At 36.0% G+C, this 241,696-nt stretch overlaps 2 protein-coding genes and 1 long non-coding RNA gene across 10 annotated transcripts; 1 reads left to right on the top strand and 2 right to left on the bottom strand.

Moving 5' to 3' along the window:
• The first annotated feature begins 28,498 nt into the window (after positions 1 to 28,498).
• Positions 28,499 to 46,195, top strand: LOC138705124 (uncharacterized). The gene is made up of 2 exons (XM_069833776.1): positions 28,499 to 29,658; positions 46,119 to 46,195. The coding sequence occupies exon 1, from the start codon at positions 28,622 to 28,624 to the stop codon at positions 29,648 to 29,650; it is 1,029 nt and encodes a 342-aa protein (XP_069689877.1). The 5' UTR covers positions 28,499 to 28,621; the 3' UTR covers positions 29,651 to 29,658; positions 46,119 to 46,195.
• LOC138705125 (uncharacterized) lies at positions 31,306 to 239,730 on the bottom strand. Of its 8 annotated transcripts, none has more exons than XM_069833777.1 (11): positions 239,307 to 239,730; positions 237,682 to 237,942; positions 226,818 to 226,913; positions 221,699 to 221,821; positions 205,298 to 205,538; positions 201,694 to 201,750; positions 158,475 to 158,617; positions 71,291 to 71,434; positions 52,140 to 52,403; positions 32,811 to 32,972; positions 31,306 to 31,438 (listed from the first exon to the last, which is right to left on the bottom strand). In XM_069833777.1, exons 5-9 carry the CDS (start codon positions 205,321 to 205,323, stop codon positions 52,399 to 52,401), a joined length of 375 nt encoding a protein of 124 aa, XP_069689878.1. In that variant the 5' UTR covers positions 205,324 to 205,538; positions 221,699 to 221,821; positions 226,818 to 226,913; positions 237,682 to 237,942; positions 239,307 to 239,730; the 3' UTR covers positions 31,306 to 31,438; positions 32,811 to 32,972; positions 52,140 to 52,398. The 8 variants fall into 8 exon arrangements, 1 of the variants encoding a protein (XP_069689878.1); XR_011333631.1 differs by lacking the exons at positions 31,306 to 31,438; positions 32,811 to 32,972 and adding exons at positions 46,099 to 46,228; positions 191,837 to 191,983; XR_011333630.1 differs by lacking the exons at positions 31,306 to 31,438; positions 32,811 to 32,972; positions 52,140 to 52,403; positions 71,291 to 71,434 and adding an exon at positions 191,837 to 191,983 and having other exon boundaries at positions 157,112 to 158,617.
• LOC138705126 (uncharacterized) lies at positions 116,504 to 134,218 on the bottom strand. Its single transcript, XR_011333636.1, has 3 exons — positions 133,814 to 134,218; positions 131,392 to 131,571; positions 116,504 to 118,950 (listed from the first exon to the last, which is right to left on the bottom strand). It is a non-coding gene; the product is annotated as an uncharacterized lncRNA (long non-coding RNA).
• Positions 239,731 to 241,696: the final 1,966 nt, after the last annotated feature.

Below are 241,696 nucleotides of genomic sequence, written 5' to 3'. Positions count from 1 at the left end.
TCTCGTCATCTAGTACGGGACGTGGCCCAAAAAATATATATCTTAAACAAGACCACCAGGCATTCCTTCTTCGGTGCCTATCTTCTGCTGGCATGGAAGCAGGCATGGGTAATGGCATAGGACCTGGCATAGGCACTGATATGGAATCTTGCACTGGTAGTGGTATTGGATCTGGCATGGGAGCTGTCATGGATCCTGGCATATCATTTGGAATTGGTGCTGGTCTGGGTACTGGCATGGGATCTGGCAAGGATGCTGTCACAGAAGTTGGCATAGGTGCCGGCGTGTAATATGTCTCGTCATCTAGTACGGGACGTGGCCCAAAAAATATATATCTTAAACAAGACCACCAGGCATTCCTTATTTGGTGCCTATCTTCTGCTGGTAGGTAATTGGAATATGGTGGTGGCATGGGATCTGGCATGGGAGATGGCATGCGGGCTGGCCTGCGAAATGGCATGTCAAATGAAATGGGAGCTGGCCCACGAAACCTATATCTTAAACGAGACCAGAGGCTCATTGCTCTTGGCGTGGGAGCTGGCATTCCAGTTGGCATGGGGGCTGGCACGGGATCTAGTATGTGACTTGACATGGGAGCTCGAATGATATCTTGCATTGAAGCTCGCATGGGGTCTGGGATTGGTTCTGGCATGGGAGCTGACATGGTTTCTGGAATAGGTACTGATATGGTATCTTGCATGGGAGCTGGCATTGAATCTATCATGGGAGATGACATAGGCGCTGGCATGGATGCTGGCCTACGATTCGACATGGGAAGTAGCCCACAAAATAAATACCTTAAACAACGCCAGCAGAAACTCTTCGTTCTATTGTCATCTTCTTCTTCTGGTGGGTTCTGTAATGATGGTGCTGGCACGGGTGATGGCACGTGTGGTGGCACGGGAGGAGGCACGGGTGGTGGCACGGAATGTGGCACGGGTGGTGGCATGGGATCTAACATGTGAGCTGGGATTGGTTCTGTCATGGTAGCTGGCGTGGTTTGGGGTATTGTACCTGGCTTGTCTTCCATGTATCCTGGTAAGTCTGCAAGAAGCAAAATAAACTTGATTGTTATGCATGTGTCACTGCATTCACTTGCTTTCAGTGAATGACATAGACCTAGTAGTAAGGCGAGGATACGTATTCAACTGCATAATTTACTCTCCATTTTCAAGTCATACAAAATCATTTTGTACATGTTTTGAACGACAGTAGTAACGAATATACAAAATTAACTGTACCTTTTTTTTTCATATTTCAGGCGTTCCTGTGTATATTAACTATTGAGCATGCTATGCAGCATATTTTCAGGACTTCATGGCATAAAGCTCCAAATTAGCATACTTGGTAAAAACAATAATAATCTTAATTGTCAGCACATAATATTTTTCTCTTAACTGTACTCGATGGCGGAAATTCCTTGCATATGCAATGTGGATTGGCAAAACCAAAACAATCACACTATGCATTTGTTCCATTGCACTACTGCACAACAAGAACCATTTCCAAAGACATCTATCTACCTGACTTCATCATCATCCATACAAGTTTTAGGTCATGTGGTCTATTAGATCTCATAATAAAGAGTAATTTTCTCTCAAACTCTTTATGGGGCTTCCCAGAAATCTTTTCCCCTAAGATAGATAGTGAAGCATAGCTTTTGGGATTCTGTGGGATCTCATACATCGCAAACGTCTCATGCAATTGTTCTCATATTTTGTATGAAATTGAGTATTGATTACAGGCCGAGTTCTTCCATTACTTCATCGCTGCGCTTATGGTCTCATTTTTATATAATACCGTTCTTCGCATAAATCTTATTTCATTAGCTGTTCTTTCCCCTTAATATATTTGCCTCACTACCATAAGTCCATTCCTGTGGAGTAACGGTCACCTCGTTTGGTCGCGAAACCAAGTGGTCCGCGTTCGAATCCCGATCGGGGCAAGTTACCTGGTTGAGGTATTTCCGGAGTTTTCCCTTAAGGGAATAAGAGCAAATGCTGGGTAACTTTCGGTGCTGGACCCCGGACTCATTTCACCTGGATTATCACCTCCATTTCATTCAGATGCTAAGTAACGTGAGATGTTGATACAACGTCGTAAAATAACTCAATAAAATAAAAAGAACTGCCATAACAGAGTACAGGGTTTGTTGAAGTCGTATTCTAGTGCTTTTCTGTACCAGGGAAGGTTTCATTACTCTATTGATCATTTACATAGTCTTGGAGTGTTTTACAGTTTTGCTCATTATTCTAAATAATTATCAAATGTTAATTTGTAGCCAATATATGTAATATCATTTGCTCTTTCTAAAATTTTGTCTTCCAAACATATTTTACTAGGGACAAGCTATTTTCGCCAGAAGGCGAAACTTTCTTTTTCTGTATTATTTCCATGTTATATTTTGCAATGATATTTTACTAATGTACTGAGTATTGTAGATCATTTTCTGTAGGTGCTATTAAAACTAGGTTACCCACAAATATTAATTAACATATTTTTAAATATCTGTTTATCTCCAAGTCTTTATATCGCATGGCTCTCCATTCCTGAATAATTTTTTTCGTGTGCATTATAAACAGAAAAAGAGAAACACCGCAAATCCGTTTCACTCCTATGTTAATTTCGAGCTATTCTGAGGTCGTGTTATTCATTTTGTCTAAAATTAAATTTATCCTACCTGACTTAAAAATCCCATAACCACCTTCTCCTGTTTCACTTATTCTCAGTTGGCATCTCTTTTGATAAGTTTATTCATACACACTAACATCTATGATCGTATCACGTGTGTAGGATCTTTGGGTATATCTCTAGGCCATGGACTTTTGTTCTGACTCTGTTTTTATTGTCGTGTGTTATAAATGGCTTGTGTTCATGTAATTGATTTAGATTTTATTTTAATGTTCATGATATTGGTGATTAAGGGTGTTATGAATCATGACATGCAAATTTCCAATCCAGTATATGCCTTCGTGACTGAGGGAAACCATGAAAAACATGAGTCAAATTGGCTGGGCACGGAGTTTTAACCCAGAATTTTTCGAATATGGGCCTAAAACATTACCAGTTTTCTTTATTGCTTATCCATTTTTGTAATTTTATTGTTAGTTACAATTATAACAATAAACGTTACATTACAATAGACTATTAGGTCATGCTGTGTTGTGCAATACTGTCCAGTTGTGCAAATAAACGGTCTTCGGAGTAAACTTTGTTACTTAATCTTTCATCCAGTGTTCGCACTATGTAAGTTTTCGGGGCACTGTACTGGAATGTGACGCTTTTTAGATTGTAATAATGGTGAGGGTATACCTTGCACCAAAATATATGACGGTCTTTCTTCCTGGAATTGTAAACCCTCGTAAATCCCTATCTTCTTAACCCTTAGGCGCGTGGCATAAATACAATGTGATAATGACTTCAGGAATTGGCAACTCAGCTAAATTTTATATAAGTGTCTATCTGTAGCATACAAGAGATGTCTAATTTGGGTCGGATGAGATCGGTCGAGATCGGTCGCGCTGTGAGGAGTAGAAATTTTCAGGTGTAGCTAGCTATATTGTATGCCGAGTTCTTATTGGCTACCATCGACTAATGTGTGATTCGGAGACAAATAGAAATGTCGCTCTCAAACATTCCATGTGACGTCATAGAGAGGTCGGGCTTCGCGATCAGCTGTATGCTCTGTGCTATTGAAGAGAGATAAACGTTTCAATTTCGATTATAAAGTAATTCATTTCACTTATAGAATTAGTTACAAAACACTTTGACATTTCGACGGCTTAGTGTCAAAGGACACTATCGCCAAAAATCGACTTTCTGAATTATTTGTAGTATCATGTTGTACAAAGTAGCCTTTATAATAGTGTGAAAGTAATATGTCTCTACAAGTAATAGTTTTTTTTTTGTTTTTTTTTTTTTGTTTTTTTTTTTTTTTTTAAGATAGTGTTGTGTTAATTTAGACAGATGCTGAGTGTCAAACAACACTATCTAGACTTAGTTTTCTTTGACAATAATAAAATATAAACTAGAAGAACACTGAGTTGAGATAGTGTTCTTTGTCTCTAAATTATTTAACATTTCTAAGATTTTATTGGTGACACTTCCTCAGAACATACAACCAAGAATGTAATACAATCACCATACTGTTTATTGTTAAAGATTTGATAATTTTTTTATTAATAGAACACACATTCTTAAATCAATTCAGTTTGTAAGAAGTTTACAGTTTGTAATAAACGTTCTATATCTGGACTGTACACCTTAATCAAGGTAACAGGGTTGATGAATTGGTATTAAATGATAAAACATAGGTAGCACAGTAAGCCTAAGGTTGCGGTGCATCCGGATCAATGATGAGCCCAAATGTTGGGGGGAGGGAAATTCAGGAATGCTAATGTTCAGACAGAAAACCTTTCATATTAACGTCATATTTTCAAAAATAATTTTAATATAGCTTTTCATAATCCCAGAAAGCATCAATGCAATAAATGTTATAAATATGATCACATGTTTGAACTTAAGAAGATAGAAACGGAGGCAGTTCGTCAGTCCCACATTGAAAGAAAGGAAGCAGCTCAAGTAAAAGAAAATTACAAAATTATGGCATCAGTGAATGTTCTTTACTTTTTTTAATTTTATTTCGAAGCTGTGCGCTACAATCCAAGTTTTAAAATGGAATGAGTGTTTTATAAACGTAGATTAGCTGTAGGCCTATATAATTTGACCGTGTATGCTGTAGCCAACAGAACAGCACAAAATTTTATATGAAACGAGATAATTGCAGAAAGGGAAGCTGCAGTAGTACCATCACGTCTCTTTGCTCAAATGAAAAAACTGCAGAATGGTAAAAGGTTCTATTTCATGTTCGATACTTGTGGAGGAATGTGCTTATATCAACCATGCTCCTCTACGCTGCGAATGTTTTTGACATACCTCAAATTGAACATATTTTTTTTAACCAGGACATTCACAAAGGGACACAGTCCACGCGAACATTGAAAATAAAACAACCAAACATACAGAAATATTTGATCCATCAGGGTGATACACTATACTTTAAGCTGTATCAAAAATAGAAGTGAAACAGAGTGATTTAATTATGTAAGAGAAATTCAGAAGACATTAATAAAGAACAAGAAAGTTGACACTAACGGAAACATTGTAAGATGGCTGGATATAGTGTGGTTCCAGTATCGGAAAAGTAACAGTGAACACTTATTATTTAAATACAAGTATGATGAAGAATTCCAAAAATTCAATGTACAAAGCAAGATTACACTTGGATTTAGGCTGGATAATCGTCAGCTTAAACCAAAGCATCAAGGAGCACTAAAAATATACAAGATTAGAAAATTAAAAATCTATTGCAACTGTGTAAACAGAATATTTTACCAGGAAATTACCAATTCTTTTACAATAGTTTAAAAATGGAGAACAGGAAATCGTAATATAAGATACAGTATTCAAAATGAAGAGCAATGAGTGATTATAAAATTAAGAGGAAATTTCAAATTTTTATATGAGAGGTGTAGATATTGATACTATTCAAAACATAAAATACTGAATCAAATATAATATAATATATTCATATTATAATTTTATTCAATGTCATTTAGGGCACAAATTCTGAGTTAAGTGTGTGTTTTCTTTTCATTACGTGCAGACAGACTTTTAAATGAACTGAATTTGTAGAATTCATTATTTTTTAAATAAATTGATCATTAATTGAATAACTTTTTCGTCCAAACCCTCATCAGCTGTGGTATATTAAAGTAACATTAGCAATATTTAAAAACACTGATGTTCTAAAATGCAATGTAAAAATGAAGATAACTTTGCTCTTTTATTATTTTATAAATGCACTGTTAAAATTATTATTTCAGATAATAGTATAAATTGATCTAATAATGATAATATTATGCTTTTATGCTGCGTAAATAATATTAACTGGTATTTTTATAATCTTACTGATATGTTCTAAGTTTAGATAATATTCCTTTATGAAGAAGAAGAAATTGATATTTGCTGCTCACCACAATAATTAAATTTATTAATTTGCATTGTCAAATAGCTATAATTTTTTATTAAAATGTTTAAATTCAATATTTTGGCATTTATTTTTAACACTGTCTACTAAATTGAAAGCTTCGTTAGTAACAAAGAACACTATCTCCAAAATGTGTTAATTTTTAAGACAATACTAAAATATTTCTAGAAAATATGTACTGTATTGTATTGTCTTTAGGTTTATATTTGATATATATACAGTATATATGATTTAAATTTTATCAACATATCTCTTAAATTAAAGCAGTAACAATAAAATGTACACAATTAAACTGTTTTTTGCCTCCCCTGTAAAGTTGTGATTTTGGAGTTAGTGTCCTTTGACATTAGGCGTCGATTTATTCTAAGTCTCAGATATTGTGTAGTGGTCTAATAAGTGTTACATACATTTGTACGCCAATTGCTTTTAGACCTACACTTCTAAAATGTATCTTATTTATAATTAATAAGTAATGATTGTACAATAAAACATTAACGATTGTACTGTTGGGTCGAGTGAAATCAGTCACGCATGTGTGATTTTGGTTCGATGCTTGTTTCCTGCATGTAAGGTTCCTATATTGTACTAACATAATATGAATATCCCCACAAAAAATTGATTAAATCCAACATAAATAATTAATATGAGAACATCATTAATAGTATGTTATGAAATACCATATAGGTCACTCACCATTTAAATCCAATCTACAAATGAATGTGTAGATACCAGTTTTTCACTTTACAATGCTGAACTGTACATCACTGTATATAAATCTTGCCACCCATAGATAATGTCAGGATAAAATGAATAAACTGTCTTATGAAGAAACGAATTTAACAAATACAATATTACTAAATAACAAACAAACAACAACACTAAAGAAACATGAACTGTACATATATTTTATTGATCTGTTTCCTTTCTTTGCAAAAGTGACAGAGAAATATTTAGAACTTCTTTGTGGATTGGCTTGCTCATATCAGATTTGTTTTTGTATTTCTCTTTTGTTCAAAACGGTCAGTCTGTCGAATAGTCTATCTCTGGTTAATTTCATGAGAGTTGATATGTCTTTGTCTAGTCTTCTTGTTTTTTTTACAGTGTAGGTATATGTGCTTTAGAGCACTACGTTGCATCCGTTCTATGTGCATATTAATATCTATACCACAATTATTTCCTACGGCAGCAGGCCCAACACACTACGTTCTTCATGCAGTAGTAGTAAAATATTAAAAAAATAATGATAATTCAGTATCACCTGTTAAATACTGAAGGATTCCTACCAAAAGTTTAGCATAAGTGTTCTCGTCATTTTCTGTGTAAAGAACTCGTAAATACTTGTATGTTACTGCCTGCTAGGTTAAATCATTTATTTTATTCCTAATGTTCTTACTCCATACTTTTTCGATGTGCCAGGTGTAAAACAAGCGTTTATCGGGAGGGCCCATCGCAGTTACCCAAGCTTTATACAGTGCGATCCAAAAGTCCCTCCGCAGCTCCATTAGTTGTACTAATCCTGTAGACAGCTGGTACGTAATCTTGTAGAAAGTTGACATTTTCCCATTAATTCTGGTTTGACAACCTCACATCCCCAGTCAATCATATGCTTAGCGGCCAGTGCTGCCACTTGAATTCTCTGCCTGGTGGATTCTCGGCTGCACCGTGGCTACAGAAGCACTGCGGAGAAACTTCTCGCTCGCACTGTAGTAATATCTATTGCCCAGGCACTTGGAAGTTCTTCATTCGCCTTCTAGCTTCCTGGTATAATTTAGAGTCCTAATCCAAAAAATTTGATGCCAAAGCTGGACATTTTCGTAAACCTTTATAAAATTCTTCTTTCATGTCACTCATGAAGATTTTGTGGCCAGGATACCAATTTCTTGTTTAACACAATTAAAAAACAAAAGATAGCACATTTTCATCTGTCCTATTAGATATTAAGAAAGTCCCTGGAAATCCCTGATTCATTTCATCAACTGTCATTATTGCGATAAGTTGAAATCCATAATCACCCATACCATGGGTAGGCCCTACCATCAATAATTGAGGGGTTTGCCGGAAAAAGGGCGTATACGTCAATATGGCTAAATGAGATACATGCAATCTAAGATTTTAAAACGCACCTGAATAAAATGTTATACACGCATGCAGCCCTGTCCTGCAGGTATGTACAGTACAATCAAAACAAAATTCCGCTATTATAATTAGCGAATTATTCACTACATTTTAAACCGTTTTTCCGAAGAAGGGCATATAGGTCTATCCACCTTTCTTCCGGCAAAGCCCTCAATTATTACTTTCTCTGAGCCATATGTTTTTAAAATTTCTCCCTGGGCTTTGTATTATAAGAACAAAATCTTCTTCTTTCAAAAAATGTGCTGTCATGTCAGGAGCAGTTCCTTGTGGCTTATAATCAGGGAAAGGAAGTTCATGCCCTAAAAATGTGAAGAATATGTATGCATTTATGCCGTAAAAATTGTTGATAAATATGCTACAAAGTATTCATTATCAGTCTGAGATTATTTTAACAGAATAATAAGGTATAGGTAACTTACGTTTAGTCTATGGATTTTGAAATGCTAGCCTCATTGCTGAATGTTCCATTTATGCTGTTACAGTTCACAACTAAGCAGTGTCGTATGTTTTCTGTTGTCATTCTTTGCCTGTTATCTCTAAGCATAGCTTTGTAGCGCGATAAATTTCGTTCTACGTCACAAGAAGTAAGAAGGGCTTGCACAAAAGCTGTGAGCTGTTCTACAGAACATTTTGTTGGTTTTTGGGGTGTTTTTCCTTCGAGAATATCTTGAATTTCTTTAAGTTGATAATATCCAGGGTTTTTGGAAAGAATATTTGCTGTTTTCTCATTCACTTTATCTCCTACATTTTTTTGCAACTGATGTTAAACTGGATATTGTTCTATCGAAATCTGCTCAAGACTGCAGTAAAGGAATACTAATTGCTAACTCAAGAGGCTCCCTATGGGGGCGCCATCGTTATGTTCAAAATTCATAAACATAAATTAGTCGTGTTTACAAGGTTACATACTTTTAAAAATGAGGGAAAGACAAATAAACATACATAATAAGCAGGTTCCCTGCATAAATGTTAAAATATGATGCTTTTATAAATAGAGGCAAAATATGCACATTAATGCACAATAAAAGTAATATAATTGTATTCAGAAATGTGTGATTCATGTAGATAATCTTTCAGCATATTCAAACAATGATAGAGAATAAATATGCAAATACATGAACTTCCTTTCCCTACTTATAATACAGAATACACTGATCACTGCTTTCTGTAACTTCCTGTATCCAGCATTACGCATCCCCTCTTCCGAAAGATTGAAGGCTTTCTCAGTATTATACAGTCCTTTTTAGTTAAGAGATGTACTGTTTCTAAACTGGATTCTGTGACAGAGTCTCGTATCTCATTCAATATGGTGTCAAATGGTATCTTGTTAGCTATCTTACTGGCTGTTTCCAGGCGCTGAGAAGAAGAGAGAAACAAATGGCCAAGGTCACTTCCATGCCCAACATGTGTGTCCATAAATTATAACTTCCAACTCTCTTATTTTCATACTGGCCGGACAAAAAGCATTAATTTTTGCTGCCCTGTATTTGTATATATGCCTTTGTCTGTTTCACGTAGGCATGTAATACTCAACTGTGGTAACAGGAAAAATAGTGATGCTTAATGTTACTTGCTGTTTTCTGACACGCTCTAACTTACTGTATATAAAGTTTTCTCTGGTCTCCACTTCTGTGTTTTTCTTCCATTTATGAACTTCTTCTAAGTTTAGAAATGTTTCCGATTTAGTTGTGATATATTATGAATTTCATTATAATGTTTTAATCATTCATATTTGGTTGTTTCATATGAACAAAGAGAGCAATGATGTTTTGATACATTCTTACGCGTCACTGCTTCTAACTGATGCACCTGACTTTCGTGTTATTTCAGAGTTTGTTTTCTTGATTACTGAGCATCACACATTTCACATTTAAAGATTTTGTCACTTTTAAACCTATTATATACAATATTATGTTTTTTTTTTTTTTTTTTTAATTTCATGCCTTTTAAGATTCTTCACATGATTGAACTGCGCGTCATAATAATCGCACTTGAAGAACTTGCTTACTTTCACAACATGCTTTACTTTCTTATGAGTTTGTACATTACGTTTATAAGAAAACTGAGGAACCACAAAACTTACATAAAAAGTATGGTTATTACTAGTTACATTATATCAATACACATCTAAATAGCACAAATAAATAGAGAAACAAATTTAACAAATTACAGAAAAAACACAGACAATTCTATGAGATTTCGAAGGCTGCCGCCAGGATGATGGCATTGGCCTACACGATATAGACCACAGTCTAATACGCGTATATATACACATACACGAGATGGCTCTTACAACGGCAGACGACCGATCTCGACCAATCTCTCCCGACCCATCAGACACGAAGAAATTGAGACTCCTGTTTGCTACAGCTAGACGCTTGTAAATTTTACCCCTTGCTCGTTTCTACAGTTAAGTGGTGAAAGGTGTGAAGGAAGGGCGCCATGTTTTGGAGCAAAGTATAAATGTAAAGGTGTCGGCTTTATATGCAATGGAGTCATTCCACGTCAGACCGGACAAATTTTTGATCTCATATTTTTAGAATTGTTTGAAACTTCTTGTATGCTTTCTAAGGGTAAAAATAAGAGACCCATATTATTTTTCTTGGCCCCAGTTCTGGTTATTTTGAGATCTATACAGCATCAAAATTATTGAAAAATTGTACACATTGGCATATACAAACATTCGTTTCTCCCATTATGTGTATCGTATGAAATCGAGGTTAGTTTCATTTGGAAGGTTAAATATCAGGATTTTAGCCTGTGTATAATCACTTTCCATTTTTATGTATTCACAGTACTTTATGCCATAATTATTATATAGGTTAATTTTGTTGTTCATAATGTTAGCAAACTTAGAATACCATTTTTAAATTATCAGCATGTTCTCCATTTAATTATGTGTAAGTAGACCAAAATTTCATAGTGGAAAAGCAATAAATGACAGAGTAAAAAAATACTAAATAAATACGCGCATAGAGCTCTGTTGCGCTCTTAATCCCTTGTAGCGGCACACTGTTAACTGTTGGCTGAAGTCTGACATGCGACATCACACTGGCGACTGTCAGTCCTCTTTGTTTATGTCTGGAGAAGATTGGCTGGGATATACAATACCATACCTAATCCAGGTCCAAGGCGGAATGAATTCTCTTCAGTTTGTTCCGAGATTTTCAAACGTTAGGGCATTAATAACACTGTACTATAGTATTACCGCGAGTGTGTGTGGCGTAGTTTCTGTTATTGTTTTTAGTTGGTGCAATTAGTGTGTAGGCTAATCACAATGAGTAATAACAGAACCTAGACATGATCAGTGTTTTAATCCTTTCAAAATAAGCAATCATAGTCGTAGGTTTAAGAAAGGGAAATTAAGGTGCGTGACTTCCAACATGCTTAAAAATTGAAAATGCAACACATTAAGTTGTCGTACAATCTTAGGATTTGTGAAAATTGTCGTAAGAAAATTTTGTTAATGTCAAATATTAGTGAATCAAGTGCTGTTCAAACCAGCAGTGTTGATATCTTAGGCGGTTCTAGTGTCCAGAACAATGAAGAAGAAACAACAGGCAATTCGGAAATTGATAAATAATTCAGAGGTGTCAGTGACGGACATTGATAATTTTAATGAAAGTTTGATGTCAAGGGTGAGACATCAATTAAGAAGAAGAAATTATCACAGAAGAATTATCCCTAACAGAAATATCAGAAAATAAAACAGACACATAAGGAAAAGATTTTTCGCGTTGAGAAAAAAGGAAGTAGAAACAACACCAGATGAGAAGAGTAGCGGTGACATAATTAATAAGCTACCAGAGTGTTTCGGAAACACTATTGACTTCTGTCAATACTATATATTTGAAGAGTGGTCATACAGTAAAATTAGGGAACACTGTGATGCATCTAATCACATGATCAGTGTTGCAAAAAACTTAGCTGCAGAGAGGGGAATTCTCTCAAATCCAGAATCTAGAATTGGATAAACTTTAGACACATCCATAGTGGAAAAAGTACTTAATTGACCATTACACTAATAATAAGTCGCATCATGGCGAGAAAGTAAAACTTCGTTTCTGTAAAAGAAGACGGCCACAAAGTACAGAAACAGAAAAGATTATTGTTATCAGATTTAAAAGAAACATTTTGAGCTTTTAAGGTTAAATATTCAGACATACAAATTAGTTTTAAAAAATTTGCGGAACTAAGACCAAAACAATGTGTGCTTCCTGGAGCGAGTAGTACTCATTCAGTCTGTATGTGTGTGGTCATCATGAGAATATAAAGTTGTTAATTGATGGTGGAAACATTGCGAAATTAACAGCCAATCTACGACTGAGAAATTACAAAGATATGATTTCACAGATTGTATGTAACCCTGTATCCTTAAATTTTATTTTTGTTCCTTCAATCGAACAAAAAATTTGACAGAAATAAAAAACATCAAGGTTAAATTTCCTTTATATTTGTCCTGTTTGAAGTGGAATGACTCAATGAAGATATTTGGTGGCCAAGGAGGTGGAACTCCATGCCGAAGATAACTCCCAGATCTTGTGAGAAGAAAGTAATTATAGAGGATTTCATGTTAAGAAAAAAGCATTGATTATAGGCCTATGGGTCTTGCCTGATACGAGCGCTCCAAAAGTCGCTCACATTAAAATTATGGTGTCTATATTGAGTAATGCAGTTGGAAAGTGCTATCGGCTACCGCATCATGGGTATTAACAGCAACAAACCTCGTCGTCATTGTGATGTGACGCTTGCAATAGTTCTTTGTTTATTGCTCGGCAAACATGTCGTTTTCCAAAGAGCAACGAGGTTTCGTTGTTGAACATTATTTTTCCAGTCGTCCTTGTACACGTGTTGTAGACGAATTATCCGGATGTGGTAGTGCCCAACAATTCGACCATAACGAGAGTAATCGTCAGTTTCAGGGAATGTGGATCAGTTGCAGACAAGAAGAGAACCGGGAGACCGGCCATTTTAACTCCTGCTAAACTGGCTGAGGTGAGAAATGTGATGGAGCGTTCACCTTCAAAACGTTCGCGGAGACTCTGAGCTCCACTCTTAGAGTTCATGTGGAAGTGCTCAGAGAGCGATGAAGCGGTTACATTTTCGTGCTTATCATGTACGCAGTGTTCAAGAATTCAAGGAGCCTAATAAACAAAATCGCGTAGTGTACTGTAGCTTACATGGTTGCGGTCATTAGTTGACAACCATGGAATTGCAGAGCTTGACCGTGTGTTCTTCACAGGTGAGGCGTGGTTTCACCTTAGTGGTTACATGAACAGTCAAAACTCTCGAATTTGGTCCACCGAAAATCCACATGTGTTCCATGAAACCCCCTTACACTCTAAAGAAATTGGAGTGTAGTGTGCCGTTTCACGTCGTCGTATAGTGGGCTCCACTTTCTTTGAAACTACAGTGCCCAGTGTTGTGTACATAGATATCATTATACAGTTTATTGCGCTTCTTGACAGTGATGAATGTGATTGTTGGTTCCAGCAGGACAGTGCCATATGTCACACATCTAATGAAACCATGCAGTTTTTGCGCGAGCTTTTGGGTGAGCGTATCATTTTTCGAGGATTGTAGCGTCCATGACCTCCTATTTGACGTCCCCAGATTTCTTTATGTGGGGTTATCTTAAAGGAAGGGTATACAAAAATAGACCGCACACTCTGGAGGAACTAAAGAGTACCATAACAACGGAGATTAACAACATCAGTGTACGCGTGCTCAAAAAAGTGGCCGCAAACATGGTAAAAATAGTTCGTACATGCCACTGTAAGTATAACACGGTACATGTCATGAACTGGATGCGCGGTAGCAAACTCTGTCTCTGGCGTCAGCCATTGTACAGACCGCTTATTTAGTCCTGACAGCTCAGCGACGCGAAAGAGGGGAAAAGTTCCGGAGTAGAGATAAGGGCGAGCGGTCGGTAAAGGAATGCAGTACAGCTTAATTGTACTGGAAACATGCCGCTCCACCGCACGCATGACATCCTGATCGCTTCGAAGGCAAGCGAATGAATAACCCATACACCCCTTGGCGTAACTAAATGGATTCGCCTGATCTAGGCGCACATCTCCGGCGACTGTCAGGACTAAATAATCGTACTGTACACTCCAAGTGGCGGGGATTACCAGTCTTACAGTAGTTTGAGGGTTTGAGTGAAAATTGTTTGTTTTTTGTGTTTGTAAATAGTGATTCTACATATTTTTGTGTTAGGTTTAATAGAGCTACTTCATTCTGTACATACAAGTAAGTTTCATCATAAGGTCATTTGTTTTAATAATAATTTCTGGAAAATGTTAATATAAATAATGTTTATGCTATCTTTCTCAGTCAAAATATGTCCTACGACAGTATATTGCATAACTGAAATATAAATTTAATTGGTCTAGTTCTAAGGACTAACATTATGACGTACTATTGAAAGTAGCTATTGCGAAAACAAAACAAGAAAAAATGCCTTTTGTATGCGCTATTGCTACCTGCTCAAACAGCCTACAACAAGGATTTCTGCCCGCGCGAGTATCACTTTCCACAGATTCCCTAAATAAGATGTGCATAGGAAAATATGGGCATATTTGTGTAAAAGGGAAGATTCTTTCAATGAAGAAAACGCAACAGTCTGATCTTATCATTTTGGTGAAAATTATTATGAAAGGGATCTTAAAACGGAGCTTCCAACTTTGAAACATAAATGGATATTACGTGAATGAGCTGAACCCCATCTAAATAGGCCTATACCGAATTCTAATCCCGAATCAAATAATGATCCTTCAGAACGCCGGACCCAACGTATGGAGAGGAGAAATAACAAAAAGATCCTAAAAAATGTGTTGGATTCCAGCGTCTCGAACACGGGAGAAAATTATTGTCCTGCAATTAATAATGGAAATGAACAAGTGTTCACTAATCCTAGTATCTCTGACACGAAAAAATTGATATTTTGAAAAAAAAATTGTTGAAATCCGAAAATGAGATGCTTTCGGACCAAATTACAGAGCTAGAAGAAACTTTGAAGGAATTAAAACATGAAAATATGCACTTAGAAGCCCGTATTAAGACTTTTGAAAATGAAAGTATTAAATTATCCTCCATTTTCAGTCCTCAAAAAAATCCGTGTTAATAACTAGAAGAGCAGTAACTTGAAGGGGGAAAAAGTCGAAGATGTTGCTGTAGCAGTCACGTTACGAGCTCTGTCTAAAACGCCTATGATTTTAAAAGACAACTTAAATATCCATTACCTTCTCCTCGAACATTACAAAGGCATCTCTTCACCATAAAATGCATGTAGGTTTGATCTCTTTTAGTTTTGAGATCTTAAAATATAATATAAATAATACGATTGACATGGAAAAAGACATAATAATAATAATAATAATAATAATAATAATAATAATAATAATAATAATAAATGCAAGTGCAGCATAGCATTTCTTACGACAATACATTTGACTGTTTAGCAGGCTTGTGTACCCACGGGACGTGAAACGCTCGCGTCAATTTAAAAATATCGTGATTGCTCCACGCCAGTTCCTTCTTGCTGGAAAGCGTGGTCCGTTCACACGGAAGGACAAAGTAGTCAGTCGAGACGTAGCCATGGTTAGTTGCTGAAGAATGTATGGCAGGGATCGGAGAAAATGTCATCGTGATCATTAGCAATAGTGCTGTCGAAGGGGCAGCGCAGTAAACTGTCTTTGCTTCACTCTCTCCCTTCCAATCAACTCCCCTACAACTCCAGTACACAGACATCTATCAGTGGATACCTGATTATATTAGATTGTTTCTTTCTCAAAACCTTCAACGTCTGTTCGGAAACGTGTGTTTAAGGAAGAATGGGAGGAACAGTAGGTGTGCATATGGTGACAATGTAGACGCCTCTTCTGTTCTAAAATTATAATAGACACTTAAAAATCAAACATCTAGCGACATTACGACACGTCATAAGATTATCACGAAATCATAGGTAAGCATGAACATATCCAATGTAATTGTAAACGGAAATGTATGCAGTAGAAAATAAGTATAAAAATAATTTTCTTTTCGTAGGGCTAGACGGAGTCAAGCAATTAAAATATAGAAGAACGAAATTCAAATAACAGTTCCAGTATTAAATTATGATGGAACAAACTGAGTCAAAGGGAACTCCATGCAAGTTATATTATTGCTTTGGAAATCGCAAAATAAGGAAGGGGGGCTATCAATTAATTTCAAGAAAATAAAATACATGGTTGTGGGTAGTCGCAGCAAGGTAAATTTAGATACTGGGGATACACAAATAGAAAATTCTGAATCATTCAAATATTTGGGTGTTACCCTCAACAGTCAGGCCAAAAGTGATGAAGATAATAATAAGATTGGCCAAGGAAAGCGGGCCATAAGACAATTAAATACACTCCTGTGGAATGACAAGGTAACAAGGAAAACTAAGACAAGTATATATAAAACTATAATAGAAAGTATATGTACCTATGGATCTGAAACTTGGAAAATGAGAGACAGGATGAAGAAGAAATTGTTGGCTCTAAAAATGGATTACTGGCGCCGTAGTTGTCAAGTTTCGAGGATGGACCACATTAGGAATCAGGATGTCCGAAATATAATGCAGGTATCAGGAGATATCTTACAATCAGTGGAAACTAAACGCCTGATATGGTATGGGCATCTCCAGAGAATGTCAGCCGACCGCTGGCCTAATAAGGTCTTCAACTGGACTCCCCCGGAAAAAAAGAGAAGAGGAAGGCCAATGAAGAAATGGAGCGAGGAGGTTCAGGAGGATATGGTCTGCAGGGGTCTACAAATGGGCGATTGTCAAAACCGGAGTACCTGGAAGTTGAGAAGCGGGAGACGGCGACAGCCGTAAAATTACTCGCAATACATACATACAAATCGCAAAATCATTGAAGTGCTAAAATAAAAGACAATTCATTAAAACATGTCAGAATAAAGTTGCTAACATTATTTGTCCCGAATAATCTGATGTTTTTAACAGTATGAAATTATCCACACAGACATTACAAAGGAGGATAAGGGATATTGAAACACTAGCTGAACGAGAAATAAAATCAAAGATGCATGAACAGTGGTCTAATCTCTCGTTTCAGGTGAAAACACAGATATTGATGCAGTATAAATGGTAATGTTCATCCGCGGAGTTACGAATTATCTCTCTGTATAAGAATATTTGCTCGATGTCATTACACTCGAAGGAAATACAATAAGAGAAAAGTTATGCCAAGCATGAAGAAAATATATAGAAGAAACGAATCTGAACAGAAAGTAATTAGTATCTATAGTAACATACGGGACTCGAAATACGACTTTAAAAAAGTCTACTAGGTGGACTAACGTGATATTAAGAGAGCTGGAAATAAGTGAGGACATTAAACGTTGTCATTGTATAACACACCAGACTGGCTTAGAATTATTTAAAATGCTCTCCATAGAAAATATCTATAGTATTATCATAGGTTGCCTGCCGCGACCCTACATAGCCGCTATGTTTGTCTCTACATTCGATATATTTCCGAACAATTTTTTTCTGAACGAAAACTTGTAAAATCTAAACAAAGATCGTGACTAGCAGACGAAAATTTACGAGTTGTATTAAGAGTGGCAATTTGTGAAGTATTTTCCTAGGTTGTTGTAGCACAGCAAACATAAAGGTGAAATACAATACAATCTGTTCATCTATAAAACAATATTGTGTAGTCTACGTCAGATGATTGGGTTGAGAGTCCGCCACTGGGATCCGAAAGGAGTGCTCTATACTCCTCGACTAATATTACATCTTACGTACTGCGGCTTGCGTCCAGTGATGTCATCGCGAGTACAAAATTGCCGACGGCTGGGTTATATGTTCAGTTTCAACGAATGAAATCGTTTCTTGCAAAGAAGAAAACACAAGAGAAGGAGATGGTGGGTTAGGCAGTGGACACTACAACGCAAAGCTTTGGGAGCTTGAAGATTTATTGAAGGAGAACTTAAAAATCATCCTGAGGATTTAAAAAATTCGTTAAGAATGACAGAGGTACAATTTGAAGATTTGTTTGAGCGAGTTCGACTTCTTATAACAAAATATGATACAAAAACTGTATGAAACAAACAATAACTGCCAAAACAGAACTAGAATGTCACTTGAAATAGTTTATTTTCATTAACCAGGCAGCTTTAGGTTTGTAGATCTCATCGGTAGACTTTTCTGATCTCTCACTCTCAGAAATTTTCCTCATTTCCTGGCAAAAAACTTTTCAAGTTTTTAAATTTCATTATAAATTCCTTCGGTCCAAATGTTGGTATATTTAGGGTAGCAGACATTCGTTTATCCGCTGCTGCTTGTTTATCACGATCCCGATACTCGCCCAATGTTGGATTGTACAGAACATGTTTTATTTGATACCTATAGTTCCAAAAATTGTATTGTATCACTCTTACTAAATCTAAAAACAAAGCTAACAAGACATCTTGCTTCACTAAAGCCAGGCGGCTTACGACTGAAAATCAAACATGTTTGATCCCGTCACGACCGAATCGTGAGCTTTTGACGTCACCGGCAAGCTTACTACACCACGTTCACATGGATAGTGGCTTACGAAAGCGTACTTGACAGAAGCGTTTCACGCCCCGTGGGAAATGATACGCATTCTTATAGATAATATTTTACGATCCGACAGCGCAATAACCCCTGCCATTCTTCATACTGCTGTATATGAATTGAAGAATATAGGCCTAAGGATGAGAGGATTCGTAAATGACATGGGGCCGCGTAATATGTGGATTCTGTTAAAGTTGGGTCGTGTCCAAAATAAAACCCAATTTCAGAATACTAACGTTCCTGAAATAAGTATATGGGCTTTTTGTGATGTGCCACATGCGCTGAAATTCTTAAGAAACGATCTTCTTGATAGTGGTTTTGAAATTTGTGAATGAGAATACATTTTTAAAACTTCTGAATTACAACAAAAGAGATCTGAAATACACATACAAGATACAAAATGATCATTTAACTCTGTGTGGAATGGAGAAGCAAAATGTAAGAAAGGTCGCAGAAGTTCTTTCTAATACAATATCCAAAACCATTTTGCACCTTATTCCCGAAGAAAAGCATGTATCAGAATTCATAAAATGTGTTAATGATGGATTCGATGTGTTGAACTCTAGCCAGCCACTAAATATAATTTAAAGATCATCTACGGCATAGAAACTGAAAAACAGGATCAAGTTTAAGATTAATTATTTCAATTGTTCAACTTAATGCGTGTAGTGGTAAGAAAGTTATTTTGCCATTTCAGAAAGGATTTTTGATTTTTATAAAGAGTGTTCGAGGTCTGTTTGAGGAACTGAAGAGAGACAACTACAAGTATCTTATGACATCTAGATTAAATCATTTCCGTCAGTAGCTAGCTGTTTCCAGCAAGATAGACCTATTCTTATATAACAGCTTCATGTCAGAGTTTTTAATTTATAGATCCTAAAGCACAGTTTAGGAATCACAACACAACTTTTCTGCTCCATTTTATAGTTTTTCTCAGAATTGAATAGTAGAACAGATATTGACTTACTCTGTGTACATATTTGTTCTATTGAATGATGCAAGAGAGCTTTCACACAGCCTCCTCTAGCATTTTCCTTTCTTCCTAGTGTCACCAAGTACAAAGTGCTGGCCATCCTAACTCCTCTCTTCTTTCGTATTTCGAAATCTAAAGAAGACGCCATCCTCCCTATATAATACGCTCTCTTCTACTGTTAAATTATTTTCATCTTCAACGAAAGACTTCGGAAGCTCTCTGTTGCTTCTTATTGTACCGTAAACCCTTGTCTTTCTTTCAAGAAAATGCCGTAGATAGAAGTTCGGTTCCAGAAAGTGTATATCGTGTCTATTTCTAATCTCTTTCCTTCAGTAGCATATGAGTATATTTCCATGTTACATATACGTTGTTATGACCTCACTTACCATTCTCACGAGAATGCCGTGTTTTACTAATTTTCCAGAATTGCATGTCCATACTCTTAGACGGCTTCTCTAAAGAATAATTTCCTCATTCAGGGACAGTTTCAACTGAAATTTTATTGACGGTTTGTGAATGTGTCTGTACGCTATAAATTTTTAGGGGAAGGAGGGTAGAAGGATCCAAAGGTATTAAGAAACTTCCTATTCAATAATATGTTACGACAATTAAAAGCCTGTGACTTAATCTACAAAAGTTGACATATGACAAAACAAACCCTTACGTAAAACCAGAAATCTCCGTGGCCCCCCGACACCTACAGCTGGCCACCTAACTATGGAGATTTCCGTAGCCAGACGCCAATGTTTTAAGTAATGGTGCTCATTGTATTTTGCTGCGTGTATGCATATATTATAGTGTTACTGTTTTCCTCCGTTTTTAATGCATGTCTGTGGCGCGTAAGCTTTCACACTTTGTACAACGGATGACGTAGAGAAGGGCGGGGCTTGCCTCGTAGTCTGCGCGTGGCGAGTACCGTGTTATAGCCTACCTACCGTGGTATAGGTCTCGCAAGTAGAGAATACCGAAGGAAGGAATGCGAATGAAACAATGCGATAAGGAAGAGCGGCGAACAGGAAAGGTCATGAGATAGATTAAATGATATTCAAGAGTACAGTCGGAAGAGAAATGACATCTATAGAACGAGTCTTGCGTTATGATAGTTACATCACGACTTTAGTTTGTTCCGTTGCATGTGAATACGTGACTTGTATCGCACGGTATTATTATTTCATTCATAAACATATGTTACGCGTTTAATTAGCTTCAAATTTTTCTCTTGCTACGTTCTTCATTTCCACAACTGTGTCCTCATATGTTCATTTTGTTGGAAGAGACAGTACTTCAATCGGCCAGCATTTCTCGCCCCCTCGGCGTGCCTACATACACACGTCAAAACAGACAGCAATGCCACCATTGCTTTTCGGTAATCGTTCCTTGCGCGAGCTATACATGCGTTACTGAACGGGGCTGCAATTTTCAGCATATGTTGTGAAAAATGATGTAACTTAAGTTAAACCTGATGTAAGTAAATGTAACAAATTCATCTTTATAAATATATGTGAACGTATTAGGACATAAATACAGACGGTATACCAAAAAAATTGTTATAATAAGGTCTACCCATTTATTCATCCATAGAAACCTATTAAGATGTGCGCTACTTTTGGATCGCTCTGTACATTGTACAAGCTATGTGATAGGTAGATGTTTCTATGGCAACTGGTCATTTGATGGAATAGCCCCATATGTTCAATGCTTTTTTCTTAAAGTGAAATCTTCTATAGGGGATTCTAAATAGACAGAGTAATTAAATAACATTATTTCATGATATGAATACTAAGCTTTAGGTTGTTCCATGTTAATTTATCTACGTAGGCCTATTTCCATGATTTCAATTTGGATTAAGTTCAACAATCCTTTGATGATTTTTCACAATAACATGAAGCTTCAAAATTCAGGTTTCTCAAAACTTTAAATTTTGAGTTGTTTTCTTTTCTAAATGGGCCGTCGATATTGTATTCCTCCTCTGACTGTCTGCACACTTGGTTAAGAAACAACGATTTAAAAATATGATACGATTATATTTACTGTCATATTAAAAAGCTAGAGAATTTCATGTTAAAATGTTTAATGTTCTTGCTTTCTCTCAAGAACCTAATGTATTTTAAACTTCAAACATTTAAGAATAGATTCTACGAATTGTGACTAATTCAACAAGTGAATCGGGCGACTAGTGAGAACTGGTTACATGACATCTCTGGATAAATGCCATATTCGCTACTAATAAGAATTCAAGTCTCCTGAACTTGTGCACAGAGTCCGTAGATATCCAGAGTACCACAATCCTTTGCGCCGGAAAACCGACAAATCAGTCATTGCAATTCCAGCGCAGCGCTCGCTATTTGTCGTATATGCTACAGTTGTATAGGAATGAAATAATATAGTCTAAGTCAGAATCAAATAACCTACTCTTAATTTTAAGGGCCACGGACACTGCCTAAATTGAGCTTTACTTTAAATATTCCTATCCCAAGAGTGTTGAAATGGAATAACAATGGCGGCCGATTAGCTGATTGCGCTACTCTAGGTATCCACGAGCTGCTTGTGCATAGCTGAAAGCAATTGTATACTTCGGGATGTAAACAGTTACTGTACCTTCCCGGCTATCGAATTGGAAATAATGAAGTCCAGCCTCCAAATTCTTCAGATTCTGCGGGTCCCCCTGCCTGACTCTCTTCTCCCACTCCGCATTCCAGTTGTTAAATGCCCGCTGTTGGTCGCTGCTCGAAGCCTCCACCATCATCGGCGTTTCCATCTTGTCATTTTCTTCTTGTCGATCTAAAAGGAAGTGTAATTCTTGGTTAAAATCTTCGTAATACACTGATTGGTAACTACGAAGAGGATAAATGGGTAGCTACTGTCCAGCCGAATGCTTATGTCGCATCCCGGTTTGCCCCAAACGTTTCTCCTGTCCTCTCTGTAAGAACTAGTGGATACTCTTCTCTGCAAATATTTGCTGTACAGAATTGGAAATTTACGTAGTATTATACAACTGTTTAAAATAATTTAAAAGAAAGGGCACAGTTAAGTAAGTAGGCCTAACTGCTATGTGATTTCCCCTGTTTGGACGACCCTGCGAAATAACCACTCGGACGGACAGTAGTATGGTAACTTGTACGTCTCCAAACTATTAAAAATAAGTGAATCATAAAAGTGAAGTCTGAAAAGGAATCAAAAGATGAATCGCATAGTAACGGTTACTTCTAGTATAGGTACAGTATAACCTAAAAGAAAAATACATTCAGGGAACTGAAATGATGGAAGTTTAGACTTTCATTTAAAATGAAATTAATTTATCCATATTCTTTTATTCACAGATGGCTCCTAAATGTTGTGTGATTGTGTACCAGCAATTACCAGAGTGCTATAAGTGAGAGTGTTATGTTACAGTTCTCAAATTTCCAAATGAAAAGGATAAGTTATGTGGCTAGAAGCTACTCGTATATCTCGAAGTGTCTTCACGTCAACAAAGCATTCAATTGTTTATATTAAACACTTTGAAATATAAGAATTAGACACGGATTATCATTTAGTTGTATCCCCTATTAGAATACCATAACCATGGAATAAAAGAAAGAATAAAAATTTCAAGCAAGAAAATAATAGGCTTAAGTCTATATTTAAAATAGATTTATTGAGAGATAGTAGTATTCAATGGCTTTATGAATGTAGAATAAAGGAACACCTTCAACAAATCAAAATTTCAGGAAACATAGAAGAAGAATGAAATAACTTTACATATATTTAAAAAAGGCTGCATTTGAATTTAGTGCCCTAAAAATTATAGGCAAAAGAGAAAAAAAGGCATACCAAAATCGAATGAAGATATCAAAAATGGTAAAGGGGAAGCATATCTCCGATTTTTACAATAAAAAAACTTGAAGATGAAATAGTACAGTAGAAAGTGGGCAATTGCACTGATTAATGCACAAAATTGCTTTATCCTCGCCAGATATGCAATAGCTTCCTCTACATAATCTGCGGTCTTTAACCGTAACAAAAAATACATTCAGTCAGTCATTCATTCATTCATTCATTCATTGTTCTCCCAAGTCCAGGTTTTCCACTGCAAACCCAGCGTTCTCCAATCTTTCCTATTTTCTGCCTGCCTGTTTGTTTCCTCATATGATCCATATATCTTATTCTCGTCTATCATCTCAGATCTTTTTCTGCCCCCAACTCTTCTCCCTTTCTCCTTTCCTTCCATTGCATCCTTCAGTAGGCAGTGTCTTCTCAGCCAATGACCCAACCAATTCCTTTTCCCCTTCCTGATCATTTTCAACATCATTCTTTCTTCACCCTCTCTTTCCAACACAGCTTCATTTCTTATTCTGTCTGTCCAATTCTCATGTTCCATTCTTCTCCATATCTACATTTCAAATCCTTTTATTCTCTTCTCTTCACTTCGTCGTAATGTCCATATTTCTGCTCTACAAAATGCTAAACTCCATACGAAGCACTTTACTATCTTTCTTAGTTCTTTTCCCAAAGGTCCGCAGAAGATGTTCCTTTTTCTATTAAAAGCTTCCTTCGCTATTGCTAGCCTCCTTTTGCAACTCCCCACTATTTTCCCACCTCCCTCCTGATATTCCCATCACATCCACTCTGTTTGTTCTTATTGCTTTCTTCAAATTTTCCAACTTACCTGGCTGCAGAGTAGCTCCTGTTCCAGTTGCAGTCGTCAGTCTTCTTTCTTCTTTTTCATGTTCTGGCATGAATCGTCCTTCTCCTGTATCCCCCACCCGGACATCCGATTGGGGGGATAGTTTACGTCCGGAATTTTTTACGGGAGAAAAACTCATCATGCAGTTATTTGTAATACTATTCTTCTTGGGATAAATAAATGCGGAAGCTTCCCATTGCTTTCCGCACACCACTCTCTCTTTCGCATCTTAAAAGATCCCAGGGGGCCCCAGCGTGGAGGTGAGGAGAGTGGATTTGACTAATTAGGCCCTCCGGACTTCACCGAAATTCACCACAAGGGTTAAATATCAGTTCCATCAGGGTTTTTGACCCGATCAGAGACCGGGAAATCCCAATTAGTCTTTGCCCCCCTTATTGAGTCTAAAGCATTATGAAGGTCATCGATGTGAAAAGGCCAACTAAGATCCTTATCGAACATGATACCAAGAAAGTTAGGCTTCCAGGATGATTTATGATTAAAGTTATGTCATTGAAATACTAGATATGTGAAATTAACATTATTACCTACTAAGAAATAAACATGATGTTCTGGCTACATTAAGAATAAAATAATTAGAACGACACCATTTTTAAATTCACAAATACCATTAATTATTAATTTTCAGTTTGCGCAATACCTAGATGTGAAACAGGAACAAGATGAAGTTAAACTTATGTGAAGATTAAAGAAACTAGCACTTCAATATTATTAATTTATGCAGTGATAAGAGAGATTTTGAAACAAATGCTGTGTGGATTGGGGGCACACAGGTAGGCTTGGGATAATTTGTATTGTTCTATGAAAGCCCCTTGAATCTTGGTGTCCCTGAGTGAAAATATGTCTAGCAGAGCTCATATTTGAGTGGATGAGAAATTGCATGTGAAAATTATTTTATGTGCTGTGCACTTGTCTTTGGACTGACACTAAAGACAGGTAGGTCCAAACATTGCAAGTCATCATGATGATCAGCACAAACACAACTACCGCTCAGACAACACTTTCTATAGGTTATGTTTTGCAGAATTCCCCGTCTTAGTATTAAGTATTCATGTTGTAAATTCGTGTACGTTACACTGTTTAATATGAATACTGGAATAATCTTACTCTCGCTGTTTGTGTTTGTTGTGTACATCATAAAAAGCATACTTAAAATTACAGCACTTTTCATTTCCACGACTGATCCATTAAAGTTACACTAAAATGTTAACCAGATTGAACAGGCGTTACAAAGAGCGAACAGCCCGTCTCAACAAAATCGTAATAAAAAAGAAATATTACGCATTCTCATACGCACTAAGTACTTATTCTACTCAAAATTCTTTCTATGGAGTGAGTCTTCATGGGAGTCCACCTGTATCTAGGCAAAAATGTCACACGACTGTCCACAAATAGCATATAGGGGTTCTTGTTTACTGCGCATGCGCAGTGTGTTGTAGGCGAAACTTATACAATAAGGAAACTCCAGATTTTTTCCGTATCTGTACATACTCGTAGATCTGTGTTTGTAACAACTGGTGTTGCCTAAACTCCAAAAGACACATACTATTTTGTAGTCGTTAAAATCTACATATTTCCACACATTCAAATATACAAGCTATAAAAAAATCGGTATAAATTAATTTTAAGAATTAAGAGAATTGCCCATTCAAGACGTTATGGACAAGCAATAACTTAATTGAATATTTCTCAAATCAAAAGCCTTGTATTCCTAGAGGTAAATAATCTTAAACCCTCACTTCCCTGCTACTGCACTGTGGACCAGGAATATTGCTGGAGTAATAGTTCATGTTATTTCAATTATTTTACCTAGACTGCACTCCATTTCTGAAATCTGTGGAGTAAATCGACGCATTTGGGAGGAGCCTACGACAAACAAATGGGCGGAGTCTATCAGTGCGGGAGTATATTGCGAGCTGCATCGGCTCACAGTCGCTATGGGGTAAGATGCGCATGACAGAAGGTGATAGGTAGAGGTGGCATTTTAGACTCTCGTCTTCAATCAATGTTTTCCCCCAGAGCGGTCATTGGACTGGCCCCCTCCACTCACCAATTGCGCAAAGGACTTGTTTCGGTTCCTATACTCTACAGATTCCAGAAACGGAGTATAGTACAGAAGATGAAAGCCACAAGGTCTAAACCTGTTGGTGAAACGTTTATTCCATTAATTCCGTTGAGTATCCCATCTTTGTCTGGTATTCTGATGTAACCTGATGCTCGAATGGGTTAGTTATAGGGTCCCACTCCATGGGCTGCATGTCATTCTCTGCGTCGATGTCTTCCAAATGCATGGGCTCCTGTTATTCCTACAAAATTTCGAAAATGTGGAATAATAGATGGTAAAATTATAATCGACGATGGAGTAGTTTTAAGGGCAATAAATTTCGTAATTTTGGCTCTCTTTAGAACAAAAATAAAGTGGAGTGTCCCATGTTGTACACTGACGCAATTAAATTAGTCTTATTCCTGAATGGGTGGATTCTAGCTATTAAAGATTTAAAGTTCACTTTCTATGAAAATTATCTCTGTCGCAAGGTAGATGTCTCTGTAGACCTACAATACTTACTTACTTACTGGTTTTTAAGGAACCCGGAGGTTCAATTCCGCCCTCACATAAGCCCGCCATTGGTCCCTATCCTGAGCAAGATTAATCCAGCCTCTATCATCACATCCCACCTGCCTCAAATCCATTTTAATATTATCCTCCCATCTACATCTCGGGCTCCCCAGAGGTCTTTTTCCCTCTGGCCTCCCAACTAACACTCTATATGCATTTCTGAATTCGCCCATACGTGCTACATGCCCTGCCATCTTAAACGTCTGGATTTAATGTTCCTAATTATATCAGGTGAAGAATGCAATGCGTGCAGTTCTGTGTTGTGTAACTTTCTCCATTCTCCTGTAACTTCATCCCTCTTAGCCCCAAATATTTTCCTAAGCACCTTATTCTCAAACATCCTTAACCTATGTTCCTCTCTCAAAGTGAGAGTCCAAGTTTCACAACCATACAGAACAACCGGTAATATAACTGTTTTATAAATCCTAACTTTAAGATTCTTTCACAACAGACTGGATGATAAAAGCTTTTCAACCGAATAATAACAGGCATTTCCCATATTTATTCTGTGTTTAATTTCCTCCCGAGTATCATTTATATTTGTTACTGTTGCTCCCAGGTATTTGAATTTTTCCACCTCTTCAAAGGATAAATTTCCAATTTGTATATTTCCATTTCGTACAATATTCTCGTCACGAGACATAATCATATAACTTACTTTGTCTTTTCGGGATTTACGTCCAAACCTATCTCTTTACTTGCTTCAAGTAAAATTCCCGTGTTTTCCCTAATCGTTTGTGGATTTTCTCCTAACATATTCACGTCATCCGCATAGACAAGCAGCTGATGTAATCCTTTCAATTCCAAACCCTCTCTGTTATCCTGGACTTTCCTATTGGCATACTCTATAGCAAAGTTAAAAAGTAAAGGTGATAGTGCATATCCTTGCTTCAGCCCATAGTGAATTGGAAACGCATCTGACAGAATCTGACCTATACGGACTCTGCTGTACGTTTCACTGAGACATATTTTAATTAATCGAACTAGTTTCTTGGGAATACCGAATTCAATAAGAATATCATATAAAACTTCTCTCTTAACCGAGTCATATGCCTTTTTGAAATCTATGAACAACTGATGCACTGTACCCTTATACTCCCATTTTTCTCCATTATCTGTCGAATACAAAATATCTTATCAATAGTTGATCTATTACGCCTAAAACCACACTGATGATCCCCAATAATTTCATCTACATATGGAGTTAATCTTCTCAAAAGAATATTGGACAAAATTTTGTACGACGTCAACAAAAGTGATATTCCTCGAAAGTTATTACAGCTAGTCTTGTTCCCCTGATAGGTACGATTATGGACTCCTTCCATTGTTCTGGTACAATTTCCTTTTGCCAAATAGCAAGTACAAGCTTATAAATTTCGTTACATAATGCGCCTCCACCCTCTTGTATTAATTCTGCTGGAATTTTATCGATACCTGGCATCAGTTCTCAATGAGCAATCAGCCGAGCAAGACGTGATTGACCGCGAGCCCGCTAACGTAGCAAAGTTCAGTAGTAGACGGAAGCCGTTTTATAGTGAATAACAAGTGAGGTGAAGGATCTGTGGAGTATGGATACCTTAAGTCTAAAGGCGACCATCGTTAGCATTAACAGCAAACTGGAAGATCTTCAAAAGGAAAATAGTCTATTAAAAAAGAAGGTAAAATATTTAGAAGAGAAAAGAAGGAACAATCTGATCTTCTTTGGTGTTGAAGAGCAAGTGCAAGAACAGTCTTGGGACACGTATGAAGTGATAGTGAACGTGTGTTGGGAGTGGTTAGGTATTGACATAGGAAATGGAGAAGTGAAAGAAGTGTATAGAATGGGTCATGGGGAAAATAGGCCCATCTTGGTCAAACTGGCAAACAGGATGATTAAAGAGAAGATCATGTATAGTAAGAAATCATTGAAAGACTCGAGCATTAGTATAGATGAAGATTTTGAATACGAGATGAGATGTAGAAGGAGTGTCTTAGTGCCATTTATGAAAGCAGCTAGACAAAATAGACATTACGCTAAATTAATCAAGGATAAATTGAAAATTAATGGAGAGTTATTCGATGTCGAATTTTGTTTAGAAAACTTAAATGCACCGTCAAATGAAGAGAACATTGATGAAAGAAAAAGATTAGAGATAAAGGAGAAAGTAAGAGAAATTGTAAATAATAGCGGAATGAATAGAAAAGGTAAAGTTGCGGAAGGCAAGAGGGCAGCGACACAGGAGATTGCGATAGAAGGATGTCGGAGAAAATCAGCATTATCATCAGATTCCATTCAGGCGATGAACTCAAAGGCAGCGGCTGCATCATCAAGTAGACGAGCAGGAATGACGTCAGCCCAAGGCCAAGTCGGCAAAACTAGCAAAGCATCAAACAGCAACAGAGTTGGAGACCTTGGAGTTAGAAGGCAGAAGGGGGGAGAGAAGAATGCTGAACCATCGAAAGAAGAGAGCAGTGATCGAGGAAATGAAATAAGTGCGGGGAATAGAAGGGGAAATATTGAGAGTGCAAATCGTACTAGGAGTGCGAAACGAGGGGACAATAGAGAAGAAAAAACTGTTTATAATCTCAGAAAGTGGTGTATTAGTGGGTTCAAATAATAGCTGGTGTAAGTTATGTAATGGATAATTCAAATTGAACTGCGACATTTTTTCAGGGTTAATGAATAATAGTTTTGTTCTAATACGGTTATAAATAAAGTGTAACAAATGTGCTAGGCTGCGAGCGCGAATGTGTAGTATAAGAAGTGCTTAGTCAGTGTATTTAATAATAGGGTGAATTTTTAGGGAAATAGTCAACGAGGGTTAGGGTTCTATATTAAATACGTAAGGTTAAATGTATTATGTTATTTACAAGACAGCAGTATTTAGTTAGTTATGAGAAAAGGGGAATGAAGTTGAATGTAGGAACAGGACAAGAAATTAATATTAAGTGAAAGTGAAAGGAACATGGACAGGCTTCAAGGGTCACATCACGGCTTTGTTAAAATTGTAAATAGTGTAAGTAAGGAAATGCTGGCCCGAATACAGAAATGTGAAGGGCCAGCAGGGCCGAGTATATTGAGAAATATACCATATACCATATACCATATACCATATCGATACCTGGAGACTTATAATTTTTCAGATTTTTTATCGAAATTTCGACTTCAGAAAGTGTGGGTTCGGGTATAAATGGCTCAGCAGTTTGTATTTCAATTTCGTCCTGATCATTTGTACTTTGCCTATGTATATTTCGTAGTTGCCCAAAATAGTTTTTCTATCTGTTCAGGATTGAATGAGAGTTTCCTCCTTGATCACGGTAATCCTTGCCAGTACCAAATCTCAAAACCTTATTCCTTTGCTGTGGTCGTGCCAGAGAATCAGTCCCATTCCGAGGCTTATTTGAAGGTTTCGTAACAAGCTGCTTTTTACGGTGATGGGTTGTTAGCCCTTCGCCCAACCCCCCCCCCCCGCTGGAGGACCACCCCTCATCGGCTGTCCGCTTATTCAATATATTCACAACTAACCTCCATATCTGGAGGCCGTCTCCTCGATCCGCAACCTGAGAACGCGCCATGCCGGTAGACCTACAATACTGCAAGAAACTTGGATGATCTAATCAGTGAATTACATGTAGATCCCTGGAATTGTTTCGAAAATTCTGAAAGACTTGTAAATGCCGCCTAAAAAATTTTCGGAATGCTTGGAATGTAATTTAACACAGCTAGTGATAACCGGCGTAGATGGAGTAGGGAAAGGGACACAAGTGTTGGGGATGTGAGTTTGATTATACTTCGGTTAATTGATTATATGTGCATATATTTTTTCTTTCCATGCTCTGGGGGACAGTGCCGAAAATGCAGTACACAGTGCAGCTTTCCACATTCGACCGTGGAAACACAAAATGTATGAACTTTTTTTTTCCGGCAGCTTATAAGTCTGTTATATAACGAGGTCACTCAGCGTCGAATGAATTGGTGGAATGGAGATGATATTGTTATGCGACCGTCAACTTAGGTCGGATGACTTGCTGAACGGATGATTACTGCGTTCGACTGCCGCTCACACTTAGGCTTATCAGGATTTCTGACATCACCATTACACGTATAATGTAAAAGAAACTATTTTACTGAAAGAGCTGGGACTCTCAGGATATCATAGGAAAACTACATGATTACTGAACTCAGGTTCTAGACTGAATTAGTTATGAATGAAACTATGCTCAATTTATTAAATATATACAAATATACATAACAAGTTACTTACAATAGTATATCTCTTGTCTCTGCCGACGCCATTACGACTTGGTCCTCGATCCCTGCCCGACCGTGTCACCATCCGACTGTATCCTCTCACCATCACTTTTTATGTTCTCTTATCGGTCTCCCGAACGGGGTACCACCCACGCTATCGGACAGGTGAGATAGGCTTTAACCCCTTTTGATTATTCGTGCTTGAAGATGTCGTCTTAATCAAACCTCTGTTACAAATAATTCGATTGATTGCAATACAGTGATAAGTCACTTTAATGAGATTACGCGTAAGAAAAGAAATCGAACAATGCGTGATTTAATTTAACCAATTAAAATGCATGCTTTGTTCCACTGGACCATTGCGAATAGTCCAGCAGTAATTCGTGGCGTTAGAATACATTTATCGTAGGCAGTGATTTACCGCTCGCGCGACAAAACTCTTTAACGCTGGCTAAGCATCTATTTACTTCACAAGCTGGAATTGTATTACATTTCTGCTAAAGACCATGTATTCCGCTGACACTGTTCCTGGACTGTTTCAGATTTGACACCCCACAGGAAATCATGCTACAGGGCATTCTTATGCCCTGAGGCATAACAATGCCCAGGGGCGTATTTTGCGGGCTACCGGCGGTAGCCCAAGGAAATTACAAAAGAAAAAGTTTATAATATAACATAATGTAATAATTTTGTATTATTAGTTTTAGTAATTAAAATTAAAGTAATTGTTAGATATATTTTGTGTAATAATAGGGTCAGCGGTAGCCCAAACCCTTTAACCAGTATACGCCACTGAATGCCCCTTCATTTCAAAAAGACGATGCCTCAATGGCACGTGCTTTTTCATTGAACTTTTTGTCTGGCCTAGTGATTGTGGATTAGATTCTGGAATACATTCACACACACAAGCAACAGAGAGAGTTTACAGAGAGTTAATCTCGTATCAGGGACTCTTTCTGCTCAGAAAGGCTTATTCCCTCGCCATTGGCTTTCACATGCACATCATGTATACTATGAATCTGGTGGTCGCTGAATTACATAGGCAGAGCGGAATCATTAATAACGTTCATTTAATGTATTCTAATTGGTTTTGGATTTTCCGTGTTAAACTTTGAGATGATGTATTCTATGATTTTGTGTTGGTTCGGTTCGCTGCATGGCGCCAGCTATAACACTTATCAACTCTAGGTACAATAATAGATTTTGGATACTTCTTTTTCGTTACAATAAAATTTCACAATATGGGATATTATTAAGATAACATTATTTCTCTCTCTCTCACACTCATTCACTTTTATTTTTTCTGGCCCCGATATATATTCTTTTCTTCTCATGCATACCTCTCTCTCTCACACACACACACACGCACGCACGCACGCACGCACGCACGCACACACACGCACGCACACACACACGCGCACACATTTTTTCAATGTAATTCACTCCATTCTTAAGCTAAAATGTTTATCCTAAAAGCATTCAAGTATTAACTCTGTTTTTTGTGTTGGATCCCTTTTCGTACATACAATATTCTCCTTCTGCTGACACATGCGGTTGAATCCCATGCTAGGCGCTGATAGTGTTCCAGCTGGCGAGTGACGTCACCTATCCTTCGTGGCTCCCGTTGCTTACGCTGCTGTTCATGTTACACCACCAGCGTCCGGCAGTACGTCTTGCATTCTCGAAGCCTAGAGTTCATACAGTACATAAGTTCGAGTAGCACAATGATTAAATTAAGATAATCATTTACTCAACCACGAAAGAGTTTTAGTTATGAATGTCTAACTTCAATTTTCACATCAACTGTCTTTTCTTTAAATCATCACTTGAGATACGTTTGGATTTGAATATTTACACATATATATTAACCTTCAAGACAATAATATCCTTATGTTAAATTGATCCTAAGCTTAGAAACATATTATGTCATTGTTCAAAATGTTTCGAAATCTATATACATATTACATAACAGTTAACTCGATGAACAGAATTATTTATGATACAGTTATTTTAAGTTACAAAAGTAGAAGTAAATTTTACAAGTCCCATTTTGAACTTTGGCATCTCCAGGCGAGCTTCATGCCCAACTTAACATTATACAATATACTTAGGGTTTTTCTTGGAATGGACGATATCACGTCGAAGGTCGTTCAGATCCGATGACACAGGCTTCCTCAGTTTACTCTGGCTAGAATTGCGGCTGAGTAGCTGAAAATATTGTTACATCCGGGGAACAGAGAGTATAATTCTCGTCCCCATATTTTATTAGATCACTTTTTTTTGCGACAACAATTAGATAATCTGTAATCCAATAGGTTAGTAAATATTTCTAGTTCGCAATCCGTAGCGAGGTGAAGTTGGTTGGCTCCTCTGTTCGGCTGTTTCATTACTCACACTGGGAGCATTAAATGAATTATGAGGAGAGTCGAACTCATGGTCTGGTTCAGCAGAATTGTGTGCCTGGGGAGGATCATCTGATCTCACTTTCCACGAGGCGAGAGGGATTTCGTCCTCGGACTCAAAATCTTCATCTCTTCCTACTCTTTCTCTTAATTCGCTTTGCGGTATCTCATTTTCCGATGCCCACGCGTTTTCTTTCGCCGTTCCTGACATTTCACTGATTATTCCTTCACCTTGGGGTTCTCTGTTCGATTCCATTCCCAGGGGTCCTTCATCATTCTCCCAATAGTGCGTATACATACTTTCCGTATTATTTTTGGTAGGATGAATGTCGTCAACCTGACATCGGCACAACTTTAATCTATTTACACGAACTACTTGTGTTCTACCGTCTCCGTAGCGAATGCGGTAATTGACTTCATTTAGTATTTCTACTATCTCAACTGGGCTTGTCCATGGTTTAGCTAATTTCTTCATTACTTCCTTTTTCAACACTGTGCTTTGTATGAATACTTTGTCTCCTAGCTCAGATGTTTGAAGTTTCACATTTCGCCTCATGTTGTACTGTCTCGCTTGCGTTGTCTTACTTTGCTTTAACCGTTCTCTAACCACTTTGTAGGCCGTCTCTAGTTTCCTGGCTTGGCCAACTATAGGGTCGGATTCTATATTTTCTCTTGGAAATTTCGGACTCATATCAACTGGAAATGGCAGAGGCATTTCCTTGCCATACAAGAGAAAGAATGGGGAGTACCCGGTCACCGAGTGGGGTGTAATTCTGTACGCCTTCTGTACTATAGCTATCCACTTATTCCAATCTCTTTGGTCTTAACGCACAAAGTGAAACATCATTGCCGTGAACGTTTGATAACTGCGTTCAACTAGTCCATTCGCCATAGGATGATACGGATTTGTCTGTATTTTCTTTATGTGTAGCAATTTGCAAACTTCCTTGAACAATGTAGATACAAAATTTCTGCCTTGATCAGTTAATACTTGTTTAGGGGTTCCATGACTAGCAACTATTTTTGTGACAAATTCCCTAGCTACAGTTTCCGCAGATTGGTCAGGTATCGGAATAGCTTCACTCCACTTCGTGAAGGCAACCATGAAAATCAATAGATAGACGTTTCCGGAAGTGGTCTTTGGAAATGGACCAAGGATGTTCATGCTAACTAATTCAAAGGTTTCACCACTTCACCGAACTCCTGAAGAGGGCTACAGGATGTTTTCCTGTTTTTCTTTCCCAACATGACATGCAATTTGCAACATAATTTTCCACGTCTGATCTCATATCTAGCCAATAGAAACTTCGACTTAATAAGTCATAGGTCCACCTTTGACCTTGGTGTGCACCGATTGGTGAATCATGATATATTTTTAGTATAGTCAATCTCAATGGTATAGGTACTACCAAACAAGGTTCACGGTCATTTTGGATTCGAAACAAAATCCCATTGTCATCTAATTTAAACTGATTTGCGTCATTCAACCATTGTGCATATTGCGGTTCGGCAATTGTAGATTTCGAACGGATTGAGATTCCATCTTGTCGATCGTAACAAAGGGCACTTTATGAATTCTAGATAGAGCATCTGCGTTCTGATGTTTTTTTCCTGGTTTGTACTGAATCTGAAAATTAAATTCAGAGAATCTGAGCGTCCATCGGAGCAGTCTCGAACTCGGCTCCTTGAGACTCATTAGCCAACGAAGAGCTGCATGGTCGGTCACTGCGATGAACTTGTGACCGTATAGGTAACATCTAAAGTACTTTGTAGCTCATACAGGGACATCACTTTATTTTTACCAACATTTTTAACATTAACCTGGCTATACTCGGAAACACTGTTGCCCCCTTCCATTACAGGAGTTTGATGTTACTAGTGCAATATGTAAACAAATCATTTTACTAGGTATATGAGGAGAGAAAAGTAGTGTATCCATTTATGCTGTAGGGAAATACGATATATATTTCAGTTTGATCATCACTTTTACGGAATTTATTAAAATACAGTAGAGTAGTAACATTTTTTTTTTCAAAAACTCAACTTTTCAGGCGGCTATATTCGTTATGTAATGTCTACTTTATTTAGCATACTAATTATTGGTGTTAAAATACAATATAGATAGTGCATTTAAATTGAGGGGGACATAAATAAAGGGCTGTAAGTGCACTTAAGTTACTTTTGAGAAAATGGGGTTTAAATATTTAAGCTTTCGTAAAATCGGTGAAATTTTTATTTAAATTTTAATGTGTGATGCGATTAAAATATCCCTTTGCCACTAAAATTTTAGATACTTTAGCTTACATTGGATGCACTTAACTCATGTTATTACAAATGTTCATTCATTCATTCATTCATTCATTCATTCATTCATTTATTTTATTCCATAGATCTTACATGAGCTATGAAGCTTTAAGATGTGGAACATGTCAACATTTTACAATATTACAATTACAATTTTTACAAATTTTTATAGTTTTACAATTTAGTAATTTTCTACAATTTTTACAATTTTGTACAATTTTTTTACATTTTTTTACATTTTGGCGAGATGTAGTGAGATGAGATGAGGTCCGAGGATTCGCCAAAATATTACCCGGCATTTGCCTTTTCGGTGGGGGAAACCTCGGAAAAACCCAACCAGGTAATCAAATCAAAGGGGGTAATCAAATCAAAGGGGTTGATGCCAAGGACTCGTCATAGACCATCCGGCTTCAGTCCCACGGCTGGGGAAAACCTCCAAAGAAACCAAAGTCCAAAGGGGGATCCAACCCAAGCCCGAACGCAGCTCCGGATCAGCAGCCCAGCGAGTCTGTCGACTGAGCAACATCGATGGCTCTACTAAAAGTATACAATACATAGCCAATCAGATTATTAAATTTACAAACGCAAATGATCATTCATAAGTTGAGCTATATTATAATACAAAACAATTTAATTAAATTTAAGGCATAAACAATTCAACCAGTTGTGATATACAGAAATTGATAATACATATCATGCAAACTACTTCAGATTACAAACACAAACAATTTATCAGTAGAGCTATATAGATTACTATTCAATTTAAAGCATATACAATTCATTGGCCAAAACTATACAAATATATACAATACAAAGTAGCATACTTTCATTAAGCTATACAAATTTGTGCAATTAATATCAAGTAGATTAATTCAATTTATAATCATAAACAATTCATCAGTTGAGCTATACATATTACCATTCAATCTACAGTAGGTCTATATACAATTCATCAGTAGAGCTACACAGACTAGTAATCATTTTAAGAACATATACAATTCATCAGCCAAACTATACAAACATATACAATCAAATTAGTTCAATTTACAAACTTATTTTCGTTAAGCTATACAATTCATATGAAGTAGATTAATTCAATTTATAAGCTTAAACAATTCATCAGTTATGCTAAACAAAAAATACAATACATAGTAAACAGATTAAGTCAATATAAAAACATATTTTAGTTGAGCTATATACAATTGTACATGTCATTTAAGTAGAATAATTCAATTCACAAGCATAAACAATTCATCAATTATGTAGAAGGTATGAGTATGTAGAAATTTGGTTAATTCTTTTCTGAACCTTTTCTCGTTGTTCTTCAAATCTTTAAGATAATTAGGCAGTGCATTGAAGACTGTTATACATGAATAGCGAACTCCTTTTTTAAAACAGCTTAGACTAACAGAGGGTAGATGAAGATCTGATTTATGTCTTGTATTAAAAGGATGAATGTCTTGATTAGTACTGAATTTATCTTGGTTCTTAATATACAGCATCATTAGGGAAAGAATGTATTCACAAGGTAAAGTCAAGATTTCTAAGTTTCGGAAAATATTTTTACATGAGGTCCTTTTATGCACACCGGCCATTATTCTTATAGCTTTCTTTTGTAAAACAAAAACGTGTTTAGCTTCAGACGAGTTACCCCAGAATATTAATCCATATTTCATTACAGAGTGAAAATATGCAAAGTATGACATTTTAAGTAAGTTTATATCACCAATAGTAGATAAGGATCTTAATGCATAACAGGCAGAGCTCAATTTACGAGTAATACATTCTATATGCGTTTTCCAGTTCAAGTGATTATCCAATTCTAATCCAAGAAACTTTGTGCTTGTAGATTCTTTGAGATGAGTTCCATTTAATCGAATACTGTAGGAAACCTGAGCACTATTGTGTGTACTAAATTTGACTGCACTGGTTTTATCAACATTAAGTGCTAGTTTATTTGCATGGAACCATTCATTCATTAGATTCAGCACTGTATTAGAAGTGTTTATAAAATGATCGTATTGTTTGCTTGAAATAATTACACTTGTATCATCTGCAAATAAAATTACATGGGATGAATTGTTTATGGTCAAGGCTAAATCATTAATATAAACTAGAAACAACAATGGACCTAAAATTGACCCCTGCGGAACACCATGTTTAATATTTCTAAATTCTGAATAAGTAACTTTATGGTTATTTGGTACATTTATTTCTACTTTTTGTTTTCTATTTGATAAGTACGATGTAAACCAACCCAACATCTCATCTTTAATGCCATAAAACTTCAATTTTTTTACTAATATACTATGGTCTACATAATCAAATGCTTTAGCCAGTCACAAAAAATCCCACCTACATGTAGTTTCGAATTTAATGAATTTAGTATTTCATCCACCAAACTAAAAGCAGCATTCTCTGTCGATTTTTGTTTTCTAAATCCAAACACTTTTGAAAATGTTGTTAATAATGATATGGGTCTGTAATTAGCAATAGTACATTTATCTCCCTTTTTGTATATTGGTTTTACTATTGAATATTTGAGTCTTTCTGGAAAAATACCACATTGCATTGACAAATTGCATAGATAGCTTAACGGAGGGGATAATATTTCAGAACAAGCTTTCAGAACTTTACTTGGAATTTCATCATATCCAGAGGAATATTTTGTTTTTAGTTGTTTTATCACATGCATGATTTCTGCTGCGGTAGTGGGAATAAATTTGAGACCTAAAAACTCAGTGTTAAATGCATCAGTTAGGTAACCAAGTGCAGCATCTTCTGCACAATCTTGAATGTTTAAGTTCTGAATAATATTTATATAGAAGTCGTTAAAATGATTTGCAATTGATTTTGGGTTATCTATTTTACTATCATTGATTTTAATGCAAGTAATATTTTCACTCTTTGAATATACTCAATCAACTAGTTGAAGAATTAAATTTGAAAGATGCTTGGAAACTTCTCCATCCTACAACGGTGCAGTTTACATTTTTTCGGGGGGAGTCGGCATCTAGATTGGACCGAATCTATGTGGATAAGGACACCAGTAATGCCATTTACGATGCAACAGTCATGCCCATAGCATTTTCTGATCATGAATGTTTTACTATGACCCTCAGAATAAAAGAAAAGCTCGCTACCACAGGACGTAGTTATTGGAAACTGAATCCATCATTATATAGCAAAGAAGACGATCAAAATGATTTTAGCACTTATTTATCTGATCTAATCAACAAAAAGCGACCCTTACAGGCTAATTCACCTTTTAAGTATTGGATCAACACAGTTAAGCCGGCGATCCAATCATATTTTAAGCGCGTAGGGTCAATAAAATCACGTGAGCAACGCGCGACGCTTTCTTTTTATTATGAAGTACTAAATGAACTACATGACGAGATTCAGAAAGGAGAAAAGGTATACGAGGAAATGAATAAAATTAAACAAAAAATATTTCAATTCCATGAACATATAATGCAGGGCGTGATGATAAGGTGCAGACCCAAATCCAAAATGGACAAGGAGAAAGGAACATTGTTTCATGTAGTGAAAGAAAAGAAAAGAGGTTATCAAAAATACATTCATCATCTCCGGACCAATGACAATCAACAAATTTCGACAACTTCAGACTGTTTACATGAGGCCACGAGACATTTCCAAGAACTTTTTAATGAATATCCCATATCGAGTGAGATGTGTAATTCGTTATTACAAAATGTTAATCGACACATCAGCCTAGAAGATCAACAACTACTACAACAGCCGATTGATGAAGAGGAACTCTGACAAGCATTGTTAGGCACAAGAACAAACACATCCCCTGGAAATGACGGCATCACATATGATTTTTATAAAACATTTTGGGATATCTTAAAAAATCCCCTCTTGGCAGCCTTCAATGCCATTTTCACTACACAAGAAGAGCTTTATAACTTTGGAGAAGGCATAATCATTTTACTTCCCAAAACAAATCCTCGTACCATTGCCGATTACCGTCCCATTACCTTGCTTAATACAGATTACAAAATATTGATGAAAGTTTCGGCCAATAGACTTAAACCGTTACTCCCACATTTGATAGAAAAGGAACAAATATGCGGTGTACCCGGCAGAAATATTTTCTGGAATTTATCTGCTTTACGAAATATCGTTGAATACTTACAAGCGCATCCCACAGAACAAGCTGCGATACTATCCTTAGATTTTGAAAAAGCTTTCGATCGTGTTAATCACTCTTTCTTATTCATGGTCCTTGAAAAACTTAATGTGCCACACTTTATGATATCCGTTATCCGAAAGCTTTATGCTGTTGGTAGATCAAAAGTGCAACTAAATGGATACTTTACATCAAGTTTCCCAATTAAGAGGGGAGTTCGACAAGGCTGTCCGCTTTCAATGCTATTATTTGCTCTGTCATTGGAACCATTTCTCCGCACGATACACAATCGTATGCTAGAGCTTCAACCTGAACGTCTCCATTTTACAGTCCGGGCTTATGCAGATGACGTGACAGTACTACTCCAGTACCCTGAAGATGAACAAATTGTGGTACACACGGTGAAGATGCACAACTTGGCTTCTGGAGCGAATTTGAATTACAAGAAATCATCTTTGTTGCCTTTGGGGGCTTGGCAGACTGAGTTCTCACCATCTCTGTTCACAGTGTGTGATGAAGTCCGAATTCTAGGAATATACTTCAAATCAACATTAGAGGGAATGCTTACCCGTAATTGGGAACAAATAGTTAACTCCGTACGTCATGTCATCAATAAACACAAGATTCGCAAACTCAACTTACTTCAGAAGATTTGGCATATCAACACTTTTTTCTTATCCAAAATTTGGTACACAGCTTCAATATTGCCAATGCCTGCAAAGTTTTCACAACAAGTGGAAAAATCAGTTGGATTCTATATTTGGTCAGGTCATGTATATCGAATCAGTAGATCTCAACTTCGTAATAAAAAGGGTAAAGGCGGTCAAAACCTGGTCGATGTAGCAATCAAAGCCCAATCGCTTTTGATACGACGGATACTGCTGTCTATGGAAGGTAGTGGGGATGTCGTGGATATTCAGAGATGGAACAACCAACACGTAGATGGACCCAGCGTTTCAGGTGCGTATCGCTGTGTTTTCAAAGGTTTGAAAGAATTCCAACAAGCAGAACTGAAGCCAGACTCTCCGCGCAACTCTAAAATTATCTACAAAGTCTTACGGAGCCGTATGACTACGACGCCTTCTGTGCAAGAGAAATTCCCAAATCGTCCCTGGTCCCGCATCTGGAAAAATCTAAATTTTCTGCATGTGCCAACAGAATGGTTAGTAACATCCTACATGATGGTTAATGACGTCATCCCAACAGAATCCAAGAAACATAAACACAACATGGTAGATTCGCCAGCATGTGGAAAGTGTAATAGACTGGATACCATTCAACACAGACTAATAGGCTGTCAAGGTACTAGAACTATCTGGACGTGGCTAAAACATCAACTGTGTAAATTTGATATGTCGACTAACCCAAATGATGCTCTACGGAAAATACTCCATTTTGATTTTGGTTCAAGTGAAAACCTTGAAACTCAGTTGTGGCTTATTCATGGTGTAGTGCATTACGTCCTGTCTAGTGAACATCCTGAAATTCGTGAACTGAAACGTGTGCTGTATGATGAAAAACAATCTATGTTACGTGTAACTCCAGCTAAGACATGGTTCTTAAAACTGAAAGACATTGAACTTTCTTAAAAAAAAAAAAAAAAAAAAAAAATACAACAAATGTTTAGGTGATCTTATATATCATTGCATTCAATACTCTAACGACCACAGTCATTGATTTGTGTTTATAGCTCTCTTTCTCTAAGAATAAAACAAAACGCCTCAGACTTGTATGATGAAGCTGCTTACAGAAGAAGAAAAATCATGTAATGAAAAAAAAAAAAAGTGTAAACACATTAATTGGAATTTTTGACAGCTGTTAAATTGTATTTGTTCTTTAATTTCTTTGTTTTTAAATAAAAGTATATGAAAAAAAAAATATCGATTAGTTTCATTTTTAATAATATCCCAAATAGTTTTAATCTTATTATCTGAATTTTGTATTTTTTCATTCAAATACATTTTCTTTGTATCTTTTATAACTTTTGTCAAAGTTTTACAGTAATTCTTGTAGTAATTAAGAACATGAGGATCATCACTATTCCTACTCATTAAATATAGATTCCTTTTTCTAGCACATGATATTTTAATTCCCTGAGTTATCCACGTGTTTTTACTTTTACATTTTTTCACCACCTTGACTGGAAAACATTCATTGAAATAATTCATAAATGTAGTGAAAAATGCATTAAATTTAGTATTAATATCAATGGTATCGGTACTATATACATTTTCCCAAGATTCATTTTGTAGACATGTATTTAAATGATGGTGACAGGTTATCATATTTAGTACTTAAGGGTAGATGGTGCGACATCATAGTTATAAATGCTCACGCCCCTACAGAAGAGAAAGACGACCATATAAAGAATAGCTTCTATGAGGAATTGGAACATACTTTTGATCAGTTCCCTAGATATCACATGAAAATTTTATTGGGGGATTTCAATGCTAAAGTAGGACGGGAGGATATTTTTAGACCAACTATTGGAAAAGAGAGCCTACACGCAATTAGTAGTGACAATGGAGTTAGATTAGTCAACTTTGCCACATCGAAAAATTTAATTGTCAAAAGTACAACATTCCCCCATAAGGATATACATAAATATACTTGGACTTCTCCAGATGGATTGACACACAACCAAATAGATCACATCTTGATAGATAAACGGAGACATACTAGTATAGTAGATATTCGAACTTTCAGGGGTGCAGACTGTAATTCTGACCATTATTTGGTGATTGGAGAATTAAGAGAAAGATTATCAGTAGCCAAGCGAGTAGAGCAACAAGTTAATATTACTAAATTCAATATTTTGAAATTAAAGGACGAGGAAGCTAAGCAAAATTATCAGGTCGAAATTTCGAATAGGTTTGCCACTTTAGAAAGTTCCGACGAAGTTGAGAAAGAATTAGATGTTAATAGCGTGTGGGAAAATATCAGAGATAGTATCAAAATTGCAGCTGAGCAGAGCATAGGTTATTATGAAACTAAGAAAAAGAAACCGTGGTTTGATGAAGATTGTTGCATGGTAGTAGAAAGAAGGAAACAGGCAAAATTGAAATTCTTACAGGATCCAGTTGAGGAGAAGAGAGATAATTATTTCAATGAAAGACGGGAAGCAAGTCGTACACTTAGGAATAAAAAGAGAGGTTACTTGAAGGAAAAACTGAATGAGGTAGAAACAAATAGTAAGAATAAAAACATTCGAGATTTATATAAGGGTATAAAGGAATTTAAGAACGGATATCAGCCAAGGGTAAACGTTATCAAGGATGAGAATGGTGACTTGCTTGCAGACTCTCCATCAATCCTAAACAGATGGAAAAACTATTTTGCGCAACTACTAAATGTACATAGGCCAAATAGAAATGATCGGGACGAAATTGAAATACAAACTGCTGAGCCATTTATACCCGAACCCACGCTTACAGAAGTCGAAATTGCGATAGAAAATCTGAAAAAGTACAAGTCTCCAGGTATCGATCAAATTCCAGCAGAATTAATACAAGAGGGTGGGAGTGCATTATATAGCGAAATTTATAAACTTGTACTTGCTATTTGGGAAAAGGAAATTGTACCAGAACAATGGAAGGAGTCCATAATTGTACCTATTTTTAAAAAGGGGGACAAAACCAACTGTGGTAACTTTCGAGGAATATCACTTTTGTTGACGTCGTACAAAATTTTGTCCAATATTCTTTTGAGAAGATTAACTCCGTACGTAGATGAAATTATTGGGGATCATCAGTGCGGTTTTCGGCGTAATAGATCGACTATTGATCAGATTTTTTGTATTCGACAGATAATGGAGAAAAAATGGGAGTATAAGGGTACAGTACATCAGTTATTCATAGATTTCAAAAAGGCTTATGACTCGGTTAAGAGGGAAGTATTATATGATATTCTTATTGAATTTGGTATTCCCAAGAAACTAGTTCGATTAATTAAAATGTGTCTCAGTGAAACGTACAGCAGAGTCCGTATAGGTCAGTTTCTATCTGATGCTTTTCCAATTCACTGCGGGCTAAAGCAAGGAGATGCACTATCACCTTTACTTTTTAACTTCGCTCTAGAATATGCCATTAGGAAAGTTCAGGATAACAGGCAGGGTTTGGAATTGAACGGGTTACATCAGCTTCTTGTCTATGCGGATGACGTGAATATGTTAGGAGAAAATACACAAACGATTAGGGAAAACACGGAAATTTTACTTGAAGCAAGTAGAGCGATTGGTTTGGAAGTAAATGCCGAAAAGACAAAGTATATGATTATGTCTCGTGACCAGAATATTGTACGAAATGGAAATATAAAAATTGGAGATTTATCCTTCGAAGAGGTGGAAAAATTCAAATATCTTGGAGCAACAGTAACAAATATAAATGACACTCGGGAGGAAATTAAACGCAGAATAAATATGGGAAATGCGTGTTATTATTCGGTTGAGAAGCTCTTATCATCCAGTCTGCTGTCGAAAAATCTGAAAGTTAGAATTTATAAAACAGTTATATTACCGGTTCTTCTGTATGGTTGTGAAACTTGGACTCTCACTCTGAGAGAGGAACATAGGTTCAGGGTGTTTGAGAATAAGGTGCTAAGGAAAATATTTGGGGCTAAGCGGGATGAAGTTACAGGAGAATGGAGAAAGTTACACAACACAGAACTGCACGCATTGTATTCTTCACCTGACATAATTAGGAACATTAAATCCAGACGTTTGAGATGGGCAGGGCATGTAGCACGTATGGGCGAATCCAGAAATGCATATAGAGTGTTAGTTGGGAGACCGGAGGGAAAAAGACCTTTAGGGAGGCCGAGACGTAGATGGGAGGATAATATTAAAATGGATCTGAGGGAGGTGGGGTATGATGATAGAGACTGGATTAATCTTGCACAGGATAGGGACCGCTAGCGGGCTTATGTGAGGGCGGCAATGAACCTTCGGGTTCCTTAAAAGCCATTTGTAAGTAAGTAAGTAAGTAAGTATTTAAATGATGAAGAGATTCAGCATTTATAATCCTTTTTTTATTTTTAGATTAACACTTTGGAATTTTTCACTCATATTGAAAACACTTAGAATTTGTGCATCGTGATCAGACAGGCCATTGACTAATGGTACTGTTGAATAGGAATTCAATCTACTTTTATCTATAAATATATTATCAATGGCAGTACTACTTCCAGCTTGTGTTCTGGTTGGAAAGCTTACTGTGTGACTAAGATTATAAGTTTCAAGAAGTGAGTTTAATTTTCTTTTACGTGACCTTTCTGATAGATAATCTATGTTTATGTCACCACAGATTACAAATTCGGTATGTGGTTTATAAAGTCTTTTCAATAATGAATCTAAGTTAGTTGTAAATTTCTTATAATCTCCCATTGGCGCCCTATAAACACATAAGATAATTAAATTTGATATCTCATAACCAATTTGTATTCCACAGATTTCAATATCTTGTTCAAGGCAAAAATCAGATACATCAATTTTACTAAATAATAGATCCTCTCTGATAAAAATACAGGCACCCCCTTTTTGGAAGACATGTCTACAGAAATGAGAACCTAATACATATCCATGTAAAGACAGTTGTAGTATTTCCTGTTGCTTCATATGATGTTCAGTTATACATAATATCTGAGGTTTATGCTTTTGAGTTGATAAAGAAGTGATCAATTCATCAGTTTTTTGTTTTAATCCCCTAATATTTTGATGAAAAATAGTGAAGTTACTGTATTCATTACTAGAAACATCAGAGCATTTACAATTTAGTTGAACTTGTTTCAAACACCTTACTGGTGGGAGGTTTAACCTAAAAAAGGAGAAGCCCTAGCATTAACTAACACAGGAATATTACAACTCTGCTTTTTAACATGGTTGCCTCTGATGCTATTAGCAATAAGAACCGAAAGGTGCTCCTTGCCTCTACCATTCAGATGCAGGCCATGTGACGTATATTCATACCTTCTTATAGGGCTTACATCTATCAAACCAATGTGTGATGCCCCAGGCCTCATCAGAGCCCGCTCAAGCCGCATATTCACGCTCCGCACCCTCCTGTGAAGATACGGCTTGTCGTACCTGCTGAAAAGACCAAGAAACTCCACATTGGTATGGCTGCTCATCTCAATTATGTTGTTGACATCTTTCTCAATAGAATAGTTACAATCGTTATCAATACTATTACCTGGCCCACCCACTATAACTACATGATCCCTCTTAGAAAAATCTGAACTCAATTTCATCATATCCTCAACAACATTCTTGAGAGGAGCATTAGGCTTACATACACTAGATACTTCAAACTCATCGCCCAGTTTCGACTTCAAAAGTGAGGAAATACCTCTTGCATGGCTGCTTCCTAAAATCAATACTTTACTCCTACAATCATTAACCTTATCTGTTTTCTGACTTACCTTTACTAGTGTCGATACTGGGTCTGAGTTCTCCTGATCAACATTCATTGCTTGAAGAGCACTGAATTTGTTGGTCAGTTTGATTGATGCAGCATCATCCGCAGAGAAACGTCTACTCCTAGATTTGGAATTCTTCGGTTTCATCCAAGTGTGAGATCTCTCTTTATTCGAAACACTAATGCTATCCTTCAAAGCTCTCAATTTATTAATTTCACACTTTGCCTCATCTAATTCCAATTCTAGGGCTCTGATTCTCTCCAGTTGATCGCGCATCTTTCTATCATATATACAATCACTACATTCCCAACTACCTTTGTCAACAAAATTATCAGGATCTATATCTATGCATTTCCAATGAAAACAGAAATTACAATTATTACATACCAATCCTTTCACTACAATCCTTCTACAACTACGACAGTTTCCAGACAGAGCAGCCATAGCACACATTATGTATATACTGTACCTTATTTACAAATTCAATTTCACTCACTTTTCAATTTAATGTACTTACGTATATTAGTTTTAGGTTATTTCTACCCTTTAGTATCACCACACTATAATATTTCAATAGGCCAACGCTACACTTTATGTCACTAGCATTCCTTTGCTTCTAGCCACCTCAATTCAAAAAAAGCTAAACTGAATTTTTAAACAAGTTGCTGAAAATGGTTGCTGTTCATTACAATGCAGGCTTCAATTCAGTACGCATATTATTAAAAACATTTTGAAGCATATTCTCTGAAAATGAATTTATCGTTTCTTGAATATAATTTTTTAGTACGATATTATTAATATAGGTTCTTTCTTCTATAGAAAACTCAATCATATTTATGAAACACACTATACACTGCAGTGTTTACTTCACTGCTTGAAGACTTCGAATGTAACAGCAGCCGTAAGTTTGTGTGTCTGACGGGAGCAAGGACATTAGTGAAGGGGTGAGAGTGAAGTACATTCAGAAATGCAGGTACAATAAAAATGCAAGTAAAAATAAAATGATGTCCCTGTACTAGAGCTAATAGCTCACGTTCTGTGGTGGAATAATTCCTTTCAGATTTTTGTAGTACTCGTGAGACATATGCAATTGGGTGCTCTTTCCCTTCTATCTTTTGAGATAAAACGGCTCCTAGCTCAGTTCCTGATGCGTCTGTCGCTAGTATACATGGTTTACTGAAATCAGGATATTTCAGGATTGGTTCACTACACAGTGCTTCTTTTAACGTGCTAAATGAATTTTCCTTTGTTTTGGTCCAAACAAATGTGGCGTCCTTTCTTGTGAGATCTGATAATGGTTTAGCAATTTCAGCAAAGTTGTCAACATGTCTACGGTAATAGCCTGCTAGACCTAGGAATGATCTATGTGTTTTGCGTTTTTCGGAACTGGAATTTTGAATTTTCTGTAGGTCGGGACGTACGCCTCTCGAGTCCACTACATGACCTAAGTACTCGATTTCGGGTACTGCAAAAGTACATTTTAGGGGATGTGCTTTCAGATTCGCGTCTCTTAAACACTGCAAAATCTCTTTTAGCCTCTCTGTGTGTTACTCTATTGTTGAACTGTAGACAACGACGTCATCAATATAAACAAAAGCCGATTCGCCTTTTAAGCCTGCTAGAACTCCATCCATTAGTCTTTGGAAAGTACTCGGGGCTCCTACTAGACCAAACGCCATTCGATTGTATTCAAACGTCCCCATGGGTGTACCGAAGGCAGTTTTCTCTTTATCTTTTTCCTCAATTTCGACTTGTCAAAAGCCACTGAATAGATCAATTTTTCTGAAGTACTTAGTACCAGATAAACTTTCGAGTGTTTCTACGATGTTAGGGAGTGGATATGAATCACCATGGGTAACAGAATTTAGACTTCTGAAATCAGTACAGAATCGCATTTCCTCGCTTCCATCAGGTGATTTCTTTGGGACTAAAACTATGGGTGCGCTCCACGGGCTGGCAAACAGTCGGATTATGCTCTTATCTAGCATGTCCTTGTAACATGTCCTTGACTACCTCTTTATACTTGTGCGGCAACCTATAGAGTGTTTTCTTGATCGGTAGGGCGTCTCCTACGTTAATCCTGTGTTTCACCTTACTGGTGCACCCTAATTCATTTTGTGTAGGATCCTGGAAAACATCTCGGTATTCGTGGAGAACTTCTCTTATTATTACTTGATCTGTTTCGCTCAAATGGTCTAAGCTGATAGATTCTACAATACTATCTGAACTTTCGCTTATTGCACTTACAACATTACAATGGGGACTTATCGTGTTCTTGTGGTGAGGCATCACTATACTGGTACTCAATTTCTCCTAATATTCGTCTCTTATGCACTCGTATTTCTTCTCCTGTACAATTTATGATTTTCACGGGGACTAACTGACCCTTACTTGGCTCGATTGTCATTGACGTTTCTAGCAACATATGCACCATTTATTCCGAAACTCGCCGGCTCGAGAATAATCGGAATTTTGTCTTGAAATGTCTTCGCATTTCTCTTATTGGAACCTACCCCTTCCCTGGTGGTATTTCCATTAACCCGTCCTAAGACAACTGCTTCGCTTCTTGGCGGTATAATAGCTTCCTTGCTATTTCTAACAACCACGCCTCGGGATTCAGATTTAGGATGTGGGTCTTCCTAAGACATTTTGACTTTTCCCTCTCACTGTGTTCTACTTAATGCGACGGACTCAAATTCTGCGTCTGCTGCGCTCGAGTCATTGACCTATTTTAGGTGGCCGTTCCAAAATCAATTACGCCTACCTTTTCGTGACATGTGGATTCGCTTGCCAAATTTATAACCCAGCCTTCCTTCGTCTTCAACCTTCGGCTTCCTACATCGAGGATACAATTATGTTTCTGTAGAAAATCTAGACCTAGCAATCACCTACTTCCGGGCCTGCATTTATTGGTCATACTATAAAACTGTGCGGGATCCTTACCGCATTAGTAAATTCTAATTCAAGATCTTGTCTTCCCTTTATCTCAAGACTCTTCCCGGTAATACTTATCGCCCTTTTATCGGTATCATTAATTGTATTCCCTGCTAACCCTGGTCGGACGATTGATATGGTTGTCCCTGTATCTACTAACCACTTAGTTACCTTCCCGTTTACCCTTGCGATGGCCAGGAGTCCTGCCACGCGTGAACTGGTAAAGAGGAGAGTGCAAGCGGATGGTTTATTTATTGCCTTGACGTTACGAGGTTTGGAGCCAAGGCATCCCCATTTCCCTGGTTTGGACTATCATATCCATTACGAAAACGCTCTCTTGCTTTATGACTTCTTTTTCGGCAAGAGTAATACACTGTAGTATCCCTACGAAATCCATATGCGGCACCTCTATTTCTATTGGTGTATTGGTAGTGACTGTTTCCCTTAGCGTCTCTGCGCTGCTGGTGACGCGGGGTGGAAAGTGGCTTTTTCGTACGGCAATCTTTAGTCATGTGCCCGTTGCGGTGACATTTGTGACGGAATTTATGTTCTGTTACTACGAATACATCGCGATGACCTGTTTCCTGTCTCGCTTCGTTCGTCGCGGTGTCGGCTAACTGGACATCGTCTTTCATATTCTTTGGCCTTCCTAACCGAACATATTTGGCTATTTCCCCTCTTAATCCTGCTACGTATGCGCCTAACAATCGACGTTCTGTCTCTTCTGTGAGTATGCGTCTTTCTAACGAGTCCCTTGTCTCTTTTAAGGTTTTTAAACTGAGAGCTTTAATCCTATCCGCAAATGCTTCTGGGCTTTCCGTTTCCTTTTGTGTGGCCGTTTGTAGCTCTACAATTATACATAATAGAAATATCAGGCATTTTTCCCCTAAATCTCTCCTCAAACGCGGCTCTAATGTCTGCGAAGGTGGCGCCATCTTGAATGAGATCCGGTCTACTTTGCAAAAATTCGAATGCTGGTCCTGCTATTTTAAGTCTGAGTATGTGTTTCTTATCTTCTTCACTTAAATTTTCTAATAGCGCAGCGGCGTCAATATTGTTGAAAAATTCATAAATCAGTAAGCTGCCTGGTAAGCCTGTCCATTCTTTCAACGCAGTAGCTGAAGATAGATCTTTAGTTCTCCGTTACTTCGGTTTGTAATCAACAATAGCTAAAGCCTACACTACAAGATTAACAATAGCTTGTTCGAGATTGTGCGCCATTTTGTTTTACTGGAGGGAATCAGCCAGTATCCGCCACACGCAAATTATTACGTAGCATCATATTATACACTATGCACTATAACACACATTTCTTATAAAATAACTTAACTACTACACTCTATATCAGATGTCTTTGGAGCAGATATAAACGGAACGAAATGCAAGAGAGTGCGGTTCACACGATACTAAATATATGTGTATGAATTAAGTGAGGTGCCTAGAAGCAAAGTCAGCAATCTCCACTTTGGAAAATATTACAGTAGAAGCAAAAAACTTTTCGAGGTGTTCACTGAACGACAATTCCATCAAAAACTATTTTCATATGTAAATAGACATCGGAAAAGCAATTTTATATAGTATCTTTACTTCAAAGTAACTGTGGAACAATATATTAAAGCTTTTAATATGGAGATTGCTGTTTTTGCTTCTCAGATATGGATATTATAGTCTTTGCATGTAAGATGAGGAAGATTGCCAGGTTTTATTGCAGATTTCAGAAGTCATGTGTAATTATCAAATTTAATTCTGAATTATAAGCATTATTTTAGGGATAACAAAACATACAATTTTTTTTTTCACAATATTCAACATTTGAAAAGTCTTATTGTTCATCTTGCTACACACACAATTCTGGAGATTCTTCCATGAGTTCACACGCACAGTCATTAGTGTCTACCTCATTAGATAAGTCCAATGTATCAACATTGTCAATTGGCAGCTTGTAAAAATTCAATTTTGCGTTCTGACGCCAGTTCTCACTGAAGTGGATCTGAAGCAGTCGTTTGACATCAGAAATTTTCTTAGGTTGCACAAGATTTGGTTGTAGAGGTGGAATGCGTTTTGGAACCATTTGAGTGACATGAGTTTCTTTTTTTGTTATGTATTTAAAGCAGCCTGTGTCACGCAAGTAAAAGTTTTCACCTCTCATTGCGATTATTGTTGGTTGGTCTCTTGAGAATGTTTCCCTATACTATTCATTTTACTGGAAATTTTATGATAGCTGTCTTCATTAAAACAAAGTAATTTAGTTTACTTTTACCTCAGAGAAATAGAACTGACACTGTAATAACCATAATAACAATGAGAAAAAGGAAAGAAGACAGCTGACGGTCACATGACCAAATGGGATTCTCTGATTGGCCAATGTGGATATTGCTGGCTTTGCTTCTCAGATTATCAAATTTGAGCATGGAGATTGCTGCCTTTGCTTCTAACCCCGGTTTTCAATATGAAAATTAAACCTTTTACAGCTGCTTTTGCTTCACCTCTGGAGATTGCTAGAAAACACCAAGGTGGATCCATTGCTGCCATAATATAAGTTTCTAAAAAAAGTGGAGATTGCTGACTTTGCTTCTAGGCACCTCAAGTAATCGACTACGTTCATATAACGAAAAGTGAAAAATAAAGTAATGTGTCTTTGAACATACCTTCTTGCATCAGTCACTAGTTGTACTGCTGTCGTCTGCTCATACACCGCACAGATGCTAGACGCAATAGAAACTGTAGTAGTGGCCGTGTCTCTAAATAGTCTCGTAACCAGGATATGCACGCGCTAGTGTCTACAACACTCTCAGCTAAGTAATGACTCGCCAACCAATGGGAGCGCAGCGATAACATGAGATGCATTGAGACCCTTGTTATGGTCTGCTCCAAAGACATCTGGTGTAGAGTGTAGACACATTATTATCAGTCTGAAATATATAAACATTATTCAGTAGTTTCCCTTGTATCCTGATAGACAGCTACATATTGAATAGAACGCGTCTATGAGTAGTTCGCGTCGTATCTCGCCTCTGAACACCATTTTTGTTGTGCCACCATCAACTTAGGTCGGATGACTTCCTGAACGAATGACTACTGCGTTCGACTGCCGCTCACACTTAGGCCTATCAGGATTTCTGATATCACCATTACACTTATAATGGAAAAGAAACGATTTTACTGAAAGAGTTGGGACTCTCAGGATATTATAGGAAAACTACATGGTTACTGAACTTAAGATTCCACACTGAATTAGTTGTGAATGAAACTATACTTGACGTATTAAATACATACAAATACACATAACAAGTTACTTACAATGGTATATTTCTTGTCTCTTCCGATGCCATTACGACTTGGTCCTCGATCCCTGCCAGACGATGTCACCATCCTACTGTATCACTGTCTGCCGCCAAAAAATCCTCTCACTGGACTGTTTCAGATTTGACACCCCACAGGAAATCATGCTATAGGGAGTTCTTAAGCCCTGAGGCATAACAATATTAAGGTAAAATGAATCCATAATGAGCTATGGGATTATGTGATCCAAACAAGTGATAAGACCAAGTGGAATACAAGCAGTTATGGGAATCAATGTGTTTCAATTCCTTTTAACATTGAGACTGCTTCGATAATAGAAGGACCATAGAAGAAATATGAGTTCATGTCAATTTAGCTGTTATCTGAGGAACATGTGATCAGTTCGTGGCCACCTGTAAGGCCTCTAATATTGTGAGTTCGTACCGTGGGTGGATGAAAAATTACAAACATTTCGAAGCAGTTGTTAATTCGTGCAATACATTACTCTTAAATTATGGATAGAATATGAAGATTTTCGTAACAGTTACTTGAATTTGAATTAAATTTAATAATAACTGTTTATTGTGATACATTATGCCAGTGTTTCTCAAACTTCTCCATTGTGATCACTTTTAACATATTGTACAAACTTAGAATTCTCGTAGTGCATATTTATATTGTTTTCATTATTATTATTATTATTATTATTATTATTATTATTATTATTATTATTATTATTACAAATTATAATGTCAATGAAAGACGGGAAGAAAGTTGTAAACTTATGAACAAAAAGAGTTATTATTTGATGGAAAAACAAAATGAGATAGAAACAAATACTAAGAATAAAACATTAGACATTTATATAAGGACATAAAGGAATTTAAGGCGTTGGATACAGCTTACAGCAAGTAAAATTTTGGAAATATTCAACATTTTTTTCTCCATTATTGTATCTTGTACAATAATGAAAATTAATATGTGTATAACACTGTCCTTCTGCTATATGAAAAAATATTTTTACGATTTAAAAAAAATGTATTTACGTTTCTTTAATTCAGTTCACTGTGCAGTGATGAAACGTTTCCAACATAACTAACAAACTAACCAACATTCTGTGATGAAATGTTTTATGTGTATTTATGCATGTCATATCTACAATATGATGCAAGATTACTTCTCTATGTTTCATAGATTGTCTGATAAAAAATAAATTCATTTTTAAAAATAGTCAAATACCAATATTTTCTTCTAACACAAAATAAAAAAAAAAAATTATTTATTAAGGGTAAACATGAGTTTCAGCAATAAAATAAAAGAGAGAGAATATAAAAAAGTTAACAAGTTTATGAGTTATAAGGAAAACGCTTCATTACTACATAGTAAACTGCCACTATATTGAATTTTGAAAAATATATATAAATAATTTTTTTAAATCATAAAAATATTTTTTTAGATATAGCAGAAGGACAGTGTTTTACACATACCAATTTTCATTATTGTACAAGATACGGAAAAACATGTTGGATATTTCCAAAAAATGCACTGCTGTAAGTTGTACCTAACCCCTTAAGAAAGGATATCAGGCAAGGATAAACGCGATCAAGAATGAGAGAGAACGGTGACTTGCTTACAAACTCTCATTCCATCCTGAACAAATAGAAAAACTATTTTGGGAACCACTAAGTCTACATAGGCCAAATAGAAATGATCGGAACTAAAATATAATATATAAAATTCTGAGCCATTTATACCAGATCCCAGACTTTCTGAAGTCGAAATTGTGATAGGAAAGCTGAAAAAATTAGTCTTCAGGTATCGATAAAATTCCAGTGCACAAAATTAATGGAAGAGGGTGTAAAACATTATCTGGTGAAATAAGCATTTACTTGCTATTTGAGAAAAGGAAATTGAACCAGAATAAAATAATGGAGGGGTCCATAACTGTATCTTCCTTTAAGAAGAGGAAAAATACTAATTGTAATAACTTTCTATGAATACCACTTTTATTGACGTTGTACAAAAATTTATCCGATATTCTTTTGAGAAGTTTAAGTCCGTCTGAACGTAGGCGTACCGGTAATAGATGGATTACTGAAAGATTTTTTTGTATTCTCGTTGAATTTGGTATTCCCAAGAAACTATTTCGACTAACTAAAATGTGTCTCAGTGAAACGTACGGTAGGGTCCGTACAGGCCAATTTCTGTCTCAGGCTTTTTCAAATCATTGCGGGCTAAAACAAAAAGATGCACTGTCACCTTTTTCTTTTTAACTTAGCTCTAAAATATGTCATTTTTGAAAGTCCAGGAAAACACAGAAAGTTCAGAATTGAACGGATTACATCCTCTTCTTGTTTATGCGAATGACGTGAATATGTTATGATGAAATCCAAGAAATATTAGGGAAAACAAGGAAATTTTACTTGGTTTGGTTTGGAAGTAAATTCCGAAAAAATAAAGTAAAGTATTATGTATCTTGACCAGAACATAAATTAATATGAACTGGACATATAAAAATTGATAAAAATTCCAACTTTATCCTTTGAGAAGGTAGACAAATTCAAATGTCTTCCAGCAACAACAACAAATATAAAGACACTCGCGAGGAAATTAAACGCAGAATAAATAAGGGAAATGTTTGCTATTATTCGTTTGAAAATAATTTTTTGTCAAGTGTACTTTCAAAAAAACTGAAAGTTTGATTTTATAAAGCAGCTTTATTACCGGTTGTTCAGTATGATTGTGAAAATTGGACTCTCACTTTGAAAAAGGAACAGAGGTTAAGTTTGCTATAGAATAAAGTGTTAGGAAAATATTTGGAGTTAAGAGGGATGAAGTCATGACATCAAATATAAGTATATCAATATTTTCGTAATATGACTGTTCACCCTCATTCAATGGTCTGAAATCTGATTTAAATGCCAAACAACTTCACTGATATTTCAGGAACTTTGTAGTTACATTTTTACACTCCTCTAGCAGTACTGAACTTTCCACTGAGTCTATAAAATAATTAAAGACTGGAGATTGCTGGGTTTGCAGTGAAAGACCTGCCCTTGGGCAGAACAATATGAATCAATGAACACATTCTTACTAATATTACAACATTTTATCGGCAGAAAGCCGCATGTAATTTCTATATCACACATGACTAGTGAATGACTGCGAGCCTATAGTTAATTAGGAATTGAGACACTGCGCGGTGCCACCAGTACGATTTTGAGACCCATGCAAGGTGCCTGTATCTATTCCAAAATTTACCACTACAAATTGAAGAGCCACTGAAGCATCTTATGCAAGAGCATTTTCCTGATCATGATGTTAAGAAAGATACAACTGAAACAGAGAACAGAAGACCATTCTTTCTCAACATTTCTCTCACTTTGACCCCCATCTAACGTGAGAAAAAAAAAAGGATACCACTTATCAACTTTTGAAGTGTAAATGTCTGTTCTGAACAGATCACCTCGAAGTTAGTATTTATTTTCTCACCCTTCAAGAAAGATTTTCATTTCGAATTTTTATTGACTGTGTACGTCAACAGTGAAAGAGTGATATTATGTTTAAGTTTTGCTTATTTTTTAATTTTGCTGCACTGTAGCTAGGTACACAATAAGGTGAAATTATTCTTATTATTAATTATGTAAGTTCCATCTTTGTATTGCTCTGTGGGTGCATGCAGTGGCGGCTGATTGACTGAGGCAAGTGAGCCCGGGCCTCAGTCACTTGGCTTATCTGAAATCAAATTTTGTTTTTATGTAATGTATTAGTTATTTGAATGAAGCTTATATCGCTGTAGAAGCATTTGAAAACTTTGTGATGTTTTGCAGTAAAATTTGTTCCTGAGGCCAGGATCGCTCATGCCAGGTCTGGCTTGTGATGTATATAGACCTGTTTTGCAACAAAATTTGTTCATGAGGCCAAGATCGCTCGTGCCGGGTCTGGCTTGTGATGTATATAGACCTATTTTGCAGTAAAATTTGTTCATGAGGCCAGGATCGCTTGTGGTGGGTCTGCTTCTGCATTTTCATGTGTCTTCGCAGGCTTTTGAGGTTGCACTTAAAACGTTGTAACTGAGGCACAATTCGTCTGGCCTGGTCAGGTTTCACTCCTCCTAACCGTGGGAATAGGGTGACTTGTCTTCCTAAATAGGCCATAAATAACAAACATTCCAGCTCTTTGGCAGGCAGAGACCCACACTATTCTCTCCTCTTATGTCTTAGTTTATGACTTAAGTGAGGGTGTTGTACTATTGTACTTCGTGTAGTGAATCTGGGCCAATGTTGTTATGTATTTCGGAAAATATAAATAGAAACAAATGCCAGAAATAATGCTGTGTAGTTAATTCATTGTTAGAGTGTCCTTTTTCGAGAAGAAATAATATTGAAAGAAAGGAAGTCTTAAATAAAGAGAGAGCCGACCGAGATACCTACGACATTGCTGACAATTTTTCTGACAGATAATCTTAAAACGCGAGTTTCTATTGCATCCTGATATGGGCAACATAGATGGTTAAGTGGTAACGTGGTGCAAAATAAACTTCTCTGTTGGCCTTGTTCGTTGCTGTCAAGGGAAAAAATAGAAAGAAAAGAAAGAAACGGGAATTTCAACATATAATATGGGTTGCCTCCTCACACTGAAACAATCGCTGAAACTCGCAGCATAACAGCTTATTTGGTGAGTGAAATTATTATTTTTCATTACTAGTAATAATAATAGACTAATATTAATAATAATACAGTAATAATGATATTAATATTATAATAACAATAATAATTAATATCATAAATAAACATTTTCTATCGGAGGCACTTAAACTAGTTGCATCTGGCCTCACCGAGGATTTCGATCACTGGCCACTACTTGGTGCATGGTGTAAGGTATTTGGCAAAAATTTTTCCTTATATTTCGACTAGTTTAGAAAATGAACATCTTGAGAAATTTGGGAGGTACCTATATTGAGTAGTAAAATCTAGTGTCTTACACCTGCCCAGCTATGTATAACAGAAGGAGGGAAATCATTGTGTCAACCACACACTATCCCAATACTGTTTGAATGACTGTTCATATCTGCTAAGGCACGTGAACGTGAAGCCAGCAGCTGGCTAGTTGGCCCTGCTCCTGCGTGAGCTATAGTATCACGGATAAAAAGATCCATGGCTACTGACTACGTAAATTAACTTCATTATTATACTAGCCGTACCCGTGTGCTCCGCTGCACCCATTAGAAATAAATATAAAGTAATTACATAATTAAAATAGGACATTTGATCCAGGGAACATTCGTGTTTGATAGAAGGATAAATCGTTTAATATGTTACTTAATTTAAATTGCATCCAAATAATTAAAATGCGATCATTTTGGTCCAGAGACACTCATTTGGTGCAATGACAATTCCTTTAACCTGTTTCTTAATTTTTATTACATGCAACCCTAGTTTAATGAAGATTGACACCATTTAGATTTAATGTGTATACTTTATTTTACTTGTTATAGGTTTCCATTGAATTATGGTAATATCTTAATTTTAACCCTTGTTTTCTACGTATTCAGTAAATGGCGCTTGGCCCACTATGGTTGTGAACCCTTCAAATAACTTAAATTATATAATATAATATTACATATTATATTATATTATATTATATCAGAAGTTACTGTAATAACATTATAGCATTATGTCCATCTAGAGAAACTACACTTTCCAATGGTGAAATAATAATTAATTATACAAATCGATTAATTTAGCTTCATACAAACACAGAAATATTCTCTGTAGGCTATCTTTCATAGCTTTCGATTGTTGTGTCCAAGGCCCCTTATAGACGAAGTCATTTGTTTTTTAATTCATTACACGGCCTTGGATAGCAGTTATTTTAATTTTAAAACTCATTTATCTCATTAAATATCAGTCCTATCAACATTTTTCAAGGAATAAAACTTATCGCAAATTATTTTTAAAGAAACGTTTATTATGTAACATTTGTCACAAAAATCAATAATAAGCGAGATATTTCGATTTATTTAATTCAGGCACCCTTATAACCCTCCTTTTAAATAATGTATTTTGAATGCCATATAGCCTAAAATCTAAGTTACAACGAACTTAATTTATATTCCAATTTTCATCGAAATCGGTTCAGCCATTATCGCGTGAAAAGGTAACAAACAGACAGACAGACAGACATACAAACAAAAATTTCAAAAAAGCGATTTTCGGTTTCAGGGCGGTTAATTATATATGTTAGGACCAATTATTTTTGGAAAATCGAAAATTACCAGAAAAATTTCGGCTACAGATTTATTATTAGTATAGATATAATATGTTTGACCTGAATGCATGTGAGAACTACATGGAACACAGTTATTTTATTGAAAATTGTTGTTCACTAATTATGAATTTCTAAAAACTTCTGGCATGTCATTTTGTAAATCAAAACATAGCAAATCAAATCCTGTGTCACTTTCATAAGAATAAAACATTGTACAAGAGAAAATGTTACATATTTGAAGGTAGTATGAGGTAACTGTTTAACGAAATATGTACCAGATATTAATATTATGGGACGCTTATCAACCATTTTTCATGTTTAGGATATCTTACCATGAAATTGATCAGTTAAAGGAAGTTACCTTGTAAAAATCTTAAATATTAAGTACAGAGTATCCCAAAAAAATGTATACACTGTTCGCTCATCAATAACTTTAAAACATATTGAGATAAAATTCTCGTTTTTCATGAAATTGTTCAAAGTGACCACCAACAGCATCCAAACACTACTGATGCCGCTGAACTGCTCCACGAACTAAGTTCTGTAATGTGTCCAGTGTCATAGCTGCACATGACGTTAAATTTTGATTTTTTCTCGTAGCACATCCAGTGTAGCTGGCATTTCCCAATAAACAACATCCTTTAGGGTCCCCCATATGTAGAAATTGGTGTTAGGTCTGAGGACTGTGCTGGGTACTCGACAGCACCTCTTCGACCTATCCATTAAGCTACAATTTCCCCGAAAATGAGAATTTTGTCTGAATTTGTTCTAAAGTTATTTATAAACAAACAGTGTATACTTTTTTTGGGCTAATCTGTATTTTAAGTCATGTTATGTTACATTAAAATTAAATTTCAAATCAAAATTCTGAAGAAATTTAAAAAAAAACAGTAATAATAAATCTTGGTCAGTATTACTTACTGAAAAAGAACATATAAGGTATCTGATTCTTCTCGACATGATTCAGTAGCAAAATTTCGGATGCTAACTGGTCATGACTGTTTGCAGCACCATGTTTAAAATTGAAATTTTTGGTTCACCAAAATGCATCCTGTGTAACCTAGAAGACTCTTTGATGAATCAAGAACATTTACGAAAATGTCCAGCTTTGGTATCAGATTTTTTGGATTCGGACTCTAAATTATACTGTTCTGCAAAGCTAGAAGGTGAACAGAGAACTTCCAAGTGCCTGGCAATAGATACTGCTGCTGCTACTATGTTACATTCAATCAAGTTTTATTTAATTTCTATTTCTGAACTCATTTATGCTTTAGGTTGCATTATGCAATTTCCCCAAACTATCATTTGTCTCTTCTTGGCAATGCATAAACAATGTCACATTACTAAAATTCTGCTAACAAGTTTGGAGTTAGACTTTCTATATAACCCTAAATTATATGAGGAGTATCGTTTCAAAATGTGTTAAGTCCCCCCTCCATCGAAATTTAGTTTGATGCGATTTTGCGCTTATAAGCATGTCTTCTATCATATATCATAACAAAATTGGACCATTTCGTATTATATTCTGTGTTTTTTGTATGTGCTTTCTGATGTATGGGATCAAATCATGTTATGTTCGCGAAACTGATCGGTTCAAATCGTATTAAATTCCCAACCATTTTCCATTCGTTGGTTGACCTGAACAAAATGCCGCATTTTTTCCTAAGTTGTCAGCATCTGTGTAAGATGTAATGAATAACGGTTGCTTACTACTTTTGTGCAAAATGGATAGTTATGCAATAGTTGGAGAAAGATCAAAGAGGCTCAGGAAAAGACTAAAAACAAAAACAAAAAGAAATCGCGAAATGGAAGCAAAGTAAGTACATTAGCTGTGTTACTATAATAAACTGAATTAAACATCACATTCTGAGATGATATTATATTCTAAACTGCATGCATTTCCTTATACACACAATGGGGAAAACTGGGCCTTTCTACAACTAATAGTTTCCAATTCACTATGCATCATTCCCACAAAGTTCCCAACATTCTATACATGGAACGAGACTCAGTGTGGAAGAGGGGCAAATAAAGTGGCATCAGGAGTAATGCCATTTCTCAACTTTGAGCAGGATGTTACTTGCATAAGACTTCTGTGACAGATGCAATGGGCAGAACGAAAACATGCACATAGTACACATCCTTTCTGGCTCCAAAGCAAGGCACCCCCACACATGTCCGAAGTTCTAATGCATTTTCCAGTATGGGGCCATTAATTATTAGCAGCTGATAGACTTTTCGGAGTCGTACAGAAAACGTTGCGCAAGAAAGGCAAGTTAATTATCCCTAATGATTATAGGGCTGTTTATGAAACAGTGGGTTCCGTTAAAACTTTAGAAGAAAATTGGACAATTCGAGATTATAAATCTCTAGCTTCACAGTACAAAAAGGTGGACAGAATCAAGGATATGAAAAGTGTTACGTTGAAAAGGATCTATAAAAATGGAAAATCAGAGGTTACTTTGAAAATGGAACCCATATTTAGATATGATGATCCTTTCAAAGTAGGTACTTGTATTATAAAACGAGGAGTAAGAAGAATAACAAAGCCACAAATCTTATTGATCCTAAAAAGAACGATGTGGATACTTTGCTGAAAGTGAGATTTGAAGATAGTTGGGAAGAACTGGATGACGTGGGGTTCTATGCTTCTGCCTCAGCATTGATACAGGATCTTCTAGTGAAAATAATGCACATGGTGAACGTCATGAAGAATCAGATTTTGAAAGACTCTGAAAGACTGTATTTTCATAATTATATTACTTATGTGTATTCATTTTAGACTAAAGGGTACTAAAAAAAACAATGTAGCTTTAATTTTGTTGATAAGAAATACGGGAACACAGAATATTTAATCTCAACCATTTCTGTTATTTTGTAAGAAATAAGAAGGTAAATAAAATGAAACAGCATTGTGTAAGAAACAAAAGGTGTTGGATCAAAACGTATTAAATTGTCTGTGTTGTTTCAAAATGTATTAAGTAACAAATTAAAAGTCAACTTGCTCCGCATTGTGACAGGAAACACATTTCAGATTTTATCGGTATTACTTATAAATGTCTATATTAACACGATGGCAGTTCATTTTTATACATATTCAAAACACTTTAGGAGAGAAAACTTTTTATTGCTTCCTGTAAAATTAGGATTCGGGAACATAACACATTTTGAAACGATGCTCCTCATATGTGTTTTTTAGGTTTTCACGGTGAATGTGATTTGGATATTGCACTATGTCCTGGAGCTAACATTTCTAACATTTCGAAACTACATACAGGTTCCATGATCAGGGCAGAGAGCCTAGGCAAGACCAGACAGTTCGCCTACTCTGCTGGGCATGTAGTGCCTGGCCGTTCCACGTGCTGAGCTCAAATGACAAATTCTGAGGGGAATATCTGTCAGTGACTAAGCTCTTAAGAGGCTTTTGAGGCTCATATAGCCTACCGGTACATATATATTCTTATATGAGGTATCGCCATCCTCATTGAATAATCAATGAATCGATTCCAGGTGAAGGAACGAATTTTTCTCAAATTAATAGATATTTACAGTATGGCTACTTATAGTCATTGATTATTCAATGAGGATGGCAAGACCTCATATAAGAATATATATGTATATATCAATGTTAACAGTAACTCATGAACTGTTGTTGAAAATGACCATGCAGTCATTTAAATATGCGCTCCTGCATACATGACTTGAATGTCTTAAATGCAGGTAGTAGGCTATTGATAATACAATGAGAGGAGTTCGGCCAGCACCATGAATCGTGTCCCAGTGTGGCTTGATTCCAGGTGTCGGAACGAATTTTTCTCAAACTAATAGGTTTTGAGGCTTAGCAGACCCAAAAAATTTGAGTTATAATAAAGTAGAATTGCACACAAAATGTGCATTGAGAGTCTATAAATGGTGTTTCTTGCTGTAAGCTTTTAAGCTTTTCGTCCTTTTTGGGCAGTATTCTAGATGGTATTGTTTGCATTTGCATCCGCACAGGGAACACACACAGTCTTCGTCCGGTTGGTGGAAACCTGGTTTCTTGCAGATCTTGTGATGGAAGCCGTGAATGGAGAATCGAGTTAGCACATGACGCTGTGGTTGGTCTGGGTTCGCCCATGCTCGATTTATCATTGCTTCTGTGGCGTAGAAGTCCATATCGATCTCGCTTCGCTTCCTTATTCTCTCTGCTAGGAGATCGTCATATTGTTCTGTTGCCAGCAGATGGTGCGATAGCCTCAGCTCTTCTATCAGAAATGGTTCCCGTGCCAGTTAGTATACAAGTCTACCCAGAGGGGGCCATTTTTGACACCCCAAGTACTCTTTTTAGGAACGTGGCTTTTACTTTCTCCAGTTGTTCTAGATCTTTCTTCTTCAGATATATCCATACTATTTGCAGGCCGTAGGCGAATATTCGAAAATTTTTTGTGGTGAATAGCTGTTTTGCTGCGTCCAGAGATAGTCTATTTATGAGTTTGATGTCATTGATGGCTCTTATGGCTGCGACTGATTTTTCCGCGATATGTTTGCTGAAGCACGTGCCCGTTGTTTGGAATTTTACTCCGAGGTATTTGTAGTGGCTTGATTGTTTCAGTGGTTCTTGTCCGTAATACACCAGTTCATGTGTTGCCACTCTTCCTCCTTTTCTGAAAACCATCTGCAAAGTCTTGCTTTTGTTTATGCGTAGTGCGTTTTCTTCTGTCCATGCTATGAGGGTGTTGAAACTTTCTTGTAGATCTCTATGTTCCGTCACGCATAGGACCATATCATCTGAGTACAAATATATGGTAGCTTTACAGTTTGCTATTTTTAGCGCTTGGACGACATCTGCCGTGGTGATATTGAATAGCAGAGGGCTTATTGGATCACCTTGGAGGACTCCATTCGTTTGAACTATAGGTGTCGATGTCGTTACGTTGTCGTCTATGGTCACCCTGTTGACTGTCATAATACACCTGATGATGTGGGTCAGGTAGTTGTCTCCAATTATCGTTTCGAGCTTCTTCATTATGATCTGTCTGTCGAGCAGATCGAAGGCTTTTTTGAAATCGATAAATATTGTATATAGTTTCCCTTTGGGATGTCTGAGTGCCACTTGGATGTCGGACAACAGGTTGTTTATGGCATGCAAGGTGGCTCTCCCCTTCCTGAAGCCTAATTGTTCCTCTGGGATCCTTTTGTCTGTCAAGTCGTATAGCCTCTTTGTCAGAACTTTTGAGAAGACTTTGAATAGTGGATTCTCCAGCGCTATGCCTCTGTAAGCATCTGGCAAGGATGTAGCACCTTTGCCTTTATAAAGAACTTTGATGGTGGAGTGTCTCCACTTTTCCAGAATGGTGCCGTATTCCAGGCACTTGTTGAATAGCTGAGTCCATGTCTGGATTAGGTGCGGTGCTGCCAGTTTAAGGTGCTCGTTTGCAATGCCGTCCGACCCTGCTGCTTTTCTAGTTTTTGTTCCCATTATAGCAGCTAATATCTCTTGCTCCGTTATTTTTGGGAATATTGGGTGGTGATTGCTTTGTACCGGCAGCACTGCATCGCTTCTACTCTGGTTCAGAATCTCACGAAAGTGGTCTACCCAAATCTGCATTTGTATCATGTTTGGAAAGGAGGGTCTTGTTGTCTTGAGGGCCGTAAAAGGACCGTCCATTGCAAATTTGATCAGTTGTTGCGCTTCCTTTTCAAGATGGCTCGCCCTTTTTTCTCTCAGTAGTTTCTTGTAATGTCTTCGTTTTTCGTTATATTGCTTCAAGATTTCTGTATTTGATGAGTTCCTTGCTCTGTGTAGGAGTTTGACTTTCTGCCTTTCTTCATAGCACACTCTGTCAAACCAGGCTTGAGATTTCCTCTTCGGGAGTTATTGAGTTATTATACCTAGTAACAATAGGTCTATAAGTTTGCAATAATGATGTATCGTAACACTTGGTTTTCACTCACATCCTTGTTGGCAGTCATTCCAGGATGCAGAGTTTGGTGTGAGATTTGTGGCAGAAGTCTCTAAACCTCTAAAGGCATGGCTACGACCTTGACTCGGAAGCTTGAGGGGGACTAGAGAGGAGATATCAATTCACTAAATCTCAGTATGAAACAAGGCTAGACTTCCGCCACAACAATATGTTGCGCTATATTGGTGTTCTGGGGGTGATGATGGTCGCCTTCTCGTGGTGCCCCCTGAACTATGTTTAATGAACATAGAAAAAAACGACCATCCAACATGCTCAAATGACAAATACAATCCGAAGTAAAATATTCCGGAGGTGAAAAAGTCCCCTCCTTTGGATCTCCGGATGGGGATTATTTTAGCATCACATAACAAGACAAAACACAATATAATTCTACCTCAGCTGAAGGTCTTACAGTGGAATGCTGGAGGCCTTAATCAAACCAAGAAAACTGAAATACATAAAATTCTAATAGATAAAGACATTGATATGTTTGCAATAATGGAAGCCAATGTTACAGCTCAAAAATTACAGTTCTTTGTTTTCAAGAACTACAATACATTTCTACAACCTAAAGCAAGACAAAGAACTAGTGGCATACTAGTTGGCATCAAAAGAGGAATAACTTCAACCTTTAACATTGTTAAACAAATGACTAAGGAAGATAAATCTGAAGTAACGAATATATTATGCAAATCTGTCTTTCAGGTAGAAGCTCCCTGTGAAGCAGGCTTGAATAATATATTTGTTGCTGTCAGGGGCGTATTTTGTGGACTACCGGGGCTACCGGCAGTAGCCCAAGGAAATTACAAAAGAAAAAGTTTATAATATAACATAATGTAATAATTCTGTATTATTAGTTTTACCACAGTAATTAAAATTAAAGCAATTGTTAGATTTATATGCACTCTCTGTTCTCGAAAAGAAACAAGTTGTCAAGGCGGCATCACTGCAGAAACCGCTGCTACGAGGGGTAGCCTGTGACCGTTCCGCTCACGCTGTCCTGTCGCACAACTGCCTGTCCCCCGCTACCTGTTTCTATCGTGCAGTGTAGGCCGGGTGAGTTGCCGCTTTCGTGATCGGTTTCTTCGAAGGTGCGAAGCAACAATAGGCTTAGTACGCTAGCTCATGAATGTGATTGTGTTCTTGCAGTTCAGTATTTTAAATATGTGATTTGTTCGAGTGTCTAAGAGTTATATTAATTGTGAATTATGAAGTTTTTAATTTCCCAATTAAGTGATATTGTGAAAAATATGACAGAACAAGTTTCTGGAGAGGTTTGTGTTGAAAATGACTGTGTAATAGAAGGTTTAATAAAAGTGCCTTTTAACCGTCGTACATACAACGAGAAAGTTGAAATTGTGAAAATGGAAAGACCAACTCCTGAGTTAAATTTGTCCATGAAAGTAAAAGAAAAACAGCGTGAGTACACACGCCATTTCACTTCAACATCATATGGTAAGTGGAATTGGTTGTGTGGTAGCTCTAAACTGTCTAAACTATTTTGCTGGCCATGTTTGTTATTTAGCCGCGAAACTAATGTGTGGTCAAAAGAGAAGTTTTCTAACATGAACTCCCTTCGAACGGCAGTCCTAAAACACGACAAATCAAAAGCTCATATTTGTAGTAGCATGAACTTTGCAAACTTTGGGAAGACAAGAATTGATTTACAGCTAGATAAGCAAAAAGCTCTACACATCAACCAACACAATGCTCTTGTGAAAAGAAATCGCGAGATTTTACTGCGTCTTATTAATGCAGTCTACTTCCTAGGAAAACAAGAATTGGCTTTTCGGGATCATAATGAGAGTGTGGAATCAGACAATAGAAGAAATTATATTGAATATTTAAGTTCCTTAAGTGAATTTGACCATTTACTGGCCAATCATCTTGAAAGTTCAACAGTATTTCGTGGTACTTCTCCCGCAATTCAGAATTACTTAATATTTGCTATAAGTGGGGTTATGATAAAGAACATAAAATCTGAAATAGAGGAAGCACCTTTTGTGGCCATTGTTGTTGATGACAAGTGATCAGAGTCAATTGTCCACTGTTTTAAGATACGTCGACAGTACTGCCAATGTTCAAGAACGGTTTATAGGATTCACAAATGTCAGTTCGGACAAAACTGCTGCTGCTTTGTTTCAGCATGTGGAAGGTGTTATAGCAGAATAGCTACAATGTCGGCAATAAGTTAATTGCACAGACATACGATGGTGCTTCAGTTATGGCGGGAAATATTAATGGCTTAAAAACGAAAGTTCAAGAAAAGTATCCTCAAGCACTATTTGTCTATTGTTACAGCCATGTTCTCAATTTAGTTTTGCAACAAACTATTTCATCCATCCCAGAATGCCGCATTTTTTTCAAAACACAGTCGGGTTTAGCTGCATTTTTCTCATCATCTCCTAAAAGATCAGGAAAACTCAAGGAATTTATGAAAAAGAAACTCCCAAAAATAGCACCAACTAGATGCAATTTTACATCTCGGCTTGTAAATACAGTAAAGGAATACAGAGAACAACTGACTGCTTTCTTTGAAAATATAATTTGTAATGACTCTGAAGAAAACTGGGATGATGATGATGTAATTGTACAGGCTCAAGGATATTTGTATTTTTTCACACAGTTTCAGAATATATTTCTTCTTGAAGTCTATGCTAGAGTGTTCGCACATACAGATGTGCTCTACAATATTCTTCAGACAAAAAGTCTAGACATAGCATACTGCTTGCAAGAGGTATCAAAGTTAAAAAATACTATATCCGAGTTCAGACGTAGTGGGTTTCCGTCCATATGGAGTAATATGGAAAATGAAAATTCTTCAGCCAATACAATGGAACCACCATTAAAGCGAAGAAAAGGAGATGATGAATTGAAATACAGGCAGCTGTACTACAGCATACTAGATCGTATGCACATGGAAATTACTGACAGATTTTCTGATTATGGAAAGCTTATAGATTCTCAAAAATTTTTTGCTTATAGAGAAAACTTCCCGAATGAGGCACTAAACAAATTATTTCAGTCCTATAACAGTCACTTTGATCAAGTACGTTTGAAAAATAAATTAAGTGTAATATATTCAGCAGAAATCTTTGATTTTTCGAACAAACCTATCCACGAAATATTATCTGCCATATATGAAAACCAGCTGAACCAAGTTATTCCTGAAGTTCTTAAATTGGCAACATTAATTGTGACAATACCAGCTACGTCAGCATTGGTAGAAAGAACATTTTCTGTGTTGAAGCGAATAAATTCCTACTGTAGATCAACTCATACACAAGAACGTTTATCCGGCTTGGCACTGATGTCCATTGAAAAGTCATTTCTACAGAAACTTCGCAAGTGGCCCAACTGTAATTTCAATGACGAAGTCATCAAAGTATTTTCGTCCCAATCAAGACGTCTGGAATTCACATATAAATAGGTAAGGAATTTTATTATAGGGATTTTAAAATATATTTTGTGTAATAATAGGGTCAGTGGTAGCCCAGACCCTTAAACCAGTATACGCCACTGGTTGCTGTAGGTACGTTAACAGAAAGCCACAATTTAAGTCACACAGAATTGTGTGCACTCAAAGTTGGGTTTCTGGCGTCTTGTCAAACCATTTGAGTTGTGTGGACTTAAAGGGAAGAATTGTGACGGTGTCTTGTATAGTTCCTGGAGTAGCTCAATCGGTAGAGCATTCATGCGCTAAGCGAAGGGTCCCAGGATCGATACCTGGCCCAGGAACAATTTTTCCTTTGAAATTATTCACAAATCTGAAATTTGTAAAATAGAACTTCGGATAAATAACACTTCAAAATGTATAGCATATATAACCCCCTAATAACAAACCCAATTTGGACAATATAGTAGTTACACCAAAGACTCTCATAATTGGAGACTTCAGTGGTCATTCTAAAGAATGGGGATATTTAGGCATCAATTCTGTTGGCCATTCAATAGAAGATTTTCTTAACACCCAATCAATCCAATTATTATTCAACCCAGAAGACCCTCCAACATATCTTCATTCCCATGGAACATCTAATCCAGATTTAACTCTAATATCTTCAGACATATATAACAAGGCAAGCAGGAAAGTTCTGGAAGACCCTGGACTTGGCCACAAAATCATTGCTAGTTCTATTTTACTACATCAGAAACCTACAAACAAATCTTATAACAGATGTTCTTGGAATTTTAAAAAATCCAATTGGACTAAATTTAGAGAAGATCTAGAAAATAGCCTCTCCATTAATATGAACGAATCCCCAGACAAATGTAACGACATAATTTGTGCAACTATGCTAAAAGCAGCAAAGAAATGGGTGCCCCGAGGAAAGATCCCAAACTACAAACCTTTCTGGACAAAAGATTTAGAAACATTAAAGAAAGATTATTACAAAACAAAATTATTTCACACATAACAATAAATATTATACACAAACTGAAGGATTACCAATGGGTTCACCTATATCAAGTATATTAGCTGAAATCTTCATTCATAATATAGAACAAACACACATACTAAACACTGACAACAACAAACACGCAGAGAGAATAATGTACTGGCATCGATATGTAGATGACATAATAGTCCTATATAATGGAAACAAAAGACAAATAGAAAACCTACATCAACAACTCAACAAAATACATCTCAAATTAAAGTATACAATAGAAACAGAACATAACCAAGCTATAAATTTCTTAGACATCACCATAACCAAAACAAATAATAGACATGAATTCAAAATATACAGGAAACCACAACTACAACACACATACAGAATTCATCGAACTATCCTATACAACATAAACATGCAGCTTTCCATACAATGACATACAGATTAATATTTAACATACCTATGAACAATGACAACTATACTGAAGAACTAAACACAATAAAATATATAGCACAAGACAATGGATATAATCCTAACACGATAGATACACTAATAAAAAAGACAAAACAAAAACAGAACAAACCAACACAAACACCGCGTGAGAATAAATACATAACATTAACATATCACAATATCAATACTTACAAAATTGCAACTTCATTCAGAAAACTAAAACACAAGATAGCATAGGTACAAAACAAAAACACAACACAGAAATATCTAAATAATCACATCAAACATTCAAATAAATATAATTCAACTGGGGCTTACAAACTAAAATGCAATAGTTGTCCACATTTTTACATAGGACAGACAGGAAGAAAGTGCATATGTAGTAGAAAGTCATAACTTATTATTTTCACAAAGTTCACTTTTTAAACAAGAGCTCAGCACTTTTAAGATAACAAAGAATCAGTTTAAAATATTCACAGACATATCTGTAACACTTTCTGTGATAAGGGTACTTAAAGATGGTGAATTTAACACTGGTAATACAAGGTCTCTAATCTTACCTTAATGGATAGATAAATAAGTGAACTAACAAAGTAAAGAACAGAGGAAGGACTGAAGGAACTAATTAATATATAAACAAGTAGCTTGATGATCAGTCAGTTGGTAACAAATTTGGTTATGGTCATTCCAACCATCATGGATTCTATGAGTCTGGCAGTTAAAAGAATTCTGTGTATGAGACAGAAGTATCTCTTAACACCGAATTCGTTACCTACAATGATGCGTTCATGGTTGAAAATGATGACTGATAGAGCTACATTTGACGTGGGCAAGAAATGAGACCAGTAAATTTTTCGTGGAACTCTAGTAGTCAATAAAGAAATTAATGTAAAAATATATGAAGGGTTCACAACCAGAGTGGACCAAGTCCTTCTGGAATAATTTTGAGAAATTGAGTCTTAAAAGTACCTGACTCATGCTTAGCAACCTTCACTTTCCATAGGAAATGCTGCCCTCTCTGGAGTAACAAATGAGTTATTGACTTAGTTTGTTAAGGCAATGAATAAATCTAAGTTTTCTTCATCTGAGATTGCATTAATCCACAAACTGACCACTGGTAGACTTGATCCACTCTGGTTGTGAGCTCCTCATATATGACAGAAAGAATTGAATGAGGAATTTGAAAAAGGGACCAAGTCCATATTTTTTGTAAATTGAGTTTATGCCCATTTCTGGGTCTCCATACACTCTTCTTGGATTTCAGCATTAAAAGGAACGAAGTCCTTTAGAATGTACACATTTAAATTGTGTATCAACATGTTTGGACTGTTATATATCCAGATCCATACAAAAGGTTTTTTGTCGTTTTCTTCAAATTTACTTTTCCAGACTTAGTCCCTTTTGAAAATTCCTGATTCAATTATAAAATAGAATTCGAAGGCACAATTAGCTCACCGGATTGTATCGCCACAGCTGATTTCCCTGCATGCCATGACAGGGGAATAAGTTCACTGCAGCCTTGTTCTGTACATCTGACACGTCCCAACACATGGTGCGGCCCTTGGGACGTATGTCTTTGTGCCATGTCAGTATGAAATTCTGTGCAAAACAACCACATCACATTTTCAATGCTCTATTATCATTTACCACTCTGTCATCACCTCAATGTCTCTGAATATTGTCAGTCTTTTAAATGAGACATTACACAACAATTACAATTACTGAAATTTGATTGTTTTAGTCCTTGGCCCACAGTTTTTAAGTTTCAACAAAATTTCTTTCACGATTATGAAGGGGTTTTCCAAGAAACCGTGTCTCAAGTAGGTGAGCCTCTGAAGAGAAAAAATATCAACTATAAACGCATCTATTGCGAAGTGTTTGATAATATTGATAACCACTTGGATGTAAGATTTCAAGATTATTCTAAACTGAAATTTTTAAATTTATTGTCGCCTCAAAACTATGAAAAATATACTAACCAATTCCCAGAAAGTTGCTTTCAAAATCTCATAGATACATATGGAAAATTTTGATTGTAGTGTACAGCAGTAAAGAGTTTAGAAATAAAACCATGAGTGAACTTGCAAAACTATTGAGTACTAATTCAATGCTGAAAAAAAGTTTTCAGCAGTTTAATGTGTTAGTGACATTACTGTGTACAGTCACAGAAGAAAAATCTGGCCGATGAGCAGCAAAACTCGTAATGTTACTTACGCCGGTTTTTTTGTAATTATCACAGTACAGAGTATCTAAGAGGGATACTGTTTACTCCCCCCAACGTTGCTGGTCTCGGAAGGAGAGGATTTCGGACTGTTTCTGTTCACATTCCATAAGGTTGAAACTCTTGTGTTCTTGTCGACATAGGCCTACAAAAATTTTCTTAGTAAGCATTGTAGTAGTAATTTTCAGATAAGTCAATATACAATACAATATAACATAAATATTTTATTTGTTATTCAGTCTAAATGACTTATCAGTGTTTTAAAAAAAGATCAATAAAATGTATAAATATAAATATTCATTGAAGTTAAAGGTTAAAATAATGCTAACGTTTTCGCCTATTACCACCTTTAGGCATTTGAGCAATATTTTATATTAGTTACTTACGATACGTATATATTATAGAACGAATTGCATCATGAACAGCTCAACTTCCTGTTGAAAGTCATACCTGCATTCTACGTTTCAACCATCTGAAATTATTTCGACGTCCACTCAATATGAAGTTTAATATTGGAATCAATAAGAACCATAAGATTATATCATTATAATACATATAATTACATCAATAACGGCACATACCAGTAATTGGTAAAATTATACGATCAAATGTAAGCATTAATAAGACATTATAGAAGTAATCAATTTTTATTACAAGGTAATATTTTATTTTATTTGAATCCATTTTAAATCTACAATTTAATCTTTGTGTCCTATAGTTGTTTTAATTATTGTCGTAAATTTAAGTAGAGATGAGGATAATTAATTCAACTATCATACATATCAAAACAATAATTAACTCAACTATAGTTTATCATTTAATTTGCACAAATGATTTTAATCTGTTAGTTTTAAGATTGATTAATGTATATATTCAACAGCCATGCCTTTTACTGTAAATTAATGTATCACATGATATTGTTGGCTCAAGTGCCTGAAGATGCCAATAGGCGCAAAACGTTAGCATTATTTTAACCTCAACTTCAATTAATATATATTTTATAAATTTTATTGATCTTCTTTAAAACACTGATAAGTCATTTAGTCTGAATAAAAAATAAATATTTATGTTATATTATATTCTACAGAAATTTGTTATTTCATTGTTTTTACCATTGCGGGTATGAGGAATGTTACTGATTTCATTATCATCTCCTCTGTTCGTCTCTCTTTAGTCTATAGACCAGGGATGCTCAACCTTATGAATACTGCGGGCCAATATTAAAAAAAATATATTATTGGAGGGCCACAGACATCGTCCAATAATAAATTATTTACATAAATGTCTTGCTAATTAGTGATTATTGTAATTTATATTAATTAATAATACAGGTCTGTTCAAATATTTTTTTTTAATTTTAAGTTTGAAACTTTAGTATTGGGCACAGCTGCTATAGACATACTACATTTATGCAAATCTAGTCTTTCAGGTGAATAATTTCAATTCTGCTTTACAGGGAGCTTCACCTGAAAGACTAGATTTGCATAATATATATGTTACTGTGTACGTTAACAGAAAACCACAATTCCAAGTCACACAGAGCTTGTGTGCACTCGTTGTGGGTCTCTGGCGTTTCGTCAGCCCATGCGAGTTGTGTGGATATAAAGGGAAAGGTTGAGACGGTGTCGAGTGGAGTTCCCGGGTAGCTCAGTGGTAGAGCACTGGTACTTTCAACCAGAGGTCCTGGGATCGATACCCGGCCCCGGAACAATTTTCCCTTGAAATTATTCATACTACATTTATTTATGGTTTATTCTTATTTTAATATCTTCCTGGCAAAACAGACTGCCAATATGACGAAGAGTAAACAAAATTGAGAAAGATACAATACATAGGAACTTCGTTCTAAGACGATATAGAAGTCAACAGTCAGATAAAGTAGAATAAATATAAATTGATTGAAGTAATCCAATACAAACGGTATAAGTGAACATTAAAATAAATTGAAATAAATATATATAAATTAATTTAGGTAAACAATTAATAATAGTGACGAAAGAGGAACATAAATAGATTTGTTAATTAGAAATAATTTTTGTGCGATTTAAGGAAACGTTTGATTATATAAGCGGTTTACTATAACTCATTTATTTATTCTATTTTTAAACCTACAGTATTTACTTTAGTTCTGAAAATAAAGGAAAATATACATTCCTGAAGTAAAATAATTAATATTGAATGTTCTTTTTATCACAAATTAAAATGTTCTTCTTTCTATGTAGCTCTAGTGATATACAATAGTTTCCTTCTGGACTTAATAATCTGTCCAGAAACCATTGGCATTGTTCACTGTATCCATTCTTCTATGTACAGAATTAACAAGGTTGTGGATATATCTATCTGACAATGCAACATCATCCCAAGCATCTGAAACGAGATCCCACAATTCGTCCGTATACCTAGGACGCCGACCCTGTAGTTGTTCGTTAACACCGCGTTACACTTCCGCCCCACATTTTCTATGGGATTTAAGTCAGGACTTTTTGGCACCCATGGAACCTCTACGACATCATCCCTGTGAATGTTGAACCACCACTACACGGCAACACATGTGTGTACGGAAGAAAAGTCGTGTTGGAATTTTATTTTGTTTTCGGGCTGAAACACACGCACACTAGGTAGCATCACATTTTCCAGTATATTGGTGTACTGATGCCCATTCATATGCCCATGAATCCTCCATAGCGCGCCGCCACCATAACCAGAAATCCATCCCCACATCGACATGGACAAACGACCAATGCGTTGCCTCTGGACCACATATTCAGGGTCAAATCTCTTGGATTGTTTCGGTCGATATACTTGCACTGGCCCTGTGCTGTGGTTCATAAACACTTTCTCATTCGAAACGATGACCTCTTGCCATGGATAGTTGTAATGCATTTGGCAAAATGCGACACGATCAATTCGATGGTCTTCAGTCAGAACTTTACCGCCACTCTTCTCGGCACAATATTGGCACCATTGAGCCTTTTAGAAGCCGTTCTGTTGGAAGCAGGAAATCCCGTGTCGGCAACAAGCATTTTAGAAGTGTGAAATGGAAAGTGCCTCGAACGTTCTATTAACATAAGATCTTGTTGTGGTGTTGATGCCTTGGGTCTTCCGCTAAAAGGTTTACGAGTTACGTATCTTTGCTCTTGATACTGCGCTCACCATCTGGACGCTATTCTAGTCGCAACTCCATAGCGTTCTCCAGCTTGCGCCGCACTAAATCCGCCTTCCTCGATCAGTGCAATTACTTTGGCTTTGACGTCCATAGCTATCGAACTGAAAAACTAATGATGATTTTCGAAGTGGTTGTGGCTATTTATAGACAAAATCTGTTGGTAAAGATGGACAGGGTCACGTGTCTAGGACTCTAGAAAAAACACGAAGTAGGCTATACAGTGGTCATAAATCATAAACGTAGTATGCCTGTAGAGTGAAGACAGACGAACATAGGGGATGAAAATTACATTAACAACATTCTTCATATCCGCAATGGCAAAACCAATGGCAAAACAACTTTCTATATGTCGACTAAAACACAACAAACACTGCAATTATACAAATACAGTATATTATAGACTTTAAACAAAACCATTCCGAACGTCAGTCTCTCGAAGCGTAGCAGCTATGAGGGGAAGTCAATAGTGTCCCTATTAGACATTCTGAACAGAAAGAGTCCGAAAGCCTCTCCTTCCTAGCCCAGGAACTTCGAAGGGAGGTAAACACTATCCCTCTTAGACACTCTGTACTGTGATAATCACAACAAAACCGGCATAAGTAACATTATGAGTTTTGCTGCTCATCGGCCAGATTTTTCTTCCGTAACTGTACAATTCCTGTGAGTACGTCTTTAGTAGAAAGGTCGTTTTCAATGCTGAAGAGAATCAAAAGCTACTCTCGAAATTCTACTGGAGAAGAGAGACTATCTCATGTTGGAATTATTCCAATTGAAGCATGCCTACTAGGAGAACTCAGGAAGAAAAAAAGAGTTCTTTGATGAGGTGGTTACCAAATTTGCTTCCCAGGAGAGAAGGATTGAATTTCAGTTCCGTTGATCTTACTGTGAGAAGTGCCAAGGGTGAGTTTAAAGCCAGAAGCTTGTTATTTTATATCAAATGTTGTATAATGGTAGCTTTAAGAAATTTAAATTGATATTAGGTCTACTTATTTTAATATATGTTCTTTTAAATTATTATCAGTTGTGATTTTATCAAGGCAAGCCCCCTTGATTTACTATTATTTATCTAACAATTATAATATTCAGTGCTTCGGCTGTCTGAATGGTCACTGCACGCCACTGTCCAAGTGTACAGTTTCATCACTTGGACAAAGACAAGCCCCTCCAACATACTTACAAATTGATCTAAGGGAGCATGCAAGGATTCCAACTCTGTGAATAGATTTGTGTGTTAAGAAACTTCCCAAACTATGATAAATATCTGGATCTAAAAAAAGAGCTAGACAGCAAGGAAGTAATATAATGAAACAAAACACATTAAAGAGATCTGGGCAAGTTGTTTGACACATGCAATGAAAGAGATTGGAAATAAGGAGGGCCAGATGTTTCTTGAAAAGCAAAGAGAAAAGTATTTTGAAGTAGCATGGAAGGTAGTGATCTCAAACAGCTGCAAAAGAAACCAGAGCTCGGTACGAAGAAGTGAAATCTGTGTGTGTCTAATGCCTACCCACTTCACTTGCGTGATTTTGCATACCGCGGATAGATGACAGGACTGTGATCCATTTTCAAGTTGCACACCACAATATGCATAATGTGTATCTGTTAAGAGTTACGTCGTGTATTAGAGTGAGTATATGTGTAAGTGTAGTGTAGGAAATGATGAGGACGATGACAAAGGTGAGGAAGAAAGAAAGGGGGAAACCCGGTGCTGACACGTAGCCTACTCCTGTTGATAGCACCCAGGGGACCACCAGTCTTAATGTCCCCATCCGATGGGTGAATCTCTATCAACAGTGACATATGCCTTCTTTTCATATGCACGTGGAGAGATTTGGGATTCAATTCAGGCATACTGCTGCACAATTTATTGAGTAAAAGTTGTGCACCACCATCTCTCCTAGTCCCGAGGTAGAAATCTTACATGAAAATTTCTGAACCTGCTGAGAATCGAACCTGAGCCGGCTAGTTTGAAGGCAGTCGCATTACCACAGCACTAACTTGGTGGACATGAAGAAGTGAATTTATATCCATGAAAGGAAGAGCAACCGACCCTCTTCATCATGTTAATCACCTAGTACATCTGATAGCAAGAATGCATATCGACTGTCTGAACCATTATCTTGATTTTCAACATTATTACTTGCTTCAAAGGTTCCCTCCTCACACCTAGCGTCCCTAACAACATATTCCAGTCACCTAAAGTAGTCAGTGCCTTGGATAGAGTCAGTCTTCCAGATTGTGCAACAGTATTTGTAGCTGGAGCCATTGCTGAGACACTAGATAACATTAGAGAGTGGAACAAAGCATCTATTGGTATCAAATACTCTCTAACATTAATACTGGAAAGTTCACGATAAGAGAGCCGAATGACTCATCAGTGCTATCTAGTGGCAGGGAATGTTGACAGTGAGGATAACGTGGCACGTAGAGCGGTAAACTGCATCTAACAAGAGTTTTGTACTTCAACACGTGGTGTAAGTCGTAAGGATTATTCTCATGGCTGTTCCACAACATGTCAGGGAAAGTGGAATTGTTTGTTCTGTGTTCTTCTGTAAAAACTACGCTTGGCAAAAAGATGCTAGATCGTTCTTCAGATTTCCGAAGTGAGTAGGTGAGTGAGTAGTCATGTAAATACAAGTAGTCTATTACTTTTCTGCCACAGGATGATGATGATTATTACAGTAGAGTCAGTAGATAACTTGTTCTGTGACCTTATCATGTGTTGTGGCTCTCACCAATGGGTATGGAGAAGGAAGATAATTAGTCTGAGATGAACTTTCGTGTCAGTAGATTCGTATAATTTTAATCATGAAACAAACTCTCTTTCTGTTAGCTCATTCTTTCCCCACTCGCACGATTCACATGACAGGTCTCGTGTCCTCACCATCATCATCATCATATTATTATTATTATTATTATTATTATTATTATTACTGTTATTTGTTTTTGTCTTATAGATGTGCCATATGGGTAAATAAATGTAAAAGACAGGACCTAGACGAAACGTTTAAAACTAGAGGAACAGAGTATCTGTACAAAAATCACAGAATATGTTCAGATCACTTTAGATTATCGGACTTCAATAACCCTAATTTGAAAAGTCAGGAGTAAGTAAAAATAAGGTGTAATTGGAAAAGTACCCAAGTTTCAAATGAGTCATAGACCTGTTAATTTTTAATATATTTTTTTAATAACAGACTGAAGAGAACAGCTATTCCTTCACTGAATTTAACAGCGCCTTCTTCCGAAAATATGGGTCAAAGTACAATGAAAGAACCGCGAAGGTCCCCAAAGAAACGCATTAGACCTTCCATCGAGGAGGCGACAGGTTCTCCGATTCCAGACAGAAACGACGATAGTCCTCTACCAGGTACCTCATAATCAGATAGTACATTAGCAATAACATGTTCTCTGTGCTAAGTGAATCAGTTATTAAACTGCATAAAACTACTTTACTTCCATCATACCAAACACAATTTCTTTATAGTTTCTCCATACAAAATACTGAAAGTCATGACTTTTTCAAACTAAATAGACACATATTGTGATACGCAACATAAAAATACGAATTATTGATTTTGTGAAGAAAGTGTGTGAACTCATGTTTTCTCATAAAAACTGATTCAGTTAGTTATTCAGAAAATATTATTTACCTAGCCCTAGACTTTCAAGACGTTATTAATATTTCACTAAATTAAGTCCCTGTTTATTTTTTAAGATGCAAGAAATCCTAAAAGGTCAAAGATGGCTCAAGATCTTCAGATAAAGACACTTTCTAAGAAATTGATTGCAGCTCAAAAGTTGGTATCTAAACACAAAAAAATTATTTCATCTCTTCGGGCGGAAGTGAGAGCTCTGAAGACAACCAGTTCAAATACTGATTTAATCAAAATTGTTTCTAATGATGAATTCATTATGTCGCAAGTGCATTTAAAAAGAAAGAAAAAAATGGGAAGGCGGTATTCCAGTTACGATAAAAGTTTTGCATTGCACTCCATTATTGCTCACCTCAGGGCTACAGATTTTTAAGGAGAAAATTGTGTTTGCCAACAGTCAGATCTCTCCGAAATTGGCTTCATGGATTTGGTATAGGCCCCGGTATAAATCCCACCATTTTACAATTATTAAAAGTAAAGTCTGGAATGCTGCCACTAAATGAAAAGGTAGTAACAATTATTGTAGATGAAATGTATTTGAAGGAAAATATAACGTACAATGCTAAAGTGGACATTTTTAGGGATTCATTGAATTGGGTATACACAGCCCTAACCAACAATCTCAAACTAATGTAAAAGATTCAGAGGTACCACTTGCAAACCAAGCAATGGTTTTTATGATTCGAGGAATGTGTAAAAATTTTAAGCAAACCATTGGTTATTTTCTATCGAAAGATGCCATGCCTGCAGAGATTTTAAAATCACATCTGCTTGATGTAATAAATAAAATAAAAGATACGGGATTTATCCCTAAAGTGATTGTTTCAGACCAAGGATCGAACAACACTAAATCGAGAAGACTGCTTGGATGTAATGAAGTACAGCCTTATTTTGAACACGATGGTGAAAAAATTTATTTGTTTCATGATACACCACATTTGATTAAGAGCGTAAGGAATAATTTAAAACATTATAATTTTAAGCTATTTGATAAATTAATTAAGTGGGAATACCTAGAAAAACTTTATTTTATAGATAAAGATATGAATCCCCGACTTTGTCCTAAAGTAAAACTTAATCACTTGAATCTACCACCATTCACACCGATGCGAGTGTGCCTTGCTACACAGTTATTAAGTCATTCTGTAGGAAAAGCTATGGCATCACTCATAAAATTCAGTTACCAGAGGAGGCTCAACCTACTGCAGACTTCATCCTCTTTATGGATAAAGCTTTTGATTGTTTTAACTCTTCTAGTTTCCAAACTAGTAAAGCCTTAAATAGGCCACTAAGTGAAAATTCCACACACTGGAATTTTTTTAATGAAATAGAAAAAAACATTTGGAAATATTCAGGTAATAAACAATAGGAAAATGAACCCAAGATGTATAAATGGCTGGCTAGAAAATTTACAATCTTTAAAACTGCTATGGAAAGAATTGCATTATAATTATGGATTTAAATTTTTAATAACAAGAAGATTAACACAAGGCTGCATAGAAAATCTCTCTTCTATTATTCGATCTAAAGGTGGAAACAACGTAACTCCAGACTAATCGAAGTTTAGAGCTACAATTCGGGCAACCATGACGAAACAATTCCTAAGTCCTCCTGAAACAAGCAACTGTGAAGCTGACGTTTCTTCTTTCTTACTCAAGAAAGAAGATATCGAGGCAGCTAAATTGAATTTTTGCAGTCCAGGCATTACAGATGTCTCTGATTTGGATGTAACTGTTGATGACAAAAATGTACAGCATACAAATGAAGAAACCGTGTTGCAAGAAAATGCAAGGGCTTATGTTGCAGGTTGGGTGTGTAGCAGAATAAATCACGAAATTTGTCGAAGAAATTTATCTTGTAAAGAAAACCCCAACAATGACGTAACAACGCACATCGCAAATAAAAAATACAGTAAAGATTCAAAAATTGTTTTTCCTAATGATGTTTCTCTAATGCTCAGCCAATTGTGTTCTGATGTTTTTAAAGAAATTGATCATGTTATTTATAAAACTAGAATTGGTGTAAAAAAAGAACTAGTTAAAATGGTAGTGCTCCCTGTTAACATGTCCATTTGCAGTGACTGTGCCAATGTCTTCATTGATAAATATTTCAATGTGTTAATAAATTGTTACAGCAAAAATAAAATGGACAACCATACAGCTAAAAAACAAAACAAGCGATGTATGAAAGCTGCTAAAGTCATGCACAACTAAATTTCATCAAATTTGAAAATATGAGAATTTATCAATTCATTTCTATTCTAATAACTTTGTAATTTGTTATTAATTAAAAATGTTATGAACAAAGTGACTCTAAAGTATACTATTTATTGCTTTGCAGCTTCTTATTGAAATCAAATGCACACCTCTCCTCTTTTCCTCACGTAATCCAGCACGGCGCACAGAGTGTGTGAACGTTTCAAGCCACTAGATGGCAGCATTGTTACTTTTCGCCGCCGCTTGCAATGCTAAACAGGGAAGCTTTCCAGTATTAATGTTAGAGAGTATTTGTTGGTATTCAAAGTCCACAAGCTTCTTACTCTCCATAAGAAATATCCCAACCAAACTGTAGATAAGAAAGAACAATTATAGGCTATTATGGCATTTTGCCAACATCTTTGGTTTCTCTCTGAGCATCTAGTTGCTTTTTTGATGACCAAGTGACCACAGAGAAAAAGAAAAATCATCATCATCAACATCATCATCATTTACTAAACAGGCTTTAGATAATGTGGTCTGTTGTGGACTCAATTCGTTAAACCAGGAAAAAAGGAAAATATAGTAACAAACTTGCAGCCTCCACAGAAACCTGATACTCCTCAATGACTACAGACCATGGCTAAATTGGAAAACCTGAAATTGTAGAATCCTGTAACATTAAGAACCGGTTATTTATTTGAAGATTGAAATAGGAAGAGACAAATCTCAATCTTTCCTGCACAGACTTCCTACAGAGTGGTTTTCAAGGAACTTCGTGATTGCTCCTCTTAGACGAAAGTAGTAAATGACACGACAGAACGCACTATCAACCTGTTCCAAAAGTACAATGAGACATTGACGAAGATGAATAGAAACAGTTTCTTCTATAACTTTTATCCAAACACTGATAAGAGTTTTCTACTCCTTCAAAAGCTGCTCTGACTTTTTTCTTTCACTATGTTACACATTATAAACTTCTCACCTCTGGAGCAACTTGTAAATGGTAATATTTTAATGAAATTTTTTGTGCTTGTTTTACACATTAATGCATAATATTAGCCTTGTGGGAATTTGAATTTTTGAAAGTTCGGTTTTTTGCACCACACTACCATGTCAAGACACTGGAGGAATTTCTGTTAGCTACTAGCAAACACATGTAATTTTTAAGTGAAGAGTTGTCTTTTAGATCTCTTATGTCAGATTCTAGAATATTGACATAACTAAGTACTTGACTGAGGGTATCGAATGTATTTTGCATGTTTAATCTTACTGTTTCTATTTGGACTGTAAGAGATTCGGTATCATGTACGTATCTCTGGCAGACTTAGTGTTCTCTCAGAAGATAAACTTTTCTTGGTAGGCGATCTATTGCAGACTCCATCCTGTTGTTCTCTCACCAGTGATAGCTTGGTTGAAACATGATGTGAACTGACATGAACTTTTGTACTGTCACCCCTTGACAATCTTTCTGATGATAAACATTTCTTGCCTGGAAAGATGAAGGACCCACCTCATGTAAAAGCCTCATACTCAGGATTGCCGAATTTGAGACAATCAAGGTGGAACGCACTTCTGACTGCGCACCTCTTAACTTTACAAACCACTCACTATTGCTCGTATAGTGTGGTCTCTCACCTCGCATGCATCGGATCTTAAAAAACAAGCCTTTTGAAGACTTGATTGCTGTGTGGATTTAGATTCAAACATGAGCACAGCTTAAATGTTATTGACTACTAACGACCCAGCAACCATAAAGCATTCTGAATCGTTAGAGACTGGAATTTTTTGTTGAGTTCAAAGTGCAAAATGTGGGATTTTCAAATGGGAAAATCGGTGCTTTCAATTGAATTTTTCAGTATTTTCACATTGTTCGTTTTCGAGCTTGGAAATTGGTATGTTCATTTTTATAAAGTCTTTACAACACTTTTTCCCAGATATTCGCAAGTTTTCTTTTTGTTTTGCACACTGCAAAAACAAGTGGCAATAGAAGTCAGCACAAGAGATTGTTCGTCTTCCTTGCGAAAATTAATTGCCGATGCATGTTTTACCAACTTCAAATCTTTCTCAACAGTATCTCTTCTTTCCCACGAGACCTCACAATTACAAAATTTACACATGACTGTACTTTTGTCTGTGCAATAAAACCTATGCCTTATATACTGGAAAGCTCTATTGGAGCTATTTTATTATTAAGCATTCTTGTAGCCTCACTTGCACGGGAACACAATAATGTTATTTCGCCTATGTGTGAGACTATAAACAAATAAAACAAACACACTCAACACGCTCCAAAGTAATATGCATTCAGCAGGCTCACAACGCTCACAATACGATTCTCGCACATCGCTACATATATCAGATATGATGTCAGGAGTGTGTTTAGACCAGGTATTTGAATTAAAACCTTCTAGCTCGTTGACCGTTGACTAAAACAGATTCAGAATCGAATGTGCAATACTAGTGACCATAAATATCGACCTTATCTGTGCGACAGCTATCGATTATCGATTGCAGTAAAAAAAATTAAAAATTGAAAATTCGCGCACATAATTCGCTAATTGCTTAAAAAATCGCATTCCCGACTTGATACGGATTTCGCGATGTTTCACGAATTCAAATCAGGCATAAATGAATTGAAGAATGTATATTTACTGTAATTAGATGTTGAGAAATATTTTTTTCCAAAATTCGAGAAATATTCCATTCCCTATGAATTGTCAATACTTTAAAAGAAGGAAATAATATATTTCATTCAAATGGAATAACAAATTGTAGGAGAGAGGAAAACGAAGTAGGGTAAATCTTGTTAATATTGTGATAAGAGTAATATCGTGATACTGTGTTTGATAGCTTCTTATCATGCTTTTACAGAGTGAGAGAAGGACCGATTTCATGCAGCAACTTGTCCACGAACTTGTCCTTAATACAGTGTCACAAAAAACAGATTTTTGTCTCGATAAGTAAAATTGTAATAAATTCTCATACCAACTATCACGATATTACTCATATCACGATATTACCAACCTTTATCCTATCTTATTAATGTGCTTAATAATGTACACATTTTTGTAACTGTTAGTTGCCGCATGCTTTAAAATATATTTTTGAGAAATAAATTAAATAAAATTTTAATTCAACTTTTATAATAAGACAAGAACAAGCTGCCTTGTTTTGTGATTGTAATTTAGGTCTACCTTCGTTATTAGTGAGACATATGCAAGAGATTTTTTACATTGACTGAACATTTTTTTACTTTCATATATTGTCTCTTCTTTACAGTCGAAACTAAAGCTTTTGCCCCCAAAATGTATTTAAGATTTTTATTGAGAACTGTCTAGACAGCAGTAATCTGTTTGGTTAAAGATTTTAGGCTAAATCATATACTAATTAATAGGCCTACAATATTTTAAAGGGAGGGGCTACTCATCAATTAGCACTGGTCAGCTTGATGAGTTAATGACTGAATTTGGTATAATTTTCCTCTATTCAATACCTAATTCCCTCTTTACCCTTTCCTATCCAGTCCTCTGACTGAACTCTTACTTTCTTCGACCCCAACGGTATTAGAGCATTCGAGGCCTTGGGGTTCATTTCCCTTTCCTTCCTCCTCTTTCTACTTTTCTGTTCCTAGTGCTGACCTGCTATGGCACTAAAATCGTCCTCCAGTGGCTTAAGGAGGGAAAGCTGGTGATCAATAAGATCTCCCAGCTAGGTCCAATGGACCCGTCGACCAACAGCAGGTGTGGCCTCCAGACATTCTGGGGGTTGTGTGTGAATGAAGTAGTCACCAAAACGTTAAAATATGGTGTTCACTTAAATCGGCTACAACTTGCCATTTAACTCCAATATGAAATGAGTACCATTAAGGTAAAATTATCCGGAGGTAAAATAGTCCCCCAATCGGATCTCTGGGGGGGGGGGTGGGGGGGGACTACTTTAATCGTACAGAATCAACTAAATATCCTACAATGGAATGCTGGTGGTATAATATCAGCTAAGAAGACTGAACTAGCCAATATACTCTCAGAAAATCAGGAAATGGATTATGAACACCTAAAAATGTGTGCTTCACTGGCTGACCATGATAATATCTTTGAAAAATATTGGAGTGCAAGAGGTCAAATGACTTTATTGTCAAACGCCTGGCATTAGAAAACAACAACAACATAATGTATTTTGTAGTTGAAAATCTATTTATTTATTTAAATTATGTTTTTGAATAATGAATAGACATCGGATTTTTAGGCACTAAAAATTGCAGTTTTAGGCGCCTAAAATAAGCTCAAAATTTGTAAAATTAGGCTCTATTTTAATGAAAATAGGCATTTTAGGCACATCAACGTATCATACTTATTTCTTTCACTGAAATTTTTAGTTATACACTAAAATACGCACAAAAAAGTATGTTTAAACATTAAAAAAGAATACTATGTTATATTTATAAACAGAGCTGCACAAATTTAATATATTGAAACTAATGAAATAATGATTATTGATATCAAGATTACTCATTTTAAGTTATTGAAATTCAGTTCCATGCTCAGACTTTATTATAATTATCTGCACTGTACACCACCAGAATTTTTTCTAAATTCTCCACAATTTCAAGAATTGAAACAGAAAATCAATATCCCAAATTTAAAAGAAAACTTACAAATTAAACCAAACCCCTTAATTCTATTAAATATAGAATATAATCTAAATTTAACAGAAGAAATACTGAAATCAGAAGTAAACACTGAAATAATGGAACAATTGTCTTTAGAGACAATTAATATTAGGTACCCTCCACAAAACTGGCTTCATTTATACACCGACGGATCCTTGATCTCCAGAGGACAAGGTGCCAGTGCAGGTGTTACGTGCTGTCTCTTCTCACTTTATAGATCTCTTGGATATGGAACAACAAGTTTTGATGGAGAAATCATTGCAATAAGTGAAAGTCTCAGGAATCTTCTATGCCACATCAATAAATTTAAAAATGCAGTTATATTGTCAGACTCCAAAGCAGCTATTCTATCAATCGTCTCTAAACACACACCTTCATCTCAAACAGCAGAAATAACTAAAATGCTCTCCCAATTAATATCACTCAATAAAAGAATTGTATCCCAATGGATACCATCCCATTGTGGAATCCTGGGAAACGAGAATGCGGATGATTTAGCAAAGAAGAGCAGCACTGCTACTTACAGATCTGTTACTAAATCTACGTATTACTCTGTTAAAAGATTTATTAAATCTACATACTTAGGCTTCAACAAACAAAATTTGATAACACAATCCCAAGGGAAAAAAATGGAACTCTCTGCATCAAAATCCACAGTTAATTCCCGATTTACCACGAAAATCGTCTGTAGCTGCATTTAGATTGGCAACAGGCCATGATTGTTTGGCCAAACACCTGCATAGAATTGGAATATATCAGTCCCCTAACTGCCCATTGTGCAACTCAAACCAAGAAATGGATTCGGAACACCTCAAAATCTGTGCTTCAGTGGCTGGCCATGATAATATCTTTGAAAAATATTGGAGTGGGAGAGGTCAAATGACTTTACTGTCAAACGCCTGGCATTAGAAAACAACAACAACATTATCTGGTATAGCAGAGGAGGCAAGATCTGCCCTGCGACCTTATCATGTGCAGTCACCAATGGGTATAAAGGGTCAAGACAGGTTTTAGTCTGAGATGAAATTCCATGTTGGTAGATTTGTACAGTGGCGGCTGATTGGCTGAGGCAAGTGATGCTGGGCCTCAGTCACTTTGTTTTCTTAAACTCAAAATTTTAGTGGTTTTTAGTCGTATATATCATAGCTATTATATTAGTTCTTTCAATGAAGCATATAGAGTTGTAGAAGTAGAAAACCTTGTGATGTATATAGACCTGTCTTGCAGTAAAATTTGTTCCTGAAGCCAGGATCACTCATGCCGTGTCTGGCTTCTGCATTTCCCCGGGTTTTATGGTTGCACGGGGAAAGCTGAAACTGAGATACATTTCTTGTGGCCTCGTGGCCTAGCAGGTATTCCCCCACCCATCAGCCTTCACTTCTCCCATTCAGAACTCGGTTCTTGTCAATGCCTGCCTCAAGTGTCGGTTGGGATGAGAATAACAGTGGTGAATCGTCATATGGTCCACTGTGGTTATGTGTTTCGGGAAAATAGTAAATAGAAGTCTTATGGCCATGCCGTAATAGTTTTGAATTTTGTCTATAACTGAGTCAGTTAGCCTCCCCTTTCCTAATAAACCCTTACCATCCGATAATTTTTGTCCCTTCACACTGGTTTTCAGTCTCCTCAAAATGCCCATTATCTTCTGTATGTGGCCTATGCACTCTAATTTTCTAATTTGTACGTCATTCCCATGTGGTTTCAATTCCTCAACAGCAATGAATGACTTACAGTCCCATCTCCTAAATATTTCACATATCTCACATTGAAAATGTTCGTCACACCTGCAACCTCCACTCCACCACTTGACCCACTGTAATTACATTCACAATCGGTTTCATGTTTATTTGTTGTTCTACCTTCACACCTACAATGTTTTGATAATATAGCAACATCAATTACCTTGCCAGTGTCCACACTAGTTGCCGTCACAACGCCATTTAGTGAAATGTGACCCCTTTTCTGCCACGTCCCATCAAAGGCAGCTGATATGCCTCTGACATTATCATTTTCTGCAACTGCTTCTTCCACAGCAACCTTCATGTTATGTAATGCAACATTTTCAATCGCAGATCCAATTATTATGTTATATCTAGTAGACCTGGTTGGAGGAGGTGGCAAATTCAAAATGCCACATAAAGTCTCTCCACCTGTCTTACCTTTTCCTATAGCCCTAAGGCCATACATAGTCTAACATTTATTGTGTAGAGTTTACATGTTATTGGGTTTATCTTTGAAATATCAATAGATGAAGAGTTGTAAAAATTTACACCATACGCACAGTATTTACATTTTAAAACTAATTCTGCAGCAAGACCAATGTGCTTTTTTACCTCAAGAGATATCCCACCTTTGCCACAGCCTTTACAGAATACATTATTTTGCAGTACACTAGATAATATGCCAACATCTATAACCCCATTGGTATCACTAACACTGTGTTCTTGTTTGAGGGTTTCATATCTGATTTTAGAATCTTCAAGTTTCTTTCCTGATGCACAGCCACTATTTACAGATTCACACTGACCACGTGTGCTAGAGGGTTGTAGGTTAGAATTCACCTTACTAACAGAGTTCTTACGTTTACCAACATTTCTTCTCTTCTTAAATACTTTCAAGCTACTTTTGTAACCCATATTGTAAGAAAATATCACAAAATGCACCTCTATAATGCAACTGAACTGTATCGTAACACAATTAATAATAGAACTCCGTACAGCACGTGTATAACATCACAACACTGTAAACAAATCCGTTGCTACGAAACAAAGCACAGACGGTAAACCAGGTGTGCCAATACACATAAATTCCCTACAATGAAAAAATTTCGCACATAAGGCGCAAAATTTGAAACTAACATAGTAGTATCACAGTCTAGTATATACAGTCGCGAAGTTCAATACGTAGTAAATATGCAAACATTAGATAGTTGCTCACCACTAGGATCGCTAACATCGCCTCATTACAGGCAATACAAAATAGTACCGTCACAGTCTATTGTTTCTAGCACCCTCAAAACTCAAGCTTCGTGACTGTATATAGTAGACTGTGGTAGTATGCTAGATGAACAGGAGACAAGCCCATAGGCGGAGTAATGGGGGCCACTGCCCCCCCAACTTGTCTGATCTCTTTCTTTTTTCTATTATTCTATTGAATTCAAAATATCTTTTTTTGTTTTGTTTATGATTAAGTTTTTGTGCTTAAATTGATGAATTAATGTCTTCTGATCATGTGCCTGGACTATAATACTGTATTTATTTTAAATTTCTGAATGTATAAGAATTCCTATACTACCTCATTTGAGGAATGGAAGCACTGTAATGTTTCTTTCGTAACAGCCTATACTATTGTCTTTGAAGTCTGCAGTTGTTGAGGCCACCACTTCGAAATGTATGAATAACATACTGCACGACAATGCAGGAAAAAGAAAAGTGATCCCAGTATAATGTGTAAACTTAAAAAATGAGATTAAATAAAATAATTATTAGAAATTACATTTCATATATCTTCGGAAGGTAAGCTTCATATAAAAATATTTCTGTTAGCACTGTTACGTAGTTTTATTGATGTATGCATGTGTTTCTGCACGAGAGAGAAAAAGAGGGGATTGTTTTAAGTTATGCCCTATTATAATTTGTAGCAGACCTACAGTTCAAGCCCTATACAACTCGGTTTGAAACATCGCCGATATGGATGTAACACTGTAAAAAACATGCCCCTCCCCCCGAAAATACCTTTATTAACTGATCATATTCCAATATACTGTACCACGGTCAAGCTATAACGGAGGAGGAGGTAATTAATTATGTCTTCCTTTGCCTCCCCAAGGAAATGGTTCTCTCTCCGCCTATGGACACGCCCACTTAAATGTCACTGTTCATTTAAACCGAAAAAAAAAAAACATACTTAGGAATAAGATACAAACTTAAATCATGGCTCATCTGAAAGATAAATGAAAAATGAAAAATTCAAGATTTTTTGGCTTACCAGGTCCCCTTAAATTTCAGTGTTTTTTAAAATGAACTAATCGCTGTTAGTCTTTTTTTTTTTTTTTTCCAGTTCACTTTATGTTAAATGAACGTCCTCTGAAAATGCTATAGACGGAGCCAATAAACCAATTTTTCGTAAAATTGCAATGAGCCCCATCTGCATGTATACCCTTCTTATAATAAACATTGTAACCTGGACTGTTAAAATGTGACGTCTGCTTGAAAATTTTAACATCAACTACAATTTTTGAGTTCACTGGGTCCTTTCCTTTAAAAGCCATTATTTTCGTTTTCGTCAGTGCTGTATTAAATATAATAAATGACTATAATATTAAATACAAATACACAAAATCTGGAACTTAATTTTAGAAAACTATAGGCTGAGCCAACTTCAGCTAAAAGGACCATTTGCAGTGTGTAAACCAAATACTTGTAAAATTGTAGAATAGACTCCTCATCTAACTACTCTGAATTATCTTGAAGACAAGATCTAAGATAGAGCAACTCTAAGAATTCATCAGTGCTATAGAGACAGTGATATAATAGCAAACTGATTTGTATAGACCTATTTATTTATTCTCATAATCCTTTATTCGTCTTTTCGTTTGACAACTCAAGTTATCAATTCTCTTATTTCTGTAACCATACACTTCTTGTCCAGTCGTTGGCTACTGCAGAATTAAGGCTGAAATATTCCCAGCCACTTTTGATAGTACCTCTGATTGAGGTTCTGGCTGATATGTACATCTATTATCAGACAGTACATCTCACTTGACAATACGTGCCAGAGGAAGAACAATTGTTTGTATCATATAATTCTGAAGTCTGATTAATGTAATATGTAGCTAGTCGGCAATGTATGCAATGGAGGGGAAAAGAAATTGGTCACCTACCCAATTATCTTCCGGCTTAGTTGCTTCATGAGTGATGACTTATTGGTGTCACTTATGAGACTCAGACCTGTCTTCGGACAGCTGACAAAGCAACAACTTTTGATAGGCTCAAAAACTTTTATCTCACGTAAAGTCTGTCAGGAATGGTGGAGAAGCTCATTTTTTTTACTGATTGCTATAGACTTATTCCACGTTAAGAAAAACGCATTGAGCATATAGGGCTGTTCGATCAAATGATCAGTTGGCACAGAAACGCCTGCCTGCCACAGCTTCCACAATGTGCTCTGCAAGGTCCATGAAACCAATGACTTTTTCTTAATGTGGAATGATTTATAGTAAAGCATGCGGGAATCTCAGCCCTTTCGTTCTCGTTTTCTAAAAAAGTCTCCTCCGAGTAGCCAATTTGGATGTTCTTTTCTTTAACATTTTATCGGGCTCTAGCATCCATATGCTCGAGGGTAAACTAAATTAGGATATTTTTAAACACACTTCCGTACAAATTTTTCTAGTTTTATGAGAGGAATATTGGTAAAGATTTCTTACTGAAATGAAACAAATATACAAAATATTTTAACTACTTATTGCACTATTTTTTATTTAGGATCTTCATGAAAACTCTTCCTTGAGGGACACTAGGACTGAATTTTTGGCCAAAATAGTAAAAATAAACATTTTTGTTTCTTTCCATAAATAATTATCTTATACAATTGAAGAGCTCGCGGGAAAAACGATGAATTTCACATTTCTGTTAAGGATTACATAATGATCTAATTGAGTCTATAACTGCAAGATGTAGTGCTGTTTCTATAGAAAATAAAGGAAAAATTACTGTATTCGTGGTGATAATTCTCCTTTTTGCCATTTTTCATAAGAACAACATTAAATTTCGCAGTGATCCATTGAATTAGATAATGACATCAACCTTAACAAAACTGTGACATTCATCGTTTTTCCCGCGAACTCTTCAATTGTTTATATCCTCTGATTGAAGTTCTGGCTGATATGTATAGCCTATCTATTATCAGGCCGTACATCTCACTTGACGATATGTGTTAGAGGAAAAATAATTGTTTGTATGCATCTGAAGTCTGTCTAGTGTAATATGCAGCTAGTCGGCGATGTTTGCAATGGAGGGGAAAAGTAACTGACCACCCTACCCCATTATCTCCTGGTCTAGTTGCCTCAGTGCTTTGTTGGTGTCACTTGTGAGGTTCAAACCTGTCTTCGAACAGTTGACTAAACAACAACATAATTTGTTTAACATTCTGTCCTATATTTAATCCCCACCTACAAATTTTAAAGCTCTGGTGACCATTTTTAAGATGCTACGCGCAGCTCTCTTAAACCTACCACACCCACTAAAAATAAAGTTTTCTCAAAACTAGGGCTTTGGTCAACATAGAACGGCTATTATTTCAGGAGTTGCATAACTTAATGCGATCATTTATATTGAAGGCTTCCGTTTGCTCCGATTTACATGAAACTTTGCAATAATACCAGCTTAGTCCAATACACAAAGCTGTGTATGGACTGAGTTCTTTACCGAAAACTTTTCATGACATGAATTTTTAACTTTAAAAAAATTAAAGAAAATTATTAAGCAAAAATTATTATTTGTAAGAAAATATTTATCTCGTGAACCAATTCTCAAATTTAAAAATCCATACGCAGTTTTCTTTATCATGGAATGTAAGTCCCTCACAGAAAATGTTTAAAAGCAAAAACAATTCTGAAGCTGTCAGCTAGAACTATATTTTGAATTTACGCATAATTTAAAATTACTTACTTATTTACAAATGGCTTTTAAGGAACCCGCAGGTTCATTGCCGCCCTCACATAAGCCCGCCATCGGTCTTTATTCTGTGCAAGATTAAGCCAGTCTCTATCTTCATATCCCACCTCCATCAAATCCATTTTTATATTATCCTTCCATCTACGTCTCCGCCTCCCCAAAAGTCTTATTCCCTCTGGCCTCCTAAATAACACTCTATATGCATTTCTGGATTCGCTCACACATACTAAATGCTCTGCCCATCCCAAACGTCTGGATTTAATATTCCTAAATACGTCAGGTGAAGAATACAATGCGTGCAGTTCTGTGTTGTGTAACTTTCTCCATTTTCCTGTAACTTCATTCCTCTTTGCCCCAAATATTTTCCTAAGAACCTTGTTCTCAAACACCCTTAACATCTATTCCTCTCACAAAGTGAGAGTCCAAGTTTCACAACCATACAGAACAACCGGTATTATAAATTCTAACTTTCTGATTTTTTGACAGCAGACTAGATGACAAAAGCTTTTCAACCGAATAATAACAGGCATTTCCCATAATTATTCTGCGTTTAATTTCCTCCCGAGTATCATTTATATTTTGTTACTGTTGCTCCAAGATATTTGAATTTTTCCACCTCCAATTTTTATATTTCCATTTCGTACATAATCATATACTTTTTTTTCTTTCTGAATTTACTTCCAAACCTATCTCTTTACTTTCTCAAATAAAATTTCCGTGTTTTCCCTAATAGTTTCTGGATTTTATCCTAACATATTCACGTCATCCGCATAGACAAGAAGCTGATGTATCCCATTCAATTCCAAACCCTCTCTGTTATCCTGAACTTTTCTAATGGCATATTCTAGAGCGAAGTTAAAAAGTAAAGGTGACAGTGCTTTAGCCCGCAGTGAATTGGAAAAGCATCGGACAGAAGCTGGCCTATACGGACTCTGCCGTAAGTTTTACTGAGGCACATTTTAATTAATGGAACTAGTTTCTTGAGAATACCAAATTCAATAAGAATATCATATAAAACTTCTCTCTTAACCGAGTCATATTGAATATTAATTTAATATTATTAAAATAAATGAAAATTAATGTCTATGGGTCATATTCATAGACATTCTTAGCGCGGACTTCCAGTGTATGATCAGCGAACTAACGTTTTTCGTATTCATAAATCAGTGTTAGCAATAGGATATGATATGAATCCTGTACAAGTAATCAGTCGATAGCCGGGGCTAGTTTAGCACATTCGTAGCGCGGGCTAGCGAAATGTCTATGCATAGCACTCTTAGTAATTAATGAATAAAACTTGATGAAATTTGGTACTGTTATTTAAATGTACAGACACAACAAACCTGCCGAATTTGAAATAAATTAATCGAAAACATTAAAAGCTTCAAAACTCAGTCCCAGTGTCCCTCAAACCTCCGTATTACTGCAGAACCTCTGAACAAAAACTCCAGTTTTATTTTGACTGCATGAAATCATGTAAAATAGCGCAAGATTTTAAAGTTGAGGCTGATAAATAGAAAACAGATTTTTGAATAGATATGTGTCATCCTAATATCGCATTGGCGCACAATTACACAGCACCCCCCCCTCCCAAATAATCGATTCGTGGTGCAAGCAGCTGCAGTGCCGTGATAACTCGAGACTGCAGCACTGCAGCGGAATAAAGCCAGTCCTGTGCAGTCGTCGACCCTTCGCCACGTTGCGAAGTTGTAAGAAATGTCGACACAAATGTATTTTCCACCCGAGAGTGCACGTCGTCAATGTAAAACAGCATTACACGGGTTTAAATGTAAACTAGTGGCTTGTGCAGCAAATGCTGCTGCAAACTAAGTTCGTGAGATGTTCAAATAAAATTTTTTCAGATTTATTTTCAGTGAAGAATACTTGACATTTTGAAAGTTATTTGCTTCCATAATAGTGAAACATACTGCCTCTGAATGTTTCTTTTTATACCAAATACTTTTTCTTGAACTTATCCGTCTCCAGTTCTTGAGTTTCAATGCAAAATCGCAAGTAACAATGTCAGGACGATAAGCGAGTTTTTCATGTGGGAGTAATGCAGTAGCTAATTCAGGTCATTGCGGATTGTAGGTGAAACTTAAGAAAATGTAAGGTTTGTCATGCTTTGAACAAAAGACTTAGCATCTTGGTATAGCTGCTGCATGTTTCGTGAACTACCCTGAAATGTAGAGGGCAGAATCACTTTTTCCCACTAAGAGATCTTGCTGAGGTGATCAAGAGACTATAAAATCTTGTAGGCCTCTTATTTTACCAGTAAGTAATATCTTTTGGTCTTTTCTTAGGAATTGTAATTTTTGCGCTTCCTCCAGACAATACTGATCTACCAAATACTGCTGGATTAATTTGTGTACGGTAACAATGAATGTTAGCCCGTATATTTTCTGTAAGATAGGCTGTTGTGAGGAATCTATTGCTGAGATGCGGAAAATGAGGCGAATGATATGTCAGAGTTGTAGAATCTTATATGCGCCCTAAATAAAATTGTCCATCGTAAATCGTTAGCAGTTTCAGTGTTTCATTCGTTGCTGGTTGCGGAAAATAAACTTACTCATCACGGTAGCAAGAAGTGAAATGGCATTCTATTTTCCCTACAACAAAATATGTTTGGCAGCGATCACAAATCTAATCTATTAAACCAAAGAAGTATTAAATTAATTTTTATGCAGTTTAAAGATGCAGCTAAAATAGGAAGCATGACTCAATTACTACCAAGGAAAATTAGAGAATCAGACATCATAATTATACATATCTATACCACACTGCCATTAAATACTGTATATGAAAAAGACCCACACTACTTGATTAATAACTATAAAAGTATTTCAATTTTAATAACAATATAGTTACCTTACGTAAGTTTTATAGTTTTCAGTAACATATATAGCCGTTACTCTGTAAATTATAAAAATGAAGATCTAATATAAAATATTCTCTCTGCGTCTACTTAGTTAAAGCCCCAAAAGGATTCACTTTCATATCATCAGTATATCATTATGTGTTGCATTAACTATAATAATATTTCATTTTAATGGTAATAATGTCATAAAACATTCTTATTCTTGTAGTTCTTAATATCCAATACACAGCTGTAACCAGAAAACTACAGACTAAGACTAGAGAATCAGACCTGTAAATTATTTTTTATAGATTATCAAAAAATTACACAAATAAAGATAGACATATTGAATTATGATGTGAAATAATCTGAGCCATCTGAACTCTATGTCAGCAATCCTGTAGGTCATGGCCTCCGTGTAATAGTCTATTGTTTATTGTAGTGTGTGTTTTGTTTTATTCTGATATGCAATTAATTAGTTCTCAAAACTGACGAAAGATGGATTTTGGAAAATAGGAAAATGATGTAGGAAAATTGAAATTTCACTGAAAACTTTTTTTTTTAAAACTTTGGGTTCCAATCTTCAAAATGAGGGGTCATTTATTGAAATCCGTTCAGCCGTTTTCCCGTAATTTCCATTACCAGTTCAAATTATATATACAGATATATCATCTCCCTGTGCCTGATTGTTATACTACAATTGAAATTTTCTTCCTACATTCAATTTACCTTCCCAGTCACCATCCTGTAATCCTCTCGCTTCCATTATGCCAATAAACACTCTTTAATCAAAGCTTGATTAACTTTGTGGTTCCGTTAGCTTAAATAATTTTACTTACAAGTTTTTATTTCCTTCATAACTTATGTTTAATACAAATTTATATTTGAACTAACGTTTTCACTGATGTGATTATTATCAGGTCCTAACAGAGACATACGCAAAGAGTGGAGGGGGTTCGAACCCCCTTTAAACTAAAAAAAAAAACATATTTAGATTTGAGTATTTTTAATCCATAATCGTTTTCCCTCAAATTTCTCACGTCAGAGTAACAAAAATTACATCGACATAAGGTACAGTCCTCCTACCCCTCCTTCAATATAATCCCTGTGCTTGATGCTTCGGCACGTTCGAATTATAACAATGCTATATTTGTTATACCGCCTAGTACCGACCTTGTAATAAAATGAATCTGACACAGTATGAAATTTAACTCGTTAAACATGATGAAAAGGTTGTTTTGACAGTTCTGCAGTGCAGACGTTAAATATTGTGCATTGTCGATTTTAAAATCATTTTCAGAGCGGTATTCATCCGTTCCTTAGTTATTATGAAAAGTTCGTTTAACATTTTGTGCATTTGACGGTTCATATCTTTAATACAGTATAAACTTCTTATGTAAGTATAATAATGACACAAGTATTTTTATTATACAAAATTAAACAGAAGTTGAAATTTGTTAACAATTGACTATGAAAAAATCACGTTATAGAGATTTTATAAAGATATTCATGACTATGTTCTATTAGAATAGTACAATATTAATAAATAATACCCAACATAATAATAATAATAACAATAATAATAATAATAATAATAATAATAATAATAATAATAATAATAATAATAACAACAAAACACAAAATTTAAAATATCGATGAAGAAAAATAGAAAAGGTAAACTTTCAAATTCTAAATGAGGCAGTACAGTAAGTGAACAGCTTCAAATACTTGGAGTGTACTATAAGTAGTAACATGAACTGCTGCCACGAGGTCAAAAGCAGGATAATAATGGCTCAGGAAGCTTTGAATAGAAAAAGGATCATATTCTGCGGATCCCTGGAAAAATAACTAAGGAAGAGACTAGTGAAGTGCTTTATATGGAAATGGCATTGTACGAGGCAGAAACATGGACATTACGACGAAGTGAAGAGAAGTGAATAGAACCATTTCAAATGTGGATATGAGAAGAATGGAGCGTGTGAAGTGGACAAACAGTATAAGAAATGAAGTTGGTTTGGAAAGAGTGGGTGAAGAAAGAATGATACTGAAACTGATCAGGAAGAGAAAAAGGAATTGGTTGGGTCACTAGCTGAGAACAAACTGTCTGCTAAAGGATGTACTGGAAGGAATAGTGAACGGGAGAAGAGTTTGGGGCAGAAGAAGATATCAGATGATAGACGACATTAAGATATGTGGATCATATGTGGAGACTAAGAGTAAGGCAGAAAATAGGAACGATTGGAGAAAGCTGGGTTTGCAGTGAAAGATCTGCCCTTGGACAGAACAATGAATGAATGAATGAATGAGTCATAGTTTGATGACATTGTGGTTCCGATAACTTAAATAATCTTACAAGTTTTTATTTCCGTCAATAACTCATGTTTAATACAATTTTATATCATTTGAACTAACGTCTTCACTTATGTCGAACATCATCAGGTCCTAACACGGCCGTACGTAAGAGGGGGTTACGGGATTTTAACCCCCCCCTTGAACTTAAAAAAATGGCATATTTAGATTTGAGTAATTTTTGTATCCATAATCGTTTTCTTTTGTCTAATTTTTCACTGCCAGAGTAACAAAATCTACATCGACATAAGACATAGCCCTCCTAATCCTTGTTCAATATAATCCCTGTGCTTGATGCCGCGGCACGTACGAATTATAATCATGCTATCTTTATTACAAAGAGACCTATAGCCTAATAAAATAAAGCCAACACAATATGAAATCTAACTTCTTGTGAAACATATTGAAAAACTTGTTTTGTCAGTTTTACAGTGCAGATGTTAAATATTGTGCATTGCCGATTTTAAATTAATCTTAAGAGTGGTATTCACCCCTTCGTTAGTTAGAGTTCTGACCAGGGGCGTATTTTGCGGGCTACCGGGGCTACCGGCGGTAGCCCAAGGAAATTACAAAAGAAAAAGTTTATAATATAACATAATGTAATAATTTTGTATTACTAGTTTTACCATAGTAATTAAAATTAAAGTAATTGTTAGATATATTTTGTGTAATAATAGGGTCTGCGGTAGCCCAAACCCTTTAACCAGTATACGCCCCTGGTTCTGACTTTATTGTGAAACGTTCGTTTAACGTTTTGTGCATTTGACAGTTCATATCTTTAATTTAAACTTTTAATGTAAGTGTAATAATAACACAAGTATTTTTTATTATACAAAATTAAACAGGTTGAAATTTGTTAAAAATTAGATAACTGTGAAAAAATTACGATTCAAAGATTTTATACGGATATTCAAGAATATGTTCTATTAAAACAGTACAATATTAATAAATAAATACCTTACCTACTTATGGCTTTTAAAGAACCCGGAGGTTCATTGCCGTCTTCGCATAAGCCCGCCATCGATCCCTATCCTGAGCAAAATTAATCCAGTCTCTACCATATCCCACCTCCCTCAAATTCATCTCGTCTACGTCTCGGGCTCCCCAAAGGTCTTATTCCTTCCGGTTTCCCAACTAACACACTATATGCATTTCTGGATTCGGCCATAAGACTACATTATAAAAATAAATAATACTGTAACATGATGATGATAATAATAATAATAATAATAATAATAATAATAATAATAATAATACATAACATTTAAAATAACGATAATGTAAATTATAAACAATTTTCATAATGACCGTTATAAACATCTGTTGGTGACAAATCGTTGCCTTGGAATAAAATAATCACAACTCAAAAATCACCATTTTTCATTTTCCCATAATTTTAAGTTTTTGTGGAAAACCGTCACAAATTAAATTCTTTTACTTTCTGAAAAAAGAAAATAATTACACTCTAATAAAATGAAAGCTTTGCCTTTAATTCACCTAAAATGATCTCCCAATGACTGGGGAAAGACCGTCATAATACGAGTATAAAAGGGTTTAATAAAAGAGATTTATTATTATCATAATACTCAGAGATTAAAGTCTAACGTAGCACATAGTATCTTCATTTTCCACATAAAAGTTTTGTTGTAGGTTAATTTTCGGATTCATATCAGGGTTTATGTAACGCCTAATTTTTTTAATGTTTCTCCTGAAAAGAATTTTAATAGTTTGTTACTAGATGTGATTTTAGTCAGTTTGTAAAATATTTTTGGTCCAGAGAAAATATACATCTTTTTATGAATATACAACAATGGCTGACTTGATGGCTTATGCAACAAGAACCGGGTACTAGGAAACTTCCGAAATTAGTAATAAGTATACATATTGTTACTTCAATTTCAATCCCATATCCCAAAGAAAACACAGCCACACCATCAGTTCATTATTAAGCTTGCATATTAATTCTTAATGTCCAGCTTGCGTAAGGAAGAATCAAGAGATACGAAAATGAAAAGGGAGAATTTTGATATAGAAAATATTTTGAGCTTTTTAGTTATATATTTATATACATCATTTTAGAATCAATATTACATAAAAATCCGAACTCTACTCGTAAGTGATATTAATCTTTAAGTTCCTATTTAAACTGAAGCATTAAGTTTCATTCTTTCACCAACTGTCTGTGCATTCAAAACAATAAGAGCCCTCCACTGCTACTGCAGTTAATATTAGTACGCAGCAGCCCATCAGAACTTACACATTTCATTATAAAATGATCGACAAACAAGAAAATACATTCAAATATGTTATAGGCCTATTATCACCTGTCCTACAGCATACAATAGTCACTTGTCTCGTTCCGGACGTATACTTTCTGCACAGTAACCAAAAATCCCCCTGTTATTTATCCTCTAACCTAGATAGGAAATGAATTAACGGCATCGTTAGTATTCTGCGTGTAAAACCCGGACCTACATCTCTGGAGATGGCTTGCCTGGTCATTCATCCCACAACAGCCTATCTTATGTTTCATTCCGTGTTCGGTTAGCGCTAGTATTCGTCCCCTTTTCAAGCTCTTCTTTATTCTGTAAAAGGTGCAGTTAGTACCTTGTTCTTATTTTGTGTTTGCATTACTTATAGCAGCGGTGGCGAAAATGTAATCGTGCGCCGAACCACTGTGTAACCTGCAACGTGCATAGCACCTATGGAAGGAGACGGACACACGAAGGGGAAGTGAAGCAACTGTCTGACTTATTAACGGATTTTCATTTTCCTTACGTCAAGCACTTAAATATAATTTTATACAGTACAAGACTACAAACTAATGTTTAGTACGTGTAACAAGAAAGAAATGAACAATAAATGAACAATATCACTTACTTACTTACTTATTGGCTTTTAAGGAACCCGGAGGTCCATTGCCGCCCTCACATAAGCCCGCCATTGATCCCTATCCTGAGCAAGATTAATCCAGTCTCTACCATCATATCTCACTCTTCTCAAATCCATTTTAATATTATCTTCCCATCTACGTCTCGTCCTCCCCAAAAGTCTTTTTCCCGCCGGCCTCCCAACTAACACTCTATATGCATTTCTGGATTCGCCCATACGTGCTACATGCCCTGCCCATCTCAAGCGTCTGGATTTAATGTTCCTAATTATGTCAGGTGAAGAATACAATGCGTGCAGCTCTACGTTGTGTAACTTTCTCCATTCTCCTGTAACTTCATCCCTCTTAGCCCCAAATATTTTCCTAAAAACTTTATTCTCAAACACCCTTAATCTCTGTTCCTCTCTCAAAAGGAGAGTCCAAGCTTCACAACCATATAGAACAACCGGTAATATAACTGTTTTATAAATTCTAACTTTCAGATTTTTTGACAGCAGACTAGATGATAAAAGTTTTTCAACCGAATAATAACAGGTATTTCCCATATTTATTCTGCGTTTAATTTCCTCCTGAGTGTCGTTTACATTTGTTACTGTTGCTCCAAGATATTTGAATTTTTCCACCTCTTCGAAGGATAAATCTCCAATTTTTATATTTCCAAAATGAACAATATCACAAACTAAAATTAACTGTCTTCAAAATGTCTCCGTGACAAAGTTTCAAAATCAGGAATTATGTCACTTACTGTCAGTCGTAGTTGATCACGAAGGTATTTGTCTGTCAGTCGTGATCTAAATTTGGTTTTTACTATTTTAATTGTTGAAAATAATTTTTCACAAACGTAAGTTGTAGCGAACATGGCTTCAACAGAGCAAGCGATAGAACGAAGCTTTGGATATTTATTTTTTGGCAAAAATTTGAAAATTCAACATTTGTCAAGTCCTTACATCTAGCTTTCATTTGACATCACATAGTAAATCAGTGAGTTCAAATTGAAGAGCTAACCGCATTATTCGTACATCTGCTGAAAAAGGGTCGACGTACAGAGATGAAGATGATGATGATGATGATGATGATCACAACAACAACAACAACAACAATAACACTTAACTTTTTAATGTTTTATCAGTAACATGTAGTATAATGCCGTTTTATGTTATACAACCGTTTTCCTCGTAATACTTGTGAACAAATCATACATTTAATATTCTCATCATATTGACAGCAAAAAAATGCGTCCCTCCCATCCTACTTGGAACTTTCGTACATGGTTTCGAGAGAGACATATGCCACTCGCAGGTCAGAGACAAATACAAACGGAACGGAGTTTGACTCCAGGGAGTGAGAGGGTGGGGGTTGGCGTAGAGGTTAGAAGCGAAATGCACAGCTATCACTGCGAGCCACAATGTCTCGCGAGTCACGTTCTCGCCACGGCTGACTTACAGAATGTACGTAAAATTCCTTTAAGACGGGAAGAGATACGTATCTTTTCATGAATTTCAGTGTGACAAAAAGTTTGAAATATAAATACTTCCAACCTATTTCGAAGCAAATCGTAGGGTCTAAGACCATCGCTTTCTGGGTTCTTCTATTGATGGCAATTATATCGACTCTTCTATGAGAATCATCATCAGACACACAATGAATCTCCTCATGTACACTCTTAGACAAAAAAAATGACCGGACTCTTGAAGCGTAAATTTGTCTAAGTTCCATTCGGCTGTGCGCCTGATACACAGGACTAAAATCAGAGTAGTAAGGACGAAACCAGCGAGATCCAAGAACATGCTCTTATATCGGCAAACAACGGTTTGAACTGTATATGTGCCATAGCTCCGTGGTAAAACTCTGACTTCACACGCAGAAAACCCGGGTTCGTATCCGCCTCCCGTATAAGTATATATATTAGTTTCGTTTTATTTTTTTCTCTAGCTGGAAACGAATGATACATTTATTAACGTGCACAGGAGTTGGGATTAGTTGTCAAATTAAACAAAAACGTTCATTAATATCGGAGACTTCTTCCTAATTACACTTGAATTAAAACAGATGCTCAGTTCTTGGATCTTCTCCCTTCTCCATAAGGAGTATTGTTCAGTTACTAAAATTAGTATTAGTAGTAGTAGTAGTAGTAGTAGTAGTAGTAGTAGTAGTAGTAGTAGTAGTAGTAGTAGTAGTAGTAGTAGTAGTAGTAGTAGTAGTAGTAGTAGTAGTAATAATAATAATAATAATAATAATAATAATAATAATAGTATTGCAACAACGAGAATAATAACAATAATACTATTCATCATCATCATCATCATCATCATCATCATCATCATCATCATCATCAGTCTTCAAGTGTTAGACGCCAGTGGATCTGTTACGGTCTCTTGCCAACGTTTCCTAGGTCGTCCTAAATTTCTTCGACCTCTTGGGACATACGACAAAACCTGCCTGGGCCATCTAGAGCGATCCTCCTCTTGACATCTGTCTGGCACTGAAGCCTGTATTGCTGCAGATAATGGACAATAGAGTCAATCTTTAATTCCTTCAGAATATCTACGTTCCGATGATGGTCGAGAAGGGAGTATCCAGCTGTTTTTCTCATGAACCTCATTTCGGCAGTTGTTAGCAGTTTATACTATTCACAGTAATACAAACACGAGAATAATAATAATAATAATAATAATAATAATAATAATAATAATAATAATAATAATAATAATAACAATATAATAATGATAATAATCAGACAAAACCAATGCATTCCAGATATAGGCTACACTCGTAAACAGTGTCGTTACATACTTGCTTTGTAATAGCCCAGATCATATATAGATTGTTCATTCCTATGTTAAAATTGGTTGCCAGGATCGCCACACATCCGCCGTAAACGAACACGAGATGGCAGTACAGTCGCTAATGCAATTAAAATGGGAGTGCATTACTGATGATCACAGATTATTCCGCCTTGCATTTGCAGAGGAAAATGTTAATTTCGATTGAAATAAGGTAATATTTTCAGACGAAGTTACTTTTTCCTCTGACAATTACGGGCGGCAAATAGTCCACCATTCACGGGGATCCCGATATGATCCTACGCATGTGACAACTCGCTTTCGCAGTGGCCATGCATCTGTTCCATGTTGGAGCTGGATGTCCAGTGACGGTCTAGGTGTTCTATGGCGGCCCGACGGAAATCTTAATGCCCAACAATACAAGGTCTTATTGGAAAATGTTATGCTTCCCTCTGTACGGATGAAATATGATGATGATGATGATGATGATGATGATATATTTCAACAGGATAATCATCGTGTTCACACATGTGTCGAGGACATGAGATGATTTTCAGAGAGGCCATATATCAGACTGATAGCATGGCCTCCGCGTTCACCAGATCTGAATGTCCTAGAAAATGTGTGGTCGGAGGTGAAGAAAACTGTGAACGCGATGATAAATACAATACCACGTCGGCCGACCACAAAAGATGCACTCTGGAACATTATCGAGGACGCTTGGGATCGTGTATCTTCACGTCGACAGTACCTGAGACGCCTGATCGCATCCATACCCCGTAGGATGCAGGCGGTTATAGATGCGGAGGGATTACATACCCGGTGTTGAATGTTTTGTCTATTTTGATTTTTGTTTATTGGTCTCCGAGATGTATTTCTTTATTTTGTTTAATACACAGAAAAGGATTATGTTTGTTTATTCCTATCCAAGAAGGATTTCTTTTACTTAAGGTTTATTTTTGTTTATTTCTATCCGAGAAGATTTCGTTTAGTCTCTTTAAATACAAGATACAAAGGAAGGGATTGCTATTATGTATCTAATTTGCCCTTTGTAAATATTTAACTTTCTGTTAAATATTTCACAATACAGGTTATTATCAGTATACAAGAAGTAAAAAATGCGAATGAAAAAAACAAAGTATAGACTGAGATTCGAACTCGAAACCTTTCGAATACAAGACCACAATGCTACCGACTGCGCTATGGGAGAGAGACGATGTATCTTCCCTTTAAGAAGCATGTTATATAATCATCATATAGTAGTGACAGTGGAGTGTTGGAAACATTTACGGCAGAAGAAATTCGTCTGCGTGTATATCATGCTCTGACGAATCCACCCGAAGTCTTCCGAATCGGACATAGAATCTGGAGCCCGGTCATTTTTTTTGTCTAAGGGTGTACTTCCCATCCTCTGTTTCTTAGCAGGTTGTTGTTATAATCGACATAAAATATGTTGCCAACTTCTAAATTAACAGTCTGTTTTATATTGTTGACTTGTAGCCTACTTCAAAATGGAAATAACGGCAGTAATGGTAAAATATATTTTCCCTGGACCAAAAATATAATACAAACTGACTAAAATCACATCAGTAGTAACAAACTGTTTAAATTATTTTATTTTATTTTTAATTTGGTAGCATTTAATGCTTTCGAATATCGAATGCTAAAAACGCTAATCGAACCTACTTACGCTGACCTTTTTTTTTTTTTTTTTTTTTTTTTTTTTTTTTTGCATATGAGTAGGTTAATATCAAAGACGGACATCTGTCATCTCCATAGTTTTGATCTAGAGGCAATTTTTTAATTCACAATGTTCTTTGTAATATTTAACACAATTTTTTCTATAAATGTAGTGTTATAGTTTGCATATGGTTTCACTATAACTGGAAAGAGCATGAAAAGTTGTATAAAAAAACCACAGCTATCTAAATTTCTATTGAGGTCAGATGTCCGTCTTTGATATTAAGCTACTCATATAATGTGCGATGGGTGGCCCCTATAATGCATCTGTTCCTATCTTATAAATGAGTTTATTTTCTTCAAACTCACAGATGACACACATCAAAATTGCTTTCCTTTCTCATTGCTATCAGCTTACGTTATTTAGTGTTGATAGCGCCACAAACACATTATTGCCACTAATTATATCAGGAAGCGAAAAGAGGCGAGTGGTTTTAGGTTAACTATGTTCTAAAGTTCCTCTACTATGTACAAAGAAAGCGGCGTGGGTTGTGCCCCGTTGAATTACTGTGCCTTAGTTGTTCGCTATTTACTTGCTTTGTGTTGCAGTCTACGAGTAACTTTTTTAAAATTCGTTACTTGATGATGCTTTATCAATTGCGACGAGTAACTCACAACATAGGCTAGAGACCACAGAATTCCGTATTAATTTAGAAAAAAAATCGTGATAAAAATATTATATTTTGCGTTTTTTCTCTAATTAGTTGTAAGATATAATCGCAATAATTTCGTATAAAGGGTAAGAGATTGCTTACGCGAAAAAATAACCCTTTATTACCCATTAGGCGTCAAAATAATGATAATAAAGGTTTCATACATCAATTTATTAAACAGATTCACAAGGAACCCAGATACGTTTCAACTATTTCTGATTGTTTCAGAACTATTTCTTTCAAAGTAAGAAATGTTACACCGCAATCAGTAGGCCTACTTTTTATATCCTTGAAGTAACTCGTTGTTTTAACCCTATCTGTGAGTGCATTAACATTATTAGCATTTATCTGTACAATATTTGCTGTGTTGAATAAGTCATTTAAATTTACAAACAATATGAATAATTTAACTCATATTTTTCAATTTTCTGAAGCACATGTTTAAATAATTATTATATTTCAGTCTTTAAGTCCAAGCTAAAATGGTTAATTAATTTGTCTACCGTCTCCCCTACATTATTATAAATTACGATATTCAATCCACACTTCATGCCATTATGCAAAAATCTGTTGTCTCTGCTTATCCCTCTTCACAGCTGAACATGACTACTTTTACGCGCATGTAAACAAACCCGTATCTATAGTCAAGGAACAGTTAACCTGTTTCATCGGGCAACAAGTTTCGCTCCCTTTCACGGTTCATGTATTCATACTTAAAATTTTTCTAAAAATCTTCCCTTATTGTGGTTGCATGATTTCTCCTCAAATTTATCATCCAAAATGAAACAACACGATCACGTTACGTAACATAGCATGTACAACCAGATTGCATATTGATGAAGATACTCAGGATATTTATATTATACACTGTGTACCTTAGTTTTAAATTATGTTAACTGTTTTGAGTAGACCTAACCATTACAACTGTTCTACACACTTATGACATATACACCGTTACTATCAAGATAATCCTTTATTAGTTTTTGCATTTAACCATGGTATCATATTTTATAATATGGACTTTGGTTATTCTCTATAACCTATTGATGTTACATTTGTAACACACATTTTAACAATCCAATAGTTAAATTTTCATTGTGGTTGTTTTATTGATCCATGCTTATATGTATATTTAAAAGAATATTTTTTAGAAAACCAGATATTCCTGAAAGTGTTCATTTTGTGTTAACTAATTGTACGAGATCTTGTAGCTTCACTAATAATAAATTCCATATTTATGTCGTAATGACTTCATGGTTTATAATAAAAGATAAGTAATTAGAGGGAAAGTGAGCAAATGCTGGGTAACTATCGGTGCCGGACTCCAGACTCATTTCATTGGCATTATCACCTTCACCTCATTTAGATACTAAATAACCAAAGATGTTGATACAGGATCGCAAAATAACCTACTAAAAAGAAATAAAATAAATGGAAAATGTGACCACAATGCTTAATTGTCGCCACATTGCACAGTGTTTCCAAGAGACTCAAAAGCTGGCCAAAAATAATTCTTCCATTTTTAATTTTATGGTCTTTACAACATACCCCAACTATCTCCAAGGTCTGTCGGTCATAAAACAGCCACCCTCGTAGCAGGTCTAATTCTATGCAGTTGTATTCGAACCTTTGAAGCCAGTGCATCAAGTGTCGTTTTTGCTGTGTTGTGGCTGTGTGTTTTTCAATCAGAATTTCAGTTACCGGTATTATTTTTTGTGCTTCTATGGTTGATTTTCAGGTAAGTGTTATTATAGATTGCTAGAGTTATGTTTTTGAATTAAGAGTACGTTGTTATTATTCTAATGATTAAGTATATTATGCTTGGCTAAGGACATGTAACCATATTATGTAAAAAAAAAAAAGATATCCCTGTAACATGCCATGATGGCACTTTGGGGGCATGGAGGTAGAGCCCCATGCTTTCCATGACCTCGGCACTAGAATGAGGTGGTGTGGTCGGCACCACACTCTGACCACCTTTTACCCCCGGGAAAGACCTGGTACTCAATTTTATAGGAGGCTGAGTGAACCTTGGGACCGTTCTGAAAGTTTGGCAATGAGAAAAAATTCTGTCACTACTTGGGATCGAACCCCAGACCTTCCAGTCCGTAGCCAGTTGCTCTACCAACTGAGCTACCTGGCCGCCAACCATATTATGTACAATTTAATTTTGTGATTCCTTAAGTTCGGTCTTTATGCAGACTAACAAAAATTGCCTCACGTTGCCCTGTGTTATTTCCTCGACCAATGTGTAGTCTCACATGTTTACTTAATGATCTCGAAAGGTAAAACTGCCCATACTTGCCCCTTTCGATAAGATTTAGATAAATATATTTATTGGCGTATTTCAAATTAATCGTCAAAAATACGAATATTCTCAGTATTAGTTAATTTCTTCTCTAAAGCAAAACTATGTTCAATTTGGCTATCAAATAGTTAGAAAAGTTAAAATTAACAAATTTTTCGTCATTTATTTTGGTTTCAGAATGGAGTACCGTTGCAAAAGGAAGGAATTGTTAGATGATTTATAGAAGGAAAAAAGCGGTAGAGAAAAACAGAAAGATGTAGTATTGCAGTTTCTTTTAAAAAAATCGGTATAGAAGACACCTACGATCAAATTAAATTGTTAGAAAGACATTTTTCCCGTTTTTTCAGTAATTTGTTTTGCAGACTCGATAAATCGAACAGGATGAGTGATAGATTTTTTAAAAACAATGAGCAGTGGTTAGATTAAGAGTTTGTATGTGGTTTAAATGTTGTGAAACCTACTCTACAGAAAAGAAGAAGACCACAGGCAGAGTTTGGGGTGAACAGTAGTAAGTCTAAGCGTAGAAAAATTGAAAATGTAAGAAAATCTGCAGAAAGTGCGGAAAGTTTAACATTTGCTGCAAAAATGAAGTATTGCGAGTCTGGCAGTGAACACCATGCTAGGCTTTAAGAGGAGATGAATAAAACATCTACTAGAGCTTTCAAAATTAGAAAAAGCTGGACATTGGCATCAACTAGCAGCTCTGTTACATGATGCTATGATGAAGAAGAAGCATTGGCGCTTTTCCTGGAGGCAGATTTTACAACACACCAGTACAATATGATGAGATGAGGCAGGGGCGTATTTTGCGGACTACCGGGGCTACCGGCAGTAGCCCAAGGAAATTACAAAAGAAAAAGTTTATAATATAACATAATGTAATAATTTTGTATTATTAGTTTTACCATAGTAATTAAAATTAAAGTAATTGTTAGATTTATATGCGCTCTCTGCTCACAAAAAGAAACAAGTTGTCAAGGCGGCATCACTGGAGAAACCGCTTGCTACGTGAGGTAGCCTGTGATCGTTCCGCGCATGCTGTCCTGTCGCACAACTGCCCGTCCCCCGCTCCCTTCTGTTTCCATCGTGCAGTGTAGGCCGGGCGAGTTGCCGCTCTCGTGATCGGTTTCTTTGTAGGCGCGAAGCAACAATACGCTTAGCATGCTAGCTCATGAATGTGATTGTGTTCTTGCAGTGCATTATTTTAAATCTGTGATTTGTTCGAGTGTCTAAGAGTTATATTAATTGTGAATTATTAATTTTAATTTCCCAATTAAGTGATATTGTGAAAAATATGGCAGAACAAGTTTCTGGAGAGGTTTGTGTTGAAAATGACTGTGTAATAGAAGGTTTATTAAAAGTGCCTTTTAACCGTCGTACATAACAACGAGAAAGTTGAAATTGTGAAAATGGAAAGACCAACTCCTGAGTTAAATTTGTCCATGGATGTAAAAGAAAAACAGCGTGAGTACACACGCCATTTCACTTCAACATCATATGGTAAGTGGAATTGGTTGTGTGGTACTTCTAAACTGTCTAAACTATTTTGCTGGCCATGTTTGTTATTTAGCCACGAAACTAATGTGTGGTCAAAAGAGGGGTTTTCTAATATGAACTCCCTTCGAACGGCAGTCCTAGAATACGACAAATCAAAAGCTCATATTTGTAGTAGCATGAACTTTGCAAACTTTTGGAAGACAAGAATTGATTTACAGCTGGATAAGCAAAAAGCTCTACACATCAACCAACACAATGCTCTTGTGAAAAAAAAAATCGGGAGATTTTACTGCGTCTTATTAACGCAGTCTGCTTTCTAGGAAAACAAGAATTGGCTTTTCGGGGTCATAACGAGAGTGTGGAATCAGACAATATAGGAAATTATATTGAATATTTAAGTTCCTTAAGTGAATTTGACCATTTACTGGCCAATCATCTTAAGAGTTCAACAGTATTTCGTGGTACTTCTCCCGCAATTCAGAATTACTTAATATTTGCTATAAGTGGGGTTATGATAAAGAACATAAAACCTTTTGTGGCCATTGTTGTTGATGAAACAAGTTACTGCTCTAATCAGAGTCAATTGCCCACTGTTTTAAGATACGTCGACAGTACTGCCAATGTTCAAGAACGGATTATAGGATTCACAAATGTCAGATCGGACAAAACTGCTGCTGCTTTGTTTCAGCATGTGGAAGGTGTTACAGCAGAATACAATGTCGGCAATAACTTACTTGCACAGACATACGATGGTGCTTCAGTTATGGCGGGAAATATTAATGGCTTAAAAACAAAAGTTCAAGAAAAGTATCCTCAAGCACTATTTGTCCATTGTTACAGCCATGTTCTCAATTTAGTTTTGCAAAAAACTACTTCATCCATTTCAGAATGCCGCATTTTTTTCAAAACACCGTCGGGTTTAGCTGCATTTTTCTCATCATCTCCTAAAAGATCAGAAAACTCAAGGAATTTATGAACAAGAAACTCCCAAAAGTAGCACCAACTAGATTGAATTTTACATCTCGGCTTGTAAATACAGTAAAGGAATACAGAGAAAAACGGACTGCTTTCTTTCAAAATATAATTTGTAATGACTCTGAAGAAAACTATGATGATGTAATTGTGCAGGCTCAAGGATATCTTAGTTTTTTCACACAGTTTCAGAATATATTTCTTCTTGAAGTCTATGCTACAGTGTTCGCACATACAGATGTGCTCTACAATATTCTTCAGACAAAAAGTCTACACATAGCATACTACTTGCAAGAGGTATCAAAGTTAAAAAAATACTATATCCGAGTTCAGATGTAGTGGGTTTCCGTCCATATGGAGTAATATGGAAAATGAAAATTCTTCAGCCAATACAATGGAACCACCATTAAAGCGAAGAAAAGGAGATGATGAATTGAAATACAGGCAGCTGTACTACAGCATACTAGTTCGTATGCAAATGGAAATTACTGACAGATTTTCTGATTATGGAAAGCTTATAGATTCTCAAAAATTTTTTGCTTATAGAGAAAACTTCCCGAATGAGGCACTAAACAAATTATTTCAGTCCTATAACAGTCACTTTGATCAAGTACGTTTGAAAAATGAATTAAGTGTAATATATTCAGCAGAAGTCTTTGATTTTTCGAACAAACCTATCCACGAAATATTATCTGCCATATATGAAAACCAGCTGAACCAAGTTATTCCTGAAGTCCTTAAATTGGCAACATTAATTGTGACAATACCAGCTACGTCAGCATCGGTAGAAAGAACATTTTCTGCGTTGAAGAGAATAAAATCCTACTGTAGATCAACTCATACACAAGAACGTTTATCCGGCTTGGCACTAATATCCATTGAAAAGTCATTTCTACAGAAACTTTGCAAGTGGCCCAACTGTAATTTCAAGGACGAAGTCATCAACGTATTTTCGTCCCAATCAAGACGTCTGGAATTCACATAAATATGTAAGGAATTTTATTATAGGGATTTTAAAATATATTTTGTGTAATAATGGGGGCAGTGGTAGCCCAAACCCTTTAACCAGTATACGCCACTGAGATGAGGTGCCAAAGATCGAAATGCAGGGCAGGGTTTACCAATCCAGCTATGTCCTTGAGACCAATTTTCAGATTAGGATATTTTCTCATCCATAAAGAGCATGCTTCATTATAAGCATTCTTGAAAGGTTTCATCACAACTCTATCAAGCGGTTGCAATTTGTGGGTAATATGGGATGGTAGGCTAAGCATGTGAGCATGATGCTGTTTTGCGTACAAAACCACATCCAGACCCTTATGGCTGGCATGCCCATCCACAATCAAAAGAACAGGGCTTTTTTTCGCATGGATTCACTTTGTCTACAAAACTTTTCATCCATTTGAGGAAGCCTTCTTTCGTGATCCACCCACTTGGCTGGCCATCAAAAACACTTCCCACTGGTGCATCTTTTGTTAAGTCATTATCAACTCTCATGCGTGGAAAGATAAACAATGGTGGACTGTACTGATCACCAGAAGCATTTATTGAAAGGACAGTAACATTCTTACCCCTCTCTCCAGATGTTAGTTTTCCCACTTGTTTTTTTCCTTTGAGGTGATTGTTGTGGACACAAGACACACCAGTCTCATCTGCTTTGAATATTCTTGATGGTCTGTACGAATATTTCCCCATCAGATCACTTAGCTGATCAAAAATTCTGTCTGTTTGCTCTCTATTGAAACCTGCTGCCCTCTGTAAACTGGTTGATTCTGCCATCCTTAAGCTCAGATCTTTATGTTTCTTCATGAATTCGTAATAAAATTCCTTCCCGGTCATCATTTTTGTCGTATTGAAACGATGAACAACTTTTAGTTTCTCTGCAAACTGGTAAGCGAGTTTTAAAAACTCATTTTTATTTAGTGGCATGAGTGGCTGTCTTTATATGATTGTACATGTCGGCATCTTGCTCGTCAGTAAAAGTTCTCCGAAAAGTCCCACTATTGGCCATACATGATTTCAAAGGGATTACCTTACCATCTTCAAGAGCTTTAATTCGATCTCCTAAAGTACTTCTGGGTACATTAAAACGAACACTTGCTTCTCTTATTGTCATTTCTTTGTTACGTATTTTATGTACAGCCAATACCATGTTTTCTTCCTCCCATTTTCCTGTTATTTTTCCCTTTTTTTTTCCTGAAATAAAATGCAGAGCCATTATTATCAATGCATGGATCACGACCTTCACTGTCCGATACTGCCCGCCACTTTATTGTCCGATACCACCTGAATGACGCGCAGTAACAAATAAATGTCTGAAGGAGCAGCTTTGAAGTTCAAGGGATTTTAACACTGCAGTTTATAGAGTAAAATATGTTGTTTTAATCACTGTGCTTAAAATCTAACTCGACTTACTTTTACTCCAGAAACTTGCTGGCAAATTTAACTCCTTGCAGGGCTACACACAACACCAACAACAAAAGGATTAACCACACACAAACAACACTACAGCTGGACTAAATGTGGCGAACAGCATGCAGCCGGATCTGTTAGTTACTTCCTATTCCCGCTTATGGCAGCACCTGTTTGGCAACTGAGTTTGTCCGATACCAGCTGCTGTCCGATAGCACAAGACATTCCCCTATAATGGACTATTGAGCATGCACTGTAGCATATTCCAGTATTTTGTGGCATAAAGCCCCAAATTAGTATATTTTGTAAAAACAATAATATTTAGAATTTATTTTCAGCACGTAATAATTTTCCCTTAACTGTAATCGATGGTGGGAAATTCCTTGCATATGCAGTATGGGTGTGGAAAAACCAAAACCACCGCACTATGCTTTTGTTTCATTTTGCTGCTGCACAACAAGAAGCATTCCCAAACACCTCTACCTACCTGACTTCAACATCATCATCATCATCATCATCATCATCATCATCATCATAATCTATACAAGTGTTAGGCCATGTCAAGTATTACAATCTCATAATAACCAGGAATTTTCTCCTCAACTCTTTTTCGGATGTCCCACAGATCTTTTCCCATGGGGTTGATAGTGAAGCATAGCTTTTGGAATTCTGTGGGATCTCACACATTCCAAATGGCTCATCCAGTTCTAATATTTCTGTATGAAATAGAATACTGATTCCAGACCGAGTTCTTCCATTACTTCGTCTTTGCGTTTAAGATCTCATTTTGTATATCATGCTGTTCTTTGCATAAATCTCATGCATTCATCCACCTTAAAGTCCATGCCTCACTACCATAACAGAATACAACGTTTGTTAAAGGCGTATTCTAGTGCTTTTCTGTACCAGGGAAGGTTTCATTATCCTGTTTATTATTTCCATAGTTTTGGAGTACTTTACAATTTTGCTTATTATATCCAAATAATGATCAAATATTAATTTGTAGCCAAGATATGTAAAATCATTGACTCATTCTAAAATTTTTGCCATCTACACATATTTTACTAGGGACAGGTTATTTTCACCAGAAGCCTTCCTGTATTTATTTCCATGTTATATTTTTTTTGCAATGATGTTTAAATTATATACTGAGTATTGTAAATAGTTTTCTGCAGATGATATTAAAAGTAGGTTATCTGCAAATATCAATGAAACTGTTTTCAAATTTCTGTTTACCTGAAACTGACCATGTCGCATTTGTCTCAATTCCTGAAGAATGTAATTCATGTGCATTATAAACAGAAGGAGGGAGAGACTGCTGTTTTACTTCTATGTTAATTTCGAGCCATTCTGAGGTCCTATTATTAATTTTACCTGAAATTAAATTTGTCCTACCTAACCTAAAAATCCCATAATCACATTTTCTCTGTTTTACTTATTCTCAGTTGGTAACTTTTTTTATGAAGTTTATTTATACACACTTTAACATCTGTGGTCATATCACGTGTGTAGGGTATATCAATAGGTCGTGGACTTTTGTTCTGACTCTGTTTTTATTGTGTGTTATAGATGGCTTATGTTCATGTAACTGATTTAGATTTTGTTTTAATGTTTATTATATTGGTGATTAAGGAGATCATGAATCTTGGTATGTAAATTTCCAATCCAGCATGTGCCTTTGTGATTGAGTGAAACCATAAAAAATCTCAATCAGATTGGCTGACCAAGGGGTTTGAACCCAGGACCTTCCAAATACGAGGCTCAAAGACTACCATTTGACCCGACTCGCTCGATTTTTTTATTGCTTATCCAATTTTTGTAATTTTATTGTTTGTTAGTTGCAATTATAACAATAAACGTTACACTACAGTAGACTACTAAGACATGCTGTGTTGTGCAGTGTTGTTCAGTTGTGCAATTAAAAGTTCTTCACCCAGTATTCACACAATGTAAACCATGCGAAAATTTCAGGACACTGTACTGGAATGTGGGCGCTTTTTAGATTGTAATAATGGTGAGGGCATGCCTTGCTCCAAAACATGACGGCCTTTTTTCCTAGAATTGGTAAACCCTCATAAACTCCCATTTTCTCCTCAGCTCTTAGGCGCATGGTAGAAATAAATATGACAATGACTTCAAGAATTGGCAACTGAGCTAAGTGTTTATTTCTTGCTCGTAGTGAAGAATGTGAGGGAAAGCCGTCATGTTTTTGAGCAGAGTTGTAAGTGTGAAGGTGTCGTCTTTACATGCAATGAAGGCGTTTTGGGGTCAACAAGGTAGAACTTCATGCCCGAGTTACCTCCCATACATAGTGAGAAGAAAGTAACTAGGGGATTGTAAATAGAGAGAATAATTAAATAACATTATTTCATGATATGAATACTTCACTTGAGGTCGTATCTACATAGGCCTATTTCCAAATAATAGTCAGCCCTTCTTTCTTTCTGCATTGCATAATGACCTGTATTGTATAAAATTCCTAATAATAAGTATGTATTATGATAACTTGAAATTATAATATTAAAATTTTCGCTTATGTACATGCTTGTTCGGCTTCATAGTCAACGTTGAAATCTCTGGTCATAAGGTTAACACATCGCAATTCCAGTAATCGTATGTGCAAATCCATTGATATATCCTGTGATGTCATTCTAATTTTTTAACAACTGGTTCTCTCTGCTAATAATCGCAAATTTAAAAATATTAAATGACGCAATAATAAACAGCTACAAATAAAGGAAAAGTGCAATTCAACATTCTCTTGTATGTGTGCATAATTTAAAATGCTGTCTCGTGTCGCAAAGAAGGGGAGTAGACTTCTGACACTTCATCTGTGCGCTCTGCAGCAGAGGGTTGCCTCACATCATATCACATACATTGTCCTACCTACTATGCTATTATATGCACAAATATACAGCATTATACTATATACACAAATTAAATAAAAACAATAGAAGCAGGAAATACATGTGTTTGTGTGTTCTTTACTCAGAAACATTACTGTAGATTAATTGCATTGATGTATAATTTTCTTGTAGTTGTATTGTATTTCTGGTGATGTGGAAGAGAAGGCCTGATGGCCTTAATTCCACCAGAGTAAATAAATAAATAAATAAATGTTTCCTGGAAATGAGGCAGCATGGGTCAAGTGCTGTTCTATGCATCCACAAAATCTTTTTTACTTTCTCCCAACGTTCGTATCTCCAACACAATAACGGCAGATAAAGTGTGAGAAATCCACAGAACAACACCAACTAACTAACTTTCAATATCTGCTCACACCAACGTATTGTTTGGATTATGCCAAGATGCACCAGCCAGGAATAAGATAATGTGGTGCTTGTTTGTTGTGCTCCACATAAGGAAATACTATACTATCCCAAGATGCATCTGCATACACACTTATACCACACACTGTTACACCAAGGTAATTTAACATGTTCAGCATATCACTGCCACTTCTAGCAACGCCATATTGTATATTTGGTCCAGGGAAAATACAATATGTTGTTGCAAAAAGTGGCAGGATTGAGTCTTTCCATAACCAATTTTACTTTTCTCAGACATAGGGTAAGGTTGCTATCAATGGGCCACTTAAAATAAATCTGATATAATATCCTCGGATAAAGTAATATTTATTTCCTTTTTCAAGCAAACTTAAACATTATCTTTCACTATGCTACAAACAGAGGTTATAAATATCCGATGTTAATGAAATATTTGGAAAATAAAAGTAAGCATCATCGGCCCAATGAAAGAAGCTTGTTTCCTTCATTGGACCAGGTAGTTTCCATGAATGGGCTGCAGAATAATATTGTTAAATAACAACCCGCATCTAAATAAATGCCTATACACAATATCTTCGGCATTAATATGAGTAGTGTGTTGGCATGTGGAACCACAGAATGTGTATTCGAACACAAGCAAGACCACTAGGGCACTTACAAAAATCTTCAGATATTTCATTAACACAAGAAAATGAAATACATCATTGTCAGTTGGTAATCAGGCTTCGACCTGCAGCATTTATATCTCAAATTATTTACGATCTTAAAGAAATAAAAAGAAAAGACTTTAGGCCCTATTTGTTCTATAGCGTGATTAAACAGAACTAAAACATTAAAAAAATAACGAAAGTTGAAAGTTTAAGGGCTAATCAAACAAAACAGCAATTTATATACCTAAAAACAAAACATATCAAGACAATTGAAGTATTAGACTATAAATACCATTACTTATTGTTAAGCCAATTAAACTCTATCCTTCTTCTCTCTTTGGCTGACCAAATAAAAAACTGAAAAACTTAAAAAAGAACGTGCAATGGAAACCATGAATTCAGTTTTCTTTATAGCAGCTAACATGAGAAAAAAACGAAACTTTTATAAAACGTTGTCAAACTTTAGTCACAGTTTTCGCAATAGAACACTTTGGCTTCTTTGGAACAGCAGCACAATTCTCATGAACCCACTCGTTGCATGACAGACAGTGAATCATATCTCCTTTTATGCCATTGCAACAGAGGCCACAATACCATGACTCCTTCTTATAATTACACCTCGTTGAACTATTTGAAGAAAACGAGAGTTTGGTTTGAGCTGACTTCTCTGGTGCAGAATTTTCAAGACGTCTCCTTTTAGTTGTTTGCTTTTTACCTCTTCCAGCCTCTGCTTGTACGGACTGCTCATGATCACTATCATTCTCTGAGCTTTATTTGCACTTCTTCCGAAAGAAATTTTGTTTGGTATAGGAGAAGATTTCACCCAAGGAAACTTGCAATTTTGGTGCCAACGTTGTTGCATCAGCTGGAAGACATTCTAAACTATCTTGACTTCCAGATGCTATTGCTCCTTTTTCTAGATTCACGGTATTAGGCCAATTTGGTTCTGGAATTTACTCATTGAAAAGTCCAATTGTAGAAGCTTCATAAATGGGAACATCATCTGTTTCAAACTGCATCGTTGCCACAAAATGGCAATCTTGGAACATGGCCCTGTTGACTGGCCAAACTCCAGTTTTTGCAAATCCATTTACTGCAGTCCCTATTGTTGCCGCCAGTCCACATGTTTTACCAAACAGTCGTGGTATATGAAATTGGGTAAGAACTTCAGGTTTGCTTACTCAAATGCTTAACAAACGACACGTCCAATGGCTGCAGCCTAAGAGTAGTGTGTGCCAGCTTGATGAGATTTCTGGTGTGAGTTGAATGTCCATCAAGAAGAAGCAAGACTTCTCCTTCCTTTGAAGAACGGACAGTGCCGATGAAATGCCTTAAGCACCTCACAAATACATATTTGTTAATGTATCCACTTTCAGGATAATAAGCAAAAATTGTTCCCAATGAAGCTCCATCTTCTAATCCTTTTGCAGAACGCGCACGTTTGTAGATGATCAGTGGTGGAACATACTGACACGCAACACTTGTGCAGCAAACTGGATTAGTAGAGAAACCTCTGTTGCCTCTGGCTGTCAAACCTACTGCTCTTTTAACTTGAAGGCAAGCATCTTTCTAGGTTTGTTTTACACAGTTTATAAACCAGTCTCATCAACCTTGAATACTCCCATTGAATTGAGCTGGTTTTCGTCAACAATTTTCTGCAAGGTATCAAAAAAATGACTTATGTTTTCTTTATTAAACCCCTTAGCTCGAGCAAAAGAGGTCGACTCTGGTTGACGCAAGTTAAGTTCGGGATGTATAATACAATTTCTTTCCGACGATTCTCTTTTCTTTACTGAATATACGAGGGATTTCGTTCCTTTTGGTTATATCAAAAGATAGCAAGCGCAATTCCCTTGGCGTAAAACCACAATAGGCCTAATTTCCTCAAGTTTGAGAACATTAGCAATAAATTCATTTTCCACTTCTGTGGGAAGATCAGCTTGATACCTATACTTTTTTTTTATGTTCAATAGCAAAACAATTCTTGCCCGCTAAATGTCTTTGTAATGCTACCCTAGGCTCACTATATGTTCTGGCAGCCTCATTGACACCCATGTCACCATTTCGTACTGCAGCTAAAGCACGACTCATACCATCTTCCTGCCACCAATCATATTTCATTTTTGACGGTATCTAGGAAAGAAAACATACATATTTATAATATATGCATGTATAACTAATCATTAGTTTACATTATACACGTATTAAATCAGCTAGCACGGCTCTTTGTTAACTAATTCGAAACAGTAGTTATGGTTTCCATCATTGGGCCACTAGCCCATTCATAGCAATGCAGACCGACTCATTGAAGGCAACTAGCAGTGCATCGTTTAACATGACTCTCTATCCGTCCAAGGTAACTAAATTTTTAATGGAAATATGACTAAATAACGAGAATTCATCGTACTTTCAGACAGTGTCTGCAGAAATTTATACAGGATTAATATTTGACAGAAATGCTTCCTTCATTACACTAGTAAATTAAAAGAAAAACGTGAAAATCTTACCTTATTTCACTTTTGCTTTGTGTCTGCGTCAAGCAACTCACAACTAATATGGCGACACTTTGGCAAACCCCAAGTATACTAAACAGCCACCAGAGTGTACCTATTGTCAATACCTATGGAGAAATCGAGCCGGCCCATTGATAGCAACCTCTACCACCACTACTACAGGCTTGGCATGTGAGGTGCAGGCCAGTGCTGTGTGCCATCTTTGCAATGAGGTGCGAGGCTTGTGGTTCCTCATGCTGAGGATTTAGTGGATCAGTTGTGTCCAATGAATCTCTCTGCCTGTTTGCCACTTTTGGGAAAGGAAGTTAAGGATGAAGAAGAAATCATCCTGCACACTTTGGTGGAGAAGAGAGTGATATCTTCAGTAGACTGTCAATACTCCAAGTATCTAATTGTTTTATTTTCCTATTTTATTATTAATTTTTATCACAGATTTGTTCCTTGGACTCGCATAATTACGAACTTACATCCCTATCGATATAAAAAATTAAAAAAGTCTTCCCACATAATTCATTTTTGGCAGTCTGAGACAAAAATAGGTAGAGTGATTCTAAAACAAGTTACAAAAGAGTTTTTTACACTATTTTCTACACATTTACAGTTCCCTGTCCAACAATATGAAAGAAGAAGATAAGCATGGACTGGGGTTGTCCATAATACTATGGCAAAAACTGAAGTTTTTCTAATCTTAGCTCCACATACTTCGCTTTTGTCTCTTGACAGTCAAACTGCTATTTTGTAGTTAAATTTTAAGTTAATGAAGTGATATCAGAGGTCGCTCCATTCTAATAACACTAGTCAGCGATGAAATTCCTGCCTCCAAAGTTTTAATGTTTTTAGGGTATTTTTAGCATGCTGAAATCAAATTCAAAGCCAAAAAGTTCCTACCACGTACCATTTTTTTGTTATTTTTATTTTCTTATAATATATTACGACAATTTATAGCATAATCATTTAAACTGTAATACTTTAACATATGTAGGTTTAGTATGTTAGGATATGAAAACCAAATGTATTCAACATATTTTTAAGGTGTTTATTTTGAAAACCAAGGACACTGGATGTTTCTTAGCAGATAGGGGGTGCAAGCACATAAGGAAGTTAGGGCGAAATAACGTGCAGCCTTGTCATTATTTTTATTTGTGAAAGATAGAAATGTCAGCCACTCCTTGGTGAGAGACTCAACTCAACTCGTCTAGTTTCTCTCACATTTCATTAGTCTGCATTTCATCTGGAAACGAAACGAAATCAGTTTGAAGCTTTATTGTGGAGTAGAATGTTGAAAGTTTTTAGTTCAGTAAGAAAGTATTTACCATGTTGCATCAAGGATGTCTAAATAATCCAGACCACTTTTGTTATATAACTTATGTAGGATATACACATCGCCTAAGCAGAGGTGTAATAATACACATTTTGTGAAAAAGTCATACCATGCCTATTTTGGAATCAAACTTGGAAACCAAAGTAAAGCTTGGGCACCACACAAAGTATGTAGAGTATGCACTGAAGAACTTCGTCATTTGATCAATTGGAGAAGACCGTTGCTATCTTTTGGAGTACCTATGGTTTGGAGAGAGCAGTCGAACCATAGTAATGACTGCTACTTCTGTTCGTGTGATGTGAAGGGGTACGATTCTAAACATAAAAATCAAATCGTGTATTCAGTTATTCGGTCAGCCATTTTACCTGTGCCTAATGTATACCAATCCCTGTGCGACCAGAAAATCTTAAACAAACGTCATTCTAATGGTACTGACAACATAAAATAGGTTTTAAATACTTTTTCTCCAAAGATGATAATTTTGTATATTGCAGTAATGTGAAAGAATTTATGCTAAAACTTGGACTTCCAAACTATGACCTAAGTGAATGGAGAATGTTCACTGATGCTTCCAAGCGAAGTTTAAAGGATTTCCTCCTTCATAACGGAAACGTTTTTGGTTCAGTGCCCATTGCCTATTCAGTGATCCTCAAAAAATCATACACAAATTTGCAACTGCTGTCATTGCGACTAGACTATAGGAATACAACTGGCAAGTTTGTGATGATTTCAAAGTTCTTACTAAGTTGCTGGGTCAACAATATGATTTTACCAAATTTCCATGCATTCTTTGCCTATAGGATAGTAGGGTACGAGTTGATCACTGGACTATGAAAGACTGGCCACCTCGACAAAATCTGGAAGTCGGTTGTAAGAATGTTGTGCGCCAAAGCCTTGTGAGTTCTTCTAAAGTTGTGCTGCCATTTCTCCACATCAAGCTTGGCTTAATGAAACAGCTTGTAAAAGCTTTAAATAAGGAAGGAGGCTGTTTTAAGTACATATGTGACAAATTTCCACTACTATCTGAAGCAAATTGAAAGAAGATACATATTTAATGGTCTTGACATAAGAAAACATGTCTGGTGCAGCATTTAAAAACAGTATGGATGAAAAGGAGAAATCAGCATGGATGTTGTTTTAAAATTTCTTGGCAACAAGGATCCTAATTACCGAAACATTGTGGCTAACATGCTTGAAGCATACAAGGAATTTGGTTGTAAGATGAGTATCAAAATTTTCTGTTTTCTCAGCTAGATTATTTTGCCGGAAATCTAGAATTTTTCAGCTAAAAGTAAGATGAACGATTTCACAAGGATCTGCAGGAGTTCGAAAGAAGGTACCAGGGACGTGGGAGCATCAGTATGCTTGGTGATTATTGTTGGATGTTAAAGCATGAAATACCTGAAGAGAAACATAAAAGAAAGAGGAACAGGAAAACTTTCTCAACTAAGAAGCAAGTGGTGTAATTTTTTGTGTGATACATTGTGCTAATTTATACATCCAATAGTGAAGTAAACAAGATAAAACAAAGCAAAAACACTCTAGTGACATGTACGAACAACCATACACATAATTTCAGCAAGTTGTATGTTTTAAATATTGCTTTTGAATTTGAAATAAAAAAGTGAAATGAAAAAGTTTGTGATGAAATTCACGTAATTATAAAATACATTTAAAGTGATTTTGCAAACACACCTGATGTGATAGAAGCAAACGGATTGAAAATTCGGATTCAGCACATCAACATTATATTATAAAATCACATTACTTAGTTAGCAACAAACACAAAGTTGAAATTCGCAGGCTAGTGTAATTTATGTCAATTTTATCGGGTATGAGTAAATGAATATGTCTAATAGTTTGAGATCTTCCCCAATGAACTGGCTGCTTGGGAAGCCAATCTCTAAATTGTCGACAGCAAGATTACCACGTGGATTAGACATGCTCCAAGTGTACAGGTTCATCTCTTGGACAAAGACAAGCCCCTCCAACATACTTACAAATTGACCTAAGGGAGCATGCAAGGATTCCAACTCTGTGAATAGATTTGTGTGTTAAGAAACTTCCCAAACTATGATAAATATCTGGATCAAAAAAAAAGAGCAGACCGCAAGGAAGTAATGTAATGAAACAAAACACATTAAAGAGATCTGGGCAAGTAGTTTGACACGTGCAATGAAAGAGATTAGAAATGAGGAGGACCAGATGTTTCTTGAAAAGCAAAGAGAAAAGTATTTTGAAGTAGCATGGAAGGTAGTGATGTCAAACAGCTGCAAAAGAAACCAAGAATGAATGAAGAGAGCTCGGTACGAAGAAGTGAAGTCTGTGTGTGTCTAATGCCTACCCACTTCACTTGCGTGATTCTGCATACCGCGGATAGATGGCAGGACTGTGACCCATTTTTCAAGCTGCACACCACTCGGCAGGCCACGTTATGCATAATGTGTATCTGTTAAGAGTTATGTCGTGTATTAGAGTGAGTATATGTGTAAGTGTAGTGTAGGAAATGATGAGGACGATGACAAAGGTGAGGAAGAAAGAAAGGGAGAAACCCGGTGCCGGCACGTAGCCTACTCCTGTTGAATAGCACCCAGGGGACCACCAGGCTTAATGTCCCCATCCTATGGATGAATCACTATCAACAGTGACATATGCCTTCTTTTCATATGCACGTGGACAGATTTGGAATTTAATTCAAGCATACTGGTGCACAATTTAGTGAGTAAAAGTTGTGCACCACCATCTCTCGTAGTCCCGAGGTAGAAATCTTACATGAAAATTTCTGACCCTGCCGAGAATCGAACCTGAGCCGGCTAGTCTGAAGGCAGACGCATTATCACAGCGCTAACTCGGTGGACATGAAGAAGTGAATTTATATCCATGAAAGGAAGAGCAACCGACCCTCTTCATCATGTTAATCACCTAGTGCATCTGATAGCGAGAATGCATATCGACTGTCTGAACCATTATCTTGATTTTTAACATTATTACCCGCTTCAGATGTTCCTCCTCACCACCTAGTGTCCCTAAAACCATATTCCAGTCACCTAAAGTAGTCAGTGCCTTGAATAGAGTCAGTCTTCCAGATTGTGCAGCAGTATTTGTAGCTGGAGCCATTACTGAGACACTAGATAACATTAGAGAGTGGAACAAAGCATCTATTGGTATCAAATACTCTCTAACATTAATACTGGAAAGTTCACGATAAGAGAGGCGAATGACTCATCAGTGCTATCTAGTGGCAGGGAATGTTGACAGTGAGGATAACGTGGCACGTAGAGCGGTAAACTGCATCTAACAAGAGTTTTGTACTACAACACGTGGTGTAAGTCGTAAGGATTATTCTCATGGCTGTTCCACAAAATGTCAGAGAAAAGTGGAATTGTTTGTTCTGTGTTCTTCTGTAAAAACTACGCTTGGCAAAAAGATGCTAGATCGTTCTTCAGATTTCCGAAGTGAGTAGGTGAGTGAGTGGTCATGTAAATACAAGTAGTCTATTACTTTTCTGCCACAGGATGATGATGATTATTACAGTAGAGTCAGTAGATAACTTGTTCTGTGACCTTATCATGTGTTGCGGCTCTCACCAATGGGTATGGAGAAGGAAGATAATTAGTCTGAGATGAACTTTCGTGTCAGTAGATTCGTATAATTTTAATCATGAAACAAACTCTCTTCCTGTTAGCTCATTCTTTCCCCACTCGCACGATTCACATGACAGGTCTCGTGTCCTCACCATCATCATCATATTATTATTATTATTATTATTATTATTATTATTATTATTATTATTACTGTTATTTGTTTTTGTCTTATAGATGTGCCATATGGGTAAATAAATGTAAAAGACAGGACCTAGACGAAACGTTTAAAACTAGAGGAACAGAGTATCTGTACAAAAATCACAGAATATGTTCAGATCACTTTAGATTATCGGACTTCAATAACCCTAATTTGAAAAGTCAGGAGTAAGTAAAAATAAGGTGTAATTGGAAAAGTACCGAAGTTTCAAATGAGTCATAGACCTGTTACTTTTTAATATATTTTTTTAATAACAGACTGAAGAGAACAGCTATTCCTTCACTGAATTTAACAACTCCTTCTTCCGAAAATATGGGTCAAAGTACAATGAAAGAACCACGAAGGTCCCCAAAGAAACGCATTAGACCTTCCATCGAGGAGGTGACAGGTTCTCCAATTCCAGACAGAAATGACGATAGTCCTCTACCAGGTACCTCATAATCAGATAGTACATTAGCAATAACATGTTCTCTGTGCTAAGTGAATCAGTTATTAAACTGCATAAAACTACTTTACTTCCATCATACCAAACACAATTTCTTTATAGTTTCTCCATATAAAATATAGAAAGTCATGACTTTTTCAAACTAAATAGACGCATATTGTATACGTAACATAAAAATACGAATTATTGATTTTGTGAAGAAAGTGTGTGAACTCATGTTTTCTCATAAAAACTGATTCAGTTAGTTATTCGCAAAATATTATTTACCTAGCCCTAGACTTTCAAGACGTTATTAATATTTCACTAAATTAAGTCCCTGTTTATTTTTTAAGATGCAAGAAATCCTAAAAGGTCAAAGATGGCTCAAAATCTTCTGATAAAGACACTTTCTAAGAAATTGATTGCAGCTCAAAAGTTGGTATCTAAACACAAAAAAATTATTTCATCCCTTCGGGTGGAAGTGAGAGCTCTGAAGACAACCAGTTCAAATACTGATTTAATCAAAATTGTTTCTAATGATGAATTCATTATGTCGCAAGTGCGCTTAAAAAGAAAGAAAAAATTGGGAAGGCGGTATTCCAGTTACGATAAAAGTTTTGCATTGGCACTCCATTATTGCTCACCTCAGGGCTACAGATTTTTAAGGAGAAAATTGTGTTTGCTAACAGTCAGATCTCTCCGAAATTGGCTTCATGGATTTGGTAAAGGCCCCGGTATAAATCCCACCATTTTACAATTATTAAAAGTAAAGTCTGGAATGCTGCCACTAAATGAAGAGGTAGTAACACTTGCTGTAGATGAAATGTATTTGAAGGAAAATATAACGTACAATGCTAAAGTGGACATTTTTGAGGGATTCATTGAATTGGGTATACACAGCCCTAACCAACAATCTCCAACTAACGTAAAAGATTCAGAGGTACCACTTGCAAACCAAGGAATGGTTTTTATGATTCGAGGAATGTGTAAAAATTTTAAGCAAACCATTGGTTATTTTCTATCGAAAGATGCCATGCCTGCAGAGATTTTAAAATCACATCTGCTTGAAATGAAATAAATGAAATATAAGATACGGGATTTATCCCTAAAGCGATTGTTTCAGACCAAGGATCAAACAACACTAAATTGAGAAGACTGCTTGGATGTAATGAAGTACAGCCTTATTTTGAACACGATGGTGAAAAAAATTTATTTGTTTCATGATACACCACATTTGATTAAGAGCGTAAGGAATAATTTAAAACATTATAATTTTAAGCTATTTGATAAATTAATTAAGTGGGAATACCTAGAAAAACTTTATTTTATAGATAAAGATATGAATCCCCGACTTTGTCCTAAAGTAAAACTTAATCACTTGAATCTACCACCATTCACACTGATGCGAGTGTGCCTTGCTACACAGTTATTAAGTCATTCTGTAAGAAAAGCTATGGCAACACTCATAAAATTCAAACAGTTACCAGAGGAGGCTCAACCTACTGCAGACTTCATCCTGTTCATGGATAAAGCTTTTGATTGTTTTAACTCTTCTAGTTTCCAAACTAGTAAAGCCTTAAATAGGCCACTAAGTGAAAATTCCACACACTGGAATTTTTTTAATGAAATAGAAAAAAACATTTAGAAATATCCAGGTAATAAACAACAGGAAAATGAACCCAAAATGTATAAATGGCTGGCTAGAAAATTTACAATCTTTAAAACTGCTATGGAAAGAATTGCATTATAATTATGGATTTAAATTTTTAATAACAAGAAGATTAACACAAGACTGCATAGAAAATCTCTTTTCTATTATTCGATCTAAAGGTGGAAACAACGTAACTCCAGACTGCTCGAAGTTTAGAGCTACAATTCGGGCAATCATGATGAATCAATTCCTAAGTCCTCCTGAAACAAGCAACTGTGAAGCTGACGTTTGTTCTTTCTTACTCAAGAAAGGAGATATCGAGGCAGCTAAATTGAATTTTTGCAGTCCAGGCATTACAGATGTCTCCGATTTGGATGTAACTGTTGACAAAAATGTACAGCATACAAATGAAGAAACCGTGTTGCAAGAAAATGCAAGAGCTTATGTTGCAGGTTGGGTGTGTAGCAGAATAAATCACGAAATTTGTCGAAGAAATTTATCTTGTAAAGAAAACCCCAACAATGACGTAACAACGCACATCGCAAATAAAAAATACTGTAAAGATTCAAAAATTTTTTCCTAATGATGTTTCTCTAATGCTCAGCCAATTGTGTTCTGATGTTTTCAAAGAAACTGATCATGTTATTTATAAAACTAGAATTGGTGTAAAAAAAGAACTAGTTAAAATGGTAGTGCTCCCTGTTAACATGTCCATTTGCAGTGACTGTGCCAATGTCTTCATTGACAAATATTTCAATGTGTTAATAAATTGTTACATCAAAAATAAAATGGACAACCATACAGCTAAAAAAGAAAACAAGCGATGTATGAAAGCTGCTAAAGTCATGCACAACTAAATTTCATCAAATTTGAAAATATGAGAATTTATCAATTCATTTCTATTCTAATAACTTTGTAATTTGTTATTAATTAAAAATGTTATGAACAAAGTGACTCTAAAGTATACTATTTATTGCTTTGCAGCTTCTTATTGAAATCAAATGCACACCTCTCCTCTTTTCCTCACGTAATCCAGCACGACGCACGGAGTGTGCGAACGTTTCAAGCCGCTAGATGGCAGCACTGTTACTTTTCGCCGCCGCTTGCAATGCTAAACAGGAAAGCTTTCTAGTATTAATGTTAGAGAGTATTTGTTGGTATTTAAAGTCCATATAATGATATCAAGCTTCTTACTCTCCATAAGAAATATCCCAACCAAACTGTAGATAAGAAAGCACAATTATAGGCTATTATGGCATTTTGCCAACATCTTTGGTTTCTCTCTGAGCATCTAGTTGCTTTTTGATGACCAAGTGACCACAGAGAAAAAGAAAAATCATCACAATCATCATCATCATCATTTACTAAACAGGCTTTAAATAATGTGGTCTGTTGCGGACTCAATTCGTTTAACCAGCAAAAAAGGAAAATATAGTAACAAACTTGCAGCCTCCACAGAAACCTGATACTCCTCAATGACTACAGAACATGGCTAAATTGGAAAACCTGAAATTGGAGAATCCTATAACATTGAGAACCAGTTATTTATTTGAAGACTGAAATAGGAAGAGACAAATCTCAATCTTTCCTGCACAGACTTCCTACAGAGTGGTTTTCAAGGAACTTCGTGATTGCTCCTCTTAGACGAAAGTAGTAAATGACACGACAGAACGCACTATCAACCTGTTCCAAAAGTACAATGAGACATTGAAGAAGATGAATAGAAACAGTTTCTTCTATAACTTTTATCCAAACACCGATAAGAGTTTTCTACTCCTTCAAAAGCTGCCCTGACTTTTTTCTTTCACTATGTTACACATTATAAACTTCTCAGCTCTGGAGCGACTTGTAAATGGTAATATTTTAATGAAATTTTTTGTGCTTGTTTTACACATTAATGCATAATATTAGCCTTGTGGGAATTTGAATTTTTGAAAGTTCGGTTTTTTGGATCACACTACCATGTCAAGACACTGGAGGAATTTCTGTTAGCTACTAGCAAACACATGTAATTTTTAAGTGAAGAGTTCTCTTTTAGATCTCTTATGTCAGATTCTAGAATATTGACATAACTAAGTACTTGACTGAGAGTATCAAATGTATTTTGCATGTTTAATCTTACTGTTTCTAGTTGGACTGTAAGAGATTCGGTATCATGTACGTATCTCTGGCAGACTTAGTGTTCTCTCAGAAGATAAAATTTTCTTGGTAGGCGATCTATTGCAGACTCCATCCTGTTGTTCTCTCACCAGTGATAGCTTGGTTGAAACATGATGTGAACTGACATGAACTTTTGTACTGTCACCCCTTGACAATCTTTCTGATGATAAACATTTCTTGCCTGGAAAGATGAAGGACCCACCTCATGTAAAAGCCTCATACTCAGGATTGCCGAATTTGAGACAATCATGGTGGAACGCACTTCTGACCGCGCACCTCTTAGCTTTACAAACCACTCACTATTGCTCGTATAGTGTGGTCTCTCACCTCGCATGCATCAGATCTTAAAAAACAAGCCTTTTGAAGACTTGATTGCTGTGTGGATTTAGATTCAAACATGAGCACAGCTTAAATGTTATTGACTACTAACGACCCAGCAACCATAAAGCATTCTGAATCGTTAGAGACTGGAATTTTTTGTTGAGTTCAAAGTGCAAAATGTGGGATTTTCAAATGGGAAAATCGGTGCTTTCAATTAAATTTTTCAGTATTTTCACATTGTTCGTTTTCGAGCTTGGAAATTGGTATGTTCGTTTTTATAAAGTCTTTCCAACACTTTTTCCCAGATATTCGCAATTTTTCTTTTTGTTTTGCACACTGCAAAAACAAGTGGCAATAGAAGTCAGCACAAGAGATTGTTCGTCTTCCTTGCGAAAATTAATTGCCGATGCATGTTTTACCAACTTCAAATCTTTCTCAACAGTATCTCTTCTTTCCCACGAGACCTCACAATTACAAAATTTACACATGACTGTACTTTTGTCTGTGCAATAAAACCTATGCCTTATATACTGGAAAGCTCTATTGGAGCTATTTTATTATTAAGCATTCTTGTAGCCTCACTTGCACGGGAACACAATAATGTTATTTCGCCTATCTGTGACACTATAAACAAATAAAACAAACACACTCAACACGTCCAAAATAATATGGCATTCAGCAGGCTCACAATGCTCACAATACGATTCTCGCACATCGCTACATATATCAGATATGATGTCAGGAGTGTGTTTAGACCAGGTATTTGAATTAAAACCTTCTAGCTCGTTGACCGTTGACTAAAACAGATTCAGTATCGAATGTGCAATACTAGCGACCATAAATATCGACCTTATCTGTGCGACAGCTATCGATTATCGATTGCAGTAAAAAAAATTAAAAATTGAAAATTCGCGCACATAATTCGCTAATTGCTTAAAAAACCCCATTCCCGACTTGATACGGATTTCGCGATGTTTCACGAATTCAAATCAGGCATAAATGAATTGAAGAATGTATATTTACTGTAATTAGATGTTGAGAAATATTTTTTTCCAAAATTCGAGAAATATTCCATTCCCTATGAATTGTCAATACTTTAAAAGAAGGAAATAATATATTTCATTCAAATGGAATAACAAATTGTAGGAGAGAGGAAAACGAAGTAGGGTAAATCTTGTTAATATTGTGATAAGAGTAATATCGTGCTACTGTGTTTGATAGCTTATCATGCTTTTACAGAGCGAGAGAAGGACCGATTTGATGCAGCAACTTGTCCATGAACTTGTCCTTAATACATTGTCAAAAAAAACAGATTTTTGTCTCGATAAGTAAAATTGTAATAAATTCTCATACCAACTATTACGATATTACTCATATCACGATTTTACCAACCTTTACCCTCTCTTATTAATGTGCTTAATAATGTATTTTGTAGCTGAAAATATATTTATTTATTTAAATTATGTTTTTGAATAATGAATTATGGTTCATAATTGTGTATGCGATATTAGCACTCAAAGAGAAAGGGATATTGGTAGACGGCTGCCAAAGTAATTGCAGATCAGTCTCAAGCCTGCAAGCATAGTAATATCGACAGGCCAGTTCTAAAGAGAAACAACTCAAAATTTAAAGTTGTGAGAAAAATGAAGTTTAAAGCTTCAACCATACATAAAACATGATTAATTGAATTTGGATTAAGTTAAACGATCCTCTGATTCTTCACAGCAACATAAAGCTTCAAAATGCAGCTTTCTTTAAACTTTAAATTTTGAGTTGTTTCCCTTTCAAGCTGGGCCGTCGATTTTGTATTTCTGTTTTGACTGCCTGCACACTTGGATAAGGAACAATAATTTAATATGACACGATTATATTTAATGTCAAATTAAAAAACTAGATAATTTCGTGTTAAAATGTTAAATTAATATTCTTCCTTTTATGTCAAGAACCTAATTTGTTTTAACTACAAACATTTAAGAACAGGTTCTATGAACTAAGGCAAATTGAACAAGTGAATCCACTGGATAAATGCCCTATTCCCTACCAGTAAGAATCCAAGTCTCCTGAACTTGTTCACAGAGTATGTGGATATCCAGAGTACCGCAATCCTTTGCGCTGGAAATGCCGACAAATCAGCCATTTTTATTACAGCGCTTGCTATTTGCCGTACACATTTGTAAAGGGAATGAATGTAGCCTAAATCAGAATCAAATATTTTTAATTTTAAGGGCCATGGCCTAAATTGAGTTTTACTTTAAATGTTCCCATCCCAAGCATGTTGAAATGGAATAACAATAGTGGCCGACTAGTTGATTGCACTGCTCTGGGATTCTGCTTGTGCATAGCTGAAAGAGCATCTACTTCAGGATGTAAACAGTTACTGTACCTGAGTACATAGAGAAGTCGAAAAGACGAATCGCCACTCTCTGCAGATGCTGCAGCTCCTCCAGCCTGACTTCCTCCTCCCACTCGGCGTACCGTCTGCTGGATTCCTCGAAGTGGTCGCTGCTCTAGGTCTGGGTGGCAGTGTCTAGCATCATCAGCTTGCCAGTTGTATCATGTCGAGCTAAAAGGCAGTGTAATTCTGAACTGAAATCTTCGTAATACACTGATAGTTAACTATGAAGAGAATAAATAGGTACTGTCCAGCTGAAAGGTTATGTCTCATCCCAGTTCGTCCCACTCGTTTCTCCTGTCCTCTCTGTAAGGGCTAGTGGCTGAGCTGTTAAGTTCTTCTCTGCAAATATTTGCTGTACGGAATTGGAAGTTTACATAATATTATACAACTGTTTAAAATAATTTAAAGAAAAGGGCCCCGTTAAGTAAGTAATTGTCATATCATTTCCCCTGTTTTGACGACTGTGTGACATAACCACTTGGATGGAGAGTAGCATGACAACATGTACATCACCAAATTAAACTATTAACTATAAGTGAATCATAAAAGTAAAATCTGAAAAGGAATCAAAAGATGAAGCACGTAGTAATGGCATAACCTCTAAGAAAAATAAATTCAGAGAACTGAAATGAAGAAGTTTAGACTTTTATTAAAAAATGAAATTAAATCATCCATATTCTTTTATTTACAGATGGCTCCTAAATGTTATGTTTCTGTGTGTACCAAAAATTACTAGAGTGCTTTAAGTGAGTGTGTTACATTACAGTTCTCAAATTTCCAACTGAAAAGATAAGTTATGTGGCTGGAAGCTACTCGTATACTATGAAATATTTTCACACCAACAAAGCATTCAGTTGTGTGTATTAAACACTTTGAAGTAAACGATTTGTATCTAGTACATGTTTCTAGAGACAGAGAAGGAAATGTGCAAGAATAATCCTAAAGCAGATCTCTTATAACTATTTCCAGGTTTACGGGAACAAATAGATAATCTTATTCCTCAACAAGAATGGACCCTGCTAACAAGTGCATTCAAAGATTTGAGCAGCAACAAATTAAGTGCTTGCAAATGGACAAAATTAATTCGTTTGATGACCTATGTAACATAGATACTTTAAAAAAGATAGCAGGTGGATCATTAATCTCAATCCAGTGTTTCTGTACTTTTTGTTGGTTAATTTTGAGGGTGTGTCACAAATATATTGATGTATTAAAATATATGACAATTTATCAGTGCAATTGTGTGTAAATAATCAAAATGATATTCATTGCATCACAGAGTTGGTAAGTGCACACATGAAATTAGAAATGTGGTCTCAATTGGAGAGCATTCTTCTGAAGTACGTAAATTATAATAATTATTACGGTGTAATGATGTTTAGTGTTAACACAACAGCATGTTGGCCACGTTTGTATGTTTACTTAAGTATAATGCTTTATTGTAGGAAGTATTCGAAGTATTATGTTTATTGGAACAAATTTCAAACACATTAAATATAATGCCAAAATACTTATGTGATGTATTATAAGTGCATCTTTGTTGTACAAACAGTCATCTTCCTCCTGCAATGTTATTAGAAACTGTCCATTTTATACGCTAATATAATACTGAAATCTTTTAACAAATGCAGTAAATCAATAATAATGAAGTAATTTTTCACTTTTTTGAACCCGTGTGCTAGTAATCTTTTCTCATGCGTTAATTTACGACTCTTTATCAAATGCTATTATTATCTAGCATCTGAATAAAATAATTAAGTGCAAAAACAAGCGTGATAAAGACACATTTGCTCTATATGGGTTGAGGGAAAACTGCAGAGAAAACCTCAACATTGACATTCCTTAATTTGAGGATCAGCCAGCAAGCCTTGAGAAACTGCTATAGAAGCAGCACTTTCTCTATCAATACTGTCTTTACTTGTGCAATACAATATGCTAACTGCGAGCACTGCGGCTGCAGTATTTGTTCTGTTGCATTGAATGGGGGACAATCACATCACACACGTGATCAGAAGTTAAGGTTGTTGCAACCATAAGGCAAATTCCTGCATGACGCTATCTGCAGTAGGTTCTGGAATGTAGACTATGATTACACCGTAAAAAAGGTCCTTTCTAAACAATAGGGCAATAATGCAACAGAAAGTAGAACATTTCCTAAAAACAATAAAATACCAAATAGTGCAAATAAATGCAAAATAAAAGTAGGCTATATTGGTCTCTATTGAAGTGTAAAGAGTTTATATTGTATCCTGCATTGTCTCTGAAGTATAAGAAAAAATATGATATTTCATCAACTTCCGAGCCCTATTCATCACTCATCAACTCATCACTTTTTCCCACCTCACTTCTGACATTCCCATCACATCCACTCTGTTTCTTCTCATTGCTTCCTTCATGTTTTCCAACTCACCCGGTAGAACTGGTGTCTTCTCATCCCTCGTTGCAGTCGTTGATCTTCTTTTCTTCTCTTCTGTGTCTTGTGTCATGACATGTCCTTCCCCAGTATCCCCCACCCGGACATCTGATTGGGGGGATAGTTTACGTCCGGAGTTTTTTACCAGGGAAAGACTCATCATGGCATTTTCAACATATCTTCTTGGGATATATAAATGCGGTAGCTTCCCATTGCTTTCCGCACACCACTCTCTCTTTCGCATCTTGAAAGATCCCAGGGGGCCCCAGCGTGGAGGTGAGGAGAGTGGATTTGACTAATTAGGCCCTCCGGACTTCACCGAAATTTACCACTAGGGTTAAATATCAGTTCCATCAGGGTTTTTGACCCAATCAGAGACTGGGAAATCCCAATTAGTCTTTGCCCCCCTTATTGAGTCTAAAACATTACAAAGGTTATCAATGTCAAAAGATAACTAAGATACTTATCGAGCATGACACCAAGAAAGCTGGTCTTCTTATTTTAAAATGTAGTCAACCGACCGCAAGGAAATTTAAATATTGTCGTTTTCATATTTTATATTTAAAACGTATTTTTAATTTTTCTAAAGAAATTGATATAACGTACATTTTATGAAGCAGTTATGTATTACATTATTGTTAGGTTACTTGATTTTTATCGACAGTAATCTCACTAGATAATGTCCGACTTTGTGTCAAGAAGAGATTAAAGAAATTCAATATTACCACTCAAGTTGGGCTCACAGAATAATAATATGGTACAGTCACGGAAGATAAATTACTATCTTGGAAATTTCAAGCTCATAGGGAACTTGCACTCTAAATATCATGCAGTCGAATACAGGGGCGTTTTAAATGAAAATAATACTAATTGATCTTATTTCTCATTACGAATGTCATAACAATAGAAACTTGTTAAAACTAGGGTTGCCATAATGAAGAAACAAAGAAATCAGTACATGATTCAAAAGTCAATTTGATCGACAGGAAAAAACGCAGGAATTTATAAGAAACTTGTATATATAATTTATTTTTCACATTAATATCACTTGTTTACTTAATGTGGATGAGACTGGCCACTTCAGTGATACACTTTACCTTATCTAGCACACTATTTGGCATGCAATTTACATTATTACCATTTATTTTAGCACCACACCATTCATGTCTGTAGATCACAGTCACAGAACCTTTCATACTTCTCAGAACTGTGAAGAGAAGGAAGGATGAGTTGTGAAGCTAACTGCAGTTTACATTATACTCTATCTGCAGATGCGTTTACTAACTTAAGTGATAATTTGTTTCTTTCTTGTATCCACTGGCCATTCATCAAAGAAAATGATCTTTGAACGTTGGTATTATATCCACGTAGAGAGAAATAACAATTCTACCATTTGCAGCAGTTCTAAGTAGGCTACTGCACCACGGAAATACAACTGCGACAAAAATTTACCGAGATTTCGTGTGAAATCATATTTTTAGAAATTTCCTCTTTGTTGTGCAGTAGGAAAAAATTAAATTTTATCACCTAGTCAGACAGAAGGCTCTTACTGAGTTCGTAAGATGTATTATCTTGCACCCATTTGAGTATCATTTGAACACTATCTTACAAATTACTGCATTTTTCCAGATTTCTGTCCGACTTCATTCAAAATCGTGGACATCAGTCTTTTCTCCCTACACTATAAAGCCATGGACTGTCCGAGGCATATGGCAGCCCTTTGTTACAACCCAATGCCAATTAAATTTAATGCATTTTCTCAATTCTCTTCATCAGATCATTTTGAAGGGATATGTGTTTACATTCACAAAAATATACAAGTAAGCTCTTGAAGGATGTTTAAGTTACATTCAAACAATATAATTTATTGTAAACAATAAATGCATAATATTCTAAATTGTAAAACTTTAATTAATAATATAATTTGTTTATATCTACATTTTATACGGTTATATTACTGAATCATCAATCAATGCAGAGAACTTAAATTGTACAACGAGAGAGTGAACTGGGCATCAGCAGAAATATTTAAATGATCCTTATTAATGTTTGAATATGTCTTGAAATGTTTATGAGATGCCACAGAAACTAGTGAAATGTCATAAGTACGCCTCAAAATTGATGTTTCTATTTCGATAAATAAGATGATGAAATCAAGAAACTGCTGTAATGGAATTGAAAACTGGCAAAGCTATAGGAAGTTTTACAGGTTTTCCCGATTGCAAGGTCATGGGGATTGTGTCAGTCTTCAGTCTGGGCATTGCACACACGTACTCCGTGCCAAAGGTGAGTGTAAGCTCATGTCTATCACGTGTGTTGTGGGGGAAAGGCGTCATATGACACAGCTTCTCTCTGGTGCTGACCAGCCTGTACAGCTACCACATTGCCCCTGATGTATGGGACGATCCCCAGCCAGAGTGAGGATTTTGATTACTTAAAAAATTATCTATAAAAGACCCAAAAAGTTATATTATAATGGCTAGAACCCGGAATTTTAGGTGCTAAAAGTTAATATTGTTCCTCGCTATAATTTAATATAAAAGCCATGCCCCCACTTCTTTGAGATGCCATTCTTGTCATTCAGTATTTTCCCTTCGGTACTGCTAAAGGTCTCTAATCCTCTTAACCACCACTTACAAACTAGCGCACGATTTACAAGATCATTGCCATACCTCCACTTCATTTAAATGCCATTCTTGTCATTCAGTATTTTCCCTTTGGTATCGTTAAAGGTCTTTAATCCTCTTAACATCACTTACAAATTAGCACACGGTTTACAAGATCCATTGCTCAGTCCTTCTGACTCTGTTGTCTATTATTACATAATGGACTCTTGTGAACTAAGCTTAAAACTTTCCTCACGGGCACTAGGCCTACTTCTATTCATCTACACTCAGTGACATTCTTAACTTTTAGGACATAAAATTTCGGGCTGTAATAATGACCTGAAATGATGAAAAAACAGACCTAAAAACAAACAATACTATGCATAAGTAGTCAAAATACTACCTTAAATTAACAGCTCTTCAGACTGTCTACTATGGTATTCCCATATAAAAGTATAAAAATTTCCCACACGAACACAAATTTTCCCACAACTTACAGTGTGAGCTACAATAAAATAATTAATTAGGTCATAATTAAACATTCAGCTACAATAAAAGAGAAGGGTGGATGTACCAACCACCAAATCTCCTCCACATCTAGCACATGTATCCCAATAACGGAAACTAAAATGGATGCTGGTGACTTCAAAGGTGCTCTAGTTCATTTCTTTTATTTGGAAGCAAAGCGTACAACTTAGCTGAGAGCTTCATGTGCTATTCTATTCTCCTCTTCCTTTTGACATGACTATCGAAAAAATCCTTCCAAGTTCTGCGTTTGAATGAAGTAGTGTCAGTACTAATTTTGCGAGTTTTTCTATATTGGGAAATTTTACTTCGTCATTGAAGACTAGCTTAAATTAGGCCTACTAAAAAAAATCATTTTAAAATTGAAAAATGATAAAAAAAAGCTCTCTAAATTTAAAAAATGACTTCAAAGAATTAAAACAGCGAAAAATGACCTAAGAATGACAAAAACTCTACATTTCTGTAACCAGCAGCTCATATCCAAAATGTATTTATTTACAGGCATTGCAAAGAATGTAAAAAAAAAAGAAAGGTGACATGTCATCAAAATCCGCGCCCTGATCGTAACCATAACCATTTATTACATGCACTAGATCATGGGACATGTCATATTTACAAACTAATAGAGAGTTAGATAATACACAAGAGTATATCGCCATATTCATCTTCGTGGACTGTCCTGGCTCAGTACTCTTACCAAATCTCTTCTATAATGTGTCCGACATTTCCATGCTGACCACTGTTCATCCTCTTCACATGTTCACTCCACTTTGGTTCATATTTTATCTGCTCATTGACAGGTTCGTGTTCTAATTATTTTCTTATTTCATTTCTAATCTGGTCCACTCATGAGCATCCTTTTATTGTATGTAAAAATTTAATTTCTGAGGATTCTATACGGCTTTAATCTTCATGTTAATTACATTACCCACCATTCACTTTCCTGAGAAGTAAGTGTCGTCATACATATGTAAAATTTTAGCTGAGTTGCTTTTCTAGTTCATTTTGCCCATAATCTTTTAATAATGTACTACACATTATCTGGTATATTGTATGAGACTCCTCACCAATATTAACAGCATCAAAATGACAATAGAAGAAAAAGCACTGATTCAATATGAAAAACTTATCAGGTACCCGGAAACAATTGGCATTCATACAGTCCTCTCTGTAGATTGAAAACTCAAAAAAGTTTCATATCCATTGTTCAAGAATTAAAACAGAAAATCAATATCCCAAATTTAAAAGAAAACTTACAAATTAAACCAAACCCCTTAACTCTATTAAATATAGAATATAATCTAAATTTAACAGAAGAAATACTGATATCAGAAGTAAACACTGAAATAATGGAACAATTGTCTTTAGAGACAATTAATATTAGGTACCCTCCACAAAACTGGCTTCATTTATACACCGACAGATCCTTGATCTCCAGAGAACAAGGTGCCGGTGCAGGTGTTACGTACTGTCTCTTCTTACTTTATAGATCTCTTGGATATGGGACAACAAGTTTTGAGTGTGAAATAATTGCAATACGTGAAAGTCTCAGGAATCTTCTATGCCACATCAATAAATTTAAGAATGCAGTTATATTGTCAGACTCCAAAGCAGCTATTCTATCAATAGTCTCTAAACACACACCTTCATCTCAAACAGCAGAAATAACTAAAATGCTCTCCCAATTAATATCACTCAATAAAAGAATTGTATCCCAATGGATACCATTGTGGAATCCTGGGAAACGAGAATGCGGATGCTTTAGCAAAGAAGGGCAGCACTGCTACTTACAGACCTGTTACTAAATCTACGTATTACTCTGTTAAAAGATTTATTAAATCTACATACTTAGACTTCAACAAACAAAATTTGATAACACAATCTTAAGGGAAAAAAATGGAACTCTCTGCATCAAAATCCACAGTTAATTCCCGATTTACCACGAAAATCGTCTGTAGCTGCATTTAGATTGGCAACAGGCCATGATTGTTTGGCCAAACACCTGCATAGAATTGGAATATATCAGTCCCCTAACTGCCCATTGTGCAACTCAAACCAAGAAATGGATTCGGAACACCTCAAAATCTGTGCTTCAGTGGCTGGCCATGATAATATCTTTGAAAAATATTGAAGTGGGAGAGGTCAAATGACTTTACTGTCAAACGCCTGGCATTAGAAAACAACAACATTATCTGGTATAGCAGAGGAGGCAAGATCTGCCCTGCGACCTTATCATGTGCAGTCACCAATGGGTATAAAGGGTCAAGACAGGTTTTAGTCTGAGATGAAATTCCATGTTGGTAGATTTGTACAGTGGCGGCTGATTGGCTGAGGCAAGTGAGGCTGGGCCTCAGTCACTTTGTTTTCTTAAACTCAAAATTTTAGTGGTTTTTAGTCGTATATATCATAGCTATTATATTAGTTCTTTCAATGAAGCATATAGAGTTGTAGAAGTAGAAAACCTTGTGATGTATATAGACCTGTCTTGCAGTAAAATTTGTTCCTGAAGCCAGGATCACTCATGCCGTGTCTGGCTTCTGCATTTCCCCGGGTTTTAAGGTTGCACTGGGAAAGCTGAAACTCAGGCACATTTCTTGTGGCCTCGTGGCCTAGCAGGTATTCCCCCACCCATCAGCCTTCACTTCTCCCATTCAGAACTCGGTTCTTGTCAATGCCTGTCTCAAGTGTCGGTTGGGATGAGAATAACAGTTGTGAATCGTCATAAGGTCCACTGTGGTTATGTGTTTCGGGAAAATAGTAAATAGAAGTCTTATGGCCATGCCGTAATAGTTTTGAATTTTGTCTATAACTGAGTCAGTTAGCCTCCCCTTTCCTAATAAACCCTTACCATCCGATAATTTTTGTCCCTTCACACTGGTTTTCAGTCTCCTCAAAATGCCCATTCTCTTCTGTATGTGGCCTATGCACTCTAATTTTCTAATTTGTACGTCATTCCCATGTGGTTTCAATTCCTCAACAGCACTGAATGTCTTAGAGTCCCATCTCCTAAATATTTCACATATCTCACATTATATGAACTGAGTGACCGATTGAAAATGTTCGTCACACCTGCAACCTCCACTCCACCACTTGACCCACTGTAATTACATTCACAATCGGTTTCATGTTTATTTGTTGTTCTACCTTCACACCTACAATGTTTTGATAATATAGTAACATCAATTACCTTGCCAGTGTCCACACTAGTTGCCGTCACAACGCCATTTAGTGAAATGTGGCCCCTTTTCTGCCACGTCCCATCAAAGGCAGCTGATATGCCTCTGACATTATCATTTTCTGCAACTGCTTCTTCCACAGCAACCTTCATGTTATGTAATGCAACATTTTCAATCGCAGATCCAATTATTATGTTATATCTAGTAGACCTGGTTGGAGGAGGTGGCAAATTCAAAATGCCACATAAAGTCTCTCCACCTGTCTTACCTTTTCCTATAGCCCTAAGGCCATACATAGTCAAACATTTACTGTGTAGAGTTTACACTGTTATTGGGTTTATCTTTGAAATATCAATAGATATAGAGTTGTAAAAATTTACACCATACTCACAGTATTTACATTTTAAAACTAATTCTGCAGCAAGACCAATATGCTTTTTTACCTCAAGAGATATCCCACCTCTGTCACAGCCTTTACAGAATACATTATTTTGCAGTACACTAGGTAATATGCCAACATCTATAACCCCATTGGTATCACTAACACTGTGTTCTTGTTTCAGGGTTTCATACCTGATTTTAGAATCTTCAAGTTTCTTTCCTGATGCACAGCCATTATTTACAGATTCACACTGACCACATGTGCTAGAGGGTTGTAGGTTAGAATTCACCTTACTAACAGTGTTCTTACGTTTACCAACATTTCTTCTCTTCTTAAATACTTTCAAACTACTTTTGTAACCCATATTGTAAGAAAATATCACAAAATGCACCTCTATAATGCAACTGAACTGTATCGTAACACAATTAATAATAGAACTCCGTACAGCACGTGTATAACATCACAACACTGTAAACAAATCCGTTGCTACGAAACAAAGCACAGACGGTAAACCAGGTGTGCCAATACACATAAATTCCCTACAATGAAAAAATTTCGCACATAAGGCGCAAAATTTGAAACTAACATAGTAGTATCACAGTCTAGTATATACAGTCGCGAAGCTCAATACGTAGTAAATATGCAAACATTAGATAGTTGCTCACCACTAGGATCGCTAATATCGCCTCATTACAGGCAATACAAAATAGTACCGTCACAGTCTATTGTTTCTAGCACCCTCAAAACTCAAGCTTCGTGACTGTATATAGTAGACTGTGGTAGTATGCTAGATGAACAGGAGACAAGCCCATAGGCGGAGTAATGGGGGCCACTGCCCCCCCAACTTGTCTGATCTCTTTTTTTTTTTCTATTATTCTATTGAATTCAAAATATCTTTTTTTGTTTTGTTTATGATTAAGTTTTTGTGCTTAAATTGATGAATTAATGTCTTCTGATCATGTGCCTGGACTATAATACTGTATTTATTTTAAATTTCTGAATGTATAAGAATTCCTATACTACCTCATTTGAGGAATGGAAGCACTGTAATGTTTCTTTCGTAACAGCCTATACTATTGTCTTTGAAGTCTGCAGTTGTTGAGGCCACCACTTCGAAATATATGAATAACATACTGCACGACAATGCAGGAAAAAGAAAAGTGATCCCAGTATAATGTGTAAACTTAAAAAATGAGATTAAATGAAATAATTATTAGAAATTACATTTCATATATCTTCGGAAGGTAAGCTTCATATAAAAATATTTCTGTTAGCACTGTTACGTAGTTTTATTGATGTATGCATGTGTTTCTGCACGAGAGAGAAAAAGAGGGAGATTGTTTTAAGTTATGCCCTATTATAATTTGTAGCAGACCTACAGTTCAAGCCCTATACAACTCGCTTTGAAACATCGCCGATATGGATGTAACACTGTAAAAAACATGCCCCTCCCCCCGAAAATACCTTTATTAACTGATCATATTCCAATATACTGTACCACGGTCAAGCTATAACGGAGGAGGAGGTAATTAATTATGTCTTCCTTTGCCTCCCCAAGGAAATGGTTCTCTCTCCGCCTATGGACACGCCCACTTAAATGTCACTGTTCATTTAAACCGAAAAAAAAAAAAACATACTTAGGAATAAGATACAAACTTAAATCATGGCTCATCTGAAAGATAAATGAAAAATGAAAAATTCAAGATTTTTTGGCTTACCAGGTCCCCTTAAATTTCAGTGTTTTTTAAAATGAACTAATCGCTGTTAGTCTTTTTTTTTTTTTTTCCAGTTCACTTTATGTTAAATGAAAGTCCTCTGAAAATGCTATAGACGGAGCCAATAAACCAATTTTTCGTAAAATTGCAATGAGCCCCATCTGCATGTATACCCTTCTTATAATAAACATTGTAACCTGGACTGTTAAAATGTGACGTCTGCTTGAAAATTTTAACATCAACTACAATTTTTGAGTTCACTGGGTCCTTTCCTTTAAAAGCCATTATTTTCGTTTTCGTCAGTGCTGTATTAAATATAATAAATGACTATAATATTAAATACAAATACATAAAATCTGGAACTTAATTTTAGAAAACTATAGGCTGAGCCAACTTCAGCTAAAAGGACCATTTGCAGTGTGTAAACCAAATACTTGTAAAATTGTAGAATAGACTCCTCATCTAACTACTCTGAATTATCTTGAAGACAAGATCTAAGATAGAGCAACTCTAAGAATTCATCAGTGCTATAGAGACAGTGATATAATAGCAAACTGATTTGTATAGACCTATTTATTTATTCTCATAATCCTTTATTCGTCTTTTCGTTTGACAACTCAAGTTATCAATTCTCTTATTTCTGTAACCATACACTTCTTGTCCAGTCGTTGGCTACTGCAGAATTAAGGCTGAAATATTCCCAGCCACTTTTGATAGTACCTCTGATTGAGGTTCTGGCTGATATTTACATCTATTATCAGACAGTACATCTCACTTGACAATACGTGCCAGAGGAAGAACAATTGTTTGTATCATATAATTCTGAAGTCTGATTAATGTAATATGTAGCTAGTCGGCAATGTATGCAATGGAGGGGAAAAGAAATTGGTCACCTACCCAATTATCTTCCGGCTTAGTTGCTTCATGAGTGATGACTTATTGGTGTCACTTATGAGATTCAGACCTGTCTTCGGACAGCTGACAAAGCAACAACTTTTGATAGGCTCAAAAACTTTTATCTCACGTAAAGTCTGTCAGGAATGGTGGAGAAGCTCATTTTTTTTACTGATTGCTATAGACTTATTCCACGTTAAGAAAAACGCATTGAGCATATAGGGCTGTTCGATCAAATGATCAGTTGGCACAGAAACGCCTGCCTGCCACAGCTTCCACAATGTGCTCTGCAAGGTCCATGAAACCAATGACTTTTTCTTAATGTGGAATGATTTATAGTAAAGCATGCGGGAATCTCAGCCCTTTCGTTCTCGTTTTCTAAAAAAGTCTCCTCCGAGTAGCCAATTTGGATGTTCTTTTCTTTAACATTTTATCGGGCTCTAGCATCCATATGCTCGAGGGTAAAGGGTGTCCTTTGGACTGCAGTTAGAATTTGGTGACCTCTCTGCTCTACTTACATCAGCTTTCTTCCCGCTGCACATTCGGCAGAGTTATGGTGGTGAGAATCTTCACAGATGGATAGATTATAACCTTGGACTTGTTTCGAAAATAAACTTCTATTTGGGATTCCGATTTTGCTGCTCCTGCGTCCGATGTGAGTCACGGGTGAATGCAACACTGCGCCCCATTCCTCTATTGCGTCATTAGGCCTATATACCTACATCGTCCATTTTCCTACAACTCCAACTACATAATCCCTCATACATGCACTTCTTCCCTGAAGAAGATGGCAGAGCTAGCCGTCGAAAGATTGGAATCTAATCTCCAACTCACCTGGCTGAGAACCCAAGAAGAGTTATTCTATATCAAACGCCGGGAAAGCCTCGAGTCATACTAATTTATTTGTTGGTTCACTACCCAGTAACTTATTCACTTACTCAAGTGCTCACTAGTACACTTTCTCGTCAATGTTTTTCCTGTACCATCTGATAATTTCGAAATGTGTTGCAGGGAAGCGTGCGTGTGTGTGTGTGTGGGTCAGACATTTGGCTGCAGAACATGTGGTTGATCCTTAGTGTCCTGCTGCAGAACTTCACCTTCAAGCCGGCACCAAACCAGAAGCTTCCAGACCTCATCAAAGTGCATGGTTTCCACCAGACATCACCAGATTTCTGGTTCTGTCCAGTGCCACGGGTGTGAACCTTTGCACAAGTGATTCTCAAACGACAACCTGTAGGCAATCCTCTCAGAGCTTTTCACTTAGGACACATGGATATGAAATTTAGCAGAGGAATCCTCGTCATTACTGATTACTTTCCAAATTAATGTGAAGTTTAGCTGGGTGCGAAATCACGAACTTTGAATATTTGATTTACATTTGTTGGAATAGAAGCAGTCCTGCAGAACAGAAGGATAACTTCCATGGGTTGGAGTTTGAGAAACTGGTCACTGCGGGAAAGCCACGTTACACCTGTGTTTAAACATAGCTACAAGCTTCAAACACAGATAGCTGGAAAAATAATAAGAATGTGTTTTATGCTGTTTATATGAAGAGACTAGCAGTAACTAGAGAGTATTGCTATTTATTGAAGGCAAATGTTCTGTGAAGTTCTAATTGGATACAGATAAACAGATTGTTTCATAATTAAGACTAACAATTTTGGGATATAATACAGAGTAGTGCCTTACAAGAGGTGTCGGTATGCAACTGAGTAAATACAGGGAGGCTGATGCTGACGACTTCAAGAGAAACAATTATCATTTCGAAAGATTAACATTTCTCAGAAATAATTATTTTTTAGACATTCGTTTCATGGTGATGACTTTTCGATTCTCATTTTAGCATCAAAAATTCATTGAATTCTGCATCCATATATTAGCGTGCTTAAAAAGTAAATTTCCATGCCTGAAGTACTTTTAAGCACACTAATTAGAAATACTGAAAACATAAATTCCAATTATTTATTTATTATAAATATTCTCAACATAATTATTTAAATTGAAATTACATTTGGAGATTTGATATATAAATTATTCACTTCCGAATCACTCACTTTTCTAATTACATTTATCACTTTCATTGTAATAATTGTATATTCCAAATTACATAACAAGCAGAAAACAACTTCATAACAACCAGCAAAACAATCACTACATATCCAAAGGCCATGAAATCTATCTCTTTTTATATGAATATAATACACTTTCGTCTTCAACATCATAAGTTCGCCATTGCGTGATAATGAATCAACAATTTCATTCTCTTTAAAATATAAATACATTTAGGATTCTCGAGTGACTGTTCAAAATATTTTGCACGAAATACATGCGAAACCAGTGTTTTAAGCACTTGCCGTGTTGGACAATCTTCACTTGTCATGCTTAAAATGCTATTATTTCGCAACTTGTTGCATAAATAGCAATTATAATTATGATTATTTTTATCCCTTTATCTTTTAAACACATTTACAAACACCCATTTTGTAAACATGTCCACATTATTATTTTCAGTTGCAACAAATAATTTTGCATAATGTTTTTATTACATTTATGGTTCAAGAGTATTTTAATACTTTAATTAATAATAAATCAGTTTAAGTAATGTATATTTTGCAAGACGCATGCTTCACCCTAAGCGTGAACACTGCGGGGACAGCATGACTGTTATCAGGGAAGACTATACAGGTTCTAACAAACTTAATTACCATTCAGCTCATGCAATCTGTGATTTTTTTTCGAAACTAATTTTGAAGCTATTGATGTTACTGACGTAACACTCTTTAATTATCAACTTCAAATATCAAGGTTTAGGACAACATACTGCCAAAATCTTCTGCTGAAAAGGTAGAAAATACAGGGAGAAGCTAAGTGACAAAAAAATTAAGAAATCAAGAAAAGAATGCACAGCAGAAACCACTTTAAGAAAGAAATGGTCTAGAGTGCCGAAGAAAAAATAAACTGAAAATAATAGTAAATTACGAATGAGAAAGTACAGAGAGAAATTAAAGGCTGAAGCAATGTTAAGAGATGTTGGATATGATTCACCATCTAAGTCTCAGTCATTGGGGAAGACAATACATCGAGCACAAAGAGGTCATTACCAACATCTCCAAGAAAGAAACGTGCTGTTGTGAAGAAACTTGCTGAAAAGTTTGGAGTCATAGAAACTTGCGAAATTAAGCAGAAGGAAGGTGAAAACTCTCATGATTATTCAGCTGTTTCACAATTTTACGAAAGTGGTCTAGAGTCTACTGTATTTCCAGAGCACAAAGATTTTGTCACTTTCATCAATAAAGATCCAGAAAAAGAAAGAAAACAGAAGAGAGTGTTTATGATGACAGCAATGGAAGCATATAGTTTTTAAAAGTGAATATCCAATGTTCAATTAAAAAATCTAAGTTTGCTAGTTTACGACCAAAATACAGTATATACTTCCAGTTTCTGAAAAAGATAAAAATGTTTGCTGTTGTCAAATGTGGACCTTCTTACTGACGGATTATGCAAGTGCACTGGAATATCCTTTCTACTAATAAATTATTAGAAATGTCCACATGTGACTAGAATATCGCATGCTACTTGGAAAGCCAAATGTAGTAATACTGAACAGTTTATAACAAATCTATTCCCAGATAGTACAGGTGGACAGACACATAAAATGGAGGCAGTCACCTGTCCTCCTGAAACTGCAAGAAATATATTGATCAGACATCTTAAGGGTTTATGCAAACTATGTTTCATTGCAAAAACACAAATGCAAGAAATAAAATATCTGAAAGGAAATCTTACAACCTAACATGCTGTAGGCTATTACAAAAAGATTTTGCAGAAAATGTTGGAATAAAACACAAGGATGAAATGTCCACACATTGAGTCAACAAGGGTATTATCACATTTTCAGCTGTTTTGAATACTTTAAACAGTACAAAATCATATGCATTGGTCACAGATGATGTGTAACATGTAAAAGGTGCAGCATTAACATTCAACAGAATCATATTGGAAGATGCCATGCACAGCGAAGAACAGAATATTTCCACATTCTGTTTGTCAAAAAAGTGTACAATATCGTCTTGGAAAACTCTACAATATCTACTAAGTCCAGGAGAATCGTCCATTTATATTCTAATACTTATTTTTACTGTTCTGATCGTAATTTAAATACGATAAATTTCTTCCATAAGTTAAACAGAGATAAATGTAATTTGCAGTGATTATGTCAGTAACAAGTGAATGTTACATCAGTAATATTATTTGAAATGTCTGTTTTGCATGTTATTTACATTTAACAAAAGTGTTAATGATTATAAAAAAGGTAACCTACTGTATATCAGATTCATAAATTATACAGTATTCATATTGCCTTTTTACTATGTAACTTCACAGAAATTCATCATTAAACATTTATTATAAAATCTATGTCCATATCATGTTACGTCAATAATAATAATTCATTATGCGCTGTTTTAAAAGTCCTGATAGAAAACCCATCAAACAGAAGAGCATGAAGGGTTTTTTAAACTACAGGGGCAATGCCTGCATGAAATCAATGTGAACACGATTGTCCCTGGTTTAGATCCATGACTAAATATACTGAAAGAGATTTGTAGCTTGTAATTATTGTGATCATAGACACCTGCAAAATTAAGGGTCATAAAAACTTTTCTAAAAACGTATGCTACATGGTTGTGAAACTTGGACTCTCACTGTGAGAGAGGAAAAGAGGTTAAGGTTGTTTGAGAATAATGTGCTTAGGAAAATATTTGGGGCTAAGAAGGATGAAGTCAGTGGCGTATACTGGTTAAAGGGTTTGGGCTACCGCTGACCCTATTATTACACAAAATATATCTAAGAATTACTTTAATTTTAATTACTATGGTAAAACTAATAATACAAAATTATTACATTATGTTATATTATAAACTTTTTCTTTTGTAATTTCCTTGGGCTACCACCGGTAGCCCCGGTAGCCCGCAAAATACGCCCCTGGATGAAGTTATAGGAGAATGCAGAAAATTACACAATGCAGAACTGCACACATTGTATTCTTCACCTGACATAATTAGGAACATTAAATCCAGACGTTTGAGATGGACAGGGCATGTAGCACATATGGGCGAATCCAGAAATGCATATAGAGTGTTAGTTGGGAGGCCGAAGGGAGAAAGACTTTTGGAGAGACCGAGACATAGGTGGGAGGATAATATAAAGATGGATTTGAGGGAGGTGGGATATGATGGTAGAGACTGGATTAATCTTTCTCAGGATAGGGACTGATGACAGGCTTATGTAAATGTGGCAATGAACCTCTGGAATCCTTAAAAGCCAAAAGTAAGTAAGTAACAAAATAACAAATCTCTGTTACACAGAAAAGTTTCCTAATAGCCTAAGAATGTGTGTTTCAAATATCATGCATATAACATTAATAGTTCCGGAGATATAAAGTTATTAACTATTTTGTGTGAGAATAAAGCAAACAATTAAAGTTACCAGAAATTTCAAACAATTTAAATTTAAAAACTATATGCACCAGAGCTTTAAAAGTGACAGCTAAAAGGTTCATAAATGTGCATCACATTTTGTGTCATCAAACTTCTTATTGTAATCTGTTTTTAAGTTGATTTTAGTTCCTTTCTTTGCTAACATATCTGCTTTCTCGTGACCATTCAGTCCACAGTGGGCCGGGATCCATTGGAAGACCACTTTTTTATTGTAAATGTGGGGAAGCAAGAAGGATGACGACTTCATTGTGAAATCCAGAGCAAAAAAAAAAAAAAACACACACACGTACACACACACACACGAGAAATGAGGGGTAGTTTGATCGGTGTTCATTATAGATGCCTGTTGCTAGTAGCCAGAGTTGGGGTGTAGTCAATATATACTGCAGGGCTGTGTCTTCTGCAGCTGGTACTGATGATTTTAATTTACTTCTTTTGTGGTTTATGGATGGAAGTATAGAAGAATGTGTTCCAGATCTTCATCATGATTATTACACCACAGACAAGTAGGATTATCAGAAATGTGAAATCGGTGTAGGTATAATTGAGTGACAATGTGATCTGTTCTGGCTCTTGTTAGGGCAAGTTTTTGTACATTTCCAGGTCATTTGGTTTCTTTTGTACAGACTGTAAAATTTTTCCTTTGTCAGAAGAGAGCCAATTGTTGATCCATAGGTTTGTAAAATGAGACTTCACTGAAGCAAAAGCACGGATAGAGATACCACTTGAAGAGGTCTTGGTTGTAAATACGGTATGTTGCCTGTTTTGCAATATTACCAACTTTCTCATTTCCAGGTATACCACAATGACTAGGTATCCATTGAAATGTTATTTCCTTTTGGAGTTCTTTTAGTTTACTTAGTTGTTTCCGAAGTGGAATAATTCTATGTGCACATAGGTTTGGTACATATTTAATTATATAATTGGAGTCGGTAAGTATGGAAATAGATTTTTCAGGAATTTGAGTAACACACTGAAGAGCAGCATCAATAGCTAGCAATTCAGTGTCAAGACTGGAGGAGGATGAACATGGTATGAAATAACTTTCTTGATATTTTGGAATGCGTCTGTTTTATAATGCTTATATACGATCAAAATTGACCTGTGGATGTGAAATATGGGGAGGAGCATCAGCAACTCATCTACAAAAAATTTCTGTTCTTCAAAACTCAGCCTTAAGATTATGCCTAGGAGTACCAAAAACCACATCACTGTTGCCCTAGAAACTGAATGTAATATTCAACTAATCAGACAAAATGCTCTAAAAATACATTTAAAATTTTGTGTGATGAAATTTTCAAATTTCAAAGATTATTTTAAACCAACATTTTTCATTTTAAAAGTTTACTGGTTTTCCACCACATTTAACCATCCTTGCCCCTTGAAAACCTTGTGCACCAGAGCATAAATTCGTATTAAATTTTATGTAATATATATTTCTCACACATCAAAATGTATTTTACAGTAAACATATTGTTTTTAATTCACTGGTTTTTCACAATATTAAAGTCATTCTCTCTCCTTAACATCCCATGTAGCATTTGCAATGAATTTCCCTATTCCTTTCCTTTTTGTATTAAAGGTTTTCTTTTGTTATTGGTAACCTATTTTTATTTAGTTAATATTAAGCAGGAATATGAATGCTTATAGAATAATTCATTAATAGTATATAAAAAAAGAAAACATCATTATGTCCGAAGTTAATTTCACCTCCTTCCATTTCAAGTAGGGGATGGAGGTGGGAGTTGCTGGGAAATATAATTTTCCCTTATCATTGGTGAGCCGTGCCTACTACCATGGCCGTTTACCTACTACATCACTTCATCTGTCAGAGCGCTCTCAGACGTCACAGAATAGATAGCGCTATCAATCCCTTCATTTGTTCTTTCCAAATAATCCTATTGGCCGGGTCATTACGTCTCACGAGGATAGAGGGGGAGAGAGTTTACCTGTTTTAACGGAGATACACGGAACGTCACTTGGGTTCCGGTACGCAGCAGATACACTTAATAAGATTTAGGCTCTCGTACGCGGAGATATTCGGAAACAATTGCCTTAGATTCAAGCTCTCGTACACGACAGAAACATTTAACAAGACTTAGCATTTTGGTACGCGGCAGATATAGATAATGTGACTCGGGCTTTGTACATGCTGGAGATAGATCAGTGGAGTAGTTAAATTGCGTCGTGTGTGTTTGGGATTTTAGTGGATCGTAGTTTGAAATATCGCTTGCTAGTGATACGTCTTGGGGGCAAGTTTTAGTATTTGCATCGAGTAACATATTTGTGAGATATATGTGTTTGAGGTAAATTGTATTGGGAATTATGTAAGGAGATATGATTTGAAATGTGAGTTCATGTTCCGAGACGGTTAGAGTGATAAGGCAGCGATTACTGTCTCACATATGCTTTTAGTGTTTTCCCTGCTCCAGTTTGATTGTCGCTTTCCTTCGCCGCTATTTTCTTATCATGTGCGTCGAGTTTAGTTGCTATTTAAATGATCCTTGAAATTGGAATTATCGTCCGTTACTTATTACGTGCATCTGTCTCCATCCCTCTCTCTCTCCGTTGCATATTCATTTTGTAAAGTGCAGAGATTTGTGTTAGTGCTATTTGCACAGTTTATGTGAGCAATATGTGCAATGGGTAATGTATAGTGATCTGTCATGTAATGCCTTATGCTGCGTAGAGATTGTCTCTTATTGAGTGTATATGTATTTTTAGTTTGGTTAGTCAGACTGAGTGGTATCTATGGTCGAATGGATCATGTATTAAGTTAATGTGCTGGCTGGCTGTTGTGTTCAGATTCATACTCAGATAGTTAATATATATATATATATATATATTTAGAGAGTGGTTCATGAACATATGGTTAATAGGTTAGTCACTGATGGTCGAGAGACGGCCATATTAGATGATTTAATCACTTATAAGTGTGTTGGCCTCAGTCTTGTGATACTTACATGATTTACATATCCTGGGGATATCATTTCAGATTAGTTTGTCCTATTTTCACTTATCTATTTCATGTTTCTTGTTATTTCATTTTTCATTTATGTACATTGTTACTTATTATTGTTAATTATATTTGTTTTACAAATTCACACTATTCATTCTAAAAGTCTTCCACTGCGCACACCCAATCTTTTCAATGTGCCGTCCACCTGGCGAAAGCAGCCAATATAAGAAAGATAAAGAGAAGGAGTGGATGATCGTACCACCTCCCCTCCACATTGGCAACATTGTGAGGGCTCAGAAAAATGAGGTTCTATTTGACATTTTTAGCGAAATCGAGATTTTTACTGCAATGAGTAGTACTAAGTTAGCACTATCTACCATATGAATTTTATGTTGATATTGCAATTATTTTTCGTCGTACAAACAATTTGATGAAGATCTAATTGCACTTTTGTGTGTTTCATGACAGTGACGATATTTTCAATAATATGTCACATTAATGTATAAAATCAGTTATTTTATAATATAATATAATATATTATCATTATTAGTTTTTGTGCATTATCTATCTTCGTAGGTCATCCAGCTATTTGCTGACAACACACGTGTTCCACTATGAATTTCCTCTTCTTACAAATGATAGGTAAAAAGCACGATACTGGCTAACTAATTCACGAAACACGAAAGGAAGGGGGGCAACCAATTAAATAAAGAAATTACTTACCTAGACGGAGCAGAAGAAAATATATCCGTTGTAGAAAGTTCAGCCACAAATGTTGATGAACGTTAGGTTTACAAAATGACTAAGTAACATCAAATTGAAAGGTAGAGGTGGAGGGGGGGGGAGGAAGGAAACGTATTGGAGTACTGGAAATCACGTGTGTAAGGAGAATTTATATTATAACGCGGACTATATATATATATATTCGGGGGTTGCTCACTCAAATGGGATACCTTACTTACTGGCTTTTAAGGAACCCGGAGATTCATTGCCGCCCTCACATAAGCCCGCCATCGGTCCCTATCCTGAGCAGATTAATCCAGTCTCTATCATCATATCCCACTTCCCTTAAATCCATTTTAATATCATCTTCCCATCTACGTCTCGGCCTCCCCAAAGGTCTTTTTCCCTCCGGCCTCCCAACTAACACTCTATATGCATTTCCGGATTCGCCCATACGTGCTACATGCCCTGCTCATCTCAAACGTCTGGATTTAATGTTCCTAATTATGTCAGGTGAAGAATACAATGCGTGCAGTTCTGTGTTGTGTAACTTTCTCCATTCTCCTGTAACTTCATCCCTCTTAGCCCCAAATATTTTCCTAAGCACCGTATTTTCAAACACCCTTAACATATGTTCCTCTCTCAAAGTGAGAGTCCAAGTTCACAACCATAAAGAACAACCAGTAATATAACTGTTTATAAATTCTAACTTTCAGATTTTTTAACAGCAGACTGAATGATAAAAGGTTCTCAACCGAATACTAACAGGCATTTCCCATATTTATTCTGTGTTTAATTTCCTCCCGAGTATCATTCATATTTGTTACTGTTGCTCACAGGTTTCAAATGGGATAAACCATTATTTAATGCTTGTGAAATATAACATTATTGTATACGTGGATTGTCATTCATAGGATGAATGACCTGTAGTGTATCATTTATATTGATTAATTCATGATCTTGTTCTGTCAGATGCGTTGCAAACTTTCATTTTCGTTTACTGTATTTGAAATCGGAAACATGTTCATTAAACCAGGTTCTGTAATTTCTGTGAGTTTGACCAATGTATTTGCTAGGCCAATTTTTGCATTGTAGCATATATATGCCACTTTTTTGAAATTGATCTCTATTATGTATCAGTATGTAATTACTTAATTCCGATTCAGTTGCATGTTCAACTATGTAAGCAAGTTTTAATCCTAGTTGAGTGTAAGAGAAGGCCTTACAGCCTTAACTCTGCCAGGTTAAATAAAGCCATTATTATTATTATTATTATTATTATTATTATTATTATTATTATTATTATGAAGTTTATTAGGTATGACGTTATTTAATTTATTATTAGCGCAGAAGGCAATATTCATATTGTGTTTTTTGAGGAAGTTGTTCAATTGGTTAGAAACTGGTCCAAAGTACGTCATGCTTGTTCATGTTTTTTGGGGTTATTAGTTCAAGGAAAGTGTGTTGAGTTCTTACGTTTTTGGAGGAGGCTGTCTACTGTATGTTTTTAGAAACCATTATCTTGGGCTAAACAGATAATATAAATATATTCTTTATTATAATTAGATTTACTTAGTGGAATAGTTAATAATCTATCAATGAGGAAACGAAATTTACTAATTTTATGAGTTTCTGGGTGGTTAGAAAGCTGTGTTGAGAATGATTATTGGAGGTTGGTTTCCATTATATGTCAAAATTAAAACGGAAATGTTTTATAAAAGTTTTGAGGTCTAGAAAGTTTATTGATCAGTTAACAGCTGACTGGGAGGTGACTGGGGTGTAACCTTTGATAATAAGTTATCCTGGAAACAACAAGTGGAGAAAATTAGCTCCCAAACTTCAAACCAACTGAGGATCCTAAAACGCCTTCCAGGATGCAAATGGGAATGTGCTCGCTCAACTTTAAGCACTACATATCAAAAGTATGTTCTTCCTGGACTGTAAAACACACAATTGGTCGACTCTAAGACAGTAAAAATAACTGCTGTGGATGCCATGTTGACCCTCAGAGAGATCCATGCTGTTGTATGAAGAGCTAATCAGACTATCGGATGGTCAATACTGGTACAAATACGAAAATAAGAAAGAAACCCCAAAACACAACATGGATTTGTGAAGAAAGTACGTAAGCTAAAAGAACAATATTCAATTATATCAAATGAACCCCAACCCATGATACAGAATCCAACTGAAATAGAATCCCATGACTGCTTCACAGACCTAAACCAAAGTGTTTTTAAAAAAGGAACAGACACAATGAGTCTAAAGCTTTTGGCCTTGGAGACTATCAACAGTAAATACCCAGAACCTGAATGGCTCAGAATATACACAGATGGCTCACAAATACATGGTTACCCAAATGCAGGAGCAGGGATATACAGCTACATCTTCATTTTTTATAAATCTAAATTTAACAGAAGAAATACTGAAATCAGAAGTAAACACTGAAATACTGAAACAATTGTCTTTAGAGACAATTAATATTAGGTACCCTCCACAAAACTGGCTTCATTTATACACCGATGGATCCTTGATCTCCAGAGAACAAGGTGCCAGTGCAGGTGTTACGTGCTGTCTCTTCTCACTTTATAGATCTCTTGAGTATGGAACAACAAGTTTTGATGGAGAAATCATTGCAATAAGTGAAAGTCTCAGGAATCTTCTATGCCACATCAATAAATTTAAAAATGCAGTTATATTGTCAGACTCCAAAGCAGCTCTTCTATCAATCGTATCTAAACACACACCTTCATCTCAAACAGCAGAAATAACTAAAATGCTCTCTCAATTAATATCACTCAATAAAAGAATTGTATTCCAATGGATACCATCCCATTGTGGAATCCTGGGAAACTAGAATGCGGATGCTTTAGCAAAGCACTGCTACTTACAGACCTGTTACTAAATCTACGTATTACTCTGTGAAAAGATTTATTAAATCTACATACTTAGACTTCAACAAACAAAATTTGATAACACAATCTCAAGGGAAAAAATGGAAGTCTCTGCATCATAATCCACAGTTAATTCCCGATTTACCACGAAAATCGTCTGTAGCTGCATTTAGATTGGCAACAGGCCATGACTGTTTGGCCAAACACCTGCATAGAATTGGAATATATCAGTCCCCTAACTGCCCATTGTGCAACTCAAACCAAGAAATGGATTCGTAACACCTCAAAATCTGTGCTTCAGTGGCTGGCCATGATAATATCTTTGAAAAATTTTGGAGTGCAAGAGGTCAAATGACTTTATTGTCAAATGCCTGGCATTAGAAAACAACGACAACTATTTATAAATCCATCAGATCATTCAAAACAGCGTTCGATGGAGAAATCAAGCCATTCAAACAGCATTAAACCAACTTCTACTGCATCTTGGAAAATTCTCCAAGACTGTCATCCTGAGTGATTCAAGATCTGCCATAGAATCAATTGAGCTGCTGCATCAGTGGAGATTCATGACTGCTGCGAGACACTGAGGAAACTCAAATTAGCTCCTGTGGATCCCTGGACACTGTCACATTTCTGGCAATGAACAGGCAGATACATTAGGAAAAAAGCTGCCATGCTCACTAGTTGCTTCAAATCAGTATCATACCACTGCTCTAAACTCTACAAATGAAGGAACAATACCTCATGAGTTTAGAATCAAACTGGAAGACTTTTTTACATGGCCAAGACAAGAAGCTCTATCAGTTTGGGTTACTTCAAACGCCCACCTGCATGCTCTGTAATCTGGATGAAGATATGGACAGGGCCCACTTAATGTGATGCCTGGCCCTTCGCAGAACAGAAACTATTGGGAAGCCAGGATTAAGATAATGAATCAGATGGACAATTGATGACTATTTGTTAATGTTCCATGCCATTAGAGAAATAAATAAATATTACCAATTCCTTTCATGATTTACACCCTATCATAAAGTTCACCTCCGAGTCAGCTGTTAACCAATCAATAAACTTTCTAGACCTCAAAACTTTTATAAAACATTTCCGTTTTAATTTTGACACATACTGGAAACCAACCTTCACTAATCATTCTATACACAGCCTTTCTAACCACCCAGAAACTCATAAAATTAGTAAATTTCGTTTCCTCATTGATAGATTATTAACTATTTCACTAAGTAAATCTAATTATAATAAAGAATATAATTATATTATCTGTTTAGCCCAAGATAATGGTTTCCAAAAACATACAGTAGACAGCCTCCTCCAAAAACGTAACAACAACTTACAAAAAACTCAACACACTTTTCTTGAACCAATAACCCCTAAAAACATGGACAAGCATGACCTACTTTGGACCGATTTCTAACCAATTGAACAACTTCTTCAAAAAACACAATATGAATATAGCCTTCTGCACTAATAATAAATTAAATAACGTCATACCTAATAAAAAATTTCATAATAGAGATCGACTTCAAAATAGTGGCATATATATGCTACAATGGAAAAATTGGCCTAGCAAATACATTGGTCAAACTCACAGAAATTACCAACCCAGTTTAATGAAAATGTTTCCGATTTCAAATACAGTAAACGAATATCAAAGTTTGCAACCCATCTGACAGAACAAGGTCATGAATTAACCAATATAAATAATACACTACAGGTCATTCATCCTATGGGTGACAATCCACATATACATATTGCTGAAGAATGTTATATTTCACAAGCATTAAATAATGGTTTATCCCTTCTGAATGAGCAATTCCCAAACATACATAGTCTGCTTTATAATTTAATTTCTCCTTACACACATGACTTCCGATACTCCAATATGCTTCTTCTCCCCCCCCCCCACCCTTCAATTTGATGTTACTTAGTCCTTTTGTAAGCGCAACGTTCGTCAACATTTGTGGCTGAACTTTATACAAGAACGGATATATTTTCTTTTGCTCCGTCTAGGTAAGTAATTTCTTTATTTAATTGGTTGCCCCCCTTCTTTTCGTGTTTCGTGAATTAACATCATTTGGTTACAAATCATAAATAATTTTCATTATTAATCCTTTCAATATAGTAAATAAGAATTTGTACATACTTTCAGATTACAAGACCACGCATGTCTCAAGTGTTACTCCAGTCTTACCACACATGAAGCTGCATATTCACCTCTCTTCACTACTCTGCCAATTCGCATCAGCATATCGATCTGACATTTGTAAATGCAGCCTTCATGTTAATCTTGTTATGCAGTCACATTGAATGGTGCTTATGCTATTTATATAGCTTAATCTTATACTCATAAAAGTGGACTGATCATTTACTTTTTAACAATTCTATTCTTGTACATACAGTTTTTACTGTTTTATGGTACTATTATGAATTTTACTCACTTACTTGTGACTCAATATGTGATATCATAATTCATTATGCATCCGAATCTATTTTATAAAACCCATGGTTTCACCGATTGTTTATAATACTTCGTTCATAAGATTTTGTAGGTTAATTGGGGATCTAATGATGGTTCCTTGAACCGAAAACATTCATCAAAATGTTAAAATAAAACATTTATGTTATTGTAATATTAATAAAACTTTTGGAATTTCTCACAGCTTATCGGACCCAACATGGTCTTTAAATATACTTTCCAACAAAATACCACATAATCTTTAAAAATTCTAGAACATTCGTAATTACTAACTATATTCAAGAAAACAAAGGAAATGCATGAGTTTAGCTTGCAGTAAGTCTGTTGCCATTCACAGATTAATTTCAGTGCACTTTAGTGGCAGCAAAAGAAAAGAAATTTCTTGGGACGAAGTGTTAAAACAAGAAGAACCAAGAAAAACGTACACCCCTTTCCTGTTGCATGGCCATAAAAATATGATTAATTTATAATAAGCCTACAGCTCCAAACATTTCTAAGCATGTTGTGCCTATCGGAAAACGAAGGAATTAAATGGAAAATGCGACCACATGTGCTTAATTATCGTCGCATTGAGTGGAACCAAGGGACGGAGCATGAGATTCAGACATTTTTAGCACATAAAGAGAGAGATCGCCAAACAAAATGAAAGATTTAATGGTTGGTAACATTAAGGAGTGCACATAATTCACTACTACTGTAACAGCTCAACTTTGAACAAGTGAGGAGGGAAATATAACAACAGGCTGAGGGCGATCTATCTGAAAAATGGCTTTAGACATACAATTTATAACTACTTACGCATAAAACGACTACAAAGCCCATAAAATATATATCTCAAACATGAACAGCAGCAACTCTTCGTTGTTTCCTCCTCCTCCTCATCTTCTGCTGATGTGGGAGCTGCGGGATAACACACAAGGCCTCGAATGGTCCTGGGTAGCCTGCAAGCAAAATTAACTGCATTCACAGGCTTTCATTGAATGGCATATTAATAGGGTGAGGAGTCATATGCAACTGCATATTTTACTGTCCATTTGCAAGTGATGTAAAATCATTTTAAACAGCTGTAATGCAGAATGTTCAAAATCAATTCTACATATTTTTGCATATTTCAGGTGTTCCTGTACATAAGAGACTGCTGAGCATGTAATGTAGCACATTTTCAGGTATAAAGCCCCAAATTAAGATATTTTGTAAAACAATAATATTCTGAAATGTTTGTCAGCATATAATATTTTTCTCTTAAATTGTACCCAATGGCGATAAATTCCTTGCATATGCAGTGTGGGTGTGCAAAAACCAAAACCACCACACTATGCTTTTGCTACAAGAAGCATTCCCAAACACCTCTACTTCATCATCATCCATACAAGTTGTAGGCCATTACAATCTCATAATAAAGAGGAATTTTCTCCCCAGCTCTTTTTGGGACGTACCAGAGATCTCTTCCAATGGGACTGATAGTGAAGCATAGCTTTTGGGATTCTAGGGGATCTCATACATTGCAAATGGCTCATCCATTTGTTCTCATATTTCTATATGAAATGGAGTATTGATTCCAGACCAAGAGGACTTAAATATAATAGAGGGGTTCAATCGCCGCTAACTCTTTTAACCGACACTACGAACGCTACCATCGTTTCTTACCAACATTCCGGCACTGAATTCAGATGCCAAGAAATGGACAATGAGCATGCGTGCTTTTGGTTTAAGTTGTCAGTCCTGTTAAGGTAGGAAGGTGAAAGAAAGAACCGAAGGAGAAGGAAGACATCTTGATTTGTCTTGTATCTGTTGTGTACTGTGAAAGATGCCATCGTATGTGAAGTGTGAATATTTGAATTATAGAAATAAGAAGGACAGCCACTCAAATAAGTGTTTCTTCAAAATATCGCGAGATAGTGAACGGTGAGTTTTCATTTACAATAATAGTAATTTTATCACTTAAACAAATTTGATGTACTGTAGATTTTTCTAGTCACGTGCATCATTATAAATTATATAAGATACCGGATACTATTCGTGTGTGTGTGTGTATATGTATGTATATATATATATATATATATATATATATATATATATATATATATACACACGCATCTATATATAATAATAAATTTAGCTTCCCTTATGGAAAGGTTGCCAGATTTGATAAAGCGTATTACATACAATTTGGAAACACACCTAAAAGGTAAAATGATATACATTTGAAACGGTTAGGAAATCGAATATGCAAAATGTCAGAAAAATTTACACCTAAGTAGCGTTTGTGATCATTTACAGTTAAGAAAGGGGGGGAAATATCATCAGATAGGTTAGAATGATTTGAATGCCATATACCACGAGAAAAATAATAGTACGGATTGATTGGCATTGATATCTAAACCAATTAACAGCCATCGGTTAAGATAACTTGAAATTTCCATTATCACTCCCATACAAATGATTTCTCAATATCTGAACCGATCCTTTGAGGGCACTAATGGCTATTTCCTTCACAATGCTGTGTGTTAGGCCCAAGTTTTTACATGTGTTGGCAAAGAAGGAGGATATGGTACCTCGTGCTCCCACCATCAGACCTATCACATCAATGTGGGACAGGCTATATTTATCTTTATAGAACAGAATTGTTGGTTCATAGATCCGTTTCTTTTCACTGTCCACCTCATGCAGTTGATCTGCATGTGTCTCAAATCTGATGGTGGGATCAAGAATATATGCCGAGTTGTTCTTAATGGCAATGATATCAATTCGCCGAACACTTCCTTGTGTGGCTAGTCCCTGCACCTCTTGATGGACTGTAAACCCTACTTCCTTCAGTGCCTCGGCCAGCATAGAACAGACAGCATGGTGACGGATGTTGCGAAGGGCCTCACTATAGGGGCAGAAGCCAAGGATATGGGGAAGAGTTTCAATCTCGCTGAGACAGCGCCTACAGCGGGTACCATTCCGACTTCTACCCGGTACAGCTCGGACCGGAGCGACATAGCCTATCATTTTAAGGGCGTCTATCCATTCTGAGAGCGTTAGACCTTTGTGATTTCTTATCCAGCTGTTTGCTGGGGGGAACTCTTTGTTAAGAATCACTCCTTTACCCTTTTGTTACAATGTACACCAATTTTCAAATTCTTTGTCTCTTAAAGCGTCTCTAACTTTTCGAGAGTCCACAAAATTTTCACGATTATTTAAAAAAGAATTAGCAGGAGTTAATTTAAGGCTCTTTAAACATGTTTTACTCTCCTCAATAAGGTCCCTAGTGGAAGTAATGTAAGGATCATTAGTTTTGTGTAATACCCTTAAGCCGTTAATGTGTTGTAGCATGGATTCCCAGCATACCTTAAAAAGACCAAGACCTTTATATTTACGATGTGTATATATCATAGAATCGGGTGTGTCAGCTGGTAGTTGCAAAATTTCTTTCAGAGTGCTTTTAATAATTTTATCAGCATTATCTAAAAAAGTATTGGGTATTGTTTTCAAGGGTATTGTCTGAAATGTGTAGATTAATGATGGGCAAATTGAGGAATTTAATATACAAAACTTTTGATCAGGATGTAATAAAGGAGACGAAATTAGCAAATCTAATCTAGTTTTCAGGTCGTTTAAAATGGTTTGGGAATCGAATATACAACCATCAGAAAAATTAACACCTAAGTAGCGTACATGCTCATTTGCAGTTAAGCATGTGATAGTAGTGTCATCAGAAATGTTTAGTTGATTTGGATGCAATTTACCGCGAGAAATATTAATAGCTACAGATTTATTTACATTTATATCTAAACCGTTTGAGAATAAGGTGCTTAGGAAAATATTTGGGGCTAAGAGGGATGAAGTTACAGGAGAATGGAGAAAGTTACACAACACAGAACTGCACGCATTGTATTCTTCACCTGACATAATTAGGAACATTAAATCCAGACGTTTGAGATGGGCAGGGCATGTAGCACGTATGGGCGAATCCAGAAATGCATATAGAGTGTTAGTTGGGAGATCAGAGGGAAAAAGACCTTTAGGGAGGCCGACACGTAGATGGGAGGATAATATTAAAATGGATTTGAGGGAGGTGGGGTATGATGATAGAGACTGGATTAATCTTGCACAGGATAGGGACCGCTGGCGGGCTTATGTGAGGGCGGCAATGAACCTTCGGGTTCCTTAAAAGCCATTTGTAAGTAAGTTATATCTAAACCAATAGCTTTGAAACATCCTTGTGAGTTCTAAAGCAGAGTTTTTGTTTTTAGCTATGATAACAGTATCATCTGCAAAACCAAGTACAGTAATAGGTTTTAAACCTGAAACAAGATTGAAACTTTATTTGGCAGTGATTGAGTCTTCTGACATTTCATTAAGGATGTGATCAGTACATAGATTGTATAATGCGGGTGAAAGGGGCAATCCTTGCATAACTCCTTTTCGCAAACCAATGGGATTAGTTTTTTTATGATTGTTTTCTACTCTAGTGGAATTATTTAGTTGAAGTTTCAAAATTAACGTTTTCAACAAGCTTGGAATAACCAAGCTATCTAATGTGTTTGATAGGTACAAGTGCCCGATATTATCGAATGCCTTACTAACGTCAAGGAAAACGAGAGTTGCATCACATTTTTTAGATTTTGCGGACATTGAAGTGGACCTGAGAAGGGATGTATTAACTATTGTTCCTGGAGAATGTGTAAATCCCCTCTGATGAGGATTGAATTTTATGTATTCCCGAAGGCATTTATCGAGGACACATTCAATTACCCTACGTAACACGGAACAAATAGTAATTGGTCTCCAGTTTTTAAAGTCATTTTCGTCACCAGAGTTATAAAGGAGAACACTTCTTGCGGTCTGGAAGCATGGAGGTACGTGCCCAATATGGAGCATTCTTGTAGCTATGGAGGAGATGATTTCTGCAGCAGTATCATCCTTCAGAACTCTCATCAGGACGTGGTCTGGGCCAGGAGCGGTGTCCACCGCGATTCGAGATATTGAAAGCGCAACTTCTGACTTGGTGATAGATTTCTGGAATGTTTCATCTAATTCGAGTATTTCTGCTTCGGTGTAATGGGATGGATATTCTGATCGAATATTGTTATTTGGTTGAGAAAAATTTGAACTGTAAAGTTGTTGCGTCTCGCTGACATCTAATTTGCACGTTGGTTTATTTTGACTCAGTACTGTTCTTATTGCTTTCCGCCGTTGATTGAAGTAATCAAATTGTGTTTTCTCATAAAGAAATCTGTTTTTTCTTTTCTGTCGGTCTCGTTTTGTGGCTCTTTCTGGGTTAGTGGATCTGCTGTAAGTCCTCTGGTTATTTAAATTTTTCTTTAGTTTTCTTGCTTCGTAATATTTCCTGGTTGGATGTTTGGGTCCAGGTAGATAATCAATTGCTTCGGATAAGAAAATCAGGAATTGCTGTGCCACATCATCAAACACATTGTCGGATAACTGTGCGCTAAATTTATCATTCCAAGTAGAAAGATTTTGTTTGTAGAAGGATAAAGGACTTGTATTAGCAGTAGAGTGGTTTTTAGAATTATTAGTTAAATTATTGGAATTGTTCTTCCACACGGTGGTTGAACATCGGGCTTGTTTACGAATGAGACGTTCTCGATGAATATCTGGGTGGGATTTACTAATATGTATGTTGAATTTAAGAAACATTTTTTACAATAATCACACTGAATTTGATTAGAACTCTGCGTTGTATTACAAGTATCTAAAGAAATATTATTTATGTCGGTTGACTCTTCTCCTGTTGCAGCCTCCATGTAGTAAGAAATATAAAAGATTTGCTTATACTTGACCAAGTAAGGGTCTATAAATTAATAATAATATATGGTATTTGTAAAGTCTCATATATCGCAATAGTCTCACCTACAGTATATTCCAAAACTTATATCAGACACAGCACAGAACTATAAAACTTTCATATCACGATATGCAAAACCAATAAAACCTGGACGTTGTTGATAAAATGTCTATAGCAACACACAACATTGCAGGAAACAAGGCGAAAAAGTCGCTATTTTCCAAAAGTCATTCAATAAATCATTATGCGAATACCACTTTGTTTAAAAAAGAATAATTACTATGTATATCTTACATAAAATAAGTCGAAACACCTTAAATGACACTAATAAGTTCACATAAATAACGTCAAACTGTTCTGTTTCTCCGATCTCATTCCATGGCCATTCCATAATACATATATGTATTATATTTAATTTCTGTATTATGTATTCATCTAAATTAACAATACCACGTGGTGGATATTTTTCAAGAGAAGGATCTATTGCAGTTATTCTTTGTACTGAAACTCCGGTACCCTACTGCACACGACACCGATGTTTGATTTATCTGGTTTGCTACAATTTTAGAAGTTATTTTCAGTGATTTAAGTAACTTTATTCTGTCATGTGTGATGAGGCAAAGTACCGAATGATAATCACAGGAACGCTTGTTTGTATCTGTTTATAAAATCACTCAGATAAAGCAGAAAATCGAAGGGATCAGATGCACTGAGACATGGTAGTTTATACTTAAACCGTTTTACTACAAATTTTCAACATATAAAAAGGCTAACCAAAAAAGTATTACAAATGGAGGAATTATTTATATTTTATCTTTAAGGTCACTGGAGCAATTTCTTTTCATTTTCTAGCATATCCCAGTGATTTTACAAGGTACCACGAACTAGTGTTCCTGTGCTCATCATTTATATTTATATTATATTGTATTATAGATACATTATATTATTTATATTTATCCTATTATTTTTATTTCCCTTTTTTATTTCAGATACAAGGGATGGCTAGAAGCAATGGGCAGAGAAGACCTAAAGGTGAATCTGCCCAAGAAATTGCATAACAGCTTTCGGTGTGTGCGGACCATTTTGAAGATAAGTACTTCACAAGTACCCTCTGCACACATTTGAATAGAGAAGCCATACCTTGCAAAGTTCAGGCTATCTCCATCGGTCAAGGTAACCATATACTTCTTAGGTATCATCAGCTTACTTCTAAAACCAAGTCAAAATTTATTATTTTTTAAAATGCGTCTCCTGATAACACCTCGTTAGTATGAAAATGCTTCTACTTTTTGTATACAACAAACGCATAACAATTGTTAGCTGGGTATAAAAATAAAAAGTTCTTATGTGCAATTTTCTGAAATGGAGTTACAAGATTTTTTAAAATAAGCCGATGATATGCAATTTCAATGCTTCAGAACTACACATATACAGTATATTCTGTCAAAATTGAAGATTATGTAATTGTTATTTATAGGAAAAGATAAGTAGCCTGTATTGGGCTTAGTAGACCCCATAACTGCACCCTCTATTCGTGGTGTTATAGGCCTGCTTACTCTTACTGTTAGTTTATAATTATATATTTTCTGTTGTTTCGTTTTATACAGATTCTGCGGGACCTAACACCAAAGAGGAGAAAGATTCGCATCTTTGAGTACAATTGCATCGTTCGAGAGGAAGAGTTCTCAAGACTACGCAGAAAGAACCGAAGATACACACTGCCCTTGCATGTATAAAGAGTAAGGTTCCTGGGCCATTATATCAACCAGTAAGAAATTGTATCTCTTCAGATGCACGGTGTGTACAGAGGAATTGGTGGTCACTAGAAATGAAAACAAAGGCTCTTAACATTTATTTACAGAGCCCAAGTTCCTATAGGATGATTAGGAAGTTATTAAATTTCCCTTCAAAGCCTCCATTGCTTAGAGTATTGCAAAAGTAATAATAATAATAATAATAATAATAATAATAATAATAATAATAATAATTTATGTATTTATTTAATCTGGCAGAGCTAAGGCCAGTAGGCCTTCTCTTCCGCCCAGCCAGACTCTAATTCTAATTGAATACAATTGCTTACATAGTTATTACATTAATATCTAGACCATAAAACAACATGAAAGTAAATAATTAAAGTTGGATAAGTAATGTTAGTGTGACAATAATAAACATTGGTAAGAAATAGTTATAATAATAATAATAATAATAATAATAATAATAATAATAATAATAGTAATAGTAATAATAATAATAATAATAATAATAATAATGAGATAATTTAGATATTTAATTGTGATATATATATATAACCATTAAACATTGAGAAACCTGAAACAGCTATTATTGTTAAAAGATTTGTTAGAAAAATATTTTGTTAGCGTATTCTTAAATTGGTTTAATGTCTGACAGTCCCTGACATTACTCGGTAGGGAATTCCAAAGCTGAGGAACAGCCACAGTGAAAGAAGACGAATATGAGGATGTTCGGTGGGAGGAAATGGATAACATTGAGGAGTGTTGTGATCATGTGTCTAAGTTATGATGGGTGGATAAATTTTGAAAACGAGGCGCAAGATAGACAGGAGTGGAGAAATGCAATATGTGAAAGACAAGGGAAAGACAGTGGATTTTCCTACGATCTTCTAGACGGAGCCAGGACAACATTTCGAGGGATGGTGTTATGTGATCAGCCTGGCGAATATTGCAGACGAAACGGACGCACATATTATGAACACGTTGTAGTCTCTCCGCCGAAGTAACGCTTAGGTCAGTAAACAGAATATCACAGTAATCGAAGTGGGGCATCACGAGTGTTTGCATTAATATTTTTTTCATGGAAAAGGGTAGAAAATTCTTCAATCGCCTAAACGAGTGTATTAATGAGAATACTTTTTTGCAGGTTTCTGAAACTTGAATGTTCCAATTTAAACTTTTATCCACATAAACACCTGGATTCTTTACTGATTCTCTGAACGGAATTTCAGTGCCGTATATTTTAATCGGGGACAAATTTGGTATGGTAATAGTGCTTAACAAACGTGAATGGCCCACATTGATTGACTATGATTTTTCTGGATTTAGTTTAAGTCGTAATTTCCGTGTCCATGTCCAGATTGAGTCCAGATCGTCATTAATTTTAGTTACCACTGATGATGGTTTTAGTGATAAACTATTTGACATACTAAGGAATGCCTGTAGTAAGATAACTGAGACTGACAAACTGTGTTGCCTTATGTGGGATGAAATGTCTTTAAAAGCAAACTTGTGCTACAATAGTAATGAAGACATCGTAGATGGCTTTGAGAGGTATTCTGGCAATTATTCATCAGATAGAATTGCCAACCAAGGTCTTGTGTTTATGGTTAGAGATATTTGAAGTAATTACAAACAAGTTCTGGGCTATTTCTTAGCACATTCAAGCACCCCTAGCAATACATGAGTTGAACTCATTGTCAAAGCAATAGAGAAGCTGAGAAGCATTGGTTTAAAAGTAGTAGCTACTGTTTGTGATCAGGGCTCTAACAATCAAAAGGCGTATCATTTATTGGAAGTTACTACAGATCAGCCCTCCTTTACAATAAATGACAGGAAAATTGTACCATTTTTTGACAGTCCACACTTGATTAAAAGTACACGAAACATGTTCAAAAAGTATTCTGCTAAGTTTTACGATAATTACACTGCAAAATGGGAGCACATTGTGCAGTTATATAACTCAGATAAAGATAATGAGTTTCGTGCGACTAAACTAACTGATAAAGATGTTTATGTGTCTGGTTTCAGAGTTACGAGGGTGCACACAGCAGCAAGGGTTTTAAGTCATTTGTTTGCTGCAGCCATTCTCACGATGTCATCTTTTGGGATGCTTGAAGGAGGAGTACACACTGGAAAATTCGTAGGTTATGTGGATAAAGCTTTTGATTCATTAAATGGCAGAGTGATGACGGACATTATGAAGCCATTATGTGGTGCAGTGAAGGAAGGTACCAGCCGCCATGGAGTCTGGGAGGAAATGGCGAGTTTTTTTCAGTCTGTCCAATTTATAAATACTGAAGGAAAGACAATACATGCACCATCCACATATGGTTGGGTACAACATTTTTATGCTGCAAAATTGTTGTGGGAGGTTGCTAAGAAAGAGGGCATGCACTCACTTTTGATGGGGAGGATAAACCAAAATTGTTTGGAAAACACATTTTGTATAATCAGAAGGAGAGGTGGTAATAGAGACAACCCTTCGTGTAACGACTTTTGTTATGCTTTCCGAGCAGTTGCTGCCCAGAATATGCTAATATGTAGTGACAAGGGAAATTGTGAAATTGACTATGATGTTGTCCTAGCATCTATAGGGTCAACAGGTACTAGTTGTGAGATGGTGGTTAACCCACCAAACTCTGAGGTGAATCAGTTCATTGCACGCAGTTGTAATTTCTCTGACCTGAGTAATGATCTTGTTAACAGCAATGCTATGTTTTATGTTGCTGGTTATCTTGCCAAAAAGCTCTGTTCTGCAAAACAGTGCTGTAATTACTGTTGCACAACTGTTCTTGACTCTGAAAAAGTCCTCCCAGCTGGTATAACATTTCCTATTTTTAAGGAATATGAAAAAGTTACGAATGTTCTCCAATATCCTTCAGCGAATTTACTTAAATGTGTTGAAGATATGACACATAAGTTTGATAATAACTTCAAAAACCTGATTTCTATGTCTGATGTAGTACAGAGATTTACTAGCCTCATTCAGGATGAAGTTTGTTTTGATTTCCTTGCACCTAATTGTAATTTTGATTGTAAAAGATATTTGGTTTCGTTGTTCACAAGAGTGCTGATTCATGCAAGATTACGGCGAATGAATGAAAATCTGTCAAGTGATGATTACAGAAAGGAAGGAAAGAAAATGAAAAAAGTCCTGCATCAATAAAATGGAGTTTTATGTAATATAATTTCAGATTATATTACATTTATGCTATTTAATGTTAGCAATTTATTGGTGCAAGATGAATTTTGTTTTTTTGTTTTTTTTTTTTTGATATTATCAGAAGACATATTTTCATTCAGTTTTCTGAGTCTTGCATTGATTTAACATTATAGTGAGAAAAAAAATAATTTTTGCATTCGAAGTTACAGTGTGAAAGAAAATCAAAATTAACACTATCATGAATAAAGCTCATTAAATTGCTTTATTATATCATTGTCTGACAGCAGATTTTCTAAGCTGTTATGAAACATTTTGGTCATCAGTGTTACACATTCTAATAAATGCGTTGAGGGCAACTGAGGATCTTCATTTACTTTTTCATATTCTTTGAACATGAATGTTATGCCCTCTTGTAAGTATTTTTCATTGTCTGAAAGAGCTGCACGACAATAAACACACTGTTTAGCATCACATGCCTTCTTACCAATATAACCAGGAATATATTATAATGCATTTGCATTCACGATCTCAGTATCAACATCGGAGAAATTAAAAGATTCCCTCACCAGCTATTAACCTCTTTCACAATTTCATTTGTTACTACTACATAACATTATTTTGAGCAGTAATGCCCGATTACTGTACTGAATATCATTGCAGGAAGAGTTATCTGGCTTGTTCTACCATCCTTATTTCTAATTATGCAAAAGTAAATCTCTAAATAATCTTGATTAATACTCCAAATTTAGAGCGAGTGCATATCAGTGTAAATTTTTAACAACTTCCCATAGTAATTTTGCTCCATTTAAGTCATAAATTCAACGAGATGTGGATGGCACATGCACAGTTTGTCACTATTTATAAAATTGACACTACTAAAAATTCAACATTTCATTCCAGGTGAATACATGCATAGACTTTTCTTCCACAGCCACACATACTGTCTTCCTATTCTCGAAAACTGTACTTCCATTCAGTGAATCAAATGTCTTGTCCATGTTGCCTACAAATTCTGCTCTATGTGTTGCATCTCCTGCATGTACTGCCAGTCTTGGCTAGCAGGAAATGTCTGCAGCTACTGCATGGCTTAATGTCCGTGTTTCCATTTTCCTATATTGGTCTTGAACTATTGCATTATACTTTTTCGACATATTTCGTGTACATTTTAAGAGATGGTTTTGTGTAAAAAAATTAAACAATTCTTATCTGACCATTTGCTGAATAGAATGGTTGATCTGGCTTTACCCCAAGCAAGATGTAAGCTTTTTGATTATTAAGCCTATGCTCATATACAGTTGCTACTACCTTAAGGCCAATGTTCTGTAATGCCTGAATTGCATTGAAAATAAGATCTACTAGCTATGTATCAGGAGTACCGGAATTTGTTAAAAACTAATTCTGTACCTGCTTGTAATTATGACAAAGACCAGTTGCCGTAAACACACACAAGCACCTGATTTGCAGTTTTACCTGATAATGAGTGTTTTCCAAACCCATCAACAGTATCCTCATTATTATTGCTACAAGTTAAACTGATAATTAGTGGCATTTCATTGCATATGTGACAGCGCGGCTCACCTGGCAGTCATTTTGTCACAAGCATATTTTAGCTCATATAATATTTTCTCACAAAATCAGCATCATTTGTATATTTAGCAAACTTATGTAGAAGTATGGCTTTAGAAGGAAATTTCAATGACTTTCTGAAAATTCTGTTGCACTTGGACTTTGTAAGAAAATATTAAGGGTTTTACATTTCAATTCTGATGAGCAATGACATCCCTGAGCAAATTGTGAACAAGAGCTGTACAATTTCTTTATTGGTTCATGTAATTGCTTAGGCACAACTTTGCTTGTGCACAGGGCTTGTTCTGTCTTCAGTTCTTCTCGTACCTTGTTTTCCCTTTCCATACTCTAGCGGTACAGTTGGATGCGAAGACTTCGAATTTTCCTCCTTTTTGGTGTTACTGTCTTTCCGGAAGAGAACGGGAGTGAATGTTGTTCTACTATTTCTGTCTACATTCTAAGTGGAGAAACTTCTGGGGCAATGTCAAGCTTCTTCATCTAGGTGTTCCTCTTAGCACTGATGGTGTATCAGAATAAAAATTTCATTACGAAGATTTGAAGAGCTGTGTGCCTTTTGGACTTTACATGTGCTTGTGAAACTGGATGCAGAAAGTGATCCTGGTAATACGCTATTGTGTAATACACATTGTGGCCAGGGTTGTATATAAAACACAGGAGCTATGTTCTCGACACACTAAACAAAGCTTGTGAAAGGTACTGCATATATCATATTTAACATTTCATAGAATTTAAACACAATGACAGTTACACTAGCCTTCTATGTTATCACAAGGCAAAACACACACACATTGTAACCGCTTATTTGCAACATCAATATTTATTTGTATAAGACTTTAAGAATACAGCATTGCAGACTTCGATTTCTACTGAGGATGATAACACAATAACTCTAATAATATATCTAGAAATTGAAGAAAATTAAATAAACTGCCTTTACATTTTTTATGAAATAATCTCCGATTTCCAATAGACAAGTATACATATGATTTTTTTATACAACACTTCCCTGTGATGTTGTTAATTGTAATTATTATTGCACTAATAGGATCATGAAATCTTTCTGTATTGCAATAAGTCTGTAGAAGTTAATTGTAACAAAATATAATATTGTATGTTTATGAAAAAAATATTGTTACCTAAATAAATTTAATGCATTCTAACCACGACAGATTTGGTAGGTCATGTCTAATTCATTTCATATTTCACAATCATTTTCCTTCCTTCACTTCCTGGCATATCACGATCTGAAAATGCTGATGGTGTTGGCTCGAGATCTTCATTCCAACGACAAAAAATCAAAATATTAATAGGGATGGTTATATTTCAAACATTGATATAAATATTAATATAACGGAGAGGTGCAGAGTATTTGTAAGTAATAAATTGTAAATAATAATAGGCTATGGAGGGCAGGTGAAGAGAATTCTTTTGAAATTCCCGCAATTTTTTGCTTGCTTGTGGCGCTCCTCTGGTAGTTGAGAGAAGCTTCTTGACAGATTACACTTAATCCGGCTTATGAACTCCTCTCATATATCAAGCCCTCTTGTTTGGCGACTGCTCTGTTGCAGGCTTCATTCCACCAAGGTGGTTTGGGAGGCGTTTTATTTCTAGCAGATTGTTTAGAGAGAGGACATTTCCGGCATTCTTCTATTAACAAGTTATGTATGTCGTCAAAATCCTTTATTGTATCCTGAAAACTCTGTAATTTAGATATTATCTCATCCACCCTGTTACTATTAATATGTCTGGGTTGTGCTGGATTAGGTTGATTGAGGAAAATGGCTTGGTTTAAGTATAAATCTATATCAAGCGGATAGTGACCACTATTCATAGTATCCAAAATTTTATTAATATTAATATGCTGTAGTAAGTCTTCGGATGACCAAATTAAGTCTGGTTGAGAATCATCCTGACCCCATCTTCCTTTTCTAGTTAAAATATGTTCAGATGCAAGTTGCCAATCATGTAATATAGCAAATTCTATGAGAGGATGATGGATTTGCTGCCATCGTCTATGCATATGAAAGTTGGCTATATTAAAATCGCCACATATTAGTATTGAAAGAGTAGAAACGTTTGTTAAAATATGATTCCATTGGTGTAATGATATATTCTCCCTGGGTTTTCAGTATACACCCATGATACTTATATTGTTGACTGTGATAGAGATAATTTGTATTTTATTATTAATATTAAACATTTCATATTTCTTAGTAAGGTGAACAGACTTGTGGATATACCTTGCGACACCACCTCCAGTATGTTCCTGGTTGGCAGAGATTAAATGGTAGGATTTAATGTTCTGTTGTCGATAATTTTGAAACCAAGTCTCTGTAATAATGATTATATGATAAAATTTTTTGGATACCAAGTATGATATGTCATGAATCTTGTTGTTTAGACTTCTGGCGTTCCAATATAGGATTTGGAGTCTATCCATGCAAAAGTAGTTTTCAAATCTTCCAACTGGGGTCTGATATAGTCAGGTGCTTCCTGTATAATGTTATTAATAAAGGCAATGAATGGAGTTTTATTTAGCTTAGTAGAGACTAGTTTTTGAGATTGAACCTCTTTTTGAGTAGTTGACAATTCCTGTGAATTGTGTTCTATCTCTTCGCTGTGGTATGCAGTTGTCCTAGAAGTAGATTGAGAAGGCTTAGGTGATGTGGGATTAGTCACATAGGGGTCAGGAGGGGTAAATATGAGACACAGAGAAAGTGGGGTAAAACAAGTTTATTATGCGTATATTTTAGTAGACAAAAATATATATTTAATTTACAACACTCTTCAGTAAGTATAGAAACATCCTTTACAAGATAAAGAATGTAAAAAAATATTTAATGAATTTGGGGGTGGGGGGAAATGCATGCATACTAATTTTCGTAGAACAAATTCAAATTTTCCCTCCAAACTTTCCTAGTTAATTTGTATCTACACGGTTGGGTGAACTGTTACAGGCTTTATAGCAGTCATAGTGCTTTCTGGTTAGTTTGCTGCAGAGTTGATAGAGAAATGGTGTTGTTTGAAGATTTGAAATTCAGTTTCAAAAGAAAATATTGAAGAGGGGGAAAAAGAAGACAGTCAGGTAAGAGCATGTGCAATTATTCGCAGTGATATTGTTATTGGTGCTTTTGGAACCATTGCTATTTTGGCTGCATCATTTGTTGCAGGTTGACTAGCATTGTGCACTGCCTAGGTCTAACCTATAAAAATGCCTAGGTCTTATGCGAAAAAGAATAAAATCAATGAAGATGATGCACAGAGTGCTGTGGGAGAGTGGAAAGAAAAGAAAGATTCACTGAGAAACATTGCAAAAAAGTACAATTTAGATAAATCATTATTAAGTAGGCGTATTTCTGGACAGGTGTTGCAGAAACGTGGAAGAAAGACAGCAATAAGTTTAGAGGCTGAAGGAAAGCTGGCTTCGCATTTAAGAGATATGGCTCAGTGGGGATTTGCTTTAACCACTAAGGAAATAAAAAATGTAGTAGCTGACTATGTTTCCCAAAATAACATCAGTACACCCTTTAATAGCAACACAGGAAGGCCAGGAAAGGATTGGATGACTAATTTCTTACGAAGACATAACCTAAGCATTAGAAATTTGGAGAAATTATAGATGAACAGAAGAACAGCCACTGCCGATCCATTTATCATATATTAATTTTATGATAGATTAGAAGAAGTCACTGCTTCATTAGGCATTGGGGGTAAGCCATCTCATATTTATAATTTGGATGAGACTTACATTTGCAGTAATCCTGTAAGATTGAAATGTGTTGCTGGTAAAGGTCAGAAGGCACATCAGAATGTACAAGGACCCGGCAAAGACAACACTAGCATTCTTGCTTGTTGTTCAGCAGATGGAAAAGTGCTTCCTCCATTAATAATTTTTACTGGTCAGCACTTGTGGACAACTTGGAAAGGAAAACATGACATAAAAGGAACTTTTTATGCAAGTTTTGACAAAGGGTATATGACTTCAGTCATTTTTCAAGATTGGTTTACAAAATTATGTAGTCTGGTTAAAGAAAGGCCTTTGCTATTAATATTTGATGGATATCTATCACATTTGGACCTGACAACTCTAGAAAAAGCTAGAGAGCAACATATTACCATATTAAAGCTTCCTCCACACACAACAGAAACCCTTCAGCCACTGGACAAAGCATGCTTCAAACCTCTGAAGGATATGTGGAATGAAAGACTACAAGAGTGGCAGCGCCTTAATATGAGGAAAACATCTCGATCTGAAATGGTGGATTTGTTGTGTGGAATATGGGAGGAAAGCATTTCACAAAAAACTATCCCAGCAGGGTTTAATTCAACAGGGATATTTGCTTGTAACAGAGAGAAATATCCGAAACATCGTTTAGATCCTGGTAAATTAGAAAAATATTATGCAATGACTATACAAACAGGCCATACAAATGAGGTAGTTAGTCCTACCACAACTCCATTACCTGTTAGAGAGCCAGAGCCTATGGCAGGACCTTCAAATGCATCAGAGCCTGGAACTCTTACCATAACGGTATCTCCTGTTGGAAAAGAGTCTCTTGCAGGGCCTTCGAATATATCAAATAGGCCTCCTATCACAATTGCATCACTCATTAGCAAATCACAGCCTCTTCCAGGACCTTCAAATACATCAGATGGGCCTGAACCTATCAGTTCTCTTGAGCAAAACTGTGGAAAGAGCAGTGTCACTTTTGCAGATTTGCTGTTACAAGTTAAAAAGACTACTCCCATTCCTGAAACAAAACAACATAGTGAAGTTGTTACGTCAGAAGAGGATATGACTTTGATAAAGAACAAGTGTGGCAAACTGAAAAATGGTAGACCTAAACCTGTAGGAAACAGAAAAACTAAGTTAGGAAAGCAGAAGAGAAACATACCAAAAGATCCTGAAACTTCTGAGGATGAAGAATGGCTGGAAAGCGGTGATAGTTTACAGGACATTGATCTCTTAGAAGATGAACCTGCAGAAATATGTGAGGTGATTGAGCCAAATGAAGTGAAGATTGGAGATTATGTGTTAGTTCAGTTTAAAGGCGGTAAAAGAAAAACAGTTATTTATAAATATGTTTGTGTTGTGCAGAAAACATATCCTGTAACTGATGAGTATGATGTAATGTGTATGAATATGATATCTGGAAATAAGACTCTTTTCAAGTTGAATGAAGCAGATGTGTCACTAATTCACAAAAATGATATTATAGGCATACTTCCAGTACCATTTATGTCTTGCACTGGACAACATATGCAATATTGCTTCGCACAGCCAGTTGATGTGTGTGAAAAGTAGGCCTAATATGTGCAGGTTGTCTGGAATGTTTTTCAATCATTTTTGTTTAATACTAATACTATCTGAACTAAACTAAGATAAACATAAATCAGCGTCTAAAATGCCTCATGGGTTTGTTTATTTCTTATAAAAATGTATTTTTTTAATGAAAATTAAAAGTTTGTTCAGCATACTATACTTAAAAAAAAACTGCTGTGTCTTATTTTTGCACTCCCATTCCTGTAGCTCTCTTAGGTATGGAGATTGAATGCTGTCTTTTATTTACCCCCAACTGTCTTCTTTTTACCCCATTTGGTGGGTAAAAAAAAGACACTTTTTATTTTATTGATGAAAAAATATATAAATTGAAGCAATATTACTTATAAAATTGAATTCAACATGCAGTTTACCATCATTTTAATAATTTACCAAAATTTTAACTATTTGCTTTCTGTTTAAAAACATTAAAGTTTTGATTTTGTCTCATATTTACCCCTCCTGACGCCTATGTTAGATTTTTAGATCTTGGATGATCAAAGTTGTCTTTGAGTGCCCGTTTATATTCAGCAACATTGTAGCCTGTAGTATTGTAAGGCAGTTTTCGTTACCCTCTCTTGTCAGATGTATGGGGGTTCGGGGTACTGTTAGCATTGCACGGGTTGTGAGATGATGGTTTACTATTTGGCGAGATTGGTGCTGATGTCTGAAGGGGCGGAAAGTTAGCTGCTGGGCTACCCTGAGTGTTATTGTTCGTTCTAAGGATAGTGGCATAAGTAGTGTGCCCTTTAAATATTTGTTTCGCCTGATATTTGGATACTGGGAGACTTTGTATGGTATCGGCAATATTTTTTTCTAGGTTATAATTCGGGCATTTATCCAACTCCGTATTATAATGGGCCTGTTTGCAATTTACACAACAAGGTTTCTCTGATTGACATTCAGCTGTGGTATGAGGGCCTCCGCATTTCATGCAATGAATAGCGTTGTGACAAAACTTGGACTTGTGATTTAATAATCCACAATTATTGCATTGTATAATTTGCTCCTTATATACATGCACTACACGTCTCTGATAATATAAGACCACGTATTGAGGGAGTTTCTGTGATCGAAATATAAGTTTAACTTTAGAGGAAGGTTTGTAAATCATTTTTCCATTCTCGTCCGTGGATTTATAATTCAGGCGGTAAGCGTTTGTGACCATAAATCCTTCAGATACCGAAATATTGGTTATAATATCCGTGATTGAAATGTCTGGGTCAACTCCACCAATGATCCCATGCACCATGATATTGTAATTGGGTATGAATGACTTCGTCTGAAACAGCTCATCGAAATCAGAATCAAGGAATTTGTTAGCCTGGTCGGCTGAAGTAAAGTGTATTTCAAGTTGATTAAATCCTGACTTGAAAATTTGCAAAACGTCATAATTATTAGTGTATAGCCATTTACCGAACTTCATCGGATGCATCTTATTGATGTTCACAGTCTTGCTTCTAATAGTGACAAAGAAGGGTCCAGAATCTGAAAATATATATTGATAAGATAACTGAGGTTTCATTATATCAGACCTATCCTGGTTTTCGTTAGATCTAAGTGATGAAAGGGGCTTGGTACTGGTTAGTGATTGTTGCTCAATCGGAAATGATGTAATGGGCAGAGCTTCCTCCATGATTTCCGGAATGTTTTCCATGTATGAGTAGTAAGAGACCCCCGAAGGGGCTCTAGATTATCGAACAAAGAATAAATAATATGAAAGCGTGAAAAAAAAAGGCTTAATAAAAACACTGAAACACTGTCACTGAATCTAGACACTTCTCGACTACAAACTATTACACAAAAATATAGAACCACTTGCACACGTCTAACTAGTAGCGTATCTCAAGTAGAAGTGATGTATGAGCATCAAATGGCTTCAATGACGTCACAACCCAGTTAACCACGCCAGTTTCCTTACAAATGTGTCAAGTAGCAATGATTTTCATGTGCATTGCCCTCCTTCAACATATTGTAACAGCTGGTCTGCTGTATTTGGTGTTATAGCTTAGCGAGTATAACTAGGTACTTGCGTATAATATATTGTTTCAAATTCCTGAACCAGTCATTAAGAAGGGAAGGTTGAAAGAGTCTGGCAATGAAAGCAAAAAGTTAGGGGCAGCAGGAAATCAATATATGATTCTAAATAACTTTCATTCATCTACCTGCAAAGAAACCATATTTATTAAAGGTAAATCTATGCTGTGTAGGCTGTATGTGTATGTTAATTTGAAAATTTATATGTTACCGGTAATACCGTTAAAACCCGAAATCCGTCAAAACCAGTTTCATCTAGTAAAAACTAGCTTAAATGTGTGCGTGTATCTAATGCCTACTCACTTCACTTCACAGTGGGCCAGAATCGACCCAAAATGGGACAAAATTATTTTATGTCTCTATTGTTTTCTTGGATGCATAAAATCAATAGTTATTCAATAGTTTTCACTTTTTCTTTAAGTTAAAAGCACTTTCACAACATAATAGTTTTTTATTCAATATCTGATTCCTCATCATTACATTTTCATTACTGACATTTTCTTCATGAATGGCACTTTCTTCTTCTTCCTCACTAGAGTCTTTCAATAGTTGTAATCCTTCCTTCCACAAGGAAGTTTTGTATTTTTTATGTGACTTTCTTGATATTTGAAATGAGAAGATCGGAAGATATGAGAAGGTTGTTGACTAAATCTGTCATTGTATTTTTACGAGTACTTTTCCTTGTGTGGGGCTCTCGATATATTTTGATATCTTTATTATGAGCCTCCTGAACCTCCTCAGATAACTGTGAAATTGGAAGCAGAGCTGAGTTAATAATCTGAGACTCATGGATGAGAATTTTGTGTATGCTAGCTGGGAGGTTAAACTAGGGATACTTCTGAATGAACAATTTTGCATTTTCTAGCGTATATTGATCCAAAGAATCAATTTTAATATATCTTCCGTTAGAAATTACTCGAAGAACAACTGCAAAACGTATAATTAAGTCTTTATCTATCCCGGTGATGAATATGTTAATTCGGGATTTGAGAAGAATCTTCTAGGAGTATTCCGTTGTTTGAGGTTCCACTCTCTCCTGGTTTAGGTTTGTCCACAAGAAGTCCCATCTCATTTGGAAACCGACTCTGAATTTCTTCCTATCTCCTATTCAACATGTTTTAACAGCTGTGGCTACAGCCTTGAAAGAGAGCTAATGGCAGATATTAATAAAACTGCTTGAGAGTGAGTGAGATGTATCGGACAACTCAGTGAGTGGTAAAGGGTCGAGTGAGTGATTAGTCTGAATTTCATATTAATAAATATTTTCCCCTCCTGGACATATCTCACTCGTGACTCTGAGTTGTTACTCGCATTTTATCGCCTAGACATAGCTGTGCAAGTTATCAATGTTTAGACTAGAGCTCCTTGCAGAGGGAAGTCTTCCTCACATTCGATTTGTAAATATACTTTTGTTTCTATCATAGAGGAGGAAAGTGTGCAGTTTCAAACTTCATTTGTTAATATTTTGAAACAACACCACATATTATTCACTAAATCAGTTACCGGAAATGAGAAATAGGAAGTCTTTTCCTCTTCACAAAAAAAAAAAAAAAAAAAAAAAAAAAATCTTATGAATGTGTAACAATATAATGTGATGATAAACTTACCTATATGTATACGCTGTATATTTTTAGTATTTCATGTCTAATGACTCGTCTGAGTGATACAACCTGTTCGGTAATTCTACTCTATCTTCCTTCACTTCGTCCTACAGTAATGAAACTTCATAATCTTCAAATAGGTGTTTAGTTACATCGTGCGATATAAGGCAGCACAATATGATCAAAGACAATTTCCATTGTAACTCTTATTTTGCTACGGAAAATTGGAAATTGTTGCTTCACTTGGCCGAAACACCTCTATAATCGCACGTTCTTTCGTTACCAGTATATATTTATTGTAGGCTCTTTGCTGTGGAGTGATGGTAAAGTAATAAGCCAAGGAGCAATTCTGTGGCTCCAAGGCAAAATGTGTTAGGCCTCTATGTCATTTCTTTCACTTTTCAAGAGCGAGCATGTACAGATATAATTTGAATAACCTTATAAAATCGTAGGAATTGTGTTTCATAACAATGGATTAGACAAAAAAATAATAGAGATATACATGTTATCTTTTGCCACAATAAAGATACCAGCAGGATGCACACATTATCACAAAATCTCATTTTCAACAAAAATTTAAATATCATGTTTTGCCTTGGAACCACATAATTCCATAGCCCATATCACCTAGAAGAAGTGCATTGGCATTATTGCCAATCATTACTCTAGAAACATCCGAATTTCTCCATATAGGCCTAATATAGAAATAATTATCCACGCTTGTGAATTCTTCCTTGACATTGCAGGTAGCTCGTACATTAAAGCTCGCAATACCTTTTTGTTTTGCTAAAATACTCATCGGCATGTTGATTTTTTTAAATAAAAATATTGGTATAATTCACAGCTTCAATGACGTCAGGAAATGAATACTTCCTTTTTGCATTCTGTAACTCTTGGACAGTTGTTGGAAATTGAAAGCAAATAAATGCTTTTAATTTCAAAGAATCTGCAACTTCCCAGCAGTTAGAATTTGTTTTATAAAAGAAAGCTATAAGGATAATGACTAGGGTACATAGAAGGACATCATGTAAAAAGATATTCCAAAATTTGTACATTGTGAGTAGGTCTACACTCTTTCACTGAGTTCACACCTGTGGAGTAACGGCTAGTGCGTCTGGCCGCGAAACCAGGTGGCCCGGGTTCGAATCTTGGTCAGGGTAAGTTACCTAGTTGAGGTTTTTTCCGAGGTTTTCCCTCAACCCAAATTTGAGCAAAAGCTGGGTAACATTCGATGCTGGACCCCGGACTCATTTCACTGGCATTATCACATCTCATCTCATTCAGACGCTAAATAACCTGAGATGTTGATACAGCGTCGTAAAATAACCTACTCCAGGGTAACTTACGTTAGTCGGCAAACTCGCTAGCTGCTGATCAGGAACTGCACTCGGGCTTGGGATAGATTTTTCCTTGGACTGATTACCTGGTTGAGTTTTTTTTTTCCGAGGTTTCCCCAAACGTAAGGCAAATGCCAAATAAACTATAGCGAATCCTCGGCCTCACTTCATCTCACAAAAAAATTGTTTAACTCTTGTTTCGTATCTTGAAGCTTTAATGCTAACACAAGATCTATGGAATACAATGAAATGAAAAGTGACATGGTACCATGGGAAATATCCATATCCTCTTGAACGCCCATTTGAAAACCTGGATCGCCCACAAATAGTAAGAAAATGCTCATTTTCATTTCATTATCGAGAGCTCTTCCTCTTCTGCCATTTGAATCTTGCAAGAAATTCCGCGCTAGTCACTGTACGTTCTCCTTCTTAAATTTGTACAAATGTTTGTAACTATGTTTACGAGCTTGTCTACGATGTTTATACCTTTTCTTCTGCGTTATACAACAATAATATACCTCGTCATTACGATTTTTTAACTTCACTCAACCGCTTTGAGTCACCTATTCAGTTAACTCAGAAAGTTGATAGTATAAAGTCAATTATATGAGTGAGTAGTAACGTTCATTAATATGGAATAGTGACTTGTCTCTCGTCTGTTGCGTCATCGAGAGTTGTAACTCAAGGATCAAAGGTCAGTGCCAGACTGATTGAGAGATAAGTATGTTTATTAATACACATGAGAGTTAGAACTCGGGATTGTCGAGTGATAAATAACAACTCAAAATTATTAATATCTCCCATTGTAACCAAGGCGATAGCGCACCAGTCAGTCCTAGGCCGTGCGCTTCAGACAGTGGTGTGTGTTACGTGGTCATATTCGTGAATAAGGAAATAACAATGGCTGAGAATGTTAGAACAAAGGGTAGGTTTTATTAGGAATACATGTAATTTTGAATTGGTTTATATAGAGTGTAAATATTTGTGATAACTTGGAGGAATGCAATTTAAGCTAATATATTTTAGTTTTCAATATTTAAAGAGGGTTATAAAGTGCGTGTCACTCGATGTTACGAAAACTTTTGTGTCGATGGTTTAAACAGATCCTATAGATTGCAGAAAAGTCGTATTCAGCTGCAGCTACTTGCACTTTTCTGATTAATATGCGAAAATTCAGATACCTACGTACAGTATTACGAGGGGAATCCAGGAAATAACGACCGTTCGCGCATACCCGCCGCGCAGCTGACTCCCCTTCCTTGTTTGAAGGTCAACTGGCTTCCTTAACATGTGTTCTCATAATGTTGTGAGTACTGGTTGCAACAAGTCGCCATTGTGCATTTTGTGTTACTTCAAAATGAACGACGCGATTGATAATCCCGCCGACTGTGAGGTGAGGAGTGTGATTCGATTTTTGCATGCCCGACATTTGAAACCTGCAGACATTTACCGGCAATTGAAAGAAGTGTATGGTGATACTGTAATGAATGAAAGAAATGTGAGAAAATGGTGCGAAATGTTCAACAATGGGCGAACAAATGTCCACGATGAAACTCGACCCGGACGCCCATCACTCATCACAGAAGATCTGAAGACTAAAGTGAACGACAGAATCTTGCAAGACAGGCGCACATCACTCGACGAATTGCATATTGCCTTTCCTGACATTTCTCGTTCTTTGCTTGGTGAAATTGTGTCACAACATCTTGGCTACCACAAAATCTGTGCACGATGGGTTCCACAGCAACTGAGTGACCAACACAAAACTCAGAGAATGGCCTCAGCATTGACATTCTTGATGCGATATCACACAGATGGAGACGCCTTTCTTGATCAAATTGTGACTGGTGATGAGACCTGAGTGTCTGACAACACCCCAGAGACCAAGTGCCAATCACGTCAATGGCATCATCCCTCATCACCCAAGAAACCGAAAAAATTCAAACAGACTCTCTCAACACAAAAAGTCATGGCTACTGTCTTTTGGGATCGCAAAGGTGTTCTTTTGCTGGATTTCATGCCAAAAGGCACTACGATGAATGCAAATCGTTATTGTGAGACTTTACGAAAACTACTGCGAGCCATCCAAAACAAGAGGCGAGGAATGCTTTCGAGAGGAGTTGTGCTTCTTCACGACAACGCCCGCCCGCACACTGCTGCTTCAACTCGAGAATTGCTGGATCAATTCGGTTGGGAAATCTTTGATCATCTGCCCTATAGTCCAGACTTTGCTCCTAGCGATTTTCACCTTTTCACTAAGCTGAAAGACTCTGGGTGGTACGCGTTTTGGAAGTGATGAAGAGTTGAAGAAGACAGTGAACACCTGGCTTAATGAACTGGTGGCAGAGGAGTATAACACAGGAATTCTAAAGCTAGTGAACAGATACGACAAATGTTTAAATGTAGGTGGTGATTATGTAGAGAAGTAAAGGAAGCTTCAGTTATGTAACAGACATTGTTTTTTCAAATAAATATATATTTTTTTAATTATTACAACAAAACGGTCGTTATTTCCTGGATCCCTCTCGTATTAATTACTATTCCACTGCTGTTTTTTACACTGTAAAATCATGGAAGCCTTGCTGCAAATAATAATGATAAGACAGCTGTTCATGAGTTTGTTATTTCATAATTAGGATAACGTGAAAATTGTCAACAAGATTTTTCTTCAGAACTAAAGAAAAAAAATAGTTCATTCTGCAGTAATTAGAATAAAAGATAGCAGTATTGCTACAGAATGAAAAATAAATAGGAAGAAAAATTGGCAGTTCACTGGATCAAGAATTTAACCTGCCCCCTGTAATAAATTTCATGTTGAACATGTGGCTGGATGTTCATAGTTGTATAGTCATTCTGCTCATCCAAGAAAATTGTTCTCTGAATCATCTAAGAAGACCAAGAGGAGGAAAACTGAACATCTCAGAGAAGCTGCTGATCCTGCTGCGCTTGTTCTTGCTACTCGGCTAAGTATGAAGGCTTCTGGTAAAGAGAAGCAGCTAAACTAATGGAAAATGCTGTAAGTACACCAACCCGTGTGGCAAAAATTCCAACTGCATATAACGAGCATAGTGGTTCCTGCAAAAAATGTTGCAAAATATAGTGGTGATGACGTTTTAGCCCTGATAATGGGTACGAAATTATCTAAGTACCAGTACACTTTATTGAGACTACAAGAAAATGTAGAAATGTAGATTTATATCCAGCGTACAATGAAGTTCGAGAAGCAAAGCTGCATTGCTATCCATGTGATATTACTCTGACAGAAATAAGTGCAGAAGTGAAGTTACAGAGTCTGTTAGATCATACAGCCAGACGAATGAGTTTAGTGCTCACCAGGATCCCTACTATGAATATACACTGTCAAAAGTATTGTAAAAAAAAGTTCATTTTTTCAATTTTGTCCCATTTTTTATTCAGTCTGGCCCACTGTGCACTTGCGTGATTCAGATTCCGCATATATCGGATAGATGGCAGGACTATGATCCATTTTGAATTGTACACCACTTCGGCAGACCACGCTGTACATGATGTGTATCATGTGAAGAGTTATGTCGTGTACTAGGGTGAGTGTATGTGTAAGTGTTCGTGTAAGTGTAGTGTAGGGAATGGGTGAGGATGATAATGAAGAGGAAGGGAGAAGGGGAAATATGGTGCCGGCACATAGCCTACTCCTGTCGAATAGCAACAAGGGGGCCACCAGGCTTAACGTCCTCATCCAATGGTCTAATCACTATCAACAGTGACATATGCCGTCTCTTCATATGCACTGCAGAGAGATTTGGGATTTAACCCAGGCATATTGGTGCACAATTTAGTTCTGCACCACTACAAATTTTACATGAAAATCTCTGATCCCACTGGGAATCGAACCCACCGGCTAGTCTGGAGGCAGACGTGCTGCCACAGAGCTAACTTGGCAGACCTGCTTAAACAAATGTACATAGATAAAAAGCGAGTTTTCGTAAGATCTAGAATCAGTGACAGGTTCGGTTTGGTTTGTTTAGGCTAGACCAGGCCTGGGCACTAGTAACTCAATCGAGTCACTGCCGATTTCCCCTTAACTCCCCACTCCACCTTCCCTGGCTGAGACGAGTAGACAGGAAGGTAAGCATTGCTGAGTGACAGATTGTATAAGGCAGGCATCATAGTTTTTACAAACTTTCAGCTCTCGCTGGTTACCTGCAATCCATCACGATGCATAGAGCCTATTGTGTGTTTGTTTATAAGGCAGTGTAAGCGAAAAAGACATGGGTGGGGGTTTCAGAGTTCCGTTTCAATTCCCTGTTGTGCCCAGAGCTGGGCTAGACCTTACGAAAACTCGCTTTGCATATACGCTTTTTGTTTATGCCTTTGTTTGCTTAAACTAGTCTTTACAGGCCTATTTGAAACTGGTTTTGATGGATTTCGGGTTTTGAAATAACATAATGTACAGTAAATTAAAGTAACATGCGTACATTCACTGGGATAATGACAAAGGTAAGCACATGTATGCTGGTTGCAAAATTATTCATATGCTAATGTAAAATATGTTGTGTTGGAAATGATGTAAAAAAGTTACAAAGTATTTTCCCAATGAGCATGAAATCAAAATATTTTACAGCACCTGAAGAGCTTTAATATATGAATGTTTGTAGCTACAAAAAGTATACAATTTTGCCTTTCATTTTTGCATTGTAAAGGAAAATTTTAAATATATAATTCAATTATGACATATAAATGTAATTTAACAACACTGTATTGTACTTAAAGCAAAATATACAGATTTTTTTGCTACTAATATTTCATTTGAGAAATCACACATGCACTGGACATTTTGGGCCCCATTGCGCCTTCATATTACAAGGTAAGCTTCTTAAGAATGTCAAGAATACTGCAAATCATATATAGCTGACAGTTTTATTCACTTTTCTCAAAACTAGCAGAAAGGAACATGTGTAGTTTCTCAAATAACTGACTGAATAATTTTAAAGCACCAGAGAAAAAAATAAACCACTAAACTGGAGAATTAGGTACCGCAGCTTTCAACGTGGCATTGCAATGATAATCAAGTATACAATGTTGCCAACATAAGGGCATGACGTCATTACGAGGAGAAATTTATTTTTTTCTCATTCATTCCCTCATTCTCAACATTACTGAGAGAGAGCTTCACTATTATAGTCCATGGAGTGCAGTTTCGTAGAAAGGACTTTGCCGACAGACCTTCTTCTGCCCCCTACTAATTGGTTGTCATAAATAAATGTGTTCTTACTGTGATGAAAATCTTGTCTTTGCCTGTTAGTAACCAATCACAACCCTCGTTCAGAAGAATTGACAGGATCCTGTCAAATCCACGTGGAGGCAGAGTTGCCAAAGATTTTCTGAATTCCAAGAATCCCATCAGTTAACATGAAAGTATAATTGAGAGTGTATTCTGTAGTATTCATTGAGCGGTGAGCTCGTGATATTACGTTGCTTTTTTTTTCAAAACACGTGGTGTCCAGATGAGGATGACGGCCACTAATCCTCTCATTTCGAAGGTCGCCAAGATTGTGGCAACTCTGCAATGTTGGGGCGATGGACTGGTCAGAGGTGTTTGTGTAGAAAGTCATAAATCTGTAAGGGGGTGTTCAAAGGAACCACCAAATTGCACTCCATGATATAAAATTGACTGTAGCAACAAGTTTAGATAAGGAGATAAGTACATTAGTGTTAATTACACACTTTGCCAGTGATAAGGTTGGCTGGGGTTTGACGAGGAGATAATGTATTAATGTCAGTTACACACACTGTTGATTTCAACGATTTCCCTGGACCACATCATATTTCTCATTAATTTCGCCGTGTTAAAGTGTTATGATATCTTCTTTTAGTGTATTAAAAAAGTCGTCATTATACTCCATAGATCTTGCACTTAAAAGTGCAGGGATTTAGTGTTAAAGAATATCATCACCAATTTTACTAGCAACATTTCGATTCTCTTTTGTTTCACATGGCTTAGTATGGTCTGGTCACTAATGACACATGCAGCTCACGACAGAAAGAACTTACTTTGAGATCAAACTACGCATGCGCGGACTTGATTAATCCATTAACGCCCAATGGTCTATTTATTGACCCTTGCACACTCGACTACATTAGATTTTTTTATTGGCGCCCCACTGATTCAATATTAATGATCATCATAAATATATCATGTAAGATGTTAACTAAACTTGCCAACATTTTATCCTCCTTCAAAAATAAGAATTCATTAAGGTATCTTAGTTCGAATTATTTAGGTATAAAATAATGTCGCACTGTGTAAGGAATATAATTAATTTTCCGTATTATAATGTGTCGATATTGTTATTGATTTGTGATTTAGTAGTGTCAAGGTTATTACTATTGCATCACAAAAGAAAAACACAAATTTATGTAAAATGATTGGAGGAATATGAACTGAAACGGCTGCGGTCTATAAATAGACCGCTGGGCACTTATGATATCACGTGAAAATAACAGTGGAGAAAGGTGTGTCATTGCATTTTGTACCACAACGGTTGATATCAGCAAGTGACTGTCGGCAGTAGGACTGTGCTATTGCAAGTAGATTAGCATCTGAAAGATGATTAGCACCTATTCGATCCCCAGAACATGTTATTGTATGCCCTAAATTGGAAATAAATGTGATATGGTGTACGTCTGCAGTGTATACATTTTTGAACAATGGATATATTCCTTCTTTCTTCGAAGTACAGAGGTCTATAAAATATGCAATAATATTTCTCGACCAATAAAGAAAACCATGCATCCTATTTTCACCAACATATTATAACAGTAAACAGAAAAAAATTCAATATTGTGATGGTATGATATATTGCTGTCCTGTGCTGTGGCATCATGGTCTAAGGCATCCTGTCTAGGACTCGTGTTACGGAATGAACGTGGTTCGAGTCCTCATGGGGGAAGAAATTTTGTCATGAAATTTCGGCCAGTGTATGGGACCAGTGCCCACCCAGCATCGTGATGCACTTAGGGAGCTACGATAGGTAGCAAAAATCCGGTTTGACAAACTAGCTACAACGGCTGGGAGGATCATCGTGCTAACCACACGATACTTCTATTCTGATTGGATGATCGTCCACCTCTGCTTCGGCACGTGGACGTGAGGTCAGTAGCCGGCTGGTCGGTCTTAGCCCTTCATGGGCTGTAGCACCAAGGATTTACTTTTTTACGACATATTGCTTCGTTTTCTTTCGTAATATTATGTCAGATGGTATCACTTTTGACTAATTTCTTCTGTGGCCAACATCACATTGAGGTTTTCTGTTCCCTGTGTAAAAAATCTCTGGTAAGGACACAGCTGAAATGACGTCAATAATAGGCACGACTTTGTCTTAGGCAGCAGAGTTGTGCTGAATGTGCTCTATTGCATTGTACATCCTCATGCTCACGACACATAATTTGATAATTTTTTTTATAAGTAGAGACCTTTTGCTCCACCTTCAGGATCTTGGTTTCCGGATTACAGAAACTGTGAGAGAAAACAGAATGGATGCCTTTACTCTTCAGGATACGAAATTACTACAGAATGCAGTACGAGAGTCCTGCGATTATACATTTGACACTAATAGTGAAATTCTGTTCGTGAAGTGGGATGACAACAGATGTGTACCTGTAGGATCAAACTTTGATGTAGGGGCTTCTGCAAGCAGGTGGGACAGAAATATAAGACAGAATATAAGTGTGCAGCAACAACAGGTCATATTTTTTTAGTAGGTTATTTTATGACACTTTATCAACATCTTAGGTTATTTAGCGTCTGTTTGAGATGAAGATAATAATGCCAGTGAAATGAGTCCGGGGTCCAGCACCGAAAGTTACCCAGCATTTGCTTATATTGGGTTGAGAGAAAACTCCGGAAAAATCTCAAGAAATACGGTAAGTACATGGGTGGAGTGGACCATCATGATTGGTTAGCAGGGAAATATGCCACTTCAATTCATGGAAAAAAGTGGTACTGAGATCTCTTTGTCAGAATGCTGGATATGGCTATAGTAAATGGTTGGATTGTCTACAGAGAAATACATGGACGAGACTCCCTGGACCTACTTGAATTCAATATCTCTAGATGTTTTCGAACTGCAAGAGAATGGAGTGCCCTATTCCATCACCTCGATGAGTGAAATTTGGTATGAGGATAGATAGTAGAGGTCATTTCATGGCAAAACGACCCTCTCAGAAACACTGCCAGATGGAATGGTGTAAATGCAGACCAGTAACATTCCGCAAGAAGTGTGATTAAACCCTCTGTCAAAAATGCTTTGAGCCTTACCACACTCGGTAAAGACAGACATTCCGAAAATAAATGTTTCATTATTGCTGCAGCATTGTATTGTTGCATTAAATACTAAAATGTCATAAATAAATTTATTTATATTGGTGTAAATGTTTCTGGTTATACTACATTAAATACACATAAAAATATATTTACTTTATTGCAAATGAATACGCAGATATCATAAGTGCCCAGCGGTCTATTTATAGACCGGGTGATTTTCAGCTACTTGGTGCACGGCAGAATAAACAAAACATATTCTTGGCATCTTATGGATGAAATTTATGAAATAGATATATTATTTTCGTTTTTTTTAATAAAAATAATTTGGGCGTTAATGGGTTAATAAAAACCTAAACTAACCAAACCTAATCTTCGTATATACAAGATGTGTAACTGGAGTACAAAGGGAACTTCATTTGATTAGGAATGTACACGCGAAAATAAATCCAGATAAGGATCACGGTGACACTACAAGAGAAGTCTGTGCATGCGCAGTTTGATCTCAGAGCCAAGTTCTTCCTGTCATGAGCCCCAATGGCGAGCATATTTGGCACTGCTGTATGGTATGCATTATCCAGTTGTTCCAAATGAATAAAAGTTTTTTTTTTTTTAAGTTGACTCTTCAAATGCCACAGATAGAATAATACAGAGTGGACCCCTCGAACTTTCCTGGTTTCCATTACTTCTAAAAAAGAAACAGAAAGAACAACAATAATAAAGACAATACGCCTTATATCCGCCCTTCATGTCTAAAAAGCGAAGAATCGAGGAATAGAGGCTCAATATGGCATATTTGAAATTCTGATGGCATCTGCAGCAAGGCAACATGAAGAGGATGAATGCCAGATCTTCGGGAAATTTTTAGCTAAAAGACGTAGCAATGTTCATCCATAACACAGAGCAAAGTCCAAATGCTATTATAAACAGTTCTTTCTACAGTTTACCGTATACATTGTTCTCAACATTGTACTGTAATGTTCATCCATCACAATGCCTGTTACCATATTAAGAGAGTTCCTTCAATTCTCCTGACCTTGTCAAGCACTGCACTGATTACACTCAATTAAAGCTCAAATTTTTCTAGCATCAAGTACGTCCAATTGGCAAGATGTGGATATGAATTTTCAGGCTCTCTTCATTTTTAAAAATAGTGTTTTATGGTGTTACTTAACCTTTTATATATTGGTAGAAAATAAGAACACCTACCTGTAGACTTCTGACACATTACCTGTGCACTCGGCAGATGCCAAAGTGGTAATTGCCTCGCTATAACTCACTACAAAAATATAAGTTCAAGGAGGCCTACTTAGCACAGCGTAATACACAAATACACTATTACGTTATCCCACAAATTAAATAAACACAACAAAAGCAGGAAATATACCCATTTTCAGAACCACATGACAAGCAGACGTGTTCTTTACTCAGAGAGAAAAATTAAAGTTTTCTGGAAATGTAGTAGTGTAGCGCAGAGTCTTTCTCTCTATCTTTTAACACCATTTTCTCCATTAACTAATGGTCAGAAAACGCACAGAAAAAGTGTTATGCCCTCTCACTGTGAGAGTGTCACATAATAACATTAAAGAACTTATGGTATTATATTATGATATGTTAGGAAGGCAAATCTCGTTGCTCGCAATCACAAGCTTTGTGATGAACTGATGAGAACGCCGCTAACTCTGTCATAAGAGTAGCCAGTATCAACACTCAGCAATCTCCATTCAGACTTAAATTCAAAGAAAATACCGCCAGTCGTTGTATCAGCCGGACGCTTGGGAGTTCAGTTTAATTTCAAACGGTAAAGGGTGCAGTTGTTTTGTACCTAGGTGATTTATATTTTAATATTCATTATAATGAGTGAAAGTCGGAAAAATCTCAGTGGTTCTCAATACTAGAAACACCTCTTATTGAGGTTCTGGCTGATATGTAAATCTATTACCAGACAGTACATCTCATTTGACGATATGTGTCAGAGGATGAACTGCATCTAAAATCTCATTAGTGTAATATGTAGCTAGTTAGCGTTGTATGCAATGGAGGGGGAAAGGAACTGGTCACCCTACCCCATTATCTCCTGGCCTAGTTGCCTTATGAGTGATGCCTTGATGATGTCACTTGTGGGTTCCAGACCTGTCTTCGGACAGTTGACTAAACAACAATACCGGAAACTCGAGAAAGACAAGGCAATAAAAAGAGAGGAAATGGTGAGAAAAAGTGCAAAAATATGTGTTATTTAAAAAACAAACATAGCCAGCTTGTTCCAGTTCGAGTCCAGGTACATCAGAGTGTAATAATGTGGTGAACAGCAGTTACCGAAAATAGTGCAGCGTGTGGTTCATTTTAGTCAGGCGTTTCTGATATTAGAAACAGTAATAATGACGCAGAATCAACTATTTCATTTGATCCAAATGACGCATATAGGGCGAAATAAGGGGCAGAAATATTTTTCTCTGCCTAGAGGCGTCAAGTAGCTAGATTCGACCCTGCATGTTAACACACCGTATGATGCAAGAAACATGATGCATGGCACATGGAGCGTGACACATAACGCCATGTTATTTGATCTAATGAGTCATTCAGTGTGGAGTCATCAGATGGAGATCTTCTGCTATTGTCAATAATAAGAATGCGAAGATAAAGGCATAGGTTTCGGATTCATTGGTTCAAAACGTTGAAAATCATGGTGCTTGTAGTGTTTTATTGGTGGAGTTGGAACAGCATCCAGACAAATTCACAGAATATTACAGAATGTCCAAAGAATCATTTGAAGATACAGCAAACTGTGAATATTCCTAATAGATGGAAAACATGTATGAGTATTACACAAGCACATGGACTTTTCACTCTGATTTCAGACTTGGGTAGAAATAGTGTTGGTGCTAGGGTTGCCAACTATTTTTGAAGAAAATATGGGAGACTAAGTGGTCTACAATATTTCACATAAAAAATTGAAAAATTATTAAATTCAGTTAGCGGCACTAAAAACAATTTTATTGTACATTTTGGCAGTTAGGCTTAAATTAAAGTATTTTGAGATATTTTATCTAGTGTAATAGTTTCAAACAAATTGTAAAAATTTCCTACATGAGTAATTGAAGTTGACTGTGATTTGCAGTTCTGATTTGATTAAAGTGTCGCGCTCCTTTTTCGAACATCTGAGGATTGCGAGACTTCATATGTGAGTATAGGTATATATCAATGTTAACAAGCTTGTTAAAATTGGCCATAAGTCATTTAAATATGTGCTCCTGCATATATGACTTACCGGTATATGTCTAAATTGCAGGTAGTAGGCCATTGATGATATAATGAGGAGAGTTCGGCTGGCACCGTGCATCATGTCCCAGCATAGCTCAGTTGGAAAGAGCGCTCAGCACGCAGAGTTGAGACGTCCTGGGTTCGATTCCCGGTGCTGGAACGAATTTTTCTCAAAATTAATAGGTATCTACATGTTGACTACTAACAAAAAATAGTAGTCTTCATTATTCAATGTGGATGCGAGACCATATATACGAATGTATGTATATATCTGATTACTTAATGTTCATAACAGAAAACACTCTTTGTATAAGCTTAGCTGCACATTCCAGGGCATCTCTGGAACAAGAGAATCCATCATATAAATCACCTTCAACCACGTAAAAATTAAATGTTTCAATTAATTTTTACATTATGCAAAAATAAGGTAGGAAAAAGTTTGAAGAGAAGAGAAATGCGGAAGTCGGGAGACTGTTAAAAATTGGATGGTGCTGTATGTTCAAAAATGGGCGAACCAATGTCCATGATGAAGAGAGAACCTCGACCGAGTATCGTGAATGCAGATCTGATTTGTTTGGTTGACAAAAAGGTTAGAGTAAACCGCAGGTTTACCATGTCAGAGCTTAGTGAGGATTTTCCACAGATTAGTCGTACTCTTGTGTACAAAGTGATTACCGAAGATTTGGGCTACTGGAAACTTTCTGCCAGATGGGTTCCTAAACTCCTTTCTGAGGAACAAAAGGCTCAGCCGATGGGAGCAGCACTGTCCTTTCTTGAGCATTACGAAAGAGAAGGTGATGCTTTTCTCGATCAGATTATGAAAGGAGATGAGACTTGGGTGCGGTATGTGAATGCAGAAACAAAGCTTCAATCAATGCAGTGGGGCCATACTCACTCCCTGAAAAATTCCACAAAGTGTCGTCAAACACTTTCCACGAGGAAACTTGTGGCAACTGTCTTCTGGGACAGAAAAGGAATTTTGCTAATGGAGTTCTTGGAGAGGAATGCGACAATTAACGCTGAGCGTTACTGTAACACACTAATAAACTTGAAAAGCGCAATTTAAAACAAACGTCACAACAAATGTTGAGCTCTGGGGTGATTTTCCTGTATGACAACACCCGGCCGTATACAGCGCGTCATACTGTGACCAAACTCCGAAAGTTCAACTGGGAAGTATTGGATCGCCCTCCCTATAGCCCACATTTGGTACCTAGCGATTACCATCTCTTCATGCACATGAAGACGTGACTTGGCTCGAAGTGCTTTGACAATGACGAAGAGTTGAGAATCAGCGTCGTAGGTTGGCCGAATTCTACGATTGTGGAATTTCAAAGCTCGTCAAATGCTACGACAAGTGTCTCAATGTGACTGGAAAATGTGTGGAAAAATAAATTAGAGTGTACAATTTCAAACGTATTGTAACCCAATTCTGTAACGTCATTCACAGGTTTGTAAAAAATAAATGGCTACTTTATGAATAGCCCTCGTAGAACAAAGATACATATTGCTTTTTTATATAAAAACATTCTAGCATCCCCAGAAAGAGTAAGTTACGTACTCGTGCTCAGAGGGCATTCCACATAATGTTAAGATATTTTATTAAATAACAGAGTAAAAAGTAAAAAAAGAAAAAGAAAAAAGAAAAAGAAAAAAGAAGAAGAAAAACATATCAGAATAATTGAACTTTAAATTTTCTCTCTAGACAGGAATTTTTAATTGATTTTTTAAAATAAGGAGCATTAGTAAATTGTACACTATCTACCAAAAAGTAATTGCTAGAAGTCATGTTTCTACTGTGCAGTGGTATGCAGACAATAAGGTGACCAGTTGAACTGGCCTGCACAGAGTCCTGATCTCAATCACATTGAGCACCTTTAAGACGAATTGGACCGGCGATTGAGGTTTCGGGAAATTCGGCCAACTTCCATTGTCCAACTGAGTGCCATATTGCAAGAGGAATGGCGACGCATTCCAGTGGATATCCCACACAAACTAGTGGAAAACATGCCTGAAAGGGTGGCTGCTGTTATAGCAACAAGAGGTGGTACCACGAGGTTCTAAAGGGGCAAAAATAGTGCCCAATTACTTTTTTGTAGATAGTGTATATTTGGGAATTTAGCTATTAAGTTACCATGTTATAAAGCCTTGCACCGAAATAGCTACTGTGATTATATGCTACAGTTATGATACATTTAGGTTCTGTTAAGCATAATATATGTTTTCTGATCTTTTGGTTTTATATTTATGTCAGTGATGTCAAAGCAAGCGCATTTTTCTGACCTTGACGTCGAGCGCGGGCATCAAGCGCTAAGTATGGAAAGAGGAAGGGTTGTGTATATGAGTAAGCAGCCTGTAGGATTAAGAAAACAGTGGTGCACAAACTTCAAACGGAACGTGACTTTTATGTCGTTATTTTTATATGGCTTCTTTCTGTTTGATATTATCTATATTGTCTGTAAAACAAAAGTACTAATACCAATTTCTTAATATTGCAGTTGTTTTTAAATGTTAATAACATAATTAAGAGTTAAGAAGGAATATTCACATAAATTCCATAGTAGTACAACTATACTGTACTAAATATCCCAAAAAAAGAGATTGAGTATGACATGACAAGTTGTAATTGATATTGATGATACCTTTAGCCCTATAAAAATAATCAATCAACTAATCAAGAAAATATTACAGTACACAGCAAAGTTACCTAGGTGCTGTATATGTTTTAAGTGTAACTAATATTCCATAACAAAACTCTTATCACATTATGCTTTTAAGGTGATATTGGTGAGCAACTTCCTATCATCAGAATATTAAATTATTTTCTCGAAATGTGCTGAAGCTATAGAGCTGACATTTTTACAACACATGGGGATGTATCTTTTGCTTATGATGTAACAGTAGTTGCTTTGTTAGTCATTCATTTCCATGCGAATATTTTCAAAACTTTCAATACACTAACTTCAGTAATATGCATTTACGGTATATTAAATTAACGAAAACATTCTGTAAGGCTACTAAATAAATAGGCCTGTATCTGAAAATTTCACTTGTCTATAAAGAAAGTTGAGAAAATATTTCTTTTGAACAAAAAAATCAAACTTGTGAAAAATGAACATTAAAATTAAAACTTACATTCTTATAATGCAATACTTCCAGACAAATCTAAAATTTAACATGGATACAGTTTTAATAAGTTCTCTTCCCTTTATCTATTGAATCAGTGCTGACCATCCCTGAACAGGCTCTCCTGAGCTCTAAAGCACGCGCTTGCTCCTATGGGCATCAATTGACATCACTGATTTATGTGAATATAAATTAAATATATTTCGGTTTTTATGTACGAAATTCAATAATACATTGTTATAAATTTGATGGAAGTCAAATACTTTAAATCCTGAATACAACAGTTCTGAAGGGTTATTAAGAGTTTATTAAGGCATAACTTTATTATTCTTTTCTGTAGCAGAGTTGTTGGCATGGATGGAGGTACTATTAGCACTGTATTAACTTCGCACTTTCTTAAACATCAACCATAGTACACCAACTATTTACTTTTCTTACACATACTGCTACCATAACCACTAAAAAGTTTTGATCAACACTTCAACCATTAATGCTTCATTATACTACTCTGATTGCTCTCTGCAATTTTTTTAGTTGGTTATTTAACGACCCTGTATTAACTACTAGGATATTTGGCATTGATTGTATTGGTAATAGCGTGATGGTATTTGGGAAGATGAGGCTGAGGGTTCGTCAAAGATTACCTGACATTCGCATTCGTCTTATGGTTGGAGAAAACCTCGGAAAAACTACCAGTAATGAGCACAAGCTGGAATTGAACCCATGCCCGAGTGCAACTTTGGATCAGCAGGATCCTTGTCCTTGTAAGCTTTTTATTTGTTATACACATTAATGGTAACATTTTCACAATTCACTTTTTTGCTTTAAAAAGCTAACAATTATTGTGTCTACTTACTGATTGATGTCCACGTTTTTCTTCAGTGATACCGTACACCGCAGCATAGAATAATGAATCCACAGAGAACTTGATTTCTTCTTTTCACTTTTCATTTAACAATATTCAAGCATAAACTTTTCAGAAATATTCTCTACTTTTTTTTACACACTCTTAAAACTTCTTATATTCCTCTTCATACCTCTGTCGCGATTTTGTTGGAATTAATAAATCAGTACAGCTGTTAATGCAATACCATTGACACTTATATTTATAAATAGTCATGGTGACAGTACCGACAATAATAACATTCTTCAAATGTTTCTTGTACATGGCCCTCTATATGAATCGATCACCTACAAAGCAAATGTATATAGCTTCAAATGTTTCTCGTACAAGGCCCTCTATATGAATCGATCACCTACAAAGCAAATGTATATAGCTGGCAATAAAAATTTTACATTTTGACAATATTCAATTTTACATTATTTTTTTATCAAAGCAGATGAAACTTTGTACGGTACACATGTCGTAACTTCATATTACAATAGTAGACTGGTTATCAAACTCGGCCTGCAGCCTTGTTTGGTTTGTTTTGTGCATTTATAATCGTTAGTTGAGTGTTTAGTTTTGTGTTGTGGGTTTATATTCGTTTGCTGAGTGTTCCATTTACACAGAAACATTTACATAGACCTAAAAATAGTGAAATAAGTATAGTTGTAGTGTTCTGTTTATTTATAGTTGTTATATTTAGTTGGATAAGTTGTCAATTATGCCTAAGAAGAAAAGTATTAGATCTGTACTTAGTTCTGCTCTGAATGAAAGAAGATGGGGTCCTAAAACAGTGAAACAAATTGAGAAAAAATTCTCGTTTTTCATGAAATTGTTCAAAGTGACCACCAACAGCATCCAAACACTACTGATGCCGCCGAACTGCTCCACGAACTAAGTTCTGTAATGTGTCCAGTGTCATAGCTGCACATGACGTTAAATTTTGATTTGTTCTCGTAGCACATCCAGTGTAGCTGGCGTTTCCCAATAAACAACATCCTTTAGGGTCCCCCATATGTAGAAATTGATGTTAGGTTTGGGGACTGTGCTGCGTACTCGACAGCACCTCTTCGACCTATCCATTAAGCTACAATTTCCCCGAAAATGAGAATTTTGTCTGAATTTGTTCTAAAGTTATTTATAAACAAACAGTGTATACTTTTTTTGGGCTAATCTGTATTTTAAGTCATGTTATGTTACATTAAAATTAAATTTCAAATCAAAATTCTGAAGAAATTTTAAGAAAACAGCAATAATAAATCTTGGTCAGTATTACTTACTGAAAAAGAATATATAAGGTATATGATTCTTTTCGACATGATTCAGTAGCAAAATTTCGGATGCTAACTGGTCATGACTGTTTGCAGCACCCTGTTTAAAATTGAAATTTTTTGTTCACCAAAATGCATCCTGTGTAATCTAGAAGACTCTTTGATGAATCAAGAACATTTACGAAAATGTCCAGCTTTGGCATCAGATTTTTTGGATTCGGACTCTAAATTATACTGCAAAGTTAGAAGGTGAATGGAGAACTCCCAAGTGTCTGGGCAATAGATACTGCTGCTGCTACTATGTTACATTAAACCAAGTTTTATTTAATTTCCATTTCGACATGTACAAAACACAGTTCTGAATTCATTTATGCTTTAGATTGCATTAATGCAATTTCTCCAAAGTATCATTTGTCTCTTCTTGGCAATGCATAAACAATGTCACATTACAAAAATTCTGCTAACAAGTTTGGAGTTAGACCTTCTATATAACCCTAAATTATATGTGTTTTTTAGGTTTTCACGGTGAATGTGATTTGGATATTGCACTATGTCCTGGAGCTAACATTTCTAACGTTTCGAAACTACATACAGGTTCCATGATCAGGGCAGAGAGCCTAGGTAAGACCAGACAGTTCGCCTACTCTGCTGGGCATGTAGCGCCTGGCCGTTCCACGTGCTGAGCTCAAATGATAAATTCTGAGGGGAATATCTGTCAGTGACTAAGCTCTTAAGAGGCTTGTGAGGCTCATATAGCCTACCGGTACATATATATTCTTATATGAGGTCTCGCCATCCTCATTGAATAATCAATGAATCGATTCCAGGTGCTGGAACGAATTTTTCTCAAATTAATAGATATTTACAGTATAGCTATCAGAATGCTGCATTGGAGTTAAATCGCTCGCTTGAACTTGGTCGAGTGTCGCACCCTTGAGTGAGGTAAGATAGGTCGTGATACGCTCGTAATAAATAGAAGCACAGTACAAGGTCACCTCACCAACATGTCTTATCTTGTATGGAAGGCGACAAATAAGATACACATATGTTTTGCTCACACGGTAAAAATAAGGCTTTATTTTCTGCGTTTATGACAAACGTTTAATGGAACAGTCAGTGGAACGTACCAAAACAGGAACATGAAGTTATCAATAAAATAGTATGAAAAACTTCGATATACAGTTATTATTGCTAATTCATAATTATTCAATATTTGATTTACCACATATATAATTTGATAGGTCCATACATAGTGTTCCGCCTATATACTGCGACAATGTAGAAACGTTTTACAAAATATTATTGATATAGCAGTAGATTAATAACAATATTAGTACAGAGATAACGTCACAGAAAATATAATAAAACGAATAATCAAGCTGCACAACTGTTACAGACGCAAAGATTGATACACTAATTATTAGAGATTATTATTATTATTATTATTACTAGAAAACTTGATACAGTTCTTGCATTATCGTGATTGTGTTCTCCGTTTATAATAATTACATTTACATCCAATAACATCTATCAGATATGGCAAAAACAGAATCATTCCTGCGTGGAAAAAAAAAAAAAAAAAAAAAGAACATTTACCTACAATATTTATATTACAGTTTAATGCAAGTTTTGTAATTGTACTATGGAGAGGTTAGTTAAACACTGCAAAGTTTTGAAATGATAAACATCCTTGATGTTACTACACAGTTCATCACTGTAACAAGAACGAATGTCTAACGCTCGGCTTATACCGTTCGAGGATTTATCGCTCATGACAATTTTACCCATCATGCATGTGCGCTACCTATCGATTATGCTATGAACTACTTAGCGCTCGAGCGAAAACGTCGATGCAGACCTCTGATGGCTACTTATAGCCATTGATTATTCAATGAGGATGGCGAGACCTCATATAAAAAATATATATGTATATATCAATGTTAACAGTAACTCATGAACTGTTGTTGAAAATGACCATGAAGCCATTTAAATATGCGCGCCTGCATACATGGCTTGAATGTCTTAATTGCAGGTAGTAGGCTATTGATAATACAATGAGAGAAGTTCGGCCGTCACCATGGATCATGTCCCGGTGTGGGTCAGATGGAAAGAGCATTCAGCGCGCACAGCTGAGAGGTTCCGGGTTCGATTCCAGGTGCCGGAATTTTTTTTTCTCAAATTAATAGATTTTGATTCTTAGCAGACCCAAAAAAATTGAGTTATTATACCTAGTAACAATAGGTCTATACGTTTGCAATAATGATGTATCGTAAGACTTGGTTTTCACTCACATCCTTCACTGTTGACAGTCATTCCAGGATGCAGAGTTTGGTGCGAGATTTGTGGCAGAAATCTCTAAACCTCTAAAAAGGCATGGCTACGACCTTGACTCGGAAGCTTGAAGGGGACAAGAGAGGAGATATCAATTCACTACATCTCAGTATGAAACAAGGCTAGCCTTCTGCCAAAATAATATGTCGCGCTATATTGGTGTTCTGGGGGTGATGATGGTCGCCTTCTCGTGGTACCCCCTGAACTATGTTTAATGAACATAGAAAAAAAAACGACCATCCAACATGCTCCAGTGACAAATACAATCCGAAGTAAAATATTTCGGAGGTAAAAAAAGTCCCCTCATTCGGATCTCCGGACGGGGAATATTTTAGCATCACATAAGAAGACAAAACACAATATAATTCTACCTCAGCTGAAGGTCTTACAGTGGAATGCTGGGGGCCTTAATCAAGCCAAGAAAACTAAAATACATAAAATTCTAATAGATAAAGACATTGATATGTTTGCAATAATGGAAGCCAATGTTGCAGCTGAACAATTACAGTTCTTTGTTTTCAAGAACTACAATACATTTCTGGGTCATTTGCGAAATTTGTATAACAAATGGACGATTGAGAACGTCAAAATTAAAGTATTATTTAGTGCATATTCTGCATGTATTAATATAGTGCAATGTCTCTGCCATAGTAATCAGCCACTGTACACTGACCTTGCTTTACAGCATTCTCTACAAGCATCGATGAATCTTTGATGGCACGACGAAATATCAGGAGTGTTATGGGACAAGACAGTGGATCTTTATAGAAATAGAATTCCTTTGTTTTTATATCAGATATTCTTCAAACAGTGCATAGTTCTTAGAATAGTAACAGAACTAACTTCAGATCAAAAATGAACAATTAGTATATTAAATATCTTAATATCAAATCTTTTACCTAATATAAAATAATAACTTGTTCAGTAATTAACAGAAACCATCATCATCATCATCATCATCATCATCATCATCATCATCATCATCATCAACATCATCATCATCGTCATCATCATCGTCATTGCAGGTATTAGGCCCAGTGGCCTGTTATGGTCTCTGTCCATCTTTTCAGGGGGCGTCCCAAAGATCGTCTTCCATGTGGTATATAGTGGAGAATTTGTCTTGGGAGTCTGGAACGGAGTCCCAAAGCCGGTCCAAAGGCTATAAGGTGGCAACCCCACCACTGAACTTACTACTCCTCGGCTAGCAACCGATTAGTAGGACATTTATATGCTTTCAAGTCTCCGAACCATTCTTTCAGTAACAATTATCTTAGTAGATTGCCCTTAAGGCGAGATATTTGAGCTTTAATTTCTTTAATGATAGATAATTAGAAAAAAATTGAGGCTCTGTTTTGAATGATGTAACAGACATGACATGGAGTAACAGATCTGACAGGTAACAGACATGACAAAGCAAATAAGCATGTGCGAACCTAAAGTTTTTTTTTTTTTGGCTTAAAAATCTCCAAAATAGCAACTTAACTACTGCACACGTGTACTATTATGTCCTCTTGATCTTGACTTTATATCTTGTTATTTGTGGAAAACACAACACCAACAGATCTGACAGAGTAACAATTAATGCTTAGACTAAAACATAAAGCAAGAGTATGACACACAAACAAATCTAAATGGGTGAACATAGCAGTACAATCAAGATGGTTTTTTGTGCATCATCTTGGCTTGTGCTGACATTGGTGGATTTCTTTTTCAACTGTGTACCCATAGGAACAGAATGGTGTAACAGAGCTGACTGATTTACTGGACTAGAGTAATTATGCAATCATATTATAAGGAAATATAAAGTCAGACACAAATGCAGAAGTTTTGATAATATCAAATGTTTCTTTAATTTTTTTTTCAATTACATTATTAAACAGTGCTTTTTCTGTACATAATCGTGCTCCATTTTAAATACTTAACTAGTATGGACAAGGCATTTTAGCTGTTACTATGAGAATTTTATTTTATTCTCGTGAAATATTGCACATCAAGGAAATACTTCTTGTGACTTTACTACATTAGTATTGAAACTACTCACTGTTAAGAATTTATAACTCTATCGTTACCAGTATAAATGCAATAATTGGAAGGGTATGAATTGATGGAACTCATTTGTTATCAAATTCTGCAAATGACACTTCTACAACAGGGAGCTTCTACCTGAAAGCCAGATTTGCATAATATATTCGTTACTTCAGATTTGTCTTCCTCAGTCATTTGTTTAATAATGTTGAAGGTTAAAGTTACCGTATTCCTCTTTTGATGCCAACTAGTATGCCACTAGCTCTTTGCTTGCTTTGGGATCTAAAGGGAAGAAACATTAAAAAAAAGATTAATACAAAACAAAATTAGTTCACACATAACAATAAATATTATACACAAACTGAAGGATTACCAATGGGTTCACCTATATCAAGTATATTATCTGAAATCTTTATTCATAATATAGAACAAACACACATACTAAACACTGACAACAACAAACACGCAGAGAGAATAATGTACTGGCATCGATATGTAGGTAACATAATAGCCCTATATAATGGAAACAAAAGACAAATAGAAAACCTACATCAACAACTCAACAAAATACATCCCAAATTAATGTATACAATAGAAACAGAACGTAACCAAGCTATAAATTTCTTAGACATCACCATAACCAAAACAAATAATAGACATGAATTCAAAATATACAGGAAGCCCACCACAACTGCAACACACATACACAATTCGTCTAACCATCCCATACAACATAAACATGCAGTTTTCCGTACAAAGACACACAGATTAATTAACATACCAATGAACAATGACAACAATACTGAAGAAATAAACACAATAAAATATATAGCACAAGACAATGGGTATAACTCTAACATGATAGACACACTAATAAAAAAGTCAAAACAAAAACAGAACAAACCAACACAAACACCACGTGAGAATAAATAAATAACATTAACATATCACAACCAATACTTACAAAATTGCAATTTCATTCAGAAAACTAAAATACTAGATAGCATACAAAACAAATAACACAACACAGAAATATCTAAATAATCACATCAAACATTCAAATAAATATAATTCAACTGGGGTTTAGAAACTAAAATGCAATAGTTGCCCACATTTTTACATAGGACAGACAGGAAGAACCTTTCAAACAAGATATAAAGAACACATCAAAGATATAACCAAACCATACATCACATCAAATTACGCAGAACATATTATCAACAATAATCATGACTACAATAATACAGAAACAGATATGGAAATTCTACACATCACACCAAAAAGTCCACAGTTAAACATCTTAGAACAATACGAAATATACAAACATACAATAACACACCCACAACATATACTTAATACACAATTACAGTTCAATACCCACACATTATTCGACATCATGATACATAGCACACAAACAAACACCCCCACCATAGGAGCAACTCACCCCCACCCCTACAACTGACGAATGCAAATGGCAGTATGCAAGATCAACAGGAACATCAGTAGTTCGTAGGATACTGAAGATGATACAGAACCGGCATCAAAACGGGCCGTCTGTCTAAGGTACATAACCTTCTTAAAAAATTTTAACACTTTTAACGTGTGTTTAAACAATTTTAAGTTTTTTAAACAAAATGTTAACGTGAACCAGAATCAATGACATCAAAAGTAGCTCGTGATTCAGCCAGAAAACAAGCAGAAGAGAACAGTAATAGAGACAATTTTATAGACTGGAAACTTGTAAAGTGGCCACATTTAAGAAAGAAGTACTCTCAGCCAGGGGCACACCCAGGAATTTCTCTTGGGGGGGGGGGGGTCCAATGAAAGAACGTCAAGTTATATAAATGCACGCACGCACGCATATACACACAAACATACCTCTTTCAATTTCTTTTTACAAAACAAAATCCAGTCTTCTTGGCTTTATCTTTAGTGCAGTAACCACATCTTGTGGAGAAACTGTGATATCATGATGGATGTTTAGCAAAGCAAGACCATTTAGACGATCATTTCCCATGGTGTTTCTCAGGTATGACTTTAATCTCTTAAGAGTCGAAAACGACCTTTCACTTGTACTTGTGGACACTGGCAATGTTAATAAAATCTTCAACAGCTCTTTCACATGAGGATAGAAATCATATTCACATGCAATATAGGCTACATTTCCCACACTGACTTGTACTGTTTTCCTTTACAAAATGTGTTCCAGAGTTCAAATTCACATACCAATTCCTCATCTTGGACACAAAAATTAGTATCTACTTGAGAATAAAACTTGGCCAGAACTATAAAATCACTAGCAACCCCATCTTCCTTGATCAGACGCAAAAATTTTGTCAAAATGTTATGTTTAGCAAATCTTGTTTTTATCTGAGACTGCATATTAGATAGGAATGGCAAAAATACAGTCCTCCTGTAATATTCCTCAGCATTATCAGCAGGAACATTGCTGCGGAATTGTGAACGTTGTCCAGATGCACATCGACGGATTCTAATTTCCTCTCCAAGTGACGACAGCTGAGTAGAAACCGTCGAGAATATAGATTTAAACTGGTCTTTTGCTGCATCACTAACCTCTTGTAACACTTCTAAAACATTTTCTACATGGTTAAGTGCTTTTTCCAAATTCATATCTGTCTTCTGAAGGTATTCACTTAAGGTTTTTGTTACACAGAAGAGCTTGTTGATTACGTGAAGGGAAATTAGGAATGCAGGCTTGGTCACTGAAGAATTCAGCATATCGGCTTTGGAAGATACATCCTTGTCAGTCCACAAAGAAATGGTTTTCAATGCAGGGAGGACAGCATCCATCAGTTCCATTAATACCATCACAGAGTCATGTCTTTCTATCCATCTAGTAGCACACATTTGGACGAGTTTGCTTCTTTTATTTTCAGGACAAAGCTCTTTTATACTATTTATTAATACATCTTGCCTTTTGGGAGTGTTGAAAAATTCACACACTTTACCTACAATGCCAATGCAATTCCTGATTTCTGGAACACAACATGCATCTGATATGGCGAGGTTCAAACTGTGAGAAGCACAATGGACATATAAAGCGGCAGGGCATTCTTTAAGAATAAAGGCCTGGGCACCTTGAAACTGTCCACTCATTGCACTTGCACCATCATATCCTTGCCCTCTCATATATTTCAAATCAACATTAAATCGAGTGAGGCTCTCAAGAATTGTTCTAGCCAAATTTATTCCAGTTGTCTCAGAAACTGGAATAAACTGTAGGAATTCTTCTCTGATGCTATCATTTTCAAGGAAACGTACTGACAGAGAAAACTGTTCAGTCCCACTGACATCTACACTTTCATCAGCTAAGATAGCAAAACATCTTGCCTCAGTCACTCTCACTACTATTTGGCTACGAATAATATAGTTACAGGCTGATATAATTTCATTTTGTGTCTTCCAGCTTATGTAACTTGCATTTTTTCCACAGACTAATAGATGGCTCTTTAAGTTATCATCTCCTGCATCAACACGCTCCCTTAACAAAGCTCTAAAATTTCCCTCATTATGATTTGGTGGAGTTTCCAAATCAAAGGGACCGAAGTCCTTATGCCCACGTAATGGTATGCCTTGGCGGCCACAAAATATAACGGTTTTAATTATCGGGAGTATCCTTTGAACATTTACATTCCCTTGCTCTCTTCATACTTTATCAATCTGCAAAGAAACTGGCAATTCGTTACCTTGTTCGATAGATTTTAATTTAGTGTAAGTATCCACAGAATTCAGGTGATACTGTAACTTTTCATGCCTGTTAAATGTTTCACATGCATGTTTCCAATTGTCAAATGGCTGATTCACTAACCTTCCTGTTGGTGTAGCTTCGTGCATTCCAACCTCTTGAGGTGCAAACAAAACACAGTATTTACAAAATGCACCGTTTTGTTTGTCTGAATAAGCTAACCACTTCCATCGTTGGAGCCATCTCTTTTGGAAACTGAGGTTTTTTTTTTTTCTTTCCAACTGGTTTTACTGGGAACTTGAAATTCTCATTCGGCACCCAAATGGAATTTAGTGTCTCAAATTTCTCCCTTGATGAAAGTACTCTGTTAACAAAAGAACTTATATCTTTACCACTAGAGTCCACATTCAGTAATACCGATGTTGGGGTTGATGATGACGATGCAGACGGTTCAAGAATACCTATATTGGCATCATGTTGTAGGCAACGAGTTAGAAAGAGAAGACTATAGAGTGGCCATGTTGTCCTGTACAGCGCTCTTTGCGGTGCCACCGCGAAACACAGCAGATCTGAGCTAAGCGCCCACCTTTGTAAAAATTCGTCTGCTTACAATGTTGTATAACGGAGGTAAGAAGTACAAAAAAAACGAAGAAAAAACATGCCTGTTGTGTGTGCTGCATATAACTGCAATGTCAAAAGGAAAAACACAACTGATATATCATATTTCATGTAAATTTATGAAGTTAAGTCCATAGTTTTGTTAATTAGCAGCATTTTTTTTTCATGCTTAAATGTGTAACAACGCCCGGCATAAACAAAATAAATGGTTCACTGGTAATGTACTTAAACTAAATACGGATAAAACCAATACAATTCCGTTTCAGACCCAGTGAAAAACAAATAGCAATACAATATTAAAACTGTATTTCGACACCGGCATCCTTTATTTCTGCTCCTTCTGTCCTTACTGCTTATACAAGAAGACGATGAGCTGTAGCTTATAAGAAGTTAGGCCTATTTCGAAGACAAACGATTAATCAAATAAATGATTCACTAGTAATAAAGTTAAACTAAATACGGATAAAACCGCTGCAATTCCGTTTCAAACCTAGTAATAGCAATCAAATATTAAAATTGTATTTCGACACTCGCATCCAAAATAACGCAAAACTCTGGGGTAGGTCGTATTGTTGTTAGTATTTTGACTGGAAGGACATGAAAGAACATAATTGAGCACCCACGTGCAATAATGGGGTAAGTATGAATATATTTCGTAACTACTTACCCCATTATTGTACGTGGGTGCTCAATTATACACTAATAATTATCTGTGGTGCCACAGCCCTTGAAAGGCTCAGACAGACCAGCCGGCTGTTGGCCTCACGTTCACATTTCGATAATAATTATACTTTACTGTAACAAAAAAACTGAAAGTGTGTTTTGTCATGTTTCACCCACGTTATAAGCTTGGAGGTAAAGGTTGTTTACTACAGATAGGGCCTACTTTCATTCTATATCTTATGGTATAGTAAATAGTTTTGCAACGTGTAGAGACTGGGAAAACAACTTAATAAAATCATCCGAATCATACTCGTTCATTTTATAGGCAATGCTGCAGGTCGCATTTAAAAGAACCTAGGAATATTAACATTTTCTTCAGTATATTTGCTAGGACTTCTTGTCATACTACATGACAAATTTGCTTAGGTTATTCTTTTAAGCATTCCTTCTAGGAATAGCTCAAGTGTTTTAAATTTAGCGTACATAAGTTTAGATTAAGTTCCTATCACGTATTTGACGAAATACTAGGTTTTTCCACTTCAGTTTAACTGATTTATGCAAACGAAATTAAGACAGCTGACGATTCTAATGTCAGTTATCACAACGCCCACTTTGTTTTGGGCGCATAAGTTCATTACCAACGGTCGTTCAATTTTCTTCAAACATGGCGGGGCAATGACCACTCTATATCTTTCTCTTTCTAACTCGTTGGTTGTAGGTTAGGTACAGTCTCAATATTGCACTTAGCCACCTTTGATGGAACCGAGCTGAAAAAATTGGTAATTTTATGTTTTTGCATTGTGAGCACTTGTGCTAATACTACTATTAAGTTAATATATCACATAACAGTTTTCACAACTTCACATTAATAATTCTTCAAGACACAAATACTTGGAAAATCAAACACAGACCAGTCAAATACCGCCAATACTTATTATAATCAATGATAGATACTTTGGCAACATTGAACTCAATCTGCTAAGCAGTGATGACAACGTGATGGTTGGAACACAGCGAGTACAGAATTGTGCATTCTTTGTTGGCTGATGGCACTCGGCTACGTTTTCAGCAGCAGAGAGCTCTAGCTACCAACGATTATAGTAGGATGCCATTAGATGGACTTGGCTAGCAGGAAAAATCAGAAGTGTTACGTACTGTACATGGACGTGAATCATTTCGGTGAAATTAGAGTAAACGGAATTATATGCTATCAACGCTTAAAAATTCAGTAGTAATGTTACAACTTTGGGGGGGGGGGTCCGGGCCCGATGGACCCCCCCCCCGTGAGTGCGCCCTTGTAGGCAATGTTTTAACAATTTTATCTCTAAAATGGACTACCGGTATAGAAAAGATGGTATAAAAGCTTACCCGAATTTATATCTAATATCACAAAGAGTAATCCACCAAGTAATTCACTTATAATTTACAAAAATACACAACTAACAGACCCCCAGGTTATTGCAAACGCCTTTTTAAGTACATATACAATAATATATAGAATCACAACAACTCACAAAAAGTTAGAAAAAAACATGAAAAAATATCAAGATGAGCAAAAGAGGTGTGTTTACATGAAACACAAGAGAAGTGTTTGTTGTTAGTTTCACAATCCATGAACTAGATGCAGCTATTGGGACTCTTAAATGCAATGAAGTCTCTGGTCCAGATTTAATTCATTCAGAATTTATCAAGAACCTTGGAGACAAGTTTTACAGTACCAGCATCTGCTAACTGAAAAAGAAAATCATTACCAGTATTATACCCATTTTGAAGAAAGGTAAAACTTCATCTAATATTAATAACTACACACCTATTTCTCTTACAAGCCAGATATGGAAAATATGGAAAGAATGATTGCTGCACGTCACAATTGGTTCCTTGAATCCAACAACTTGTTTTCAAAACAGCAATCTGGGTTTATACCAGGGGCGTGCATTTAGGGCAAGTGGGGTAAGCGCCGCATACCCTAGTAGACACACTTCAAATTAATGTATCAATTTTATCTCATTCAGCTTACAGATGAACATTTTTTAATAAAGTGTATTCTGCACTTTATATATAAGTGTTCTGGATTAACTACATTTCTGCAGTAAGGCAGCTCTTCGTTCACAGCTTGCCTGAAGCCTCATTTTACAGTGCTGGTGCATGCGCAGACAGTAGACAAGGATGGAAAATTTCCTCGTATACCACTGTATTGCCTATACGCCAGTACACAGCAAGAATAAGCGCTGGGATTATCGCTTGTCCAGACTTGACTTCCTGCAGAAGAATACCAGTGTAGAATTTGGCAGTGTGTGTGAAACATGAGATTTGTTTGTCAATTGAGATAGTGTTCAGGATCTTTCAGTTATTTGAAGATTTTGTTTCTTTGTGAGTGACAATTTATGTCGTAGTTTTCTGTGTATAAGCTAAATACGGTATTGATTAAGAATGGGTGATTCATTATGTCCTATTGAACAATTATTGAAACACACATTTCGATTACATTCTTTAGAAGAAAAATTAAACATAATACTAAGTGATTGATCATGTCCTGAAATGCCAACGCTTTTTGCAGCTCATAAAGACAAAGGAAAAGAATATACTCGATATTTTCAAGTGTCCCAACTCAGTGGATTGCAGGAAGTGCGAAATTAAATAAACTCTTTCACTGGCCCTGTCTTATGTTTTCTAAAGAAGAAACAGTTTGGTCTAAAAATAATGGTTATGATAATCTGAAAAATCTGCACAATGCCATTAATAAACATGAAAAGTCACAGGCACATATTTTTAGTGTTTTACAATTTAAGTCATTTGGATCATCTCGAATAGATGTACAGTCAGATTCACAACTTCGTGTCACTGTCGAGCAACACAATGAAATGATGCGAAAGAACAGGGAAATATTGAAGAGGTTAATTGATACAATCTATTTTCTAGCCATACATGAATTGCCATTTCGTGGTCATTGTGAGTCAGAAGAGGCAGTTAACAAAGGAGTATATTTAGGTGCGCTCAATTACCTTGCAAAATATGACTTAACCCTCAGCCATCATCTGGAAACTTCTGCCACGTTCCGCGGAACTTCAAATCGAATACAGAATGATTTGATTCTCGCTGTAAGTGATGTTGTTATGGATAACATAAAACAAGAACTTTCAAAAACGTCATTTGTTGCAATCATGCTAGACGAAATTTCAGACATTATGAATGCATCCCAGCTTTCAACCACTCTTAGGTATGTTGATTCAGAGAATGGTGAGATTAATGAAAGATTCATATGTTTTACTGATGTAAGCAATGATAGATCTGCTAGTGGTTTATTCGAACATGTCCAAAGTATAGCCACTGAGTATGACATAAGCAACAAGCTCGTTGCTCAAACGTTCGATGGAGCTGCTGTCATGGCTGGTCACACAAATGGTCTGAGAACTAAATTTCTTGAAAAATATTCTAAGGCAATATTTGTGCACTGTTTGTCATAAATTAAATTTAATCTTGCCCCAATCACTTACGTGTTTGAAAGAGAGCAGAATATGTTTACAGACTTTAACTGGTTTGGGTTCTTTCTTCAGTAAATCATCCAAAAGAACAACGGCTTAAGGAATATACCTCAAAGAAAATGCCTAGACATGCTCCAACTAGATGGAATTTCACACCGCGTCTTATTCAGACTGTAAAGGAACATAGGGATGAATTCATTGGATTTTTTCAAGACATATTAGAAGACAGTTCTACCTGGGACAGTGTAACAGTTGTTACTGCACAAGGCTTCCTTACATTTCTGACCAGTTTTGAGACATCACTGTTATTAGTTATTTTCAGTAAGATATTCAGCTACACTGACATACTTTTCAATATACTACAGTTCAAATCTTTAGATATTCAGCATTGCTGTGAAAAAATTACAGAAACAAAAAAGACATATCCAAAATCTCAGAAAATTTTGGGATTCTATAAGGATAGAAACTGTAGTTTACCACCATGAAGATGATGGAACTCCAAGTAAATGTCGTCGCACAGAACAAGACCCTGAAGTTGCAAGAAAGGCCCTTTACATTGAGATAATCGATACAATAGTTTTTCAAATTGACGAAAGATTTAGTTCTATGAATAACTTAAACTTTGTGGCTTTGTTACAACCTCAGAAGTACGAAGAATTTAGGGTGAACTTTCCTGCTATTATATTTAACATTTTGAAAGAAAATCAGTCGGACACGTTTGATTTTATCAGTCTGAAAAATGAACTCATTGTGCTCTACTCTTATGATGAATTTTCTGGACAACATCCGTACCAGGTGTTAATACACTCAAGAAAAAACAACTTGACACAGCATTACCAGAAGTCTATAAACTTGGATTACTTATTGTCACTATCCCTAGCATCACAGCTTCCGTAGAGTGAACATTCTCTGCACTTAGAAGAATAAAATCATACCAGCGATCAACACAAAGCCAAGAACGTCTTAACGGGTTAGCACTTCTATCCATTGAAAAGGGACTTCTTCATAAGTGATACAATCTGCCACATTTTATGAAGATGTAATCAAAAAGTTCACAAAACAAGAAAGAAGAATGGACTTTACTTATAAGTACTGTAATACATTTCTACAGCTACTGTCGTTGCTGTTCATCGCCATATTACATGTAAGTAAGCCTAATGAAAGAATGCTATAATATTATTTATTAACATTTTGTAGTACTGTAGCTAAAACAGTCTATATATATACAGGGTGATTCACGAGGATTTACAGTCACTTATGGAGCTTATTTGCGAAGACATTCTGAGAAAAAAGTCATATAAACGTTTGTTCTAATCACAATATTTTCAGAGTTACATCAATTTGAAGTTGTTAGTAAAATACCTTTTTTCTTTAGTTTTACGGGAAAAAAATATTACAAATAAAGAATGAACTATTCAGAAGTGCCATTTCTTTAATTGGCTAGTTTTCTGAAGCTAAAAATAAGCTCCGTAAGGGATGGTAAATCCTCGTTAATCACACTGTATGTATATATATATATATATATATATATATATTTAGAAAAGCTGTAAGTTTCATAAGTCATGACTAATATGTATAAAAGAAATGTCAATAAGAAAACTTCAGAGCTTACCCACACAAAAATTACACTGCACGCCCTTGCTTTATACAATACCACTCACCCAGTGATGATATTCAAAAAGTTTAACAATCAGTAATGTATGTTAAACATATACTGTATATGTCCATGGTAATTGCAAATATTACCTAGAAAAATTTAACAACCGGTTCGTCAATACTGGTGCGAGCCGGCCGAATATCACCACTGCACTCACCTAACGAACAAGTTGTTTATTTCAGTCAGGGTATTAAAGAAGCCATGAACAAAAAAGAACATACTGCAGTTGTTTTCGTTGATTTCAAATCTGCTTATGACAGCATATGGAGGAGTAGCCTAAGCTTGTAGACAAATTGCACAAAATAGGAATCTGAGGTAATATGCTCTGTTAGTTACAAGACTTTATCACACAGCGATTCAACACAGTTAAATATCAGTCATAGTTTTCAAAATACAAACACACAGCTATGGGTGTACTTCAAGGAGCAGTGTTGAGTACAACATTATTTAATATATTTATCAACGATCTTCCTAAATATTTGGCAAAAAAGTAAAGTTTGCATTTTTTGCTGATGACCTCGTCATCTGGATTTCAAAACCAAAGAATAAGCTCAAGTCATTGGAAACCCAAATTAACACAGCTATCACTAAATTGGAATATTGGTGCTCTACTAACCTAATGCAAGTAAATGCAGACAAAACTAAATATCAAATATTCACAAATGTCACTAAACCAGTTAACATAAACATCAAGCTTAATGGACTTCTCTTACAAAGAGCAATCAATTCACAATATCTAGGAGTCATATTTGATACTGGTAACAAATTATCTTGAAAAGATGATATTAATACTGTAATAGAAAAAGCCAAAAAGAGATTAAATCTGTTAAAAAGATTAGCTGGCTGCAAATGGGGAAGCCAGAGATGTACCGGTACATTAAATTCCACTTATATGTACATGAAACCTGTCCTCAAATATTGTAGTGAAATACTCATCACATGCACCCCACAACAATGAAATAAAATAGAAAAATTTCAAAACCAAGCAGTACATTTAATTATAGGTGCAGGGAAATCCACACCAACAGATTCAATGAGACAACTTACTCAACAAAAGCCACTGATACACGACTTTCAAGAACAAGCAGAAATCCGGTATGAGAAATTAATTAGACTGTCTAATGCAGACTATTGGAGAAAATACAAAATCTTCCCTAAGTTACTAAATTAAACACACAAGAAGGATTTATGCAGAAAGTTAAAAGATTACAAACGCATCTCATTCCCCAAACTAACATTGAAATGTCACAAATCCGACAAAATCCCTTGGAATACATAGCTATTCAAACTGGAAACAACTTATTGGAACCAAACCAAACCAAATGCTCTTCCCTTAAACATATCCAAAACAACTGTTGTTCCGTTTTCACTAAGGTCCAATGGTCTTAAATCTCCTCAATCTTCTTGTAGGCTCAAAATTCGTCATTCTTATTGTTCTTCTTAAAATTGTGAATGTCCTATATTAACCGAATCCTCAGAAGTTAGGTATTTAGGCATTACAATTGACCAACATTTACGATGGAATAAACGTATTACATATTCATGCAATAGATTACGTAAAACTTTATATCTTTGTTATACTTCAGTCATATTTACCAGTCAATATTTTTTTCGTCTCATTTACTTAGCTTTATTTCAATCCATTCTCCAATGTGGAATTTTAGGATGGGGAAATGCTTGTAATTCTAATTTCACTCCACTAATACTTATTCAGAAAAGAATAATTAAAATAAACCAATTGATTACTCATCCGAGCTTTTGTTCACTGATTTTAATGTTTTGAAAATTAAACAGATTTACTATATTGCCTTATTAAACTTCATAGATAAAAATCGTAATAAATTCAAATTGTATCATCATAAATATGTAACTAAAAGATCCGATTTTATACGACTAGAGGAAACGAAGTGTTTAACAAGCCCAGCTCTTAGCTATGATACCTACTATGGTCCAAGGTTATACAATAAAATAATTGAAAAATACCCAAATTTGGAAAATTTTAGTATAAAAATTTCAAAAGTAGCGTTAGGAATTTAATTTTTAAAGAATATACATAGGTTGGATAAAAAGTAATGGCAGCACTGCTGTCACGTGACGATGGTGCATTCGAGAGCTGCCAGCTGTGTGGACATGAACAAGGACTGTTAGATGAGTTAGTGCAGCCAGCGGCGACAATACTCCATCAATTTACTGCAGTGTGTAGAACGTTCACTTTCATAGGGATAGTGCGAGCACCCTACGACCATCCTTACAATACTAGAGCAACATTCCAGGATCAAAATTGAAATGGCACGAGGTCATAGTGCACAAGAATGTTTTCAGGGACTGCGTGAAGCATGTGGCGATGCAGCGTTGCCATATCGCACAGTTGCACGATGGGTTAAAGCGTTCCGCGAAGGCCTTGTTGCACCGGTACCAAAGGGAAGGTGACGACTTTCTTGGACGAATCGTCGCTATGGACGAAACCTGGACTCGCTCGTATGAACCAAACTTGAAATGTCAATCAAATGAATGGAAGCATCCTGGTTCTCCTTGTCCAAAGAAAGTGCGCCCTACACAAAGTGCTGTGAAGATGTTCATTGTGGCGTATGACATTGATGGGGTAATACTGCACCACGCTGTACCTCCAAGGCAGACGGAAAGCGCGGACTACTGGAACATCCACCGTACTCACCCGATATGATCCATGCAATTACGATCTTTTCACCAAAGTGAAAGAACCACTGCGAGGGACCCGATACAATATCAGAGATGAACTTATCCATACTTTAGGGTGGTCAATACAGAACATCAACAAAGATGGACACGCTGATGGTGTACGACGCCTTCCAAACATTTGGCAAAAGGTAATAAATAAGGGGGGCGACTATATAGAAGGTACGTAAATGTTGTACCCCTGTGAATAAAGCCATGTCGGAAATATCGAACTGTTGCCATTACTTTTTATCCAACCCTAGTATGTTAATTTAATATGTGTATGTATTTGTATGATTTAAATTGTTAAAATTGAAATTGTATTTTATTCCTATAATTGTTTTTTTCTTGACCCACTTTGTGTCAAATAATTATCTTTGTTTGTGTTAAGTATGTGTTTAGATAACTCCCTGAGCACGAGTTTTTTACTCCTTCAGGTAAGAATTAAGAGTGTATTTTTGCACATGTTATTTTACTAACAATAAACAATTGTTAAAAACGATACAAATCCAAACGTAGCAAAATAATTAATAGCAAATATCGTTGTGAAACCTGGCTACACATTTACAGCGACTGATCTTTACTAACCGATTTTGATGCTGCAGGAGCTGGAGGAACTTATAAATTTTTCTCTATAAAGAAGTCAGGAAGGACTCCACACAACTTCTCAGTGCTGCACCCTGATCAAGCAGCTCCAAAAACTGGCAAGAAAATAGTTGTGCAATAGGTTCCAGCGCACTGCGCATTACAGGGAATGAATTGGTGGGCAACTGGCTGCGAAAGGCTGCACCGTAACACAAAACATGTTACTCAAAAATCATTTATTTCTGTCACATTAAATAAAAAAATTCAATACAAACAAAAATTTCTGAACAGAATAAAGGAATCAGCTAAAGATAAATCATGGGAACCCCTCCTCCAAAATATAAACATCATCCCTGAAGAACCAAGAAATTCAGCAGTGACAGCCTTCTACCTTCTGACCGGGCATGATTCTTTGGCAGCTCATTTACATAGAATCAGCATCTCCCTCTTACCCAATTGTGTGTTATGTGGAAAGGACGTAATCATGGATAAGTACCACCTGGAAAATTGAGAAGCCTTGCCTGTTCACCTCAACATCACGGAAAAATACTAGACTGCAAGAGAGCTAATGGCTTCATTGCCATGATACCAGAACTTTGGCTACAAACCAACCAACCAACCATATTGGTTTTCTCTGAATGAGCTGCGTTTTGAGTATTAGTTTGATCAAAAGTGAATATGTGTTGTGCATATTAATTTTGTGTAAAATGGCACATTGAAGTCATTATTTGTAGAATTAAAAGAGAAACTGTAGGCCCTATTCAAGTTGGATGTATGAAACAAAATGTGCTTACAAAGACAGAAGATCGACACCGAATTTACATATTAAAAAAGCACATGGAGGAAAACAAAGTATAAATTTTCAATTTTCATGATATAAGAAATATGCTTCGCTAACAGAGTGTTATGAGACATATCGTCGTTGTTCCTGCAATAACTCCTATGTGACATATCTTATCATTTTTAGGTTTTTGCTCTATTAAATAACTTAAATAGTGATACAGCAAATAATAAAATCTCCTATTTGCAATTATATTTCTTTCTTTCGAAAATGTAAGAATTCACAGTCTTCTATGTACGGCTGCCATAGGCTGAATAAATGTGTTTTTTCTTCCTACTGAAAACTTTTATATTTTGCACATAGGAGTTATTGCAGGAACAACGATATACGAGTATCTGTATTCTCTTCTGGGGTGAAAATGAGTGGACCTCACCTTCTTGAGGGGTCTGTCACAAAAAGAAATGATAGAAAAGCCGAGAATCTTCTGCTATATAAAAATATATAAAGTAAGCAAATTTTTTCAGCTTAGGCTACCCAGTATTTATACCTTAGCTTCATCACTGATATGTAGAGCCCGGATTTTATGTAATTACATATTTTGTTCCTATATACAGTGATGGACAAAAGTATTCGGGAAAGTAATAATTAGCTTTTAAATTACTTGTAGGTGGGAATGTAATGAAGAGAAATGAGAATGCTTCTGAAAATAAATAATTGTATTGTCATATGTTATAAATGTATACAGAAAATAAATAATTGTATTGTCATATGTTATAAATGTATATAGAAAAACATTGTATGATTTGGCTACAAGAAGCTTGGACAAAAGTATTCAAAAATAGACACAAAATATAAACAAAACAAACATTAGTACTTAGTTGCCCACCATCTCCTGCGAATGACTTCTTTCAATCGTACAGGCATGGAAGAAACTAATTTTTCAGTGACATTCCGCCCTATTTGATGCCATTCCTCTAGAAGTTTCTGTCTGAGATCATTCCTGTTGGATATTCGATGTTTCCGGACTCGTTTCTGCAGTTCAGACCACAAATGTTCGATTGGATTCAAGTCAGGGGATTGGGGTGGAGTGTGCAAAGTGTGAGGTGTATTGTAGACAATCCACAAACGAAAAATTTCTGCGGTATGTTTTGGGTCATTATCTTGTTGAAAATAATAATCCCCTAAAAGACCAAGTTTATCTGCACTCTTCTTAAGATTGTCCTGGAATATCTGCATGTACTTGAACTTGTCCAAGGGTAAATTGTCAGTAAATACCAGTTCTCCTACACCAGTGGCAGACATGCACCCCCACACCATGACATCTCCACCTCCATGCTTAACTGTTGATATAATATTCTTCTAGTCTAATTCTGTGTTCGGTTTTCTCCAGACCAAAAGTCGCCCATCAGAATGAAATATATTAAATTTACTTTCATCTGAAAATATAACTTTGTTCCAGAACCCTGCAGCTTTGTCGACAAATTCATTTGCGAACAGTAGTCTCTTCTATTTATTTACCTTACTTATACAGGGTTTCCTCCATGGCACCCTGGCATTGTACCCGGCCCGGTGAAGAGCTCTGGTTACCATTTTAGGATGAACATCTGTACCAAAATCGTCCTGTAAATTAGCTGCTATTTCTGATGCACTCACCTTTGGATTTTTCTTCACTGTCTTAATAATCTCCCTTTCTTCCCTGTTGGTTAGCTTTCGTGGACGACCTGTGCGCTCTCTATTTATTAATGTCTTCCGTTCTCTAACATTTTTTATAATACTACACACTGTAGAACAGCTTCTGTTGACAGCATTTGCAATTTCGGCATACGTCTTCTGTTGTTTGTGTAAATTTATAATACAGTAATTCTTCTTTCTTGAATAGTTGTCTCTTTACTTTTACGTCCCATTACACTAGCACGTGTTACAGCTTTGCATGTCAGGAGAATACTGTGACTCGTTTGTCTATCAACTGCATCAAAACGATGGTTGAAGCACTAGCGAGTGTATACAGCATTTTTGTCTCCACGATTGCAATATTCGAATAATCCTGTCCTAGCATATTATGGTTCAAACGATTGCTAGTTGCTTTATGTTCAGTTTGACACCGATTTCTCTGTATAGATAGAAACAATAAGGAATTATGTTATGATAAAAAGAAAAATTAGTACAATTATAACGTTAATTCGTCAGAATGTTTAATTTAATGAAGATAAAGGGTTCATACGAATATTTCTGTCCATCACTGTATGTAGCTATAAGGAAAGCTAAAATGTTGGCGAATCATATCAAAGAGATCATTATTCCAATGTTTTAAAGTTACATATTTTTACACATTTTGGTGTATAATAAATATTTTGGCATATTTCACATATTTTGAAAGAATACACATTTTTTTCACCAATTTTCCCTCTACTTAATTCTTAAGTTATATGTTTTAAAATTGTTTATAAAGCTTATTTCTTCGTCTCCAGTGCGTAAATATAATTTAATAATTGAAAATAGTAACGTATTCTGTGAAAAAATGGACATTTGTTTGCAATGCTAATAGTGTGTATATCCCTTAAGAAGTAACGGTAAAGTAGGAACAAATACCACTGCGAAGGGTGGGTCATTGTACTGCTAACGCGGTGAAGGAAAAAGTGAAAGTTACCCTATGGGTATAACCATTTCCCACAAACATCTCGAATCAATTGCTCTAAAAGAAAACAATAGTTTTTTTTTTCTGTTTTCTTATGAAGCTTATTTTGACATCAGGTGATACAAATAGCTAGTCTACTGCTGGATTTCAATTGACGATTCCTTTACTACGACGGTAAAATCGTGCTATGCAAAGTGTGTGGCGAACACATTGGTTGCTCCATGAAGTCACAGTTAGAACAGCATTTAAAAATTGAACTTCATGTGAGAAATAAAAAACGTGCTCCGTTGAAAAGAAACAAGTTCTTGTTACACAAGTGGTGGTGCAACATTCTTCGTCTTGTACCAGTGAATTTAATAAAAATTTGTGCGTGGCAATGGTTGCTGCAAACATACCATGGTATAAACTTGGAGTTCCAAAGTTTCAAGCTTTCCTACGCAAATACCGCAACTTCAATATTTCGCATGAATCAACACTCCATAAAAATTATTTGAACTCCTGCTACATTGACACAATGGAAACGATTAGAGCTGAACTTGATGATTTCTACTTATGGGTTGCCACTGACGAGACGATCAATGACAGCAAAAAATATGGAAAAAAATATTCAATTATTAATTGCGCCACCAAACAATAATTAATTGAGGTTGAATCACATGTGCACCTGTAATTTTTCATTAGTGTGCAAAAATACATCCAATAAAGTTTAATTTTTAAGTTACATATTTTTTATTTATTACTAGGGCAAGGCATTTAATGACCTATAAATTGGTAAAAAATGCAAAATAAAAAATGCATTTATGACCTAAAAAATACAAAAAATGACCTAAAAAAAAAACAAAAAAATGACCAATAAAAAGTAAAGCATTGCCAATGAAAATACTTTTAATTACGTTAAGTACTCACTTGATTACTGAACTACATAAAATTTTAAAAAATCCATGTTACAGTACCTTGTATTGCAGAAAATTCATTTCAAGTGCACTTTTACAACAATTTTGAATTGCAGTTAACAATCAAAACTTGGCGGAGATTTTCAAACAAAAATGATTGTCTATTGTCTGCTAGTACCGACTTATAAACGGAAAAGCTTCTCTCTACTTCAACGGAAACAATTGGAGCAAACTAAAAGCAAGCAATATCTCCTGGATTTAATTCACAGTCAGGAAGAGAAAAATTGTCACCAGACAAAGCTCTGCCAATTGAACACAATGTTGTGTACCCCCTGTTCTTGCTTAGACAGTTTTTCATTTTCATTGACACTGCATCACCCACTTTACCACATGCACGGCTCAAATCATTCACCACTTTATCCACTATTTGTAGCTGTTCCACTAATGTCACTTGGGATTTTGCCAGTGCAGTTATGACATCAGGAAGGAATCCAAAATTAGTATTTATGTAAGAAAGTTTACCAGCAATTTCTTTATCAGCTAACAGTTCTTGCGCCTTTTTTATTGACACTGACTCACCATTATCAAAAGAATCAACCACTTTCTTCACAACATCGAAATTCTTGCAATAATAACTGCAAGCTTGGAGCCATGTTCCCCATCTAGTCAAAACAGGTGAAAATGGCAATTGGATTTCTGGAGCTTCTGTTTTGAATGCTGAAATTCGAGAGGGGACTTTCAAGAATACTTTCTTCACGCATCCAATTAATTTATCCACTTCAGGAAAATTTGCACGTACTTCTTCTGCAACCCGGTGTAATGCATGCGCTAAACACGTCACATGTACCATTTTTGGGTACAGTGCACTTAAAGAAGCAGCTGCTTTCATCATGTACGGTGCTGCATCTGTTATAAAAAGCAATACATTGGAATTTCGAATCCCATCAGGCCAAAGTATTCTCAATGCATGGTCAAATACTAAGCTGATCGTCGAGCAGTTGACTTTGTCCAGATGCTCACAATGTAGTAGAAATTGTTCTCCAGGGCTGCGTGCTTCTAAAACTCCAACAATAACATTAGCTACATAACAGCCCATAGAGTCTGTTGTCTCGTCAATGGATACGAATACATTTCTTTCTCCAATCATTTCTCTTATTTTTTTCAAAGTTTTGTCATAGCACCGAGCTATGTATGTTCTTCTCAATGTTCTAGGATCTGGAATTAATTTTCCGGTCTCCTCTTCTAAGAAAGTTCGGAGCTTAGGATGATTCAGTTTGTGAAGTGGAATATCAGCCGATAGAAAAGCTTCGCATAGTTTCTCACAAAATGGCGAAAACGTTGAACACGTATCCCCCAGAAGCATTTGCTGTAAGTTTACACTGGATTTATTTTCAAGTCTCTGCAGGCCACGTTTATGTTTCTCCCGTGACATGTGTTGTTCTATCATAAACTTTTTTTCAGCAGCCACTCTCACATCACAGATCTTGCAGAATAAAATACGACCGTCCATTGAAAAAATATTTTCTCCATATTTTGAAACAAATGCCTTTAATTTAACACTAGCAGTTTCCTTTACTTTAGGCATTTTGCTCTTGACCTGTTCACACAGACGACTAGAAACAACTGACCACCTCAATTAACAGCATAACAATGCCAGTTTACCTGGAGAAAGGAATCTCTGTGGGAGTGTGGGTAAATTCCTAGAAGTGGGCAAGTTCATTATGCCTTGAAAAATAGGGGTACAAGCTAGCATACGCTCTAGGAATTTGAATAAAATTCCTAGAAGTGGGCAAGTTCATTATGCACATACCTTGAAAAATAGGGGTAGAAGCTAGCAAACATCTACTTAATTCCAAGAAATTGTATTGACAAGGAAAATACTGAATTATAATAAAAATCTCAAATCAAATACAAATAATGTCACAGCCTTCCTAAAAAGTGTAAAAAATGCTCAAAATGACCTAAAAATTGCTAAAAAATGACATCCGTAAAAAAATTAAGAAAATGCAAAAAATGCCCTAACGAATTGCTTTTATTTAACCCGGTTTTTAATGTCATACATTTCCATATATGCTAGCAATGTTTAAACCTTCATAAGAAAAAGCTGCAAAATCATTAATTACCTTGCCCTATTTATTACATATTTATCTACATATTTTGCCACTTTATGTACAGTACATATTTCTCATTTCCATATTACATAAAATCCGGGCTCTACTGATATGTGTGCCAATTCATTATTATGTACTAAAAGGAAGGTGGGTATAAAGCAGATAATAATAACACATACGTATTTCCTTGTGGAAGTGAAATAAAATAAAGTTCTTAATGGAAAGCTTACAGTCCCAAAGCTGATATGAATATATCTTGTCTACAAAGTAAAGAAGTATGTGTTTAAAAATTGATTTCAATAAATGTTTGTCAGATGAAGAGCCAGTGTTATAACATTTATAAAAGGTCTGTCAGCAACATACATTTTGATTTATGTAACTTATATATACTAAAGTATTACTTACTTTCAATACCAGTACTTTTCTCAGTCTTAGAATCTCCTTGTTTTCCTTAGCAAGACTGTTGTGCAGAATATCTTATAGGAGATCCTCCTTTGAATCAGATAACTGCAATGCACCACTCGGCAGCTATGAAGAAGAAAAGAAAATAGTAATAATTATGCTGGAAAGAGTATGAGGCATTGTGGATACGTTGTATTAGGAGCAAACTTGAAATCGTGATTCTTTGTTGAGTTCACCCCTGCTATACGCAGTGCCTCATATATTCCATTGCTTTTTAAATCAATTTTCTGTATTTCTCCTTATACAGATTGAACCATAAGTAATATCATTAATTTCTCGTTCTCGTTCAGCAAAAGAATTTTACAATCTAGCAGGAAAGAATTGGGGATGCTCCAGGAATACTTTATAAACTACATTCAAAATGTTTATACAGTCAGTGCTGACATACTGCGGAGAAATTTTAATTACTTCACCTGTCATAAACAAAGTAGAATATGTTTAAAACCAAGCTCAAATCAAAACAACTCCATAGATTCTATGAGATTCCTCACTAATATTAACAGCATCAAAATGACAATAGAAGAAAAAGCACTGATTCAATATGAAAAACTTATCAGATTCCCAGGAAACAATTGGCATTCATACAGTCCTCTCTGTAGACTGAAAACTCAAAAAAGTTTCATATCCATGGTTCAAGAATTAAAACAGAAAATCAATATCCCGAATTTAAAAGAAAACTTACAAATTAAACCAAACCCTTTAACTCTATTACATATAGAATATAATCTAAATTTAACAGAAGAAATACTGAAATCAGAAGTAAACACTGAAATAATGAAACAATTGTCTTTAGAGACAATTAATATTAGGTACCCTCCACAAAACTGGCTTCATTTATACACCGATGGATCCTTGATCTCCAGAGAACAAGCCTGCTACTAAATCTACGTATTACTCTGTGAAAAGATTTATTAAATCTACATACTTAGACTTCAACAAACAAAATTTGATAACACAATCTCAAGGGGAAAAAATGGAACTCTCTGCATCATAATCCACAATTAATTCCCGATTTACCACGAAAATCGTCTGTAGCTGCATTTAGATTGGCAACAGGCCATGATTATGTGGCCAAACACCTGCATAGAATTGGAATATATCAGTCCCCTAACTGCCCATTGTGCAACTGAAACCAAGAAATGGATTCGGAACACCTCAAAATCTGTGCTTCAGTGGCTGACCATGATAATATCTTTGAAAAATATTGGAGTGCAAGAGGTCAAATGACTTTATTGTCATATGCCTGGCATTAGAAAACAACAACAATCTTACATTTATCCGGATTAAATTTGTGCACATTTGAAGAACAAAACTAAAATTCTTTCAATCATTCATTATCATAATTTTATTCATTGCTCTCTTAAATTGACTGAGTATATTGGGATTAAATCAGTGGCTTTCCCAAAACATGCTATGAAATGTTTCATATAAAAAAAATTTTATCTCCAAAAGGAAGCAAAAACGAGCAAAATTGTATTAAACTGTTTTGTTTGAAATATCTCAAACAACTCCCTGAAATTATGGATATTACTTACTGTTCACTCTATGAATATTAAGCTCTAGTAGACTCACTGTATCATTTAATGATATTGAGTTGAATATTTGTTCTAGAGCTGAAATTGGCAATCCCTATTCCCTGTGTATTAGTTTCTTCTGGTCAGTAACAGGCTGGAAGGATATTAATAGAGCCTACTTTCAAATCTCCAATGTGTTTAAGCCAGAAAATTTATACTAAAGCCATTCTTATTTTTTTTAGCGTGTATAAGTTCTGTCCAACACTAAGTAATATCCCAGAAATTCGGTTGATACATTTTCAGGCCAGTTTTGTCATGCATATAATTCCTAAACTACGCGACACATTCCAATAAAGTAAATGGAGACCGACAGTAGGGTAAATGTATCCAACGTATCATTGAGTTGAGTGAGTCACATCATCTATCTTCACTGCGGTAGAGGGGAAGTTTAGGCACGAATTGGCAGGTCCCATAGTAGCCTTGGCAGTGTAACTCGAGAATGCAAAGTGATAGAACGCTCACAATTGTGTAAATGATTCGTAACGAACCAGGCTATAATCCCAACTGAGAAGCAATCAATAGTCGACAAGTGAAATTGAAAAAAATTCCAAAGTGCAATTGAATGAAGAGAGAAAATTCACAATGTCGAGACATATGCAGCGCAAAGGGGAGTGGGAGTGTAAGCAACGGAGAGTAAACGATACTGTACAATGGTTAAGTCCACATCTGTGGAGTAACGGTCAGCGCATCTGGCCACGAAACCAGGTGGCCCAGGTTCGATTCCCAGTCGGGGCAAGTTACCTGGTTGAGGTTCTTTCCGGGGTTTTCCATCAACCCAATATGAGCAAATGCTGGGTAACTTTCGTTGCTGGACCCCGCACTCATTTCACCGGCATTATCATCTTCATCTCATTCAGACGCTAAATAACCTAAGATGTTGATGAAGTGTCGTAAAATAACCTACTAAAAAAATGGTTAATGTAGCAACCGACATATTTACTTTTAATGCATACAAGGTTAGGACAGAATTTCATGTAACTTCGAAAACGTTGAATTACATGACAAACAAAAATCTTTATCCCTCGCCATCTGTTGTACATGATTAGTTAAGAACTGGAGACCTATCGTTAAAAAAAAAACAATCCAAGCATCCCCTGCTTTGTAAATATTGATATTGTAACGGTATGTGTATGAATGATTTGTCTTTGTAATCCGGCAGGATGTAATGACATGTGTGATTGCTGTTTATTTATAATTTTAGAGCATGTGCGTTCAGAGAAAGATTTTCGATGTGGTAAATTCTGATATGTTTTCTCGTTTCTACGCGCATGCGTCGATGGCCCTTTGGCCGCCAGTTCGATGGTGCAGACTGAGTCAGTCTGTACAGTAGCTGACTAGAGCTGGAGCCATCAGCTCAGACCGGAAAGGCTTGGTGTCCATGTTTGGGAACCATAGGCCTATATCTCAACCCATGATGTGAAGGTAAACTGGCCACTGTACTTGGGTTTTTCTCTAAAACTAATTGAATTATAGCCCACCGAGTTTTTCTTTTGTGCATATTGTGGGATTTTGGTGAAATTATTGAAATTCTAAAAGAGGTTTTCCTTTTCCTGTGAAGATCGGCCGTGGCACTTAAAGATTTTGCTAGGCTGAAACGAATCCACATCGTAAGTCTGCGTGCTGTAATGATTAGTTAAGATTGTGATTTATTCTGATAGAATAACAAAGATCATGAGCTGATTATATATAGATATGAGATGAATAATGTTGAATGACTGAATTTTAATTTTATCATATTGTTAAAATAAATTCTCAGTGTCAGTTTAATGTTGCTCAAAAACAAACACAATTTTGTACATTTAGCTTGTCTAATTTTTCAACATTATGAAACTGGTTTAATCAAAGGTTTTGAGGCATAAAGAGAATTGTTGGTTTAAGGTTGAGTTTATTTAGTGAAAAATAAAGTTCTGATACAAACTGCATATTTCGTAGTGTAAGAATTTATTATAATCTTTGGTAGAAAAGGATAACTTCAGTACCGGTATCATGTTACCATAATATCACTCATCACCTGGCAACCCTGTGTGTAGCTACATGTCGTCGTTGTTTCTGCAATAACTCCTATGTGACATATTTATCGATTTTCAGATTTATTTTTCTATTAAATTAACTTAAATAGTGATACAACAAATAATAAAATCTCCTATATGTAATTATATTTCTTCCTTTCGAAAATGTAAGAATTCACAATACGTATGAAGATGAATAAATGTGTTTTTTCCTCCTACTGAAAATTTGTGTATTTTGCACATAGGAGTTATTGCAGAAACAACGACGATATGAGTCACTCAGCTAAGTGTGCTCCTAGTATAATGGCAGTTGACATTGGACATATACGTCAAAGTATATGCCTAACTTGGAGTCAGGTCATAAAGGGAAACATTGAAGGAGGAGAATTCGATCCGGTGCTGTGGATTGAATTCGGTGTACCTCAGTGGTCAGAGCACTTTGTATGTAAAACCAAGGACCCGGGTTTGATCCCCGGTGCCGAAGCGAATTTTTCTCCTCAAATATTAATTGTCAATATTACAGAGAATATTCTGTATGACAAATTAATAAATCTATAATATTCTCATAGCTAGCAGTGCATATGTCTGCACAGATTACTGTGCACTTAACTGCTGAATCTCGGCCAAATAAGTCACTCAGCTGAGTACGCTCCTAGTATAATGGCAGTTGACACTGAACATATTAGTCAACGTATATGCCTAACTTGCAGTCAGGCCACAAAGGGAAACATTGAAGGAGGAGAATTCGATCCGGTGCTGTGGATTGAATTTGGCGTAGCTCAGTGGTCAGAGTGCTTGGTACGTAGAACCAAGGACCCGGGTTCGATCCCCGGCACCAGAGCAAATTTTTCTCCTCAAATATTAATCATGAATTTACTTTGATTGATATATTTTGAATGATATATTTTGAATTTTAAGGTCATTTCAAAGGTCAGTTTAATAATATATGAGGTGTCACTGCATAAGGATCATGTGCAGAGACTAAGTGGAATGCAGAGAATAGGAAAGATTTGAGAATGCTGGGTTTGCAGTGAAAGGCCTGCCTTTGGGCAGAACACGTGTGTGTGTGTGTGCGTGCGTGCGCGCGTGTGTGCGTGTGCGCGTGCGTGCATGTGTCTTGAGAAGCCTCTTACAAATCCTGAGGAATTGAAATGAGAGAAATTTTAACAGTCTATATATATATTTTTGGGGAAGCTAAAAACAAACCATCATCTTTCTTATCATTCATCTCGGGGAAGGATTACAGCAAAGAGAAAAAATACTGCAATGGAAGAAAACTGGATTTGCAAGAATTTTACAATGGACAAATATTTAACATACCTTGCTGTATAATGGCAAAGAACATCATTTTCATGACATTTTTATTTCATATTTGGAATTACGTTGGTAATTTTAATATTCTTATTTCACAACTTAATACAACATTAGCCAATATTTTAAGAACTTTCATTGAGTCATATTGTAAAATGTTGGTCATACCTGACTACATTCATCAGAAGTCAATATCCGGTCACTATTATCTGGTATTTCATGAGAAGTCCCGGTACGTGAAGTATGATGTTCAAGATTAGGTTTCTGAAAATATACAGAATTTGATATTACAAATTTAATAAGAGTAATTATAATACTCATTGGCCACTCCACAAAAAGTATTTCACTTCTAGGTCTACAATATTTTAATAGATATTATTGATCGTCCAGCACTGTAGCACTATATCTATGAGGAAATAAATAAGATAACAGTAAGTAAATAACAAGAAGGAGGTGAGCCAATTTTATAGGTCCATCTGTGCCAGAAAAAGAATGTTTGAAAACAGTTATTCGATAAATTTCTAAAATTATGTGTTCTTCATCAGATGAAGTGGATGAATCTGAAGGGTCTAGTACAGGGATGCGAAACTCATAAGTAGGGGTGAGATATACTTTGACTCACCGCTGGCTATGTCGTCGCCAGTGGCGTATTTGAAGGCGGTTTGTAAGTAACACAATGCAATACAGAACACTGAAATGAAATGAAATGATTAATCTAAAAATGTCCTGTTAAGGGCAAAGGCCTCCTCCTATAGAGGGAGAGCTCTATTTGTCTCACGCTGTGAGCTACTCCCCATAAGAGGTGTTTACATGCTTGAAATTGTTCACTTGGTTCACATTCTGCAGTGTTTTGATATTGTTCACTTGTTTCTGTCTCACTGGTTTTAGTCACTGTTCACTTGTTTTCTTAGGTTTTTCCAGTCTTCCCTATTTCTTGCTCTGCTTGACCAATGGCTTCCTACTCGTTCACTGAAGAGGTCGGTCCATCTTCTTCTTGGTCTTCTGCTGATCTCTTGCCAATGCGGGGGTCCCATAGTGTGACTTTCTGCGTCCATCTTCCATCTCTAAGTCTTGCAACATGGTCTCCCCACTTCCATTTGGTATTGGTGGCTTGCAGTGCTAGATCTTTAATTGCTGACATATTTTGTAGCACTTCGTTTGGAACTCTGTCCCTCAGTGATAAGCCTAGTATCCTTCTCAGCATCTTCCTTTGGCATATTTGGAGACGAAGTTTGGCAGTGAGAGACCATGTCTGACACCCATATAACAGTACAGGAGTTACGCGGGTCTCCAATATTTCTATTCTGAGTTTTTTGTTGAGTGTTCTCTCCAGTATGATAAACTTGAGAGTCCAGAATGCCTTCCGTATAATAATATAATAGAGACAGTCGCATAATATTATTATTCGTGGTGCACATGTTCTGAAGAGGAATGCTAGTACCTTTTAGCTTTCCCCAGTTTGTCAATATCGGGGTGAATAGCTGAACATAGTTTCAATTGGCATACTAAATGAAAATCAGCTAATCTACTGCATATTTATTTACTTGGTTATTTAACGACGCTGTATCAACTACGAGGTTATTTAATGTCGATGGAATTGGTGATAGTGAGAAGATACAGTATTTGGCGAGATGAGACTGAGGATTCGACATAGATTACCTGACATTTTCCTTACGATTGGGGAAAACCTCGGAAAAAACCCAACCAGAAATCAGCCCAAGCGGGAATCGAACCCGCGCCCGAGCACAACTCAGGATCGGCAGGCAAGTGCCTTAACCGATTTAATCTGCTGCGTATGTCGCTTTTAATGATATCATATTGAAAAATAACTTGATGACTCAGAACGAGACTGTTACAACTCAAAAATAGAGATTTTTCAGTAGAGCCATTTAAAGTTTTCCATTTTGATTACACAACTTTTAATACTATATCACTTCCTAATATGTATTATGATGTTTTGTGTGTTAAATATTACAGTACCTGGTTAACTAGTATCAGCCTGTTATGGGCCATCTTCAGAACTCTGAAACTAGTTAACCAGGTACTAAAATATTTAACACGCGAAAGATGTATAATACATTTTCCTAAAGTTTCCATTGTAGATGGTAAATCAGATAATCATCTCACATCAATGAAAATTGGTATATACATTAATTATTGTTATAGAAGTTTATTAAATCCTTATACTGCTTTTTTGAGGCTTGAAAGTAATGTAATTTTCCCTAAGATAGGTTACTAGCCTTATCGTTAGGTAGTCCAGTAGTGGGGCTGCTACTTTTAGCCTCTGGAGAGGCTTGTAATGCAGCATTTCCTCTGCATTTGATGAAACAGTTACACCGCTGTGACTCGGTCGCCATTTCATCGTTGGTAGAAACAGGGTGGACCACGAGAAGGTGAGGATGGGTTGTGAAATATTTTATCAAAATGAAAAAGATGTGAACAAGAAAATTACCAAATTTACACAAATTCTAGGAATAATAAACAATACAGTAAAAGCTAAATTAGTACAAAAATCTACAAGAATAAAAATATATAATACACTAGTATTACCCTCCCTTTTATACGGAAGTGAGATTTGGACATTAAAGAAAAGAGACATGAACAGAATCAAAGCAAAGGAAATGAAATTTTTCAGGACAGCAGGATATACTCTTTTAGACCGAAAAAGGAACGAAGAAATTTTAGAACAATTAGAAGTAGAGTCAGTAGAAGAAAAAATTAGCAGATACAAATTCAGTTGGCTAGATCATGTAAGAAGAATGGAAAATTCAAGAATCCCAAAAATTATGATGCAGTATAAGCATAGAGGACATCGTCGACCATGAAGACCTTTAAGAAGACTGCTAGATGGGGCCGAAACAGGTCTACAGAGGCCTAATTCGTGAAGGATGATGATGATGAAGTTTATTAAAAAATTAATTTTGTCGGTATTTATTTTATGTAATTTTTATGTGACTTTTTTTTTAGTTGCAATACTTTCGCATTAAAATATCCAGACAAAACTTCTCAGATATGCTGTAACTGTATTACATAATATTTTATTATTTGCAACAGGTTTTTCCTAATATGACTATGTAATAAGTTCAGATAATGCAATGGAAAAATATGTCAAATATAGATTTGGAAACAAAATGAGATTGGTTGGTATCAGGATTATTACAACAATAAAAAGAAATAAATTACACCAACCAGGATGACTACAATAATAATAATAATAAATAAATTGCATCTTGTAGTGAGAAAAAGCATGTGTTTATTTGTTAGTCAAATGTAACTCTATTTTCTTCAACACCATTGGAAACTTTCAAAGTTTTATAAAAATTGAGCATGGATGCTTGGAATGATACCACTTTTACAAACATCAAGCAAATTCCCCCATCCCCCCCCCTCCACAATTATCCCTGGAGGCGAAGAAAATGCTGGCTTTAGTATTGCTAAAGAAGACTTGCCTTTCCTTTTTTGTCGAATACTTGTTTTTTTTTTTTAAATCACCTTGTTCATAGGAGTGCTTAAAAGAGATGGCGAAAGGATCCTGTTTTCTAACCTCCACGGTCTTCATCTTAGACCAGTTTACATTATCACCATTTTCATTTCTGGAAAAATTATTTTCCATTTGTTGTGTTAAGTATTTCAAATCTAAGATGTCTGGTGTATCTAGTTCATTGACTTTGTACATAGGGTATTGCCTTTTCTCTTGATCAATTTCAGTACTGGTACCTATTGCGTCGTTGGCAGTATAATAGGTCCTCCTTTAAGAACTCTTCCCACCCCCACCGTTCAATAGTAAAATGCACAGTCATTCTCATTCTGGGTATGACCTGTGATTAAGAATTTCTGTGCTATGACCAGGGAAAGGAAGTTCATGCCCTGAAAACGTGAAGAATATGTATGCATTTATGCCGTAAAAATAGATAAATATGCTACAAAATATGCATTATCAGTCTGAGAGATTATTTTAACAGAATAATAAGGTATAGGTAACTTACGTTTAGTCTATGGATTTTGAAGTGGTTGCCTCATTGCTGTATGCTCCATTTATGCTGTTACAGTTCACAACTAAGCAGTGACGTATGTTTTCTGTTGTCATTCTTCGCCTGTCGTCTCTCAGCATAGCTTTGTAGCACGAAAAACTTCGTTCTACGTCACAAAAAGTAAGAGGGGTTTGCACAAAATCTGGGAGCTGTTCTATAGAAATTTTGTTGGTTTTTGGGGTGTTTTTCCTTCGAGTAGGCTATATCTTGAATTTCTTTAAGCTGATAATAGCCAGGGTTTTTGGAAAGAATATTTGCTGTTTTCTCGTTCACTTATCTCCTACATTTCCTGGAACTGATGTTAAACTGGACATTGTTCTATCGAAATCTGCTAAAGACTGCAATAAAGGAATACAAATTGCTAACTTGAGAGGCTTCCCATGAAGGCGTCATCGTTACGTTCAAAATTCATAAACATAAATTAGTCTTGTTTACGAGGTTACACACTTTTAAAAATGAGGGAAAGACAAATAAACATTCATAATATGGAGTTTCCCTGCATAAATGTTAAAATAAAAGGCAAAATATGCACTTTTATGCACAATAAAAGTAATATCATTGTATTCAGAAATTTGTGATTCATGTAGATAATCTTTCAGCATATTCACACAACGATAGAGAACAAATATGCAAATGCATGAACTTCCTTTCCCTAGTTATGACATTATATGACTCAGGTTAGTTACGCAGTACAAAAGTAATGAGGAAATGAATTTGTTCTTGTTTTGTCCAGCACAATTGTCTAAAAACAAAATTACCTGGTTTGTTGCTGTGTTTGGCAAACAAGTAAGAAATTTATAGAGACATGTGTCAATCTGATTTGAACTTCTTTTGGCCAAGCCCTCATGTCAAAAATAACAATGGCCCTGGCTGTTTGTGATGTCATTCATATATATATTTTCCCCTGCAATTATTTATACTCGCTTTATCATCTTTGGTCACATCATGAGTTAATCTTCTGGGTGAAATCCGAAGGCCTGTGTACTATTGTTGAGACTAGTTCTATTGTTGTGAACTAGATGGCGACTGTATATGTATTACTGATTTGTTATGGACACTGCCTGCTGGATCACATCCTATGGCTGTTTACACTGCCTGCTCAATCAACGCTTATGTGCGAGTCTTGAAAAAAGTTATTTTGCCGCTAGGTGGCAGGTAGTGCCCACCACTATTAACATTATCAATATATGCAGAATACCCTAAAATAACTATTATTACGAAGTCTTAGGTACTAGAAGAGACAAGGGCTTATGGAAACGATGGCCCAGGGTGTCCGAATCCTTCCGCAATGCTTAATATGTAATACTATTAATACTGAAATTAAAACTTAATTTTTTTTCTAAGCGATACTACATCCAAACAAGTAGGCCTATACTTGCTTTAGGCATTTACTAAAATTATTATTAAAATCAATTAACGTAATAAAAATAATATTTGAAACTTATATAAAATATTTCAACAAGTTTAAACATATTTACGAAAAAATATATGCTTCCTTTAACCGAGCTACAAGATTATTGGAAATCACGGTTTGAATTAACGACAGTATGTGGTATCTTCCTGCAGTATCTTCCAATCCATGAAATTGTTATACGGACACTTGGTCTACTGTTTTATTAAGTTCAGTATTGCCACAAAGTAACTTCCCCATATATAAAAGGCCCATTTGAAGTGTGATAAATTTTGCGCTCATTAAAAAATTCTCCCCCGTCCCCGAAAAGAAATGCCGAGTAAAATACTGTAAACAGATAATTTATCGCTTATGTTGTGTACAGTAAAAAATTTGTACACATTTTTCATGAAACGTATTGTTGGTCCTGCTTCTGAAAAATTTACCCGAGATGTCAGACGTAGGACTATATGATTGTCCTTCATATAGTCCAAAGTGCTTGTAACTTCCAGTGAAAATGTCTGTACAGCATAAAGAACGTTCATTTCCTCAAAGGAACTGGGTTCGACATGCTTCCTCATTAGAAATCGAATGGGTTTCACAGCTAAGTCCTTTTGTATCCTGTATATTTCCTTGATGAATTTTGAACTGATCATTCCTTCTCTGTCTGCTATATCCTGGTCTAGAAACTGTGAACGGATGTTTTTGATGATGTGACAGTAATCAAAACTTAAATATAAATTATGTTGCAAGTTACATGGGTGTGCTACGCAAGGCTGTAGATCTCCGCTGCCTAAACCCTTAAACATAGCAGTATTAGTTCTATGGTTATCAGTTACAAGCCGAAGCACATGAAATCCAAGTCTTTACAGCTTTCAACACTTGCTGAACTAATAAGAGCAGATCATTTCCTTGCAAATTTCGTACCATGAAATATGCTGCGGTATTGTGTACTTGGTAAATAATTCATGAATAACTAAACACAGAAGTTTGTTGGCTAAGACGGGATTTATTCCTATTTCTTTATTAGAAACTCCTTCAGCTTCGACTAAACCAAAAATTTTATCCTTTTCTTTATTATAAAGCAAGCTTTCTTTTATTGCCATTTCATCGCATATAAGAGAAACTACTTTCTCAATTTCATTCAATTTTGTGGCTTCTAACTTAAGTGTCTGTTTAATTAAAGGGGAAACACCAATGCCATATTCCGTTGAGCCCATATGCCTATCTAATATGCTGCGCGACGGTGCTTGTATTAATTTCAAATTTCTTCCAAAGTCGTAGCCTTTAGGAGGCGATATTCGCCAACATAAGCAGTACCGAATAATTGGCTCGGACCATTTTGGACGATTTTTTTTTTAATTTCTAATTTGATCCAGTATATATATGCAGCCATTTTGTAGCCATCATGTGCTGATTCCTTCCTGTTATCTACTGACTTTCTCTCAGGTAGCTCAGTTGGTAGAGCAACTGGCTACGGACTAGAAGGTCCGGGGTTCGATCCCAGGTGGTGACAGGATTTTTTCTTGTTGCCAAACTTTCAGAACGGACCTGAGGTTCACTCATCCTCCTATAAAATTGATTAACAGGTCTTTCCTGTGGTGCCGACCACACCACCTCATTCTAGTGACGAGGTCATGGAAACCATGGGGCTATACCTCCATGTCCCCTAAGTGCCTTCAGGGCATATTACAGGGATACCTTTACCTTTTACCTTTTACTGACTTTGTCTCAGTATAGCTATTAATTTCTTCCTTCGCCTCTTGAAGTTCCTTCTCTATTTCCACAATTTTGTTTTCGAGTCTGTACACTTTCGCTCGAAGATTTTTATTTAATTTTTTATGGTATTCCAGTTCACTTAATCTTACAGTATTTACATGAACAGCAATATGTCTGGAATATACGTTTACATCTGCCTTTGTCTTTTATAATTTTGGCTTCTATGTCTTTCTCACGATATTCGGCTTCAATGTCCTCCTGACATTGTGCAGCCAATCTTGAGACGTTGTTCTTCTCGGAGAATGATGAACTTGAGTTTCTGACTTTTCTCTTCCTCTTGTTAGAAGGTTTCTTGTATGAAGGATATCCAGGAAATATACTTGGTATCGACAAATTTTTCAGTTTCCTATATTTTGTATCTTCTTTAAAATCTTCTTGTTTGAAGTGTAAACTACACACACATGAACGATCAGAAGGAATCCACTTACTTCCTCTTTTGTCACCTTCTCTTGATATAATATTTAACCTTTAACCACTTTTCCCGCAGCTCACTATTAGATGGAAATTCATGAAATGATAATCTTCTGAATTTCAATTTTCCTCTGTGCGCTTTGCAGAAAGGGGCACAACAAGACACCATTGCAAATATATTATAATTAATATTGTTATTTCAGGAAACCAAGTTTTATATCTCACAAAATTAAATGTATTTCAAACCGAATGTTCCTTTCTTCCAATGTAGCCTATTTTAAAGAAGAAAATCATATCATTAATAAACAATAACTGACAAACACTGTAATTACTTCTAAGATGTCAAATAAGACAGTATAATTAATTCTACACATTTAGTACAGCCAATTCAACGGCAGTTACTTGCTGCGCTCTAGTGTCGAAACTGGACAATAATGTCCACACGAAACTCAATGCTAAGGAAGAGGAATGAGCAGGCAGTTACGCAGCCAAAGGATGTGATCCAGCAGGCAGTGATTATGGATAAGATTTCGATGATGAATGAGACCGGTGATATTCAGAGACATTGTGGCCCGAATCTCCCGGCATTTGGCTTACGGTTGAGGAAAACCCTCACCACAGAGGTGGTCATATTCATATATTGTGAGTTTGTAACAGACAGTTTTCTTTTATAATATAAAGATGAACACTCACCACAAGATGAAAGAAGTAGCCTACGACCTGAAGATCAGAGTAGCACAAAACTTTGCTTGGAGCCTGTTTTGCTGATTCAATATCTTTAGTCTTTGTAGCCCTTGATGTTTCTCTTCTTTATATCTCTATTATAACTTTCTTGCAGGTTTAATTTCTCTGTTTCTGTACTATTCTTATATGCAGTATATATACAACATTGAACTTTCTTAGGGATATAAAATATGAAGGATTAAAGTGAATTAAATACTAATGTGTAAGAATATGCACGATGATTAATATTTCAATACTACATCGATGGTGAAGACAAAATTAATAACAACATTATGTTTAACACAATGCAGGCAGCATTATGCTACCATTATTGTAAGTACTGCAAGGTGTGCAAAATCTAAACTCGAAGCATGGATATTTTCAGTGCGAAAGTGTTACAAGTCAAAATGGAACATTGCTTTTAGCAACAGTTGAGAATGGAAAACTGTTACAACGTAAAATATAACACTTTCCAATTAAAAAAAAAAAAAACTAAATAGCATAACTTTAAAACTGTTATATGTGCATTTATGTCCTAGTAGGAAATTTTTAGAGTTGTAACAGTTACCCTCATCTAAAGATTAAGAAGATTAAAATTGAAATAAAACCTAATAATTTTACTCTTCTAGGGAGAAGATCTAAAAATATCAATATTCATGCACGTACAGAAGAATTATAGAAACACATACTTAGTGGTCAGTAATAATAATAATAATAATAATAATAATAATAATAATAATAATAATAATAATATTTAAAATAATACATTATTCAGCGTGGCAATTAATGTTTCTATATACATACTCCTAATTGAACCGTTGAGCAAAGTAAACATAATAGCCTATTACATTTTGTCTGAAAGAACAAGAAAAACGTTCTTCATTCTTTACGATACCACCTCTTATTGCTTGTAGAGACACAGTTTGTAGAGCGACATGATACCGCCACTGCTTGCCTTCAGTACGTGAATGAAACACACAGCAATGTACAGTAAGCTCCTCGTACCCGTTTGAATGTCTATGATTACACGATGTAATCACGACACCCACTTTGGTCACCGCTGTACTAGAGGATGAGAGGAGAGGATGCGTAACTATTTTGTATACGAACATATCTGTACCTGCGCTGTGATGTACTTTGTATCAGACAACCTCATTCCAGTTTATAGGTAGCTGAATTACAAAGCCTAATTATTATTATGGGGTGTATACAGCAGTAGCGGCTCGTGCCTGAAAAAGTAGGTGAAGCACAAAATTGTTGCAAGGTTTTCAAAGCTCATGTAGGCTAGTTGCATTGATAATCGGAAGTCTATGTAACTAAAGTAATTCTCTCCCATAAATTCCCATGCCCTTCAATCGTGAAAGTGATTTAATTGTATTTATTTCTGCCAGTTATCAATGCACTTACCGGTAGATGTCAATTAAGATATGAAGAGTCCACTGCAAGAATGATGGATGTCATTTGGAATATATTTTTCAGGAGAAGCAATTGAAAGTTTGAAATGCTTAGCGATCAAAGCTTAACTGTGATTTTCCGATCATTACTGGAAAATGACTATCAGTGTTAATGCCATATAACTCTCTATGTACAGTCTAAATGTCTTAAGCTATACATTAACAGTCTTGGTTCATTTCCGACAAGAAAGTGACATCCATCATTCTTGCAGTGGACTCTTCATATGCTTATTGCTTACCTATCTTTACACTAAGTTGATCCTCCATAGCTTCAGGGCTGCGAACCTGCCAATAACGTTCTCATGGAGGGGCTGTGATTCCATCATCTTGTCCAACATATCTTTTTGGAGCGAAATATTCCCTAACGCTGACAGTCTCTACTGTGACAATGAGTTTCTTTGTTTTGTTTTTATTCGTTTTAAACACGAGAAGCTCCTCTCGACCGGTACGCTAGTAAGACGGTGGTATTAAAATGAGGGAATATAACTTATACACTCCTCCAAATACATCTTTGTGTCACGAAGAAGTCTATTTTGTCCAATATTCTTTTGAGAAGGTTAACTCCATATGTAGATGAAATTATCGGGGATCATCAGTGTGGTTTTAGGTGTAACAGATCGACTATTGACCAGATATGTTGTATTCGACAGATAATGGAGAAAAAATGGGAGTATAAGGATACAGTGCATCAGTTATTCATAGATTTCAAAAAGGCATATGACTCGGTTTTTACCGAATTTTAATGAAATTCATACTGCTGAAGGAATGTAATAAATCAACATTCTGTGCAAAATTTCAGTTCAATCGAACAAATAGTTTCTGAGTTATCAACATTTTAATTATGATATGATATGCAAATTCAAAATGCTCTACGTCAATCACATTTTCAGTATAGGCCGTAAATGTTTTTTTCCTACTTTATTATACACTTATTAATAATTCCAAGTTGTCATTTCAACTTTCAATCACTTTATGTTGAAATAAAAAAAATATTAATTGTGTGCTGCCCATTCCGCTGAAAATTTTGCATATTTTGACTTTTAACAACCATTAACAGGAATATTTTTAATTCTACATAAAGAGTGAAAACTACAGTTTTTTAAGCAGCTTTCGAAGTGTGTGTCTTCCAAATTTGAAAACAATCAGATGAAAATTATGTGTCACAGAGCATTTTGAAGGTATAAAAATGTAGTTTTAAGATAGAGGTAATTTTTTAAAATAAGACATGCATATAATGTACTTACATAACTAGAACAGCCCAGCACCATATGTTTGGCCTTCCTTTTTCTTTTCTTTCTTTTCTGCTGCACCTTTGTTCAATTTTCTAGTTCATTGTGCACTTTTTTGTTTCTCTGCCCTTTTCCATTCACTCGTATGAGTACGCTTTCTGTCCCGCCTAGCCAGAATATTCTTTGCTACCTCTGTCAATTTCCCCTCCCCAATTGTTATTTTTACAAGTTGACTTTGCAGGCACCCCATATTAAATTCAGCAACTGCACTTGCCACTGCACTGTAATTTTGATTTTTGAGACAAATGTGTCTTTAGGACATTTTCTCCATATAAGAGAATGGACACTCATTCGCATTCTGGGTAGCGCCACGTGTACATTTGCTGAACACTTCAGGACTGGACAGACGTTCGTAAAGGGGTAACAGTGTTATTAGGGTTGCTTCTGATAACTGGAGTTCATGTTCTGGTGACTATGAGGCTCCTCTCCCTTTGCCTTACTCCGGTTATAAAACACCAAGAGTCCAGTCCAGTTGGACTTCTGTCGTGATGAGGCTTTTCATCTGTCGACACTGAATGTGCCAAGGTTGCAACAATCCCCCTCCCTATTGCTCTGACATCAGGCATCCCATTTACAATTGCAGCCCTATAATAATTTGTCATTGCAGAAATGGCATTTTCATTTAATTTTCCAACACCCCGCCCGCCAAGCTTAACACCTTGAGATTTATTTTCTTTTACTAAATTTCTCAAACCAGTGCCCATTCTCTTTGCAACATGATTGATGCATTCCTCTTTACTTATTGCAACATCTGCTCCATACACAGCCAGTTTTGACAAATGCTGGTATGTCTTTGCATCCCCATCAGAGAGTATTGTAGTGTATCGCATGCTACATTCATTTTCAGTCCTCAACCATAGCCTCTCTGCTGCAACCATCTCCATAGTATTGGAGCTACCTGTGTAATTTTTGTTGCACTCCCCAGATTTTTCATGACCATCTAACCAAAATCTGTATTCTGGAGGATTTTGACCTAGATCAGCAGCAGTGAAAGAACATGCATGGCAAAATTTTGGAAGTCAATACATCTATTACTAACCCTACACCATACAGTGAAATATGGCCACGTTTATACCAGTTACCATCATATGACACTGCTATGTCCACTACATTGCTGGATTTCAGTGTAGGGTCACATACTTCGTGAGCTTGTCATACTGCTCTGAGAGACCGGGAGAGGATTTTTTGGTTATAGCAATCTGTTTCTTTAGCAATTTTGTGAAGATGACTTTGATATGTACCTATTGCCATACCTTTCATGCCACTCACAGAGCAGAATGTCTGCATAGCAGAATAACCTGAACCAGTGCTAACAAAGGTCTCAACCATTTTTTTATTTACTTCAAATGGTGGTCTCTTACTATCAGATTTTGTCTGTGGGCTACTGAAGGTCTCACCACAGTTTGTACCACAGGCAATATATTTTACCACTAGTTTGGTTGCAAACCCATTGTTCTCCCTCATTTGCAATTATAAAGCGGTATTGTCACATTCATGACACTTCAGATTTTTTAACAGTTCACCCCACACATTTTTATGAACTAACAAATAATCTGAAGAAAATGCTTGTCCAATCTCACCTGCAGAAGTGGTTTCAAACATCTTTAGCTTCTTGGCGCTTGTTGATACAGAGGTGGATGACATTTCCTAAGGCTCATGGATAGCAGATGGACCTGCCTGACAATTAGGGAGGTTAGATACACCTGGCTGCTCTTGATAGAGGTTAGGCCTAATTTCTGCAGCACATTGTTTTGCAAATTTGCATTTTACAGCATGCTGCGCTTTTCGTGTCCTTTTAGAGGGGCGTTTCTTGTGTGCACGACTTCTAGATAATCTTCCCATGCTGTAATCTCAACACTATAATTACTAGAATGACCTACATTAATTTAGGCCTAGACCCTACTAACTTTGTATGTATTATGTATTACTAATACATATATATATGTGAATCTTATAAATCATGGCTAAACTCCAGAACATGGATTGCACCCTTCCCCTCTTCCCCCACCGCACCTACCTTGCAACTAGCTACTTTCCTTGCAGACTCCTCCCTCTCTCGCGTTCTCACGCTTCATCTCGCTCCGTCCGAGACACGCGCCACCTCGAAACATCATGGCGGCCACTGACGATCTCCGCAAACATCGCGCCGATGAAAAAAGCGGGGTATCGGGGCTGCAAGCCCCGATGATGATCCGACGTGTAGCACCAGACCTGTTACTAAATCTACGTATTACTCCATGAAAAGATTTATTAAACCTACATACTGAGACTTCAACAAACAAAATTTGATAATACAATCTCAAGGGAAAAAATGGAACTCTCTGCATCATAATCCACAGTTAATTCCCGATTTACTACGAAAATCGTCTATAGCTGCATTTGGATTGGCAACAGGTTATGACTGTTTGGCCAAACACCTGCAGAGAATTGGAGTATATCAGTCCCCTAACTGCCCATAGTGCAACTCAAACCAAGAAATGGATTCGGAACACCTCAAAATCTGTGCTTCAGTCGCTAGTCATGATAATATCTTTGAAAAATATTGGAGTGCAAAAGGTCAAATGACTTTATTGTCAAACGCCTGGCATTAGAAAACAACAACATTTATTTATTTTTATTAGATTTACCTGTCTTAGGCGCTCCTTAACTTTTTTTTTTTTTTTTTGTTTATCAATTCTTACCTTTTATAAGCTCCTCATATTTTATTCTTTTGTTGCTATGGAAACGCTCTCTTGGTAACATCCTGTCTACACTCGCATAGGATGTTACGCACAAACTAACGTCTGTCTGAATCCATCTCTGTGCTTTCATTTCTCCTTCCTTTTGCAATTTTAATTTAAATTACGCGTTTAGTGAATCGGAACAGCTATTCCATAACTGCCCGTCGTTCCGCTGCTCTGCCTGTGAGGGAGCGATCGACTCTTGCCTATCATCGCAAGCATTTGTTCTTACAGTAATAGACTCATCGTGTGCGTTCCTTTGAAATTAAGGAGTTGGCGAGAGGATTCCGTTCCACTCGGCTCGTCTCCGCTTTGTCTGCACCCGTTCTTGCAGCGGATGCGATACCCGCTGCTCTTTTCTTTCAGGCCTAGAAGTGAGCAGTGCAGCCAACTGAGTTTGCTTCGTAATTACTGCAGAGGAACTGCACTTGGATACTTCGACTGGCGACAGTCGGTATGCTTTATGATGGCCACACTGTACGACATCATAAACGTATATATTATTTTATTTGCTATGTACTAAAACAAGGCTACGGTGCTGTAAATTTGTGTTTTGACTCCGGAATAGTTCTAGGGTTGAATTCTGTGGAAATTGTTGTTCCTTCTCCTTTGACGCAGTGGCTGCTGATTGGCTGAGGCAAGTGAGGCCGGGCCTCAGTCACTTTGCTTCCTTAATCTCAAAATTTTAGTGGTTTTTAGAAAACTAGACGGCATTTCGGAAGGCGGTCAGCTACTACATGCGCCGTAGCATTTCTGGTGTGTGACGTCACAAACTTGTACAGTATAACCAATCAGAATCGGTCTATAACAAGTACTTCCAGAGTTCGATTGTTCACGTGTGAGTGTTTCAGTACATTGAATAAGTAAAACTAATATTTACTGTGTATGTGTAAAAGGTAAAGGTAACCCCGTAACATGCCATGAAGGCACTTGGGGGACATGGAGGTAGAGCCCCATGCTTTCCATGACCTCGGCACTAGAATGAGGTGGTGTGGTCGGCACCACGCTCTGACCGCCTTTTACCCCCGGGAAAGACCCGGTACTCAATTTTATAGAAGGCTGAGTAAACCTTGGGGCCGTTCTGAAAGTTTGGCAACGAGAAAAAATCCTGTCACCATCGGGGATCGAACCTCGGACCTTTCAGTCCGTAGCCAGCTGCTCTACCAACTGAGCTACCCGGCCGCCACTGTGTATGTGTAAGATAAATAAATGGAAGAAGAGACTGTACAAAGACAAGTATTGCACAGGCA

Source organism: Periplaneta americana, chromosome 8, assembly GCF_040183065.1.
Source record: "Periplaneta americana isolate PAMFEO1 chromosome 8, P.americana_PAMFEO1_priV1, whole genome shotgun sequence".
Classification (NCBI taxonomy): Eukaryota; Metazoa; Arthropoda; class Insecta; order Blattodea; family Blattidae; genus Periplaneta; species Periplaneta americana.
The sequence above is the reverse complement of the archived record's forward strand: the minus strand, read 5'-3'. Positions and strand labels throughout refer to the sequence as shown.

Excerpts from the sequence above, each read along its gene's own strand:
- LOC138705124 (XM_069833776.1), top strand. The coding sequence starts at position 28,622 with ATGGATACCTTAAGTCTAAAGGCGACCATCGTTAGCATTAACAGCAAA.
- LOC138705125 (XM_069833777.1), bottom strand. The coding sequence starts at position 205,323 with ATGCACGAAGCTACACCAACAGGAAG. Across the intron at positions 158,618-201,693 it reads GGCATCAAAAGAGGAATACG|GCTACCCAGGACCATTCGAG; the intron begins GTAACTTTAACC and ends TTTTGCTTGCAG. Across the intron at positions 71,435-158,474 it reads GCTTTGTAGTCGTTTTATGC|AATTTCATACTGACATGGCA; the intron begins GTAAGTAGTTAT and ends TGTTTTGCACAG.